Raw genomic sequence first — 243,927 nt, forward strand, 5'->3', positions numbered from 1 at the left:
TAAATAATTACATTTGAAATTAATTCAGAAAAAAGTTATTACTTAAAGATGCAGAATTTTAAATATTTTGAGCAGAATTCCCCTAGAAATTCACTGTAAGACTGTCTCTTCCATTCGCTCTCCCTACTCTGGCCACTTTGTTCTCTCAGGCCCCAACTCCTCCACCTGCCAGTATCTCCCCTCCACCTCTAGGCTCAACCCTTTCCACTCTATTGCCACTCCCAGTGTTTGAACCCCGTTCTCAGAACTGCCCCTCACACAGACACGCTGGGGCCTTTATTGCCACACATGGCATGCCGGGGCATTCATCTTTGCTGCGAATGCGCACGCTCCATTTACGGCATGCCAGGGTCTTCATCTTCGTTGCACCTGGCGCGCCGGGGCTTCATAATCGCCGTGAACAGCACACGCCGCAGCATGCTGGGGCCTTCATCTTCTATGCCATTTTCTGTGCGGGGCGGGGGTTTCTGCCCAAATTCTGCAATCCGCAGTGGCGCTGAATTCCCCCAGGACTAATTGGATGTACAGGACCCTAGGGGCAGGGGCAGGTAAGGATGTGCAGGACCCCAGAGGCAGGGGCAGGTAAGGATGTGCAGCACCCTGATGGCAGGGGCAGGTAAGGATGTGCAGGACCCTGGAGGCAGGGGCAGATAAGGGTGTGCAGGACCCTGGAGGCAGGGGCAGTTAAGGGTGTGCAGGGCCGAGGCAGGGGCGGGTAAGGATGTGCAGGACCCTTCAGGCAGGAAGGGGTCCGTGTTGGGTCAGACTCTGTCACGGTTTCTGTTCTCTCTCTCAGGCGTTTTTTCGGGAATGACAGCTCAGGCACTCCACCGGGCAGTGTGAACACGCAGGCACTCAGCGCTGCTGTCTTATAATTTTTTTATAATATCATTGTTATTATTCTTTGCAGGCCGCTTGAGGAATCTGCGGCCGCGGATCGCAGGACTCGCTCTGACGGCGGCGACGGCGGCAAGATGGCGGCTCCCAAGAAGCAGTGAGTGAGGGCCAGGGAGCCGTGAGCAAACGGCTGGGGGGTGGACGGTTCGGGGGGGCCGCGGGAGGGCGGGTCGGGGCAGGCCCAGGAGCGGAGAGGAGCGGAGCTGAAACGCCTGGAAATGCTGCAGGTGCCTCGTAGAAAGAGCTCGTGCGAGGCGGTCCTGATCCGCTGTGGCCACTGTAAATCTCGCTGCTGCAGCCCCAAAGGTTTTCTTTCCTTCATCCCGGTCGGGGCGCAGCAGTTTTGGATAAATGGCTGAAAGCGCGTCCTTGGCAGGTCCCCAGGCTGCAGGAAGATGCCAGGGCCCCGCTGCCCCTTGGAGGAGTGGGGGTTGACGTCTTATCTATCAGGAATCTGAAAACAAAGTCTGCAGCAATCGTGACTTTACATTCATTTTCAGAAAATATAATTTCTCAAGCCAGCCTGGTGGCTTGCAAAAGGTCCCCACTTCAGTCTCTGAGGGTTGCCAATGTAATGCCAATTTTTAAAAAGGAATCCAAGGGTGATCCAGGAAACTACAGACCAGGCAAAATGGTAGAAACTATGATAAAGAACAAAATGGCTGAACATATAACTAGGCATAGTTTATTGGAACAAAGCCAACATGGATTTAGGCAAGGGATAATCCAATTACTAGGAGGGGCACTCCATGAAGTTTACAAGTAGCACATTTAAAACAAATTGGAGAAAATTTATTTTTCACTCAACACACAATTAAGCTCTGGTTTTTGTTGCCAGAGGATGTAGTTAGGGTAGCCGATGTAGCTGGGTTTAAAAAAAGGTTTGAATAAGTTCCTAGAGAAGTCCATAAACTGTTATTAATCAGTAGAAAATAGCCACTGTTTGTTGCCAGCATTAGTAGTATGGGATCTATCTAATGTTTGGGTACTTGTCAGGTACTTGTGGCTTGGATTGGCCACTGTTGGAGACAGGATACTGGTTCGATGGATCCTTGGTCTGACCCAGTATGGCATATCTTATGTTCTGCGTGTCGATTTCTGAGCTGCATGCCTTGTCTTGCCGGGAGCCTCGGGTGGCTCCAAGGGCGATATAGCTGCATACTGTTCCTTCCTTTTTGCCAAAAGTGGTCTCAGATTTTTACTTGAATCGGTCCATTTCCCTGCCGTCTCTGAATAGGGAAAAAGATGTGAAGGAATATCTCCTGTTGCAGCCCTTGGATGTCAGGAGATGTGAGTTATCTGGAGGTTTCTAAACCTTTCCGATAGATGGATCACCTGTTTGTCCTTTATGGTAGAGGTAAACACTGCAAGCCAGCTTCGCAGGCTACAATAGCTCGGTGGATTAAGGGGGTAGTCACGGCTGCATATGTGGATGCTGAAAAGCCGATGTCTGGTCAGGTTAGGGCTCATTCCACTAGGGCTCAGGCAGTGCCATTAGTGGAAGTTAGATTGCTGTCTCCTATCGACATTGGTTGAGTTGCGATGTGATGCTCCTTTCACACCTTTTCCAGGTATTATTGTCTGGATGTGCAGGTCTGGGAGGATGCAGTCTTTGTACATGCGGTTTTTTCAGTACCGCGGGCAGCCTCCTGTCCTATTCAGGAGTAGCTTGGGTACAATTGGTCCTGAGTTCATCTGTCTCGATGCTAGAAAATGAGAAATTACTACTTACCTGATAATTTCCTTTTCCTTAAACCAGACAGATGAATTCAGCTTCCCACCCTTATCTGACAAATGATTGTGTTATGGTCCTCCTGCGGCAGGGCTACGTTTTCCAGGGGTTACTGGTAAGTGTTAATCCAGTCCCTAGACTAGTGTTAATATATTCTTAGTCTGAGCTCAGTGTTTCCTATTGGTTGAGTGTTGAAATGGTTATCTGTTATTAATCAAGTTTTTGCTAGTCTGCCCACAGTTCCTGCCGGTCTGCTGTTTCCGGAGTGCATCTTACTGCGAAGGTCGGCGTGGCGCAGGTCAAACATCAACGGTTTGAACCGCGTGCGCTACGGAGGCCCCTCCAGTTCAAACAGCTCCCTGCCGGTCTGCTGTTCCCGGGGTGCCACAGCAGACCGGCAGGGAGCTGTTTGAACTGGAGGGGCCTCCGTAGCGCACGCGGTTCAAACCGTTGATGTTTGACCTGTGCCACGCCGAGCTTCGCTGTAAGATGCACCCCGGGAACAGCAGACCGGCAGGGAGCTCAAGCTCTGCTGGCAGAGAACAAAAATGGCATCAAAGTTTATGTTTAGCACAGGCCATTTCCTTCTCATTTGTTTAGATATATTAGAAAATAATGAGGGTAATATACTATATATATTATGGTAAAATGATTCATGCATTTGACCTGCGCCACCATACTGATTGGGCTGGGTTGGAAGGAGGGGAACGGCGTGCAAAAGGGAGAGATGCTACATTCGCTCCATAAGACACACAGACATTTTCCCCCCACTTTGGGGGGAAAAAAGTGCATCTTATGGAGCGAAAAATACGGTACTTTCTCCCTGCATCTGATGGGAATGTTACAGAAGCAGGATTCTCAGCCCCCAGGTAGGGATGGAGCATGGGAGGGAGTCGTGGTCATCGCTCAAGGGTGATGCCTAGTGACAGGATTCAGGTTCCATGATGGCGCTGATGCCAGGATCCCCAACCCTGCTTCTGATTGATCTGGAGGCCTGAAAGAGCAGGAGGAACCTGCCAGGTAAAATAAAATCAGTCTTTTGTGTCTGATTTCGTAGAGATAAAGGTCAGCAAACAAGTTGCAGGTAATATATTTTATTGGTCTGATTTAGTATATCTGAGTAATTCAGGAACCAACTGCAGATTGTTTGCTGACTCTTATTTCTAAGTTTTTAAATGGATTGTCACAGTGACCACACTTTTAGGTGTTCTTTAGCAGGTAAAGCAAGAACGTCTTAAGCAGAACTGGTGATATTTGGTTTGTGAGACAGTCTCAAGTCAAGAGATATTTATTTATTTATTTATTTATAATTTTTCTATACCGACATTCTTACATTAAAATGCAAATCATACCGGTTTACATAAAACAGAAAAAATATTTCCATAGTCAAATACAGAGAACATTTATAATAAAATTGTTAACAAAGGCATAAGGTAGGAACTTGAAAAAAAAGGTTACTTAACAGAAAACGTAAAAGAAAAAATATTAAATGAAGCACAAAGAGTTGCACGAAGGGGTGCACAAAGGGGAGAGCCCCTTTGTCGCGCCCCTTCGGCGCCTGATCGTGAGGCGCTTTTCAACCGCCGCCGGAGCTCACCGTGACGTCGGGGGAGGGGCATGGTCACACATCGCAGTCACCCATTTCCCCTCACCGCCTGATGATAGATATCTAAGCACTACGGCAAAGAAGAAACTATACCCGCTGTAAAGCTGATCGCAGTTAACCATATAACTGAGCTAAATATAGCCTGAAAAACTGAAAGCTTGAAAATGTTCAAGACACCAAGTCTTGTGGGAGGTTATGGCCGCCAGATTGTCACTGCAATTGTCACCCTCCCTTGTCCACATGCTGCCATCTTGGTTGATCTTGGGGAGCTGCCGCTGCTGTGACTCCTGTGGAGGAAGGAGGCCCCCTGAATCCCAATTCTTTAAGGATGACTTCTTCTTCGTTCACCGATTTGCTTTATGAGAAATGGGTATAACCATCTGTAGTGGCAGTTTTCTTTGTGCAGTGTCACTGTAATATTTGTTATTTCTAGGCATTTTCGCAGAGTGACTGCAGATAAGTCTTGAAAAATGGAAACTTGATTCTGATTCCAATCCAAGAATTTCTTCTTTCTTGCAATGTTAAAAAGTTGATCCTTAACTTGGAAGGAGTGGAAACAGACAATAATGTCTTTGGGGCGAGCTCTGCCTCATTGTCCCAGAGCATGGTGTGCTCTTTCGATAGATATCTCAGATAATTGGGGCAGTTCAGGCGCTTCCTCTGAGTTTTGCAGAAAAGTACAAAATTATAAGATTATTGCCTTACAATTCATGTGTTCCAGGCGTTCCGCAATCCCCCGGAAGTGTAGATTGCACCATCATGTCCTTAATTTTATCAGAAAGGGCCACATTTTTCATTTTGCAGAGCATTTCTTATGCAACTCATCTAGCTGCAGTGAGTGTGCATCCATGCTGGTTCTATGCTCATTGGTATGGCGCCCGATATCAAGGAGCTCCTCTCGCAGGTCAGACATCATTGCCATCAATTCAGCTTTATTAATTTTATTGTCCTTCCTCAGATGGCAAAACCATTCATGGAACTCTGAACGCGATGGAATCTCTGACTGTTTGCGAGTGAGCAACGTTCGCGGCACTTTCCTGCATACTCGGATCTGGCGCACTAGCAGGCCGTAGATCTTCGCTATCACAGCAAAACTCATCTCCGATTTTGGAGAATGAAAATTGCTTCAAATCGGGAACTTTGTTTCTGGCAGCCATCAGAACTCTAAAGAGTGTCATTTTCTCCAACTTTGGTTAAAAAAAAAAAAAAACCAACAAAAAAACAAAACGAACAAACCGTCACTGGGTGCTCAGATAATGCAAGTCGAAGGCATACGGGAGTTGCAAGGAAGATCTCAGGCGGCCATCACGTTTGACTTCATCAACCCCCTCTACTTATTTCATTTTTATAATCTCTCTTGATCATATAGTGTTTCTTTTCCATCTTTCACTCTCTCCCTAGCCAAAGTATCTTGCCTTTTTCTCTCTATTTTATTCTCTCTTCCTGATTTTCTTCTTCCCTCCCAGATACTTGCATTCCCTCTCATTTTTCTGCTTTTCAAACTCATCTGAGTTGCAGGGATGAGATTCCTTGTTTGCTTTGGTGCTGGAGCCTCTCTTTATGGCTGTGGGGGAGAAGGGATTTGTTGGGGATGAGTGGGAAGATGCCCATTATGGATGTATCATCTGTTAGGTGCCGGTGAGGTAGCAAGAATAAATGGTGGTTATTTTCCTGTCGTTCTACTGCAACCACATTTATGGTTTTCCATTGTGTGTTAATATATAACAAACATGATACAATATTAGTCAGAGTAATTAAATCACAAGCGAATTGTGATACATTACAGGAGGACCTTGCAAGACTGGAAGATTGGGCTTCCAAATGGCAGATGAAATTTAATGTGGACATGTGCAAGGCGATGCATTATACGGAAAAATAACCCTTGCTGTAGTTTCACGATGTTAGGTTCTATCTTAGGAGTTACCTCCCAGGAAAAAGATCTAGGCTTCATAGTGGATAACACATTGAAATCGTCAGGTCAGTGTGCTGCAGCAGTCAAAAAAGAAAACAATGTTAGGAATTATTAGGAAGGGAATGGTGAATAAAACAGAAAACGTCATAATGCTTCTATATCGCTCCATGGTGAGACCATACCTTGAATACTGTGTGCAATTCTGGTCTCTTCATCTCAAAAAAGATATAGTTGCATGGAGAAGGTACAGAGAAGGGAGACCAAAATGATAAAGGGGATTGAATGGCTTCTCTATGAGGAAAGGCTAAAGAGGTTAGGGCTGATCAGCTTGGAGAAGAGACGGCTGAGGGGGGATATGATAGAGGTCTACAAAATTATGAGAGGACTAGAACAGGTAAATGTGACTCGGTTATTTACACTTTCGGATAATAGAAAGACTAGGGGGCACTCCATGAAGTTAGCATTGGGCACATTTAAAACTAATCAGAGAAAATTATTTTTCACTCAATGCACAATTAAGCTCTGGAATTTGTTACCAGAGGATGTGGTTAGTGCAGTTAGTGTAGCTGGGTTTAAAAAAGGTTTGGATAAGTTCTTGGAGAAGTCCATTAATTACTATTAATTGAGTTGACTTCGGGATTAGCCACTGCTATTACTGGCATCAGTAGCATGGGATCTACTTAGTGTTTGGGTACTTGTAGCCTGGATTCGCCTCTGTTGGAAACTGGATGCTGGGCTTGATGGACCCTTGTCTGACTCAGTATGCAATTTCTTAAAGAGTCGAAGTAGTATCCCCAGAATCTTGAAGGCCTTGAAAGAGCTATCCCCAAATAACTGTATAGCTGTTAACCTTTAACTATATAGTTCAGATGTGATGGGACTTGTAGGACTGTCTCAGAAAGTCTGAAGGTGTACAGATAAAGTTGGACACTAGTTCCTTGATCAGATTATCTATAAATACAACACCACCATGCCAGCGGTCACCTGAGTTCTCATTAGACTGTGTTAATTGGTACTTTTGGCTCGGCTTTTGCTGGATTGAAAGCAGGACTCTGCAAATTTCTTTGAGAGATGCAAAACATTTTCTGGGTACCATTCTGGTATAGCATGCTGTAACTGAGGAACCCTCTTCAGTCAGGCTATATAGTCCAGCAGCTAGATGTGATTGCAGTGCATTTGCTGTAATTCTTATACCACAGAATATATTAGTGGTGTACATCTAGATTAGAATGTAGGGCCTTATTAATTAAATATGCTTTCTAGAAGCACAGAAGGGGCCTTTTTCTTTCAGAGTTAAGATACTCGTGTCATTGATACAAAAGCCTCCTGAGCCAGAAACATCTTTAAAGGGTCCGTCTGCTGAATGTAGTGACTATCAGTAACTGTGACTGAGTGAAAGCTCCGCATTCTTGCTTTTGATGGAGATTCTCTGATTGATTGCTTTTAAGCTTTTTTTTTTTGTGATGAAAGTTTGAAAAAAAAAATTAAAAACCTAGCACAAATGACATTCCTTATTTGACTTTATGGGAGTTTATTCTGAAAATGTCATGAGCAAGCAGCAAAATATCAATCTTCTGAGCATTCTGTTTCCTATCATAGTTAGTGTGATAAAATCGCTCAAATTAAAACGATCAAAACGTAAGCCCTTCCTGGCAGAGGAGAAGGTTTGCACTGCATTTTGGTGTTTTTTAGACTAGGACATCTGAGTTCAAAGAAGAAAGCAAACCTTGTTATTTTATGCTCTGTATGCTCGACACTTTTATTGATTTCTATTTCTGTACTACCGTACTGTCACTAGGAGTTTTACGATATGCAGCTGCATTAGACAAAGCTCCGCCATTACGTTTTAACTTCTGGCTCTTGAAGGAAAAACCTGTTAAGCTCAGGATATTAACAGAAGAGTAGCTAGTGCATTCAGCCTTGAGTGATTTCTCTTTCTACTAATTTTAATCATGGGTGAAAACTGTGCTTTATTTTCAGCTTTCTTTTGGTAGCTTCCCCTTTGATAGTTTTGGAAACAGAAGTAGGCTGTGCAGACCCAACGGGACACTTTTGACTGCCAGCATTGTTTGCGATGTAACTGGATGCATTAAGCCCAGCACATTGCAGCCAGTTTGCAAAGGGAAATTGCCCTGAGAAAGTTCTGCTAAAAGCCCCCCGTGGGCTGTGTAGAAGGGCAAGTCTGGGGGTGGGAGGGATCTGCAGAGCTTTGAAAATTGAATGCACGTGGGCTGTGTTATTTCCTCCCAGCAAAACATGCCCATGGGAACACTTCTTTAACCAGGAGAAAAGTGCGGGTGCCGTGGAAGCCTGCATGCACATTGTTGAATAAAGAAGGCTCATTTTCAGACAGGTTGATTTGTCTGGGTAAATGGCTTTTAAAATAGTCCCTTATATGGTTAAAGCAAGAGCAGCAATGATGCAAGCTGCCCCTCCTCTTCCCCCCAGGGGACATGCACTCTCACTGGGAGCTCTGGCTGCAGGTTTCATTCTCCATGCTTTTTTTTAGATTAGCCTCAAGTTATGCTTTAGTGGTGTGGATGCTCGTCAGGTTGAAACGGAACTGAAGCAACCAACTAGTTTCATGTAAGTCAGCAGGACTTGTTATGAATCAGCTTTGCTGGCTGATGGGAGTTTGTGGGAAGTGCTCCCTCTGGGGCCAATCCAATGGGCACATTGACCACACGGGAAATGTTTGAATTATTGGGAATTAGCTAATAGCCTCGTCCACATTGAATTTACATGTGATGAGCGCTATTCGCTACGCAATGATTTGAACACATGTTTTGGACGCGTTAATCCCATATTGCATCGGGGGTCATGGATGCATGTCCAGTTGCGATTTAAACTGTGCGCTAGCCGCTGCACATGGTATTGCATCAGTCCCTCTGTATGTGGCTATAAGTGTGCCGCACGTTTACCTGCATTTGGCGGAGGCGTTCCAGGGACGAGGGGAGAGAGGGACGTACCTTTAGTCAGAAAAAGGAGGTGCAAACACTGGGCTCTTTTTTCCTTAGGTAGTTTTCAAAGAGAAAGTGAACATATACTTTGATTTTGAAAGTCTGTGTAAGATCTAGGCATGTAAGCAAGGCCAAGTGGCATAAAGATCCCCAAGATGCTGTGTGAAATTTTGATTTTTTTGTGAAATGGGCTTGCTGAAGGAGATGGTTATCACATTCAGAACATAAAAATAGTTTCACTAGTGAGTGTAGTTATCTTTTATATTAAATTGTGAGGGGTTTTTTGGGTTTGTTTTTTGTTTTTTTTTAGAAACTTTTCCCCATATTATGCAGCAGAACTGTGGCTGTTCCATTTTCTATTTTCTCATTTAGCATGAGTACTCTTACTATTCTAGATGTTCTGATATTCTGATTCTTTCGAGCATCTTTTCTCTTGTGCTTGCATTTCTTACTTCTGAATGAGGGCTTTCATGGACAAACCACCCCAGTATATTCAACCATGAAACAAGGAGAGAGAACCAGGCTTTGATTGTGGAGGGATTGGAGAAATGGAAGAAATATAGAACAGTTGCCATGCGATGGTAGTGAAACCTGTCTTTTTTTTTTTTTTGTCTTTTTTTCACATTTTTGTTCTGGGGACAAAACATCCCAGTATAAAAACCAAGAAAAAAGCAATTGTGGATGGGAAGAACACCCCAAGGCTCCAAAAGAAGGTATCAACAACGCATTATGGCAGGTTAACATGTGGCAAAAAGCTTTCTATGGTGATATGGCAGCTGAGTGGGTGGTTATGAAGAACCAAGTGCATCCAAATGGCAGATGAAATTTAATGTGGATAAGTGCAAGGTGTTGCATATAGGGAAAAATAACCCTTGCTGTAGTTACATGATGTTAGGTTCCACATTAGGAGTTACCACCCAGGAAAGAGATCTAGGCATCATAGCAGTTAATATATTGAAATAATCAGCTCAGTGTGCTGCAGCAGTCAAAAAAGCAAACAGAATGTTAGGAATTATTAGGAAGGGAATGGTGAATAAAATGGATGTCATAACACTTCTGTATCGCTCCATGGTGAGACCGCACCTTGAATACTGTGTGCAATTCTGGTCACCGCATCTCAAAAAAGATTCTTATGTTCTTATGTTCTTATATAGTTGCACTGGAGAAAGTACAGAGAAGGGTGACCAAGATGATAAAAGGGTTGGAATGACTTCCCTATGAGGAAAGGCTGAAGGGGTTAGAGCTGTTGAGCTGGAGAAGAAAAGGCTGAGGGGGGGTTATGATAGTGTTCCATAAAATCATGAAAGGTCTTGAACGGGTAAATGTCATTCAGTTATTTACTCTTTCGGATAATACAAGGACTAGGGGGCACTCGATGAAGTTAGCAAGTAGCTCATTTAAAACAAATCAGAGAAAATTCTTTTTCACTCAGTACATAATTAAGCTCTGGAATTCATTGCCAGAGGATGTGGGTACACAGTTAGTGTAGCTGGGTTTAAAAAGGTTTGGATAAGTTCCTAGAGCAGAAGTCCATAAACTGCTATTAATAGGGATTAGTAGCTTGGGATTTATTCATTTAATGTTTGGGTACTTGCCAGGTACTTGTGACTTGGATTGGCCACTGTTGGACACAGGATATTGGGCTTGACCCAGTGAGGCTTATCTTATGTTTTTATGCCTGGTTAAGAAAGGCCTGTGCATTTTGCTGCATTTTCAGAGTTTTATATGCAGAAATTGCCTGTAGGTTCTGGGGAAAAGGTGCATATAAAACCTGATTTTTCCTATACTTTAACCTGCAGTGAAACAAGGCATTCCTGGGGGGAGGAGAACGATGGTTGAGGTGTAGGTTTGTGCACGTGAATGCTCAAAGCACATGAGTCTGCTCTGAAAATTTGGGATAGAGTCTGCAGGTAGGCAGTACCCAGAGACTTTAACCCTATGGCGGCTGTTCAAAATTACCCTCCCTATGTCCTTCTGCTAGTCCCATAATTGGTTAGAGCTCTTATCTGGCCAGCTGCCATGTCGAGAACTGCCCTGCACAAGCTCCTAGCTGCATTGGCTATAACCAGGACTGCCTTCAGCCATGCACTGGCTTGGTCACCTAATCCTTATTGTGACAGTTTGATTTTTGGAGCTGGGTTTCTGAGGTGTTTTTTTTCTGTTTGTAATTTAACCTTGTTGGCTAGGTTTAAAATACCGCCCGTGGACAGACAGCCTGAAAAGGAGAAATGAGGTTGGCATGCCCCATGGGAACTCTTGTGCATTCCTTCTCGGTATGCAAGCCTCATCTGGAGGCCAGAAGAGTTTAATTATTATTTTATTATTATTATTATTTTTTTTTTTTACTGAGAGTCCATAGCACTATACATCCTCGGGGAGCATTGTAACTTTAGGAGCTGTTTTTGTTGGCAACTTAAAATGCCTCTGTAAAATATTTCATGTCTGTGATAGTAGTACACAGCCAGAGAGTTCTCCTTCAGTGTATTGTTGGAGAATAATGTGCATGTATTCTGTCTTCCTCGTTTGCAAAGGAGTAAATGTTCTGTGTGTGGAGGGTGATTATTAAAAATCATATACCCAGGAAAAGCAATGGTTTAAAATCGCCTAGCCCATACCTGCCTCAAGGCACACACAAGGATTATTATTTAAGGTGGGTAGGAAATAGATATTCCAGGAGCTGTGTTTAGGTCCCAGGGGAGGGAAATAATGTGGGTTATTTTCCAGGCCAAAAGACGATGACAGTCTCTGCAAATAATTTTTTCTGAGGCAGTGTTCAAAGGGAAGGTTCGTGCATACTTTCCCCATTGAGCATGGGTGGAAAACGCTGGTGGCCTTTGCAATGATGCAGGCACTCTTGAAATTGTCCTCAATGTGATGGTGGCACCCAGGTTTATGACTGTACTCAGGGTGGCTTCATCCCTAGAATTTCCTCGCACTGCCGGACCTTGCCCCTCAGTGAACCCAAAATAAATCTATTCCTTTTCAATCTCTTTTCTCAGATATGGACTTATTTTGCCAAAGAAAGCACAGCAGAGGCTCTCTGGTTTGCCAAGGCATGCAGCGTTTGCCGATGATTCTGATGAAGAGGTAAGACACTAGGTTTACCGCCGAGATTCTGCAGAAAATGCATTTCAACGCAAGGTAGACTGCATTTGTTCTAAAACATCAGCATTCACAAATTCCCTGTAGGTACACATTGCTTCCCTTTTTTCCTCTGACTTTATTTCACTCCTAAAGTAATCTTAGAGCTTAGAATGTTTTTAAGTTCGTCTTGCTTAGCTAATAAATAAACACTCCTAGTATTGTGAATTTGTATGAATCAGGAGAGCTGCCAGGATGATGTTAATATCCTCTCTGCGACCTCAGAATCTAAATAACCTTGAAAAAGTCACCTTCTGTCTCATTGGCAGTTTGCTGAACTGTAAACTAATAATTGCATTATCACCCTCCTTTCTTCTTCAGAAGACTTAATTTAGTCCAAAGGCCAGAAACATGGCACTAGGCCTTCCACCCCAGTGGCGATGTTTAACATTGGAAGAAAAGGAAGTGACGTGCAGAAACGTTAGCAGCCTCGGGCACAGGGGGCCCGTGCTCTGACTCAAAAACTTTGTGCCCCGAGTCTCAGCCTTGGCTCTTGCTAAGGAGGAGGCTGCAGTGCGGCTGTGTCGGCAAGGCCTGCACGGCTCAAGGAGGAGGCAGCCCAGGGAAGAGGGGCTGTTGCCATGTAGGGAGGTTTCAGCCAGGCCATGTGGATCGAGGAGGAGAGGCTGTAACTGTGTTGGTGGTGCCACGCGGCTCAAGGTGAAGGAAAAGGCTGCTTGTCTTAAGAAGGAGGGGCTGCAGCTGTGTTGGCCAGGCCAGCGAGGCCTGAGGAGAAAGAGGAATCAACTGTTGTGTTGGCTGGGCCCACGTGGCCCGGGCAGAGACTGCTGTGCTGGCTGCCCTGAGGGGCTGAAGAAAGAAGGCTGCTCCTGACTGCACTCTTAAACACTCTGGGGAAAGAGCATTTGTGCGTGTGTATGTGAGAGAGACAGAGCATGTGTGCCTGTGTGAGACAGAATACGAATGTGTATGAGGAACAGACAAAGAAGCATGAGTGTGCATGTTACAGCACAAGTGTGTGAGAGACAGCATAAATATGCATGTGTGAATGAGTCAGCATGAGTGTGCATGTTTGTGTGAGAGACACGTGTGTTTGTGAGAGAGAAACACTGAGTGAGTATAAGGAGGAGGCTGCTGTTGCCTGTTTGTTCTACAGGGAGAGAGAGTGTGTGCATGTGTTTGAGGGAGAATATGGTAGAAAGATAGCATGAGCATGTGTGAGCAAACAAGTGTGTGTGTGTTGGAGAGTGTGTTTATATGTAAGAGAGAGAGAGGAAAGTTTGTGTGACCCCTTCCCTCACTAATCCATGACAATCTCAGGGCGATTGGATATCAAAAGATCCCAGGTATGGAGAGTCTTTGGACTAAATTAATTATTTATTTTCATTATTGGGTGTTATTTATTGTCTGCTGTTTGAAATATTTTATTGATGCTTGGGAAATTTTTTAAAATGTGTATGAGTTTTTAATAGATATTCTTTTTGCCTGTTTTGAAATGTTTATTCTTTCTCTGAGTATGGTTTTATTATGATTTGTATTTCTTGGATTTATTTTTGATGTTTTATGTGGAATTATGATTGTGTTTTTCCATTGTTGCACTGCATACAGAGTCTGGTTTGTGGTTTTAAGTTGTTTGCATGTTTTTATTTATATTATATGGTCTCTTTAGTCTGTGTTTGAAGGTTTATCTGTGTTCTGCATGTGTGACCAAGAAGAGGTATTTTGCTAGTGTGTAGTTTCTTTGTAGAGATCTAGAGCAGCTTAGCTTGTTCTGTTTTCCTGTTAGGAAGTGTACTGGGTTGTAGGGTCTAGTGTAATATTTGTTGAGTTGCCTTTTCATAGGTAGCTTGTTACTATTTGAGTGCTGACAGTTAGTGCATTTTTGCAATGGAAAGTTTACTATATTGTAATTATAATTCACGTTTTTCAGAGGATTAATTGCCAATTTGTTGCCAGCATTGAATTAAAGACAGCACGATTTTTAAATCTTTACAGTACTGTAAATTAAAGCCTGAATGTAAATGACTATGTGATGTGCTGTATCTGGGTCCCTCAGCGAGCTGAGTGCACCTTGAGAAGAGATCAGTGAAGGGTGAGGATAACTGATGCATTCATAATATTTCCATAATATTGGGTAGAATGATCAATGCACCCATAGTACACATGCATACCCAATTAATGGAGTGTATGCATCTATGCAGATTAGGCTCCATCATATTGATGGTGTTTCAGATTCATGAGTGCATCACTCATCATTGAAAGCTCTGTTGGTTCTGTTGATCCATTGGTAGATTGTCCATTGTTACTGTCCTGGGGATACTAGATCAGAGAAAAGACAGATTCAGGGTTAGTAATGGCACATTTATGCATATGAGGAGAGAGTCGGGTGTCTCTCCTCCCCTCGTGTCCAGGCCTAACCTGTGCAAACGTTGGCAACCCTGGATGGCGGGGGGGGGGGGGGAGAAGGAGAGGACCGATGGACCCGTGCCCCAGATCTTCGAAGTACCTAACAATGCCCCTGAGTCTGTACAGATCACAGTCACACATTCCAATTTCCCAGCATGCTACAGCAGCTGCAGTTTGGGAGGTGTCCTCTCTCCCCCTGCAACACTGCTGAAACCTGACTCTCTCCTCCTTTCCCATTCCAGAGACCGAAATCTCTCCTTCACCCACCCCCTCCCCACAGCCCTGCTGAAACCTGCACCTCAATCTCCATTCCTACACTATCCTCTCTCTCTTTCCTCTCTCTCTCCTCCTCACACAACTCTGCACCTGCTTCTTTCCTCCTTTCCTGTTCCATAGATTGAAATCTCTCCTTCGCCCACCTCCCACAACCCTGCTGAAACCTGCACCTCTCCTCATTCTCCATTCCACACACTGGCCTTTCCTCCTCCTCCTACCACCTTCCCCTTGCACTACCCTGCTGAAACCAACCTCTCTCCTCCTTCCCCCATTCCACACACTGGCCTCTCTCTTCCTCTCCCCCCCACAATGCCCCACAGCTCCCTCACTGTTAGTGAGGAGACTCTTATGAACTTCTTCTGATGCCATGCCGTCTCTCTGGTTACCACGAAGAGCAAACTCTGTGATCTTGCAAAGGTTTGGCATCGCACGCCTCCTAGTAAGCAGAGATACACAGCATTGAAGTAAGCAGGTCAAGTGCTGCTGCTAATGGCGAAGCAGCCAAGCATAAGAGAGGTTGAGTTGGTGGAAGGAAGAAAAGTGAATGAGGTCTGTGAGATGATGGTTGGGGAATAAGGAGGGAAGATGAAAAACAAGCATTAGGAGGTGATGGGGAGATGGGATACTTAGAGTGAAGGGCAGGCGACATGGCACAGAGGAAGAACGAGCAGAAGGAGAAGACCTGATAAATAAGTTGAGGGGAAGGAATCTAGAATCTTCTCCTGAGCCGCTGCAAGAGACTGGGAGCTGTGATGTTAGTAAGAGTAGTCTGTGTGTTTCACAACGCCTTCCGTTTTTCGTGTTTTGCTAACAGGAAAGGTAGTGTTTTGATACTGTGGTATCTAGGATGAAGGAGATATGTTTTGTAAAGACTTGACCATGCTTGGAACGGGTTTAGAGGGTTGAACAGTTAAATAAAAGCCATGGGTTGGGAGGTGGGAGGGGATTAAATATGAAAATTCAAGTGTTCGTTTCTCCAAAGTGGTAGAAAAGACTGAGCAGACTGGAGGGGCCTTTTCTGCCATCATTTACTGTTTAACGTTCGGAGTTCTTGTTGGCTGGACTGGGAAATCATTCTGCTTAATAACTCTGCTGTGATAGTACTTAGTAACTGCGACTTGCATTCTTTTCGGACTGGTATTTTTGTTTTCTGTGAGAAAAAGCAGGTAATGTCATTTTCCGGGGGGTGTCAGGCTGTAAGTAACTGGCTTAAAGCCTTCCAGCTTTGGAGAGCGTTGTCTTGTCATAATAGTGCTGGATTAATTGACTGTGACAGTGGCTTGCATTTGGATATTTAGCCAAACCTTGATATTTATTGCCAGTATGAGGCATTTTACTAACAAAAAAGCTTCTCTGTATTTCAGATTGCCCCAGGCACAGGAAGGACAGATAAGTTCTTTTGTATTGCACGAGATACAACGTGCATTATTTCTATTCCCAATTGTCTCTTTGCACTTAGTACATTTTCAGGAGAGACCCGTGTAGAGAACCTTCCATATCTGGTCCTGATTGCCTCAGTGAATATAGCTGTAACGTATGGACAGCATATCGATGTTAAAAGGTACAGCTCTAACATTTCTGGCTTGTATAGCTTCCACTATTGTTTACTTTAATAAAATCCTGCCAGAAATGATTGGAGGAGTTTGCTTTTTGTTCCAGAAGATGGTGCTGCGAGCCATGCCTCTGCGTGGCCATGTGCCTTCCTCGCACATCTCAAGTCTGTAGGAAAGATGTTTGTGAAATCCTAATTTTCAACTTCATGCTTGTAAAAACCTCCTTAAAGAATTTACTTCACTATTAGAGCATTGAAAGAAGGTCTTGCAAAGTAAGGCACAAGGGGAAAGGCTGAGAGTCTGAACCACATTAGAGCAGGTAGAAGGTAGAAGTGATCATTCGCACCGATTTGTCTCGTGGCATTGATCTGCGATGTTACATCACTCTTTTACCTGTGCTTAGCCAACATCGAGCACCAAACACGTGATGTAAGGTCTCGCTTTCCCGAAAGAAGCTCTTGAGTTGTTATCTGGATAAACTTAACTGGGTATATTCCATGGGACTTATCTTCATTTACCTGGATAAGCTGGTGCATGCCATGCCACTCAATAGGAGACTCTTAGCTCATTTTAAAAGCCTTCGGGGAGCTTGCAGGGAATTTGTACTGGGAAACCTGCAAGACCAGTTTTAAAGGGGGAAACTCCTTATGATGATTCCCTTTCAAAATGCAGTGCAGCATCCATTCTGGAAGGAATTTCAAAATGAAGTCACTCTGCATGCTTCCTTCCCTTCCCTATCCCTCTTTTCTTACTGAGAGGGAGGAGGGCATTTTCTGCAGGCAAATATTCATTTACCCCTGTCAGATGTTTTGGAAGTTCCCCTTTAAAGTCCTGTACTTCTGCCTGCAATATCAGGGTTCCCTGTACGTACCCAGATCAGTCCAGACTCCTGGGTTTTGCCTTCCCTCCAGCAGATGGAGACAGAGAAGTTTTAACGGACTTCGTCCTATACCCCTGAGGTGCTACCTAGAGTCTGTCAGTATTTCTCTGTCTCCAGCAGATGGTGGAGGTGCAATCCCTTGAGTCTGGCTTAGTTAGCATTGGTTTGGTTGGATAGGCAGTGTAGTTCTGTCTTTTTAGTACAATATTTGTCTCTGTGTAGACTATTGGATTGAAAAAAAAAAAGTTGGTTTGATTCTTTTAAGCCTCCCGGGGGTTGTCAGGTCCTGGTGGGACCATTCCCCCTGGTATTGGAGGCTGAGGAGCAGAGGGTTGAGAACCCTGTATCCTACCCTGGCTGCCATCTGAGGGTGATACCGGGGGGCCCGGATCACACCCTCGGGGGGGGGGGAGACACAGCTACTAGTTTAAAAAAAACAAAACAAAAATGGAGGACTGGTAACGCTGACAAATTGCCGGAGGTAAATTTGTTTACTTTTTACTGATCTCCCGGCTTGGCGTCCTCCTCGTTCCTCTCCCCCCCCCCCCATGATTTTCTCTGCAGCCGGCTCAGCTGTTCTTGTTTTCGGAGCTCCCAGGCAATTTTTGGCCGTGTCGCCATGCCACATGGTAAGGCCTCTCTCGAGCCAGTTTACGTTCCAACTGCCTCCCCGGGGGGGGAGGGCACGTCGGGGAGGGCAGCGACTGATTCGTCCCGTGGCAGCATTTCTAAGGATCGCAGAGAGCCTGAGAGGCTCGTCAGCTGCCGGCAGCCCTCTGATCCGTTCCGGCTTAGTGCGGGAACGGAAGCCCTATTACAGACATTCAGGAAGCAGGAGCAAAGAGCTTTGAGGAGAGAAAATTCTCCTCCACCGCTTTCCCCACAGCCCGCGGCCCCCAGGGGGGCGAATTGCCAGCAGATCGCGAGCATTCATCGGAGGGGGACATGGATGTGGCTTCAGACAGCTCTTCTTCGTCATTCTCTGAATTTATTTTAAGGCTCCACAAGGCCTTTAAGGCCCGGAAGGTGGCCAAGAAGCATGGCAGCAAGATTTCTAAGGCAGCTCCACCGCCCTTGGTGGGGGACAGGGGTGCCAAGCGCTCCAAGTCTTCAAGGGGGACAGGGTCGACAAAATGCAAGCGACCTCTTCGTTCTGGAGTGGACCCAGGGGGCACTTCATCCTCGGACCGGTCAGACGAGGAGGAAACTCTTCTGCAGATCCCACAGGTCCGGTTACAGATCAGGAGGGTCAACTGTAGTCTCCCAAACAGACAGGTACACCGATGGTTGAGGGGGATGACCCGAAGGTGGTGCGCTTGTTCCGAAAGGATGAATTGGGTCCTCTCATCCCAGCTATTTTGGAAGAGTTGGGGATTGATATACCCCAAGAGGATTCGCGGATGGGAGCTGTGGACCTGGTCATGGTCGGACTTAGGGGTCCAGCTCGTTCTTTTCCTTTCCATTTGTCTGTTACAGATCTCTTGTTCCGGGAATGGGACACCCTGGACTTGGGCTTGAAGGTAAGTCGAGCAGTGGACAAATTGTATTCGTTGCCGGAGGATGCTTTGGACCTCCTCAAGTTACCAAAAGTAGATGCAGCGGATTCAGCGGTCACAAAAAAGACCACCAACCCGGTAACGGGAGCTACGGCCCTGAAAGATTTACAGGATTGCAAATTAGAGCTGCAGCTTAAGAAGATTTTTGAAGTCTCCGCCCTTGGAGTCCGGGCCGCCATGTGTAGCAGTTTCGCATTGCGGGCCAGCCTCCGCTGGGTGCAACACCTGCAATCAGTGGCTTCCCTTTCGGATGCAGACGCGGTTCAGGCTGGTCGCTTGGAGGCTGCTGTAGCTTACAGTGCAGATGCTCTCTATGACTTGCTGCATACTTTGGGCAGAACCATGGTGTCAGCTGTCTCCGCCCTTAGACTCCTATGGCTTCGGAATTGGTCTGCGGATGTTTCTTCAAAAACTCAGCTGGGATCCTTACCCTTCAAGGGAAGGCTGCTTTTTGGCCAGCAATTGGAGGACTTCATTAAATCTCTGGGAGAGAATAAAGTCCATAAAATGCCGGAGAACAGGCCCAGAACCAGGGGATCTTTCCCGCAGCGGTCCAGATTCTGGGGGAATCGCCATTTCCGCTCTTCACAGTCTGCAGGGTCTTCTCGCCAGGGTTCCAACCATCAACATTCTTGGAACCAGTCCTTTCGAGGCCGGCGGCCTCCGAGAGACGGCGGGGCCCGCCAGACTCATGGAAACATCAAGCCTGCGCAATGAAGCGAGGCCGGTTCACTCCTCCATCTCTTTTTCTCGAGGAGTGGACCAACTTGACCTCGGATCGGTGGGTTCTAAATGTAATAGAACACAGCTACGCTTTAGATTTTGCTCGACCACTCCGGGAGCACTATTTAGTTTCCCCATGCTCTTACCACCAAAAGCGTCAGGCGGTGCGGGACACCATACGGCGCTTGCTGGACTTGGGGGCAATAGTTCCAGTACCCACAGGAGAACTCAGGCGCAGTCGCTATTCCATCTACTTCGTGGTACCCAAGAAAGAGGGCACCTTCCGTCCCATCTTTGACTTGAAGAGAGTCAATTGAAATCTAAAAGTGCCCCGGTTTCGAATGGAAACCCTCCGTTTGGTGATAGCCTCTGTACACAAAGGGGAATTCCTGGCATCTCTAGACCTGATAGAAGCATATTTGCACATCCTCATCCACCTGGATCATCAGAAATATCTGCGGTTTGCAGTCCTGGGGCATCATTTCCAATTCTGTGCCCTCCCATTTGGTCTAGTGACAGCTCCCAGAGTGTGATGGTGATGGTAGCATCGGCCCTACGAAAGGAGGGGATCCTCATGCACCCATACCTGGATGATTGGCTGATTCGAGCGAATTCGAAAGATCTTTGCCGGAAGGCAGTTCAGCAAGTTGTCAGTCCGGACAAGAGCCATCTAGTGCCTTCCCAGTCCTTGGAATTTCTGGGGACTCGGTTCGACATCCTCCTGGGGAAAGTCTTTCTCATCGAGGAGAGAATAGCCAAGCTTCTATTTCAGGTGGAATCTTTGCGGTCCTAACCTCGTCCAAGAGCCTGGGATTATTTGCAGGTCCTGGGTTCGATGGCCTCCATGCTCGATCTGGTACCTTGGGCCTTTGCGCATATGCGTCCTCTTCAGTCTGCTTTACTCTCCAGATGGAATCCACTCTCCGAACAGTTTTATCTTCGCCTACCCCTCACGGACTTGGTGAACTCCAGTCTGCTGTGGTGGCTATACCAGTACAATTTGCGGAGAGGGGTGGATTTGGAAATTCCCACTTGGATAGTGGTGACCACCGACGCCAGCTTCACAGGTTGGGGAGCTGTCTGTCAAGGGAGAGCTGTACAAGGTCAATGGACAAGGACGGAGTCCTCCTGGTCTATCAATCAATCGGTTAGAAACCAAGGCGGTCTGATTGGCCCTGCAGGACCTCCTTCCCTTAGTGGAGGGCCGATCGGTCAGAATCCTCTCCGACAATGCAACGACGGTGGCTTACATCAATCGGCAGGGCGGAACCAAGAGCTGTCCGGTAGCGACGGAAGCGCAGCTGTTAATCAACTGGGCAGAGCGACACTTGTACAGGACAGTTGCCTCTCACATCGCCAGCGTGGACAATGTACAGGCCGATTTCCTCAGCTGCAACCAGTTGGACCCCGGTGAGTGGGAGCTCTCCGTGGCGGCCTTTCATCTTCTTTGCAACTGCTGGACCAGGACCTGATGGCGACGTATCGCAATGCCAAGGCACCTTGCTTCTTCAGCCAACATTGGGAAACAGGAGCAGAAGGGGTGGATGCTCTGGTCCTTCCCTGGCCAAAGAACATTCTACTGTGTCTTTCCGCCGCGGCCGTTAGTGGGCAAAGTTCTGCGCCGTATCGAGGCTTACCCAGGCGACGTGATCCTTGTGGCGCCAGAGTGGCTGAGGCGCCCATGGTTTATGGACCTTCTGAACCTTGCAACCGGTCCGCTAAGATTTCCTCCCTCCCCGAATCTTCTGCGCCAAGAACCCATTTGTTTCGGAGAGGCAGATCGCTTTTGTCTAGCGGCATGGCTTTTGGGAGGCAAGATTAAAGAACAAGGGTTACTCAGATGCCATGATTGCCACACTATTGCATTCCCGTAAGACTTCCACTTCCATGGTGTACGTGAGAGTTTGGGGTGTGTTTGAGTCCTGGTGTTTAAACCATGAGGTGGACCCATCCAGGACTTTGGTTGCGGATGTTCTGGCCTTTTTACAAGCAGGGCTGGCTAAAGGGCTAGCTTTTAATTCCCTTAGAGTTCAGGTGTCAGCACTTGGTTGTTTTCGAGGGAAGGTACAAGGCGTTCATCTAGCATCCCATCCTGATGTCATTCGGTTCCTGCGTGGGGCTAAGCATCTGCGCCCTCCGGTTCGGAATCCCTGTCCTTCGTGGAAGTTGAATTTAGTGCTTCGTGCCCTTTGTACTGCGCCTTTTGAGCCGTTGAAGCATGCTGCTTTGAAAGATTTGACGTTGAAGATTGTTCCTTGTGGCTATTTCCTCAGCGAGGCGTGGTTTCAGAATTGCAGGCCTTGTTGTGAAGGGAGCCCTTCTTATGTATTTCGGACGCTGGAGTTTCCTTAAGGACTGTTCCCTCCTTTCTGCCGAAAGTGGTGTCGTCCTTTCATTTGAATCAGTCTGTGGAACTCCCTTCCTTCGCAGGCCTGGATTCTTCTACTCCAGAAGCTGCGGAATTAAGGAAACTGGATGTCAAGAGAGTGTTGTTGTGTTACTTGGAAGTCACCAATGGTTTCCGTCTTTTGGATCATCTGTTCGTCCTGTGGAGTGGGCCCCGAAGGGTCATAAAGCTTCGAGAGCCACAATAGTGCACTGGTTAAAGGAGGCCATTGTTTCGGCATATCTGGTGCAGGGCCGTCCAATTCCAGTGGGTCTTCGGGCACACTGAACTCAATCGCAGGTGACTTCGTGGGCGGAATGTCAACAGGTGTCACCGCAGGAAATTTGTAGGGCGGCTACCTGGAAATCTATGCACACCTTTGCCAGGCATTATCATCTGGATGTTCAGGCACCGGAGCCCAGTTCTTTCAGGGCCAGTGTACTCCGAGCAGGACTCTCTCAGTCCCACCCTACTTAGGGAAGCTTTGGTACATCCCAGGAGTCTGGATCCGGGTACGTACAGGGAAAGGAAAATTTGGTTCTTACCTGCTAATTTTCATTCCTGTAGTACCACGGATCAGTCCAGAGTCCCGCCCATGGGGAAACGGAGAGTCCACTCGGCCGGTGTTTACTTAAGTAGTTCTCTGCTAGTTACAAATTTTTGGCAGATCGTGTGTCCTCCCTTACGGGTAAAGATTATGGACATAATTTTGTTTGGGAGTTACAAGTTTTTCATTCCCTCTGCTCTTCGAGGGGAGTTGGTTTATAGTGAGAGTTAAGATTTACGTTTTCAGCTTGGGTACAGTGTAATACTGACAGACTAGGTGGCACCTCAGGGGTATATAGGACGGAGTCCGTTAAAACTTCTCTGTCTCCATCTGCTGGAGGGGAGGCAAAACCCAGGAGTCTGGACTGATCCAAGGTACTACAGGATCGAAAATTAGCAGGTAAGAACCAATTTTCCAGCAGGGTGTATCGTATGTTCTTAAGGGGTGAGATTCAGTGAAAGCCAAATAAGCCCTTCCGTGCTGCTACTGGGGCACCAGGCCTTCTGTTTGCCATCTCCAGGGGCACTGAAGGTAGTGGGTGTTGTTTCCTTGTTGGTTTTTGCTACCTGCTATCTTACATAATTCTGTTTTTCCTTTTCTTTGTTTTTTTTAGGTGTTCTTGTATGAAGGAAAGCAAGAATAATTTATTTAAAAGTTGTTTGTCTGTGACCTAGTATTACAGGAAAACCACAGACTTGCACTTTGGAGGGTTAAAGCCGGCTGGTGTCTTAGTCCCTCATTCTGATTTTGAAGTTTCTTACATCTGAACAGAGTGAAAGGGACTAACAGTAAATCGGATTGGCTCTGAACGCATTGCGAGGGACAGCAGAAAGACAGCGGCAGGCTCGCCATAGCCTGGGGGTAGAGGAGAGCTGCCGCTGGAACAGTGCTGCAGAGGAGAATAGAGGGCACCAAGTTGCACAGGGATCTGCTACTACAACAGATGGATGGGTGTTGGAGAGATACAGAATACTGCGAGTTGCACACGTGCACTGTTGGTGGATGCACATGTTTTTATATTTGTGGGGGGGGGCTTGACTCTTGCTTCTTGGGCTTTTCAGTTCATTTGGATCTGGCCCTTTTTTGGGTCTCAGTACCATGACCCTTCCCATGGAACTACACAGTCATTCCCCCCCCCCATTTTTAACTCTTTCCCTTCCATCCTTTCCCTTGAACTCCTCAGTTTAGCCCAGTCATCACAGCAGTGGTCTTCAGCCAGGGGCCTCAGGCCCTACTCCTTCCTTGTATGCCCTGAGTCTGGCCACTTAAGTGGTGTTTTAGTCTCCCTTCCCCTGGGGACTATGTACGTCGCTCTTACAGCATACCTAGCTCCAGCTGGCCAAGAGAACAGAAATAGGGCTCGGGAGTCAAACCCAGGACTCCTGCATGGCAGCAGTAAGCCATCAGGCCAGCTGGTAACTTGTTTTTTACCTTAGTGTGCCTGGAGCTCTCTGTCATATGATTATTGTGACTATTCTTCATAAAAGAGTATAGCATGAGCAACACAAATAATCATGCATTTCTCCATAGCTTTTTGCATTCTGCACAGGGAAGCAAAATGCAATAATCATTCTCTCTTATGATTGTCTTTATCTGGGAAAAAAGAAAAGTAGATAAGATCAGTTGTATTTTATTTTTTTTTTATAAAAAATTGCTTTATTAGTTGGGTAATAATTTCAGGGTTGCAGGAGATAGGGAGAAGCATTTTGGTCAGATTCATTTCCTGCCTCTTATCATTTGGAAATCCATTTCTAGAGTCGGAGGATGGAGTATTTATATCCGAGCTGTAATAAAGGCCATGCTAGGGACTCGGCAGAACTGACTTTGTAGTGCTGATCTGAACGGAGATAGATGCAACTTTTTGAATATTGCTGTGCATATTTTATCCTTCTGTCTTTGTTCCTTCATCCTGGCAACCAAAGGCTTGCAAAATCTGTGGCTAGTTTCATGGTTTTGGTTCAGAAGTCCTTGGGTGGAGGAATGGTGAAGGGTCCAGTGTTTACTAGGTTACTTCCTTGCATAAGAGTTGAGTTTGGGCATGATCTTTGGCCATGGGTGTAACTATGTTTCTGGATAGAATTCTGGATCTCACAGCTGTTTTGTAGAGCATTCTCATTGGGGATAATTTTCAAAGGGACTTCCATGGGAAAACAGTGGGTTATGCACAGAAATAGCCTTTTCACAAAATTGCCTGCCTGATACCATGATTAAACGTATGCGCTTTTGTCATGTTCGCATTTTCTGTTGATAAACAGAGATGAATTCGCTGTAACCTGTGGGTGATGTCATCCAGCAGCACCAAATGGACCTCTCTCTCATGGATAGAGATTTTGCTCTACTGAGCATGTGCAGGAATTCCTGCTCAGGCGTTGCCTTGTGAGCCCCCACAGTCTTTTTTTCATCTGAGCACTAGTACAGATTGTACCTCTTCTCTCTGTTTTTTCTTACAAAATTTCCAAACTTTATCTTTTAAAATTGCCTCACTGCTTCAGTAGCCACCAAACAGCATTCTTCAGTGCTACCTTTTAAAAAAAAAAAAGATTTTTTTGACAGAATGTCTTCTAGGAAAAAGAAAAGCCACAGTAACTGGTTTTAAAGACTCTGTGTGGCAGGAAAATGTCCATTACGGATGTACACCAACTCTGCTACCATTGCCTGGGTCCAGACCCCAACCAAGCGAATTGTTACAATTGTGGATGGATGTCCCCTGTGAGCGCAATGGTTTAGGGCCTGGAAAATGGAGGAACTGCGCAAGTTTAGTTGACAAAGATACACGGGTGGTATTGATTTCATGTGTGAAAGTAAGTTTAGGAAGTGGTCAATGCTGAATATAAGAGAATTGTACATTTGTGCATTTCACCCTAATTGGACTCATCTTTTGGGTAATTCAGATTAAAGAAGATCACATGGTGGTGCAATCCCTCTCCTCGAGACCAGAACAGCTGTCTTCTGCCAGGCATCCAGTCTGTGCTTTTAAAAGACCTTCTTTCCAGAGACACCCCTGCGAATTTCCAGGAAAAATCAATACGTCTCTTACAGTCGCTGGGTTTCCTTGTGAATTTTGAGAAATTGACTCTGATTCCGTCCCATGAAATTAAGCTCATTGGGGTGTGCTTAGATTTTCTGCAGAAGAGAGCTTTCCGTTCTTCAGGTCAAGCTCAAACTCTCTAGGCATTGGCCTTACAGACTGTTGACCATGGATCCATCACCTGCCAGAGAAGTGCTGGTCGTTCTTGGTTACATGGCGGCAGCAATCGACATAGTCTCGCTGACCTGCCTGTACATATGTCACTTACAGTGGGGCCTTCTATTCCAATGGGCTAGCTGACTCTGCCCTAACAATCAAAGTACAGATTTCATCAGGAATTGTGTTGGTGGCTAGACCCCCTTCATTTTATAGGAAGGAGCACCACTCTGACAAGCTCCTTACCAAGTACCCTTAGTAACGGATGCCTCCACAAAGGCTTGAGGGGTGCTCAGAGGCCCCTTTCAAACTCAAGGGATGTTAGCCTGGAGTCACTGAACTGGAAAGGTGGTGAATGTGAGAAGAACCCTCCTTATGCAGAGCATATAGCTTCGAAACGTGATATCACATCAGGTTTAACTCTGATAAAAGGAAAGTAAAATTTTATAATGTGATGGATGTTTTATGTGCATAAAAGAAATATAGACATTGCACCAATTATTATAACTCCAGCTATAATTGTGCTCAATTAATGAAAGCATCATGCTGGTCATGTGAAGGTGCTGCTTTGAAATAAAAAAAATATAAATGCATGGTGAATGCTTTTTGTTTTTGCGAACTATTTTGGGTGCATTCAACTTTGACTTCAGTGAGAGTATGACTCACTCAAATATGTAACATGGAAAGTAATATTCCTGGTCGCAGTAACCTCAGCCAGAAGAGTCAGCGAACTTCAGGCTTTAGTTCATTATCCTACTTATGTGCAGCTCTTTTACACAGAAACATGATGGCAGAGAAAGACCATATGGCCCATCTGTCCAATTAATTTAGCATTACAATTCTCATCACTTTCTTAGAGATCCCCTGTATTTATCCCATGGTTTCTTGAATTCAGGTACTGTTTTTGTCTTCACTACTTCCACTGGGAGGCCTTTCCACACCCTCTCTGTAAAGAAATATTTCCTAAGATTACTCCTGAGACTACCCGCTTTCAGCCTCATCCCATGATCCTCGTTCTAGAGTTTCCTTTCCATTGAAAAAAGCTCATCTCCTGTACATGGAAACCTTTGAGAAATTTGAATGTGTCTATCATATCTCTCCTTTCCTCCAAGGTGTGCGTTGAGACCTTTAAGTCTATCCCATGTGCTTTAGAACAAAGACCACTGACCATTTTAGTAGCCACCCTCTGGACCGACTCCACCCTGTTTATATCCTTTTGAAGGTGCGATCTCCAGAATTGTACACAGTATTCCCAGTGAGGTCTCACCAGGGACCTATAACCTATACAGGAGCAATATATCACCCTCCCTTTTTCTGCTGACCATCCTCTCCCTATGCAGCCAAGCATTTTTCTGGGTTTTACTGTCGTCTTATTTACCTGTTTGGCCATCTTAAGATCATCAGATACAATTACCCCCAAATCCCGCTCTTCATTTCAGGCCAATACAGAACAGTGCGCTCGGCTGAGCCCCCATTTGGCCGTGCGCTTTTGACACGCTATTATTACCCCTTTCACTGTAAGGGGTAGTAATAGCACGTGGAAAACGTGTGGCCAACCCCCCCCCCCCCCCCCCCCCCGAAACTAATAGCGCTCATCACGTGCAAATGCATGTAATGAGCCTATTAGTTAGTCACCCAAAATACAGAAAGTAAAATGTGCGGCCAAGTTGTTAATTTCAGACGGCACTGGGCAAGTGTACAGAAAAGCAGAAAAAACTGCTTTTCTGTACACCCTCCGACTTAATTTCATAGCGATATTAAGTCGGAGGCCCCAAAAATTAAAAAACAAAAAAGTACTTTAAAAAAAAAAGAAATCTCCCCACGGGTTGGAAAATGGACACTCAATTTTGCCAGCGTCCGTTTTCCGAACCCGTGGCTGTCAGCGGGTTTGACAACCGACGCCGGTAAAATTAAGTGTCTGTTGTCAGACCTGTTGACAGCCGCCGCTTCCGCTAATAAGGAGGCACTAGGGAAGCGCTAGTGTCCCTAGCGCCTCCTTATTAGCACGGGCCCTAATTTAAATAATGAATCACGCGCCCAGGAGAGGTGCCTGAGCGGGCGCTCGCCTTGGAGCGCCGGCTCTCCCACGGAGTTTACTGAATCGGCCTGCTGGTTCTTAGAATAATTTCACCTCCAATACTGTATCTTTCCCTTGGATTTTTACATCCTAAATACATTACTCTGCATTTTTTAGCATTAAATTTTAGCTGCCAGACCTTAGACCATTCCTCAAGCTTCACTAGATCTTTCTTCATGTTTTCCACCCCTTCCTGGCTGTTCACCCTGTTTCAGATTTTGGTGTCATTGGAAAAAAGACCATCCTTTCTCAACAACCTTTCTGTTATGTCACTCACAAAAATGTTAAAAAGAACTAGTCCAAAGACCGATCTCTGAGGCCCACTGCTAGTAACATCCTCCTCTTCAGAGAAAACTCCATTCCTGTTCATACCCCAGATCAATCCAGACAAGTGGGTTTATGCATCCCTACCAGCAGATGGAGGCAGAGAACAAAACATTGAGTCACTGCTACATAACCTAGAACGCCACCTCCAGTCCGTCAGTATTTGTCTATCTCCAGTAGATGGTAGAGGTGCAACCCTGCAGTCTGTTAGTTTAAAAAAAAAAAAAAAAGTTTTAGATTAGGGTAGTAAGAAGACAGAAGAATTGAAGATGGTACTCCCAGAGGTGTTAGGTTCCTATGTGGGCCATCCCTCTGGTTGAGCAGGGGGTTGGAAATCCTTGGCTAGGCTCGACCCTTATTTTCCAGGGGGAGGGAAAGCCAGGGATCCTGGTTCCCTCACTCCTCCTGAGGCCCTGTCACCAGGCCGACTGATTGTAGCTTCCTGGAGCACCCAGAATCAGGTGTTTGGTTCTGGGTTGCTCGCAAGACTGTCTCTTTAAGAAGTGTGCTTTGTTTAAAAAAAAAAGTGTGGTTTTCAAGCCTGTGCTCCATCGGAGAACGGGAGCAGTTTGCTGGCTCGGCGTCAGGGTAAGTAGGGATCTGCGCGGCTTGGGCTGTGTTCAGCACCTGGAGCCGGGACAGCAGTGGCAGCAGTGTTTTTTCTTCTCCCGCTCAGGTTTATTTTTAGCCGCGGGCCGCTTGCGATCGCAATGCCGTTTCCCGCTAGCACAGGAAAGTCTGTCGGGCCTGCAGGGGAAGGCGGTTGTGCCTCAATACGGCCCTTCTCTGCTCTGGTTGTGCCTCTGGAGGCGAGGGAGCCTCTGCACAAGAATCAGGGGACAAGCACTGCACATGTGCTTCAGGCCCTGTGCAGGAGGCCCCAGGGGGGATGAAAGAGACGGCAGCTATCTTAGCTCCACATGGCAGGAGTCCTGACATGGATGGAGAAGGCAAGAATTCCCCTCCCCGCTTTCTCCTGTGCATCAGGGGCCCTGGAGGAGGAGGAGATGTGCTAGCAGATGCAGGGGAGGACCCAGCGCTTGCAGAGCAGGGAGACCTCAATAGATTTTCTGTGGATTTTGTTTTATTATTGCATGAGGCCTATCTTGCCAAGCAGGAGCTGGTGACTAAGCAGTCAGCCTTACAGATTTCCTGAAGCAAGGCTAAGAAGTCTCAGGCTGAGGCACATCTGAGGACGGGGGCATTTTGTGTCTGTTAGGTCTGGATCGATTGTGTGGAGATGATTCCTCCGAGGATTTGGATGGTGCTGATCTGCGGGGCGGTGATCTGCAAGGGGGTCTTCAAGTGGATCAAGGCGTGGAACCGGTGGCTGGTCCACTGGGGGGTTCGTCTGGCAGAAGGGGATGACCTGAGGATGGTCAGGTTATTCTGTAATGAGGAGTTGCGGCCTCTTCTCCCTCAGGTTCTGGAGGAGCTGGGGATTAAGTTTGCGCAGGAGGATTCCGACAATGAAAGGGTAAACCCGATGTTGGAGGGACTGTGTGGACCGCCAAGGGCATTCCCTTTGCCAAAGCAGGTGAAGAATCTGATTGACCAGGTGTGCAATTTCCCGGAAGCTGGATTGAAGGTGGTTAGGGCTATGGCCAGGTTGTATCCCTTGCCGGAGGACACCCTAGAGCTGTGGAAGCTGCCGAAGGTGGATGCAGCGGTGTCAGCGGTAATAAAGAAAAAGACTATTCTATGGCAGGGTTGGCAGCCTTGAAGGATGTCCAGGACCGGAAGCTGGAGATCCTGTTGAAGAGGCTGTTTGGGGTCCCAGCTTTGAGCCTTAGAACAGTCTGCACTAGTCTGATGCAGAGGGCTTGTAGGTGCTGGATGCAAAACGCACAGGAGAAGGCCTCGGGAACCTCTGCGGATTCTCGCCAGAATGCTTAGTTGGAAGCAGGAGTGGCCTATGTGGCGGATGCCCTCTATGATATGCTTCGTACTTTGGCTAGGAATATGGTTTCTGCAGTAGCCTCGCGAAGGCTCCTATGGTTATGAAATTGGTCGGCGGATAATTGGTCGAAGGCGCAGATTTGTAATCTCCCCTTCAAAGAAAAGTTGTTGTTTGGGGAGAACCTGGAGAAGCTAAAGGAAATAGACTGTCCGAGGATAAGAAGGGAAGACCTTCCCATCTCACATTTGCTTCCATGAGATGAGATGAGATTTCACTCTCACAGAACCTCTTCCGGTTCTATGCAGAAGCAGGGTTCAGGAAGGCAACAGTTCTTTCGAGGCTTCCGTAGACCAGCCAGAGATAGTTCCGGATAGGGTTCTGGAGGTGTGAAGCCCGTCCAATGAAGGAAGGCTGGTCCACTCCTCCCTGGTGGCTGTCGGAGGAAGTTTGTCCTGGTTTTATGAGGAATGGACCAGAATCTCTTCAGACCAGGAGGTGCTGGAAGTAATAAGGGACGGCTACGCTTTAGGATTTTCTCGTCCCCCTCAAAGATGCTTCATGGTGTCTCATTGTGTTTCACCCGTCAAGCAGGCAGTGGTGTGGGACACTCTGCTGCGGCTTCATCGATTGGAAGCCATCATCCTGATCCTGCAAGAGGAGCATAGTCAGGGAAGGTATTCCGTTTACTTTGTGGTTCCTAAGAAGGAGGGCTCGTTTCGGCCCATTCTGGATCTGCAAAGGGTCAAAGCGGCATTGCGAGTGCCATGCTTTCAGATGGAAATGTTGCGGATGGTGATTGCAGCAGTGCACAAGGGGGAGTTTCTGGCCTCCTTGGATCTAACGGAGACATATCTCCACATTCCCATCAGGCCAGATCATCGGAGGTTTTTTACTTCACAGTGCTAGGAGAGCATTTTCAGTTTTTAGTCCTTCCCTTTGGGCTAGCTACTGCTCCGAGAACATTCACAAAGGTGATTGTGGTGGTGGCGGCGGTGGCCCTCAGAAGAGAAAGCAAAGTGGTGCATCCATATCTGGATGATTGGCTCATTCGGGCAAAGTTGGAGGTGGAGTGCCTCTGTTCCATTCGGCGAGTGACAGAGTGCCCGGAGTCCGTGGGCTAGGTGACAAACTGGGCAAAGAGTCATCTGGAACCATCCCAGTCCTTGGATTATCTGGGAGCTCAATTCAACACCAGGTTAGGCAGGGTGTTTCTTACCTCGGAAAGGGTGCTCAAGTTACAGTCGCAGGTGGTTCAACTGAGGGATCGCTGGTCCCCAAGGTCTGGGATTATCTTCAGGTGCTGTGGTCCATTGCTTCTATGCTGGATTTAATGCTATGGGCTTTTGTGCACATGCGTCCACTCCAGAAGGCACTCCTGTCCCGTTGGAATCTGAAATCGGAGGAATTTCAACTGCCCTTGCCACTCCAGGAGGAATCCATGTCCGGTTTCTTGTGGTGGCTGTTGCGACCCAGTTTGGAGAAGGGAGTGGATCTGGAGGTTCCGGACTGGGTGGTAGTGACCACGGACGCCAGTCTCAGCAGTTGGGGGGTGATGTGTCAAGATTCTGCAGCCCAAGGGCAGTAGTCTCTAATAGAAGTGTCCTGGTCAATCAATCATCTAGAAATGAGGGCGGTTTGGAGGGTGCTGTTCTTTCTTTCTTGGATTCAGGGACAGGCGGTACGTGTATTCTTGGACAATGCAATAGTGGTCTATATCAATCGGCAGGGTGGAACGAAGAGACACTTAGTGGCTCAGGAAGTTCACAAACTCTTTGCCTGATCAGAAGTTCATCTAGTAGCTCTTGCAGCCTCTCATGTGGCAGGAGTGGACAATGTGCAGGTGGATTATCTCAGCAGACAACAGCTGTATCCGGGAGAATGGGAGCTATCAGCGGAGGCTTTTGCAATCTTTCTTTTGGCGCAGGTGGGATGAGTCCCAGTTCGATTTCATGGCAATGAGGAAGAATGCCAAGGCAGCCAAGTTTTTTCAGCCGCTGAAGGGAGTTTAGCTCCACAGAGCTAGACGCCCTAGTACAGCCATGGCTAGAGAGGCTCCTGCTAGATGTCTTTCCTCCGTGGCCATGCGTAGATTGAGTGTTGCATCGCATTGAGCAGCATCAAGACGAATGATCCTGGTAGTGCCAGAGTGGCCATGCCAGCCATGGTTTGCAGATCTAATTCAGCTGGCGGTAGGCAGGAGCGTTCTGTTAAGCCACCTAGGGGAGTGCTGCGTCAGGGACCCATCTTGTTGGAACAGGCGGATCGCTTCTGTCTAGTGGCTTGCCTTTTGAGAGGCAATGTTTCCGCTTGAAGGGGTATTCCGAGCCAGAGATTACTACTCTTCTTCAGGCTAGATGATACTCCACTTCTTTGGCTTATATCAAAGTTTGGAGAGTGTTTGTGTCCTGATGTGGGGTGCATGGTGAGGATCACTTACAGGTGAATGTTGCCCAAGCCTTGACTTTTTTGCAAGAGGGCTTGTCAAAGGGTTTGGCCTATAATTCTCTCCAAGTCCAGGTTGCAGCCTTTGGGTTGCTTCAGAGGGAGGTTGCAGGAACAATGCTTAGCATCCAGATGTAGTACGTTTTCTTAAAGGAGTAAAGCATTTGCATCCTCCAATCTGTAGACTTTGTCCGTCTTGGAATTTAATTTGGTTTTGCAAGAACTGTGCGGCCTCCTTTCGAGCCTTTACAAAGGGCTTCTTTGAAGGACCTTGCCCTGAAAGCAGTGTTTCTGGTGGCGATTTGCTTGGCAAGACGAATTTCTGAGCTCCAAGCCTTTTGAGAATTTCCGAGGATGGTGTTTCATTGAGGGCAGTTCCTTCCTTTTTGCCCAAAGTAGTGAAGGCCTTTCATCTTAGCCAGACAGTAGAGTTGCCAAGGTTTTCACACTTGATGTCTGATTCTCCCCACGCAAGGGAGCTTCATCTTTTGGATATGCTTCGGGTTCTCCTAAGATATCTCAAGGTGACTAATGGATTCCGATTGTTGGACCATCTTTTTGTTTTGTTCAGTGGACCAAAGGAAGGTTGCAAAGTGACTAGGAGTATGATTGCTCGTTGGTTAAAGGAGGCGATAGGTTCAGCCTGTATTTGTAAAGGTTGGTTGGTTCCTGAGGGATTTCGGGCACATTTCACTAGGGTTCAGGCAGCCTCCTGGGGTGGAATGTCAGTTGGTATCACTGCAAGAGATTTGTCAGGCAGCAACTTGGTCCTCTTTCCACACTTTTACTAAACCTTATTGTTTGGATGTCAGGGCCCCAGGGGAGGCTCCTTTGGTGAGAGTGTGTTTGCATGCAGGTCTTTCAGGATCCCACCCAGTATAGAGGGGCTTGGGTACATCCCACTTGTCTGGACTGATCTGGGGTATGAACAGGAAAAGAAAATTAGTTCTTACCTGCTAATTTTCGTTCCTGGAATATTGTAGATCAGTCCAGACTCCAGGCCCATTATGATGAATTTTTCGAAAGACCTCTCCTGATTCTGGATCCTTTGGGTGATGCAGATTTTGTTTTGGGCTGCAGAATAAAATTGTATATAGTTCTCAGTTTTGTTCAGACCCAAAATTCCATTTATTTCTTGGCTCTAGTTCAGGGGTCTGTTTTGGTTGGGAGTTCCAACTTGTTCCCCAGCTCGCTTTAGAGGGAGAGCTCCTTGAAGTTTGGGATTAGACATTTTGGCTTGGGTATAGGTCAATACTGAGGGACTGCAGGTGGCGCACTCAGTTATGAAGCAGAGCCTCAAAGCTTTGTTCTCTGCCTCCATTTGCTGGTGGGGATGCTTAAACTCACTTGTCTGGACTGATCTGTGGTATGCCAGGAATGAAAATTAGCAGGTAAGAACCAATTTTCCTTTTACCACTAACCTTTATTTCCCACTCAGCCAGTTTCTAATCCTGTCAATCACTCATACAAGGGTGCACAATGTATTTATATGTTTTCTGTGCGGAACAATGTCAAAGGTCTTGCTGAAATCCAAGTACACTACATCTAAAGATGTCCCTTGATCCAACTCTCTGGCACCCAATCAAAAAAACTGATCAGATTTGTCTAACGAGATTTACCTCTGGTAAAACCATGCTGCCTCCGATCTTGCAATCCTTTGGATTCCAAAAGTTACTCTATCCTCTTTTAGCAGAGATTCCATTAGTTTGTTCACCACAAAGGTCAGACTAACTGGTCTGTTGTTCCTAGCCTCCTCCTTACTTCCACTTTTATGAATAAGGAACCAAATCTGCCCTTTTCCAGTCCTCCAGAAATACTCCAGACTCAAGGAAGTGTTGAAAAGGTCAGCCAACGTAACTGCCAGGGCATCTTTAACTTCCCTTAAGGCCGGATGGGATACATCCAAGATTATCTACTTTTAAGTTTTATTTATTTATTTAAAATCGTTTATATATCGCCTATACAAATGTTATGTGAAATTTAAGCAGTTTACAATATAATAAGAGTAGAGTACAAAATTCATAAATAGAGTAAAAGTAGAAGAGGAAGAAATTAAAAATACGAGAGCATAATACTATAAATAGAATAAAATGTGGTTAAAAATAATAAAAATAGGGAGAAATGTAGAACTCATGGTGTTTTGTAGGATTTGTTAAAAATGGAGGAGAAAAGATAAGTTTTGAGCATTTTTTTAAATTCTTTGTTTGCTATCAGTCTAATGGCGTCGGGATGCGAGTTTCAGAGAGTAGGACCTGTGACCAAAAAGGCATGCTTTCTTGTAAGGTCCAGTCTAGCCATCTTTACAGTAGGAACTTCTAATAGTCATTTGTCTATTGAGCGTAATTGGCATGGCAGTTTAAGGAGGAACAGAGCCATATTGTAGATGGGTTGTAAATTAAGTTATGAATTATTATTGTCAGGACTTTGAACTGTATACGTTGTCAGATCGGAAGCCAATGACGAGCTTGGAGAATCGGGGGTGATGTGATCTCTATGATTTGAATTAGTGACAAGACGAGTGGAAGTGTTTTGGACTAATTGAAGGGGATGGAGTGCAACATCAGGAAGACCTAGGTAGAGTGAGTTAGAGTAATCTAGTCCTGTTAAAATCAGAGCTTGTGGAACTGTACGGAAGTTGTTAGTGCAGAGAATGTTATTAGACATAAGTTCAAATCTAGAATTACTCCAAGATTGCAAGCGTGATTTGCAATTGGAATGGTACAGTTTTCGAAAAATTCAGGAGGTGCACGGTAGGAGGGCTTGAGGAATGGTAGATAAATCTTTTCAGTTTTTGAAGTGTTTAATTTGAGGCGATAGTGAGATAATTATGAATTAATGGTTTTGAGATATAGATGTATTAGTGAAAAAATGTTTGACCAAGACAAAGTATAAGGTATAGCAAACTGGATGCTATCTGCATAGATTATAAAATGTATTCCCAGACCTGCAAGCAATTGACAAAGAGGAAGTGAATAAATGTTTAATAAGATAGCAGATAGACAAGCGCCCTGAGGTACACCTGAGTTAGTATAAGGTTGACTTGTTGAGGGAGGTTAGATAGAAAAGATTTAAACCATTGAAGAACAGCACCTGTGATAGGAGAATATCATGGTTTAGTGTATCGAAAGCCGCAGATATGTCAAGAAAAATCAGGATGTAATTGATGTTAGCGTTGAAGCCAGGGATAATGGAATGGAAGGAAGAAAGAAGCAGAGATTCTGTGCTATGTCCTTTGCAAAAGCCATGTTGGTTTGGATGAAAGAGCTTATTATCATCAATGTACTCAGTTAAGCTCTTCTAGCTGTGAGAGAGAGTTCTGTTCAGTGCCACCTGATGACGTCACCCACCTGTTGTGGCTAATTCATCCTGCTATCTATGGAAAACACCATTTATGGTAAGTAAACTTGCTTTATCCAGACTGAGCAGAGGTGGCGTTGGGGCAGGGTTTGAACTTACTTGAATTCTTCGTAAAACGTGGCTGTATGGGTGTAAATTTTATATAAAATTTTCTGTGCACTGAATAATAGGTGTAACTGGTGTGCGGCAGATTTGGTGGCATAACTTTCAAAGTGGACTTCCGCACACAAGTTTGATTTGAAAATCGGTAGCTTAACGCACACGTTAGAGGTGATGTTTTGAAAATGATCCTCTTTACTGCTGCTCGGTGTAAAATATCTCCCTCTGACTGGATACAGCTGTGCCTTGGGGTGCCAGGGACAGCCAGTAATCACCCTCTATAGCAGCTGCCATAAGAATGTTTATGGCCCTGGAGGATGAGTGTTTGCTCCCTCAGCTACTACAAATTGTGGTGAATGAACAGAACAAAATGGCTCAAAACTGATATTCTAGCGCGGGACCTGGGGACTTGTGGGAGTCTACTGTCAGCAGTGTCGTGACACAGCATTTCTTGATGAACTCTTGTCTCTCATGATCTTTATTTAAACCCAGTGATGTGTGAGGAATCAAAAAGCAGACGAAATCCAGGAGTAGAGCATCCAGTGTTCACCTTGAAGATGGCACAGGGAGTCGGCAAAACTCCGTTGCTGTGTGTGAGAAGGCGCTGGAGTTGGAGAGCTGCATCCAGTTCTTGACCCCAGGCGTTCGTGTCAGCATACATAAGGAGGGCATGTGGGAGAAATGGGAAAAATCCAGATCTGATGGATCTCTGATTGGACTGGGATGGCAAGAGTGTATTTCCCTCCTCTTAAAAAACATGACATCTAGAGCACATAATGAACTGGATGCAGGCCCCAAGGGGTTAACACGTTATCACCCTGAAGAAACAAATTAAAATGCAAGCTTTGTGTGAAAAAGGAAAGCTGGGCTTTGGGCAAATAGAAGAGCCTGAAAACAGATGGTGGAATTGTAGGACCTTTAATAAAAGGTCCAGTGATAAGTAAAGGCAATATAAAAGAACAGGAAGTTGCCATCTATCAGTGCTGGTGGCACTGCAGGAAATTGTCAGGGGAGAGGTATTTGCACGGCAGTTGCTATTAGCAAAGGTTGCTGACACATTGGACAAATAAGCAGCATGTGGGCCTCTTCAGCATTTTATCGGATAAAGCGATCAGAATAATACGTCTTTTTTTCAATTTTCTTATGCAAACAAACTGATTCGTCAAATGCCCCACAACATTGGGGACCCCATAGTAAGTAGCCCTTCGGGGAGTCACGTGTGAGTGATGGGTTGGCAGTGGACAAAGGACAATCCGTTTGTTTGATCTCGTGAGTGTGCATGCATGTCTCCAGTTGACAGGGGTGTGTGACTGCTTGTGTACACATGTCCAAGGATGGGATGTGTATGCACTGCTGGCTGGAGACCCAGCTCCTGTTGGCTCCCGTCCTAGCAGGTGCCCTTGTTGGCCATTAGCTGCTTAGTTTCTGTTCAGAGTACAAGAGGCTGGTGGCTTCAGAGGCTCGGCTCCTCTTCTGCAAGTGACACTGGTGCCTGCTATAATGAGTGCCAGGACCCCTCTTCCTTTAAAGAATGGGAGAGCTTGGCTTGGTTAAGTTTTTTGCATTGTCCGTTCCCACAAACCGGGTGTGTTCTCTTCCATAAACATTTGGCTCCTTCAGGGCTTCATCCATCTTGTGTTCCTGGTAGAATAATTATTCAGTTTGTTCTCAGAACAATCATATGGTACCTGGCTTCAAGTGAATTGCCCAGAAGGGTTCCTGCATTCCAAATTAATTGGGTAAAGCTGTTACACTGCTCACTTCCTTTGCAGTATTGTTCAGATGGAAATCCCCTTTAGCCAGGCATTGCATATGCAAATCCCTGCTTTCTCACTGGCACTGCCTCTTCTCACAGTCAACATGATTTTGTCCTCACTTGCAAGTTCTCCATTTATTTTGAAACACTAAATGATACATTTTTCTTTCTGTATCTGGAATTTTGTTTTCAGCTTTTTTTTTTGCCCATCCTCGGGGCAAATTGTTTTGAGATCCTGGTTCCTGTTGGTGTCCCATGGTGCATTGGGGGGCCTTGAGGGCTATCAGGAAGTGTCTTGGCTCTTGAGTACTGGAGCCTGAGCACACCACTCCCCATGCTTCTGCCTGTATTACCTTCACCCCCACCAGACAAACTTCTGAGCCAGTGCCCCAAACCACAGGACTGGCCGAGTCTGATAAATACTACTCTCTGAATTACTGAATAAAATCCCTTGCCATTGCCTCATTCTTTGTGAGCACTGGTCACCTCTGAAGACTAGGCCTGTCGAGTCTTGAAAGCTTCTTTCTGTGCTGGTTCCATTAAAAGCTTTCCCTGCCTAGATAGATGCCAGGTTTCTTCAGCAGCAGTGTGGGATGTCAATTTTTAAATTGATAAACTCGAGTTCCTGTCCATGGTCCAGTGCTTTACTACAAATATATAAGCCATCTCGTCAGCTCAGATCTTCTCAACAGGGACTGCTCGATGTGCCTTCGGTTAGACGTGCTCGCCTTACAACAACCAGGGTCTCTGCCTTCTCGGATACAGTGCCTATATTTTGGAATTCCTTACCCTTGGAACTCAGTATGTCAGATTGCACAAAACAGTTTCGACGACTTTTAAAAAGTTTTTTGCTAAAACAGGCATTTAATTAAGAACTTCAGTATTGACCCTCTTACGTTATGTGGCTGCTTGAGATTTTTATTATATTATTTTATGTTTTATTATGTTATTTTATATCATTAAATGTTTTATTTTGTTTGTACTTTGCTTAGGCCATTCGTGTTAAGCGATAAATAAATTTTAATAAATGAAATGAAAAATGAAACTCTACACACAGTTAGTAGCAAGAACAACATTTCAGAATTTATGCTGGATGTTTAAACTATGGAAGCCTTGATTTTCTCGTACTTCCTCTGCCTCTCCAGTCATCTTGTGTGTCTTAGCACCAGTCTTTGCTTTCTGACAGTAAGCTGTGCCATTCATAATTTAATTGGCCCTCCCAGAATAAAAGGTCAAGGTACAATTTTGATGGTTTACTATCTCTGAGAAGAAAAACAGTGTTGTTAATGAAGTATGAGATTCAAGTCCAACAAATTGTTCTGCAGCAGTCTTTAATTTTGTAGACTGTGCTTATGCCTAGAGAGGAACACAGCTCGTGCACCTCTGTCTTGTCACTTGTTTCTTAGCATGGGAACAAGAATTTCAGCGGCTCATCCTAAAGAGAGATGATGTCTTAATTGAAATCCTGGGATGATATCGGCAGCAGTGTCTGTCCCAGAACCTCATGGCAGTGTTTAAGGTCTGCTTGAAGATCTTTCATCCGGTGTCAGGGTCTCTAGGTAGAGTTGCATCTGCTGGTGCTCTCCGGTTTTTATTAAGGGTCGATGACATTGGATCCTTTATTCTGCCTTCAGACCAATGCAGAGAGCATGTCACCAGGGATTAGAGAGAAAAAGAAACTACCTCGCAGCCACCCAAACGTAAAAAATGTTTTGCAAACACTTTCTACTTGAATAAACACACATTAGACCTTGTACACATGCTGGGAACACCAACGGATGAGAAAAGGATTCAGTAAAAAAAAAAAAAAAAAAAAGGACCCTATGGCATGGTCTGATTCAAAGTCCTCAAGAGATGTTTGTTTGCTGCAGATCTGCTGGCCAAGAATGGAGTTGAAGGATTAAGCCTTAAGAATGATTGCAGAGCACCACAAATGGTGAGAGTTGATAGGATGGAATAATGTCCAAGAATGAGAGCCTAGAAGGATGATTGTGGGAAAAGGTGGCTCTGCCCTGTCCTATCACAAAAGAGGTTGCTTTATCAGGAGGGGGTGGAAGTGGATGCGATCATGTTATGTATGGCCTGGAAAGAGAAGCTGAGCTGGTTTTTCCATGTCTGAGAGCTGCTCATTAGTGTATCCTGGGCTAAAACTGGGGACCCAAAGGATTTGGCACTGCAGCCTGGGGAATATTGTGCAGCAGTTCTCCTCTGCTCAGAAAAAATCAGGCGATGGGGGAAGTGAGGGGCTGCCTGCTCCTGTGTCTCTTTTCTGCCTCTCCTTCTTCTCATTATCCCTCTTTCGGAGCCTAACACACAGCAGCGCCAGCACTAATTACAGGGTGTTGAGAGAAAGTGGTTGATGTAGGGTCAGCCAGGAATTAGACTGTTGGATCTGATGGGACTCTGCCTTACTTTAACTTAAGACATTTATATTTAAGAGTAAATGGTTACAGACATAACATGATGTAAGCTGCACATGTGATCTGTAATTTTGGTAAAATTTGTAGCACAAGTATTATGTTGGAATAAAGCCTGTCACATTGGGCTGGGTCTGTGACTGTTGCACTGCAGAACAGGGGACGAGGGTTCAGGTGCCCCCTCTGACTGGGCCAGTAAAGTCCTAGTGCTCTCAGGCCCAGGGAGGGGAGGGAAGACAGCTGCCAGTCCTGTGACAGGAACTCGGGAGGAAACGCCCCAGGCTCTTATCTGAGGAGGGAGGGGGATCAAAGAGGAAAAAAAGAGGAGAGTTTGTTGTGGGTGTGGTGATTTTCATGCTCTCTCTCATTCCTATTCTGCTTTCACTGCTAAATAAAAGCGTTTACAAATGGGACTGTCTGCTATATTCCTTATGGAGGAAAATTTGAGCTTTACTAATTTGCTGGTGTCAATAATTGAAACAATCCACTGCTGCATTTTATATACCAGAAAAACTACATTGGTAGCATTTGGTGGGAAATGCACAGCGGAGAGGAGAACTGGCATTGGACACAGGGAACTTGTGAGGTGCCAAGATGGCACACCTGTCTCTGTCATGTCAAGGACACAGGATTGTGAATGGTTTTACCATATGTGCCACCCCCTGTAATTTTGTTTGTGATCAGAGCACATTTCTTGTGCATATTCATGAGAAATATGAGTAATGCCAATTTTCCTAGCATGCAGCAGATGGACTCAGGACCAATGGGTATAGTATACTCCTGATGGCAGTTGGGAGATGGAGTCAGATTTCAATCTGACGTCAGCCTACATATACCCATGCAGGAAGCTTAGCTCTTCAGTATTTCTCCGTCTCCTAAGCAGTTAGGGACACTACACACACTTGCACAGGGTTAGAAAATCGAGCCCCGCTCTCCTGCGGTGATACCTAAGGGTATCCTCCCCCAGTCGAGAATACCTGAGGTGATTTCCGAGATCCCTCAGAGGTAAACCTCGGTCTGGTAGCCGATTCCCAGCATGGACTTAGCCCCAGAATGGCTGAGAGGCAGTGGATGCAATATCAAGCACGGCGGTGAAGGTATTTTCCCTCTCCTCCTGCAGCTGGAGACGTCCCGGCACGAGACCAGGAAGCGCCGAGACAAGGTAAGGTAGAAAACTTTCTTAAAGTCTCCGGTCTCCGAGGCTCGGCTAGCCGCAAAGATAGCCCTTCTGGCGTCTGTTAAATCAGGTTGAGCAGCCCCGTCCGGGCTAGACCCTGATCCGGTGCGAGGGTCCTCCCACGTGGAGACCCTCCTGGGGGTCGCCATCTTGCCCGCGTGGTCGTCGGCACCATTCCCCCCCCCCCCTTGATCGCAGTATTGTCCGCACAGCAGCGAGCCGGGCGCACAACGGACTTGTGCGCACAGCGGTGTACGCATCGGTGCCATGCGCACGCATCCACGCTAAGTGCACGCATCCCCACTAAGTGCACAAATAGCGGCCTGCACGCACATCGTCGGTGCACCTACGTGCACAGAGTTTTGAGCCACTCCACACGCTCAAATCATGGCACCGCCGGCCAAGAAAGCCAAGGGACAAGCCCTCTGCCCAACCTGCCACCTGAGAGCTGCGCAACCCGAAGTGGCCTCTGCCCTATACCTGCAGTGCGAAGAGACTCTGGGAGAACCAAAGCAAGGCCCCCCCTCAGCCAGTAGGGGAATCCAGTTCCACCAATGATAGTACCCCGGACCTCTATATCTCTGGCTAGGCTCCTCCTCAGATGGGTACCTCGGAGAACTCCGCTGGATTCAATATGGACCCAGGGACCTTTTCCTGGGTAGAATTCATCAAAGGGCTGCAAACCTTTGTCCAGGTGCAATCAGTACCGCCTGTGACACCAGAACCGCAAGACTTTCCAAGCCCTCCTTGGATCCCCTGAGACATGCCACCTCCGGGCAAAAGCCTCCCCCTAGGGGACGCAGACACCTCGGGGGAAGGGGAAATCCCTCCAGGGATGGAACCATACCAAACCATGTTGCGATTCTTCTCCAAAGATGAGTTACCAGATCTCGTGTCTCTGTGCCTAAAGACGCTGGCCATTCTGGGCGCAAGTACCACAGTGGAGCCAAAGATGAACCCAGTTTTAGTTAGTCTCATCAGGCCTCATGCTATTTCCCAATGCTGCAGGCCGTACAACAACTGATTGACCTGGAATGGAATGCCCCGGAGGACGGGCCCTAGAAGCCCTATACCCCCTGGAACCCACGGCCAGAGAACTCCTAGGGTTCCCAAAAGTGGATGCCATGGTCTCTGCCATCTCAAAGCGCACTACCATCCCAGTCGAAGGAGGAGCTGCTCTCAAGGATGGCCAGGACAGACGTCAGGAATCCATCCTTAAACAGTCATTTGATGTCGCAGCAATGATCCTGCAGATTGCTTCCTGCTGCGCAGTTGTGACACGTGCATGCTTGCTTCTCTCCAGGGATGCAACCACTTCCACCGAAACATTAGAACCAGTGATATCCTTCCTCACCGATGCAACCTCGAATCTGGTGCGCACCTCAGCCAGGGTTGTCTCATCCATAGTAGCAGCCAGAAGGCAACTATGGCTCCGAAATTGGTCAGCTGATGCGACCTCCAAGACTAAACTCACGAGAATGCCTTTTAAAGGATCCCTCATGTTCGGAAGCGAACTGGAGAAGTTAACCAACAAATGGGGCGAATCCCCAGTACCTCAGTTACCAGAGGACAGGAACAAAAGAAACCAACACTCCTCTCCCCGAAGAACCAAGGGCAGAGGAGCCCAGTGTTTTAGACTGTACAAAAATACATACCAAGCACCTTGCCCCGCAGGCAGGGGTCAGTCCTTTTGGAACAGACACAACAAGAGGGGAGCTGGCTCAGGTACAGGCCCCGGCCGCACCCTGCAACGAGAATCAACAGACCCATCCACAAGAAGAAGCCATAGGGGGCAGACTTACCCTCTTCTACCAAAGATGGGTCGAGATAACGTTGGACAAGTGGGTCCTAACCATCATTCGAGAGGGATACTACCTGGACTTCCACAGCATCCCTCCAGACAAATTTATGAGATCACCATGCCACTCCCTCTCCAAGAGGATGGCAGTGGAAAACACACTGATAAAATTACTCAGCCTAAAGGCTATAACCTATGTGCCCACGCACCAGCAAAATACTGGTCACTATTCCATCTATTTTATCGTCCCCAAGAGGGAGGGAACGTTCCGGCCCATCCTGGACCTCAAGACCATCAATCGCTACCTGAGGGTACCACACTTCCGCATGGAAACCCTACGCTCAGTCATAAGGGCAATACAACCGGGAGAATTCCTGACTTCTGTGGACCTGTCAGAAGCCTATCTCCACATCCCGGTCCATCATGACCATCAGTGCTTCCTACGCTTGGCGATACTGGACCATCATTACCAGTTCTGGGCACTACCCTTCGGACTAGCTACTGCCCCTCCGGACATTCACCAAAATCATGGTGGTAGTGGCGGCGACACTGAGGAAAGAAGGAATCCTCGTACATCCGTATCTGGACGATTGACTGATCAGGGCAAAATCTCCAGAGGAAAGTTATCAAGCGACCACCAGAGTCAAGAATCTACTACAGAATCTCGGGTGGGTCGTCAACACAGCCAAGAGCTGCCTGCAGCCCTCCCGGTCGCTAGGGTACCTGGGAGTCCGGTTCGACACCAAACAAGACAAGGTTGTTCTTCCGCCTATAAGGAGAAGGAAATTGATGGACCAGTTGCGAAACTGTTGAACTGTGCTCGCCCCAAGGTATGTGACTACCTCCAAGTCCTTGGTCTCATTACATCGACTCTAGAAGTCGTCCCATGGGCAAGGGCCCACATGCGCCCACTACAACATTCCCTATTGTCACGATGGAACCCGATGTCCCAGAGCTACTCCATTCGCCTCCAGCTACCGGCAGAGGTTCGAACCCATCTCCATTGGTGGCTACAGGAAGACCATCTGAGCAAGGGAGTAAGACTATCACCACCGATCTGGGTCTTGCTCACCACGGATGCGAGCCTGCGAGAGCGGAGAGCCCACTGCCAGGAACTGACGGCCCAGGGACAATGGGACAAAGAAGAGTCGGGATGGAACATAAACCGGCTGGAAGCCCGAGCAGTCAGACTAGCCTGCCTATGGTTCAGTCACAGACTCCGAGGCAAATCTGTCAGAATCATGTCGGACAACGCCACAACAGTTGCCTACATCAACCGCCAAGGAGGAACCAGAAGCCAACAGGTGTCCCTGGAAATAGACCCCCTAATGGCGTGGGCAGAAACAAACCTGCAAGGGATCTTAGCCGCCCACATCGCGGGAAAAGACAATGTCACTGCGGACTATTTTCAGCAGAGAGAGTCTAGACACAGGGGAATGGATGCTGTCGACCACAGCCTTCCAGTTAATAGTAAACCGTTGGGAAACCCCAGCCATGGATCTCCTGGCAACCCGGTCCAAAGCCCAAGTTCCTAAGTTCTTCAGCCGCAGACGAGAACCGCAATCCCAGGGAATTGACGCCCTCGTCCAGACCTAGCCTCAGGAAGACCCGCTGTACTCTTTTCCCCCATTGCCAGTACTGGGAGGGATCATCCGCAAGATAGAACACCACAGGGGCTTAGTACTTCTAGTGACCCCGGACTGGCCAAGAAGGCCTTGGTATGCAGACATGCGAAGACTTCTTGCGGGGAACCCTCTGTGCCTACCTCCACACAGGTCCCTTTTCCGGCAAGAACCAATCCTCCACGAAGACCCAACTCGATTCTCTCTTACGGTCTGGCCATTGAGAGGACTCGCCTGAAGAAGAGCGGATATTCTAAGGCAGTGATTGACACCTTGCTCCGAGCACGCAAGTTTTCCACGTCTCTAACTTGCATACGAATATGGAGAATATTCGAAGCCTGATGTGAGGACCGCGACATCCTTCTGCGGACAGTCAAAATCCTTATGATCCTGGAATTTCTGCAGGACAGATTGAAGAAGCAGTTGTCTCTCAACTCCCTCAAGGTTTAGTTGGCCGCGCTAGCCTGCTTCAGAGCCAAAGTGGACGGCATCAGTCTATCATCCCATCCAGATGTTTCCGCTTCCTGAGGGGGTCAAGCAAATCCGACCTCCACTAAAGTGGCCGGTGCCCCTTTGGAATCTCAATCTAGAACTAGACTTTCTAGTGGGAGCTTCCTTCAGACCTGCACATGGCCTGTCACTATGGCTCCTGACCTTGAAGACTGCATTCCTAGTGGCAATATGTTCAGCCCGTCGCATCTCCGAGCTTCAAGCACTATCCTGCCGGGAACCGTTCCTCAGATTCACTCCGGGATCCATACAGCTTCGCACTGTCCCCTCCTTCCTTCTGAAGGTGGTTTCTCATTTTCATCTAAAACAAACCATCCCGCTGCCATATCCAGACGAACATAAGGACTCTGAAGACTGACGCCTTCTTCGCCATCTTAACGTCTGCAGACTCCTAGTCCGATACCTGGAAAGATCGGAATTCGTACGAAAGACGGACCACCTATTCGTCCTTCACAGCGGGAAGAAACAAGGGGAAGTGGCCTCGCGGGCAACCATAGCCCGCTGGATCAAAGAAGTAATCAAGGCAGCCTATGTAGAGGCAGGGAAGCCCCCACCTCTACAAGTCAAGGCCCATTCTACAAGGGTCCAGGCAGTGTCCTGGGCAGAAACCAAGATGCTGTCACCCGCCGAGATTTGTCGGGTGACGACGTGGTCCTCAAAACATACCTTCTCAAGGTTCTACCGCCTGCATGTCCAGGCCCGGGAGGACACAACATTTGCAAGGGCAGTACTAAGTGGGCCACGGGCAGCCTCCCACCCAGTTCCGGAGTAGCTTTTATAGATCCCATTGGTCCTGAGTCCATCTGCTACACGCTAGGAAATGGAGAAATTACTTACCTGATAATTTCGTTTTCCTTAGTGTAGACAGATGGACTCAGCATCCCGCCCACAGCTGCCCCAAAATCCGGAAACCTCGGGTGACAATCCCCGAGAGCAAGTCAAGCACAGGTAAGCCAGGTATTACTCCTAGTTCAAGACACCCATAGTTGCCAGGTGTCGGCGTTTTTCGGTTCAGTGTACTGGCGGTCTCCAATTTGGAAATCAGTTTAACCAGTCCTAGTTAATCAAGTTAGCCAAGTTAATCAAGTTATTAAAACACACATATATCCATGATTGCTTTTCGAGGAGAATACTGAAGAGCTAAGCTTCCTGCATGAAATCTGACTCCATCTCCCAACTGCTATCAGGAGTACACCATACCCATTGGTCCTGAGTCCATCTGTCTACACTAAGGAAAACAAAATTATCAGGTAAGTAATTTCTCCATTAGTGTTGGCAATCTAGTGATGTAACTGGTGAACTGAACATGCCCAAAGTGTTGCCAGCTGTCGCATCTTGCCCCACATGAGTGATGCATCCTAGTGAACTCATCCTGCCCAAAACATGCCAGGTGTTGTCTCTTAACCATAAGAGGGTGAGGCACCCTGGTGAATTGAGCTTCCTGTCCAAAGTGTGTGAGATGGCATTACTCACAGCCCATGGTTAATTCGTACCTTTTCCCCAATCCTTCTGAAGCCACAGTCTTGAAATCAAAGTAGATCTTGAAGGGGAAATAACTGGTTGATTATAGAAGCAAAAACCATGCAAAATGCCATCTACTCAGACCTCGCTATATGGTCAGCTAGGCACCTAACCTCTGTTTGTTAAGTTTAACTCTTCTGTCCTTTATCTCCGGCTAACCTAGCCCCCAAGTTCATATTACCCTGTTGACTGTAATTTTGCCTCTTGTTTAAATGGTTTGTTAAGTTAAAACCCCCTTGTTCCTTGTAAACCGACATGATATGATACGGTTCATGAATGCTCGGTATAGAAAAGTGTTAAATAAATAAATAAATAGCCCTCTGCTAAATCTGGTTTTAGTTTACTTTCATTTTGTTTTACTGGAAAGGAATCCTAGCATGCAAATCACAGGTTGTAAAATGCGCTTTCTGCTCAGTTCACTGACTACTGTTGCTGATTCTGCCACTGGCTTGTGTTTTCTGTCAGGTGTCCGTTGGTGAGAGCCTTCAGAAGGAAGCTCTAAAGAAGCGAGTGATGAAGCAGGTATGCTACCTGGCCATCTGTGGGAGACAGAAATCTTTGCCATTGCTTAGGAAAAGTCAGAACCTTTTGGAGTGCAATTTTTAAAGGGATGTTACCAGTTGATAATAGAGTTAGTTGTTGAGATCAAAGGGTTTGAAAGTTGGCACCATACAGAGCTGCTGAATCTGGCTATGTTTAGGTGCCATAAAGGTAAGCATTTCTGGGGCATTACTTGGTTGTTGGAGTGGGGGTAGTAGGAGCGGTCAGAAAATTATGCATGTACATTAATTATTAAAATATATATATGTAGTTTCCGCCACCTAACCCTACCTGCAGATATAACAGGAGCAAATTATGTGGGCATTCTCAAACCACAGGAGTGTTAGCAAATGTTAGAAACATAGAAACATGACTGCAGGAAAAGACTGCATGGCCCATCCAATTTGCCCATCCGTCCAATTAATTTAGCACTGTAATTCTCATCACTTTCTTAGATACCCCCTGTAGTTATCCTTTTGCTTTCTTGAATTCAGATACTATTTTTGTGGAAGGCTGTTCGACACAGCTCCCACCCTCTCTGAGAGGGAACATTGAGTTGTGTTATTTGTTTGTTTGTTTGTTTTTTTAATATTGCGGTTTAGAATGTGGACGCCTGTTCATTTTCACTTGTATGTTGAGCTGCAAGTTTGTGAAGGGACAGTGCTCTTCCCTGGAGATTATCTATTTAAGCTTTTGACAGATCAGTTATTTAATCCCGAGGTTCCTAACTGGTGTGGAGCAAACCTTTTGGCAGAGAAGATGGAGGCAGGGTCACAGCCACTGCTGCTGGGATGGTTTCATTTTATCACCATTCTTTTCCCACTGTGCACATTACTTCGGGGTTCACCATGAGTTTTAACAACCTCTCCCCTACCTAGAGCTCACACGATAGTGGGAATCTAGCCGAAATGCTCCTCACTTCTTTCCAGCTTTACTTGTGGGACTGCCGTGGCCTTACTTTCCCGGTCACTGAATTAAATTGCTCCCTTCCTCCCTTGGGTTGCAGCAAACATCTGCCCTGCGGACTCCTGTTGCTCCGGGGCAAAAATAAACATCAGGACTGCCTCCAGCCCTCACTCTTGGGGGTAAATAAATATATATTTTTTTCCCGTTTACTCTTCTGAAGTCAGGATTTGTAGGGCCAGCCTATATCATGAGACCGCATTGCCCTACACGGTTCTGACTTCAGGAGGCAGAGGCAGCAGCAGGTAAGAAGTGCTGCTCGCTTAATTCCTCTTTTTGACTGGATGCGATTCCCTGTAGGTGCCACCTGCAGTCCCTCAATATTGACCTGTACCCAAGCCAAAAAAATAGAATACCAATACAATAACTAACTACCACTCCCCTGAACAAGCAGTGGAAAGTGGAAAACTGAAACAGAGAACAGTGCCCACACCAAAACCCATGTAGGACTAAGAAAAAACCTGTGCCATTCTTCTGCATAATCATAACAATAAGTCGAGTGGACTCTCCAAACTTTTTTTTATTTATTTATTTAAGAGTTTTTATATACCGTCATTAAGTAATTCACCATCATAATGGTTTACAGATGGGCACCTATAACAAAGTAAAATATAGTTCATAAATAACATGGGTGGTGCCAGTAGAATTCGGTAACATATAAGAGTTTATATCAAGAGACATTGAATGTGGTTGGGTGTTAATAGAGATTCATCTTGCTGGTTGACTACAGTTAAAAATAAGTTGAAACTAATTCCATTGAGCGCTGGAATTAAGGCGCTGGGTGCTTTGAGCCGCTTAACCTTAAATTGTTCTCTTTAATTGCCTGTGTCGCTCTCCTTCTTGAAGGCTTGTTTGAAGAGCCATGTTTTGAGTTGTGTTTTGAAAAGTTTATGATTGCTCTGAAGTCTGAGGTCAAGGGGCATGGAGTTCCATAATGTGGGACCAGCTAGAGATAATGCACGTTCCCTCACCTGGGTAAGTCTTGCTGTTTTTACAGATGGAATGGGTAGGAGTGCTCTGTTTGCTGACCTTAAATTTCTGTGTGGGACGTGTACTTTAAGTGCAGTGTTTAGCCACTCTGCTTTTTCATCGTGGATGAGTTTGTGTATTAGGCACAGTGCTTTGAATTGAATTCTTTGTTCTATGGGTAGCCAATGTAGGGCGGCAAGTGTATCGGATATGTGATCTCTTTTGCTTTTTCCAGTGAGAATTCTGGCTGCAGCATTTTGTAAAATCTGAAGTGGTCTTAGTGTAGTGTTGGGTAGACCAAATAGCAAAGCATTGCAGTAGTCTGTGCTGGCAAATATCAGGGATTGAAGGACAGTGAGAAAGTTTGGCAGGGATAGTAATGGTTTAAGTTTTCTGAGTGTCAGTAGTTTTGCGTATCCTTCCTTTACCTTTAGTGCTATGTGTTGTTTGAGATTTAGTTCATTGTCAATAATTACTCCGAGATTGCGAATTTTCTTAGTTAAGTCAATTTTTTGGGTGTTATTGAGAAATATTGGAGTTTGTGAAATATTCATGCTTTTCCTTTCTAAGTGTATGAATTCGGTCTTGTCAATGTTGATTATCAGCTCCATTTGGTTTAGTAGTTGCTTTATTATGTCCAGATACATTAGGGCCAAGCCTATTGTTTTTTTAATAGTTTCATCAATTGGTAGAATTAGCTGAATGTCATCGGCGTAAATGTAGTGTGTGATTCCAAGTCCTGCAAGGAGATGGCATAGTGGCAGTAGGTATATATTAAACAGTGTAGCAGATAGTGCTGACCCCTGTGGGACACCAGTTTTTAGGGCGATTTTATCGGATAGCTTGTTTTTGATTTGAACTTGAAAGGTTCTTTTATTTAGATATGATCTGAACCATGTGAGTGTCTTGTCTTGTAGTCCTATTTCTTCAAGCCTTTTAATTAGAATACTGTGGTTCACTGTGTCAAAAGCAGCTGATAGATCTAGCAGTATCAGGATATACTGTTTTCCGCTATCGAACCCTCTTAGTATATTATCTGTTAGTGCAAGTAGGAGTGTTTCAGTGCTGTAGTGTTTGCGGAAGCCGTGTTGAGATGGGTAAAGGATGTTGTTATTGTCTAAGTGTTCGGATAGCTGTTTTTGTACTGTTTTTTCGATTAATTTGGCCATTAGAGGTAAGTTTGATATTGGTCTGTAGTTTGCTAGTATTTGGGGATCCATGTTTTTCTTCTTGAGTATTGGTTTGATGATTGCGCCTTTCAGTGTGTCTGGTAAGTGCCCTTCTTCTAGTGAGTGGTTTATGATTTTTGCAAAAGTTGGGGCAGTGATTTCAGTAAGCTTTTTGATTTCCACAATGGATTTCCACCCTTCAGTGGGTGGGGCTCTGAACTGATCTGTGGCACTACAGGAATGAAAATTAGCAGATAAGAACCAATTTTCCTTTCCCTATACGCGCCCAGATCAGTCCAGACTGATGTACCAAAGTTTCCCTAAACGGGGTGGGACCTCAAGAGTGCCGCTCGAAGCACACTGTCCCCCAAAGGCCATGGCCTCTGGACATCCAAATGGCGGTGCCTGGTGAAAGTGTGCAGAGACTTCCAAGTAACTGTCCTACAGATTTCTTGGAGCGAAACTTGCTGATGCTCTGCCCAGGAGGCCGCATGAGAATAGGTAGAATGAGCTTTTAACCCCTCCGTGACAGGGCAACTCTGACAGATGTATGTGGAACTAATAGCCTCTTTCAACCACTGAGCAATTGTGGCTTTTGACGCATTATGACCCTTTTTTGTACCACTCCATAGCACAAAAAGATGATCCGATAAACAGAAGCTATTAGTAAACTCGAGATACCACAACAATGCATGCTTCACATCCAAACATTGCAACTCTTTGGCCTGAGGCATAGAAGGATCCAAACTGGGGAAAGACGGAAATTCCATCAACTGATTCAAGTGGAATGACAATACCACCTTCGGCAGAAAGGAAGGATCCGTCCTTAAGGAGACCCTGGTATCCGAAAATCTCTACATGACAAGGCCTGAAGTTCCAAAATCTGTCGCGCTGAACAAATCACCACCAAAAAAAGCCACCTTTAAAGTGAGATCCTTCATAATAGCCCGCTTCAATGGTTCAAATGGCGCCGTACACAAACTCTTAAGGATGACCGTAAGGCTCCAGGAAGGGCAAGGTTTCCTAACTGGAGGACGCAAATGCTTTGCACCCTGGAGAAAATGCACCACATCTGGATGAGCCGCTAGAGACACTCCTCAAACCTTCCCTCAAAGACAGTCTAAAGTCGCCACCTGAACCCTGAGGGAACTGAAGGACAAACCCTTGACCAGGCCATTCTAAAGAAAAGCCAAAATATGTGCCACTGAGAATCACATAGGATCAACCCCTTGCTCCGAACACCAGGCCTTGAAAATTCTCCATAAGCCAAGGAGGTGAAAGTCTTCCTAGAGTGTAAGAGAGTAGCAATGACTCCTTTAGAAAAACGTTTATTCCTTAATCGCTACTACTCAAAAGCCAAGCTGCTAGACAAAAGCAATTCTTCTGATCTAAAAATATGGGGCCTTGATATAGAAGATGCGGCAGATGAGCTAGGCGTAATGGATCGTCCACTGCCAGGTTGGCAAACCAAGGACACTTCGGCCACTCCGGCGCTACCAGAATCACGTCGCCTGGATGGATCTCTATGCGGTGCAAAACCTTGCCCACTAGAGGCCACGGCGGAAATACATACAGAAGAACGTTCTTTGGCCAGGGCAGAACTAAGGCATCTACCCCTTCTGTTCCTCATTCCCTTCGACTGAAGAACCGCGGGGCCTTGGCATTGCAGAAAGTTGCCATCAGATCTATGTTCGGTCTGCCCCATCTCCAACTGATGAGGCGAACTGCTTCCTCTGACAGCTCCCACTCTCCAGGGTCCAGCTGTGTCAACTCCGATAATCCGCTTGCATGTTGTCCGTGCCCGCTATGTGGGAAGCCGCTATCAGCGCTAGATGCTGCTCAGCCCAGCCGATTAATTTCCAGGCTTCCTGAGTCACTGCTCGACTTTTTGTTGCACCCTGGCGGTTGATGTAAGCCATGGTCGTTGCATTGTTCGACAAGACTCTCACCGGCTTCCCCCTCAAAAGGGGCAGAAACGCCTGTAGGGCCAAACGCACTGCTCTCGTCTCTAAGCGATTGATGGGCCACGAGGCCTCCTCCATCCACCACTGCCCCTGTACGTACTGGTCCTCGCACACCACTCCCCAACTGGAGAGACTGGCATCGGCAGTAATGATCATCCAGACCGGGACTTCCAGATCCACACCTTGTCTCAACTTGACTGGAACTAGCCACCATGAAAGACTGAACCTGGCAAACTCCGAAAGAGGAAGCGGTAGGTGAAACTTTTCTGACAACGGGTCTCATTGGACAGTAAAGCAGACTGTAGGGGCCGCATATGAGCAAATGCCCATGGGACCAGTTCTAAAGTGGAAGCCATAGATCTGAGAATCTGCAAGTAATCCCAAACTTTGGGCACCTGCTTCTTCAACAATCCACAAACATGAGCTTGTAATCTGGAAATCCTCTCTTCGGGAGAAAAACCTTTCCCAGTTTGGTATCGAAATGCGCCCACAGAAATTCTAAAATCTGGGAAGGAGAAAGATGACTCTTGGACAGATAAATTTTCCAACCCAACGATGTCAGGTGCCGGAGGACTAAGTCCACTGCCTCCCAGCAAAGGAACTCTGATTCTGCCCGAATCAGCCAGTCGTCCAGATAGGGGTGAACCAAGACCCCATCTCTCCAGAGAGCCGCAGCTACCATGACCATCACTTTGGTGAAAATCCTGGGCGCTGTTGCTAGACCAAAGGGTAGGGCACAAAACTGAAAATGCTCCCCGAGGACCATGGATCTCAGATATCTTTGATGATCGGGCCGAATTCCTATGTGCAAGTATGCTTCGACAAATCCAGAGATGTCAGGTACTCTCCTTTGTGGACTGATGCAATTACTGAATGCAGGGTTTCCATTCGAAAATGGGGCACTTTTAGAGTCGTGTTCACCCTTTTAAAATCCAGAATTGGACGGAACGTGCCCTCTTTCTTGTGGATTATGAAGTAAATGTCATAGCGGCCTGTCCTCTGCTCCTATAAGGGAACTGGAACAATGGCTCCCAATCTCCAGAGACGACAGACTGTTTCCCACACTGCTAACTTCTTTTCCTGGTAAGTTTATGGGGGAAACTATGAACAAGTCTCTGAGTGGGTGATTAAATTTTAAAGTAAAACCTTGTTCTAGTACACTTAATGCCCCAACTGCAACAGCACACTGACTGAGCCCCTGAAAAGACTTTTTTTTTTTTTTTTTTTAAATACAGGCTCAGCAGCACCAGAAATGAAGAAATAATTAACCACTTCCCTTCACCGAAGAATGGCCTCAGGCTCCGTCTGTTCTCCAGGGCTAGGGAACTAGATCACCAGTTATCTGCCTCACTGGCAAAGGACTGAGCAAACCAAGGGTTCCCAACTCCCTGCTTGTCTGCCTCAAATCCGGGGGGGGTGGCGGCCCCACCAGGACCTAACAGCCCCCTGGGAGGCAATCTCAAAAAAACCTTTTATTTTTTTATTTTTTGGATTATTCTCAGTCTCAGACTGCAGGCTTTGCACCTCCACCATCTGCTGGAGACAGAGAAATACTGAGGGGACTGTAGGTGGCACCTCATGTTAAGAGGCAGTGGCAGTAAAACTTTCTCTGTCTCCATCTGCTGGAGGGGATGCAAAACCCCAGGAGTCTGGATTGATCTGTGGCACTACGGGAACGAAAAGTAGCAGGTAAGAACCATTTTTCCTGTATGTGGCGGTAAGAGAGGGAAATTGGTGATGCCCATTGGGGGGAAGGGGGTGGATGGTGATGGTGTGCCATGACAAAGTGAATCTAGCGCCAGGCGTGCCGTGACACAAGGAAGGTTGGGAACTGCTAGTCTAATCCTGGGAGCACTGTTAAAGCTTGAAAGGAATGAGCCTTTACTCCTAAGGACTTGGAGCTAACCCAAGATTTTTGGCAGATCTGCTGACTTGCTGGCTGCCAGCCATGTGCTCTCGTTCTGACGGCTTTGTCTTCATTTCACGCCAGCTTCAGTATATTGTTGTCCAGAAGCAAAACTTAACAAATGTTTAAATTCAGTTGGCGGTGTTCCACTCACCTGGCACAGATTGGATTTGTTAGGAAGCAGCTACATTGTGATGTCAGTATCGGCAACTGACTTTCCCTTACCATTGGTTAGGTCAGACGATGACACAAATGTTCTCTCTGACATCACAATGGTTCCTTTGTTTAGCCTAGAAGAGCTTTGGATTTATTTTTCCCAGTAGGTTACTAATACATGTTAGCTGCTAAATATAGTGCACAATCAACTTTTTTTAAGTCTGTGAAATAATGTAGAAGAATAGCGAGGCCCATATTCAAAGGGTTTGAGGCTTAGCTGGACAAACCTACGGTTTTAAATATCAACCCCTGCTCCGCTGACTAGATAAAACAAGGTGTTCTGGAGGCAGGGCTTAAATATTTAGTGCTGACCGGGGAAGTCTGGTCGTGGTCCAGAGCAGGTTACCCAGATAACATTAAACCTAACCAGCTATGTTCAAATATAGCCAGTTAAGTAAATTACAAAAAAAACCAGTAGCCAAGCAGGCCCAAACCCACCACCCCCCTACTCCCCAAAATAATTCTCAAAATATCTGCCTTGGACCTGTTTTCCCCGTCAGACCCCAAAATAATTAAAACCAAGTTGCAGGCTGTAGTGGTCTGAGGCAGCTCCCCACTCTAATATGAAAGTTAGATGCTGGCTCTGGGGCCCCCTCAAGCCTCCAGGATGGAAGAAGTACAGTCTTACTACACTGCTGGCCATGCCTAGTGTTGTTCTGGCAGCAATGCTGGTATTGTACACTACCAACTTTGCTGTCAGTCTTACTGGCTCGGGTTTAGCAGGGAAAGGATTGGGTCTGGAGCCAGCTCTTCTATTTTTCATATTTCTTAGCATCTAGACAGATGAATCCAGAACCAGTGGGTTATGTACTTCTACCAGCAGATGGAGACGGAGCAAAGCTGACATCACAGTATATGTACTCCTGCAGTGACATCAGCCTGCCAGTATTCTCCGTCTCCAGCAGATGGTGGACGTGCATCTCCATACTGGGGATTGCTTCAAGTTTTAGAAGGAGAAAGAAAGAAGGAAATTTAATTTGCCCTGCACTCCTGCGGTGATACCAAATGGTCCCTCCCCCAGTTGAGAATTCCTGAGGTGATTTCCGTGGTTCTTCAGATGAGTGTCTTGGTCCGGTAGCTGGTTTTGTCAGCCGACGTGGACTTAGCTGTTAAAACAGCTGAAAGGCAGCGGGTGCAGGCAGCCAATTGCGGTAGTGACAGTATATGCCCTCTCCCCCCCCCCCTCCCCCCCACAGTTGGAGACCATCTCTGTGGTCAGTCAGGACGGACTGAGCTCAGGTAAAAAATTTAAAAAAAAAGAGAGACAGAAGGAGGTTCTTTTTTTTTTGTAGGGCTTCCTCCTTCCTCTGGTCTCCATATTTGGCACACCGTTCTGACATTTGTTCCCGCCCCCAAGGGAGGTTAAGGGACGTGGGCAGCTTGGCAGGTTGAGCAGACTAGGCCTTGCTCTTAGGCCTTTCTCTGTGCGCCACTTGGTGGGCCACGGCGGCATTTTTTGCGTGCCTTTTCCTGCGCGTTAGACTGCCCTCTTCAGGACCGTCGGTTCGTGGTAGTGCATCCAGGTTGTGCATCCTGTTTTTGGACGCTTAGTCGGTCGCCTGCTTGGATGTCCAGGTTGTAGCAGCGTCTGTGTTAGGCGCACCCTTACCTGTGTGCACAATTTGAGCCTCGGTTGTGCGCCTAGGTTTTGGATACCTACGTTTGGGAAGCCTACATTTGGGACGCTCCCATTTTGCAGCGTGAATTCAGCTGGATGCACACATTTCAGTCGCCTGTTAAGTGTACTGACAGACTGATGGCGCCTATAGCTAAGAAACCCAAGCACCTTTCCCTCTGTGCTGCCCGTCATATTCGGGCATCTCAGCCTGGCGTTCCCTCTAACTTGTGCCAGCGCTGCTTAGAGGCTCAGGGAGAATTACCGTCGTCAGATTTTACTAAGCCCGGTTCTTCCCAGCCTGATGAGGGCCTTGGTAAAGACAGGAGGGGGCGCCTGACCTTGGAAGGCCCTTACCTGGTTCGTCGGAGGGGGGATGGTAGCTCATTGGGCACAGCACAGGTGCTCCATTATGCTCCCCACGCAGTCTCGCTGGATATTGTAAATTACATTTCAGCTGGCGATTATAAAGTTCTGCATAGAGCGATGAGAGCGCCCTTTTTTTTGGGGGGGGGAAACTATGGTGAAGTAATCTTGGAAAATGAGGATCTTGTGCCCCTCGTGAGACCAGGAGGATTTTTTTCCTGTAGGCCTGAAGTATGGTTAACTTTTATTTAATGTATTTATTTATCAAATTTTCTATTCCATCGTCAAGACGAGCCATCACAATGGTTTACAAATTGTAAAACACACAATGTTAATAAACAGTTGGCATTTAAAATAACCATAGTAATAAGAATAAACAATCACTAAAGATAAAAGAATAAAGAATAAAAAAAAAAGATAAAAGAAATAAATAATTACTAGAGTTAAAAGAGATTGACAGTTAAAGGAAACGCTACCTCATTTTCCAGTCGTATATGCCTTTTCGAACAGCCAGGTTTTTAAATCCTGTTTGAACTTCTTAAAATCAGTTTGTAGTCTCACATTCATCGGTAGTGCGCGCCATAGTTTAGGCCCCACGAGCGGCCCAGCTCTCTCTGACTTGGTACAAGTGTGCGGAGTGTACAGCAGGTATTGACAGTAAGCCTTTATTGGCGGACCTTCAGTTTCTTTGGGGCACATGGAGCCTAATGGCAGCATTTGTACCCAGATCTCGGCTTGTAATTTGTGAGGCTCTGTAATAAGAACATAGAATATGGCAGCAGTTGAAGACCCGCTTGGTCCATCAAGCAAGTTGTTTAGGATTGTTACTGCTGTCCTATGCGGGTTACTCCTCTCTCCCACCCCCACCCCCCCCCCACCCCCTTGCTTTCCATTAAGGGTAGTAACTGCTGCTCTGTGCAGTTTACCCCCATGCAGAAATTTTACACCTGACGTTAATACAAAAAGATAGGCCAGAACTTGATAACAGTAAAAAAAAAAAAAAAAAAAATGGACAACACAAAACTGTAAACTTTATATATATTTACACCTAAAGTGACTACAGGTTACCCTTTATTTTCATTTCCATCCTCTCTCTTTATCCCCTGACCGTTCTTGTCGTCACCACCTCTTCCACCACCCTTTCTGTGAAGAAATCTCCCTTACTTTATTCAGCATTTTGTTGGCTCTTTGGGGAAATTGATGCAGAGGTCTTGGATAAGGATTTCCAGTGACGCGTTACCTTGAGAGAGGGTCATCAGGATGGAGCTATAGAGAATATCTCTTGTATTCAGATGTAAACTTTTAAAGTTAGTTATAGTCAAAACTGAAGATCTTAAAGTAGGTAGGCGGGTTGATGATAGGGGTTAAGTGTTCCTTTCCCAACCGCTCAATACTCCCTGTCCAAAACAGGTATGAAGCCTTGGGATTGTGATCAATGGAGACCCTACCCTGCTGCCTTACATTTGATCAGTTTGCTGTTTAAGCTGCTACATCCTTTTTTGGACAGGGCTGATCTAACTAACGTGGTCCATGCCTGTATAACGAGTTGACTGGATCACTGTAACACACAATTAATTACTTTACCCAAAAAAAGTGAAATCCTTCCAGTTAGCCCAGAAGCTCTCCCAGTTTAGGATTCATATATCACCAGCGTTGGAAAGGCTTCACTAGCGTCCTGGCCCATCTTGTCTCCAATTTAAAGTTACTAGTCTTGTTTTTTTAGGGTGTTAGGTGATTCTGGCCCTAAATATTTGAAAGCTGAGTTAGTTAAGGGTAAACCTCAATGTAGTTCATGGTCTCCTCAGGCATTCCTGTTTCGAGAGCATGAAAATGCTGCAGTTGGCCCACGCTAAACATCGAGTGTGAAGTTGTGCAGGTCCTTCTGTATGGAAGCTGTTCCCTGATCAGGCCCAACTGACGTTGGATTATTTGGGAGAAAGGCATCTACATAAATATGGATGTCAGTTGATTGAAAGCTGTTTGTACTTTGGTTGATTCTGTGGCGTTATCACAAAATTGTATTTGTGGCCATCTGTTTTTGAATTATGTATCTTATTTCATCTTACATTCCTTTAGGTTGTGCGTTTTCATCCTAATTTAAGTATGCTTTGGCATTACGGTACTTTGTTGTACCTCACCCATGAAATGTAATTATCCATTGAAATTGATTACAACAAATTTGAGAGAGTATGTTTTCACTCAGTGAACAGTTAGGCTATGGAATTTGTTGCTGGATGATGTGGGCAAGGCAATGAGGATAGCAGGTTTAAAAGAGATTTGGACAATTCCTGGAGGGAGAAGTCCGTAAGCCATAATGAGCCAGGTGGACTTGGGGAAAGCCACTGCTTATTTAGTTAATAACATTTCTTACCCACCCTTCCAATAACAAGGAAACATACACAGCAGCAAAATAAAAATATAACATTTAACAATAAAATGACTAAAATTACAGAAAATACAATTAGTACAAAAAGACAAGGAGTTCATACTATTGGGCTATTGGAATATCTCTGTAAAAAGGTGAGTCTGAAATTTCCTGAATTGTTTAGTGTCTTTTGTGAGCCAGAGATATAATGGTAGGGAGTTCCAGAGGCTGGGTCCAAATATGGAAAAGGATCATTCGCATATCATAGCAAGTCTAGTGACTCCAGGAGAGGGAATGTCCAGCAGGAATTGATTCTAGGAACAGAGAATGCATGCTGGGCTGTGTATCAGAAGGGTAGAAGTGAACAGGGAAATAAGACATGATGAAGGAGGCTGTGAATAATGACTGAAGTTTTATATTTTATGCCCATGATATCAATAACCAGTGTAAATCCTTTATATGAGAATATATGAACTTAAGAAGTTGCCATACTGGGTCAGACCAAGGGTCCATCAAGCCCAGCATCCTGTCTCCAACAGTGGCCAATCCAGGTTACAAGTACCTGGCAAGTACCCAAACACTAAGTAGATCCCATGCTACTGATGCCAGGAATAGCAGTGGCTAATCCATAAGTCGACTTTATTAATAGCAGTTAATGAACTTCTCCAATAACTTCTCCAAACCTTTTTTTAAACCCAGCTACACTAACTGCACTAACCACATCCTCTGGCAATGAATTCCAGTGCTCAATTGTGTGTTGATGAAAAAGTTTTTCTCCAATTTGTTTTAAATGTGCTACTTACTACTAGCATGGGGGTAATATGATTATGAATTGGTATGCTGGTGAGTACAACGAGCAGCGGAATTTTGTATTATTTGGTATTATCCCTGGGTGAAACAAAAAATGGATCTGTTCCAATGACCTGGGATTAGCCACTGCTTGAAACAGGATGGTGACCTTGATCTGACCCAGCATGGCACATCTTCTGTTCTTAGATTTCACCCCCACTAAGAGCAGCTGTAAATTCTGTGGATACCTTGCTGCGGCAGAGAGATTTTAAAGGGAAGGTGCAAAGCTGCCCGCTGTCATCTCATAATGAGTCTGTCACCTAAAGTCTGATTCTTACCGTAGGAGTCTGTTTTCCACTGTGTGCACTGGACATACTCCACAGCTGCTCTCTTACCATGTGCTTTGCATCAGTTTTCAAAGACTTATCTGCTTTTTATGTGGCTGTTTTTCATGAAACATAGATTTGAAAATGTAGTTATCCATATTATCTCCCCCCCCCCCCCCCCCCCCCCCCCCCCCCGACCTAAACAAGCCCCTGGAATGCTGCCTCTAAATGTAGCTGTGAGTCTGGTGTCGTGGAAAAAGACGAATACTTCTGGCCACGACGAGGGAAGGCTGATTAATGTGCGTAAAAAAAAACCCCCTCAATCCTTTGACCTGTTACAGCAGCAAGTTCTTCACTGCAGTCTTAAGAGAGAATGAGTTAGAATGAATAAGAGACAGATCTTATTTTAGTACTTTATTAAAGATCTTTGTCTGTACGGTTCATGTTGAAGTTTTTAGACCTTTTTATTGACGTTTTTGTTTTTATTAAAGACCAAACTGGAAATGCAGAAGGCTCTGGAGGAAGACGCCACAGTCTACGAGTATGACAGCATTTACGGGGATCTGCAGCTTAAGAAGGAGGAAAGTGATAGCAAACTGCTGTCCAGCAAAGACAAGAAGGTACTGGTGGGAGCCCTCACCGCTGAGAGATTTAAGTAATAAGACCTGAGGTAGTTGGCGGTTTGTGGCCTGATTGATCACAACCTGAAGGGTCATTGCTTGCTTACTGCTGGTTGATTTCATAGTTGAACTGAAAATAATTTTTAGGAGAGAAATTGAATTTACTTCTATTTTTGGTAATAAGTTTTGGATTTGTTCCTAGCGAAACCCTAAGGGCTTGATTCATGGAGGCTCTTCTCCCACCTTGTGACTATAAGAAGAGACCTTGATGAATCAGGCCCTGTGTTTGGACCTTCCCAGACTCAAAGCTGCTTTGTCTACAGTATTCTCTCTACTGAATGGGGTTTCCTCTGAAACCTGCATCCTTCCCCACTCTTCGGTTTCTCCTCTTTCAGCCCAGGTACATCCAGAGTCTGATGAAAGCAGTGGAGATGAGAAAGAAGGAGCAGGAGAGACGCATGGAGAGAAAGATCCAGAAGGAGAGGGAGATGGAAGGAGAAGAGTTCAAGGAGAAAGAGGCATTTGTGACTTCGGCTTATAAGAAGAAACTTCAGGAAAGAGCAGAGGAAGATGAAAGAGAAAAAAGAGAGGCCGCACTGGAAGGTCAGATTTGGGCAGAAATAATCTGTTGCTATCATATGTGTCTTTCCATGTTTTTTTTTACTTGCATTCTTGGTTGAGCATGACCACATGCCCCTACCCAACTCCTGCTTCCAAAGTCATGCCGTCGTGTACAGCCCCAAAGCTAGGAGAGGACTGTCAAGAACTGAAACGAATGATTCCCTAAAAGATTGCCCAGGAAAACTAGTGGCCAACCTAATTGGATTGTTCTGCTTCTCCCTACTATGCCCTCCTCATGGGGTTGTCTTGTGAATCCTCTCTCTCACAGACCCTTTAACTTGTAATTCCCTGTACGTACCCAGATCAGTCCAGACTGCTGGGTTTTGCCTCCCTTCCAGCAGATGGAGACAGAGAAAAACTTCGAGCGCGCCCTCTCTTAACCTGGTGATCCACTTGCTGCTCCTCAGTATTTCTCTGTCTCCAGCAGATGGAGGTGGTGCAAAACCTGCGGTCCTGATCCAAGCAAAAAAAAAAAAAAAGAAGAAGAAAGTTAGGGTTGAAATTTGCCTAGGAATCTCCCAGGGGGTTGTGAGGTCCTGGTGGGATCATCCCCCCTGGTTGTAGGCATTTTTGGACGAGCAGGGGTTGGGAGCCCCAAGCTTTCTCATTCTTCTCGGCCGGCAGCGTGATAGCTGGTGGTCCAGTTCCCTCCCCTCCCTTTTACTTCGCTCCCCTACGGCTGCCCTTACCGGATTCTTCAAGAAAAGTCTATTTATTTGTTAGCTAAAGTTTTTTTTCAATAAAAAAAAAACAGAGTTAGCAGGGCAGGCAGAACAGTGTGGGGAGTTCCTGGCTGGGACTTCCCCTCAGCAGCAGGTTGGTTCGCAATTTTTTGTGGGTTTTAAAGCCGGGAGCTGAGTTTTCATTTTAGGATTGTCGCGTTCCCCGGGCCGGCCGACAGCTCCCTCGCGGCAGTGTTCTCTTTTTTTTTTCTTACTGATCATGCTGCGAATGAGCCGATGTACCCGTTGTAGGAATCGGCTCCCCAGTTGAGCTGCGTCTCACATTTGTTGCCGGTCCCTCTCTGGTGGGGAGGACAGCGCCGGAGGGGCAGCGATAGGGGAATTGCAGCAGCGCAGTGCCGGGAGGCTGCTTGCTGACCCGTTCCCGTTCAGCGCGAGAACGGCGACCATTTTGAGTACTTTTCGTGCCGCTGAGAGCAGGGTGTTGGGGGGAGTGTATTTCCCCCCAGTCCTCTCCCTGGCTGATTCGAGCCTCGGGGCGGCCCATGGAGCAAGTGGGGTCTTCCCTGAGGATTTTTCTGACCCTTTGGAGGGTGGTTCGTTGGGCCCCGCGGTCTTTTCTCCACAATTTATTTTGTTAATATATCAGGGCTTCCTGGCCAGTGGGGGTGACAAGCAGGGTTCTTTTCCCCCTCAGGGACCCTCCGGTCCTCCATGCAAGGTTCCCCAAAGGGAGGGCACTCCAGTGGCGATGTGTATTCATCGGGTTCAGGCCTCGGGTCCGCGGGACGTGGATAGGGAGCACTCTTCCGACGATATGGACCAGGGGGACGGGCTAGTGCCCTCTATCCATCCCTCAGACAACCCAATGGATTAACCAAACAAACGAATCAGTCTCTCAAGACTTTTTTACGATGTTATGTTAATCGACGACAAGATGATTGGGCATCTCTTCTGCCTTTGGCCGAAATTTGTCATAACAATCATGTAAATCAAGCGTCAGGATCTTCACCTTTTTTCCTAGTCTTTGGGAGACATCCTCTTATTCCACTGCCAATTACCTTATCTTCCTCTTGCCCTGCTATTGAACAGGTTGTTCAATCCATGACTAAACTTTGGGAACAAACCTGATGGCTTTTACAACTATCTTCTCTTAAAATGAAAAGGCAGGCAGCAGGCAAAAGAATAGTCCCAGTCCAATCCGAATCGTAGGCAGGCAGCAAGAAGGTAATCCAGGGGCAGAGCAGGGTCAAAACAAGGGCAGCAGCACAAAGTAATAACAAGAGCACCAGCACAAGCAAGCCTGTAGCCGAGGCAATGCTGTGCTGGGCTCAGGTCTTTAAATACTGAAAGTTCCCGTGCATAGCGAGCACTTCCGGGAACTGACGTGCCATTTAAGGGGGGCGGAGTCTGGGCCCGAGATGCGTCGGCCCTCACTGCTGCCGACAGACGCCGCCACGCAGCGAAGCAGGGGGAAGTCCCGAGCCTCGTGGACGTCGAACGGTAACAGACTGTGTCTCTCTTTCCAGGAGTGGGCCCATATCACAACAGACCAGTGGGTTCTCAGTGTAACAGAACACGGCTATGCATTAGAATTTGCTCGTCCAATCCGAAGTCTATTTCTGGTGTCCCCTTGCGGCTCCCCCGCAAAGGAGTTGGCCGTTCGCCAGACTCTGACGCAACTCCAGAGTCTGGAGGCTATTGTACCGATTCCTCCGGAGGAGCAGAGGAAGGGACGTTACTCCATTTATTTCATCGTCCCCAAGAAAGAGGGAACTTTTTGGCCTATATTGGATTTAAAGAAGGTCAATGTTGCCCTCAAGGTACCCCGTTTCCGCATGGAGACGCTATGGTCTGTCATCGCAGCAGTGCGAAAGGGCAAGTTCCTGGCGTCCCTAGACTTGCAGAAGCCTATCTTCACATCGGCATGTTCCTCAAATTTATGATCCTGGGGCAGCACTTCCAGTTTTGCGCCCTACCATTTGGCCTTGCCACAGCCCCGCGGACATTCACCAAGGTGATGGTGGTGGCGGCGTCCCTGGGGAAGGAAGGAGTGCTGGTGCATCCCTATCTGGACGACTAGCTCATTTGGGCGAAATCGGCAGCCCTATGCTCACAAGCGGTGGAGATAGTTTTGGCTCGTCTTCGCTCACTGGGTTGGGTGATCAATCTCGACAAGAGTAATCTTGTGTCCTCCCAGGTCCTGGAGTTTTTGGGAGCCCGTTTCGACACTCAAATTGGCAAGGTTTTTCTTTCTGGGGACAGAATCATCAAGTTGCATGGACAGGTGCAGTCCCTGCTGCAAGCCTCCGTGCCCAGAGTCTGGGATTACTTGCAGGTCCTTGGTTCCATGGCTTCGACTTTGGAATTGGTGCCATGGGCCTTCGCACATATGAGGCCTCTACAAGCAGCTTTGTTATCCCGTTGGAGCCCTCTCTCAGAAGAGTTCTATCTCCCGTTGCCGCTTACGGGCATTGCCAGGTCCAGTCTGTCATGGAGGCTGGTAACGCAGCATTTGGAGTAGGGCGTGGACCTGGAAATACCCCGGTGGATGGTGGTGACAACTGATGCCAGCCTGTTCGACTGGGGTGCAGTGTGTTTAGACCGGGCAGTGCAGGACCAGTGGTCTCAGGAAGAGTCGTCATATCAATCAATCGTCTCAAAAGACGGGGCTGTTCACTTGGCTCTGGGGAGTTTTCTCCCCATCCTGAGTCATCAGGCGGCACGAATATTGTCGGACAATGCGACGGTAGCATATATCCACCGGCAAGACGGAACAAGGAGTCATCCCATGGCGCTTGAAGTGAATCTGTTGATGGCCTGGGCAGAAGGCCATCTACAAATGTTGGCAGCGTCACACATTGCGGGGGCGTCAAACATACAGGCGGACTTCCTCAGTCACCACCAGCTAGATCCGGGAGAATGGGAACTGTCTGACGAGGCCATGCAGCTAATATCCCGCCAGTGGGGCAAGCCTCACGTGGATCTCATGGCGACCCACGCAAATGCCAAGGCGCCTCGTTTCTTCAGTCGCAGAAGTGATTACGGCATGGAAGGGGTCGATGCTCTCGCGATTCTCTGGCCTCGCAACGTGCTCCTGTATGTGTTTCCACTGTGGCCACTGGTGGGAAAAATTATTCGAAGGATCGAAATTCATCCGGGCCGAGTCATTCTCATGGCTCCGGAGTGGCCACGCCGTCCTTGGTTCGCAGATCTTGTGAACCTGTCAGTGGAGGGACCCTTGAGGTTGGGTCACTTACCGAATCTGCTCTGACAAGGTCCCTTATTTTTCGATCAGGCAGCTCGCTTTTGTCTTGCGGCCTGGCTTTTGAGCAGCGTCGGCTGAGAAAGAAGGGATATCGGGATGAGGTGATCTCTACTCTCCTGAGGGCTCGGAAGACTTCTACCTCTCTAGCCTATGTTCAGGTTTAGAAGGTCTTTGAGTCTTGGTGTGAGTCTCGGGGGTGGATCCTCACAGAGCATCGGTTTCCTTCATCCTCTCCTTTCTACAAGATGGGCTTCAGGAAGGGTTATCTTTTAATTCCCTCAAGGCTCAGATCTCCGCCCTAGGTTGCCTGCGGGGCCAGGTCCAGGGCTCTTCTCTAGCAGCGCATCTGGATGTAACACGTTTTCTTCGCAGAGTAAAGCATCTATGGCCTCCAACCCAGCCAATAATGTCCTTCCTGGAATTTGAATTTGGTTCTCTGGGCTTTGTGTGAAGCACCCTTTGATCCTATTAGATGAGCTACCTTGAAGAACCTTACGTTGAAAGTGGCTTTCTGGTGGCAATCTGTTCGGCCAGGAGGGTGTCAGAGCTTCAGGCCCTGTCCTGAGGAGAACCTTTCCAGTGTATTTCGGATGCTGGTGTTTCGCTGCAAGCGGTTCCATCTTTTTTGCCAAAAGTGGTCTCCGCCTTTCATTTGAATCAGTCGGTGGAGCTTCTGGCTTTCATGGATGTGGAATTGACAGACTCTCACTCTAGGGAGTTGAGGCATTTGAATGTCAGATGAGCTTTGTTACACTACTTGGAGGCTACTAATGGATTCCAATTATCAGATCATCTTTTTGTCTTATGGCATGGCGCTAAGAAAGGACAGAAGGCGTCTAAAGCCACTATTGCTCGTTGGTTTAAAAGAGGCATTTTTTTCAGCATATATCTGTCATGGTCGTTCGGTCCCAGAAGGCCTGAAAGCTCGTTCTACTCGTGCACAGGCAGCTTCCTGAGTGGAATGCCTGCTGGTCTCCCCACAGGAAATTTGCAGGGCAGCTACCTGAAAGTCTTTGCACACTTTTGCTCAACACTACTGTTTGTATGTCCAACAGGCGGAAGCTTGCCATTTTGGGGCCAGTGTCGTTTCAGCAGGACTCTCGCAGTCCCACCCTGTTTAGAGAAAGCTTGGGAACATCCCAGCAGTCTGGACTGACCCAGGTACGTACAGGGAAAGGAAAATTGGTTCTTACCTGCTAATTTTCGTTCCTGTAGTACCACGGATCAGTCCAGACGCCCAACCGTTGAGGGGTGTAGAAGAAGAGTCCACTCAAACTGATTTAGGTTTTTTCTAATCTTTCCTGAAGAAGAGGTATAGGTTTGTCTTATTTGTTTAAGGCCGATTTTTAGTCTGGTTATTTTCAAAACGTTATGTGTTTTCACCCTCTGCTCGTTTGGGGGGGGATAACAGTTTGGTTAATTCATAAGTGTTTATTTACTGCATCATTTCTGCTTGGGTATGGATAAATACTGAGGAGCAGCAGGTGGATCACCAGGTTAAGAGAAGGCGCTCTCGAAGTTTTTCTCTGTCTCCATCTGCTGGATGGGAGGCAAAACCCAGCAGTCTGGACTGATCCATGGTACTACAGGAACGAAAATTAGCAGGTAAGAACCAATTTTCCTGTCTAGTGTTGTAGTGAGCTCGTGTGACTGAGAAGCAGGATGAAGTTTTCCAGTGCTTCAACAGCACTGTTTCCAGCTAACCCCTAGGACCTTTGGCCTGGGCCAGGAATGGAGCCCAGGTCTCCCTGGCAATACAGAGCACAAAGTGCTGCACTATTGGGCTGCCTCAACCAAATCCATTTTTATGGTTGCACTCGCCTGTAGACTGCTCTGAAGCTTGGTGACCAATTCTGATGAGCTCAGAAATTCCCCTTCCTGCAGTCCAGCTTTACGGCATCTCGGTCAGTGATGGTAACATTCAGCTGTTTTGTCCCTTTCTCAGCATCCCTGGATGTCACCAAACAGAGAGACCTCAGTGGATTTTACAGGCATCTTTTGAACCAGACGGTGGGAGAAGAGCAGACGCCTGAGTGCAGCTTGCGAGAGGTCAGGTAAGAATTAGCATGTGAATCGTAGCCCTCAAGGAGCCACCGACACACGTGAAGTAATATTTGTAGAGTAATTGTACACATCGGGTGGCAGGATTGGTCTGATGACTGAGATCGTTGGATAAGTCACTTTGAAATCAGTTTTGTAAGCGATTTCCATGGGTAGAAAGTCTTTGAAAATTGTGCGTGCTTGGGGTGGCTGAAAGGACTGCTTGCACCAGTGACCCTGCGCACTTTATGCTTGCGCTAAATTTCAAAGGGAATGTTTGCTTTGAGAATTGGTGCCAAGCTCGTGGGTATAAGGTACATGGGGGCGCTCTTTATCTCATTGTTCTTCAGGTGACTTGGTTATAAATGGGCTAATTGTAAGAGCATCTCGGCTTTCCCCTTTGGAAGTTCTCCCACAATCTCCAAATGCAAATAACCCAGCTATGAGTGCTCTACGGAAGGGGGTCAGTAACAGCATCTGGAGCTGTAAGAGGACCACGTGGAAGTAGAGATGGATTTTAATAATAAATAATCTTATTACTGAATCACGGCAAATAACTGACTGCTTCTGTTGTTTGTAGGGTAAAGGAAGAAAAGGTCAAAGGTTACGCAGATGAACCCAGTCAAAGAAGTAAAAGTCCCGGTGAAATCAAGGGGCCACGAGCAGCTGTGAAACAAGAGAACCCAGATGCTGACAGTGACTTGGGAGGTGATAGCAGCAGTGATGCTGAGGAGAAGGACGTGTGTAAAGCCACCCAAGCGCTTGCCAGCAAGAAGGAAAGCAGGGTGAGCAGTGATGAAGACTCCAGGATCCGGAGGAGCCAGAGCAAAGAGAGTCAGAAGAAAAGCCACAGGAAGGGGGATGATGGGGTAGACCCGGGGGAAAGAGCTGAGGGAGAGCGAGAACAGCATTGGGTGCAGTCTGAGAAAGATCACAACAAGGAAAAGGGGGAACGCTCTAAGAAGAGGGAAGAGCAGAAGGCTGGGCAGAGAGAAAGGGATAGGAGTGAGAAGGAACAGAGGAGAGAGACAGACAGAAACACGAAGGATGGCAGATCCAGAGACAGAAACGAGAAACACAGAGACAGAGAAGGGGAAAGAAGTGAAAAATACAGAGAGAGAGCGCCCCCTGCCAAAGATGAGAAGAGAGAGAGGTCGGAGAGAGCCCGAGACGGGGAGGAAAGGAGCTCTCTGCCTTTAGAAAATGAGTCCCAGTCTGGCCGGGGCAGAGAGGAGACCGTGGAGAATGAACAGAAGCCAGAGTCCTGTGCTGAGGGAACTGGGCTGCCGGAGGCAAAGCGGAAGGGGGCAGAGGAAGGAGCTGGGCTGACAGAGGGAGCACCCGCTAGGGTCAGCAAGTTTGCTAAACGCAGCAGTGAAGAAACCGTGCTGTCGGCACGAGATCGATATCTCGCCAGGCAGATGGCACGCGTGAGTGCAAAGCCATATGTGGAGAGGGAGGAGGACTAGCGTTGTCGCCTGCGGTGGAGAGAGGGAGAGGGAGAGGTGCAAGGTGGAGGAACGTGCTGCAGTGAGCAAGAAGGGGGGGGGAAGAAAGTGTTCCTTGCCTCCTGGCTTTGGAGGGATTCCCCTTATCCCAGGGCTGGTGCATCTCTCCTGCTGCGCCTTTCTGTGGGTTGCAGGCTGAATGGCAGCATCCTCGTGCGAGGAGAGAAGGAACCTGTATCCCAGCCATGCCTGGCAGAAGTCTCGTTCAGTTAGTTTTGGTTGCAAATATTAAGTAAATTTCAGGGGAAAGAATATGGATTTGGACCTCAAACCATGAAGAGATGTTTTCCCATTGAGGAAAGGAAGTGGTTTATTGCACTGCCAGTCTTGGCTTGTGTGTCCCGTGTCGTCCCCCCCCCGTCACAGGTAATATTGAAGGGTAGGCGAGGATCTGCACAAGGCCCTCTTTAAGGTGCTCCTGCGGGGCAATGCTCATTCTGCATGGGATGAGGCTGCAAGTTGTGGCTTACGCAGTTGGTGGTGCTTGATCCTAGGCCTGGATAGCAGGGCTGGGTATGGTCGGATGCTGAACTGCTAAGAGGAAAGCTGCTCCTTTCTCAAGATTTGTAGGCAGGAGAAAAAGAATGAGCATTTAACTGCTGTGTGTGTTGTAAAGATTGCTGTCAAGCTTAAAGCCCTCATTGTTAATTTTGTTCATTTTTATTTTGCTTGCATTTGGAGTTAGAGGCCTTCTGAAATAAATTGAAAGATGTGGGCAGAGAGAGTGCAGTCTTGACTAAACCAGAGGTTCTCAATCTAGTCCTCAGGACCTACTCAGGCAGTTGGGTTTTCAGGATCTCCACAATGAATATGCATGAGGTAGATTGGCATACAATGGAGGGTAGTGCATGCAAAGCTAACTCATGCATATTCATTGTGGAGATCCTGAAAACCTAACTGGCTGGGTGTGCCCCAAGGACTGGGTTGAGAACCTTGGCCTACACCCTGTATTATAGTAGTTCTCAACCCAGTCCCTGGGGCCCACCCAGCCAGTCAGGTTTTTAGGATATCCATAATGAATATGTATGAGTTAGCTTTGCATGCCCTGCCTCCACTGTATGTAAATCTACCTCATGCATATTCATTGTGGATATTTTGAAAACCAGATCTGTTTTTGAAGACAAGTTGGCCACCCATGCTCATGTCTGTTGCTTGAGGACTGGTGATATAGGAAGGTTATAGAATCAGTATAGTTCATGTTCTGGGCATGATGAATGTATATATTTCTATGGGGATATGGTATATACAGGGCCATAGTACCATTGATGTCTCTGCTCAGAGATTTCATTTCTATATGCCTTATTAACAAAGTTATTTATTGATTACATTTCTTAACTGGAGAGACTCTAATTGAGGTCTCCTATTCATATAAAATAACAAACACAAATAAATGGAGGCATAAGAACAGAGCACAGGTTGCTATCCCACAGCTCTACATAGCCAGACAGGTCTGTCTGCTTTTAATACAACAGCGGGACCCTAAAAATGATCAAAAACCTGGTTAAAAAGCAAAATGAAATAACCCCGTGCAAATGCTCTCTGCATAACTCTCATCCGATTGAACAGAGTTACAACATTTGTACTTAGAAATATATGCATGTTGTCTTAAATATTATGAATAATTTCCTGGCAGTGACTGGTGGAGACCCAGGCTCCCATCTCTAACAATGACTTGGAAGAGTCAGTGCAAGAATAGTTGGTGCCCTGCACAAACCTCGCGCAATTCCCACCTCCCAGACTTAACTGTTTGGCGGCAGCGGCTCCAGCACAGGGCTCCCTTCCTTGCTGGTATTGGCTCTGGTACGGCACAACCCTGGACAGGATGTTGCCACCCCCAAAATCTTGGGGCTGTAGGCGAGCGCCTCGTTTGCCTGCTGGAAGCACCGGCCCTGCTTAGCCAGATCTCCTAAAGGCATTTTTTTCATTTTGTGCCCAGGCTAAGCAGGTTGGGGCAGCTTTCTTCATGGAGAATCAGTGCTGCCCAGGGGTCCTGGAACAGACTGGCTGAGGAAGCAGAGCTGTGCGATACAGGAAGGGGGGGCAGCAACAGAAAACCAAATAAAGTATAGACACGCTCGTTAATTAAGAAAGCACTGAAAGAGATATTTACTTTCCTACATAAGGCTAGTTTAGTCAGAGCTGTAACTTGTGTATTCTGAGGTTTTTCATCATAAATACGACTGTTTATAAATGCAAGAAAGAGGTGTGCAGGTCTAAACTGCAGAGCAAGCGCCCATGCCCTGATTGTGGGAGAAGAGTTTGCTCTCTGTTTATTTACCTCGATGGGAAATGCCTGCAGAATTCCTGCTGTGCTTTACTGTTCATGTACAAGCAGTAGGGCTTAATTTTTGGACAAAAAGGAAGAGGAAAACGGGGTGGGGAGCAAGGTCATGGCTGGTTATGAACCTTCTGTCACCCCCCCCCCCCCCCCCCCATCATACACACACGTGTAATCTGCAAACACATCCTTCACATCCCATTTCTGCAGCGCAGCCACAACTGCTTTGCTCTGCCCCCCTGTCAGCGGATCCTGGGAAAAAAAGGTGAGACACAACACCCGTGCGGGGTGATTCTGCCAAAAATCAAGGCTCGAGTAACAGGCACGAAAAATGAACTCACGTTTGAAACGTGTGAGCGTTAGTGCCCGTCCTGAAGGCCGGGGGTTGAAGCATCGATGATCGGCTGCTTAAGAGTGCCAAACTGTTCTGTGTCTGCCTCAGGACCACTCGCCCCCGCTCCTCTTCCCTACACACAAGGAGGACCGGGCTGGATTTGGGAACAGAAGGGCTGCTTGCTCCAGGCTTGCCCCCCCCCCCCCCCCCCCCAAATGAAGCTCTGACTCTCTGGATCTGAAGCCCAAGGAGGAAGTTTGGTAAATGGCTCCAGATTACTGGTGGGGATTTTGGAAGCGAGCACTGCAGCCTGAGTGGCACCAAACTCTAGTCTTTCCCTCCCGGTGACTTGTGCGCACACTTCCAGGAGGCTGAGGGCCGTGACGGTGCAGCCGGCTTTGGCGTCCAGGTCAGCTCTGGGGAAAAGCATTGGCTGTGCTGACGACGGTCGTGCGCCCGTCTCCTCTGCTGGCCAGCGCCGCCCTCGACACAGCAAGTAAATGGGAGTATTTTAGAAAGCTTCACTGTAGAGAGGGAGAGTAGTTCCTTTATGCAGACCCCCCCTCCCGTGCTTACCAGTTTCCAGAGGGGACACACTGTGACATAAATGTATCTGTTTAATATGAGATTACATTTCTTACAATAACAGTTACACGGTACAAGGCACATACTGATGATTTACAATCCAGCCTGGAACATTCAGAGCTAAGATAGCTGCATAACTTAAATACAGGTGCATAATATACAAGTAGAGATCAGGGCTATTTAATTATGTACAGATACTGCTCCAGTCGAGTGGATTACTAAAGCTTAATACAGTTTTCAGTGGAAGTAGCTGGAGGGGTCCCGTGCCGCTGGAGAAAAGTCCTGGCACTGCTGAAGGAACTTCTTTCTATGCCTCGCGCCCTCTCTCTCTCTCTTGCACGTTCATTTCTCTGTTAGCTGATGAGTTTCTGAGGGCTGATTTACTTCACAGCATTATTCTGTGCACGACAAGACCTAGCCAGATATATTGTGAAGCTTGCGCCCTTCGCAGGTGAAAATAGGTTTCCCATAAAAAGTTAAAGAATGAGGTTCCTCCTGCTCCCCTCCCCCTTCTGGTTGAGGCTCTTGGCGTCCAGTTGGCCTCAGCAGGGCCAGTGGAAAGTCTGAGTACTCTTATAGGCATTAGCTCCAGCTAACAGAAAATACTTTTTTCCTGTAACAAACTTTGTTTCTACTATATTAAATGAACCATACAATCACCTAAAGACATTATCCTCCTATGTTAAATGACCTTTAGAATTAAAAAAATAAAATAAAATAATTGTGTGGATCTTCTTGCATGTCAACCACACTAGGACAGAAAGTAACCTGGGAGGCAGATTCTTTCGACACACAGATCTCTGTTGGGTGTCATATGAATCATGATTCACTTTTCCAAGAGTTACATCAAGCCATGATAAGTAAGTGGGCATTGTATTTGCATTTAAGCAAACTGTACAAAAAATAAAAGTCTTGGGCTGACTGCTGTTTAGACGAAGGCACTCCATATTGCATTGTATGGTGTGAGGGTACCCAAAATTAACCTTTTTTTTTTTTTTTTTTAATTAGAAGGGTCAGGTGCAGAATTACTATTGTAATATGCTTTGGAGAAATGTCTTTCTGGAAAATGGCAGAATACAAATTATTTTAAATAAATAATTTCTTTAGGTGACAGACTTTGTTTTGCAGGGAGTACTGTGTAGGTTAGCTGTGCTAGAAATCCAGAATCCCTTTCTTTATCTGGGACAATTGATGGCATAACCTGGCCATTTTAATCAGGATATTCCCTGCTGCAGCAATGCTTCAAAACATGGAGTCGGGCTTATTTTAACTTGTGCTGATTTTAATAGCAAACAGATATTGATGTATTTTAAGAAAAGTGACTAATGGGCCTGTGCTGATTTTGTAGACCAAGCACTAATTGTTGCTTTGATGGTCCTTGTTATAATATCTTCAGTGAAAATTCAGGCTGAAAGTTTGTATGATTCCTTTCTCTTGATCTGGATTCTTTTTTTTGGTAGTATTGGAAGAGATCTATCTCATTCTGTGTCAAGGAGCCCTATTTGCTTGTCTGTGTAAGAGAAATAAAAGGCAAATATAATGTAAGCACTTCTCTGTGGAGGGGTGTGTAGTTCCTGTCACACCTGTGCCTCTCTCCAGCGAAGTTAAAAGCACAGCGTTCTGCTTCTGGAGGATGCAGATTGGGCATCTGTGTATCTTCCACCAAGTCTTTGGCAGATGTTTAACGTACATGAGAACATGCGATTTGTCATACTGGGACAGATCAAAGGTCAAGTAAGCCCAGTATCCTGTTTCCAACAGGGGCCAGTCCAGGTCACAGGTACCTGGCAGGATCCAAACAGAAAATATATCCCATGGTGCTGTTGTACAGTGATAAGTAGTGGCTGTTCCCTAAGTCTAGTTGGTTAATAGGTTATAGACTTCTCCTCCAGGAACATGTCCAAACCTTTTTTTTAAACCCAGCTCCTTTAACTCCCTTAACATATCCTCCAGTAATGAATGCCAGAGCCTAATTGAGGGTTAAGTGGAAAAAGCTGTTGGGGAATTTGTTTTAAACTAGTAAACAACTGATTTGCATTTACCCACTCCACTCCTGCTGTTGTAGACTTCCATCATTCTCCAAGCTGAAGAATCCTAACTGTGTTAGTCTTTTTCTTCATAGGGCAATTGTTCCAGCCCCTTTATAATTTTGGTCACCCTTCTCTGTATCTTTTCTAATTCTGCAGTATCTTTTTGGAGATGCAGCGACCATAATTGCACACAAGCCTCAAGATGTCTCACACTGGAGTGATACAGAGGTATTAGGACATTATCTCTCTTATTCACCAAGAACTTCTAACATTCATTTGCTTTTTTGATTGCTGCCAAAAAGTCAGTTTGTCTCTTATTTCCAATGCTGGCAGGATATAGCAAGTTCAGTAAGAGTTCGGTTTAGGTTTTTTTTTTCTAAGGAAACAGTCTGGGAGTTGCTACAATCATCTTCTCTCTCTGACAAACATTCCAGTCCACCTTTGGGTGAATTTTCACTACTGCTGTGGTGGAAAAGCAGCTTCCAATCCAAGAGGCCTATGGCCAATGTGTTGGACTAAAGCATTATGCGGCTACAACCCCCTGCCAACGATGGTTTGTGTTAACTGTGTATGTGCAGCATGTGCACTTTTGTAAGTTCTACACACTGGAACCAGCGTGCCTGCATCCGCCTAGCAGCTACTGCCTGAAAGGAGTTAACTATTTGTTTTACCTACATTAAAGGTGACAATGTCCTCCTTTATGCTGCACTCTCCTCTGTGGTGATCTGAGGCAGATTTTCTTGCAGGAGTTAACACATTAAAATCCTGTTCTGCTGTGTGTGCTCAAAGTGACAGATGGTTAATAGATGACTACTGGCACCTGTGCCAGGTGGGGGGGGGGGGGGGGTGGCTTTACACAAGTGCATCCGTAACCCTGAATGCAGCTGCCTTTCAGTTGCAGCTCCTCTGCATGCACAACCAGAGTAACCAGCAAAAGCCAAATGCCCCCCTCCCAAACGTGCTACTGCTGATCTTTACTCCCTGAAGGAAAGCAGTGACCTTCAGGAGCAATACTGAAGCAGGTTCACATTTAGAAGCCAAATCTTAGCATTTTGGTCCCTAAGCCTTCCTTCTAGGAGCGTATGGGGACTCGTGAGTGGTGTAGAGATGCATTGCATGAAAGGTCCCCACCGTCCAGGCTGAGGCGGCATCTACATTTAGAGCAGAAACAGGCTGGTAAAGCACCTGATGCAGCCTGGCGCTGGGGCACAAGCAGAGGGCTTAGATTTGAGTGTGCGTGTGGGCAACTTGTGATTCAACCGATGGCACTAAGGCAAGACCCTGCAATTGCTCTGGGCCAGATGAGGCCACTTCTGCAGGAACACGAGCCCTGGCTCCCACCAGACCCAAACTGGCAGCTGCTCTTGTATAGAGCTGCCGAGGATCCTTTAAGTCACTTGTCTCTTTATTTAAAGCTCTTATGAGAGACTGCCCTAATCAAACCTCATTGTGCTGGGCAGATAGCAACCATCACTTACATAATAAACCTAACACTTGTAGGATGAATGGTGAGGCTGCGAAACTCTCCTAAGCCATGGGAGAGCTCCTGTAGCGAGGATGTAAAGGAAAAACAGACCTTGTTCTCATTTTGTTTTCCAAGATTTATGTCAAGTAGTGCAAACACAGGCCCTGACTTAAACCAGCCCCCAAACTTTTCTTCCTGTCAAAAGTGGAATCTACTGCCCAGGGTTTTATTCTTGGTGTAATTACTTTTTTAAGGTCAAAGCCAGAAGAGATTAATTTGTGAAAGAAACCAGCATTACAAAATACATAAGGGAACAACTAGGTGATAAGAATCCATGTTCTAAATGGCAGGAGAAGAGGAGGTGCTGGTTCGGTTACTCCATCCATGAGCAATTCAGTGGCCAGCGCCACCATGAGGAATGCAAATAGGGAAGGAGGGAGCAAGCAGCTGTTTGTAACCTCTGGCCCCTCACCTAAGCAAAGTTTAAAAGAGCAGTGTTGGACAGTGTTGTTAGGCCTAGTTCTGGCATCTCACGCTTCAGGCTGGAAAGAGAAATCTGGCAGGGGGGTCTGTCCAGTGTCAGCAGAGGGAGGCCAGGCCTGATCAAAGGAATGGCTGGGGCCCAGTAACAGGATAAAAAGGGGGACACTTCGTTCATTGCCCCAAGCCCCCAGCTTTACTGCTACAGGCCAGTTCCAGCAGCGCTGGATGCCCAGGTAGGAAAAGTCTTTCCCCACAGAGAATGCAGGCTATGCCTTTATTTCTTCATTCAAAAGATACACATTTTGCAGTGGCTGTAGGTATTAAAATATCTATTCCTCTCATTACCACAATCCAGTTGTAGGACATGTTCTGTGCTTCACTTTAGCATGCCCCACCCTTGTTTATGCCACTGCTTGTAAAAGTGACTGAACCCTGACACCATATTGTATCAGTGGGAAGTGCGGGCAGCACACGGTGGTGTGAATCTCTCTCTCTTACCCCAGCACTACCCAGATATTCTTCCCCCCCCCCCCCCTCCCTTTTTAGTACTCTGAGAAAGGGATTGATCTGTTCTGCAGCGCTCAGCTCCATCCACCTCAGGCTGCAGCACAGTCTCTGCTCGAAGGCCCCATTACCTGACATCCCACTTACATTAAACCTGGCCTCTATTTCCCCCCCTCCTTATATTTCTGACGAGCAGCAGGGCCTGTCTGTGCTTTCAAGTGATTTTTGTTTTTTTCCTATTGAAGGAAACAGTACAAATTGTCTGGACTTTGAGAGAGAAAAAAAGCAGAAGCAGCCACAGGGCATGGAGTAAATGGCACCGCAGTAACAGATGAGGAAGTGTCTATGCTGCTAAACATCTCCGTCATTGTTCAGATCCATTGAGAGTAGGAGGCAGGAGCGTTGTAGTGATGGACTTTTTCTGCGCAGGGGGGTGATGCTCCTACTTAGGTTATAATTACTATTGGAGCAGGATCCAACTCAGCTTAAGCATTCACTTTAATCTGGCGAGAGCCTCAGGAGCAAACCCACTGCAGCCTGTGCACACAGAATGGTAACAGGGCAAGAGCTGGTTCCTGGGCCATCACAGACCGAACAGCACTGACTAAGCGAGTGCCAGGCTTGGCAATTAGATGGGGAATGAATACGTGTCCTTAATACACAAGATCCAGATTAAACACGTTTCACTGTACAACATGCTCCAGTATGATCATATTTCAAAGCAAGAAGAGCACACCTCTGCCCCCTACACACACACACACACACACAGACTGGGGAGAAACTGCTACCTAATGTTAGGGGATCTATGGCTTCTTTTCGCAAAGAGGTTTTTCCTACTTCAGTGATAGCCAAAATCTTTAGCATACTAGGCTTGTAGTGGTTGATATAATCTTTCTCTAATACAACTCCATGCACACACACACACATATAAATCTCATGCTCCCAGTGGCGAGATTACTGCAAGCATCCATTGGCTGGGGGAAGACTGAGATCTAGGCCTCGATGCACTAATAGCCTTTGGCTGAGTTGGCCTCGATGGGATGGGGGAAAAAAACTGCTTACCGTCTGCAAACTCCATCCTTGGGATGAGGAGAGAGGAAATTTCTAACAGTCCTATTACCAGAAGGGTCCTCCCACAAGCAGAGTGTGAGACGACATCTTGCAGATAGGCTCCTATATATATATATATATATATGTACGTATGTTTATACAGATTCTTCAGCTACTGTGCATTTCTTAAACTGCATTCATTCGAATGCCACCAAAGGGGATTTCCGTGGCCATCTCTGGCGTGATACTTTTTAGAATACGCTGTGGAAAGGAAAACAAAGATGCAATCAGGACCAAAATATATCATTGTATAGAATGTGGAAATGGTGCTAAAGTGGCCCCAGCATGGTTGGGGGGGTGGGGTGTGAATTTTTGCCTGCAGGAGAGGGTTGGGGATAGCAACTTCCACCATTTAAAACTGCTCCTCCTGTCCCTCCCCCCCTCCCCCCCCAACCCCTGGGAAGAAGCCTTCCATCCAAGGGCTCCCAAGGAGGGCCAGCAGCTGTGCATGCCGCCAGGACTGGGGGAGCTCAGCTCTGGGGCCAGGAGCCTTCAGTGAAGCAGACAGACAGAGCAGGGTACCTCTTTAAGGGATCCTGGGGTGCTGAGCAGCCGGAAAATCATGTAGGCTGGAATGCAGATGAAAGAGGAGGTACCGATGCTATAACCCAAAATAGTGGTCCAGTAAGGATAGTCGTAATCAAAGAGCCGCAGCTCTGGTGCACTGGACATAAAGCTACAGATGATAAACTGAGAAAAGAGAAGGAAAAGAAAAGAAAAGTAAGAGACCTGCCTGCTGCACTGGAAATGTCTGTCCCAACCCCAGAGAGGCAGTTACTGTTGTGGGGACTGCACCCGGTCACCAAGGCACCTGCAAGCTCTGTGTTCAGACAGAGCCTAGCAGGGCTTGTACAGCCTTGCATCCCCCCCTTTGCAGATCAGTATAACTGGAAAGTATTTTACAAAATGCTGGCAGGAATTCCACAGCAAAACAACTTTAATAAAAAGGCATTCAAATACCACACACATTGAATGCTGCAAAGCAAAGAAGTGTGATCAACAGCGCTTAATAAAAAAAAAAGTAAGAAACTAAATATTAAAAAAAAAAAATGATACTGAAAAACTCCCGTCAGCGCACCCAGTATGATCTGTGATCTCCTGCAGCATTTTGTGATTATTTTAAAAATATCCAGCTTGTGCAAATAAGTTTATATGGGGGAAAAACTGACCACATCAGCATGTCAGGCAGGAACCTTCCTGACTATGAAGCACAGATTACAACTGGATACGTTGAAAGGAACGTCTGCCTCGGGGGTTTTCGGCACTCAGGAAGCAGTGGTTTGTTCGAACATGGACCGCAATGCATATCTGATAGTAGATTCTCTGCTTCATATTCGGGAAGGTTCCTGTCGAGCCATTTGCTAGAAACACAGTTGAGTGCTTTGTCTTTGTTATGACCGCACTTATGAGGATTTTTGTAATAATATTTCTATGAGCTCCATCTGCAGCAGCCAATGAGTAGCAAGTTAGACAGTATAGTCAATGGGATAAGTCTCCCCTACGGATAATTTATTCACCGTAGGTAAGACTTAAGTCATACGTGCTGGAGCAGGCAGCTCTTGTGTATTAAGCGAGCAGGAAGAAATGAGACTCTCATTCTCCTGCTCTATATAGGGGAGTCTCCTGCGGCTGGGGATTCTCACTAATAGAGAAATCAGGAGGGAGGGATCAGCCCCACTTGGGCCTAACGTTTTCAAGAGATTTGGAGGAAGGGGGAGGTGCAAGGAATCTGCTGCTGTGCGGATGCTTTTTATTTTTAACTTGCACAAGAACATAATAAATGCCTTACTGGGTCAGACTAAAGGTCCTTCAAGTCCAGCATCCTTTCTCTGACAGTGGCCAATCCAGCTCAATCCCAGAGAAAAGGTCCAATCCTTCTTGCTCATAACAGGTTAAGCAGTGGCTTTCCCAACTCTACCTGGCTAATAATGGTTTATGGACTTTTCCTCCAGGAACTTGTCCAAACCCTTTTTAAATTCGGCTCCATTAACTGCTTTCACATCCTCTGGCAACAAATTCCAGTATTTAATTGTGAGCTGAGTGAAACTATGCTTTCCCTAATTTGCATCAGATGCAGTGTCCCAAAGTCCTAACTGTTCCCTGTTTACCCATTCCACCCCAGGCAGGATTTTATAAACTTCTATCCAATCTCCTGTTTAGCCTTTCCTCCTAGGAGAGCTGTTCCATCCTCTTATTTTGGTCACCGTCCTCTGTACCTTTTTTAGTTCTCTGTATCTTTTCTGAGACAGGACACACATAATATTCAAGGTGTTGTCATACCATGGATCGATACAGAGGCGTTATGATCACTCGCCCAATAACATTACCGCCACCGTCCCAATCCCTTCTCCTTTCTTACTACTACCAGAAGAAGATGCTCACCTACCCCATCCCTATCTTTAGACAATTCCACCATAACCGAAGAACTCCAACTCCTTTCACTCACCCTCAGCAAAAGAGGTCCCTAATTCCTATCATGATTTCCCCCCCTCACACAATTCCTTGGACTCTCACTGCTCTCTCTTACATTGTTTAACACCCAATCACTCACCAAAAAAAACAAATGCATATCCTCAATGATTACCTACTGGACTCTAAACTTGACATATGTGCAATCACCGAAACCTGGTTGAAAGCTACGGACATTGCGTTAACCAACCAACTACATATACAACTATATGATCTATTCTCAATACCCAGGTCTAAAAAAAGAGGTGGTGGCCTACACTTAGCAGCAAAAAAAGAGCTAAGGCTAACTCCACAGACCGTGAAACCAGCCTCCAACCTCGAAATTAGCCTGTTCAAATCGAACCAACTACAAATTTGCCTAATTTACTCCCCCCCAGGGCTACTAGACTTGGATCCATCTCCCCTCATTGAATTCATCGCCAAAAACATCAATGCTGACTCCCCGACTATCATCATGGGAGACTTCAACCTCCACGTAGACACGATTCCACCCTCCCCGAACTGCGAAGTTCTTCTATCTTCCTTCAAGGCCATAGGCTTTAAGCAAATTATCAACAGCCCCACCCTCAAAGCAGGCCATACCCTGGATCTCATTTTCATAAACTCTGGCCTCACACTCTTCCCCCCCCATGCACCCCAGTCCCATGGTCAGACCATTCGATGATCACCACAGACCTCTCAATAAAGGAAAACCTCTCCGTCCATATCCCCAAAACCACTATCCACTTCAGAAAACCTTGCTCTATGGATGACCTCAACTCCCACCTGTCTACAGAACTACAAAACCTAAACCTTTCAGACGCAGATTCTGCCCTCGCTTCTTGGCTTGAAATTACCAACTCAGTGGCAAATAAACTATGCCCGCTGACAGCAAAAGAACTAAACCCAGCCCTAAAGAACAAAAAACCCTGGTTCACACCAGAACTAAAAAATCTTAAACAAGAGCTAAGACGCAAAGAACTCAAATGGCGCAAGGACCCCACCCAAGCTGCTCAGGCTGCCTACAAAACATCCATGCACAGTTACAGGGCATCCATTCTCCATACAAAAAGAGAGACTTCTACACCCACAAAATACACCATTTCCTCTTTGATGTAAAGGCCTTGTTCTCATACGTGTAGGCCTCACGAATCCCTCCCCTCCCTCCATCCCCGACGACCAAGCCCAAACTAAATCCTCTGAACTGGCCTTGTTCTTTGAGAAAAAAATCTCTAACCTCATAGCCCCACTTATCTCCTCCAACATCCAGCCCCCACCCCCCTACTCCATCCTCAACAACAAGAAAGCAAAACTGGATTAATTTGAACCTACGTCATTCCTCGAAATCGAATCTATCCTCAAGAGCACAAAACCCTCCTCCCACCCGTCCAACCCCATCCCCACTAAACTACTCACAATTCCTAAAACCATCTCCAAAGCACTGGCTGAAATTATAAATTGCTCTCTTTCCCAAGGATCAGTACCGGACCCTCTGAAACTTGCCACCCTTAAACCACTATTAAAGAAACCTAATCTGGATCCAACTAACCCGGTTAACTTTCGTCCCATTGCTAACCTCCCATTTATTGCTAAACTCATGGAGAAACTCGTCAACACCAGTCTCTCTGAATACTTAGATGATCACAAGATTCTCTTCCCAGCTCAGTTTGGATTCCGGAAATCTCTAAACACAAATCCCTCTTAATTTCACTCACTGACAACATACTTATGGGCTTAGACAAAGGTCAACCATTTATACTGGCTCTTCTCGACATCTCCGCAGCCTTCGACACCGTGAATCACTCAATCCTCATTAACCTTCTTTCAGACATCGGCATTTCAGGAACTGTCCTCACTTGGTTCAAGTCCTTCCTCAGTAACAGAAACTTCAAGGTTAGAATAAGCAACAAAGAATTCCCCCCCCCCCCCCCCCCCCATCAGGTCTACGCTTGGAGTCCCTCAAGGATCATCCCTCTCCCCTACACTCTTTAACATTTATCTCCTTCCCTTATGCCAACTCCTCGCCAATCTTAAGCTAACCCATTTTATCTATGCTGATGACGTATAGATCCTCATTCCTATTACAGAATCCATCTCCAAAACCCTCAATTTCTGGAACACCTACCTACCCTCCATCAACCTACTCCTCTCCAGCCTCAACCTAGTCCTCAACACGGCCAAAACTGAACTCCTTCTCATCTCACTGGATGAAAAAAAACCCTCTATAAACTGCCACCCCACCTCCTCATCGATCTCAATGGCTCAAGTGAGAGACCTGGGCGTTACACTGGATAACCATCTGAACTTAAAAAAAGTTGTCAACAATACAACTAAAGAATGCTTTTACAAACTACAAGTTCTCAAAAAGCTTAGACCCCTTCTCCACCTACACGATTTCTGCACGGTTCTCCAAGCTACCCTATTCTCCAAAATCGACTATTGCAATTCCCTCCTACTAGGCCTCCCAGCCTCATCCACCAGACCTCTACAGATGCTCCAGAATGCCGCTGCAAGGACACTTACCAATACCAACCGAGGAGACCATGTCACACCCATTCTAAAAAATCTACACTGGCTTCCCATCAACTTCAGAATCCTTCACAAAGCCCTTACCATCATACATAAGACCATCCACAAGCAGTCTTCTCTTGAGCTAGACTTCCCTCTTCGCCTCCACTCCTCCTCCAGACCGGTCAGAGCAGCGTACAAAGACACCTTTCACGTTCCTCCCATCAAATCCTCCCTCCACGCATCCATCAGGAAACGTGCTTTCTCCATAGCTGACCCCTCTCAATGGAATGCTTTACCCCCAGATCTAAGCCAAGAACAATGCCCGCTGACCTTCAAGAAAAAACTTAAGCGTTTCCCTAAAAGTTTGTTGACTCTTTGTCACTAGCTCGCAATGCTGCTAGCTCAATCTACCCTTTCAACTTTCCCACCCTTCCTCCTTCCTTCCTCCCGGGTACCCCTCCCCCAGGATACCACAGAGTTCGATTCTTATGTTATAAGTTAATTTTGGTTTTATGACTCATGTTTCTCTTTTACCCTCACTTATCACTTGGGACCTTCCTCTGAGGTTGCTCAGCCCAAGGTGCCTCCTCCAGGGTCTTTACCCTTGTTACCATCCAAGTTATTAGCCCTTGTTCAATGTAATTTTCCAACGTTTGATGTAAACCGATGTGATATGACCAGTCATGAATGTCGGTATAAAAAAAGAATTAACTAAATAAATAAATAAATAAATAAATAAGTGATCACTTCCATTTTATTCTCCATTCCTTTCCTAACGCACCACGTAACATTCTGCTTGTTTTCTTGACCACCAACCAGCACACACTGGGCCGAGCATGAAATGCTGTGTAACTAAGCATCAACGCCCAGGAAAAGGATCTTGGAATAACTGTGGACAACACTTTGCAAAGACCCTTTTCCTGGGCATTGCTACCTCATAGAGAGCCCAGCATGGTGTACCTGTAGGTTGGATTACTCTTCCCAGCATGCAGCACTTTGCGCATTAAATTTCATCTGCCGTTTAGATGCCCAGTCCCACAAGCTCCTCTTGCGATTCTTCACAAATCAGCTCATGATATAACACCTTTGAATAATTTTGTATCATCTTTTCAGATTTATTTATAAATATATTAAAAAGCAGCAGCCCCAGAACAGATCCCTGGGGCCCTGCACTAAGGACCTTTCTCCATTGCTAGAAATGACCATTTAGCACTCCTCTGTTTCCTATCTTTTAGCCAGTTACCATTCCACAACAGGACATTACCTCCTATCCCATGACTCTAATTTCCTGATGAGCCTCTCGAGTGGGTCTTTATCAGATGCCTTTTGAAAATCCAGATACATATCAACTGACTCACTGTTGTCCACATGTTTGTTCATTAACCCCTTTCAGAAAGATGTAAAGGATTTGCAACACAAGACTTCCCTTTGCTAACTCCATGTTGGCTCAGCCCCATTAATCTATGTCTATCCTGATAGTCAGTAATTGTGTACATTATCTGGCTAACTTTAATCAGTTAACTATATCTGACTTGATTATCTGTGCCAGCTGGATAAATTTAAGCTATGCCTCTGGAACACCCCCATCCTGGCTAGGTTTTAGTCAGGTAATGACAGCGCTGCCCAATGGGACGGGATGTTTACAGGGCTGGGCTGGTTAAATCCACACTTAGCTGGACAAACCCATTTGAATATTCTTTAGGTCCAAGACTTCACAGTGGGGCTGGTTTTCGGGTTTCTGATGGCTTGTTCACTCCCTGTGCACATCTGCATTGCACTGGGAAATTTATAGGCTGTGTGGCACAAGGTTCAGTACACAGCCAGCTTCCAGCCACTACTACTGCCCGCTCTGCTTTTAACGTTGCCTTCCAGAGAGCTTTTTTTAAGAGTAGGATTGCCTAGTAACAGCTGTGCTGTTTGTTTGCTCTGGTTTTATTATACCGTCATGCAGGGAGCGTGTGCACTCTTCTCTAAATTATTCGTGGGGGTATGGCCAGACCTTTCTTGCTTTTTTTTTTTCCTTTGCAGATAATAAAAGAGAAGAATTAAATACACATTTATCTTCTCAGTGACGCTGTTGAATATAAACTCTTTGTCCTCATAAACCTGCCTTTTGGTTTACTCTTCTCCCGCCAACAACCTGTGGCCGTCGATCACCAACAGCAAACGAGGAAAGAAAGATAAGGGCTGCCAGAGGATGTATGCAGGTGGCAGGCCAGGCCCTTTGCTGGGCTCAGTTTCGTATTTGATAGAGGCTGCGATGGCTGTGGGAGGAGCTGTTTGCAATTTTTGATTTTGCAGCGGTGGCACAAGAAAAAGATTTCTGTCCAAGAGGCTGAACTCACCAGAAGGAAGATGGGGCTGATTGCCACCCAACATACCCGCCAGTAACAGCCTGGAGTGAACCCCAACATCTCCTTCACGTCGCTGCAAAACTGAGTGATGCCTACGAAAGAAAAGGTTTTACAATGAGAGAAGAAAAGGGGCACACCTATGTCTGATCCGTAAAGGCACTCAACTCTTCCCAGTTTTATCGTCGCAGAAAAGGTGCAGCATGGGCAGAAGAGCGTGAGCTTCACCCACACACACGGACACACACACGGACACACACATACTGCCCCAACACAGAAAGCAGGAGTGCAAGCTTCCCTCACACACACAGACTGCCCCAGCACAGGCAGCAGGAGTGCAAGCTTCCCTCACACACACTGCCCCAGCACAGGCAGCAGAAGTGCAAGCTTCCCTCACACACACACTGCCCCGACACAGGCAGCAGAAGTGCAAGCTTCCCTCACACACACTGCCCCGACACAGGCAGCAGAAGTGCAAGCTTCCCTCACACACACACACATTGCCCCAACAGGTAGCAGAAGTGCAAGCTTCCCTCACACACACACACACACACATTGCCCCAACAGGCAGCAGAAGTGCAAGCTTCCCTCACACACTCTGCCCCAGCACAGGCAGCAGAAGTGCAAGCTTCCCTCACACACACTGCCCCAGCACAGGCAGCAGAAGTGCAAGCTTCCCTCACACACACTGCCCCAGCACAGGCAGCAGAAGTGCAAGCTTCCCTCACACACACTGCCCCAGCACAGGCAGCAGAAGTGCAAGCTTCCCTCACACACTCTGCCCCAGCACAGGCAGCAGAAGTGCAAGCTTCCCTCACACACTCTGCCCCAGCACAGACAGCAGAAGTGCAAGCCTTCCTCACACACTCTGCCCCAGCACAGGCAGCAGAAGTGCAAGCTTTCCTCACACACATGGCCCTGACAGGCAGCAGAAGTGCATGCCTCCCTCACACACACTGCCCCAGCACAGGTAGCAGAAGTGCAAGCCTCCCACACACACACTGCCCCGACACAGGACAGATACAGCAGAGGCAGCCACAGTTCAAACTTCCCTCACATACACAGCCCCAGCACAGAAGAGACACAGCAAAGGTAAAAGCATCAGACACTGGCCTCCCACCGGCTTTTGGACTTTGAGAGAAGCCTCATTTCCGTTCTCATTATCTTCTTGGGCTCTCTGATGCCATTTAAAGTGCTGGTTGGCTCTTGTCTTGACATGCAGTTGCCTGATAATGACTCTCGACCGTTACTGATCTGGGTGGTCCTTCAGTGAAAAGGCTCAGTATGCGAGCTTTGGAATCCCTTAGTACCCCATTTTCCATACCTTCCTCGACATGTAAGGCTTTTCTTACCATAAAACCAGGAGACTGCAATGGCTTCCAAGAAGACCACCGTCAGAACAGCAGGTCCAGTGGCGTATTCTTCAAACAACTTCACAACGTACGCGCCGCCCTACAAATGAGACAGCAGCAGTTGGGCTAAGAGACAGCAACACTGCCCTGTGCCTCACAGGAGGAAACAAAGGCTTGGGAAGGCAGAAGGGGAGGTAAAGTGGTGCCTTACAGGATCTTTCATCAAGTCCACCCAGAGCCGGATCCTAACTGACCCCGATACATCAAGAGCCCCAGGTTAGTGCTCCCCGACGGCCCAGACCAGAGGAGCTGCATCCAACCAGCCAGAGCCTGACCTGATTCTGCTGGGCACAGCACATCAGGCAAAAGAGGAAAAGCATTTGCTGCAGAGTAAGGGCAGCCTAGCTGTTCTCCCAGGCATTCCCAAAGCTTGCAGGCAGCTCTTTCATCCCACAGGTTCCCCCACTATGGGGGCCAATGCAATATCGTGTGCTGAGCCTAGCGCACAGGTTAACCCATGCTGGATGCGCGTTTTGGATGCGCGTCTATAACCCCCAATGCAATAAGGGGATCAGCGCGTCCAAAACACGCGTCTAAACTCACTTGCAAGCTAATAGCGCTCATCACATGCAGATGAGGCTATTGGCTTTTACCTCGCAATGCAAAATATGCCCGTGTGCCAAAGGCGCACTTTTTAACCAGCCAAATTTTACAGCTTCCTAGAGCAGCCGTGAAGTCTTCCCATGCGTCAAGGACTCAACTTGAAAACAAAAAATAACTGCTTTTCTGTGGTTTCTCCTCCTTAGTATCATCACAGTGCTAAATAGGCAGAACCACTGAAAGCAGCAACATGCAAAAAAAGTCTTGACGTAAAAAAAAAAAAAATTTGGGGGCGCACAATATATACCCACAATATACCCGCTCAGGGCCATGTATATTGCGTGTGCCTATTGTGCCAGTAAATTAGCTGCCGCGGGATAAAACGGGACGCTCACGTTGAACACAAAAGGGCACTTAATATTTATTTATTCCAATCCCCTTTCTGAAGGCTGTCCTGAAAGGGGATTGCTCAGTGAAAAGAATCAATCGGGAACGGCCTCTGGCCAGGCTGTTGTGGACGCACAGCCACTTCTCCTAGGCGCCCGATGCAGCTCGCTAGGGAGGCACAAATTATCCATGGCGCGTCCCTTTTAGTGTGGCAGCTCATTTGCGTATTACATCGAGCGTCCAGGAGAGGTGGATGTGCGTGTGTTCAGAAAGGGTGCATCCGCTTTGGACCCACCTTTTGTATGCGCCTGATACTGCATCGTACCCCATGTCTGAAATCCCTTTCCGTGCAAGGAATGTAACCTTACTTGTACAGTGCACCTCTCACTAGGCTGACTCAGAGCCCACCAATTCCTCCAACCTACACTCGAGGGTCTGCAGCCAGCTCAGTTTAGAGTGGCTCCACATCCATTGCTGGACATTAACAAATGAAACACTTACGTATGTCAGGGTTGTCAAAGCCCCAAGGTAGCAGACTGTGATCAGGCCCAGAACAAACAGCTCTCTGCGTCTGCCCCAAACGTGTGGAAATTCATCCAGCACTGCTGTTATCACTCCCTCCAAACCTGCAAACTGAAAAGCAGGCAAACAATAAGAAAGAGCGACCAACAAGGCCTTTCCCACACCCACAGAGCAGGGCCGAGGCACACTGGCAGAGCTTTGTATGCAAAGGGGATGCTGCAGGGCAGGAGCTGTGTATGAGTGGGCAGGTCCTCAGTTCTGGACTAACAGGGTGTACAGCAAGGTAGGAGGGAAATGCATTGATAGATCTGTGGTGAAGGGTCTCAGTACTGGAATATCAGGGAGTACTGCAGGCCAGTAATGAGGTGCATTGGCAGATCTGTGAGGAGGGGGAAGTGTATCAGCACTGGAATAGCAGGGAGTATAACAGGGCAAGAGTAAGGTGCATTGGCGGATCTGGGGGGTTGTTTCAGTACTGGAATAGCAAGAGAGAGTATAGCAGGAATGAGATGCAGAGGTAGAGATGTGGGAGCGGGATCTCAGCACTGGAATAGCCAACTAGCCATCGGACCTCCCCTGTTTTCTAAGCAGAGTATGACTAAGCTGCAGACGGTACCTAGCTAGCGATGAGCAGGTTAGTGGCTGTCCTCTATTCCCTCACAACCCCTGGTGTCTCTCTTGCTTTGTTACGTTTTGCCCAGTCCCTGACCTGGGGTACTTATCTCTGGGAGGATGGATTAGCACCCATTTCCACTCACAGTGCTGTCCAGCCCCAATGTGATCAGCATCAGGAAGAAGATTATGGCAAAGAAAGTGGATCCTGGCATGTTGGCGATGGCCTCTGCATAGGTAATGAAGAGCAGGCTCGGTCCTGTGGACGGGAAAGAGAGGACAGGGAGTCCACATGACCCACTGCAGGGCAATGCCACCGGCCTCCAGAGGATGAGCAGTGAGCTCCCGGCCACACTGCCACCCACTGGCTAAAGCCTGCATGCCAGCGCCAGGCAGGGAGACTTTACCAGCACTAGCCAGGGGCAAGCAGGAGTCATAAGCCTCCCTGCCGTTGATCTGTGTCACAACATTCATTTGGTCAAGATATGGACACGTCTTTAAATCCTAATTTAGAATGTCAAACATACAGCAACAAAGCTGAGAATAAAGGCTACACACCCAGGCCCTCACCTAACACCCCACAATGTCCCAGAGACCATAAGCTTATGCTACATCAGACTAATGTCACTGATTGCAAAAATTCCACACAAAGCATTAGCTGCAGACAAAACACTCCCAAGAGTAGCAAAAACACACGGTCTTAACAGTGAGACAGAGGAGAGAAGCAGCGTCTCCTGACAGCGGGAGCCATCTCCTACCTGTATCTTTGGCAACTTCCGAGACCTCTTCGTTTCTCATCTCGGCCATGTACCCCAGGACAGTGAAGATGACAAAGCCGGACACAAAGCTGGTCAGGCAGTTCACGGTGCTGGTCACTAGTGCATCCCTGCAGTGCAAACCCAAGAGCGCTCTTAGAGCAGCATCTGTGCTGGCAGCTGGCTCCATGCAAGGCAGGACTGCTTCCATTCCTTTAGGACGGGCTGAGCCAGCCCTGGCTTTATATCTCATTGCACGCTGTTTTTCTCAGAGAAATCAGAAGTGCAAAACCAGGATTGGATCAAACAGTCCTAATACAGAGCTACAGACTTGAAACATTATTTCCCATTGGTTACACAGAGAAACACGATCTCAAAACTATTTCTTTTGGTTTTAAAAGTTTTGCTTTGAACTTTTTTTTTTTTGGAAAAGCGTGTCATCTATAATAAACAAGGACTTGACTGAATAGGTTTTTATTGGACTAGCCTAATACATTCATACCATAAAAAGGTCTTACCTTACATATTTGTTTTTCTTGGGCTTTACGTCTGCGCAGCCACGTGGATGAACACAGCAACCACAAACTGGGTCCTGTGAGCACCAGAGAGGCCACGCTCAGAACCAGAGAAAGTCCCCGACCCACAGCCGGAAAGGACAGGAGGGGAGGGGTGGGGGCGATACTCACTGGTAGCAGTTGTTGTGAAATTTGTTGTAACTGGCAAAGGCCAGTAAGACCCCAAAGCCTGGACCCAGGGAGAAGAAAATCTGAGCTGCAGCATCTACCCAAACCTGGCAAAGAAGAAAGAGAGGTCGTGAGCCAGCAACTGAGTGCGATGAGGTGGAGGGGGGGAGGGCAAGTGAGAAGAGAGGCACGAGGAGGTGGAAGGGCAAGATACTGAGGCAACAGGGACAGAGAAGGAGGGGGGGGAGGGGGAGGAAGAGTGAGGGCAAGTGAGAAGAGAGGCACGAGGAGGTGGAAGGGGGGAGGGGGCAGGCCTACCGCAACTCTCTGGCTCTGCTCATGCAAAACAGCGTCTGCGACACTAATGTGGGCAGTTTCGGTGGAGCCGGGTAGAAGCACCAGACCAGATCCGATTTCTCGCTGCCGCTCGTGCGAGCAGAGATCCGGATCTTCCATGCACAGGACACCCTGTGCCCTCATCGCTCGCGGAAAGAAGGGAGCTCTGCTCTGCTATCAGCTGCCTCTTTCTTCATTTCCTCTCTCTCTGTCACTCGGTGCGATAAGCCTGACCCCCCTCATCACTGGAAGTACCCGGCGACGGATAGCAAAGTCCCTTCCCAACCTTCTCCCCCCACCCCCAGCCTCACACCTTGCAATTCCAGAATTTAGTCAGAGGGGAAAAAAAATAAAATAAAATGTGATACAAGACATGGCCATGCTGGGAGTTCGAGGAAGCAGAAACCATTCCTGCACTTTCTGGCACCTTCCATACAATAAGAGCGTTTTGCTCTTATATGGAAAAAAGCTTTTCCCAGTAGCATTAAATGTTACCACTGCAGACTCAGAAAGGACACGAGGGGAGAACACAAAAGCTCCCTGTCCCTGCAGGATCTTTTGTTCCTGAAAAAATCCAACTTCCCACTGTATCTAATGCAGGCTTCTGGGAGCTCCTGCGGGATCCCACAGCGCAGGAGAGAATGTAACTTCCCACTGTATCTAATGCAGGTTTCTGGGAGCTCCTGCGGGATCCCACAGCGCAGGAGAGAATGTAACTTCCCACTGTATCTAATGCAGGCTTCTGTGAGCTCCTGCAGGATCCCACAGCGCAGGAGAGCATGTAACTTCCCAATGTATCTAATGCAGGCTTCTGGGAGCTCCTGCGGGATCCCACAGCGCAGGAGAGAATGTAACTTCCCATTGTATCTAATGCAGGCTTCTGTGAGCTCCTGCTGGATCCCACAGCGCAGGAGAGAATGTAACTTCCCATTGTATCTAATGCAGGCTTCTGGGAGCTCCTGCGGGATCCCACAGCGCAGGAGAGAATGTAACTTCCCACTGTATCTAATGCAGGCTTCTGGGAGCTCCTGCAGGATCCCACAGCGCAGGAGAGAATGTAACTTCCCATTGCCTCTAATGCAGGCTTCTGGGAGCTCCTGCAGGATCCCACAGCGCAGGAGAGAATGTGACTTCCCACTGTATCTAATGCAGGCTTCTGGGAGCTCCTGCAGGATCCCACAGCGCAGGAATCAGTGTCCTTTGTTTTGGCCAATAACAGGTCTTCCAGCTTGTCCTAAAAGCTTCACTTGATATATTAGACCAATTCTTCCCTTCCATTCCCTTCATTTTTCATAGTAACATAGTAAATGACAGCAGATAAGGACCAATATTGTCTGTCTTGAGCTGCCTGTTTGACACTTACCTCTGTGGCCACAAGTTTCTGCCAGTCGGGTTTCAAGTAGAAGAGGACGCCTCTCCAGGCACCGGGCAGCGTGGCACCTCGTACTAATAGGATAAAGAGTATGATGTAAGGGAACGTGGCTGTCACCCACACCACCTGTCACAGAAAAAAGGTTAGAATGTGACATCCACACTGGGAAAACCCTAGGAGCCTGACAAGGGAGAAGAGGGAGCCCTGGCCAGATTTCTGCTACAGTCAGAATAACAGGGAGCAAAAGAAGGGAGTCTCAGAATGGGAAGGTGAAGTGAGCCTTGAACACAGGAAGAGTACAGGACTTCTCTGGCTTTTAAACTAACCAGTCTGAGAATTTTTTTAAGCAAAATCCAAATACATTTATAAGTGATATCATCTCTGGAAGCATTTTCCCCCATAAATGAATGTTATCACCACTAGAATGCACAGAACAGGCATTTTCTCTTGGCACACAATTATTCTGGCATTTATAGCACACCCTGAAACACAAATTCCTAATCCCTGGGCTGAAGAGCTTACAATATAAGTGGGCAGATAATGTGAAGTGCCCACATTTACAACAAGTACTAGTGGCAGAAGCAGGATGTGAACCCAAATCTCCTGTTCTCCAGGCCAACATTTTAATCACTCGGCCGCTTTCATGCTCCATTTATTTAAAAACGATTTATGATGGGAAGAGTGGGGTATTTCATGAGGATATTATTGAAAAAATGTATCTGTTGTAATACTTAGGAATAGCTTTGCATGTAAAAGGAAAAATTGCGTGCTATCCTTTTTTTGTGCAATAGATTCTCTTAATAAAGAGATTTAAACATACAAAAGATTGCTGTCCTGTGCTATCACATGTTTTAGGTGGGGGACATAAAAAGATCCGCAATCAAAACACAGAGCAGAAACAAACCTGTTAAGATATTGCACTTTGCCACTTTAGCCATTGTCATCAGATCAAACTAAAAATCTGTAAACAACACTAAGCTCAGTCAAGAAGGAATCGGTGCGCTGTGCCTACAGCTGGTGTGAAAAGCAAGGTGTCACAGCTCTAAGACCATGAGGAAGACAAATCCAACAGAGACCCCTGGCGGGTCTGTCCCAAGCTTATCTGACAGGATCTGGGGGAACAAGGACCCCCTAAATTACTCTCCCCTCAACTAATCTTATATTTGTTTAGTCCTGCAAAGATCTGCAGGCTGACTTCTCAAGGCAGGAAACAGGAGAAGGCTTTTCACCCAGCATGGATGAGGCTCTTCTGAGGCTAGGCATGATGCAGAGAGCTCATGGGAGAGTCCCATCCAGGACCACCCAAGACAGGCCATTGCTTATCAGTCAGGGCCAACGCGCTAGAGATGCGAAGTCCATTCTTTATTCCAGTTCCTGCTTTTCATGCTCGCTGGTGTTGCAGGCGATGCTGAGGGAATGCTGCTCTTATGGCAAATGTACAGTGTCCAGCCATGCCCCCTCCGCCACTGGTGAGCCTAAGAATGTGCATCTATGTGAAGTGCTGAAAGTTACCCATGAAAAGGTTAAAAAAAAAAAAAAAAGGAAGCCTTGAGGAGGAAAAACAAGTTTGCATGTGGGACTGGGGGCTGGATTTCTGTTGACTCTCACCTTGCCAGATGTTTTGACCCCCTTCCAGATGCTGAAGTATACAACGGTGAAGATGAACAGGAGGCAAAGGGCCAGCTGCCAGCTGATGCCTCCAAGGTCATGCAGCCCCTGGGACCTGTAAACCTGCAGCACCTGGCGCCTGGAGCAGGAGAGAAAAAGCTGAAACTTACCCGAGGGGTTCCTCTGGCTAACGCACCCTGCCTGTTACTCAGTCCATACACAGTGACACAGAGAGGACCCCAGCACCATGGGCACTTTGTCATGCTAATACTTTCAGTGCTCTAATGCCATGGAGCGCATCCTTCTGCTGACCGGTACAGAAGCAGATTAGGACTCTCACTTGTTTTATGATTTTTAGGTGGTGATGCCACAGAAGTCTACGAGTTTGGAAGTCGAGTGCCTGCCTGCACGGTTGGACACTATCTTTGCAATGAGAGGGAAACTCTGGATGAACAAGTATTTCTTCTACTAAGGGATCCTCTCTTTCTCTGTGTCCTTTATCTCTGCCTGTATGTCAGTCTCTGTCCCGTTTCCCTCCCCTCCCCCTCCTTCTTTTGTCTCTCTCTCTCTCTCTCTCACTGTGCTATCAGGCTGCTGTTTTCACTTACATGCACTTACGTGTAAAATTCCTCGGCTGGGGAGATGGAGTGTTCTGACCAAGTGAAGCTGAAGTTGTAGAAGTAGTTGGTGCAGTTGATGGTGTTCCAGGGGTTTTTGCAGCTGGTCCACGGCAGCTCAGCCTTGAAGGAGGAGATGAGGTAGTAGAGAGCCCAGGCCATGATGGTATTATAATAAAATGCAACATACAGGGCAATCATGCAGATGGCATAGCCAATTCCTGGGGAGAGAGAGGGCAGAGTCAGTTGTGTGCGCGTGCTTGTGTAAGAGTGCGTGTGTGCGTGCTTGTGTAAGAGCGCGCGTGCGTGCGTATAGAACATGAGGACAGATGAAGAATTTCCGGCCCATCCACATCTCCTGCCCAGCTTTAGAGTTCCTGCTTTTCTCTCAGAGATGCCCTATGTTTATCTCAAGTTTTCTTGCATTCTGATACTGCCCTTATCTCCACCACCTCCTCAGAGAGGCCGTTCCATGCATCCACCTCCCTCTCTGTAAAGAAATATTTCCTTAGCTTACTCCAGAGCCTACCCCCTTTCACCCTTATCCCATGACCCCTCATTCTAGACCCTCCTTTCCCTTGGAAGAGGCCCCCACCCTCCTGTGCATTCATTCCTTTGAGGTATTTAAATGCATCCATTATATCTCCCATTTCCTCCGGGGTATATATGTTTACAACTTTAAAAGTCTGTCCGCATATGCTTTAGGATGAAGACCACTGACCATTTCAGTTCCCACCCTCTGAACCGACTCCATCCTGTTTATATCCTTTTGAAGGTGCGGTCTCCAGAATTGTACACAGTATTCCCAGTGAGGTCTCACCCAGGACCTACACAGGGGCAATATCCCCTACCCTTTTTCTGCTGACCATTCCTCTCTTTCAGGCCGATGCAATATAGACATGCGGAAAACGGGCACTCATGATTGAGCGTCCGCTCACCTAACACACGCCGATCGACCTCTCTGGGGCACCCGATGCAATATGCAAACAGGCTGTCACAGTAAAAGGAAGTGCTAGGGGAAATGCACACTTCTAGCACCTCCTCAGCAGCAGGCCCCCAGGAGAGGTGGCTGTCAGCGGGTTAGGAAAACGAATGCTTATTAATTGAGCCTCCCTTTTTCTAACCTGACCGCTGACACTTTTTTTTTTAAATCATTCTCCTCCTTTATCTATTCCTAGACTTAATATCGCCACGATATTAAGTCAGAGGAAGTATAGAAAAGCAGTATTTTTTGCTCTTCTGTCAACTTTTTGAGCTCCTCAGAACTTAATGCCTGCTTGGGACAAGTGTTAATTTTTGAGGTGCATGTCGGATGCACTTTTTTTTTTTTTGCATTGGGGGAAATGGTTAATAGCCTCATCAACATGAATTTACATGCTCCAGTGGACATGTGTTTTGGATGCGCTAATCCCCATTTTGCATCAGGGGTTACGGACACACGTCCAAAAGGTGTGTCGAATCTCATGCTAAGCTGGTGCTGCGGCCAGAGCCCGGCAGTGCATTGGCCTGTTTATGCACCTAAGCATCCTTTTGGCTTTGGTCATTGCCTTATCCCCCTGTTTGACCACCTTAAGATCATCAGCTCCGATCACCCCCAGATTCCACTCTTGTTTTGTGTACAGAACTTCCCTCCTATACTCTTGCCTGGGCACTTCTGGTTGACCCTAACATCCTTCCCCTTTCTCCCTTCCTGACTCCAGCATTCTCATTGCTCTCACATCTCCCTTCAGCTGAATCCCAAGTCCTGGAATCACAGCGGCAGACTGAGGTGTGTGCGCCAGCCTCTCTCCACTTTCTCCCCACATACTGCCTGCAGCATGTGCTCCAGTCTCATCCCTCCCGCTGTTCCCTGCAGGCTTCCTGAAGGGGAGCAGCTAAGGCAGTACACGAGAGGCCTGGAGCTTTTCAGTGCTTCTCTTGAGGTGCAGCAACTGATGCAAATTCCATGAGTTTCCAAGTCAAATTCAGTGAGTTCCCAGGAGTGCTCATAATGTACTGCTCCCTTGGGTTTTGAGACCCTGCATTTTTTAGCACTAAATCTGCAAAAAAGGCAAACTTGTCCCATTAGTGCTTCTGTAATATTGCTTATAAAAAGTACAAGGGTGGGAGGGTTAGCGTTAGGGAAAGAGTGGGGACAAGGAGAAGTATTTTTTAATAAACATAAATCGGACCAGAGACCAAGGGGTGGGGGAGGGGGAGAGACTGTCACAGACCCCAGCCTCTATTTTTAGCAAACCAGGCAATGCAGGGCATTTTTTTAGGAGCAGATGGCAGGTTCAGCCCCACAAGGATGGAGGCTGGTTGGGGCCTTTAGGGTCGGCGTTTTTTTCCCCCATTAGCCTTGCCACTTAACCAGATATCTTTTGAGGATTTCCAGCCACATAAAACCAGTTAACTTTGGACCTGCTCGGAAGCTCTTCCTCAGTGAACACGAAATAGAAATATTTGATAAGTTGTTCTGCTTTCTTCTCATCAACCTCTATGCACTTTGTCCCTTCACCTTTGAATTTTATAATCACATTTGCATTTCCCTTGTCACTAACATATGTAAAAAAAAGTATTTATGTTTGTCTTCCTGTACTACCTATTTTTTCTTCTATTAGCATCTATGCATTCCTGACTACTTTCTTAGCGTTTCCAGATATGGTTGCCCGTTTTCCTCTTTCTGCAGTCTCTTGTAGTTTATGAACACTAACTTTTTCCCTTACATTTTCAGCCACTTCTTTAGAAAACCATAGTGGCCTCTTTTCCTCTTATCTTTATTTACGTTTCTACCAATAATATTTCGTGCCCTTACAGTCTCTCCTTTTAGTTTTGCCCACTGCTCTTCTATTTTCCTAGCTTATCCCGTAAAGTTGATGAATCCTTGAGGTCTTCCCCCCTTAGCTTTCCTGAAGTCCAGGACGCACGCCTCTGAACCACCATTGTGTGTTCACTTGTGCATTTGTGTGTGTGTGTGTGTGTGTGTGTGTGTTTGTGCAAGGTACATCCGTGCATGACTTGTATGCGTTATGTCTGGTTCTGTGTGGGGTCTGTTCTCCTTTAAGACTGGCCCGTCACCCATTCTCTCTTATTTTCCCTGGTACAGAGGAGTCCAGAGATGTTTTACAGAGCAGCAGGAGGTTTTCCCCAGGCCTGGCGAGATGCTGTCGCCACCTAACAAGACTCCCATGCTGTTTTCAAATCAACCTTTCTTGTATTTTGTTTTTACTAATTAAGGCTGGACTTAAAGCCAGAAAGCATTATCAAAGTCATTCATCAGTAATCTAAACAGACTTGTGTCAAAAAAATGTAACATTTAGGGCCAGATGGTAACAAGTATTTTTCCATAGATATAAAACGGGGGGGGGGGGGGGAACGTTCATAGATTTGCCCTAGCAGGACCGGTGCTAGCTGTTTTGCTGCCCTGTGCAACAATTATTGTGCTGCCTGTCATCCCCCTCCCCACACACACACTTCACGCAGTCTTTGTCTCGGGCCTGCCAAAAAAAGCCCAGCTCCTTCCAGCAACCTAAACTTTAAAAACTGTCACCCTTAACCCTCCGGGTCTTCACCCCCTCCCCCGGAACCCATTGCTGGTGCACGAGTATGAGGTGCCCTGGCAAATCTTATACCTTTGCACCCTGCCTCCTGTTCTCTCCATGTACACAATTAAAAATTATGCATTCATTATTCAGGTTTTACACTAAAAAGAATATTTAAAGTATAGTCTTCTGAGGTAAAAAAAAAAAAGGACTTGGAAGTCATATGGCATTAGGGCTTTGTAGTGCGTGTTTGACCCTCAAAAAGCCATGAGTAAATTACAATTAAAATATAATAAACCTCCCACACCAAAACAGCACTCACTGCCAGCACTTAAAAAATAACAACCCTACCTATGAAAAGGCAACACTGCAAATATTACACTACGCCCTAAAACACCAATACACCTCCTATTAAGAAAACAGAAGAAACCAAGCTGTTAGCTAGATTCCTACACTCTAGCAGAATACCTCTCCTCGGTCACACATGTAGAACACAGGCAGACCCTCACCAAATACAGAGACCATAAAGTATAAATAGAAACATGCAGGCAAAAACTGAATAGGAAAACCGCAACAAGTCAGCTTCTGTGCAGTGCAACAATGGAAAAAACAGAAATCACCAATCCTCAGCCATTAAACAATAAAATGAATAAATATAATAAATACATTAATCATAATAGTATAAACATACTAACAAAAAGAATATTTTAAAACAGCTGATGAACGGAAGATCCAATAATTAAAAACTCAAACAAAGCACAATAGGGGGGGGGGGGTTTGTGGTAAAATCATGTCTGCTCTCTGTTACGTATTGATATGCGGAGTTCTGCTAATGTTCTGTTCGAATTGTGACAACTATGTGTGTAGAACATGCTGTATTGTGTTATTGAGTGGATTAATAAAATACTTTGGAAAAAAAAAAAACCTCAAACAATTTGTTTTAAATTTCTCAAACACCAATAAAATATTTCAAAACAGCAGACACATCAAACAGCACCCAAAAATTAAAACTAATAAGGATACAATAATTCATGCTTTCCATACCTGGAACCTTTTGATTTCCAGTCACTCAGAGTATAGTGGATTAGTAAGAACATAAGAACATGCCATACTGGGTCAGACCATCAAGCCCAGCATCCTGTTTCCAACAGTGGCCAATCCAGGCCATAATAACCTAGCAAGTACCCAAAAACTAAGTCTATTTCATGTTACAGTTGCTAGTAATAGCGGTGGTTATTATCTAAGTCAGCTTAATTAATAGCAGGTAATGGATTTCTCATCCAAGAACTTATCCAATTCTTTTTTAAACACAGCTATACTAACTGCACTAACCACATCCTCTGGCAACAAATTCCAGAGTTTAATTGTGCGTTGAGTGAAAAAGAACTTTCTCTGATTAGTTTTAAATGTGCCACATGCTAACTTCATGGAGTGCCCCCTAGTCTTTCTATTATCCAAAAGTAAAAAAACGATTCACATCTACCTGTTCTAGACCTCTCATGATTTTAAACACCTCTATCATATCCCCCCTCAGCCGTCTCTTCTCCAAGCTGAAAAGTCCTAACCTCTTTAGTCTTTCTTCATAGGGGAGCTGTTCCATTCCCTTTATCATTTTGGTAGCCCTTCTCTGTACCTTCTCCATCGCAATTATATCTTTTTTGAGATGCGGCGACCAGAATTGTACACAATATTCAAGGTGCGGTCTCACCATGGAGCGATACAGAGGCATTATGACATTTTCCGTTTTATTCACCATTCCCTTTCTAATAATTCCCAACATTCTGTTTGCTTTTTGAATGCCGCAGCACACTGAACCGATAATTTCAATGTGTTTTCCTATTTTCCCTCTGTTGGATCCTTCTTCCAATTTTTGAATGAAGATCTTTTGGCTAAAATAGCTTCTTTCACCTCCCCTTTTAACCATGCCGGTAATCGTTTTGCCTGCTTTCCACCTTTCTTAATGTGTGGAATACATATGGATTGTGCTTCTAGGGTGGTATTTTTTAACAATGACCACGCCTCTTGCACACTTTTTACTTTTGTAGCTGCTCCTTTCAGTTTTTTTCTAACTATTTTTCTCATTTTATCAAAGTTTCCCTTTTGAAAGTTTAGCACGAGAGCCGTGGATTTGCTTACTGTCCCCCTTCCAGTCGTTAATTCAAACTTGATCATATTATGATCACTATTACCAAGCGGCCCCACCACCGTTACCTCTCTCACCAAGTCCTGTGCTCCACTGAGAATTAGATCTAAAATTGCTCCCTCTCTCGTCGGTTCCTGAACCAATTGCTCCATAAAGCTATCATTTATTCCATCCAGGAACTTTATCTCTGTAGCATGTCCCAATGATACATTTACCCAGTCAATATTGGGGTAATTGAAGTCTCCCATTATTACCGCACTACCACTTTGGTTAGCTTCCCTAATTTCTCTTAGCATTTCACTGTCCATCTCACCATCTTGACCAGGTGGACGGTAGTATACCCCTATCACTATAGTCTTCCCCGACACACAAGGGATTTCTACCCATAAATATTCAATTGTGCATTTAGTCTCATGGAGGATGTTTATCCTGTTGGACTCTATGCCATCCCGGACATAAAGCGCCATGCTGCCTCCCGGGTGCTCCTCTCTGTCATTGCGATATAATTTGTACCCAGTTATAGCACTGTCCCATTGGTTGTCCTCCTTCCACCATGTCTCTGAGATGCCAATTAAGTCTATGTCATCAATACACAGAGGGATGTGTAAACTTTCTCCTCTCTCATAGATATATATCTGTACATACACACACATACATGTGCTTTCTTCCTCGTAAGCACACATGCTCCCTCTCACACATGCTCCATCCTACGTGTTCATACACGTTCCCTCTTACACACACACACACCACAAGATCCCTCTCTCTCACATATACATGTTCAGACACACACACACAAAGAGAACACCTTATGCTTCAATACCTCAACTTTTCCTAATATAAATCGGAAGAATTTACTTCTAAAAAAACAAAAAATGTACTACTACTGTAGACCTTTTATTCCATCATCCCTAGAGCTTGCATCTGTCTCAGTGCTCCTTCTCACACACACATTCTCAGACACTCACACATGCTTTCACCAAGGCCTCTCCCAGCAGCCCCGGCCCTCCACTTCTGCTGCGGGGCAGGTTGGGAACTGCCTCATGGCTTTTTTTTCCTTCTGGTCACCTAGAACTATCATCCCTAGAGCTTGCATTTGTCTCAGTGCTCCCTCACACACACAGACATGCTCAGGCATCCACACATTCTGCTTCTGCTCAAACACACACACACACATACACACACATGCTCAGGAACATACATTGCTTATACCAAGGCCTCTCCCAGCAGCCCTGGCCCTCCACTTCTGCTGCTTGCGGCTTTTTTTCCAAATCATTGCCTGGGAACCACATGTTCCTGCAGGCTGCAGGTCATCTTGGCTGCGTGGCTCTCCAACTCATATGGCCGTGTGGCCCTGCAGCTCTTCCTCTTCTTCTCTGTACAGCATGTTGGGAGCTGCCGCACGGCCAGCGCCCTGCAAATCTCTTATCTTTTCCACGCGGCGGGTGGCGAACCGCCATGTGGCTCCTCCTCTTCTTTGCTGCGGCCCTGCAACTCCCTCCTCTTCTTTGCAGGGCCTTGCAGATCCTCCTCCTTGCAGCGGCCCCCATGCCACCACTCCCTCCAAGCCACCACCCTGTGCACGTGCACAGCTGGCACAGTGGGTTGCGCCGGCCCTGTGCCCTAGTAGTTCGAAAAAGCAGAAAAGGAGTCTGTAGGAAGCCCTGCCATGTTTGGGTTTTTTTTTTTATGCAGATTGCTTTAGGAAACAAATTGCCTGATAAAATGTTGGCCTTTTCCTTGTGTTAAGCGTCTAAGGAAGAGCTGTTAACACTTTACCAGAGACTGAGGTTCTGCCAGCAGCAGCAAGGCCAGGAAAAAGTGGTGGAGGCCAGCAAGCCTTCCTGGGGTGGGTGGTGGAGGCCAGCACGCCTTCCTGGGGTGGGTGGTGGAGGCCAGCACGCCTTCCTGGAGTGGGTGGTGGAGGCCAGCACGCCTTCCTGGAGTGGGTGGTGGAGGCCAGCACGCCTTCCTGGGGTGGGTGGTGGAGGCCAGCAAGCCTTCCTGGGGTGGGTGGTGGAGGCCAGCAAGCCTTCCTGGGGTGGGTGGTGGAGGCCAGCATGCCTTCCTGGGGTGGGTGGTGGAGGCCAGCAAGCCTTCCTGGGGTGGGTGGTGGAGGCCAGCAAGCCTTCCTGGAGTGGGTGGTGGAGGCTAGCAAGGTAACAGACTTCGGGAAGGCATGAGACTAGCATGGAAGATGCTTAATTGTGTAAAAGTGAAGAGAGAGAGTGGAAGAATTAATTAGCAGTTGTATCCGTCTGGCAGGCTGCAACTATGAGAAGAATCAGCAGTCCCGGCAGAAACACAGGAGCTTATGTAACCAGTTCTGTTTAGCAGGCTGCAAGTACAGTAAAAAAAACCAAACAATAAAGAAGTCCTCGTGGAAATGTAGGCGCTCAGGTAGCTGGGTTTGTCTGGCAGGCTACTGGTATTGACTGGGTCAGTACGGAAGATGGTGGCAGCGGGGCATCATGCATAAAGGCATTCAGGTAGCGGCTATACACGTGTTGGTGACTGTTTGGATTATGGTGGGACCTTACGGTTGGAGAGGGCTGCTGGGTGTGAACAGGCAGCTAACTCAGGAGAAAAATGACAAAAACTGTCCTGGATCAGAAGGGATGATGCCTTCCAAGCAGTCAGGCTCTATTATACCTGGCAGCTGAGATACATCCTCATCAGCACTGGGAGAATAACTGGGCGGAACGGACGGGTCAATCGGTCTTTTTCCGCTGTCATATACTTGGATCCTATGTTTCTATATTTAAGTTACAGGACAATATTCCAGTTTCTTTGGTATTTTAACGCCTTGTTGGTAGAGGCACCTTCTCTTCTATTCAGGTGTCAAGTTCCAGCTCATTCTTCCGGAGCAGCTACTCTCAGCATGAAAGCAGTCCTGTGATAGAGTCATAACCTGCCAGCAAACTCCCCCTTCTCCTCTCCTCGCAGCCCAGCCGGAGGGAAGGCTGTGAGTCTTTCAGAAGTTAGAATCAAAGCCCCCAGTTTCCTCCAGCAGCTGAGGGATAGATTCTGCCGCACAGCTTACAGAATTCTGAAGCATATTTGCATTTCTTACTGTAAAACACAAGGCTAATTGCATTGAAACAGCAGTACATGAGCTCAGAAGGTTCCCGTCTTGATATGGGCCAGATACAGCCTGGGAAGCCCTGGAGCAATTCATCCTGGGGGAATTATTCACTGGGATCCCTCTCACCTTCTGGTGGGATAAGGGCTCACTCAGAGCACCAGGAGTGGTGCTGGCAAACGCAGAGCCCAGAAAGCCACTAATAACCAGGGCCGGTGCAAGGGGATTAGGCACCCTAGGTGAGCCTTCTCCCTTGCGCCCCCCCCGGGTCACGCCGCCACTCTCTGGTCTCGGCCCCGACTCCTACCTCATTCTCGATCACGCCCACTGACTGTGTGGTTTTCTGGGTCGCGAGCAGGTTGGGCACTGCTCGTAGCCTGCCAAATCTCCACTCCTCTTTGCCACCGCTTGCAGCCCCATATGGTTCGCACCCAGTGGCACACCAAGGGTCTCCGGCGCCCGGGGTCTAATGCATTTGTGTGCCTTTCCAGCATCCCCCCCGTAATCCTTCTTGTACTAATGCTTAAGGTCACAGAAAATCTGTGGCGTCTCTAGACAGAAGAATTGTTGGGGGAGGGGGGAGTCAAAATGACATTTCTTCATCACACCCACCTCTATAGCATGGATCCTGCTTTAAAATTGGTTATAAAAAAAAAGTGTTAATAAAAAGTCCAAAGGGTCTTCTGCGTAATTTAAAAAAGCTGGCCAGTTTCACACTTCTAGTAAAACTACTATAAAATTATTTGATAGCCTCATTCAACTAATTCTATGTGGCTATGAGAGTGAAGTCTGGAATTTATAGGAAGGGACAGAATGTCAATACAAATCCTGCACCTCCAGTACTGTAACTCTGTGCATCCACTGAAATTCCCCCAAACAATGGAGCTTGGATGTTTCCCTTACAGCTCATCATACTAAAAGATATTTTCAAATTCTGGTGTCACCTCACAGTAACAGCAGCACAAATACCTTCCACTGCCAGGCACATTGTGAAGTAACACAAAACCTCGCAAAAAAGACACTCAAAATCTATACTGCAATCCCATTGTAACATAACAGTAATAACACCAAGGACTCAAACAACAATAACCCTACCTGTGAAAAAGCAAGGGTAAATATTACACTGGGTCTTAGAATACCAATACACCACCTACTGAGGAAACAAAACAAACCTGATTGCTATAGATCCCTATACAGACACTACATGCTAGCAGAATCTCTCATCACGGTCACACACACAGAGCAGAGACAGACCCTCACCAAATACAGAATACAAAATGAAGGAGCACAAATTAGACAAATACTGAAATGGAAACTCCAAGAAGCCAGACTCCATGTATTAACAATAGAAAAATAGAACCACCATTCCTCATAAAACAAATAAAATCAAGAAACATAAAGCATCAGTTATAATAGTAAAACCATAATAAAAGAATATTTTAAAACTACTGATAAATAGAATTTCTATTAATTAAAATCATATACATTTTTTACAATTTCCCAAACACTAATAAAATATTTCAAAACAGCACATATATCAAATAACACCCAATAATTAAAACTAATAAGGATTTTAAAAGGCCCCTGCTGTCCATACGTGGGAGCTCTTGATTTCCAGTCACCCTGATATTGTCAATGATTAGGAGGTTATCCTCTCTCTCTCACACATACTCACATGTCCATTCTCTCTCACACATGCACTGTCACATACATACACATTCATGCTCTTATATCCACCATAACCTCTCGCTCTCACTGACACTAACAGGCTCTAAGACACTCTCTCCCCCTCCACACACCCCCACACACACACCCACACACAAACTCATACTCCTTTGGATTTTCTCATATACACTCATGCTCTCACACTCACTGGCTCCCTCACGTACACACATACCCAGGCAAGTTCCCAGTCATTCTCACACACACACACACACACACACACACACACACACACACTGACCCCCAGGCAGGCTCCCATTCATTTTCACACCACTCCCTCCCCATCCCCCAGGCATGCACACATTCATCCTCACACACAGACCCCCAAGCAGGCACCTATGCATTCACACACATACACCCCCAGGCAGGCACCCATTCATACACATGCACACACTAAAAGCAGACCCCCTCTCTTTCTTTTCCCAGTAACCTCGGAACCTCTCTCATTCCTCTGCTGCCACCGTCAATGCTGCCACATGGCTATTAGGGAGGCATCGATTGCTGCTACTGACACTGATGCCCATTCTGCTGCCTTCTCTGTGCAGGCCCCGTGGGCTTCCACTTCCTCCATGCTGATCTCGTACATTGTGAGATCCGCATAGAGAAAGTGCTATTCTTGCACATTCCCAAAGATTACATGTGCCAATCACTAAAAAGTAATTTATGTCTTTTTTACCTTTGCTGCCTGATCTTAGTTTTCTAATCGGTTGGTCACAGGCTTTTTTTTTCCACCTTCCCTTTCTTATTTTTTTCCCACCTTCCCTTTCTTATTTTTTTGCCAATTCCTTTTATATTGTCTTTTTTTCTGTTTCTTTTCTCTCCATCTTCTTCCCTCAAACACAGTCAGGTTCTCATTTTCACATACATTTCTCTCTCACACACAGTCTCTCACTGGCACATGCTGTCTGACTCTCACACACACAGGCTCTCTCTCACGCCCACATGCTGTCTTGCTCAAGCACAGGCTCTCGCTGTCACATGCTCTCTCTCATACAATCATTCATACACACAGGCTCTCACTGTCACATGCTGTCTGACTCATACACACAGAGGCTCTCACATGCTGTCTCTGCAAACATTCAGGTCCTCACTCCCACACTCACAGTCTCTCAACTCACTCTCACACACAATCTCTCAACTCATCTCATATACGCACACACACACACACACACTCTACAGACCCTCAGCCTCTCTCTCACCTCTGGGCCTCTCTTCGCGAGTCACCGCAGGATGGGCTCTGCAACAGCCCTGCTACCGGGCCTTTTCCTCTTCTCGGGCCACTGCGACTTGGGATTCGCCCGTAAGCGCTGCTCCTCTTCTGCACGCGCTGATGCTCCTCCTCCTTCCTGCCTGCACGGCTCCAGCAAGGTTTACTTCCGGGCCCGCGCAGGCAGGAAGGAGGAGAAGCATCAGCGCGTTTAAACGCGATCTTGTTCTTCGGGCGGTGGTGAACGGCCCTGCCGATCTGCCTGCTATATGTGTGTTGCTGCTCAGCCGCCAGTGGGATGAGGTCCACTGGCGGCCTCATGAGCCTCCCTGCGCCCGGGGGCAGTGGCTCCCCTCGGGATACCACTGCTCGCGGGGCTCCCCCTAATACTCGGCGCCCTCAGCCCAGGCCTAGCGCTTCCACCGGCCCTGCTAATAACCCCCTAAACAAACAAACAGAGTTTAAGCTTAGCTGACCTTCAGGCTGATTCTGCGGAAGTGCTGCTTTGCTGTCTGGAGAATTTGCGAGTGTGAAAGCCCTGGGCCCCGGGAGTAACTGCCCCTTGTTGGCACAGAACGTCTTACCTTTAAATATAGGGCAGATTTTCCTCCATATGGAGATGCAGCCGTTCCTGTGATACTGGCCCAGGGCTAATTCCATGTAGAAGAGGGGGATACCTCCGAAGAGCGCCATGATGGTGTACGGGATGAGGAACGCACCTGGAGACAGAGGGAAAGAAAGCCAGCAGAGAAGAAGTTCATCGCTTGCCTGCGGCTCGGATAGAAGTTTCACCTACAGCCAGCCGGACGTTTCCTTTTCTGCTTTATTTTCTTTGGCCCTCTCTTGTGATGTGTTAGATCAGGGCTCTGGGGGCCCTCCGCCCGCCCGAAAACTGTAAGGGCTAACCGGGGAGACGGATAATCCCAGGGGACGGCACAAATGTTTTTGGAGTTATAAATCTTTTCAATAGCTAAAGTTCCATGAGCAATCGGGTTCCTTCTGTACAGTTTTACCCTCTGGTAACGTTTGAAGCAGAAACACCTTAGTAATTCAAGGGCTACCTACGGGTCCACCAGAAGGCCTCATCTCCCCCATGAGAGATTTGCATGTGACTGAAGTAGGGGACATGCAACTCTCTCTCATGGCTGCTCATTCAAGATGTCCTCCCGCAAGGACCAGAAGGGACTATAATTGTTGTAAGGGCTCGCACTGGCCAAGCTCGGGCATCGCACACCATGGACGGCTAGCACTGCCACATCTGGCCTTGTTTCGCTAATAAACTTTGTGCACAAAGCTTTGTTGTTGTTGTTTTTTCATACATCAGACCCAGAAATTAAATGGAAAAAAAAAAACCCCACACACAGTAAAAGCCTGATGCAAACATGAACAAAGGAAAATCCTGATTCCGGCAGGATCTCCCAAAATATCAGCATCACATATGGAGGTGGTCGGTGTCTCCTGCGCTCTGAGATCGGCAGGATGAGCTGAAATGAGAAACATTGTCAGCAGCCGTTCAGCATTTATTGCCAGCTCCAGACTCTGCACTTTCCACCTTGCTGCTCCCTTACAGCTGGAATAGACTTCGTGTCATGCACCCTTGCTAGTCTTATTCAAATGCTGCTTTTAGATCTTAACCTTTGGCTCTACTGATCACATTTTCTATAATAAACGAATGAAACTCCCCAAGCCTCTTACTTGGCTGCCTTGAATAGACTGTAAGCTCTACACAGAAGGGACTGTCTCTTATGTGGATCTGTACAGTGCTGCATACACCTAACAGTGCTATAGAAATAAGTAGTAATAATAGGGTTATCAGTGCAGTGTGTGTGCTTGATAAATCAGCACAGTTTTAGCTTTATTAATGCAGCGTGCACTTTTCATAAGTCAACATCCTTTCCATGCAATGAATATGCCATCAGCTGCAGAGTGAATAGATGCTAATAGGGAGGATAACTTTCCAACAGCTGCACGCACCACCATATGCGTGTGCATATGGGCGTGCAAAAATCTACTCCTATATTTTATAACCTGCGCGTATATGATAAAAACAAGTTATAAAACAAGCGTAAATCCACCTTGCAACATGCATGCACATGTAATAAAAATGTGCAAATGCATATTGCACTTATCCGGATAAATTCTGACTTATCCAGCTAAGAAGCAGCAAACACACTGCTTATCCAGATAAGACTTAAAACGACACTTTCCCAGCTAAGACAGTTGGATAAGTAACATTTTAAGACTTATCTGGATGAGTAGTGACTTTGCTGCTACTTAGCTGGATAAGTCAGAACTTGTCCGGATAATTGCCGCTTTCAAGATTGAGCTGGATAAATCAGAATTTATCCGGATAAGTAGAGCTCAACTGCTTTATTCGCCTATATAAAAATACACCCATGGAAATTTTAGCTGCATAATGTAAATGCATTTACTTCCCCTGGAAGTCAGCTTTTGCACATGTGAGTCGGGATTTTCTAATGTGTACGGCAATGAACTCATCAGTTTTCCCAGTCTACCCAGTCCATCTGCAGCTCATAAAGACCCTCCTGGCTGTGCAGCTGCAACTCCGCCTATGTCACCCAGTCAGTATTCCACTTTTAAGATATTCATGATCACTTACTCCAGAAATAGAGCCGGCGTAAATATACGCGAGATAGCTGACAAATTTACATATGCAAATGATTAGAAAATAGCAACTTACTCCCACGTGTATTCTGAAGTTTAGAAAATAGGACCTACGAATGTGCTACTTGTACACACATGTGCACAACTCTTTGAAAATTCACCTTCTAGTGAATTCAGAAGTGACAAATAAGTGCCCAGTTGCCCGGATGCTGCCTTCCCCTGCTGTGCACACTGCACAGACACAAGAAAGGACATTTTTAAAAGGCATTTCCATGTGGGTAAAATTACGCGCTTTTGTCCTGCGGGCGCAGATGCGATCCTGGGGCGGGATTTGCACTTGTATGCACCCCGACTCATTTTCTAATCTAATGTTTATCCAAACCATCCAAAAAGAATGCTTGTAAAATTTCCCAAAAAATGTCTCCATACAGAATAGCGGGTGGAATTGGATACAGGTAGTTTTGGGAGGTGATTTTCAAAGTGACCTTACACATGCAAGTTTGCTTGGAAAACTGCTGTAACTTACAGGCATACCTGCTATCAAGTTTATGAGGGCTCTTAGTAAAGATTTATCCCCAAATACTGGCGTCCCCTGCCGTCCGTATCGCCAGGGCACACACTGTGCGATTCCCCTGCCTTGCATATACGGCCTGGGCACGGACTGCAGGATTCCCCTGCCGTGCATATGGCCTGGGCACAGACTGCAGGATTCCCCTGCCATGCATATACGGCCTGGGCACGGACTGCAGGATTGCATTACCATATGTACAGCCTAGGCACGGACTGCACTATTCCCCTGCCGTGCATATTCGGCCTGGGCACGGACTGCACTATTCCCCTGCCGTGCATATACGGCCTGGGCACGGACTGCACTATTCCCCTGCCGTGCATATACGGCCTGGGCACAGACTGCAGGATTCCCCTGCCATGCATATACGGCCTGGGCACGGACTATGGGACTCCCCTGCTGTGCATATGGCCTGGGCACGGACTGCAGGATTGCATTACCATATGTACAGCCTAGGCACGGACTGCACTATTCCCCTGCCGTGCATATACGGACTGCACTATTCCCCTGCCGTGCGTATACGGCCTGGGCACGGACTGCACTATTCCCCTGCCGTGCATATTCGGCCTGGGCACGGGCTGCACTATTCCCCTGCCGTGCATATTCGGCCTGGGCACGGACTGCACTATTCCCCTGCCGTGCATATACGGCCTGGGCACGCACTGCACTATTCCCCTGCCGTGCATATACGCCTGGGCACGGACTGCACTATTCCCCTGCCGTGCATATACGGCCTGGGCACGGACTGCACTATTCCCCTGCCGTGCATATACGGCCTGGGCACGGGCTGCACTATTCCCCTGCCGTGCATATACGCCTGGGCACGGACTGCACTATTCCCCTGCCGTGCATATACGGCCTGGGCACGGACTGCACTATTCCCCTGCCGTGCATATACGCCTGGGCACGGACTGCACTATTCCCCTGCCGTGCATATACGCCTGGGCATGGACTGCACTATTCCCCTGCCGTGCATATACGGCCTGGGCACAGACTGCACTATTCCCCTACCGTGCATATACGGCCTGGGCATGGACTGCACTGCACGATTTCCCTGGAGTGCGTATGGCCTGGGCATGGACTTTGTGATTCCCCCGCCAAGTGCACTGTATTTTGCTGATGGTTAATCTATTCTTATTTACATCCACACAGTATTCAATGAGGTGCTTGTATAAAAAGAGCACCGTTTATTTCCAGCACTGACCTCCACCATTCTGGTAACAGATATAAGGAAACCTCCACACATTGCCCAGGTCCACAGCATAGCCAATGACTGAGAGCAGAAAGTCCATTTTTTTACTCCACGTCTCTCTCTCCTCCAGCTCTAGCAGCTGCTGTTGCTGCAGGTGGGTACCGGCTGCACAGGGTGGGCTGCTGGTGGCTGGGCACAGGACACCATTCCCATCTCCACTTCCATTGCACGGAATGGGGCTCTGCACCGTGGAATAGCCATTGGAGATGCAGCCCGCCTCCCCCTTCTCTCCTGACGAAGAGTTCACCTTGCTGGAGTCCTCTGCTAGCCGCGGGGGGGCCGTGGAGTTCTTGAGGAGCAGTCCATTCTCTTTACAGTCCTGGGGCTCGTCCTCGGAGCACAGGAGCTGCATGGCATTGCTGGCCGACTGCTCCATGCTCTCACTTAGGAGGAGACTGGCCGGATGTCCATTGGCAGGAGGGCTTGTCCGATGACCTGCGACCCCCTAAGGCTGACAGAGCTTCTCCAGCCTCTGCAAAAGAAGAAAGGAAAAGCAATCACCAGTGCCTCAAGGGCTCTGTATGCCTGCCACTCACTTTGTGACCCTCGTAAATCAGCTGCTATTTGAAATACAAGAGTTCTCTGTATCAGAGGCTTCACTGTAAGGGGGTAAGAGGGACACATACCTCTTTGGCTCTCTCCCTCAATATGCGGGTTTAAAGATAAGAAAAGCCCAGGCACTTCTCGCAGCATTGAGGAACCGATCAGTGGGAGTGCAGTCACATAAGCTCCTCTTCTGCTCTCCCCCTGAGCACCCTCAGAGCCACAGCACTGGGTCGGAAAGGACTTTCCTCTCACCTGGTTCCCAAGGCCACAGTCAGAGACAGGATGCTGACACAGCTTGGCACTTCCTACATTTTTATGTAGGGTGGAAATTTAACCTGAAGAGCTCTTAGCCTGGCTCCGAGTCTGCAGCTGTTTATGTGCAAGGCACCCTGACACTTCTAGCTGAGCTTGGCTGGCAAAGATTTACTTTGTGAAAATCTTAGATAATATTTTTGTTGTCTGAAAAAACAGTTGCTTTTAGGAAAATAACCTGTTTCACAAACAGAGAACTTTTTTCATGAAATATTAACCATGACATAGCCCAGCATTCCCCCTCCTGCATTGTACCAGATGTACTGCATTGTACCACCAGTGCCTCAAGGCACTGGTGGTACAATGCAGCATTCCCCCTCCTACATTGTACTCCTGTGCTGTACTCCCCCACTATGCTGCTCCAGATGTGCCTCTCATAGTGCTGAACTCCCTCACTATACTGCTCCAGATGTGCCTCTCATAGTGCTGAACTCCCTCACTATGCTGCTCCAGATGTGCCTCTCATAGTGCTGAACTCCCTCATTATCCTGCTCCAGGTGTGCCTCCGATAGCGCCACACTCTCTCATTAGGCTGCACCACTGTGCCCTCCCTCACCAGAGTGCCCCAGATGTGACTCCCACAGCGCCGTACTCTCTTACTGCCTTGTTGAGGGCTCTGGTATTTGGCTGCTATGGCGAAAGCCTTGCGAGAGCTGTAAGTTCTCCTTGATCTGTGCTCGGAGCTGGTGCAGGTCACTCTTCTCTAAACACAAGCGCTGGCCTTAAATCAACAGCTGAAATAGCAGCAACCAGAAAAGAATCCCACAGCAGCCTGGCCCCCAAAGGTGCAGGCTCAGCTCGGCTCGGGAGCTCACATACCTTGAATCTCTGAAGCACTTGGCACACAGTCTGGGCTGGGCTGGGAGGAAGCAGCCCTTTATGGGAGAAGAATGGACGTGTAACAATTCCCTTTACTTGTAAAATGTACGAGGATGGCTACACCAGAACTCCTCCCTCCTCCTGCTCCAAATGAACTTCCCCTGTACCTTCCCTGCAGGAGCCTCCTCCTCCTCCAGGAGGGAGCTTTCTTCTTCAAACCTTTTCCTGCTGTCCCTCTCCAAAAGTGCTCTTTCCCATTCATTTGAAAGCCTTAACATTGTGTGACTCTGTTATCTTATCTACTGAGCAAGATATGAAAGGAAGGTCCTAATGGGAAGTTACTGCCTCCTGGAAAAGGAGCTGCTCCCAGCGACAGGTGCCTGAAAGAAGGACACTTCCACTCTGCTTTCCAAACCAGGACGGCTAAATTAGCCCCAGGGGCTGTGTTCTACAGACGTGTTAGTCCTTATGGCTGGGAAGGAGTCCAGAGCTTTACTGAAAACTAAAAAGGTTCACCTCTGCTACTCTAGTACTGACTGACTATCTCCCTCACCACTTCTCCCAATGCCCCTCCCTCCTGCCCTGCATCACCCCTTCTCCCAATGCCCCTCCCTCCTGCCCTGCATCACCCCTTCTCCCAATGCCCCTCCCTCCTGCCCTGCATCACCCCTTCTCCCCACTTCTCCCAATGCCCCTCCCTCCTGCCCTGCATCACCCCTTCTCCCCACTTCTCCCAATGCCCCTCACTCCTGCCCTGCATCACCCCTTCTCCCCACTTCTCCCAATGCCCCTCCCTCCTGCCCTGCATCACACCTTCTCCCCACTTTGCCCAATGCCTCTCCCTCCTGCCCTGCATCACCCCTTCTCCCCACTTCTCCCAATGCCCCTCCTCTGCAACACCTACTGCTCTTGCAGTACTGAGACCCCTCTATACACAGCTCTGCCAATGCCACCTCCTGCACCCCACCCCCCCACAGTCACACCCTCCCAGCTCTGTACTTTGCCCGTCTTCTTGTGCCTTTCACAATCTGGAACGTGAGTTCAGATAGGAAAGTTCAGGGTTATTGAGCCACCGAGGACAAACATATGATGCAAAGCAGAAGTGTCGTATCTTGTAGGACCCGGGCGCTGGCACATTTATTAACCAGATGGGATCAGCGTCAGGAGGGCAGGTCCGTGCTCCTCTCTCACGTTCTTCTTGGCACATAAACTGCTGTGTGACACTGGAATGATTCAGATGAGAAGGCAGATACCCGGCAGCGACTATTCTGCTGAGTATTACATAGTCCAGACAGACTGAATCCTCATGCTCTGGCCTCCACTACAACCCTCATCTCCCCCCATAGGATTTGTCTGGATGCCCTGCCACCCTAGCCTTTCTATGAAATCAGGGAGGAATCTGCTCTATGATTTAAACGAGTCCTACAAACTGGATCTGAAAGTATTTTACAGTTGCAGAGAGAAATGTGAAGTGCCGTGCTGGGTGCTCCATCCCCTCGGGGACAGTGGCCCAGCAGATCCCAGTGGGAAAGTCCTTTTCTTATCATTCACTCCCAGATGTAAGAGGTGGAGATCACCAAGTCTATCTGCATAATCATTACTTATGGACTCGTCAAAGCCCCCTGAAGCTTAGCGATATTACTGGCCTTGGCCACATTCTCTGGCAGCAGATGCCACAGCATTACCGAGTGTTGTCTGAAAAAATGATTTCTGAAACTGGTTTTAAATCTGCTGTTATCTGAAGAGGTAAATAACCTTAACCCGTTCCACCCCTTGTACATATTCCCTCCCACGCGTCTTCTCCAGGCTGACCTCAGCAGCCTCTCTCCAGAAGGGAGCTTATCCATCCCTTTTATCATTTTGGTGGCCTTCTATGTCCGCGGTGTCTTTCCTGAGGTGGGGCGAGCAGAACTGCACACAGTGCTCGAGCTGCAGTCGCACCAGGGGTCGATGGGAAGAGATTAGGATATTCTCCCTTTTATTCTCCTTTCCTAATGTTCTCGTTGCCTTTTGACGGCCGTCGCACGCGGAGCTGACCTGGGACTCGGTATAGAAATTGAATGAATAAATAAATAAATAAAGGAGTAAACAAAATCCTCTCTCTAACACGGAACCTAGCCTTGCCCGCCTGTAGCTGGAATTACTCTTCCCTGCGTGCATCCCTTTGCACTTGTCCACATTAAATGTCATCTGTCGTTCAGATACCCAGACCCCCAGTCTCGCAAGGCCCTCCCTGCAATTCCTCACAAATCCCGTCGTCAAATCATCTGCAAATCTAATCAAATCACTTGTTGCCCCCTTTTGCCACAGCCCCGGTCCCAGTGCCAATCCCTCAGGCACGCCAGTCTTCACAAAGGCTGCCCAGAGCCTCTGCACATACCAGCCGGGGCGAAAATAAAGAGAGAAAAAAAAGGATGCAGGGACTGGGGAGAAGAAGACAGAGATAGAGACAACACTGAACAGAGCCAGGCCCTTTGCTCGATTCTCTTCTGTCCTTGCTACGCTCTTCCTTTTAGCATTTCATGTGGGACTTTGGCGACATTTGAACTTGGCTCATGCCAGAAGGCTTCTTGACTGTGACAGAGGCAGGAGGACGAGGTGGGTATATGGGAATCCACCCAGAGTCTGCAGGCTGCCCAGCTCCGGTACCACTGCCAGCATCACTTATTTATTTATTAACTTTTATTTACCGACATTCGTGCAGCACATCATGCCGGTTTACAATGAACTCAGGTGGAAAATACAGTGTAACGATAAAACAATGCTTTACCACACTATCACTTAGATTATTAACCTAACAAAATAACCAGCCAAACGAGAACCAAAAACAGCAGCAAAACAAAGAGAAGTTAAGCTAAAGGGAGTTTTATGCCTGCGCCAGGAGAGCTGAACAAGCTAACTCCCTCCCCTCCCCTCCCAGTCCATCCTCTGCAGATTCAAGGCTTGTGCAAGCTGCGCTGAACAGATCCTTCTCAGCTCACATCTTGTTGCTTTTAGTCCAAAAAACAAGGACTGGGCTGCTCACTTTATTATTACAGCACACGAACCATGACAGTAATTTCTATCTTGGAACTGATGAGTGGCCGCAATGATCTAACAACATATGAGATCAGACAAATAATCAGAAGCTTCAACTTTATCTGGTAGTACAGCAGCACGCTACTACATTATCACGCTACATTACTGAGCTATCTACTGCTTTACCACACTACCACATTATCACGCTACATTACTGAGCTATCTACAGCTTTACCACACTACCACATTATCACTCTACATTACTGAGCTATCTACAGCTTTACCACACTACCACATTATCACGCTACATTACTGAGCTATCTACTGCTTTACCACACTACCACATTATCACGCTACATTACTGAGCTATCTACAGCTTTACCACACTATCACATTATCACGCTACATTACTGAGCTATCTACTGCTTTACCACACTACCACATTATCACGCTACATTACTGATCTCCAGCTTTACCACACTATCACATTATCACGCTACATTACTGAGCTATCTACTGCTTTCCACACTACCACATTATCACGCTACATTACTGAGCTATCTACTGCTTTACCACACTACAACATTATCACGCTACATTACTGAGCTATCTACAGCTTTACCACATTATCACGCTACATTGAGCTATCTACAACTTTACCACACTACCACATTATCATGCTACATTAATGAGCTACCTATTGCTTTACTACACCACCGCATTATCACACTACCTATTGCTTTACCACACCACCACATTATCACACTAATTACTAGGCAATGTACTGCTTTACCATGCTGCCACATTATAACGCTACATTACTAGGCAATGTACTGGTTTACCATAGTACCACATTATCATACTACATTACTCATCTACCTACTGCTTTACCATGTTAACACATTATTACGCTAACTACTGCTTTCACACCACATTATCACGCTACATTACTAGACAATCTATTGCTTTACCACGCTAACACATTATCACGCTACCTACTGCTTTACCACAATAGCACATTATCACGCTGCATTACTAGGCAATGCACTGTTTTACCGCTTTACCATACTACCACCTTATCACGCTTTACCACACTACATTACCACACTGCATTATTAGGCAATCTACTGCTTTACCACACTACATTACCACACTGCATTATTAGGCAATCTACTGCTTTACCATGCTACATTATCATGCTAGATTACTATACAATCTACTGCTTTACTACACTACTACTTTATCAAGCTACATTACTGAGCTAGCTACTGCTTTACCACGCTACCATATTTTCATGCTACGTTACCAGACAATCTACTGCTTTACCACACTGTATTACTATTCTATCTACAGCTTTAACACACTACCACATTATCCTACTACATTACTATGCAATCTAATGGTTTAACACATTACCACATTATATTATGCTACCTACTGCTTTACCATGCTACTACATTATCACGCTACATTATTGTGCTATCTAATGCTTTACCACTCTACCATATTATCATGCTACATACTGCTTTACCATAGTACCAGATTATCATGCTGAATTATTAGGCAATTTACTGCTTTACCACACTATCGCATTATCAATGCTACATTATTATATTATCTACTGCTTTACTATGCTATCACATTATCACACTGCATTATCATGCTATGTACTGCTTTAGGACAGACTCACATTATTATGCTACATAATCACACTGTCTACTGCTTTAACATGCTACCACATTTTCTATCTCCGAGCACCACACACCTCTCCTCCCCATAATACTCTTCATAATCAAGGTCAGTAAATGTACAGAAATTAAATTTTAGGTATCCTAAAATATTGAGAGGGTGACTAGGAAGAGAGGAAACATGAAAACGGGGCACTTGTTGGAGTGGGGCAAGGATCAGTGAATAGGGGGGGGGGGGCAGGAACTCACTCCTGCCCTCATGAGTGGGGAGTCTGTGCATTGCCAGGGGCAGCAGGCTCAGACCAAAAGTGATGCCTTTCCCACTTCGCCGACTGTCTGCAGCTGCAGATCTCATTATTTATATCTAACAGGAAAAAGCATCAGCTGGCATTACCTAGTGTAGGAAAACCCCCTAGGTTTATGCTCGGTGTCCATGGCAGAGTGGTCATATTTTCAGTACCTTCCCGTCTTGTAAAAAAAAAAAAAAAAACTTTTGCAGCCTTTTATTAAAAGAAATACAAATCCAAAGTGTGTTTTATAAACAGCATGTAAATAGGATTAGCCGAAACCGAATGCTTATTTTCATTTCTTAGGTAGAATCTTAATTGACGCAGACATAATGCAGTTACCTCTACCTCAGAGCAAAGGCTGCATTATCCCACAGACCACCGTGTAATAAACCCAAGGGACACTTTAAACGTAGGTACAACCCTGCCGCTGCCCGATGTTTAAGGGGAAAACGCGCGTGGAAAGAGAGGCGGCTGGACGGCTCTTGCAGGGCAGGAAGCTGGGAGGGATGGGGGCGAGGGGGGACCCCTGTCCTCGCGGCAGAGTCGAGGGAAGCCAAACTCAAGCGGCGCAGACGCGAGGAAAGGGAGCTGATCTGCCACAGTGAAAGGGGACCCAGTGCTTGTTAGGAAGATGTGACCTCTCACACATTCCGTCTTAACCTCGAGCCTCCGAGGCCGGCAGACTCACCTCTGCCTGTAGAGAGGAATCAGCCGACGGTGCCACTCAAAGAATAATCGGCCAGAAAAAATGTGCCCCTCTGCCCTCAGGGCAGGACCCCGGTCTGGGAGGCAGTGCTCAGCTCCCCCCAGCAGAGGCTGGACAGGCAGCCTCCTGCACGCTGGGTGTTTGCTTGGCACAGCTTGGGGGGGGGGGTTATTTCAATGGCAGAGTTTGAGGGGTCCAATGCCAGGCAGCAACTCCCAGCCTTAGCTGCAAAATAAAGGTTAACAAATCCAAAACTAAACACTAGGTGAGACCTTTCTATTGGACCGACGAGCGGAAAATGGAAGAAGGCTACACCGCTAAGACAGGCAGGAATCAACTCATCAGCAACCCAGAGTCAAACATCACAGAGGAGACCGAGGCGAAACCTCCATGGGGGGAGTAACTACAAGGAGAAGTTAACACAAGCCGGGAAGGCAAATGTTTGGAAGTTGAAATGATCAGACTGACAAGGACTCAAAGAGCGAGCCATAAAATGATACTTCCCATCAGCTTCCCTGGAAGCCTTTTATGATTCACTTCTGCTTTCTGGAAATGTCATTGTTTGCTCGTTCTCTCTCGTGACCTGAGGAGGGGGATAAGAGCTCCTGAAAGCTCATCAAGAAATGTACTAAGCTAGTCCAATAAATAAAAAAAGGTTTCCCCTTATTTTGCTCGTTTTTTGTGCTTTATTTGCAGGCATTTGTGGGGCACAGCTGGGCTGTAGAGCTTGCTCCTGCCATGTGCAGAAGTGACAGGGAGGCTGAAACTAAACAAGCAAGCAATGAATCCCTTAAATCAAAAGAAAAAGCTGCGCTGTCCATGCACTGCCGATCAGCTCCTTCCATCACTCTCGTAAAGAAACGCCAATAGATCTCCCTACAACACACACAGTCCTTTTCCGCATCTGCTAAATATCCCAAACATTCCTCACTTTTCATATTTTTTTTCAAAAAGGACCATTTCAAATAATAACCACAAAGTCCTCGCAACATCAGTAACAAAACAGCAGCAGCACTCCGAGCGTTTCCTATCCAGGTACGTACAGAGCGCTGCTGCCGGGTCACCTGCGCTAACCTGAACTTCTTACTAAAGTTACTTCTGCTGCCATAAAATGACCGCAGCGCCTTTCTTGCAGAGTGAAATGCTGGGTCCATTGCTAGCACTAAACTCTTAGCAATGCAAACTTGGCAGGATTTTTTTTTTTTTTTTCCTCTTTAAATTTCTTTTCAAGGCTGCAGCAAAGTTGAGCCGAGAAGCTCGCAGGTCCCCGCAGCAGGCAGCGCAGGAATCGCGCGCGCGCACACATGGGGGGTCTGAAGGAAGAAGGGTTAATAAGAGGTACCTGGTCCGGTGAGCTCTGGGACCCCCCCGGGAGCCACCTCCGAGGCGCTGCCTGTGAGCTCCCCAGCGTGCAGGGGGCGCTTTTGTACACCCATCAACCTCACATGGTCTGATCTTCAGATAATCCTCTGCCAAAGAGCTCTTTAAGAATTTTTTGCGTCACTTTCAGCCAAATAAACTCTGTGTTTCACCAGGGCTGCAGCTCAGGTTTCCTCCTAGGGGTGGGTGGGAACATTTCAGAAGCCGCCTGGCTGGGACTGGGAATACTATGCCTAGGTAGGTTTTGGCAAAAGAACCGCATTTCTCTGTTGACAATTCTAGGCATTTCTCACGAGGGATTATGAAAATACTGCTTTTGTCAGTTAAAAAAAAAAGAAGAATGAACGGATAAGGCAGCTGGAGAGCACGGTGAGAGCCAGACAATTCAGAATAACTAAAACCATCCAAGAACTTTTTCTCGAAGTCACCGGTGGCCGCCCCCAGCAGAAACTTGTTACCTCCTTCACAGCTGTCTGTAACCAGGGAGGGTTAACTAAAGTGCAGAAATAAGAGGTCACCCTGAAACCCCAGGCTGTGATGGGAAGGCGAGGTCCCTGCTGCTCTGCTTCAGCCCCCTTATTCGTAGAAGAAAAACCCCCAAGCAATGAGGCCGGGTTTACCTGCCGCGGGGTTAGGGGGGGGGGGGGGTCAGCTCCCGGAGCCGGGTACCGGTGGGGACGGGTTCTCAGTGCCACCTGCTGGAGAGCTGTGGTCACTGCAGGGAGTGGGGCGGCCTCGGTTCCACCTCCAGCAGCGTCTTGAAGGACGGCATTGCTTTCGTCCAAGTGCTGCTTTCGTTTGCAGCGACCTGATTTGAGTTGCTGACCGTACTGCTTCCTCTATCAGTAAAAAGGCATGGCCTCTGCAGAGCCGAAGGTCGTCTGCTCAGGGCTAAGCTACTTTTCCTCCCATAAGGTAACAACCTCGAGGGAAAAGTTGTTACCAACAGTCTGCCAGATTTTCACCTACAGCCTGTTTTATAGGCACACGTTTTACATAACATGAATGCCTAGAAAACAAAGTTACAAGTTGTTCTTATTGTAGACTTCTTTTTTTGTTACAAATTAATAGTGACAACCTGCTACCTACTCTGTTAAAACACCACGGCAACCCTTTTGTAACTATCTGCACAGCATAGAAAAGTACAGGAGTGTAGAACCTTGGGCCCACGTTTTCACAGATACATTTTTTTCTGTTTTTATTTTATATATGTTTATACGCCAGTAAATTTACAGATGGTTAGCAGCCCTGATTTCCCTGCACCTCAGGCTGATTCAGGACACTAGGAAACACTGGGATCTCTCCTTCACAAACGGGATGGAAACCAACACACTGGACAGGAAAAAAAAAAAAGATTTGCTCATTGTTGATCTTGACTTGAGGAATACTGTAGAGAATGTTACTCACCTAGATTTATTCCAAGGCGTCTCTGTAGGTTGCAAGGCTGCTGGATCAAGCCACATCTTCCACAGTTTAGCAGATGGACAGAAGGTAACCTACATGAAGAGAGAACCGGAAAGGAGGTGATTCCTTTATTAGTCTATGGCTTTTGGAACAACTGGAAGCAATCATCAAAAATCATTGTAAAGGAAGTTTTACTTACTCCAAAATTCAACAATGTTCCTTTCATGTCCTGTACCCGGTTGGTTCAGGCAGCAGCTAATGAGTAGCCGAGCCAGCAGCGACAGGAACTGGGGCACAGGGAGAATCGTTTGCCCTTCTGGGGCAGTTCTGCAGGGCTCCACTCTGAAAAGGACCCCGTGCATGGGGCTGAAGTCCTGCACTTGCCTCTTGGATGCAGTTTGTGTTCAAGGAGGTGGCCTCTTCCCGCAGAAAGGAGACTCTGGAGCAAAAGGGTGAAAGGGGGTAGATTCAAGAAAATCTTAGGAAATGTATTTCTTTGCAGAGTGTGTGGTGGATGCATGGAAAGGCCTCCCAGTGGAGGTGATGGAGACAAGGGCAGAATCTGATCTCAAGGAAGTTTTGGAGAAGCAGAGGGGATCTCGGACAGAGTGGGAGGGACTGCAGAGTGGAGCAGTTGGGTGGATGGGCAGGCTAAATAGGCTGTGTGGTCTTTTACAGCCCTCATGTCTCTATGTAAATGCACAATCCCAGACAATGTCATACGATGTGTTGGGCTGTGTGCATGTCGCTATGTGGGCCTGCACCCATTTTTGTGTGTAGCAAAAACCGTGTGCCAGGGGCAGCTCAAGGCAACCTGCTGCCCAAGACGAGGAAGAAAGATGGTTGCTCCCCCAAAGCACAGCGCAGGTCAAATCACCAGAGAGCGGGGGGGGGGGGGGGGATCTCCCTTGGAGTCCAGTCCTTTTGGTGATTGAAACGTTAGGGAATGGGGAGGCAGAAGAGTTGGCAACCTTGTCACGCTCCCAGGAACTCTATCACCTGCCTCCCACACTTCCCCAACATTTGACCCTTGGGGAAGAGAGTGTAAGTGTGAGTTTATGAATGTGATTACGTGAATCACTTAGGTGAATCATACAGCCCCATGCCCACCCCCACTCCACCCCTGGCCCTCCCACACTGTTGCGACCGTCGCTGCCCGACGTCTCCACTCTGCCCACCTTACCTCTTTGACGACTCCCTCTTTGGTCGATGGAAGTTTGGCTGCCGTGGCGTCATCTTGCCGACCTCCTCCGGTGTTCCCGGACCGGCTAGACACTGCCTTCCACCATGTTTCTCCTGAGGCCTAAGGGAGCGCACGCAGCCCCGACTCAAGTACCAGCTGTGGCGCAAACCTCAGGAGCGTCCCCCTGAGATGAAGTCATCATCACCAGATATTTAAAGGTCTCTTGTTTTGCTAGCTGTTCGAGTTAGCAAAGGGTTTCCTACCTAGCTGCCTCCAAGTATCGCTGTGGATGGGATTCGCTCTCCGTTTACCTTGCTACTCTGCCGCGTCGGACTTTACCAGGGGTACCCGCTCCTCGGGGACCTCGCTTTCTCTCTTGTTTTTCAGGTCGCAATCCGGAACCGGTACTCGCTCCTCGAGGGCCCACATTCCCAGACCTGCTGCCAAATATAACTTCTGCCAGGAAGTCATCGCTGCCTTTCTTTCTTTCTTTCTTTATGGATGGCTTTTATATACAGACTTTCTTGATACAGATCAAATCAACTCGGTTTACATCGAACTAAGCAGAACTATAACATCAGTGAGTTATAGTAACATCAGTGAGTTATATAACATCAGTGAGTTACCATTTCTCTCTCAGAGCTTTCCCTGGAACCAGGTACTCGCTCCTCGAGGGCTTAATGCATACAACTCCAGGGCTGCCTCTAGAGACTATTGTGTGAGTGTTACCATCAAGGTTCTGTTCCTGACCTCTGCATACTCTGCCTACTCACTATCTCAGTTTCTCTACAGCTCAGCCTCCAGGGATCACTGTTCCAGTGCCTGAGGGCCTACAGCCCAGCCAGGCTCTTCCAGCTCACTACTGCCACCTCTGTGGTTCTTTAAAACAATTTAATAAAAGAACTAGTGTGTGTCTGTCTTCCAACTCTGAGCCTGACTGATGGTCCCTCTCGGGATCTTCCCCCATGGCCGTGGTCATCTGCCACTGGCCCAAGGATCCACCCTCAACTATCACAAATAATAACAGATTGCTAACTCCATGGATCCGGCACAACTCAATGCCTTGCAGGCCATACCGGGCCTGGCCCTGTGCATTTCGGAGCAGCAAGACGCCTTGGAGAAACTTACTTCAGCTTTCCATCAGCTACACACTCAGAAGGTTGAAGGCACAGCTTCCATCCATGAAGGTCAGTTACAGGAGGTAACTTTAAAGACTGCTGTACCACTGGCGGCTCCAATCCTTTTCTCCGGAGAAATCCAGAAGACCCAGGGCTTTTTAAACCAGTGCTGCATGCATTTTACCTTACAGCCATCTTTATTTCCTACGGCTCTCTCCAAGACTACCTACATCCTTTCCTACTTGGATGGTAGGGCCTTGTCTTGGGCATCTACCTTGTGGGAACGCAAGGACCCCATTTTGCAGGACATAGAAGGATTTATGGACTTATTTAAATCTGTTTTCGATGACCCTGCCCGAACTGCTGTCGCCGGTTCTGCTTTGGTTGAATTGAAGCAAGGCAACAGATCACTGGCTGAATTTGCCATAGAGTTCAAAACTCTTGCAGCAGATCTCTGCTGGGACCCCAAATGTCTCAAGACTCTCTTCTTCAGAGGCCTGGATAACTGTTTAAAGGACGAGTTGACTGCTCACTAGACGAATTAGTAGCCTTGGCCACTCGGATTGATCACCGGCTCCGGGACAAGGTGAAGGAACTCCGGCCTAAGGTGTTACCTGGGTTGAAACAGGCTAGTGCTGTACCTGCACCGCGGATGGTTCCAGTAATCCCTGCTGCTGATAAAGATGAACTGATGCAACTTGGTCATGGATGTTTGACTTCCAAAGAGAGAAGACTTCGGAAGAGAAGCAGCCTTTGCATGTACTGTGGTCAGCCCGGCCATGACGTCTCCACATGCGCTATGCGTCCGGAAAATGGACGGGCCTAAGTCCTGCAGGAGGACTGTTCTTAGGCCTTACTACGCCCTCTCCTCCGCTCTCTCTCCCAGTCTCCATGACCTACGGCCCAGTCATGGTTCAGACGTAGATTCAGGGGCAGGAGACAACTTCATTCTCAGACGTCTAGTGGAATACTTGAGGATTCCCCTCATCAAGTTGAAAGATCCACTACTGTTATCCTCCATTCATGGAGAGCCCTTACTGGGCCACGTGACTTGCCAAACTGTACCAGTTTCTCTCCACAACGGAGCTCTCCATATTCTCCTTCTTTGTACTGGAAAGGGCCATGCACCCTATCGTCCTGGGGTTACCCTGGTTGCAAGTGCACAAATCCCAACTTGACTGGGCATCCTTGGATCTCTCCTGCTGGGGCTCAGAATGTCATGGGAGGTGCCTTAAGGAAATCTTGCCTATCATTTGCATGCCTACAACTCCAGTGATGCCAGGACTGCCGCCCCAATATGCTTCCTTCAGGGATGTATTTTCCAAAGAAGCAGCTGATATTCTTCCTCCACATAGGCCCTATGACTGTGCCATAAGACTGAAGCCCAATGCTGAGCCACCAAAAGGATGGGTGTACCCTCTCTCAGCCACTGAGAATAAAGCAATGTCAGAATACATTGAAGAAAATCTCCAGAAGGGCTTTATCCGACCATCAAAGTCGCCAGCCGGCACAGGCTTTTTCTTTGTGGGCAAGAAGGCCGGTACGCTACATCCATGTATCGATTACAGAGGTCTAAATGAAATCACGATCAAAGACAGTTACCCCTTGCCATTAATCTCGGAGCTGTTTGACCAGCTGCAAGGGGCCAAGATATTTTCAAAGCTTGACCTGAAGGGGGCCTACAACCTCATTCGCATTCAGCAAACGGCCTTCAACACGCGAGACGGCCACTTCGAGTATCTAGTAATGCCATTCGGGTTATGTAATGCACCCGCCATTTTCCAAAATATGATGAACGACATCTTGCGGGACCTGCTGTATAAGAATGTTGTGGTCTACCTGGACGACATACTAATCTTTTCCCAGGATTTGGATACCCACATTGCAGATGTCAAGCAAGTACTCCACCATCTTTGCGAACACCGGCTGTACGCCAAACTCTCTAAAGTGTGAATTTCACAAAGACTCAGTGCCTTTTCTAGGCTACATCGTGTCAAAAGAAGGCTTCCAAATGGACCCTCACAAACTTGAAAGTATCAAGAATTGGTCCCAACCTACCAGCCTGAAGGCTTTAAGGAGATTCCTGGGGTTCACCAACTATTACCGAAGCTTTATAAAGAACTATTCTTCTTTAACTGTACCCTTGACTGTGATGACCCGCAAGGGTGCCAACGCTTCAAAATGGTCAGCGGAGGCCATTTCCGCGTTCGAGAGATTGAAGACTGCCTTCTCTACAGAACCATGCTTGCGGCATCCAGACCCAAACCAGCCCTTTATTGTTGAAGTTGATGCTTCAGATGTGGGTGTAGGGGCTGTGTTGAGCCAAACAGGAGACTCGAAAGCGTTACGTCCCTGTTCCTTCTTCTCACAAAGATTTTCTCCAGCCGAGAAAAACTATGGGATCGGCGATAAAGAGCTCTTGGCAATAAAGCTTGCATTTGAGGAATGGCGGTCTTGGCTCGAAGGCGCTCAACATCAAATAACCGTATTCATGGATCATAAAAATCTAGAGTATCTTCGCCACGCACAACGTCTGAATTACAGACAGGCCAGATGGTCCTTATTTTTTAATCATTTTGATTTTGTGTTGAAGTACCGCCCTGGAGATAGAAACACCAGAGCAGATGCTCTGTTACACTCCTTTCATTCAGAGGATGTGCCTGATGAGCCACAGCACATAATTGACCCGAAAAAGATCCTCTTGGCATCCACTCAGTCTGTACCCACTGGTAAAACTATTGTTCCTAAAAGACTCAGGAAGAAAGTGCTCTTTTGGGAGCACGATTCCAGACTGGCTGGCATCCTGGCCAACGTCATACCCTGCTCAAGATACAGAAGCTGTATTGGTGGCCTACCATCAAAAAGGATACCTATTCCTACGTGGCATCCTGCACCAATTGTGCTAAGAACAAACCCGCTTCTGGACAACCATGGGGGTCAGATGCAACCACTGCCAGTTCCGGAGTGGCCCTGGTTGCACATCGCTACTGATTTTGTAGTCGATTTACCTACTTCCGGAGGAATGAATACCATCTGGGTGACTGTGGATCGATTTAGCAAAATGGCACACTTCGTGGCACTCCCTGGCACACCTTCAGCCTTGGAGCTTGCAAAGCTCTTCATAAAGCACATATTCCGCCTCCACGGACTACCTTCTCACATCGTATCTGACCGTGGGTCCCAATTCATGGCACGATTCTGGAGGGCCTTGTGCAAATTGTTTGACATCTCTCTAGACTACACCTCAGCCTATCATCCGCAGTCGAATGGCCAGATGGAACGGATGAATCGATCAATGAAGTAGTTTATTCACACTTATGTCATGTCCCGAAATAATAACTGGGACAAATTGCTTCCATGGGCTGAATTTGCCATCAACTCTCATCCAGCAACATCTACTGGATTGTCACCTTTTGAAGTGGTTTTTGGACGTTCCCCAACACCGCCACTTCCACTGAAGCTCTCAGTGACGTCCCCAGCAGCTCAATCCACTGCTGATGATATCCATAATATGTGGGTTCAGACAAAGGATATGCTAATCAAAGTGAGTGACCGTGCTAAGAAGTACTATGATGCGCACCATTCGCAAGCTCTAGTCTTCAAGACAGGAGACAAGGTCTGGTTGTCAACCAAGCACCTCAGACTTAAACTACCCTCCTCTCGGGTTGCTCCTCACTACGTGGGACCATTCCCAGTCCTTCAACGTATTGGCAAAGTCACCCACCGTCTGAAGCTACCACCTGGTCTCAACATCCATAATGCTTTCCACGTTTCACTTCTGAAACCGCTCATACTCAACGAATTTACTTCCAAATCTCATGACCCACCTGTCATCAATGCAGAAGATGACTTAGAGTTCAAAGTCAAAGAGATTCTGGATGTTCGAAAGAGAGGCAATACTTTTGAATACCTTCTATCATGAGAAGGTTTCGGCCCCGAAGAAAACTCTTGGCAGCCTCAGACCAATATCCTGGACAAAAAGATGCTTCATCAGTTCCACATCGCGCATCCTTCTAAACCCAAGCCTGGTACCCGAAGAGATCGCCCTTTGAAGGGGGGTACTGTTGCGACTGTCACTGCCCAACGTCTCCACTCCGCTTACCTTACCTCTTTGGCGACTCCCTCTTTGGTCGATGGAAGTTTGGCTGCCGCGGTATCATCTTGCTGACCTCCTCCGGCATTCCCGGACCGGCTAGATGCTGCCTTCCGCCATGTTTCTCCTGAGGCCTAAGGGTGTGTGTGCGGCCGGCCCCGACTCAAGTACCAGCTGTGGCGCGAACCTCAGGGGCATCCCCCTGAGATGAAGTCATCATCACCGGATATTTAAAGGGCTCTTGTTTTGCTAGCTATTTGAGTTAGCAAAGGGTTTCCTACCTAGCTGCCTCCAGGTATCGCTGCTGATGGGATTCGCTCTCCGCTTACCTTGCTACTCTGCCTCCTCGGACTTTAGCAGGGGTACCCGCTCCTCGGGGACCTCGCTTTCTCTCTTGTTTTTCAGGTCGCAGTCTGGAACCGGTACTCGCTCCTCGAGGGCCCATGTTCCCAGACCTGCTGCCGAATATAACTTCTGCCAGGAAGTCATCGCTGTCTACAACACCAGTGAGTTACCATCTCTCTCTCTCAGAGCTTTCCCTGGAACCAGGTACTCGCTCCTCGAGGACCTACTTCATTCCAGCTACGGGGCTATTCCAAGAGACTATTGTGTGAGTGTTACCATCAAGGTTCTGTTCCTGATCTCTGCATACTCTGCCTACTCACTATCTCAGTTTCTCTACAGCTCAGCCATCCTGGGATTGCTGTTCCAGTGCCTGAGGGACTACAGCCCAGCTGGGCTCTTCCAGCTCACTACTGCCACCTCTGGTGGTTCTCTAAAACAGTTTAATAAAAGAACTAGTGTGTGTCTGTCTCCCAACTCTGAGCCTGACTGGAGGTCCCTCTCGGGATCTTTCACCGTGGGTATGGTCATCTGCCACCGGCCCAAGGATCCACCCATAACTATCACAAATAATAACACACACACACAATTAAAAATTATGCATTTATACAACAAATTTTACATGAAAAAGGTATTCTTACAACAAGTATATTATATTTACATGCATTATTGTGGTATCAACCAGAAAACCCTGCTAAAAAGCAAGACACATAGAACTCACATGATATTAGGTCTATTGTAAAGTGTATTAGGTGTGAGCTTCTCCCTCAGAAAGCCACCAGTAAACTGAATTACAAATTACAATATAATAAATCTCCTATACCAAAATAGCTCTAACTGCTAGCACTCTAACAGTAACAATCCTACCTAGGAAAAGGCAACACTGCAATTATATCATCAGATCCTAAAACACCAATATATCTCCTATTAAGAAAAGATAACAAGCTAGGCTGCTATAGACCCCTACACAGAAGCAGAATATCTTACTTCAGTCACATATGCAGAACATTGAAATCGCCGGCTCAGTGTGCTGCAGCAGTTAAAAAAGCAAACAGAATGTTAGGAATTATTAGAAAGGGAATGGTGAATAAAATGGAAAATGTCATAATGCCTCTGTATCACTCCATGGTAAGTTCTTGGAGGAGAAGTCCATTACCTGCTATTAATCAAGTTGACTTAGAAAATAGACATGCTAATTACTAGCATCAGTAGCATTGGATATATTTAATGTTTGGGTATTTGCCAGGTACTTGTAAGCCTGATTTGGCCACTGTTGGAGACAGGGTGCTGGGCTTGATTGACCCTTGGTCTGACCCAGTATGGCATGTTCTTATGTTCTTAACACATGCAGACCCTCAACAAAATACAGAATAGAGAGCATAAATTACAAACAGACATGTACAGACAAAAATGAACTGGAAACTGCAACAAGCTAGACTCCGTATGCAGCTCAACAATGGAAATAAAGAAACAATACCATTCCTCATAAAACAAACAATTGAGAAATATAAAACATTGATCATATGGTTTGAAACCAGTAAACATTTATGGTCAGCCAATAAACATTTTTTTTTCAAATTCTGGGGCCGATGCAATACAGTGCACTCAGCCTAATGCAATAGAGGGATTAGCGCCTATTTAACATGCGTCCGACACGGAGTAAATGAGTTAGCGCTCATCACATGCAAATGCACGTGAATGAGGCTATTACTCATTCACTCCAAATGCAAAAAAATAAATGTGCGTCTCAGACGCACATTTATCGCTCAGATATTGACGCCTGCCTGAAAGCAGGCATTAATAGATGAGAGCACTGAAAAAAAGTACAGAAAAGCAGAAAAAACTGCTTTTCTGTACTTTTTTTTAAATTTAAAAAAAAAAAAAAAGGAAAAAAAACCTCTGCCGGCTGCTTTGAAGACCGACGCTGAAATGCTCGGCGTCAGTTTTCATAACCGGCCGGCTGCAGTAATGAAAACCAATGGGGCGGATTTTAAAAGGCGCGCGAATAGCCTACTTTTGTTTGCGCTCCAGGCGCAAACAAAAGTACGCTGGATTTTAGTAGATACGCGCGGAGCCGCGCGTATCTGCTAAAAACCTGGATCGGCGCGCGCAAGGCTATCGATTTTGTATAGCCGGTGCGCGCCGAGCCGCGCAGCCTACCCCGTTCCCTCCAAGGCCGCTCCGAAATCGGAGCGGCCTCGGAGGGAACTTTCCTTTGCCCTCCCCTCACCTTCCCCTCCCTTCCCCTACCTAACCCACCCACCCGGCCCTGTCTAAAACCCCCCCTTACCTTTGTCGGGGGATTTACGCCTCCCAGAGGGAGGCGTAAATCCCCGCGCGCGAGCGGGCCTCCTGCGCGCCGGGCCGCGACCTGGGGGCGGGTACGGAGGGCGCGACCACGCCCCCGGACCGCCCCGGGCCGTAGCCACACCCCCGTACCCGCCCCCAAAACACTGCCAACACGCCCCCGAAACGCCGCGGCGACCGGGCCCGCCCCCAACACGCCCCCCTCGGAGAACCCCGGGACTTACGCGAGTCCCGGGGCTCTGCGCGCGCCGGGAGGCCTATGTAAAATAGGCTTCCCGGCGCGCAGGGCCCTGCTTGCGTAAATCTGCCCGGTTTTGGGCGGATTTACGCGAGCAGGGCTCTGAAAATCCGCCCCAATGCCGATAAAGTCGGCGTCGCTTTTCATACCCGGCTGACTGCAGTTATGAAAACAGACGCCGAGTTTATCGGCATCGGTGTTCATAACCGGCAGACCGCCGGTAACCGCGGGGGTCGCGTTAGCAAGGAGGCGCTAAGGTCGTGCTAGCGACCCTAGCGCCTCCTTGCTAGCAAGACGCCCTAATTTGTTTATTGCATGGCACCCCCCCTTGCAGGCACCATGCATGCACTAAGAAAGCGGGCGCTGAAAAGACAGCGCCCACTTTCCACAAATTTTATTGCATCGGCCCCTCTAGCAGTTAAGACCTTTTGCCATGCATGTTTAAGGAGTAAATCTTTCTCTCTCTTCGACCATTCTAAAGTTTTGGAATGATCTTCCATTAGTCCTAAGGGAAAAGAAAGATCTTTTCAGGTTTTGGAAACTGTTAAAAGCCTGGTTCTTGAGTGATGTTTCTGAAGGCTGAGTTATTTATCCTGAATTACTCTCTTCTGTGTAATATTCCTGAGGAGGGATTTGTTTTGTTGTTGTTGGGGGGGAATAGTTATGCAATTAAATAAGATTTGTGCCGATTTTGTTTTGCTACATGTTGTGCATCACTTTGATAAAAAAAAAAAATCTTTCTGTTAGGCAATTAACAAATGATTTTATATAAATAAATATTAAAAACCCAATAAAAAATTAATATTTCAAAACAGCTGACAAATAGATCATTTAATAATTAAACTCATAAAAATGGTTAAAATATCCCAAAAAAATCAATAAAATATTTAAAAAGCAGACACATCAAATACTCAACAATTAAAAGTAATTGGGAACTTGCTTTCCAGTCACCCTGCAAGTGTCATGGATGAGGAGGAGGGCTGTGCACTAACTTTGCCCTTTCGTTCACCCACATATTCTTCTCCCCCTCCCCCCCCCCTCTGGAATACACAAGCTGCAGCAGCCTCCACTCACAGCCCGCACCATCAATGGGATTCCTCCTGGGACGTGGGGAAGACGCTGCTCCTGCTCCTTTCTTTTGGCCACATGGGCCAAGGCTGGTCCTGCTCCATTGACTGCACCTCCTTCTTCCCACTCGCGTGGTCCCATGCAACACAACTTCCTATGCTGGGCCCATGTGGGTAGGAAGAGCAGGGAGCAGCAGACCTTGCTGTCCTGCGCCCACTGTGCCATCCCCAAAAGTGTGGTGCTCTTGGCAGCCACCTACTTCTTCTGGCCCTGCCCTTTCATTCACCCCCCCCCCCCCATAGATACATTCTTGCTTCTCCCCTCTTCCCCCACCTCCTTCCCCCTTATTCACCCCTTGCATTTCTTATCTTACTTCTTCCCAGGCAACCTCCTGTCTTCCCCTCTCCCCTCCTCTCACTCACAACCCCTTTCCTTCCCCTCTTAGGTCACTCACCCTCCCCTCCACTCCACTCCATTCCCTTTTCACCCCCTCCCCTCCTTTCTGAGAAGGGAGGGGAGAGAAGGGAATGTCAAATCAAATCAAGTACAAGGAAAGCCAACACCAACGCCGGTCTCTCCTCAGTGAGAAGGGAGGGAAGAAAAAAAGAGACGGGGAGTGGAGCCGAGAGAAATTCTCACCTTCCCTTCGCCTCCTCACTGTGTTCTTCCTGCCTACGGGAAGGTGGGAACCCCTTGGGCAAATCCTCTCCAGTGTCACTGCAGCCCTTGGGGGGGGGGGGGGGGGGGTGCAGGAACCCCAGGTCCTTTGTGCTGCCCACAGAGAGGCGAGAACGCTGTGGCCACATCAGCAGAGCTGCAACACTGATGGACCTGAAGGCAGGAGGAGGCGGCCGCGGACAGAGCTTTGAGGGGGCACTTTTTGTTGCCCGAGATGACTGTCTCACTGTGCCTCATGAGAGAACCACCCCTGCTGTGCGCCCAACCCCCGAGTAAAGCTGGGTGCACGAATTAGAGCTCCTGCATGCAAGTCCCAGGTTAATGAAGGCATTTGCTATTACTCCCCAGTGCAGAGATGGGCATAGGCTTAACTCAAGTTTTCTTAACTCCTGGAGAGAGACGGGGTAAAGTTTCAGGGCGGAACATGACATCGAGGTCCTGTACTCAGTACTTATGATTGCATCGTGGGCACAACCTTTGGGGCTGATGGAATAAGCTGCGCTCGGCAGAGCAAAACATTTCAACCTGCAGTGGCATGCGAACTTCCCCGCCCATGCAGCAAGGAGTTTTATGCACAATCAGGCGGAGCGCACTGTTAACCCGCCATGGGACGCGCGTTTTCCCTTACCCCTTATTCAGTAAGGGGCCGAAAACGCACGTCCAATCCCCCGAACCTAATAGCGCCCACAACATGCAAATGCATGTTGAGGGCCCTATTAGGTATTCACATGCGATTCAGAAAGTAAAATGTGCAGCCAAGTTGCACATTTTACTTTCAGAAATTAGCGCCTACCCAAAGGTAGGCGCTAATTTCTTCCGGCAATGGGAAAGTGCACAGAAAAGCAGTAAAGACTGCTTTTCTGTGCACCCTCCGACATAATATCATGGCGATATTAAGTCAGAGGTCCCGAAGAGTAAAAAAAGTTAAAAAAAAAATTTTTTTTTGAAGTCAGCCAGACGCTCAATTTTGCCGGCGTCCGGTTTCCGAGCCTGTGGCTGTCAGCGGGCTCGAGAACCGACACAGGCAAAATTGAGTGTCAGCTGTCAAACCTGCTGACAGCCGCCGCTCCGGTCCAAAAGGAGGCGCTAGGGACACTAGCGCCTCCTTTTGCCCGTTTCTACTGCTGGGCCTCATTTGAATACTGTATCGCCCGCACAGGCGAGTGGCCTGTGCGCGCGCCGGGAGAGCGGGCGTTCACCAGCTCTCCCGCGGACTTTACTGAATTGGCCTGAATATGCACCCTTGCATGGAAATCCCATGCTAATGACAGCAGAGCGGTGCACTGGCTTACCGCCTGTTTCCTTAGCGCTGGAAACTTAACTCCTGGTCCAAAGTGGTGTGAAGTTTTCAGGGTTAATTTAGTCTACAGGCAGAAGCTGGAGTTCCAGTGCTGGGACCTGTAGTTGGGACTTTGTGCAGAAAACATACTTTTACACCAAAACCATTTTTTGTGAGCATAACTAATTGTTCATTGCAGAAAACATGCTTTGTGTGTACAAATCATGTTTTTTGCACATAAAATATGATTTATAGGCACAAAAAATGCTTTCTGGGCAGAAAAGGAAAATTGGTTCTTACCTGCTGATTTTCATTCCTAAAGTACCCCAGATCAGACCAGACAAGTGGATTTATACATCCCTTCCAGCAGATGGAGGCAGAGAACAAAACTTTGAGGCACTGCTGCATAATCAAGGGTGCCACCTGCAGTCTCCTCAGTATTGACCTGTACCCAAGCCAAGATGTTTACCTTAACAAATCCCAATAAACCTTGGGTGAACAGAGATTGAAAGTTGGAGCCCCCTGAAAACTAGGCCCCCTTGACTTAACACAAAGCACATAGCAAACTATGTACACTTTTCATTAATCTGAGTATTTCACATACTAGCTCGGCAACATCCAGAAACGAGAAAGTCTTTGAAAGATGGGGATGGGTATCTGGCCTGATCTGTGGTATTTCAGGAATGAAAATTAACAGGTAGGAACCAATTTTCCTTTCCTGTTTGTATCCCAGATCAGTTCAGACAAGTGAGATGTACCCAAGCCCCTTTATTCTGGGCGGGAACTCAAAGACCTGTGCACAACACACTTTCCCCAAAAGATACCTCCTCCAGTGCCCGCACATCCAAGCAGTAATGTTTGGTAAACGTGTAAAGCGAAGACGACCACACTGCCATATGATAAATCTCCTGTGGAGAAAGCAGTTCACACTCCGCCCACGAGGTTGCCTGCATCCTAGTGGGATGCGCTCTCAACTCTTCCGGCACCAACCGGCCCTTACAGATGTAAGCCGACACTATCGTCTCTTTTAACCATCGTGCAATAGTACCCTTGGAAGCCTTATTTCCCTTCTTTGCTCCACTGAACAGATCTCAGAAAGGCATTTATCTTAAGATATCGCAAAATAATTAATCGTACATCCAATAAGTGAGGCTCCCTTGCCATAGGAGCGTCAGCAGACAAATTCGGAAAGACCAGTAGCTCAATCATCTGGTTGAGGTGAAAGAAGGAAATCACTTTAGCAAAAAGGAAGGAACCATATATGCAAAGAAACCCCCCTCCTCCGAAAAATACAGGAAAAGGTCTTTACATGACAATGCTTGCAGCTCAGAAATCCTTCTAGCTGAACAGATAGCCACCAGGAAAACAGTCTTCAAGGTTAAATCCTTTAAAGAAGCCCTCCTAACCAGTTAAAAGAGAGGACCACACAGCACCCAAAGAACCAGATTCAGATTCCATGCTGGACAAATCTTACGAACCGGAGGACGCCACCTCGAGGAAACAAACCACATCCGGATGAGATGCCTGAATCCTACCTTGAAGGGACCCCAAGGCTGCCACCTCAACCTGAAGGGAATTATAGGCCAAACCCTTAGCCAAGCCACTTTGCAAAAAGGCCAGAATCTGCAGAATGTCCACCTTCAAAGGCTGCACCTTGCTCTGCACACACCACTATTCATACAAACACTCTCCACACTCGGAGATAAGCCAATGACATGGAAGGCCTTCTTGACTGAAGCAAAGTCGCAATCACAGGTTCTGAATAACTCTTCAAGCGGAGCCGTTGCCTCTCAAAAGCCAAGCCGCTAGACAGAAGCGATCCTCCTGGTCTGAAAATACAGGTCCCTGTCGCAACAACCCTGTCAGATGGGTCATGCAAATGGAACCATCTCATTGCTAGACGAAGAAGGTCCGCAAATCATGGCCAGTGTGGCCACTCAGGTGCTACCAGCATCACCCTACCCGGGTGAAACTCACACCACAGCACCCAATCTACGAGAGGCCATGGTGGAAACACGTACAGCAACAGATGTGTTGGCCACAGTTGAACAAGAGCATCGATACCCTCCAATCCAACCTCCCTTCTGCAATTGAAAAACCATTCTGACTTCGCATTTCGTGGAGTCGCCATGAGGTCCACCGGTGGTCTGCCCAACCTGGCCTGAATCAAGGAGAAGGCTTCTACCGACAACTCCCACTCCTCCGGATCCAGACACTTTCTGCTGAGGAAGTCCGCCTGCACGTTGTACATTCCAGCCACATGGGAAGCAGCTATTCTTACTAGATGTTTCTCTGCCCAAACAGTTCATGCGCCTCCAGCACTACTAGACCTTTCGTTCCGCCCTGATGATCGATGTATGTCGCACTGTCCGAGAACACTCACACCAACTTGTCTTGAATGAGCGGGAGAAATGCCAGTAAGGCTTCACGCACTACCCTGGTTTCAAGCCAATTGATGGATCAGGTCGCCTCCTCTAACAACCTCTGACCCTTGGCTGATTTCCCTTGACAAACTGCCCCTCAACCAGAGAGGCTGGCATCTATGGTCACCACCACCTAGTCAGGCACTTCCAGATCCATCCCTTTCTCCAGATTGTGAAGAGACAACCACCATGAGAGACTGGATCTGACATCCTCCAGCAATGGAAGTTGAAATTCCTCCGAAAGCGGGATCCAACGGGACAACAGTGCCCTCTGCAGCAGGCACATGTGAGCAAAGGCCCATGGAACTAATTCCAGCATAAAAGCCATGGAACCCAGGACCTGCAAATAATCCCAGACCCTGGGAACCAACAGACGCAGCAGCCAAAGAACCTGACTACCCTCTCTGTAGTCAGAAACACCTTCCCTAACCGGGTAGTGAGGGCCCTCAGAAATTCTAATGACTGGGCCGGCTTCAAATGTCTCTTTGCCAGATTCGACACCCAGCCCAATGAATCCAAGAGTTGCAGGACCCGCTGGATAGAGCAACAACACTCCACTTCAGACTTTGCCCATACTAGCCAATTATCCAGGTATGGATGCCCCAGGATACCTTCCTTCCTGAGCGCTGCCGCCACTACCACCACCACTTTTGTGAATGGTCACGGTGCTGTTGCCAACTCAAATGGAAAGGTTGAAATTGGAAATGTTCCCCCAGGACCATAAACCTCAGGAACCTCTGGTGATTGGCTCAAATGGGGATATAGAGATAGGCTTCCATCAAGTCCAATGCCAGAAACTCCCCTTTGCGTACTGCCTATATCACCATGTGCAACGTCTCCATCCGAAACAATGGCACCTGGAGGGCAGCATTGACCTTCTGCAGATCGGGAATGGGCCAAAAATTCCCTTTTTTGGCACCATGAAGTGCCAGTGCCCCCTTCTCCTGAGGGGGCACTGGCACAATGCAACACAAGAGCTGCAGCCAATGCAATTTATCCCGCATAGTCTCTTGCTTGTACTAGGAGACTCAGCAGGAGATTACAAAGGTGTCCCTGAACGTACGAGAAAATTCTAAGGTGTAGCCATCTCTTAACATCTCCTGGTCCTGGAGGGGTTACGGAAGCCCCGTAAGTCCAGTCCATTGCCTAAGAAGATGAAAAAGTTGGTGGATTGGGAGTGAGAATCTCCTGAAGTGGGCCTGTAGGTAGCCAGAACTATGGCTAAATTACATTCCTTGCCGAAACAGACAGAGTCATGGAAGATTCCCAAAGGGGATGCGGCAGTTTCCACTGTTACCAAGAAGATGACCTCTTCAGGAGATTCCCACTCTCGATACACCAAATTCTTCATCTTCTTAGGCAATGGAATGGACTTAGGGGGGCCCCATAACCCCTCCAGGACCGGGTTTACCCCCTCATTATCAGAATCCTCCTGCAAGACCTTGATCCCCAGCTCATCCAGCATCTGGGGAATTAGCGGGCCCAGCTCCTCTCTATGGAACAGGTGGACCACCCAAGGATCATCATCATCTATGATCGGAATCTCATTTGGATCCTGCATTGGATTCACCAATACATCAACAGGATCCCCATCCGGATCCCACATTGGATCCACCAACATGCTAACAGGGCCCTTGCCTGGATCCACCAGACTTCCTTGCATCTGATCCCAATCATTTGTCCCATCGGACATGTCTTCCTCCACTGGGGCCGTCTGAGCTCTAAAAGACCACAGGAGCCCTCTGGACTCTGCATGCCTCTGATTGCTAGGCTTCTTCCTGGGTAAAGGCCTCTTGGTCCCTGCTCCCTTCCTGGCCAAATAGACATTATGGAGCAGAAGGACAAAATCCATTGAAAAAGCTTCCAGATCTGAAGAGGAAGGGTCCGGTTTCACATCCCCCTCCACCTCTTCCTTTCCCCTGCCACCAGCAGGGTCTTGCTGCATAGGAAACAGCAAGGGAGGGGAGTCCCAGGGTTCTGAAACAGCAGCCTGACTCCCAGCACATGCGGACAAAATGGCCACCAGCTCCTCAGAACACCCCCCCCCCAGGCCTCTAGAACTGGCCCAGCTGACCTCGTGCACCTGCTGCCCCCTAGGGGTCACACGGTGGTCCCAGCCCCTTCAGAGATGCAGTCCTGGCAAAATGCAGCTGAATCAAGGTGAGCCTGTCTTGAACTGCAACAAACTTTGCCGTGCTGCGCAGGAGGCAGCATATTGGCACAATTGGGCCTAAAAATAGCCTCTGCCGACAGAGAGAATTGGTGGTGTCTGGTGCTGAAATGACCCCTGGAGCCGATGGAAGAAAGAATTCTCCCCCCGACAGAAAACTAATTCAGCTGCTCAATCTGCCTCAGCCCTGCTCTTGCTGCTCTTCCCCTTTCTTCTTCTTTTTTTTTTTTTTATTAATTAAAACTTAAAAGACACACATGCACAGAGCCAGGGAAGGGAAGAAAACTAAAATACTTCCCTGCTTCCAAAAGAGGCTGAACACTGAGGGTGCCAGGGACCCAGAGGGGGTGAGAGAACCAAGACCCCCAGCTTTTAGCCCCCTTGACAAGGGGGGGAGCCAGAACACGGATTTCCAACACCCCCCTTCCCCCCCCCCCTCCTCTATCCCAGGGATGGCCCACGAAGGAACCTAACACCTCGGGGAGCCAAAATCTCCTTATTATTCTCTTTTATTTTTTGAAACTCCAGACTGTGGGTTTGCACTTCTACCATCTGCTGGAGACAGAGAAATACTGAGGGACTGCAGGTGGCACCCTTGATTATGCAGCAGTGCCTAAAAGTTTTGTTCTCTGCCTCCATCTGCTGGTAGGGATGCATAAACCCACTTGTCTGGACTGATCTGGGGTATGAATAGGAAACATGATTTAGCAGCATCAAGCACTGTCTCTGCTCATTGCATGCAGAAAGCAAGATTCCTGCACCTAAAAGCTGTGCTCACAAAACATGAGGCAGGAGCAGAATTTAGCTCATAATGAGGTCAATGCGAAAAGCTGAGCATTAACATTGTGCTGAAGCTCAACTTTTTATACCTCCGATGCAGTAAACTCCTGGTGTGCTCTTGCATTGGGAGTTAAAAAACAAATTGCACACATAGCGGAAAATGTACAAAAGGAAGGGGTTAGCGCCCAGCAAAAAACATGGTTTCGGCAGAGAATTGGAGAAATGACTTACCTGATAATTTCGTTTTCCTTAGTGTAGACAGATGGACTCAGGACCAATGGGTATAGTGTACTCCTGATAGCAGTTGGAGACGGATCAGATTTCAATCTGACGTCAGTCCTAGTACATATACCCCTGCAGGAAGTGCAGCTCTTCAGTATTCTCCTCGAAAAGCAATTGTGGATATATGTATGACTGAATAATTGGAATAACTTGATTAACTTTATAACTTGGTTAACTTAATTAATTTGAACTGGTTGAATTGGCTATAGCTGGAGACCGCCAGTGCCCTCAACCGAGAAACGTCGACACCCGGTAAGATGGGTGTCCTAGATGAAGGAAAGCATGGCTTACCCGTGAATCACTCGCTCCTGGGGATGTCCCCCGATAATTCCATGAGTAACAGCAGCCGTGGGTGGGATGCTGAGTCCATCTGTCTACATTAAGGAAAACGAAATTATCAGGTAAGAAACTTCTTCATTTCCTAGTGTGTAGCAGATGGACTCAGGACCAATGGGATGTATAAAAGTATAAAACTACTCCCGAACTGGGTGGGAGGCTGCCCGTGGCCCACTTAGTACTGCCCTTGCAAATGCTGTGTCCTCTCAAGCCTGAACATCCAGGCGGTAGAACCCGGAAAAGGTGTGGATGGAGGACCATGTCGCCGCCCGACAGATCTCGGCGGGTGGTAGCAACTTGGTTTCTGCCCAGGACACTGCCTGGGCTCTAGTGGAATGGGCCTTGACTTGCAAAGGCGGATCTTGCCTCTTCTAAGTAGGCCGCCTTGATAACTTCTTTGATCCAGTGGGCTATGGTTGCTCACGAGGCTGCTTCTCCTTGCTTCTTCCCACTGTGAAGGATGAATAGATGGTCCGTCTTTCGTCCAGATTCCGACCTTTCCAGGGATCAGACTAGGAGTCTGCCGATGTTGAGGTGGCGCAGATGGCGAGATTCTTCCGAATTCTTATGCTCATCAGGCGATGGAAGCGAGAAACCACTTTGGGGAGGAAGGATGGGACCGTGCGTAACTGGATGGTTCCCGGAGTGATTCTGAGGAATGGCTCCTGACAGGACAGTGCTTGTAGCTCGGAGATACGACGGGCCGAACAGACTGTCACCAGGAAGACTGTTTTCAATGTTAATAGTCGGAGAGACAGGCCACGAAGAGGTCTGAAGGAGGCTCCTGCTAAGAAGTCTAGGACCAGGTTAAGGTTCCATAGAGGCACCGGCCACTTTAGGGGTGGTTGGATCTACTTGACTCCTTTCAGAAGCAGGAGAAATCTGGGTGAGAGGCTAGGCTACCGTCCTCACTCTTGGTTCCGTAGCATAACAATGCGGCAACATGTACCTTGATGGAGTTGAGACAATCCCTTCTGTAGGCCGCTCTGCAGGAATTCTAAAATCGCAGGAATTTTGACTGAGCGTGGGATGATGTCGCAGTCCTTATAAGAACATAAGAAATTGCATGCTGGGTCAGACCAAGGGTCCATCAAGCCCAGCATCCTGTTTCCAACAGAGGACAAAACCAGGCCACAAGAACCTGGCAATTACCCAAACACTAAGAAGATCCCATGCTACTGATGCAATTAATAGCAGTGGCTATTCCCTAAGTAAAATTGATTAATAGCCATTAATGGACTTCTCCTCCAAGAACTTATCCAAACCTTTTTTGAACCCAGCTACACTAACTGCACTAACCACATCCTCTGGCAACAAATTCCAGAGTTTTATTGTGCGTTGAGTGAAAAAGAATTTTCTCCGATTAGTCTTAAATGTGTTGCTTGCTAACTTCATGGAATGCCCCCTAGTCCTTCTATTATTCGAAAGTGTAAATACCCGAGTCACATCTACTCGTGCAAGACCTCTCATGATTTAAAGACCTCTATCATATCCCCCCTCAATCGTCTCTTCTCCAAGCTGAACAGCCCTAACCTCTTCAGCCTTTCCTCATAGGGGAGCTGTTCCATCCCCTTTATCATTTTGGTTGCCCTTCTCTGTACCTTCTCCATCGCAACTATATCTTTTTTGAAATGCGGCGACCAGAATTGTACACAGTATTCAAGGTGCGGTCTCACCATGGAGCGATACAGAGGCATTATGACATTTTCCGTTCTATTAACCATTCCCTTCCTAATAATTCTTAACATTCTATTTGCTTTTTTTGACTGCTGCAGCACACTGAGCCGACAATTTTAAAGTATTATCCACTATGATGCCTAGATCATTTTCCTGGGTGGTAGCTCCTAATATGGAACCTAACATCATGTAATTACAGTAAGGGTTATTTTTCCCTATATGCAACACCTTGCACTTGTCCACATTAAATTTCATCTGCCATTTGGATGCCCAATCTTCCAGTCTTGAAAGGTCTTCCTGTAATATATCACAGTTTGCTTGTGATTTAACTACTCTGAATAATTTTGTATCATCCACAAATTTGATAACCTCACTCATCGTATTCCTTTCCAGATCATTTATATATATATTGAAAAGCACCGGTCCAAGTACAGATCCCTGAGGCACTCCACTGTGTACCCTTTTCCACTGAGAAAATTGACCATTTAATCCTACTCTCTGTTTCCTGTCTTTTAACCAGTTTGTAATCAACGAAAGGACATCGCCTCCTATCCCATGACTTTTTAGTTTTCATAGAAGCCTCTCATGAGGGAATTTGTCAAACGCCTTCTGAAAATCCAAATACACTACATCTACTGGTTCACCTTTATCCACATGTTTATTAACCCCTTCAAAAAAATGAAGCAGATTTGTTAGGCAAGTCTTCCCTTGGGTAAATCCATGTTGACTGTGTCCCATTAAATCATGTCTTTCTATATGCTCTACGTTTTTGATCTTGAGAATAGTTTCCACTATTTTTCCCGGCACTGAAGTCAGGCTCACTGGTCTATAGTTACCCGGATCGCCCCTGGATCCTTTTTTAAATATTGGGGTTACATTGGCCACCCTCCAGTCTTCAGGTACAATGGATGATTTTAATGATAGGTTAAAAATGTTAACTAATAGATCAGAAATTTCATTTTTTAGTTCCTTCAGAACCCTAGGATGCATACCATCTGGTCCAGGTGATTTGCTACTCATTAGTTTGTCAATCTGGCCTACTACATCTTCCATGTTCACAGTGATTTCATTCAGTTCGTCTGACTCATCACCCCTGAAAACCATCTCCGGAACTGGTATCTCCCCAACATCCTCATTAGTAAACATGGAGGCAAAGAATTAATTTAGTCTTTCTGCAATGGCCTTGTCTTCCCTACGAGCCCCTTTAACCCCTCTGTCATCTAATCGTCCAACCGACTCCCTCACAGGTTTCTTGCTTTGGATATATTTAAAAAAGTTTTTATTATGAGTTTTTGCCTCTATGGCCAACTTCATTTCAAATTCTCTCTTCGGCTTTCTTATCAATGTTTTACACTTACCTTGACAATGCTTATGTTTTATCCTATTTTCTTCAGATGGATCCTTCTTCCAATTTTTGAAGGATTTTTTTTGGCTAAAATAGCCTCTTTCACCTCACCTTTTAACCATGATGGTAATCGTTTTGCTTTCCCTTCCACCTTTAATGCGTGGAATACATATGGACTGCGCCTCTAGGATTGTATTTTTAAACAATGTCCAAGCCTGTTGAACACTTTTAACCTTTGCAGCTGCACCTTTCAGTTTTTTTCTAACTATTTTCCTCATTTTATCAAAGTTTCCCTTTTTAAAATATAGTGTTAGAGCTGCAGATTTACTTATTGTCCTCCTTCCAGTTATTAGTTTAAATTTGATCATGTGATCACTGTTGCCAAGTGGCCCCACCACTGTTACTTCTCTCACCAAATCTTGCGTTCCACTAAGAATTAAATCTAAAATAGCTATCCCAACAGAGAGGTTCCATTAAAAGCAAACATAGTTCATATGCCTATATGTAAAAAATCACCAAAGCTAATGATTTCCGAATTATCCCAAACAACTGAAAAGCAGGTTGTTAAAACAAGCAAAAACCACACTGAAATGTCTGTATGCCAATGCCAGAAGTCTAAGAAGTAAGATGGGAGAGTTAGAGTGTATAGCAGCAAATGATGAGATTGACATAATTGGCATCACAGAGACTTGGTGGAAGGAGGATAACCAATGAGACAGTGCTATATCAGGGTACAAATTATATCGCAATGATAGGGAGGATTAACTTGGTGGGGGTGTGGCACTTTATGTCTGGGAGGGTATAGAGTCCAACAGGATAAAGATCATACAAGAGAATAAATGCTCAGTAGAATCTATATGGGTAGAAATCCCATGTGTGTAGGATAAGAGTATAGTGACAGGAGTATACTACCGTCCACCTGGACAAAATGGTCAGACAGATGATGAAATGCTAAGAGAAATCAGGGAAGCAAACCAATTTGGCAGTGCAATAATAATGGGAGATTTCAATTACCCCAATATTGACTGGGTAAATGTAACATCAGGACTTGCTAGAGACAAAGTTCCTGGATCTAATAAATGATTGCTTCATGGAGCAATTGGTTCAAGAACCAACAAGAGAGGGAGCTATTTTAGATTTAATTCTTAGTGGAACGCAAGATTTGGTGAGAGAAGTAACGGTGGTGGGGCCACTTGGCAACAGATGGCCATCACTCCCTGGCTCAGATGTAGTTGGGTCCGAACTTTGTCCAGGAGCTGAAGGCGCATGGTGTAGTTCTGGGACAGCGGATTCCATTGTGATAGTAGGGAGCACTGTAGTGGTCTCATGTGCGTGCTCGGAGCAGGGTGTCAATTACTGCCCCCGAGTATCCGCTCTTCCTCAGGCGAGTCCTCTCAATGGCCAGGCCGTAAGCGAGAATCGAGCTGGATCCTCCTGAAGGATCAGCCCTTGTTGGTAGCGGGAGTGGGCTCCTTGTCAGTAGCCTTCGCATGTCTGCGTACCAGGGCCACTAGAAGTGCTGGTCCCTTGTGGTGTTCTATCTTGTGGATGATTGCGCCCAATATGGGCCATGTTGGGAAGGCGTATAATAGAGTTTCCTGTAGCCAGGTCTATACCAGGGCATCGATTCCCTGGGACTGAGGTTCCTAACTGCAACTGAAGAAGCTGGGCACTTGGGCATTGGACCGGTTTGCCAGGAGGTCCATGGTTGGTGTTCCCCAATGGCTTACTATCAACTGGAATGCTGTGGTTGACAGTCTCCATTCTCCTGGGTCTAGACTTTCTCTGCTGAGGTAATCCGCAGCGACGTTGTCTTTTCCCGTGATGTGGACAGCCGAGATCTCTTGAAGGTTCGCTTCCGCCCATGCCATTAGGAGGTCTATTTCCAGAGACACCTGTTGGCTTCTGGTTCCTCCCTGATGGTTGATGTAGGCCACTGTTGTGGCGTTGTCCAACATGACTGACTGATTTGTCTCGGAGCCTGTGACTGAACCGTATGCAGGCTAGTCTGACTGCCCGGGCCTCTTCTTTGTTCCATTGCCCCTGGGGGGCTAGCTCCTGGCAGTGTGCTCCCCATCCTCGTAGGCTGGCATCCGCGGTGAGCAGAACCCAGGTCGGTGAGGATAGTCTCACTCCCTGGCTCAGATGGCCTTCTTGTAGCCACCATTGTAGTTGGGTCCAAACTTTGTCCGGGAACTGAAGGCGCACGGTGTAGTTCTCTGACAGCGGATTCCATCGTGATAGTAGGGAGCGCTGTGCTGTAGTGGTCTCATGTGCGCTCTTGCCCATGGCACTACTTCCAGTGTGAATGCCATGAGGCCGAGGACCTGAAGGTAGTCCCATGCTGTGGGACAAAGCTCGCTCAACAGGATTCGCAACTGGGTCATCAGTTCTGATCTCCTTGTCGGTATCAGGATGACCTTGTCTTGTTTGGTGTTGAACCGATTTCCCAGGTATTCTAGAGCTTGGGAGGGCTGCAGACAGCTCTTGTTTGTGTTGACCATCCACCCAAGGCTCTCCAGTAGAGTTTTGACTCTGTTGGTTGCCTGGTGACTTTCCTCTGGGGATTTCGCTCTGATCAGCCAATCGTCCAGATAAGGGTGTATGAGGATTCTTTCCTTCCTAGTGTTGCTGCCACTACCACCAAGATTTTGGTGAATGTCTGGGGTGCTGTGGCTAACCTGAATGGTAGTGCCCGGAACTGGTAGTGGTGGTCCAGGATCATGAAGCATAGAAAACACTGATGCTCTTGATGGATCGGAATGTGTAGGTAGACTTCTGACAGATCCAGGGATGTAAGAAACTCTCCCAGTTGTATTGCCCTTATTACCGAGTGTAGGGTTTCCATGTGGAAGCAAGGAATCTTCAGGTGGCGGTTGACCGACTTGAGGTCCAGTATGGGCTAGAACATTCCTTCTTTCTTGGGAACGATAAAATAGATGGAATAATGTCCAGTATTTATTTGTTGTGCGGGCACCGGTGTTATAGCCTCTAAGGCTAGAAATCTAGTCAGTGTAGTTCCACTGCCATCCTCTTGGAAGGATCGTGGCAGGGGGATACCACAAACTTGTCCGGAGGGAGGCGGTGGAAATCCAGGTAATATCCCTCTTGAATGATGGCTAGGACCCACTTGGCCAAAGTTATCTCGACCCATCTTTGGTAGAATAGGGCAAGTCTGCCCCCTATGGCTTCTTCCTTTGGATGGGTCGGCTGATTTTCATTGTGGGGTGCGGCTGGGACCCGGGCCCGAGCCGGCTCCCCTTTTGTTATGCTTGTTCCGAAAGGACTGGCTCCTGCCTGCGGGGCGAGCCACTTGATATGTGCTTCTGTATGGGTTGAAGCGCTGTGATCCTCTGCCCCTAGAAGTTCGGGGGAAAGGTCGCTGGTTTCTCTTATTCCTGTCCTCCAGTAGCCGTGGCAGTGGGGATTTGCCCCATTTGTTGGCTAGCTTCTCTAGTTCGCTTCCGAACAGGAGGGTTCCCTTGAAGGGCATCCTTGTGAGTCTCGTTTTGGGCGATGCGTCGGCCGACCAACTTCGGAGCCAGAGTTGTCTTCTGACCGCCACGGTGGATGACACGCCTCTAGTTGCGGTGCGCACCAGATCCTAAGCATCCGTGAGGAATGACACTGCTGATTCAAGGGTTTCCCCGAGAGTGTTATTCCTGGTCTGTGATAAGCAGGTGCGTGTTACCATCGCACAGCAGGTCGTGATCTGCAGAGACGTCAAAAGACTGTTTGAGGATGGATTCCAGACGTCTGTCTTGAGCATCCTTGAGTGCTGCTCCTCCCTCAACTGGGATAGTAGTGTGCTTCGAGACCACGCAGACCATGGCATCCACTTTTGGACATGCCAGGTGGTCTTTGGCCGCGGGATCCAGAGGGTACATGGCTGCCAGAGCCCGGCCCCCTTTGAACATGGTCTCCGGGGCTTCCCATTCCAGGTCAATTAGCTGCTGGACGGCTTGTAATAGTGGGAAATGACGGGAGGTCTGACGGAGTCCCTCTAGTAGGGGATTTGTTTTAGATTTCCCCGAAGCACTTGTGTCCGGGATAACGAGCTCATTCAAGCTGTGTGTGACCAGGTCTGGAAGCTCGTCCTTGGTGAAGAAGCGCCTCATGGTTCGGTGGGATTCGGTCCCTGGGGGAGGTTCCCCTTCCTCCAGGGGTTCTGAATCCTCATCTGAGTTGTCCGTTCCCTGAAGGTGGGGCTTCTGGACAGAGGAAGCACTTCTCTGGGCATAGAGGTTCCCGGGATGTTGAGGTCCTCTGGCGGAGGCTGTGGCCTTATTATTGGAGGCCCCGGCTGCATGTGGATGAAGGTATGCAGGCCTTTAAAGAGGGAAAATATTTTCACTGCCACACTCGAGGTTGCACCCGCTGCCTCTCAGCCTCACCCGATGTCGGGGGCTAGGTCCCCGCCGAGGGTCGGCTGCCGGACCGAGGCTCACCTCCGAGGGATTGTGGAAATCACCTCGGGAATTCTCAACTGGGGGAGGGACCCAACGGGTGTCACCGCAGGAGAGCGGGACTCGTCTGTAGAGGTAAGATTTCTTCTTAATTTGGTTTTCTTTGGTAAAATTACTCTAACGCTGTGCGAGTGTGCATAGAGTCCCTAACTGCTATGGAGACGGGAAATACTGAAGAGCTGCACTTCCTGCTGGGGTATATGTACTAGGACTGACGTCAGATTGAAATCTGATCCGTCTCCAACTGCTTTCAGGAGTACACTATACCCATTGGTCCTGAGTCCATCTGCTACACGCTAGGAATGCATGGTTTATGGGCTCACAGTGTTTTCCACTCATAAAAAATGTTTGATGTGTGCTGTTCAGTTTTAGACACACACTTTTTTGAAACTCCCCATGCATTTGTAGAATATTGGGCTAAGCACTAAGATGCAGTATTTAAATGAGGGGCTATGTAAAAAAAGGACCCACAAGGGGAGAATTGTGTATCCCTAGCGTTCAAATGCATCGGTCGTCCATAACTGCAACAGGCAGCCCCTTCCGTTTTTATCCGATTTTGGTGAGGGTTGCTGAAGAATCCCGTAGCTAAGCGCTGCTTGCTATGAGCATCTAAATTGTGCATTCAAAATAATGTTTTTTTTAATCAAGTCAATATAAATTTATTTTTCAATACCGCAAGCCGTAATTGACACAATACTATGTAGGAGGAACCATAGAGGACCGTGTCTTAATTTCTCCCGAGCCACCTCCGTGGCTGGAATTAAATTTGTCGCGTTCAAGTGTGCGTTGGGCACCCAGCGATTTTGGGGTGGGTGTGGGTGTGCGTGAGTGTAATTGCCTCATCTACATGGAACCTTAGTGCATCGGGTGCTAGTCTAGCGCGTCCAAACGCTGCTGCTTAACCTGTGTGCTAGGCTGGACACACTTTATTGCATCGGCCCCTATTACCTTACTGCCTCAGGAGTTCACTTTGGTTTAGCACTGAGTAAAGAATATGTGCGCTGCACATTTATTTTATTCCTCAGGGGCCATAGTGAGCAGAGCACACAGCCTGCTGCCCCCACCCTGGCTGCTTGCACTGAAGCATGGGCACTGCCCCATGCCAGCTGAAGGGGGCCTGGACCACTCTCTTGTTGTTTTAGTTACATTTACTGAAAGTAACATTTTTTTGGCCCAATCTTGACTAAGCTCCGGTAAGAAAGTGATATCAGATTGTTCCCTACAAGTTTTCATTCGTTTGGCCAAACCCACAAGCATTTTGTTTTCTTAAAGACAAGTTTGATAGCGATTGAGCTTTTGGAGTTTAATTTGAGATACCGTGAGCTGTTGTAGCAGTGCCTTATCTAGGGTGCCTGGGCAGACACTTCCTGAGGTCTGGGGGGGCAGAGACTTTTCACATGGGAAAATCTTGCAATCTGGTCGCTGTCATATGGAAGAAACATAGAACAGCTCCTGACTTTCTCCTTCCTTTGTGCAATCACTCACTTTTGGGGCTACGCTCCGGGATCAGTATGAGCTCCTCCCTTCCGTTCCTGAAAAGTTCCCAATTTACTGCTGCAATCCCTAGGCCTCAGCTCTGCCACTCACTGTGCAGGAGACGCTAGACAAGTCATTGAATCTTCTTCTCTTGCAGATCCAGTCACAAATGACCGGCTTTTGTTATTTTTGAGTCTGTACAGTACTGTGCCAGCACGCATACCCTCCACGTTAACCATATTTACACGTCTGGAGAAAAGAAAAAAAAGCTTCTTTGGCAGTTTAAGTGAGGGAGAGACAGGCTCCATTCAAATAAGACAGAGAAAGCTCTTAACCCCATTGTTAGCTGTCTCTTGGTGACTTAGCTTGCTTTCCCCCCACCCCTCACTGTTTTGTGCTGTAAGCAGTCTGGGTGCAAGGTGTGAGAGATACCCACCAGCTGTGAATTTCATCTTTTTTCCTCCTCCTAAGTGTTATAGTTTTTTGTTTTTTTTCTTCACCTGGTGGTAAGCACTCTTAGAAAGCAAACATGTAAAACATTGTACTTATATGCACCTGGGTAGGCCAAATTCTGCTCCCTGCACCTCTGAATCCAAGCAGCCCCTAGCCAGGGGCTGCTTGGATTCAGAGGTGCTTGGAGCACATCAAATGTGCTCCAAGACCCTCCACAGGCCATTCTAGGGGAGCAGAAGGCAAACAAAAGCCCTAGGCTCACTTGAGCATACCTGGTGCTCTGTTCATAATTCTGCTGCTGCAGCACCGATGAGTGCCCCAGCCAGCAAGGGCATCGCCATTCAGACAGCGCAAAGTTCATTCTGCAGGCGCCAACAAAATAACTACAGGTGTATTCTATTCTGAGTTGGAGTTTACTAGTGTAAATGCCCATCAAAACTGTCAATAAACAAAGCCATTCAACCTGTGAGTACATGAAAATGAATTAATCTGAATGTTTTACAAAACTGGCCCCTGATGTTCACCAATTCACAACTCTGTCCTCCGTGGCCTCGGCTTGGAATCTGTTGTCTGCTCTGTCAGCCTCTGCAAACCCTTCGCCTTCGTTTCATCTCTTCCCCACCTCTTTACTCAGTTGCCATCTTTTCTGCTTGCTCGTACTTCTTTATCTGCTATTTTTGAGGACAATTTCCCAAAACAGTGTAGGTGTCTACACTGACCAAGTGTAGGCCGTGCTCCAGACCGCCTAAGCCATCAAATAAGACGAAATTCATTTTAATTGTATTTACGTTTGTGAAGGGTCACGTTTTGCTGAGGTACCAAAAGTAGATCCTACAGAAACGCAATCAATCAGTAACTATGCAGAAAAATGAGCACAAATAGGGCTTTTGGAGCATGGCAGTGTGCTCAACACCACGAGATCGGTCCTGAGAAAATGACAGAAGAAAGTTTTGGCAGAGTCAGGAATGCTAGTATAATGAGGAGCATACAGGCCCTTTTACTCTAAAAGTGGAAAAAAAATAAGAGAAATAAAATATACTGGGACACAAAAAGAGGAGACCAAGTAATAAGATGATAGCACAAAAGTAAGAGCTCCAAACGGCAGATGAGACAGGGTGCAGGTGAGGGGTCTTTGGTTATATGAAGCACTGGGGGACAGGCTAACCCTCACCTCTCAGCTACGGCTCTGGCACAGTCTCCATGCAGTCCAGTGAAGGCCATGAAGACCTTTTCCCTGTGGCACTTTTTAAAACAAAAATAGTCTTACAAAATTCATAAGTGCTTTATGAGAAAAGGAAATACAACGAATGCCGAGTGTCACTTTTTCACATGATTCATTGCCAAAACCACTTACCTGGCACAGTCCTCGCAGCCCGAATCGGCTGCACATGGTAGTGTTAGTGATCTCCACGGGCCAGCAATTCTAAGGCTGGAGGCAGGTTTTCAAGTAATAAAGAAAAAAAGCCAACCCACATTATTTTCTTAGGAAATATTTTATTAAAAGTCTCATAGCACCATCCAGTCATTGGATATAATCTCAGGCAGACTCTGCAAATCAGTGTTTGAAACAGTTTTACTTAAAGCTTCAGGTAAACCCCGAGCAAGGCCCAGAGGGGGTGTCTGTGCAGTTCTCCGGCTCAGCTCCCATGGAGACATAACCCCCCCCCCCCCGCCCCCAAGAGCAATGCTATCTGTCGGGGTGGGCCGCACCGCCGGATCAGGGGACAAAGGAACAAACAAATCGGAAAGGCCTGTGCCAGAAAAAGAAAAGAAAGCAACCAAGCACGTTGCAGAGCTACAAAAAAGCAAAAAAGGCAAAACTGGAAACTGTCCCTCAGCACATTGCCAGGAAGGGATACAATTAAGGATTAAAAGCCCAGTGAAATCCTGAAAGGAAGAAAGGGCCTCGTTAATCCAGAACAAAAACCAGAGAGGCCAGCGGCATCCAGGAGACCGCGCCCATGTTGTCTTCCCCAAAACTGCAGCCCTCCCCAACCCTGCTTCATTTAGAAAAAGTCTAAAATGATTGGAATAATAAACCTCCTTTCAGATATGTTTGGCAGAACCCAGCTGGTGCTGTGGTGGTCTTGAGAATAGCGTTACAGCGTTCTCTCTGGGATGGTCCCCACACCCAGGACAGGTTTTACACACTTTAGAGGTGGGGGGTGGAGGGGGGGTGGGTGTGCGTTACACGACTGCTCGACTTCCATGGGTTCGACGTTAGCGCCCACCTCTGTTCCAGAAGAAGCAGGGTCACTCCATCAGCACTTGGCCAGAGCACCCATGGGGTCCCAGGCAGGTAAAACAACAGGTTCCTGCGTCATCACAGCTAGGACCTCAGCCGGCACATACTTCTTATCCACCACCACTTCGTACACGTACTCCGAAAACCAGGCATCGGTCATGATCAGATATCCTGCAAGAGGGCAAGCACAGAAAGGCCTCCTGTTAATGCAGGGCCAAGGAGCAGGAGAGGCAGCCTGGCCTAACCTGCAGGACTGCTGACTGGGAGGCCTCGCTCACACAGAGACAGCAAGCAAAATCAGACACATTCTGCAGTCTTAGGAGGGCTCGGATTATTATTACTTTTTTTATTGGATCAACAAATAACCAAAAGATGCTGCAGCTCATGGACGAGACTAGCTCGAGCTCAGGGAAGGAAGGAAAAACCACTGTCAATACCATGGTGGCCCCTGCCAGCTATCAAGCAGAGCAAAGAGATCATCTTAGAGGATGTCCCTTCAGTTCTTGAAGCTGCCAAGAGTTCCTGGTGCCACCCAGCCATGCCAGCTGTGGCAGTGGGAGGGAGGCTCTACATAAAAGGAGAGAAAAACATGAGCTTTTGAACTGGATAGGCCCCTCTGTCAGATGAAAACCAATAAAACTCCTACAGAGGGCACACTTAGGACATTCAGACACTTCAGATGGCTCCACAAACCCCTGCAGCTCTGAGCAGTCATGTAAGCAGCCTTCGCCCCCCTTTTCCAAGCACCAAACTGCTTAAACCAGTTTCGCCATTCTGTTTTTGCTGGTGACCCCCACTGGCTGCAAAATAAGGGAATTTCCATTTCTTTTTGCAGGCTGGGATAGCTCAAGCCTTCTCTAGAGGTGATGCAGCCCCTTCTGTGCACTGTGGAAAGCTCTCATGGAGTCCAGTACGAGGTTATCACAATCTGCAGGGAACCAAGACAGCACCTGGCATGCACAGCACCGTCTGATTTTGTAAAAGCAAATGATCTGAAACATCAGGCTAAAAAAAATAATTCCTGTTGAACTAAAAGAAGCAAATCACCCAAGAGGTAGCAGTTATGGGAGGAGAATGAAAATCACCAGTAATTGTGCCTTCTGGCCGCCCCCCCCCCCAACACGCTCCTGGCATTCAGAGATGCTGCAGGGTCCACGAGGCTCGGCATGACGTGAATGTCTGCCTCCTGCGGCTGCTGGAGAGACACAACACACAAACTGTGCTAGCCAACAGCGGGAGGGAGACAGCAAGAGAAACAAACCCCAGAAGAATGCATAGGGGGACTGCTGGCCATGGATGCAACATAAGCCAGCCTGAAAACAGATGTGCTGCTCTTTGGTGCAGATGTGATAATAGCCTCCCCCCCACGGTGAAAATGATTTCGTTAAGGCGGTGCGTGACCTCTCAGCAGAGCAGTGGTCTGGGAGATGAGGAAAAATTACAGTCATCTGAGATGCCAGAAAAACCATCCAACAACGTGACTACAGAGGACCCATCCTTCTAGCATCTTAAACTGCACCCCTCCCTCCCCCGGCTGTTAGAACAAAACTTCTGGCTGCACCCCCCCCCTTTTAGGACAAGGGGACATTCAAATTTTTTGACTCACTCCAGAACCCAATAAAATCTAAATATGTGACTACATATGGTCAGTATCACACCGCTGCGAGCCAACAGCAACCCAATGCACCAACTTATTAGTGGCCAAATGACCACCGAACTCCCTAAAATGAGACTAGTGCCTATGTGCTGAAGCCTGAATTTAGGGGTCGCGGGATTCATCTTCTGCAAGAGCACCAGAGATGTGGAAGACAGCGATGGGGAGGTGCCGTGGTTTGTTCGGTTATTGCAAGGGAATATCAGGGCCTTATAACATCAGAAAAATACAGCATGGTCCACTTCTAATTTAATCCACAGTGGTGAGGAAAAGTGCCTGGAAGCAGGAAATTGCAAACAGAAATCCATCCCACAACCTTTAAAAAAAAAAATAAAATAAATCTAGCAGCCACTGCACCTGCCTTCTCTCAGTAAAGCAAACTAACCAAAAGGGACGGGGTCCTGCATGCCAGAGCCACTGCACCTGCCTTCTCTCAGTAAAGCAAACTAACCAAAAGGGACAGGGACCTGCATGCCAGAGCCACTGCACCTGCCTTCTCTCAGTAAAGCAAACTAACCAAAAGGGACAGGGACCTGCATGCCAGAGCCACTGCACCTGCCTTCCCACAGTAAAACAAACTATCCAAAAGGGACAGGGACCTGCATGCCAGAGCCACTGCACCTGCCTTCCCACAGTAAAACAAACTATCCAAAAGGGACGGGGACCTGCATGCCAGAGCCACTGCACCTGCCTTCTCTCAGTAAAGCAAACTAACCAAAAGGGACAGGGACCTGCATGCCAGAGCCACTGCACCTGCCTTCTCTCAGTAAAGCAAACTAACCAAAAGGGACGGGGTCCTGCATGCCAGAGCCACTGCACCTGCCTTCTCTCAGTAAAGCAAACTAACCAAAAGGGACGGGGACCTGCATGCCAGAGCCACTGCACCTGCCTTCTCTCAGTAAAGCAAACTAACCAAAAGGGACGGCAACCTGCATGCCAGAGCCACTGCACCTGCCTTCTCTCAGTAAAGCAAACTAACCAAAAGGGACGGGGTCCTGCATGCCAGAGCCACTGCACCTGCCTTCTCACAGTAAAGCAAACTAACCAAAAGGGACGGGGACCTGCATGCCAGAGCCACTGCACCTGCCTTCTCTCAGTAAAGCAAACTAACCAAAAGGGACGGGGTCCTGCATGCCAGAGCCACTGCACCTGCCTTCTCACAGTAAAGCAAACTAACCAAAAGGGACGGGGACCTGCATGCCAGAGTCACTGCACCTGCCTTCTCTCAGTAAAGCAAACTAACCAAAGGGACAGGGACCTGCATGCCAGAGCCACTGCACCTGCCTTCCCAAAGTAAAGCAAACTAACCAAAAGGGACGGGGACCTGCATGCCAGAGCCACTGCACCTGCCTTCTCTCAGTAAAGCAAACTAACCAAAGGGACAGGGACCTGCATGCCAGAGCCACTGCACCTGCCTTCCCAAAGTAAAGCAAACTAACCAAAAGGGACGGGGACCTGCATGCCAGAGCCACTGCACCTGCCTTCTCACAGTAAAGCAAACTAACCAAAAGGGACGGGGTCCTGCATGCCAGAGCCACTGCCTTCCCAAAGTAAAGCAAACTAACCAAAAGGGACGGGGACCTGCATGCCAGAGCCACTGCACCTGCCTTCCCAAAGTAAAGCAAACTAACCAAAAGGGACGGGGACCTGCATGCCAGAGCCACTGCACCTGCCTTCTCTCAGTAAAGCAAACTAACCAAAAGGGACGGGGACCTGCATGCCAGAGCCACTGCACCTGCCTTCTCACAGTAAAGCAAACTAACCAAAAGGGACGGCAACCTGCATGCCAGAGCCACTGCACCTGCCTTCCCACAGTAAAGCAAACTAACCAAAAGGGACAGGGACCTGCATGCCAGAGCCACTGCAAGGATAAAGACTGCTCGGCATTCTGGTCAAGGAGCATCAACCTCTGGATCACCTCTGGAGCCCACGCTGCTGCTCCTTCTACCTTTGCATCCAGGCTTCAGTCAACACAACTCAGTGATTCCGAAGTCTAAATCCCCGCTCTACTGTCTGACTAAAACTGATCAGGGATAGCGTCGCCGAATCAATCACTTTCGTTGTTAACCCCTCTGTCTTCTGCATCTCATCCATTCTCCCTCAAAACTTCTTCAGTTTTTCTAATACTAAAAAAAACAAACATCTGCTGACAGTGCTGATTTCAATTATTTTTGTCCAATACCATCTCTTCCATTTCTCTCTAAAATAATTAGTCAGTGGCCCTTAAACAGTTAACTCAATATCTCAATGATCACTCAATACTGGACCAATGTCAGTTTGGTGTCAGCCCTCACGACAGTACAGAAACATTTCTCTTATCTCGTACAGATTAGTCCCACCGTGGATTTGGTTCTGGAACCTTACCCTCATTTTCTTAGAGCTCACCACTACCTTCGGTACTATCAACCATGACATACTCATTTCACATCTTGCCAATACTGGCCTGGCTGGGACAGTACATTCTTGGTTTAACCTTACTTACGCGACCGATTTCAGCACACGCATCTCCATTCGGCCACTTCCCCATGGTTCCCTATCAATACTGGTGCTCCCCAAGGCTCAGCACATTCTGCGGCCCCATCCAACATATACATTGCTCCTATTTGCTCCCTTCTTTCCACTTTAGGTCTTTCATACCGCCGCTACGCCAACGACATTCAGTTTTTCTTCCCAGTCAAACCTAACTGGCAATCTCCTGCATGATTATCTCATAACAAGCTTTGTTTAAATCTGTCAGAGACAGAGATTTTATACGTTACACCCCATTGGACTGGCAGCCAGTGTAGCAAGTACAATCCTGAAGTAATGCGGTCTCGCGATTTTGTATTCGTGAGCAATCAGGGCTGCAGAATTTTGGATAAGCTGAAGCCATTTAGTGGTGCTCCAAGGGAGACCTACATATAAAGAACTGCAGTAAATATTCTGCTAAGCACCAATGCTTGAAGAGCGGTCCAGAAATGATATGGTTCAAGGAGTGGTGTGATGTGTCCAGGAAGTCTCAGCTCGTAAGAAGGTGTTTGTAAATGTGAGATTTCATGGCTAATCCAGGGACGAAAAGGACCCCAAGATTCCGGGCAGTGTCAGAGATTTGGAGAGTGGTACTGCCGAGAGAAAATGTACGTGGGCACATCTGGAAGGGCAGGATTACCCAATAGCATAATACTATGCATCATACATCATCTGATACACAATTTTACCAGTCCTTGGTTGCTTTCGGCCTTGCACTTCCATGTCCCTTCCCCAAACCTAAGGTCATCAAGGCAATGCTCACTTGAAACCCCATCATCCTAGACTCACCAGACTGGCAGTTACGCAAGATTGCACTCTCTCAATTGTGGGTCCCACTATTTCGAATTCGATTCCTCCACCCATCAGACTAATACCCAATGCCAAGGACTTGCTTTGAAAAGCCACTTCAAGATGGCAGCAATTAGTAACTCTTAGGACCCAGCTACAATGACTTTTCTCCAGGGAGGTTTCTTTTGTTGTAGATTTTGTCCAGTTTGACTGATTGCGCCCTTGTGCAGCTTGCAGTTCTTAGTCTGCCTTTTGATGTTTCCTGTAGTTTGTTTTGTTTTTTTCTTACAAACATGTTTTTGTTTTATTGTAACCTGTGGGTAACAAGTTCATTTTAATATATAAATAAAGGGAGAACAGGGCCTTAAATAGTAAAGCCAATGGTCACAGGGGTGAAGGATACAGACCAGTGGCCTTGTCCACTGTAAAACTAAATCATGAAACTCAAGATAAAAGTTATCAGAGTTTGTTGGAGAACAATCGCTAAGCTGAAGCTGACTTTATAGAGGAGAAGGCTGACAGAGTGTTTTGCTACCCTTTCAGTCCTACCAGATTATTCCTAATCCCCCCCTCCCCCACCCCTTACCCCCTGGCTTCCAATTTTCTTAGATAAGACATTTTGGTATTTCCCCCTCCCCGGCTTCCACGAACTGAGGAAGTTTGTCATTCCATGGCTTGCCCTCATTCAACAAAGAAAAGAAGATTAAAAGCTTAGAAGAGTAACACAACCAAGGCCACTGCCATGGCTTCCTGATGAAGGTCAGCTTGGCTTTTCATAGTCCCAGATCTGCTAGCGTTCCAGGAAACAGTGCTTCCTGCAGTTATTAACAGCAGAGTGGGAGAAACCTCTCAGAAAACCTTCTTGGCATGCTGAGAGCAGGAGTGAGGTGCACTGGCAGAGCTGAGGGGGAGGATCTCACTACTGAAATAGCAGGGGGTGCTGCAGGGCAGGACTGAGGTGCACTGGCAGAGCTATGGGTGTGTGTGTGGGGTCTCAGGATTGAAATAGCAGGGGGTGCTACAGGGCAGGACTGAGGTGCACTGGCAGAGCTATGGGTGTGTGTGTGGGGTCTCAGGACTGGAATAGTAGGGAGTGCTGCAGGGCAGGACTGAGGTGCACTGGCAGAGCTATGGGTGTGTGTGTGGGGTCTCAGGAATGGAATAGTAGGGAGTGCTGCAGGGCAGGACTGAGGTGCACTGGCAGAGCTATGGGTGTGTGTGTGGGATCTTAGGACTGGAATAGTAGGGAGTGCTGCAGGGCAGGACTGAGGTGCACTGGCAGAGCTATGGGTGTGTGTGTGGGGTCTCAGGACTGGAATAGTAGGGAGTGCTGCAGGGCAGGACTGAGGTGCACTGGCAGAGCTATGGGTGTGTGTGTGGAGTCTCAGGACTGGAATAGTAGGGAGTGCTGCAGGGCAGGACTGAGGTGCACTGGCAGAGCTATGGGTGTGTGTGTGGGATCTTAGGACTGGAATAGTAGGGAGTGCTGCAGGGCAGGACTGAGGTGCACTGGCAGAGCTATGGGTGTGTGTGTGGGGTCTCAGGATTGAAATAGCAGGGGGTGCTACAGGGCAGGACTGAGGTGCACTGGCAGAGCTATGGGTGTGTGTGTGGGGTCTCAGGAATGGAATAGTAGGGAGTGCTGCAGGGCAGGACTGAGGTGCACTGGCAGAGCTATGGGTGTGTGTGTGGGATCTTAGGACTGGAATAGTAGGGAGTGCTGCAGGGCAGGACTGAGGTGCACTGGCAGAGCTATGGGTGTGTGTGTGGGGTCTCAGGATTGAAATAGCAGGGGGTGCTACAGGGCAGGACTGAGGTGCACTGGCAGAGCTATGGGTGTGTGTGTGGGGTCTCAGGATTGAAATAGCAGGGGGTGCTACAGGGCAGGACTGAGGTGCACTGGCAGAGCTATGGGTGTGTGTGTGGGGGGGGTGTCTCAGGATTGGAATAGTAGGGAGTGCTGCAGGGCAGGACTGAGGTGCAGTGGCAGAGCTATGGGTGTGTGTGTGGGAGGGGGGAGTCTCAGGATTGGAATAGTAGGGAGTGCTGCAGGGCAGGACTGAGGTGCAGTGGCAGAGTTGCTGAGAGGGAAGTTCTCTATATAGGGTGGTAGAAACCAGGAAATGTGACTTTTCAGATTCACCACCACCTTACTTATACTGTTTACACCAAAAGCAGATCTAGATTTTGACTGTTAAACTATTTTTCCTTTGAGCATTCCAGGGTACAAACCCTTGTAACTGATAATTTAAGTACAAACTTAGGGCCCTATTTACTAAGGATTTTCTCCCATAGAGATAAAATAGGAGAAAGCTTTTCTTAAATCAGCCCCACACGTGAACCCCCTGAGGACAAGAGAATTCCTGTAGCGCCTGAATGTAACTTGCCTTGAGCTAAAACACTGGGTAGGGAGCAAAGTCAACCATGAGCTGCGGAGGTGGCCCTTGCAGGTCTGCAAGAAATCTTCCATGCCACTGCCAGTGGGGAGGTCCATATTCAGACGCATAACTCAGCACAGCATTAGGGCACTTAGCTGGCTAGATGCTGGCAGGCTCTCTTATCATCCAGATAAAATTTAGCTCTATAACTTAGGTGCTTTCCGGGGGCGTTGTTTGATAGCTAAATAATGTGCCCGGCTAATTCTGGTCGGGCCAAAGAACTGGACAAAGTTAGCCGACTAAATTCAATAGTGTGCCTGCACTACTGAATATCCCTTTATCTGGCTAACTTTGCTATCCGGGCAGTGACCGAATATGGACCTTGTGGGGTGTAGATTTATGGAGAGAAGAAAAAAAAATGTAAAATAAAAAATAAATCAGAAAAACTAGACCAATTTAAACTGTTCTTTAAATATCAAAACAATTACAGAAAAGAAAATACGATGCCACCTGGCAGATGAATGACAGGGAGGAATTCATGCTTCGGGGCGATGGCGAGGTGCTCCCCAAATCAGCAAGGGATCTCGGGCATCTAAGGGCGGCTACTGGGGGCGAGAGAAGGGAGCAAGCTGGACACTAGTGCCAGTCCTGTTCACCAGCCCTCCTCCTAGCTTTGGATCCCAGCCAGCACACGGTCGCAGCACTATGTACAGGACCAGGGGTTCTACTGGCCTGGCCCATGAAGGGTGACAAAAAAAAAAATTCTCATGCTTGCCAAATTTGATTTGCCAGAAAGGAAGTACAATTCCTGCTCAGACAACTCGGCACCTACATGCAGATGCTTTAGTCTCACACAGTTTATTCATTTTCTGACACGTTTCTGACTCCACTCGCAATCCATAGCTTGTGACGCTTGCTCATGACCCTTTGCACCCCAGAAACTGCTTTCTGCCTCCCAGTTCTGCATGCTTCCTCTCAGGTCTTGACCTCTCCAAGCATTTAGCCCTCAGGCTGGCAGGAATACTACAGTGAATCAGAAGGGTAACAGCAGGAAGCCAGTGATAACATTAGAGGGGAGGAAGAAGGAACGTCCCCTCACCCTGTCCCAAAACAAAGAAAAGAAATTGCACTTTTTTTTTTTTTTTTTTTAAACTGTGCAGGCGACTTTAATGCACCACGTTCCAGCAAAGAATTTCACAATCCAACCACAACTAAAACGCTCCCTGCAGGGAACACAGCCCTGGTTTTCTACCGCGGAGCTTAAGGCATCCAAGGTTAAAATTAGGTCAGTGGGCTGGGACTACATTGCCAGCATCCCTTCATTACACTTTGAGGGGTCAGGACATCATGTTGCTGGAGATAACAGGATGAGACCCAAGAAAAGCTGTGTTTCAGCCCTAGAACTCGCCCTTTTCCGGATGAGACCAGCTTGGTAGACACAGCAAAGTCCAGTCACTTCAAACAGAAAACAAAAAAAACTTGACAGTTTTTGTTTGTTCTCCACTGTGAACTTTGTAAAACCTGAATGCCTGATTTTTAGGCGGCACCGATACGAGGGAGGACGATGTCTTAATTAGCAAAGGCAGAATTGGCAAAAAGGAAAATTAGTTTCTTACCTGATAATTTTCGTTCCTGTAGTACCAAGGATCAGTCCAGGACACCTGGGTTGTGACTCCGCACCAGTAGATGGAGACAGACTAAAACTTGTGGGCGGAGCATATATGCCCCTGTGCCAGTCACAGCCCCTCAGTCATACGTAATGTCAAAGTAGACAAAAGCCAAAAGGCAACCATAGCTAACCATACAACTTGGTAGGGAAAAGAAAACCAACACCCCTACAGGAACCAGACTCCCCAACCGGGAGAGCGAATGGATCAGCGTACTGAAAAACACAATAATGAGCGGACTCTCCGTTACTATAACGCAACACTGCGGGCGGGATCCTGGACTGATCCTTGGTACTACAGGAACGAAAATTATCAGGTAAGAAACTAATTTTCCTTTCCCTGTACGTACCCGGATCAGTCCAGGACACCTGGGATGTACCAGAGCTAACTTACCGAGGGTGGGAAGCAGAGAGTCCCGCTCGGAGTACCCTCTCTCCAAAACCCCCAGCTTCAGTAGCCTGAACATCCAACCGGCAATGTTTAATGAAGGTATGCAACGACTTCCAGGTATCCGCCCTGCAAAGCGTGTCGAATGAGCCCGAAGACCCACCGGCGGCGATTTTCCGCACAGAATGTACGCAGAACCAATGGCTTCCTTGAGCCAACGGGCAATTGTCGTGCGGGACGCCGCAGCACCTTTCTTTGGACCCGAAGTTAACACAAACAGATGATCCGTCACCCGAAACGGATTAGTAACCTCCAGATAGCGAAGCCGGGACCTCCGCACATCTAGTTTTCTCAAGTCTTTTGTTTTCGGGTCCGAAGACTCCGCAACCGAGAAAGCGGGAAGTTCAATTGACTGATTCAAATGGAACGACGACACGACCTTAGGAAGGAAGGAGGTAACCGTCCGCAAGGAGACCACCGAATCGGAGATGCGCAAGAAGGTCTCCCTACAGGACAACGCCTGTAATTCTGAAAACACGACGGGCCGATGCAATCGCCACTAGGAATACGGTCTTCAAGGTGAAATCCTTGAGCGTAGAACGTTTCAGGGGCTCAAAACGGCACTGAGCATAAGGCTGAGAGTACCCAGTTGAGGTTCCAAGACGGGCAAGGGGGCCGCAACGGAGGACGGAGGTGCTTAGCCCCCCTAAGCAAGTGGGAGATATCCGGGTGGAGAGCCAGAGAGATCCCCCGGACCTTACCACGCAAACAGCCAAGCGCCGCCACTTGAACCCGAAGGGAATTACACGCTAAACCTTCGGCGAGCCCCGCCTGGAAAAAAAAGCCAGAATATCGGGAATAGAAGCGGAAGTGGGGTCTAGGCCCCACTCCATGCACCATTCCTCAAAAACTACCCAGACCCGAACATAAGCTAGGGACGTAGACTGTTTTCTGGATCTCAGCAACGTAGCAACGACCGCATCCGAATAGCCTTTTCTCTTCAACCGATACCTCTCAAAAACCATGCTGCGAGACAAAAGTGAGCCACATCCTCCAAACAGACGGGGCCTTGACGAAGGAACCCCGGGAATCCCTGTAGACGAAGGGGTGCGGCCACTGACAGCTGGACCAGGTCCGCAAACCACGGACGGCGTGGCCACTCCGGCGCCACCATGATCACATTGGATGGATGCAATTCTATGCGCCGTAGGATCTTTCCGATCATGGGCCACGGTGGGAACACATAGAGAAGCACATCCACCGGCCAGGGAAGCACCAACGCGTCGACTCCTTCTGCTCCCCTTTCGCGACGTCGACTGTAAAATCGCGGAGCCTTCGCGTCGTGCCAGGTGGCCATCAGATCCATGTGGGGCATTCCCCAAGTCCGGCGAATGAAGAGAAACGCCTCGTCCGCCAACTCCCACTCTCCGGGATCCAAGCGGTGACGACTGAGAAAATCCGCCTGGACGTTGTCGATTCCCACTACGTGGGAAGCCACGAGATGGCTGAGATGCCGTTCTGCCCAGAGTATCAAGAGCCGCGCCTCCTCCGCCACTAGAGGACTTCTTGTCCCTCCCTGGCGATTGATGTAAGCCACGGTGGTAGCGTTGTCCGACCATACCCGGACCGCCTGTCCGCGCACGAGGGGTAGAAAAGCTTGCAGCGCCAGACGGACCGCTCTGGTCTCCAGCCGGTTGATAGACCACCGGGTCTGCGACTCTGACCACAGACCCTGAACCGACTTCCAGCTCAGGCTGGATCACGCCTGCCCCTCGAGAGGTAGAGGTAGATAGAAATCCTCGGAAACCGGTTTCCAGCGGGAAAGCAATGAGGACTGCAGCGGCCATAGATGAGCGAACGCCCAAGGGACTAACGCCAGCTTGGATGCCATAGACCCCAGAACCGTCAGGTAATCGCAGACTCGTGGCCGGTGTAGCGACAAAAAACGTAGCACCTGAGACTGCAGTTTGCATATCCGGTCCTGCGAGAGAATCACACTGCCTCGCTACGTGTCGAACAGGGCTCCAAGATATTCCAAGGACTGAGAGGGTTCGAGATAACTCTTGTTGAAGTTGACCACCCAGCCCAGGGACTGCAAGAGCTGTAACACCCTGGCCACCGCCTGCCGACACAGACTCTGAGACTTCGCCCGGCTCAGCCAATCGTCGAGGTAAGGGTGAACCAGCAGGCCTTCCCGCCGCAACTGCGCCGCCACGACCACCATCACTTTCGTGAATGTCCGAGGCGCTGTCGCCAGGCCGAACGGAAGCGCCCGGAACTGGAAGTGCCTGCCCAGAATGCCAAACCTCAGAAACCGCTGAAACGCTGGTTGAATTTCCACATGAAGGTATGCTTCTGTGAGATCTAGGGACGCCAGGAATTCGCCGGGACGCACTGACGCGATCACTGACCGAAGGGTCTCCATTTTGAAGTGAGGGACGCGAAGGCATCTGTTGACTCCTTTCAGATCCAGAATTGGGCGGAAAGTGCCGTCTCTCTTGGGGACTAAGAAGTAAATGGAGTACCGGCCCTTGCCGTACTGAGCGGCCGGAACCGGCGAGATGGCTCCCAGTCTTTCTAGTCTTTGGATGGTATCTAGCACCGCCGCCTTCTTCTTGGGATCCTTGCAGGGTGAGACCAGGAATTTGTCCGTTGGGATGCGAGCCAAATCTAACTCGTAGCCATGTTTTATCACGTCGAGGACCCATTGATCCGATGTCACGCTGGCCCATTCCTCGAGGAATAAGGATAGACGCGTCCCCACGTTTGGAACAGCGTGCCGAGGACGCGACGAGGGATGGGCCGGCCGAACTTCATTGCGAAGGCTTGGACCCCGCACCCGACGGGGCCCCTCCTTGCCGGCCAAAACGTTTGCCCCGAAAGGACTGCTGCCACCGGGTGTACCGAGAGGAAGACGGCCTAGGGTCCAGAGGATCTTTGTGGCCTAGACTTCCTGGGCCCCCTGAACCGGGCTCTGCCTGAAAAGGAAAATCTCGACCGGGTCCTATCCTCCGGCAGCTTAAACGCTCGGTTCTCCCCCAGGTAAACCATCAAATCGTCCAACTCCTTGCCGAACAGCAATGTCCCCTTAAAAGGCAAAAGCCCCGAGGTGAGCCTTGGAAGAGCCATCCGCTGCCCAATTGCGCAGCCAAAGGAGACGACGTGCCGACACCGCTGCCACCATGGACCTAGCTGAGGTGCGCAAAAGATCATGGAATGCATCCGCGCCATAGGCAATGGCCGCCTCCAATCTGTCAGCTTGGGAAGCCTCCTCTGAAGAGAGACCCGCATTCGCCTGCAGGACTTGAGTCCAGCGCAGACTAGCACGCATAGCAAAATTTGTGCAACTGGCGGCACGCACCCCTAGGGCAGAAACCTCAAAAATATTTTGAGTTGAACCTCCAACGTACGGTCTTGAATATCCCGGAGGGCTGTCGCTCCCGTGACCGGGATGGTAGACCTCTTCGTGACAGCTGACACTGCCGAATCCACCTTTGGGAGTCGGAGGAGCTCTAGCGCGTCCTCCGGCAAAGGGTAAAGTTTGTCCATGGCCTTGCTGACCTTCAGACCTAACTCCGGAGTATCCCATTCCTTGAAGAGGATATCCGTGGACGAAAAAATGAAAAACGACCGCCGGCCCTGTGAACCCAATCAGAACAGGATCCATATTTGCCTCCTGGCGGACCACCACCGGAGGAGCCTCAATCCCCAGCTCCTGGAGAATGGCCGGAATGAGTGGCGACAGTTCCTCTCTGCGGAACAGACGCACCACCTTGGGGTCATCCCCGTCGACGGCCTGCGCTCCTTTACCTGTACTGGGCTGCGCCGAGCCATCTGCTGCTGCCGTCCCGGCCCCAGGCAGGGGCTCCTCGGAGGCCTCTGTGTCCGCCCCGGAGGTATCTTCGGAATCCGAGTTCTGCGGCACCCCTCGGGGAAGCCGTTTGCCCCAGGCCGCTCTCTGGGTGGTCTTCGCCACCCTCCTTGCCATCTTCTTCTGCGGCGGGGACCGGTGGACCCTTGAACGCGAGGCGTCCCCCCGTCTGCGCTTGCTGCGCTTATAACGGCGCAGCAAAAGCGCCAAATCTTCAGAAAACTTGCCCGAATCCGTTGCGTCGCTTTCCGAATGCCCCCGGGACTGGGGCCCCTCTGAAGGGACCTCCACCGCTGCACCCCGCTGCGGGGAAAGCGTAGGAGGTAAAACCGAGGCCCCCACCGTTTCCCGCGAAGCTACCCGGCCGGTAGACAAAATGGCCGCCATTCCCGCGCTGACCAGGAACGGGTCAGGAGGCCTATCAGGGGGACCCCCCCCTTGCGACGGCGATCGCGCGACCCGGGAACGGGCCCCCCGAGGAGCCGCCGACGATCCCTCGTCTCCCGGGACGCAGGCCGAGCAAAGCCCGTCCCGGGAGAGACGCGCGCGCGCCGAGTCGCAGGCCCTGCACTGCGAGCCGCGCGGCCCTGCAAAAAACCGCGGGAAACCAAAGACGCGCCGAAAAGCACTGAGGGACGCCGAATAAACACAGAAATTCAACGCGGCGAAAACAAAAGTAAAAACACTTTTTTTTTTTTTTTTTTTTTTTTTAAATAAGAAAAAAACGCCGTCCCAGGTGCTGAAAAGCCCTATGTCCTGCAGGGGTGAGTGAACCGGGCTCCCCGGTGTCACCCCTGACGCTGCTACTAGTCCAGCCGGGTCCTCAACCCTAGCAGCGGCCTCAACCTGGGGAGGGTAGTCCCCTCAGGACCTCTCAACTCCCCAGGGAGGCAGGGCAACTGGGACTAGAATTAAACAAGATTAAATAAAACCCAATTTGAAGAAAAAAACCAAGTTAGGCCTAATAAAATCAACCACAAAAGCGAACCTGACTAACCACACAGAATCAGGCCCGACAGGGCTGTGACCAGACCTGCACCACCTACTGGAGACAGAGTAAGACTGAGGGGCTGTGACTGGCACAGGGGCATATATGCTCCGCCCACAAGTTTTAGTCTGTCTCCATCTACTGGTGCGGAGTCACAACCCAGGTGTCCTGGACTGATCCGGGTACGTACAGGGAACAGGAATTTGAAAATTCCTGATGGATGTTCAAACCTGTCACAGCAGCAAAGATTCACAAAATCGAAGAAGGTTGCAAACAATCGGCCACTGTGATGTGGCATACAAGGCAGCCAAAAAGTTAAGAAAAACAGGGATAAAGGAAAATTAGTTCTTACCTGATAATTTTCGTTCCTGTAGTACCAAGGATCAGTCCAGACTGCTGGGTTTCGCCTCCGCACCAGCAGATGGAGACAGAGCAAAACTCCGAGTGGCTCTGTCATAAATACCAAGGTGCCACCCACAGCCTCTCAGTCTTACTTAATGTCAAAGCAGAATGGAACTAATAACCAAACTATCTGGCTAACCATACCTCGCCGAGAAACAACCGGGTGCAAAACCCCTAACTGGAACAGAATTCCCAGAACCACAGGAGAAAACAATGATAAAATATAACAAACAGCCCGGTAAGAATACACGAGCGGACTCTCCGTCACTGCAACAGTACAAAACATACAGATAAGGGCAGGTCCCTGGACTGATCCGTGGTACTACAGGAACGAAAATTATCAGGTAAGAACTAATTTTCCTTTCCCTGTACATACCTGGATCAGTCCAGACACCTGGGATGCACCAGAGCCAAGTTATCTAGGGTGGGACCCCAAGAGTACCGCTCGGAGAACTCCCTCGCCGAAACCACCCTCAGTCGAGGCTCAGACATCCAAACGGTAATGCCTCGCAAAAGTATGCAACGACTTCCACGTCGCTGCCCTACAAATTTCCTGAGGCGACACCTGAAAAGATTCCGCCCAAGAAGCGACATGAGACCGCGTAGAATGAGCCCAAAGGACCACGGGTGCAGCCTTCCCACGTAGCAAATATGCCGACCCAATAGCCTCCTTGAGCCAGCGCGCTATCATAGTTTTCGAGGCTGCACCTCCTCTCTTTGGACCACTCCACAAAACCAAAAGATGGTCCGACACACGGAAGGGATTCGTTACCTCGAGATAACGCAACAGCACCCTGCGAACATCCAGTTTCCGTAAGTCCCGTGCCATTGCATCAGTCCGCTCCCCTTCGGGAAACGACAGGAGCTCCACTGACTGATTCAAATGGAAAGAGGACACCACCTTCAGCAGGAAAGAGGGAACAGTCCTCAATGACACTCCTGAATCCGAGATTTGCAAAAACGTCTCCCTACACGACAACGCCTGTAGCTCGGATATCCTTCTGGCTGACGCGATCGCAATTAGAAATACCACTTTCAGTGTAAGGTCCTTCAGGGTCGCTCGCTTGATAGGTTCAAACGGAGCTGAACATAGGGCCGAAAGCACCCAATTGAGGTTCCAGGAAGGGCACGGATGACGCAGCGGAGGGCGCAAGTGTTTAGCCCCCCCGAAGAAAACGCGCCACATCTGGGTGTAAGGCCAAGGCTACTCCTTGGACCTTACCCCGAAGACAACCCAGAGCCGTCACCTGAACCCGGAGAGAACTACAAGACAGACCTTTAGCAAGACCTGCCTGAAGGAATCCCAGAATGTTGGAAACCGATGCCCGCATAGGGTCCACTACACGGTCCGCACACCAATCTTCAAAAACTGTCCACACTCGAACATAAGCTAAGGATGTAGACGGTTTCCGTGACCTCAGTAAGGTAGCTACCACCGCATCAGAGTATCCTTTATTCTTTAAGCGCTGCCTTTCAAAAGCCATGCCACGAGACAGAAGTGATCCGCCTCCTCCAAACAGACGGGGCCTTGACAAAGAAGAACCGCGGACCCCTGAAACCGAAGAGGGGCCTCGACCGCCAGGTTGAGGAGATCTGCAAACCACGGACGCCGGGGCCACTCCGGCGCTACCAGGATTACCTCCGATGGGTGAAGCTCTATACACCGAAGCACCTTGCCTATCAGGGGCCAGGGAGGAAACACGTACAGTAACAAGTTTGTCGGCCAGGGAAGGACCAGAGCATCGACTCCCTCTGCCCCCCTTTCCCTGCGCTGACTGTAGAACCATGGGGCCTTTGCATTCTGGAAAGTGGCCATCAGATCCATGTGGGGCGTGCCCCATCTCTCGCAGATTATACGAAACACCTCGTCGGCCAGCTCCCACTCTCCGGGATCTAGATGGTGCAGACTGAGAAAGTCTGCCTGAATGTTGTCCACCCCGGCAATGTGGGATGCCGCAATATTGCTGAGATGTTGCTCCGCCCAGCACATCAACTGTTGCGCCTCCTACGCAACTAAATGACTCCTGGTTCCGCCTTGGCGATTGATGTACGCCACCGTGGTCGCGTTGTCTGACAGAACTCTGACTGATTTCCCCCAAAGCATCGGGAGAAATGCATGCAGGGCTAGAGATACCGCCCTGGTCTCCAAGTGGTTGATGGGCCACCGTGATTGAGCTCTGGACCACTGTCCCTGCACCGATCATCCCAGGCACACTGCTCCCCATCCGTAGAGACTGGCATCCGTGGTGACAACTGTCCAGTCGGTCATTACCAGGGGAACTCCACACGTCAGATGATTCGGGACAAGCCACCATTCGAGACTGGCTCTCGCCTGGTCCATAAGTGGAAGCGGTAGATGAAACTGTTCCCGACACCGGATTCCAGCGGGACAGCAAAGCGGACTGTAAAGGACGCAGATGCGCAAATGTCCATGGAACCAAAGCTAAAGTGGACGCCATGGAGCCCAAAACTTTGAAATAATCTCTCACTAGTGGGATCTGTAGAGCCAACAGGTTCCGCACTTGACCCTGTAACTTGACCACTCGTTCGGCTGTGAGAAATACCTTGCCCTGCCTCGTGTCGAAAAGAGCGCCCAGGATTTCCAGGGACTGTGTCGGGGTCAGACGACTTTTGGTAAGGTTGACCACCCATCCAAGAGAGCGCAACAGCTGAAGGACCCGCTGGATCGCTATCTGACACAGAGGCTCGGACTTCGCTCGGATCAGCCAATCGTCCAAATAGGGATGCACCAGCAAACCTTCCTTCCGAAGCTGAGCTGCCACCACCACCATCACCTTGGTGAACGTGCGGGGAGCGGTGGTGAGCCCGAAAGGGAGGGCTCGGAACTGGTAATGCCTGCCCAGAATGCAGAACCGGAGGAACCTCTGGTAAAATGGTTGTATGCCGATATGGAGATATGCTTCCATGAGGTCCAACGAGGCCAGAAACTCGCCCGGACGAACCGACGCGATAACCAAGCAAATAGTCTCCATTTTGAACCGCGGTATCCGGAGACACCTGTTGACACTTTTTAAGTCTAATATCGGTCTGAATGTCCCCCTCCTTTTTGGGGACAATGAAGTAAATGGAGTAGCGACCCCTGCGCTGCTGCTCGGCCGGCACCGGCACTATGGCCCCCAAGTCCTGTAGGCGCTGCAGAGTTCCCTGCACCACTTCTCTCTTTTCCTGGAACTTGAAGGGAGAGACGAGGAACTTGTCTGCAGGAGTCTGTACAAAATCTAAGGCATAGCCTTGACTTATCACGGAGAGGACCCACTGGTCCGACGTAATTTTGGTCCATTCCTCGAAGAACAGCGACAGTCTGGCCCCCCCCACGTGTGGTACTGGATGAGGAACCTGAGGAGAGGAATGGACTGGCCGTATCTCATTGTGAGGTCTTAGAACCTGCCCCCGACTGAGTGTTACTTTGCTTTCCGAATCGTCTGCCGCGAAAGGACTGAGACCATGATGGCTGCCTAGAAGAACCCGCTCGGTAGGACGACCCAGACGATCTCGCTGGACGGGACCTTCTATTTCCCCGGAACCGAGACCTAGCAGAAAACGATCCCCGAGATCGATACCTGTCCTCTGTAAGTTTATAGGCCTTGTTTTCTCCCAGTGACTGCATCATATCATCCAGTTCCTTGCCAAACAACAACTTCCCTTTGAAGGGCAGGGACCCCAGATGGGCCTTGGAAGAACCATCCGCAGCCCAATTCCGGAGCCAAAGGAGACGGCGTGCAAAAACTGCGGAGACCATGTATCTGGCAGACGTGCGCAGGAGATCATACAACGCATCTGCGCTGTAAGCGATTACTGCCTCCAGACGACCCGCCTGTGTGGCTTCTCCTTCCGAGAGATTGGCATTGGCCTGGAGTTGCTGAGCCCAGCGAAAGCCCGCCCGACGTGCAAAGTTACTACATATCGCTGCACGAACCCCCAGCGCAGACACCTCGAAGACCTTCTTGAGCTGGAGCTCCAGCTTCCTGTCCTGCACATCTTTGAGAGCCGTAGTCCCCGTCACTGGAATCGTGGACCTCTTCGTCACGGCTGATACCGCCGTGTCCACACGAGGAAGACGCAGGATCTCCAAAGCATCTTCAGGGAGAGGATACAGCTTGTCCATAGCCTTGCTTACTTTCAGACCCAAATCCGGAGTGTCCCATTCCCGGAAGAGAAGGTCTGTTGCCGAGAAATGAAAAGGAAAGGCCACTGCGGGTCCCCTGAGGTCCATAGCTCCCAGACAGGATTCCGCAGGCGGAGCGTCTATGCCGAGCTCCTGCAGAATGGCTGGAATCAGAGGTGCCAGCTCATCTTTTTTAAAGAGACTTACCACCCGTGGGTCGTCCCCATCCATGGCTGGCGCTCCCTTGTTAGTACCGGGTTGCGCCGGTACCTCCGGATCTGCCTCATCTGGCCCCCCCAGGGGCCCTACCAGAGGGTCCGATTCGTCTTGAGATGTGGAATCCGTGTCCGTCCCAGGCGGCACGGACCTCAATGGTCTTTTTCCTTTCAGCGGGTCCGGATCCCCTCGGGACTTGTGCCTTTTACGTTTCTCCTGGGAGTTCGGCTGCAGCCCCAGCTTCCCAGGAAGCTGGGGCTGCAGCACAAATTCTGATGAAAAGAAGGATTCAGAGGAGGAGCCTGCCCCCGAGCTTTCTTCCCGTATGGGAGAGACCTCCCCCGCTGGAGCATGCCCCCCCCCGATGGGAGCTGCTGAGGAGAAAGTGCGGGAGGCAGCGATCCCTCCCCCAACGCTGACCGCGTGGCATCCTGGAGTGAGTTCAAAATGGCTGCTGTTCCCGCGCTCAGCGGGAATGGATCAATCAGCCCTGCCTCAGCCGGTCCTGCGCTCCCTGGCGACCGCGGCGCTCGCATCCAACCCCCCCGACCTAAATCGGAAGAGCCCTCGTCTCCTTGCACGCACCCCGAACACAGGCTGTCGCGCGAGAGACGCATGCGCAGCACGATGACCCCCGCGGCATCTGTCTGTCCCCCCCCCCCCCCCGCTATCTGAAACTGCGACAAAACTGTAAACAAAAAAGACAGAACAGCAGTGACAAAAGCGGAGAGCCGGCGTGCAAAGCAGGAAATAACTTTTTTTTTATTTTTTTTTTATTTTTATTTTTTTTACAGCGTAGCACTTGCCGATCGTTGTCCTTGGTGCTGGACCTCCTGCTCCAGTGAGGGATGAGTGAGCCGGGCTCCCCGGTATCACCCCAGACGCTGCTACCCTTAAGGGACTGGGTCCTCGACCCTGAGCAGCGGCCTCAACCAGGGGAGATGGTCCCCTCAGAACCTTCTAACCCCCTAGGAGGCTTTCAGCTACAAGGACCTGAAGTCTTCTCTATCCTCTTCTCTTTTTTTTTTTTAAACCCGCATAAAGAAAAAAAGAAATCAATCCTGACTAAACTAAACTAAGCTAGACAGGAATCTCCAGAGACTGTGGGTTTTGCACCTGCCATCTGCTGGAGACAGAGTAAGACTGAGAGGCTGTGGGTGGCACCCTGGTATATGACAGAGCCACTCGGAGTTTTGCTCTGTCTCCATCTGCTGGTGCGGAGGCGAAACCCAGGTGTCTGGACTGATCCGGGTACGTACAGGGAACTGGATTCTTTTCTAGAGCCCGATAGTGTCCCTTTTAGCGAGATTCTCTTACTAGACCTTCATCTTTTGATTCTGGGGTCACAGAGCGCACAGGCTGAGTCGTCAGTCAGTGCCACATGAAGATGGAAAACAAGTGCAAGTTCTCTCTCTTGCTTACTCTAAACTCATTGCTCATTCTCTGCCCAGCAATGCACATCCAGATTCAAGGCGACATTCTGACATGCAGCATCTCAAGCCAGCTGGGGCCAGGAATAGAGTCTGGGCTCTTTGGAGGAATCGGGCAGATAGCGCTGCCAGTCAAGGGTAACTTACAGACAGGATCCCTTTCACCCTTATTGGCCATCGGTGATCACTTTCAAATGCTTGTCGGGAAGAGGTGTAAACGGAGCATGTGTTCTTGTGCAGACACTGGAGAACTGCACTCTCTGCCTCCCCACTTGTAACCTCAAAAGCTGTAAATGCACCGACTGCTCTGCAAAAGGACGCTAGATGGGATCAGGGCCTAACAGCAGCCATCACAGTGGCGGCTGTAAACCATCACTTAAGCTTGACTGAATAACAACAACTCCTCCCACATCTCCCCCATTGGACTAAGAACACAGCTAATATTAACAACTGTTATTAGTCTGATACCTTTATTTCCACGATCATCGCCCCAGGAATTTTCAACCCTCCACTTCTCAAACAATCCTTCTTCACCATCCTGGAAAACAACACAACAGCGTCAGTTATACGAAAGGTTCAGGACAGCCAGTCAGACTGATGTAAGTGCTCACTAGAAGTGCAACAAGAGAACAGCTCACAACACAGAGGGGAAATTCATAAGAAACACAAGACTGCCTTCATCTCTCACCCCAGCACACAGCTGGATTTACCTGCAGCACTCCAAGCACAAAGAGTGAAAGGTGGCGTAAGAGAGCCACACGCCATCACTCAAAGACTTTCAGGGGCGAATTTCAAAACTCTGAGAACTATTGCCAAGTCCCCATACACTCTACACCAGCTCTCAAAGTGAGAGACGTGTACTTGCCCCAAGGAAAGCTTGTGCCTGCAGAGACTTGCACCTGTTTTTTCAGCATATTTTTTCTCTGAAAAAAAACCCCCCATTGTGCAGAGCTTTGAAAATGCAGAACTACATGTGGTATCTCCTCCCCTGACCACTGATCCGGCCTACTTTTCCTGTTGGTAAAGGCAGGCAAGACTTTCACATGCACACAGGCTGGGCGATTTCAGACAGCCCTCTTAGCCAGGTACAGGGTTTTTGCAAATTACCCTGTAAAGGAGTAAGACTGCTGATACAGCAAAGAGATCTGGAGTCTTTTCAGCTAACAAAGCAGTCTGGACTAGCAGTCTTATTACAAAAGACGTCTCCCAGAATGCATTGAATTGGGAGATAGAAAAGCTAGGACTATCATTAGCTCTCAGTTTTTTGGGAGTGTTGCTCTAATATTTCTTTTCTTGAGCTCCCATAAAATGCCTGCTGCTTTGTTTTTCCCATCCAGTCAAGTACAATAAAAATTATTCAGCAAGAACATTGAACACTAGGAATGATATGCAAGTCTCACTGCAAATAGGATTGTCATTCAGTGGTGGTGAAAATCGTGCAGCAATTTAACATTCATAAAACAGTATCGTAAAAAGGACTGAAAGGAATATTGGGTGGCCTTCTAGAACACAGGAAGGGGGGTCTGGAAGAAATATCAAGTGGCCATCTAGAACCACAGGAAGGGAGGTAAGGAAGGAATATCAGGAGGCCATCTAGAACCACAGGAAGGGGGGTCTGGAAAGAATATCAGGAGACCATCTAGAACTGCAGGAAGGGGGGACTGGAAGGAATATCAGGCAGCCATCTAGAACCACAGGAAGGGGGGGTCTGGAAAGAATATCAGGCGGCCATCTAGAACCACAGGAAGGGGGGACTGGAAGGAATATCAGGAGGCCATCTAGAATCACAGCAAACAGCTGGAAGGAATATTGGAAAGACTCTAGTTTGTAAGGGAAGGTAGTTTCTGTGATTATTACAGGGAATATATGGAAAAACCCTTTTTGCATGAAAACAGTTTCAGGAAGGTGCTGTGCCAGAAGGCAGTATAGCCATGATTTTAAGTAGGTAAAATAAGAAAAGACAAGATAAGGTGGTACAACCGTGGAAGGATGTTAAGATCGAGGGATGGGGCTTACCTGGTGGTCCCTACAGTTAAAAAGGTTGAGACGGAGGGCAATTTCAGTGGTAGCACCCAATTGTGGAATAGTTTGCCATCATTTATTCATCCTGAGGGTGACTATATACGATTTAGAAAAGATTTGAAAATGTGGCTGTTTCCAGGAATTAATGTATCTGCTTAGAAAGAACTGTAGGTTGTATAGATAAATGGCAGCTAAAACAGATACTATTTTAAGATATGTGATGATTATCTTATGTTAAATTGTATTTATGATTTGAATGTATGTTATTATGTTTTATAAACCGCTTTGAAAGGTGCTGTGCCAGAAGGCAGTATAGCCATGATTTTAAGTAGGTAAAATAAGAAGAAATTACTTCTTACCTGATAATTTCTTTTCCTCTAAGGAAGGCAGGCCAATCCCTAGCAGTGGGTTATGCACTCCTACCAACAGATGGAGACAGAGTAAAGCTGACGTGCGGATGACACTGACAATTAGCCCTGTCCCAACATCAGCCCGCTAGTATCTCTAGAAAAGCCAAACTGCGGACAAACTTATTAAACTTGAACCTGACTATTAACAGTCAACCACTCATGCAGCCAAACAATTGGGAACACTGAGCTCAGCCAAAAGAATTGGCTGAGCTCAGCCAAAAGAATTGGCTGAGCCCAGGGGCTGGTGCTGTCACTTACAAATTCTTCAATGAATGAACAGAAATAACACTCTTCATCATCATCCACCACTGAAATCCCCACCAGTGGGATGTACCTGAGTGCCTCAGGGATCTGTATTGGGACCCTTACTTTTCAATATATTTATAAATGACCTGGAAAGAAATATGACGAGTGAGATAATCAAATTTGCAGATGACACAAAATTGTTCAGAGTGGTTAAATCACAAGCAGATTGTGATAAATTGCAGGAAGACCTTGTGAGACTGGAAAATTGGGCATCCAAATGGCAGATGAAATTTATTGTGGATAAGTGCAAGGTGATGCATATAGGGAAAAATAACCCAGGCTATAATTACACAATGTTGGGTTCCTTATTAGGTGCTACAACCCAAGAAAGAGATCTAGGTGTCATAGTGGATAACACATTGAAATCGTCGGTTCAGTGTGCTGCAGCAGTCAAAAAAGCAAACAGAATGTTGGGAATTATTAGAAAGGGAATGGTGAATAAAACGGAAAATGTCATAATGCCTCTATCGCTCCATGGTGAGATCGCACCTTGAATACTGTGTACAATTCTGGTCGTCGCATCTCAAAAAAGATATAATTGCGATGGAGAAGGTACAGAGAAGGGCTACCAAAATGATAAGGGGAATGGAACAACTTCCCTACGAGGAAAGACTAAAGAGGTTAGGACTTTTCAGCTTGGAGAAGAGACGACTGAGGGGGGATATGATAGAGGTGTTTAAAATCATGAGAGGTCTAGAACGGGTAGATGTGAATCGGTTATTTACTCTTTCGGATAGTAGAAAGACTAGGGGGCACTCCATGAAGTTAGCATGGTGCACATTTAAAACTAATCGGAGAAAGTTCTTTTTTACTCAACGCACAATTAAACTCTGGAATTTGTTGCCGGAGGATGTGGTTAGTGCGGTTAGGGTAGCTGTATTTAAAAAAGGATTGGATAAATTCTTGGAGAAGTCCATTACCTGCTATTAAGTTGACTTGGCAGATAGCCACTGCTATTATTAGCAACAGTAGCGAGGAATAGACTTAGTTTTTGGGTACTTGCCAGGTTCTTATGGCCTGGATTGGCCACTGTTGGAGACAGGATGCTGGGCTTGATGGACCCTTGGTCTGACCCAGTATGGCATTTTCTTATGTTCTTATATACAAGGGATGAACTAAAAGCAAGTAGGCAGTCCAGGGTGGGCTGTGGATTGGCCTGCCTTTCCTTAGAGGAAAGGAAATTATCAGGTAAGTAAGTAATGTCTCCTTCCTCTGCATTCAGGCAGGCCAATCCCCACCAGTGGGATGTACCAAAGCTACTCCAGAAAAGGGTGGGAGGCTGCCTGAGGTCCCGTCAACACCACATGCATGAAAGCCATGTCCTCCTGAGCCTTAATATCCAAGCAATAATGCTTGGAGAAAGTATGTAAGGATGATCACTTTGCTGCATGGCAAATCTCGACAGGAGACAACTAAGCTCCGCCCACAAGACCACCTGAGCTCTAGTGGAATGCGCCCTGACCTGTCGAGGTAATGGTACATCTGCATTCACATAGGCAGCCGTAATGACTTCCTGCACCCAATGGGCTATCGTCACCTGCATTGCTGGTTCCCCTTATCTCCACCATGGAGCACAAACAGATCAATCGTCCTCAAGGAGCAAATAACCTTCAAGTACTGCAGCAGATGCCGATCATACATGGCATGCAACAGACGATAATCCCGCTCATCTCTATCCCTGTCCACAGTGGGCAGGGAAATAGACTGATTCAAATGAAACTCCGAAACCACTTCTGGTAAAAAAGGAAGGTACAGTCCTAAGCTGTACCACCCCTGGAGTCATTCGTAGAAACGGCTCATGGCAAGGAACAGCCTGCAGCTCAGAGACCAGACATGCTGAACAGATTGCCACCAGAAAAACTGTTTTCAAGGTTGAGCAACTGCAAGGGGAGATCATGTAGTGGAAAAAATGTAGGACCCGCAAAAAAACACAATACAAGATCAAGGTCCCAAAGAGGTACTGGTGGACGCAAGAGAGGACATAAATGCTTAATTCCCTTCCAAACTTGGACACGTCTGGATGGAAGGACAGGGGTCTACGATTGACCCACCCCCTTTAGCAAGTGAGAGCTGCTAGTTGTATCTTTAATCTTCTTAGTGTTTGGGTAATTGCCAGGTTCTTGTAGCCTGGTTTTGGCCTCTGTTGGAAACAGGATGCTGGGTTTGATGGACCCTTGGTCTGACCCAGCATGGCATGTTCTTATGTTCCTGCAAAAATTCCAATATCAGTGGAATTTCAACTCTATGAGGGTGAGAACCTCGCACCCCACACCAGCTCTCGAACACTTTCCAAACTCTAATATTCTCTAGAGATGTAGAAAATCTCCTGGCACGAAGCAATGTGGAAATCACTGCAGAAGAATATCACACTTCAAGCCAAGCCCTCTCAAGGGCCAAACTATAAGACAAAACCGACCCAGATCATCGTGCAGTATCAGTCCCCGATGTAACAGATCCTTCCTGAGTGGACTGCCCACCAGAAGCTGCTGAAGATCAGTGAATTCCACCAGGAGAGCAATGTGCGCCCTCACCCAGGGAACCACCTCCAATGTTGCTGCCATAGACCCCAGAACCTGCAGATAAGACCACACTGTTGGGCGAATAGTCTCCCTCAAGGACTGTCGTGGTACATGTGGGCACCAACGACATAGGAAAATGTGGGAGAGAGGTTCTGGAAGCCAAATTTAGGATTTTAGGTAGAAAGCTGAAATCCAGAACCTCCAGGGTGGCATTCTCTGAAATGCTTCCTGTTCCACGTGCAGGTCCCCAAAGGCAGGCAGAGCTCCAGAGTTTCAATGCGTGGATGAGACGATGGTGCAGGGAAGAGGGATTCAGCTTTGTAAGGAACTGGGGAAACTTTTGGGGAAAGGGGAGACTTTTCCAAAAGGACGGGCTCCACCTTAACCAGAGTGGAACCAAGCTGCTGGCACTAACTTTCAAAAAGGAGATAGAGCAGCTTTTAAACTAGAACAGTCACTCAGCAGTGCATGGTTCGGAGAAATGTATCCTTGAAGGATACTAATGAAACAGGAGAGTTAGGGCATCCCAACAGAGAGGTTCCATCAAAAGCAAACATAGTTCATATGCCTATATGTAAAAAATCACCAAAGCTAATGATTACCGAATTATCCCAAACAACTGAAAAGCAGGTTGTTAAAACAAGCAAAAACCACACTTTGAAATGTCTGTATGCCAATGCCAGAAGTCTAAGAAGTAAGATGGGAGAGTTAGAGTGTTTAGCAGCAAATGATGAGATTGACATAATTGGCATCACAGAGACTTGGTGGAAGGAGGATAACCAATGGGACAGTGCTATATCAGGGTACAAATTATATCACAATGATAGGGAAGATCAACTTGGTGGGGGTGTGGCACTTTATGTCCGGGAGGGTATAGAGTCCAACAGGATAAAGATCATACAAGAGAGTAAATGCTCAGTAGAATCTATATGGGTAGAAATCCCATGTGTGTTGGGTAAGAGTATAGTGATAGGAGTATACTACCGTCCACCTGGACAAAATGGTCAGACAGATGATGAAATGCTAAGAGAAATCAGGGAAGCAAACCAATTTGGCAGTGCAATAATAATGGGAGATTTCAATTACCCCAATATTGACTGGGTAAATGTAACATCAGGACTTGCTAGAGACATAAAGTTCCTGGATGTAATAAATGACTGCTTCATGGAGCAATTGGTTCAGGAACCTACAAGAGAGGGAGCTATTTTAGATTTACCGTATTTCCACGACAATAACCCGCCCACGTATATAACCCGCCCACACACATAACCCGCAGGTTTTCAAGATTTATGTAAGAAAGTTTTAATATACCCCGCCTCCTCATATAACCCGCAACGCCCGATTACCGTTATATTCAACGACGAAGCCATACCGATCGCCCCATTATAACCAATCGTCGTTATATGTTTTGTTAAATATGCTACCTTTTACCTTTAAGGTTTTTTGGGAGCAATCACGATATAGTGTGCAACTAAGACATACAAATAAACAAAAGATCGAAACCGGGAGAATTCATAATCAAATGGTTACCCATTCATAATCGGTAACCATTACTTAAGCGCTGTTTCATCATTTGACCTAAAGCCCAACCGTTGGCCTAACAAAGTCACATGCTTTTCCTTAGAAAATAGTGGGAACCGTTGATACGTACCCTTTAGCAAAAGCTCAGGTCGTCGCGTACCCCTTCCTAGGTGATCTTTTTTTACGTAGAGTCCATCAAATAAAAGCATCATGCTTTTAATCAAATTACATCATGAAAAAGAGCGCAGCAAAAGTACAGACGTACAGACTAACCAGACTTACGTCCCAACATTGCTGGATCTGCAGAGCTGAATCAGGAAATTTTTGCTCAGTGGACGTTGCTGAGAGAGTGGAGCAAACAGTATGCCGGCTGCAATTGACAGAGTGAGCTATATATAGCGGCTGCCAAGGGGCTTACGCTGCAACGCTGCACCCAATAGCGTTGCTTAACTATTGCGCGCGTGGTGTAGTATGTGTCGATCGAGTTTAGTTCACAAAGTTCTTCGCACCGCCGCTGAATTCTAAGAGGTATGTTTAGTTTCGTTGCACTTGAATAAATTATAAAAAATGAACAATATGACTTTAAAATTCTACTGACAAATTAAAATTTCTCAGAAATGTTAAAGATTATTAAATACTTAAAAATTCTAATTACAAATAATTTTTTCTTTAGAGAACCATGCCTAAGCGAAAGTCATACACGGCCGAATTCAAACTTAATGTAGTTGCACGTGCTGAAGCAACCAACAACAGATCAGCTGCCCGAGAATTTGAAGTTGACGAAAAGTCTATAAGAGAATGGAGAAAAGATAAGGCTGCATTAGAGAAAATGAATCCGAGAAAACGCGCCAGACGAGGTCATGGAGCGAAATGGCCGCATTTAGAGGAAGACCTAAAGAACTGGGTTTTAGAAAGGAGAGTGAATAACCTAGCCATTTCTACATTGGCCATCCAAATAAAAGCTAGGCTTATTGCCGTAGAACGAAATATACCCGATTTCAAATGTGGCTTAACCTGGGTGGCCAGATTTATGAAACGGAACAATTTATCCGTGCGTATGCGCACAACAGTTGGACAACATTTACCGAATGATTGGGAGCAACTAGTCACTAATTTTACCGATATACTGGTACGTCTCCCTTTGGTTAGGTATTCTGTTAGTCGTTTTCATGTAAAATTTTTTCTGGATAACCCGCCCACGTTTATACCCCGCGGAGGCATGCGGGGTAGGTAAAAACGCACATTACCCGCGGGTTATATGCGTGGAAATACGGTAATTCTTAGTGGAACGCAAGATTTGGTGAAAGAAGTAACGGTGGTGGGGCCACTTGGCAACAGTGATCATAACATGATCAAATTTAAACTAATAACTGGAAGGGGGACAATAAGTAAATCTGCAGCTCTAACACTAAATTTTAAAAAGGGAAACTTTGATAAAATGAGGAAAATAGTTAGAAAAAAACTGAAAGGTGCAGCTGCAAAGGTTAAAAGTGTTCAACAGGCGTGGACATTGTTTAAAAATACAATCCTAGAGGCGCAGTCCATATGTATTCCGCGCATTAAGAAAGGTGGAAGGAAGGCAAAACGATTACAGTCATGGTTAAAAGGTGAGGTGAAAGAGGCTATTTTAGCCAAAACAAATCCTTCAAAAATTGGAAGAAGGATCCATCTGAAGAAAATAGGATAAAACATAAGCATTGTCAAGGTAAGTGTAAAACATTGATAAGACAGGCGAAGAGAGAATTTGAAATGAAGTTGGCCATAGAGGCAAAAACTCATAATAAAAACTTTTTTAAATATATCCAAAGCAAGAAACCTGTGAGGGAGTCGGTTGGACCATTAGATGACAGAGGGGTTAAAGGGGCTCTTAGGGAAGATAAGGCCATTGCAGAAAGACTAAATGAATTCTTTGCCTCCGTGTTTACTAATGAGGATGTTGGGGAGATACCAGTTCCGGAGATGCTTTTCAGGGGTGATGACTCAGACGAACTGAACGAAATCACTGTGGACCTGGAAGATGTAGTAGGCCAGATTGACAAACTAAAGAGTAGCAAATCACCTGGACCGGATGGTATGCATCCTAGGGTTCTGAAGAAACTCAAAAATGAAATTTCTGATCTATTAGTTAAAATTTGTAACCTATCATTAAAATCATCCATTGTACCTGAAGACTGGAGGGTGGCCAATGTAACCCCAATATTTAAAAAAGGCTCCAGGGGCGATCCGGGTAATTATAGACCAGTGAGCCTGACTTCAGTGCCGGGAAAAATAGTGGAAACTATTCTCAAGATCAAAATTGTAGAGCATATAGAAAGACATGGTTTAATGGAACAAGTCAACATGGATTTACCCAAGGGAAGTCTTGCCTAACAAATCTGCTTCATTTTTTTGAAGGGGTTAATAAACATGTGGATAAAGGTGAACCGGTAGATGTAGTGTATTTGGATTTTCAGAAGGCGTTTGACAAAGTCCCTCATGAGAGGCTTCTATGAAAACTAAAAAGTCATGGGATAGGAGGCGATGTCCTTTCGTTGATTACAAACTGGTTAAAAGACAGGAAACAGAGAGTAGGATTAAATGGTCAATATTCTCAGTGGAAAAGGGTAAACAGTGGAGTACCTCAGGGATCTGTATTGGGACCGGTGCTTTTCAATATATATATAAATGATCTGGAAAGGAATACGACGAGTGAGGTTATCAAATTTGCGGATGATACAAAATTATTCAGAGTAGTTAAATCACAGGCAGACTGTGATACATTACAGGAAGACCTTGCAAGACTGGAAGATTGGGCATCCAAATGGCAGATGAAATTTAATGTGGACAAATGCAAGGTGATGCACATAGGGAAAAATAACCCTTGCTGTAGTTACACGATGTTAGGTTCCATGTTAGGAGCTACCACCCAGGAAAAAGATCTAGGCATCATAGTGGATAATACTTTAAAATCGTGGGCTCAGTGTGCTGCAGCAGTCAAAAAAGCAAACAGAATGTTAGGAATTATTAGGAAGGGAATGGTTAATAGAACGGAAAATGTCATAATGCCGCTGTATCGCTCCATGGTGAGACCGCACCTTGAATACTGTGTACAATTCTGGTCGCCGCATCTCAAAAAAGATATAGTTGCGATGGAGAAGGTACAGAGAAGGGCAACAAAAATGATAAAGGGGATGGAACAGCTCCCCTATGAGGAAAGGCTGAAGAGGTTAGGGCTGTTCAGCTTGGAGAAGAGACGGCTGAGGGAGGATATGGTAGAGGTCTTTAAGATCATGAGAGGTCTTGAACGAGTAGATGTGAATCGGTTATTTACACTTTCGAATAATAGAAGGACTAGGGGGCATTCCATGAAGTTAGCAAGTAACACATTTAAGACTAATCGGAGAAAATTCTTTTTCACTCAACGCACAATAAAGCTCTGGAATTTGTTGCTAGAGAAGGTAGTTAGTGCAGTTAGTGTAGCTGGGTTCAAAAAAGGTTTGGATAAGTTCTTGGAGGAGAAGTCCATTAATGGCTATTAATCAATTATACTTAGGGAATAGCCTCTGCTATTAATTGCATCAGTAGCATGGGTTCTTCTTAGTGTTTGGGTAATTGCCAGGTTCTTATGGCCTGGTTTTTGGCCTCTGTTGGAAACAGGATGCTGGGCTTGATGGACCCTTGGTCTGTCCCAGCATGGCAATTTCTTATGTTCTTATGTTCTTAAGGACTGAACTTGTGTCACCAAATTCTGAATGTCTCTAGCAGGACTGCCCCACTCCATATCAAATCGCATGCCAAGGTAGTCCAGGGTTTGAGTCGGCTGTAAACTGCTCTTGACTAAGTTCACCACCCAGCCTAGCTCCTGCAGCAAGGAGATCACCTTGTGAGATGCCAACTGACTCTCTTCCACACTCTTGGACCGATTCAACCAGTGTCCTGATACGGATAGACCAGAATGTCCTCCTTCCACAGAGATGCCGCTACCACCACCATGACCCTGGAGAAGGTTCTGGGTGCAGCAGCCAGATTGAAGGATAGGGCCTGAAACTGATAATGAAGTCCAAGAACGGTGAAACAAAGGAAACGTTGATATCCCTGCTGAATGGTGATATGTAAATAGGCCTCCATCAGACAGAGACATAAGAAATTCCCCTTTCTAAACTGCCATAATTATAGAGCGTAGAGTTTCCATCCTGAAGTGAGTCAAACACAAATGAAGATGGACTCCCTTTGGATTCAGGATGGGCCGAGAGGAACCTTCCTCCTTCTTGGGACCAACAAAATAAATGGAATAGCGTCCCATATTTTCTTGTGATCCGGGAACAGGAATTACAGCCTTCAGCTCTATCAGCCTTCTTAAGGTAGCCTCCACTGCCACTTTCTTTACTATGGAGTTGCATGGAGAGACCATAAATGAATCTGGAGGAATTCCGGGAAGTTCTATGGCATATCCATCCCTTACCATCTCCATCTCATTGTAATCTGGGCCTACCTCTGAAAAAAGTGAGATAGAAGACTATCTCCTGTTTTGGTAGGTGAGCCCCCATACCTTCATTGTGAAGATCAAGAGACTCCAAACCCGAAGCACACATGCTTATGAGGCTTCTTAGGCACTGAGATCTTCCAGAGAAGCTGCTCCTCTACAAGAGCAAAAGCTTCGGTAATCTCTGGGATGGCCTCTTGCCCCAAAAGAATGCAATGCCGCTTCCCTACATTCTGGCAATCGCAGAATTTTGAATTCGTCCAAACTATTCACCATCTTCTCCAACTCGCTTCCGAATAAGAGAGAAGCCTTAAAAGGTAACCTTGTCAAATTTAACTTGGAAATAGTGTCCACTGACCAGTTTTTGCAGCCACAACTGGTGCTAGTTGCTATCACAGAAGCCACACCTCCAGCGGCTGACCGCACCAAGTCACAGCTCGCATCAGCTAAGAATGTGACTCCTGGTTCCATCACCAGCTCATTATCAGACCCTGAGCCTTGAGTTTCCTAAGAGAGACTCAAACCTGCCCTAGTTACCAGGCAGCAGCAAGAAGTGATTAGCAAACTCATTGCCATGCCTTCAAAGGCCTAAGGATGGCTTCAATCCTCCTATCCTGAGCATCCTTTAGAGCTGCCCTTCCTTCAACCGGGATAGTGATTCACATAGTAACAGCATACAACAAGACATCAACCTTTGGGAATAGTAATTGCTCCCTTGCCTTTGGGTCCAAGAGGTCTAAACATGCCAAAGAGCACCTCCCTTTAAAAAACTTGCTTCTGGAGTGTTCCATTCAAGATCAATCAACTCTTGAATTTGGCTCTAGGAGGGGGAGTGACCAATATGGGATCTTTCTTTTGTAATCTCGTGGCGTCACACCTGTCTTCTCAGAGTGTTTTCAGGGTCTGAGACAACAGCCCTGGAAACTCATCCTTGTGAAAAAAATGGAGTAGAGTCAGATGTGGTTTCAAGTAAGGTGGAATTTCTCCCTCTTCCAGAGGTGTGAAATCTGAGCCCAATGGAATCATCTGACAGGTCATGATCTGCATCCTTCTCAACATCTCCCGGAGCAGCCGCACTTCTGCGTTTGCCCAAAGCAGACAGTAAGCGGGATACCCGATAACGTGACCCCTTCTTACTAGGCTACTTCACCTCCACTGGATGCCCTTTCAGAACAGTCTGCAAGCTCCGGAAAAATTCCACCCAGGAAAAGGAGGATGGAGCCATACTGGAACCCATAGGCCCAAACATGGCACTCTTCAATCTCTCACCTGGTGATGTCTCTCCCATTGGGAACAAGGGGGGAGGGAACGGTCCGCTTTACCGCCTCCTCTGCTTCTTCCCTCTGAGTCCAAAGGCCGAGGGGGATGGCCCAACGTCAGCAAAATCCCAACTAGGCAAATTGCTTTAAGCGTCCAAACAGCACTGACACAGTTGAAGACAGCGCGATGGATGAATTGCCCTTGTATGGCAAGCTGCGCAAATAGCAAGGCACTTGCTCTTCTTTGGTCCCCAGTGCCATTTTTTCAAGCGGTCTTAAGCGGCCTCCTGCGCACACACCAATGGCGTCCGGGTGCACCCGCACAATTACGCACTCAAACCTAGGCCATGTAATTATGTGCACAAGTGACTGCGCTTATGGTAAGACATCACCGTGCTGAGAGCATGTGCACATGTGCCTGGGCATGAGGAATACATAAATAAATAAATAACCGCCCACTGCAGTCTACCACACAGCTGACTGAACTGAGCCTATAATGTGGATCCTAGCGAAAGCTGCTCTACCTGCCAACCAGCACCACCTCCACCATCCACTAACTCCCCAGAGAAGTGAGAGAGAAAAAAGGTAGGAAACCCACAAGGAAAACGAAGGAGGACCTAACACTGCAGCAAGAGGACTGGAAGGAACATCAGGAGGACATCTAGAACCAAGGCAAGAATATCAAGAGGTTATCCGGTCTATTCCCTGCCTCCAAGCCACTCCAGAAAGAAGTTCTCAAAACCCTCCAGTGATGGAAAGTCCACGGCCACTTCTGGCTCAAAGCAGCCGGTGGCTGATGACATCATGATCCATCCTCAGATGTCCCAATGATGGCATCAGCAGGACATTCCTGTTACCGAGTGGCAGAAGCAATGATTTCTGGTCCTGTTCTAGCGTGTTCAAAATGAAGCAATCTTTTCTGCGCTGCTGAGAAACGAAGTATGCAAAACTATTTTGGAGAAAGTTACAATGCCTGCGGTTAGGAAAAGGAAGCTCAGTGCTGGGCTTTCAGCGAAGGGTCACCAGCAAGCTCCCGTCTGGGAGATAGACACAGTTTCTAATCCCCTCAACTATTACATTGTGTTCCTTGTGTTTGTGAGTTGGAGAGTTAATCCCTTATTCATTCAGCACTAAGGGGTGTGCTCCACGCCATCTGGGAATACTTAACAGCGCTAATCACTGGGAAACACACTGGGGGCCCTTCCCAAAACCTTTGGGGTCTTAGGGTTTTGTTTCTGCTTGCACTGCAGAAATGTTTAATTTAATCCAGCCAAAGCAAGGCAAGGAATCAAAGCAAAGCCTCCAAAAGCCATTAGAAAGAAAAACAGAGCAGGCCCAAGGGAATGGCTTGGTCAGCGGCTCCTCGAGAAGCTAAAAAGGACAGAAGCCAACCTGCTGGGTTTTCAGAGCAGAGCTGAAATGGAATAAAATAGCTTACAGAAGCAGGTTGGGCTGGGCAATAGGGAAGAGAAGTTACGAGGCTTGTCTGCATCTCCCTGTATTCAGGGAGCTTGTTTGCCTGACTGGCAGGACCTCACCTGGCTGCGGCCGGCAATTCCTGTTATGCTGGGGCACGAAAGAGGAAGCCTGGAAGTCCTCCTGAACATTTTCACCAAAGCCTTATTCCTTTCTGTCAAAACCTAGCCCAGACTAAACACCTCTTGGTGGATGATTAAAAGGGCTCTTTTTCCCTGCAGCCTGCACAATACACAATGGTCTTTCTGTAAAACAGGACTTTTAATTAAAATAATATGAACTCTGCTCTCCCAAAGTAAATCTTAGTCTGCATTGTTACAGACGTTTTAGAGCGGACTCCTAGCCCATCTGCTGAAAGGAGGGAGAACTGTGCTTCCAACATGAAGAATCAGAGAACGTGGCCCACCAGCCTCCGACGTTCCTGTTTCTCTTCTCATGCAGAGCTTCCCAAAACTCCTCCAGCTCTCAGACACAGGCCAAATCCTGCAGGGTCTGCTGCTGGCCAGAAGCAGAGAATGCAGCTCCGTTCAGCAACCCAGCCCAAGACAGGAGGACAAGGAGAATTGAGGAAGGTAGGTTTCTGCCAGGCTCTCTGAGGTCCACCTTCAGTGCCGGCTGGCTAGCCGGAGAAACTTATCAGCTGGGATATTCTGTGGTGAGGGCATGACGCAGAATATACCTGGCTAACTTTAGGACTGTACCCAAAAGATATCCAGCTACCTTAGCCAGATAACGCTGAAAACTGGGGTCACCCAGCTAACGGCCCTCTGTCCCGGACCACCCATGACGTAACACGTTGCCTGGCTTTCAGGGATAGCTAGTCTGGCAGGATTTTTAAACCCTGGCCGCCAAACAAGCGCGCTGAATATGGACCCCTCTGGGTCACTCAAGGCTGCTTTCTCTAGGAACTCCTGTGCGCCTTACATTTGAGAGATCCAAACAACAGCCCTGAAATAATACGGCGGGCATACCCTGTGGCAGGGTTACTGTGCGAGCTGAAATGCTGCAGCTATGGCATGCAATTAAGCCTGGTCTATTTACGGACATCTGCAGTGCCCCATGATGGCACGGGGCTGAGGCCAGTTCCCTGCAGGATGGGGCCGCCATCAGGCAAACAATCTAAAAGCATCTTCTTGTCTGCAACTGGATTTCAAATAGATCAGTTTTCAGAAAGCTTGCCGGGTGTAAACAGGCGTTCACCCATTGAAAAAAAAGCCCTCTAAATCCTGCTCCCTCTCTCCCCTGCCCTGATAAAGACTCCCCATGGCACTGTCAAAGCTTCAAAGGGAAACTCTGTATAGGCAGGCAGGCAGGTAGGCATGCAAGCTACCCCTGGAGTTAATTACAGCCCTCGAAATCTTCAAACCAAGCTCTGATTCGGAGGGCAAAATCACCGGCAATAATGCATACAGCGCAGCTGCTGCAACTCTAAGGCTTCTAGCGTTCAAATGCTGCGAGCAGCAGGCTTAGCTAAACTGACCCATAATCATTTCTTGCTTTGTTTGAACAGGAAGAAAGGAACCTAAAAGACAGCGTATGCCTAATGACTCCCCTGAACGTCAAACACCCATCCCTGCTCTCCTCCAAATCTCCCTCTAAGGGGCTTGCAAAAAAACTGGCAGCTATGGAAAAGCACTTACCAAGATGCAGAGCGAGCGCACAGGCTGCAATTCTAAAGCTATTTTCCAAAACAGATAAGTAAACAAACTGAATTAGTGCCACTTGATTCACTTGTCCTTCATGTAGAAGGAGCTTTAGCTGGTTGTGGTAAATCCTACATGAACATGTCCGAACATGTCAAATGTGCCCTGGAATTCTGCTCTTCCTTCAGGGAGAAAACTTTTTTTACTGCAGTCCTCTGAATGTTGGAACATGAGCGACCTACAGCCAGCGAGCTGTGTGCACAGGGCCTTCTCTGTAGGAGTGGAGCCGGCAAGCATATGTGCATGCAAGAGGCATCCTTTTTTCCCTACGGGAACAGAGCCCACAGGCACGTGTGTGTGTGTGTGTGTGTGTGTGTGTGTGTGTATGCAAGAGGCGTCCGTTCTATCCCTGCGGGAGTGGAACCAGTAAGCATGCGGCATGTAAGAGGTGCCAGTTGTACCCTGCGGGAGTGGAACCAGTAAGCATGCGGCATGTAAGAGGTGCCCATTGTAACCTGCAAGAGTGGAACCAGAAAGCACGCGGCATGTAAGAGGCGCCTGTTGTACCCTGCGGGAGCGGAACCAATAAGCACACGGCATGTAAGAGGCGTCTGTTCCACCCAGGCAAAGGAAGTGAAGGCTGCACACGTTTGAGCAGAAACAACTCATCTACAACAAAGCGATTCTTTACGCTGTGGTCCTACTTCTCTTCCCAGAATGTTTATACAGAGTCTTTCTGCACCAGAGCACATGAGATTATGCTTAAAAAAACACAACTAAATCTCTACATCAGATTCCCCTTTGGGTGCTTAGTTGGCAGCTCTGCCCACTGCTTTATACTGATACCCAGGGAAGTCTGATGTACTAAAGGGGTCCCCCAGTTTGTGTGACTAAGGGGAAAACTGCGGAGTGCATCTGTCCGCAAGCTTTTACCTCTGGGAGAATTACAGACCGTTCCAGTCCAGCACACCAGATGCTGTCCTATCCTGGTGTGTGCCGAATGTATTCTGACACGGGGTGGGAGCCTAACATACCAAATAAACCCCACTTCATACAGACTGGGCCCTGAGTGCATTGCACAGTGAGGGCTAGAAATGGGAAGGTCTAGGCTCGGATCCTGTTAAAACATTCTCCTGCACAGTTTGAGACCAGAGGGTCTCAGTCCAAGGTGGATCCAGGGGTGGACACACTGCTGGCAAGAGAGCAAACAGTTGATCTTGGCAAAGGCTCCCCACTCCAGCCTCCAGCCAGAGAGGAAATCGGATTCTGTCCAGCAGGGGAATATAAATGGAGGAAAAAGCTGAATGCTCAGGGAGATTTTGTGGAGACTTAGCTGCTCGGTTACGTACATACAGTTTGCTTCAGGTCAGACTGAAAATGGTTATCCAAACCAGCAAAGAAGCAGCGCCGAGCTGGAAGCAGAAACCTTCCCGGCACCACTCACGCATGCTCAAAGCTTCCTTCCAGCAGCTGGCCCCACACCTTGTCCACCCTCCCATGTGTAAAACATATGATCGTCAGATACAGGCAGAAGGGCCCGGGCTGGGTTTAGCCAAGGCCTGCAAGCTCATGCTGTGCACCTGCTGCTGGCAGAGCAGGAAGCTGCAGGTACCAAAGATGCCCTCCCCCACTCTTACACTTTCATTTCCTTAATGACTGAGAGAGGAAAAGTGGTTCTTACCGGCTACATTTTCGTTCCTATAGTACCACGGATCAGCCCAGACAGCTGGGTTTTGCCTCCCTGCCAGCAGATGGAGACAGAGAAGTTTTTGACTGACTCTGCCCTATATCCTGAGGTGCCACCTACAGTCCATCAGTATTGAACTGTACACAAGCCAGATGAAGGGAATACAACCCACACTAACTATGTACAAATTTCCCGCCTAACGAGCAGAGGGAAGAAGAAACTTTGGAAATTAAAGAAGAACTGGTACCCGTACCTCACACCTGCGCGGGATCACAGAACCTGAAGCCAAACGCTGAACGAGCGGACTCTCCAACTCCCCTAAACCAACCTGGGCGGGAGTCTGGACTGATCTGGTGTACTACAGGAACAAAAATTAGCAGGTAAGAACCAATTTTCCTTTCCCTGTATATACCTGAATCAGTCCAGACAGCTGGGATGTACCAAGCTTCCTTACAGAGGGTGGGCTCCCGAGAGTCCCTCTCGAAGCACTCTGTCACCAAAACCCCCTGCTTCTGGGGCCTGGACGTCAAGACGGTAGTGCTTGGCAAATGTATGCAAGGACTTCCAAGTAGCCGCCCTACAGATTTCCTGAGGTGAAACCTGTTGACACTCAGCCAAAGAAGCCGCCTGTGAGTGGGTAGAGTGAGCATGAAGCCCGACCGGCACTGGCCAACCTTTTGCGATGTACGCAGAGCTAATGGCCTCCTTCAATCACCAAGCAATAGAGGCCCTCGACGCCTTTTGCCCTTGCGTTGGGCCGCTCCACAGCACGAACAGATGATCAGACAGGCAGAAACTGTTGGGAATCTCTAAGTAATGTAACAGCGCCCGCCTCACATCCAACTTCCGCAAATCTCTGGATTTGGGTTAGAGGATCTTAAACCGGGAAGGAAGGGAGCTCCACAAACTGATTCAAATGGAAGGATGTCACCACCTTAGGCAGAAAAGAGGGAACCGTTCGCAAGGACATTCCCAAATCTGTAGTCCGCAAGAAGGGTTCGCGACAAGACAGAGCCTGAAGCTCCAACACCCGCTGAGCTGAGGAAACAGCCACCAGAAAGACCACCTTCAAAGTGAGATCATTTATTGTCGCATGCTTCAAAGGTTCGAACAGTGATGCACACATGGCCCTCAAAACCAAATTGACATTCCAGGAGGGACAAGGATTCCGAATGGGAGGACATAAATGCTTTACCCCGCGAAGGAAGCGGACCTCATCCGGATGAGACATAAGAACATGCCATACTGGGTCAGACCAAGGGTCCATCAAGCCCAGCATCCCGTTTCCAACAGTGGCCAATCCAGGCCATAAGAACCTGGCAAGTACCCAAAAACTATTCCATGTTACCATTGCTAATGGCAGTGGCTATTCTCTAAGTGAACTTAATAGCAGGTAATGGACTTCTCCTCCAAGAACTTATCCAATCCTTTTTAAACACAGCTATACTAACTGCACTAACCACATCCTCTGGCAACAAATTCCAGAGTTTAATTGTGCGTTGAGTAAAAAAGAACTTTTCTCCGATTAGTTTTAAATGTGCCCCATGCTAACTTCATGGAGTGCCTCCTAGTCTTTCTACTATCCGAAAGAGTAAATAACCGATTCACATCTACCCGTTCTAGACCTCTCATGATTTTAAAACATCTCTATCATATCCCCCCTCAGCCATCTCTTCTCCAACCTGAAAAGTCCTAACCTTTTTAGTCTTTCCTCATAGGGGAGCTGTTCCATTCCCCTTATCATTTTGGTAGCTGTTCCATTCCCCTTATTTTGGTAGCCAAATGAACGCCTCGCACACTCCCTCGAAGACAACCTAGAGCCACCACCTGAACTCGCAGGGAATTAAAAGATAACCCTTTCAAGAGTCCATCCTGCAAAAAAGCCAAAACATCACCCATGGAGGCACAGGTCATGTCCACCCCGTGGTCCCCACACCAAGACTCAAACACACCCGAACTCTGACATACGCCAGGAAAGTGGAGGTTTTCCGGGACTGCAAGAGACTAGTAATCACCGCCTCCAAATAATCCTTATTCCTTAGGTGCTTCCTCTCAAAAGCCAGGCCTCGAGACAGAAGGGAAACCGTAAGGGACCGTCCACCGCTAGGTTGACCAGGTCCCCAAACCACGGACGCCTCAGCCATTCCGGAGCCAAGAGAATCACGTCTCCTTGGTGTGTCTCTACCCGGCGCAACACTTTGCCGATCAGTGGCCAAGGCGGAAACACATAAAGCAGAAGATCTGATGGCCAAGGGAGGACCAGAGCATCCACTCCTTCTGCTCCCGGCTCCTGTCTGAAAAATCGCGGGGCCTTGGCATTGCAAAAGGTTGCCATCAAGTCCATGCAGGGCTGGTTCCATCTGCAGCATATGAGACAAAAGACGCGGTCCGAAAGCTCCTACTCTCCGGGATCCAACTGGTGACGACTCAAGAAGTCCTCAAGGACGATGTCAGAGCCTGCAATATGAGAGGCTGCTATCCGCTCTAGAAGCAGTTCCACCAGCTAAACAACTCCCGGGCTACCACTCAGCTCTTGGTGCCCTTCTGGCGATTGATGTAAGCCACTGTTGTGGCGTTGTCCGACAGGATCCTCACTGGCCTTCCCTCCACCAGCAGGAGAAGAGTATGGACAGCCAGATGCATGGCTCTGGTCTTCAACTGGTTGATGGACCACGAGGACTCCTTCGGTGTACAAAGGCCCTGAGTGGAACGGTCCTGACAAACTTCTCCCCAACCGCAGAGGCTGGCATCCATGGTTACTACTGTCCAAGAGGGGACCTCCAGGTCCACCCCGCGTCGAATCTTGTCCGGGGCGAGCCACCAGAAAAGACTGGACCGAGCAGAGTCCGTGAGTGAAAGCTGTAGCTGAAACTGCTCGGAGAGCGGATCCCAGGGGGATAGTAAGACTGATTATAGAGGTCTCATATGTGCAAAAGCCCATGGGACAAACTCCAAGGTGGAAGCCATGGAACCCAGAACTTGCAGGTAATCCCAGGCTCTGGACATGTGCATGGCCAGCAATGAGCGAATTTGAGCTTGCAACTTGTGGATCCGCTCCTCGGTTAGGAACACCTTGTCTATGCCCGTGTCAAATAGGGCTCCCAAGAATTCGAGGGTCTGGGAGGGAATCGGATGACTCTTGGCCAAATTAACTATCCAACCCAGGGACCGGATCCACCGCTTCACAACAGAGAGATTCTGACATCGCTCGAATCAGCCAGTCGTTCAAGTAAGGGTGCACCAGGACCCCTTCCTTCTGAAGGGCCGCTGTCACCACTACCATTACCTTGGTAAAGGTCCTGGGTGCCGTCGTCAGACCAAAAGGGAGGGCTCAAAACTGAAAATGCTCCCCTAGGATCATAAAATGGAGGAATCTTTGGTGGTCGGGGCAAATCCCTATGTGCAGGTAAGCCTCTGTCAGGTCCAGGGACGCAAGTACTCTCCTTTGTGGACTGCTGCAATCACTGACCGCAAGGTTTCCATGCGAAAATGCAGCACCCAAAGCTTCCTGTTCACCTTCTTCAAGTTGAGGATGGGTCTGAAAGTGCCGTCCTTCTTGGGTACTACGAAGTAGATGGAATACTTGTCTCTTCCTTGCTCTGCAGGAGGCACAGGCACAATGGCCCCCAAGTCTCAGAGGCGATGGATGGTAGCTTGCATGGCCATCTTCTATTGCTGATAAGAGCATGGGGAGCTGAAGAAATGATCCTTGAGAAGCCGAGCAAATTCTAAAGCGTAACCTTGACCGATTACATCTAGAACCCACTAGTCAGAGGTGATTTTGGCCCACTCCCCGACAAAGAAAGCCAGCCGGCCCCCAACAAGTGGCACTGAGGAGTGGACCGACCTCGCTTCATTGAGGAGACTTTGGTCCACCAATGCCCTGGGCGGAACCATCCCTGCTGGGCTGGCAGTCGCAAAAGTGCTGACCCCACGACTGCTGCCTCCTCGGGGGTTGCTGGGCAGAAGAACTGGAGGATCTAGAAGCCTGAAATTTATGGTTTCCCCAGAAATGTGCCCAAGAGGGAAACTGATCCCTCAGTTTCGGCTTGTCTTCGGGCAATTTGTGAACCTTGTTCTCACCCAAGGACTTGATTATCTCCTCCAACTCCTTACCAAACAGCAGTTTACCCTTAAAAGGCAAGGAACCAGCTGTGCCTTGGAGGAGATGTCCGCCGCCCAATTCCTCAACCACAGGAGCCTGCGAGTGGAAACAGCGGACATCATGGTTTAACCTGAGGTCCGCAGCAGATCGTACAATCCATCTGCACTATAGGCGAGCATGGCCTCGAGCCACTCAGCCTGAAGGGCCCTCCACCTCCGAGAGAGACATAGCCATTTGTAGATGCTGTGCCCAACGAAGACCAGCTCGCAACATGAAACTGCTGCACATTGCAGCCGAGCCCCCAGGGCAGAGACCTAAAAAATCTTCCTTAGATGAGCTTCCAAGCTTCCTGTCCTGAAGACCCTTGAGCACCGTAGAGCCAGTAACCGAGATAGTCGTCTTTTTGGTGACCATGGACACTGCAGCATCCACTTTTGGGATCCTAAGATGGTCCAGGGCATCCTTCATAAGCAGGTATAGCTTTTCCATGGCTCTGCTCACTTTCAATCCCACATCTGGGGTATCCCACTCCTGGAAAAGGAGGGCGGTGTTGCGACAGTTGCTGCTCGACGTCCTCACTCCGCCCTCTTTACCTCTGTGGCAACTCCCTCCGGGTCTGATGGACGGCTGGCTGCTGTGGCGTCTCTATGGCGTCTCCCTCCGGCGTCCCCGGACCGGCTCGACGTTGCAGATCCACCATGTTGCCTGAAGACCTAGGGCGCGCACTCTGATTGAAGTACCAGCAAGGGCGCGAACCTCTGGGGCATTCCCCTGAGATGACGTCATCCACTTCCAATATTTAAAGGTCTCTATTTTCACTGAGTTAGCAAGGGGGATTGCTTTGGCTACACCTCCCAAGCTACTATGCCTCCTCAGACTTACCAGAGGTACCCGCTCCTCGGGGGCCTCGCTCTTTTTCTTTACTTTCAGATTACAGATAGGAACCGGTACTCGCTCCTCGAGGGCCCATGTTCCTGGACACTCTGAAGATTCTCACTGCTTGGAAGCTAACGCTGCTACAAACAATTGTGAGTTACCATTGCTCTCAGAGCTTTCCCTGAAACTAGGTACTCGCTCCTCGAGGGCCTAAACCTTTCCAGCTCCTAAGCTTCTTTGAGACCTTACGTGAATTTTGTCATCTAGTTCTGTTCATGAACTCTGTCTACTCTGCCTACTCACTTTCTACAGTTTCTCAACAGCTCAGCCATCCTGGATCACTGTTCCAGTACCTGAGGGACTACAGCCCTGCCAGGCATATCAGCTCACTACTGCCACCTCTGGTGGTTTCAAAAACCTGTTTAATAAAAGAACTAATGTGTGTCTGTCTCCATACTCAAGCCTAGCCAGTGGTCCCTCTCGGGATATCCTCCTGGGGGCGTGGTCATCCGCTACCGCCCCAGGGATCCACCCACAACTATATCAGATTCATTAGATTGCTACTCCTTAGCAAGACTATATCTGAGACACTACAAGATTGCTGACTCCTCCTCCTTTGGGAGCCATTAATGTCCGATTGCTCCGCCCATCAGGCATCAGATCTATATCAGATTGCTACTACTAGCTTGTCAACTAACTGACTTACAACAGGCGGAGACCGAAGCATGAAAGGGAAAAGCCGTAGTTGGACCCCCAAGGCCCAACATCACTGGATCCACAGCTCCCAACGTTGTGTTCTCCTGGGGGTCCTCAATGTCCAGCTCATCGAGAACTGCGGGAATCAGGGGGGCCAGTTCCTCTCCTCAGAACAAATAAACCACCCGGGGATCATCGCTGACAAGTAGCTGAGCATCAGACAGACTGGTCGGGATCTGGGTCCAGCCCATCGGAAGGCCCCCCCCCCCCCCGGGAGGATCCGAACCCTGTGCAGGAACAGGAGCGGAAGGCGCAGTGGGAATCATGGACCTCACTGGGCGAGAAAGTCTGGAGACCCCCCCACCCTCTCTGGATTCTGAAGTCCCGTGGGACTGGGGCCACAGCCCCATCCTAGCCTTTGAACAGTTTGCTCAATTTAGAGGAGCCCTTATGTTCGCGACGCTTAACTGAGCATCTGACCTTGAAGACTTTGTGTAGAAAAGACACAAAGTCAGAGGAAATAGAGGAAGAGGAGTCTGAGCCTTCCCAAGGCTCCTCCTCGGAAGAAAGGCTCCCCGCCGCTGCGATTCGGGCCCCCTCTTGCAGCAACAATGAGGGAAGGAAATCCGATTGATGCTGGATGAGAGGATGGAACTTCAGCAAGGCCAATCGTACCACTTGCGTCTCCAGATGATTGATGGACCATTAACGCTTCCTGCAGTGTCCATTCCTCTGACTTTGCTCGAATGAACCAATCGTCCAAATAAGGATGGACCAGGATCTCTTTCCGTCGGAGGGCCGCCACCACCACCATCATCACTTTGGTAAAGGTGCGGGCAGCGGTAGCCAGACCGAAGGGAAGGGCCTGAAACTGGTAATGTTTGCAGAGGATCATGAACCAGAGACACCGCTGATGGTTCTTCCGAATCGCTATGTGTAGATACGCCTCCGTCAGATCGAGGGAAGCTAAAATCTCTCCTCCCCTGACGGAGGTGATTACGGACCGCAGAGTTTCCATGCGAAAACAGGGCACTCAAAGAACTCGGTTGACCTTCTTCAGATCCAAAATCGGACGGAAGGACTTGTCCTTCTTGGGAACTACAAAATAAATTGAATCTCTGTCGGTTCTTTGCTCGCCCAAAGGAACCAGGATCACCGCTCCGAGGTCTATCAACCAACAAAGTTTTTGATCCACCTGGCGCCGTTTCCCTAAGAACCCGCAGGGAGACACCATAAACAGATCGCGCAACGGACAAGGAAAATCTAAGGCGAAACAGTGTTCTATGATGCTTAGAATCCAGTGGTCCGACGTGATCTTGACCCACTCCTCGTAAAACAGGGACAGCCATACCCTGACCATCGGAACAGAGGGGTGGGTCGGCGTTATTTCAATGGGATGATTTAGGGCCTGCTGCACCTGAAGTGCTGCTGTCTCGGCGGCACTTCAGGTGCAGCAGGCCCTAAAGCTCCCAGAAGGCTGCCTTTGACCAAAGGCGACTGGCTTGGACTGGCAAAAACGGCGTTGACCTCTAAAACGAGAACGGGAAGGACTGAAATCCCTAGAGGCCTTTGGCCTATCCTCAGGAAGCTTATACACCTTATTATCCCCCAAGGTCTTAATGAGCTGCTCCAAATGATCCCCAAAAAGGATTTTCCCCTAAAAGGAAAAGCTCACAACTGTGACTTGGAAGAGACATCCGCCGACCGATTCCGTAACCACAAAAGTCTGCGGGCAGAAACCACGGAAGCCATAGTGCATGAAGACATACAGAGAAGGTCATACAAAGCATCAGCCCCATACGCCACCTCCGCCTCCAAACGATCAGCCTGCTCCGCTTCTTCTGGGGAAAGTTCCCTGGCACTCAGGAGCTGTTGCACCCACCAGCTCGCCCTTTGCATCAAGTTACTACAAATAGCCGCCCTAACCCCCAAGGGCCGACACCTTGAAAATTCTTTTGAGAAGAACCTAAATATTACGATGCTGGGGATCCTTCAGGGCAGCTGCCCCAACAACCAGAATAGTCGTACGCTTCGTGACCACAGACACGGCCGCATCGACCTCAAGAACTTTGAGGAGATCGAGAGAGTCGTCCGGCAGCAGGTACAACTTGTCCATAGCTCGGCCTACACGAAGGCTAGCCTCTGGAGCATCCCACTCCCACAACATAAGCTGAAGTAACATGGGATGGAACGGGAAAGTTCGAGCCAGGGGCGCAGGCCAGAAAGCACTGGATCCACCGTATCCTGATCCTGGGACGCCTGCATGGCCGGTATTCCCAGCTCAGTGAGAACATGCAGGATCATCGGTTCTAATTCGTCCCTACAAAAAAGCCTAATGACTCGAGGATCATCCCCTTCCACCGGCGCCACCCCGCTCGGAATCCTCATCCACGTCAGTCTGAAGTGGATCCACCGGAGCGGTCTGCCCTGGGTCCCCGGTACCGGACAGTCCCTCGACCACCCGGATACGAGAGACCTCGGGAGGATCCGCCCGAGGAACTTTCATGGGAGGAGATGACCCAGCCGCAAGCCGACTTGGAGGGGCCTTGGGTTCCCCTGTAGGCACAAGGCTAGCTAGGTAGGCCTTATGCATTAATAACACAGTCAGCAGAAAATGGTGGCTGGTCCTTTAAATTTCCCCACGGGGGAATTCCCAACAGCGCTGGAGGGGTGGAGCAGAAGTCCTAGGGGGACCAAGGGCTCTGATTGTGCAGGAATAGCTGAGGAGGGAGATCCCCCCACCAAGAAATCTGTATCGGCTCCGGCAGCATCCAAAATGGCCGCTGTTCCCGCGCTCCGCGGGAACGGCACAGGCCTTGTACCACGAGGCAGCAACTGGGAACCAGCACCATGGGACCATGCTGCATGCCTCCCCCTCCCGCCGACGGGCCCTCGCCCCCGGGGAGACACCGGGAGCAAAGGTTTGGCCCAGCAGAGAGCAGGGGAAGCTAAACAAGTCGTCCGGAGCACGGGAGGCCGAGCAGGAGTGCTGTCTAAGGTCCTGTTTTTTTTTTAGCGCAGCTAAATGAGCAGCGCAGGCCTCACCAGAGCACACCCAGCAATCAGCTCTGGGCCGGGGGGGACACACCAGCCCACTGGTAAATCACCACCAGTCACTCACCGTCTGCCACTCTGGGAATGCAGATGGTCAAGTGACCTCCCGCCCAGTCTACCACCGAGGAAGGAAGGTAAAAGAGCCTTCCCAATCAACTTTTTTTTTTTAAAGCAATAATGCCTGTGATTTAGCAAAAAATTAACCCGGATTCTTGTCTTCCTGTTTTTTGTTTTTTTTTAAACAAAGAATCAAGCTATCAAGACCACAGGTTCTGCCACCTTCATCTGCTGGAGACAGAGAAATACTGAAGGGGACTGCAGGTGGTGCACCGTACTTACAGGGGGTGCCCTTCAAGTTTTTCTCTGTCTCCATCTGCTGGAAGGGAGGCCTAACCCAAGCAGTCTGGGCTGATCCTGGGTACATACAGGGAACCCCCCTTTTATCCACTGAAGCGCTTCCTTGCACACTGCTCTGTGGAGGGGCCCAGCTCTATGCCCGGTCGGCTCCTGGCCATTGCACCATGCCCAGAAACGTCAGGGGCTGAACAAGGCAGGTGCCGGTGGATGGCAGACTCGTCGAGTCCTTTTCCGTTAAGAACACACCGCACCACTCCAAATTATAAAACACTCTGCATGACTAGTAAAGAGGGCAAAGACTTGGCACCCACAAGCAGCCTTTAAGTGATGCAGGAGCGGATGCTGACCTTTGGCACAAAGGTGTGCAGCCCTGGGAAAGGAGCCTCCCCCCACCCCCGTCGGGGTGCACGCATCCACTGCAGAATTCAGACAGCTCTTCGCAGCTCATACCTTCTCGGTGACAGCAGTGAAATCCATGGCATGCGTCATCTGCGAGTCCCCGAACATCAAGCGCTCAGCTTTGTTCATGTTTTTTACCGACAGACCGAAGACCAGCTCGTGGTTGAAGCTGTGAACAAGCAGTGTGAAAAAAAAAAGGCACGACGTTACCTCTTACAGTAAGTGGAGGCTGCGATTATGGGACCCACGCTCTGGGTAAGTGACGGCACAGGGGAGGGGGGATCCCCGAGAGAGGGTCTCTCCCGTGCCGACACCAGTGCTGGAGGCCTCCAAGACAGCAGAACACACATCGTGAGCGAGTTCCCCTTTCTGCAGCATTCAGAATTCCAGCTCTGAACGTCTCTCAGTAAAGGCGGAGAAAGTCGTTTCACGATCCGTGCGCCTTCTAAAGGGTGCCCAGCAGGACACAATATGTGGGCCTGTCTTCATCTCCTACGTTGCAGTGTTGCTTCAGCTGGACAGAGCCCAGCTACTCTGCCTGCCCCACCCTGGGCACTTACACGTCCATGTCGCTGATCCCCAGCTTCCCGTAGAAGTGTTTTCCAACATCACAGCCAAACCACACAGCCTAGAAACCGAAGGAAGAAAAAGGTCAGACCCAGCGCCAGCAGAGGGAAGGGAGGAAACGAGGGCCAAGCGACGCGCGAGCGCACACACAAACCTCGCCGTCCTTAATGGAAGCAGCGGCCAGTTTCTTCAGCGTGCCGATGGGCTGATTGTTGTACAGCGTTTTCCTCCCTTCTACCATGTTGCTGAGGTACTCCACCGTGTACAGGCTGCCATACTCATTCTGTGGCCGAGGGTCATTCACCAGACAGATCTGCCAAAGGCAAAGCAACAGCACTCAGAGGAAAGGAAAAAGCACACACAGCATGCCAGTCTCCTACTGCCGTGCAATGCCAGGCAGAGGAGCTGGGCGTCACGCCCTCCTCCTTTAGTACACACATCCCTCGACTGTCATTACAGCAATATTGAGCGGCCAATTGAAAGAGAGGTTTTGGAAATGGCTGAACACGAGGGGGGGGGGGGGGGTGAGAAAACCAAGGAAGGCCTGGAGGCCAAGCAGGATGATTTCCTGAGGAGAGCATCTGTGGTTTCCTGAGGAGAGCATCTGTGGTTTCCTGAGGAGAGCATCTGTGCTTAGAAAGGAGGAATGCTGGCCCTCACTGTAAGACCTAAGTCTTACAGCGAGCCGTAAAGCAGAAGGAATTCAAAGGAGCTAGCCTTAAGTCTTCTTGGTTTGGGAAGGGGGGTCTATGAAGTCTCTTGCCAGGGAGTGTGCACTACCCAGTAGGCTCAGAGTTTGTAAAGAGGCGATTGGTAATGTCTTGTGAGAAGCAACGTCCCTCTGAACACTGTTCAGCCGAGGCTCAGCAAATAACGGCAGAAGTCACATTACTGCTGTGTAACTGCTAACAAGCATCTCCGGGCTGGTAGAACCACTGATCAAACTGAAGACCTCCTTTTCCTGGCAGGCAAACAGTTACGTTTCTGGACTGCACTGAGTCCTGGTGATAGGTATATGTGGCTCGCTGGGCCTGGCCACCCCACGCTCTTTGTACCATGGTGTGGACAGAGTTTATAAGACATGGCAGTGCAGAGTGGGCAGAGGAATGCCACGCTTCACCAGCTTACTGCCAAGGCGGGCAGTGGGGTAGCAAAGAGCCCGCGTCTCATTTCTCACAGGGCGTTTATTCACCTCCTACCTCAGCAGCCCCGACAGGGGAGCAAGTGAACACGCCTTACTTTGCTTCCGACAGGAACTCCTGCATGCACCTGAGGGCGCCCGCCACTTTCTGCGTCATCTCCACAGCTCGCTGGCCCGAGGCAGATCAAAACAGGAGGATGTCACTCCCCACCCCTCCCCCGCCATCACAGTCAATTAATGCAATTAACATCTCCGGACGCAAAAGGAACGGAAGGAAAGCAAAGTCCTTTCCTCACAGGAATAAAGTGCCCGAGACTGCAGGAGAAAGGAGCGCTGGACTGAAAATAATTGCTGGAAGTGCACCCCAGGATTTCTAGAGAAAGGAAGGCACCTTGTTTGCCCACCTTATCCTCCACATTGAAGACGGGTTTCACATGCTCCTTGTAGAACTGCTGGGGCGTCAGGGGCCCAACTCGATGGTAGTTCTTCTCCTTGTCTCTGAACTCCCAGCTGAAAGTCTCGGGTGGACTTCCCAGACAGATGCTCACCACCCGAAACACCTGGAAACAGAAAGAAAAAGGCACAAACAAATCAGCAACCAAACTACTAACGGAGGATCGAGGACTCTGGTTTTTGCTCAGAACCTTGCTCCGTGACTGCCGTGGACTCTGATGTAATCTTACACTCCTATTCCCCAATCAGACAGAGCTCTCTTTGCACACTTACAATAAAAGCAAGGCAATCTTGAGAGTATGAAAAGAATCAGAATAAAACAAAGATTTTCACTGTCAGGCTCCTTTCTAAAGAAAAAATTCTATAGCACTATCCCCCTGGCCAGACGGAAGAGCTGCTTCGGAGCACAAGGAAGTCCCTTCACAATAAGCGATCAGGGGTTCCGAGAAAGTGCCAGTGAAGCCTCAGAACTACAGCTATAGAAGAAACGTCTGGGCCTGGGGTTTAGCGAATCTGTTGTCATTGGCAAAAGGGGATGAAAGCAAACTACATTACCTCATTATTACTGCGATAAAGCAACCCACAGAAAGGGAAGAAGAGCACGAAAAAATCTACAGCATTAAAGAGATCCCCACGGAGAGAAACCAATCAAGTCTCTTATTCTGAAAGAGGAAGTTCAGGCTCTCAGCCTTCACATAGGCTTATAAGACGTTGCCATACTGGGTCAGACCAAGGGTCCATCAAGCCCAGCATCCTGTTTCCAACAGTGGCCAATCCAGACCATAAGAACCTGGCAAGTACCCAAACATTAAGCAGATCCCATGTTACTGATGTCAGTAATAGCAGAGGGTATTTCCTAAGTCAACTTGATTAATAGCAGGTAATGGACTTCTCCTCCAAGAACTTATCCAATCCTTTTTTAAAACACAGCTACACTAACTGCACTAACCACATCCTCTGGCAAAAAATGTGAAAGCTTAATTGTGAGTTGAGTGAAAAAAGAAAATTGGTTCTTTCCTAATTTTCGTTCCTGTAGTACAGCGGATCAGTCCAGACTCCTGGGTTATGCCTCCCTTCCAGCAGAGACAGAGAAAAACTTGAAGAGCACCCTCACTTAACCTGGTGTGCCTCCTGCATCCCTTCAGTATTTAGATTAACCAAGCAGAACAAAAAAGTTACCCAAAATAACAATGAATTAAGCATTTTCATTTCATTTAAAAGAATTTATTAAACGCCTAACACAAAAAAGGCCTAGGCGATGAACATAATTACATACATAAAATCAAATCTTTACAAACACGTGGTTTCACAGAAACCAAAAATCATAACAATAATAATACACATCATAATAACATAAATAAGACCAATTACTGAATCATCAGCTATCATGTAGCAAAACCTTCTCTCCGCAATTTCAGACATTAAACGCACGGGCAAGCAAAAATTCTTTGAAAGATGTTTTAAATTTCTTGACATCTTCAAGAGATCTTAAATCCAAGGGAATAAGATTCCATTGACAGGGTGCCGCTATCGAAAAAGATGTCTCTCTAGTGATAAATAAATGAGCCTGACGGACAGAAGGAACCTCAAGTAAATTCAACTGTGACTATCTCAAGCATCTAGCAGGTTTATGGATCCTCAAAAGTGCATTAAACCAATAAGGGGAATTGGACGTACGAAGTTTGAAAACTATCATCCCTATTTTGAAAACAATCCGTTCATGAACTGGCAACCAGTTAAGATTACACAAAACTGGTGAAATCCTCTCAAAACGTTTTGAATTGGAAACTAGCCTGGCAGCAGAATTTAATAGTAACTGAATGGGCTGAGTATAACATTTAGGCAAGCCTATATAGAGACCATTACAGTAATCAATGTGTGCCGAACAACCATCAAAAAATCTCTCTCAAATAACAAAAGGCGTAAACCAACCAGTAGATGCAATTTAAAGAACCCAGTTTTGATTAGCATTCTAATTTGAGGTCTAAAAGATAGAGTAGAATCAATCAGAAATCCTAAACTTTTAATCGGGTTAAGAAGGGAAAAAGACATGTTATCAATGACCAGAGAATTTTGAGTTGGAGTAGATAATGCGCGATGAATTAACAGCATAGTAGTCTTATTGGTATTGAGTAACAATTTATTGTGTTTTAACCAACGATTAATGGTGTCTAAACAGAGAGCGAGTGAATCAACTGTTTCTTGCCAAGAACTTTTGACTTTAACATAAAATTGAATATCGTCCGCATATATCTTGAAGCCATCAGTGATAATGGCCAATAACTTCGCAATGGGAGCAAGGTAAACATTAAACAACATAGCAGAAAGGGCTGAGCCCTGTGGAACCCCAACTTTAACATACTGAACTTCAGAGCAGAGATTATTAAAACAAATCTTTTGAGAACGTTCTGAAAGATAATTTTCAAACCAACCAAGCACTGTGCCTGTAATACCGCATACGGTATAATAGTACCTTATGATCAATGGAATCAAATGCTGATGTAATATCAAGGGAAACTAAAATGAACTGCTGACCACTGTCTAGACCCCTTTTTATAGAATCAATTAAGGAAATCAAAAGAAGCTCAATGCTCAAACCACGACAAAAACCAAATTGATGGGGACTCAAAACATCGTGCTTCTCAAGAAAGTTTGTCAATTGTTGAAGAACAATCCCTTCGATGACTTTAATCGGTAATGGGAGTGATGAGATGGGTCTATAGTTTTCTACTTTAGACGCATCTGCAGTAGATTTTTTAAGTAAAGGTTTAACCAATGCAGAATTTAGGACCATGGGTATGGTCCCACTACTAAGGGAAAAATTTACCAAAGAAGAAATTGACACTTTCATAATTTCAAATATCTCTTTGAATGAGATAGTAGAGATTTTCAAGAGGGGATACATCGTGTTGTTAAGATTAGCAATAACACTAGCAATTTGGGCAGAAGCAACAAGTTCAAATTCAGACCACAAAGAAAGACCACTGACGGGCAAGTCCAGATACCATAAAGGAACATCCTTAAAAGTTGAGAGTAAGTTCTCTAACTTAGTAAAAAAATATCTAACAAAAGAGTCAGCATTTAACATGGAATGTTCAGCGCACTTCTTAGATTTCTGCTTTTCAGTCAATCTATGGACCAATGAAAATAAAGCTTTAGGGTTATAGCCTATTTCATATATCTTTTTCGAATAATATTCCTTTTTGGCAGCTAAGACGGCAGATTGATACTGTTTTAGTAAAGATCGAACTATACTAGCATTCTCACAAGAAGAATATTTAGACCACTTATGTTCAGATTTACGAAGCTGTCGCCGTAACAAAGTTAGAGCAGGGGAATTCCAGGGACAAGGCTTTTTCTTGTTTGAATCAGAGATCAAAAAATATTTCAAAGGGGCAATTTTATCAATGGAAGACATTAAGTAGAGAATCCACTCATTAAAGAAAGCATTAAAATCTACATTCTCAACTTTTTCGGGAATGTTAATAAGAATTTCCTTTAGTTTACCAGTATCAATGAAAGGTCGTTTCTCATAATTTACATCAGAATCATTAATATTGAGATGTCCAACTAAACCATGCAGGCTAAAGCTTAGTATTGAATGATCTGACCAGGGAACAGATTTAATATTTAAAGGTCCTACTAGTTTGAAATTAGCACTTTCATTAATAAAAACAAGATCAAGTATATTTCCTAGACGATGTGTAGGAAAATCCACAACCTGACGCCACCCTAAACAATGCAAAATATCGCAACACAGCTGAACCTGAGGATCTACTCTTAAATGATTGAAAGGTAAATTAAAATCACCGAGAAGGATCATGTCATTAAAGCAAACTGGGGCTAAAAATAATTGTTCAAATAATAAAGAAAGATAAATAAAGAAAGATTAGAATGCAAAACCCTAGGGGGACAGTACACAAGACAAATTGAGAAACAGGAATTATAGACAAGTAATAACTCCTGACTTAATGACCCACTAAGATCTTGTGATTTTAAATTAAGTGAATCTCTACATATTATTAATAAACCGCCACCCCTACCTTTAGCTCTCGGCTGAGAAAAAAAGGTAAAACCTAAAGGACAAATCTGATTTAAAGTGACAAGATCTAAATCAAGCAACCAACTCTCAACAATACACAAGATATCAAGATTTTCATCAATAATAAGATCATATACAAGCTGAAACTTACTCCTAACTGACTGGGCATTAATTAATGCAATTTTTAAATCAGTAATAAGTGGAACAGATTTTAAATCAGACTGTGGAATATTCACTAAATAAGAGGAACGCAGAGAAGATTTTTTTTTAAATAATTATTCTTTTTAACCAAAGAACCATAGACACCATTACCACAAATAACTGGAATCTGCTGAATAGAAGAAGAAGAATAATCAATTATAGAAACGGCACCCTCATCAACACTCATCGCGCACGAAGGAGCTCCTTTGTCGCGCGGGGCACCTCTGGCGTCCCACGCGAGCTTTTGACCCTCCCCACAGAGTAACATCACTGTAGGGGCGTGGCTTCCGGCCCGATCAGCTGGAAACGGGGCCAGATAACGCGGGAACAAAGTCCTTAAATCTTCACTCTCTCCTCTCTCAATAAAGCAATAAAGAACAGTTCAACAGTGGAAACAACCCGTAGTGTTCTTTAGTGTGCTGCAATAAAAGTATCAGAATATGCACGCGGACTCTTGAAATTCCAGTACAATGGGCAGGGAGTCTGGACTGATCTGTGGTACTACAGGAACGAAAATTAGCAGGTAAAAACCAATTTTCCTTTCCCTGTACATGCCCAGATCAGACCTGACTGTGGGATGTACCAAAGCTTCCTAAACCGGAGGGGGGGGGTGGGGGGGGGTGGGTGGGAAATGACACACCTTGCGAGCCCCGCGTGAAGTACGCCACTGCCAAAATTGCAGCTTTCTGGAGCCTGAACGTCCAAACGGTAGTGGCGACCAAATGTGTGGAGAGCTTTCCAAGTAGCAGCTCTACAAATCTTTTGTGGTGACACCAACTGCGATTCTGCCCAAGAAGCCGCTTGAGAGCGAATGGAATGGGTTTTCAGTCCGTCCGGGATGGGTTGACCTTTACAAATGTAAGCAGACGAAATAGCTTCTAAGCCAACTATCGCATGCTGGTTGAAAGAGGCTTTCTGATCTCTTTGTGGCCTGCTCCACAGAACAAATAAATGATCTGACAATCTAAAAGAATTTGTGACCTCTAAATAGCATAATAGAGAGCAGCGGACATCCAAATGACGAAGTTCTCTTGCTTGCGGAACGTCGGCCACCAAATCAGGAAAGGCCGGAAGCTCAACTGACTGACTTAAATGAAATGTTGAAACCACCTTTGGCAAAAATGACAGGCCTGTTCGTAGAGAAACTCCCGAATCAGAAATTCTCAAAAAAGGTTCCCTACAAGAGCGAGCCTGTAATTCTAAGATCCTGCGAGCAGAGCAGATAGCTACCAAAAACACAGTTTTCAATGTGAGATCCTTTAACATCGCTTTTTTGATGGGCTCAAAGGGCGGATCACACGGAGCGCAACGGACTAAATTTATACTCCATGACAGACATACAGGCCGAACCGGAGGCTTCAAATGCTTCACTCCTCTAAGGAAACGCACCATATCTGGATGAGATGCTACTGAACTGCCAACCAGGGAGCCTAGGGCCGCTACTTGTACCCGAAGGGAATTTGTACCCGAAGGGAATTAAAAGACAAGCCCTTGGCCAAGCAATTCTGCAAAAAACTTAAATATCTGGGCAATCGAAGCATGTCGAGGAAAGATTTCTCGCTCACGACACCACGTCTCATACAAACACTCTCCATACCCTGACATAGGAAAGATACGTGGACGTTTTTCTAGCTTGCAGCAGACTAGTAATAACCTCCTGCGAATATCCCTTCTTCCTCACTCCTCCTTTCAAAAGGCAAGCTGCTAGACAAAAGCGATCTGCCTGGTCGAAAAATATAGGACCATAACGAAGATGTGGAAGATGTCAGAGTCTTAGGGGCCAGTCTACCGCCAGATCAACTAGATCCACGAACCACAGAAGTCGGGGCCATTCTGGAGCCACTAGAATCACGCTGCCTGGGTGAACTTCTATCCTGCGAAGAACTTTGCCCACCAGTGGCCAAGGAGAGAACACGTACAGGAGAACTGAGGTCAGCCAGGGATCCCTTCTGCGACTGAAGAAACGAGGAGCCTTGGCATTCGCCATCAAGTCCATGTGGGGAGTCCTCCACCTGTGGGAAATTAGATCCATTGCTTGGTCCGAGTGCTCCCACTCTCCTGGATCTATGTGCCTCCGACTGAGGAAGTCCGTCTGTATGTTGTCCTTCCCTGCGATGTGAGATGCCGCTAGCAACGCAAGATTTTCTTCCGCCCAAGCCATGAGCTGCTCTGCTTCATCGGCTACAGCCTGACTCCTGGTGTCTCCCTGACGATTGATGTAGGCCACTGTCATCACATTGTCGGAAAGGACGCGGACCGCCTGATTTCATAGGCATGGGAGAAAGTGTAGCAAAGCTAGCCAAACCGCTTTGGTTTCCAGACGATTGATCGACCAGCTGAATACCTCCGGGAACCTGCTGCCCTGGACTGAGTGGGACTGGCAGACAGCTCCCCAGCTGGAGAGACTGGCATCCATGATTACCACTATCCAGCTCAGAACTTCGAGATCTACTCCTCGAGACAAATTGTGCAGGCAAAGCCACCACCCAAGACTGAACCTGGCATGATCGGTGAGCGGCAGAGGGAACTGGAACTCTTCCGACTTGGGATCCCACCGGGAAAGCAACGTTCGTTGTAATGGTCTCATATGAGCAAAAGCCCAGGGAACCACCTCCAGAGTGGATGCCATGGAACCAAGGACCTGAAGGTAGTCCCAGCTTTTGGGCAGTGGGAGTGACAAACGACGGACCTGCTCCATCAATTTGGTCATGCAATCCGACGGGAGAAAAACCTTTGACACTGGTATCGAACCGGGCTCCCAGGAAGTCCATTGTCTGAGAAGGGACAAAGTTGCTCTTGGTCTGATTGATCACCCAGCTGAGTGACTCAAGGAGACTGACCACCTTGCTGACAGCGTCTAAGCAGTATTCCCTCGACTTTGCCCTGATGAGCCAGTCGTCCAAATAGGGATGAATCAGAAGGCCTTGCCTCCGCAGGGCCGCAGCAACTACCACCATGACCTTGGTGAACGTGCGGGGAGCTGTAGCCAGACTGAACGGCAGAGTGCAGAATTGAAAATGCATTTCCAGGACCATGAAGCGAAGAAACTTTTGCTGATCTTCGCAAATGGGTATGTGCAAATATTCTTCCATTAGATCCAGAGAAGCTAAAAACTCGCCCTTGCGGATTGCTGCGATCACAGAGCGCAGAGTTTCCATGCGGAAATGTGGCACCCGTAGAGCCTTGTTGACCTTCTCGAGATCCAAAATGGGATGGAAGGACCCCTCCTTTTTTGGGACCACAAAGTAAATGGAGTACCTTCCCATCCCCCATTGCTCCTGAGGAACCGGTTTCACTGCCCCGAGGGACAGGAGACGGTCGAGGGTCTGACGAACAATCTGCCTCTTGGCCCATGCACCACAAGGGGATACCAGAAAAAAAAACCAAAAAACTTGAGAGGTCAAGCAAATTCCAAAGCGTAGCCATGTTCTACAATGTTTAGCACCCACTGATCGGAAGTAATTCTGGCCCATGCCTCGTGGAACTGTGATAGTCAACCCCCAACCTGAGGGAGTGAGGGATGGGCCGGCCTTATCTCATTGAGGAGTCTTGGAGGCGAGCGAGGAGGAGGAACCTCCTTCCGTGGAGGGTCTGCGGCCTCAAAAGGAAGTGTTCCAAGATTGGGTCCTGGACATCAGCTGTCGCTGCCCTGCCGGCTGCTCTGGTGAAACCTACGCTGTCCCCGAAAGCGGGAGCGTGATGACGGAAATCCTCTGGCAGCTTATGAACCTTGTTTTCACCCAGGGACTTAATCAACTGCTCCAAATCATCACCAAAGAGAAAACCTCCTTTAAATGGTAAAGCGCCAAGCTGAGCCTTGGATGATACATCCGCTGACCAGTTACGCAACCAGAGGAGATGCTTTGCCGATACTGCCGATGACATAGTGTGAGAGGAAGTGCGGAGAAGGTCATACAGTGCGTCCGCTCCATAGGCCACAGCGGCCTCCAAGTGCTCCGCTTGTTCAGACTCACCCTGAGGGAGATCCCTGGACGTTAGAAGCTGTTGTACCCAGCGCAGGCTCGCCCGAAGAATGTAGCTGCTGCAAACAGCTGCCCGGATGCCAGGGGCTGATACTTCAAACATGCGCTTGAGGAGGACTTCCAGCTTTCGATCCTGAAGAGCCTTAAGAGCTGCTGATCCTGCGACCGGAATTGTAGTCCGCTTCGTAACCGCAGACACTGAAGCGTCTACCTTGGGAGACTGCAGGAGCTCCAGAGACTCCTCGAGCAAAGGATAGAGCTTATCCTTAGCCCGACGAACCCTTAAGCCGGCATCCGGAGCATCCCACTCCCAAGTCATCAGCTGCTGAAGCATGGGATGGAAAGGAAAAGCTTGGCATCCTCAATCCTGCTAGAAATGGATCCACCGAATCCTGTGGCAGGGCATGAGGCAGAAGCTCCACTCAGAGCTCCGAGAGAACAGAGGGAATAAGCGGGTCAAGCTCCTCTCTATGAAACAAGCAGACTACTTTAGGGTCTTCCCCATCCAAAGAGCTTGCTTTCCTTGCTCCTCCTCAGAACCCCCTCCCACAGGAGGGAAGGAAGTAGTTCCAGCGTCCACTGCCCCACTAGCCGGAACCTCCGGAGGGGCCGTACCACCTTGAGCCATGGCACCCTTCAACTTTGTGACCCCGCAGAGACGCGGGCCCATCCTGACGCTTGGCCAACTTAGGGGGCAGTCCCTGCGGCTGTCCCACTGGCAACGCACCTCCTTGTGGAGACTGTGAGGCCAAAAAGGCCTTATGCATCAGGAGAACAAGTTCCAAGGAAAAAGGATTTAGAGTAACATCATCCCCCCCTGGGGAATCGGGATCCTCCTGGAAAAAGTCCTGGTCTGGATCTGAAGGATCATCAGGACTTGCAGGGACCAGAGATATTGCTGGGGGAAGCTCCCCTGCTCCCATTGCTCTTGCCTGTGCCTCAGCAAAAGAATTTAAAATGGCTGCCGTTCCCGCGTTGAGGGGGGGAACGGGTCAACCAGAGGCTCCCGAGGTGCTGACCTTTTAAATGCACCTCGGGGCTTAGCTGCAGCTGCTATTGCTGAAAAAGAGCTGCCTTCCTCTCCAGGAAGGCAGCGGGAGCAAAGACCTGCATGAGAAAGCCTCAAAGAGGAATCCCTGCAGGCAAGGCACAAAGATGGCTGCGGCATCGTGAGAGCTGAAAAAACAGCTGAAATGCGGCGAGGAGAAAGGCAGGGAGCTCAAAAACGTGGCAAAAATCGGCCCAGAGTGAAGCAAAACTGCAGCCAACCAAAAAAAGAACACTAACAGGCTGCTTGTTTGTCATTTCGGGGTTTTTTGTTTGTTTTTTTTTAACTTGAAAGCGCTGCGGGGTGAGAGAGGGACCGGACCACCAGTAATCTCTCCCCCAGCTTCTTACCTTAAGGGAGCCCCGCGGGTTAACCAACCCCAGCTCCAAAGCCTACAACTAGGGGGGGTGACCCCTCAGGATCTGCCAACCCCCTGGGAGGACTGAAAGGATCGGCTCTGATTGTTTTCTTTTTTTTTTGCCTGCACTGTTTGATTCAGAGGTATAAAGATTGCTGCCTTTTTTTTTTTTTTTTTTTTTTTTTTTTTTTTTTTAAGGGAAATAGCCTCAACCCAAAACAGGGCAAGACTGCAGGGTTTGCACCACCTCCATCTGCTAGAGATAGAGAAATACTGAAGGGAGGCAGGAGGCACACCAGGTTAAGTGAGGGTACCGTTCAAATTTTTCTGTCTCCATCTGCTGGAAGGGAGGGGTAACCCACAGTCTGGACTGATCCGGGTACGTACAGGAAAAGATTTTTCTCTGATTAGTTTTAAAATGTGCTACATGCTAACTTCAAGGAGTGTCCCGTCCCCCCCCCCCCCCAGTCCTTCTATTATCTGAAAGAGTAAATAACCGATTTACATATTACCCATTCTATTCCATTCATGATTTTAAAAGAAGGTCTTCTGAAGCCATTTGAAGTTTATCCCTCATTTTATCCCTCATTTATTGCCTCTCATGTAAATAATGTTACGTTCCTTTTAATTTCTCAGCTGCTATCTTCTTCCTCCTTTACTTTCCCCCCTCTCCCCCCCCCCCCTTTTTCTCAAACCTGCTCCATCTCCCACTCCCTTGTTTTTTGTAATTTCCTCCTTACGCAAGTTTATTGTAAACCGGCGTGATGTGCTCGCACGAACACCGGTATATTAAAAGCTGTTAAATAAATAAAATAAAAATAACTAAATCAGCCATTAACATGTTCCACTTGGAGCTCCATCAACTGAAAGCCCGAGGACCCTGAACAGCGCAAATGGAAAGTGAACAATCATGGCGGAGGAGGGCGATGGGAAACAGTGCAGAATACAGGAGGTTAAGGTGAACAGGAGCAAATTACTAAAGACATCAGAGTTAAACACCCGAGATGCACATTAGACTGCCCTCCCCTTAAATCTGGTCCCTTATCAGTTCTGTAAACCTGAGCTGTTCCCAGTGCCCATCAAGCTGCTTCTAGCCCCACACCACTAAAGCAATCTCTCTCCTGAAATCCAAAACGCCCCATCCTTGTCAGTCTCATTTCCTCCTAAAACCCATCTCTTCAAGGACCCTAACCTTTAAAGCTGCACATCAGCCTTCCCAGGCATCTATTCAATCTCTTCCTGCTGTACACTGTCCAAACACTAAAAACAAAACCATGAAGAGACTGATAATAAAAGGCTTTGACCAAATTAGTATCAAATGAATTACAGACAAAAAGGTATATTATCAAACTACAGGCAAGAGGATTCAAGTCAGACATCATTGCATTTGTCTGAAATGTAAATAAATCTTTTAGAAAGTTCAAGGTTTGGAAAAATCTAACCCAGTTTCTATTATGAAGTATCACCAAATTACTTCCCAGGAGAAATTTTTTTTTTAAGTGTTTTTATTAAAGACACAATAGTACATATGTAACGTATAACATTAACCCGAAATAAGAACATAATAAACCGTAATAAAGTCCTGTATACATACAATTGGAATCGGATTTGTACAGCAGAGTATGTACTGATACCAATGCATAATGTCAACATACAAAAAAGTATAATAAATAAAAGATTCACCAGTAACCAATGTGTCGTGTCCATATTGTGTCCTTGAACCGTCAAGGAGAAAAAAAAACCTTTTGAGTTGATCCCTCATAAGAAGAAAACAAATTCAAATTTGCAGATGATACAGAATTATTCAGAGTGCTTAAATCTCAAGCGGATTGTGATAAATTGCAGGAAGACCTTGTGAGACTGGAAGATTGGGTGTCCAAAGACAAGTGCAAGGTGATGCATTATAGGGAAAAATAACCCATGCTGTAGTTACACGATATTAGGTTTCATATTAGGCGCTACCACCCAGGAAACAGATTTAGACATCATAGTGGCTAACACATTGAAATCGTCAGCTCAGTGTGCTGCGGCAGTCAAAAAAGCAAACAGAATGTTGGGAATTATTAGAAAGGGAATGGTGAATAAAACGGAAAATGTCATAATGCCTCTGTATCACTCCAAGGTGAGACCGCACCTTGAATACTGTGTACAATTCTGGTCGCCGCATCTCAAAATAGATATAATTGCAATGGAGAAGGTACAGAGAAGGGCAACCAAAATGATAAAAGGGATGGAACAGCTCCCCTATGAGGAAAGACTAAAGAGGTTAGGGCTGTTCAGCTTGCAGAAGAGATGGCTGAGGGGGGATATGATAGAGGTGTACAAAATCATGAGAGGTCTAGAACGGGTAGATGTGAATCGGTTGTTTACTCTTTCGGATAATACAAGGACTAGGGGACACTCCATGAAGTTAGGAAGTAGCTAATTTAGAGCAAATTGGAAAAAAATATTTTTCACTCAATGCACAATTAAGCTATGGTATAGCTGGGTTTAAAAAAGGTTTGGATACGTTCCTGGAGGAGAAGTCCATAAACTGCTATTAATTAACAGAGAATAGCCACTGCTTATTACCAGAAATAGTAGCATGGGATGTAGTTAATGTCTGGGTACTTGTCAGGTACTTGTGACTTGGATTGGCCACTGTTGGAAACGGGAGGCTGGGTTTAAACATAGAAATGACGGCAGAAAAAGACCAAGCTGCCCATCCAGTCTGCCCAGCAAGCTCCCACACTTATCTGTTTCACTGCCCACCAAGTTCAGGGCCCTTGTTGGTAACGGTTTGATGGACCTTTGGTCTGATCCAGTGTGACAGGGCTTATGTTCTTAACATCTTTCACACAAGCATGCCGCTTCCCTTCCCCCAAGAAGTCAGTGAATGTTTGAATATTTCTCCCTGCTGATCACAAAGTTTACCCAGACAAAAAAAAAAAGGGCTTCGATGGAGGAGCTCCAGCGATGGGGCCAACCTTTAGCCTGTGCACAAGCCTAGTCAGAAAAATAACATTACCCGGGTAAAGTCATGCGTGTAACTTCTTCTATGTATATTCAGTGGATGTATCCGGGCAAGTCCCGCCGAATGCCTGAGAAACGTTACCACATAACTTTACCTGGATAAATCCGCAAGGATGCTCCAGCGGGCCTTGTTCTCTGTGGCCCAAATGGTAGAGCTCAACAGCCAAGCATGGCAAGTTAAAAAGGATCTCCTGCACCCATCTGAACTGAAAGGACCTCTCTGCCACGGTCACTGGGGTATGGTGGGCACCTCACATACTCAAGCGTGGTTTCCTTCTTGTGTACAAACTGGATCCCTCCAACTTTCCCTGGTCTCTAGCCCAGGGGAATTGGGAAGTATTTTTTCTGCTTTCACTGCATTATTCTGCTCCCTAGTGGTGCATCTACGGAAGGACATTTACAATGCAATACACAATGCTTGCCCTTGTAGTGACAAAGCATGGGGGAGGCAGACACAACCATCCCTCGCTCTGATATGGCAGAGGTTCATGCAGTGGTCACTGTAAAACACATTACAGAAACCTGGGATGGAGGCTGATGAGTTTCATTGGACCAAGCAGAAGAAGTTATTGAAGGATGTTATTGTACATTAGTTTTCAGGGCCATAGACATCTCAGTTGTACAATTTGTAGATGCTTTATAAGTCATTAGTATATATGGTTGTTGGTCCCTTATCACATATGTATTTGGCTGGCAGAACAGCTCACAAAACTTTCCTAGCTTTCTAGTCCTCACACCAGTGACACTCAGATAACAAGAGACAAAGGAAAAAGCCTTGATCATTACTTTAGCTATTGGTACACCAAGCTCCAAAATTCACCTCACGGCTATTGAAGGCTGTCTGCTAGATTTTAATTCTACCCAAATCCTACAGCGAGTTTTTACAGCAAAAGCACAGCCAAGGAATCTGAAAATGGCCCCATTACCTCCTCTATCATGCTGTCCACTGCTGCAGAGAGCTCACTCCTGGCAAATCCGCTGGATACCATGTTTCTCAAGCGTAAGCAATACTCTCGCATCTTAAAGAAGGAAACACATTGCAAAATGACCACCGACAGCACAATACTTCACTTCTTCAGCCTTTCCTGTCTGGGTCTGGCCCTGCTTTTGTTCCTTCTCCCCATGCACTTATGGCCCTTCCATGAGACAATGAGCCTTAAAAAGCCCCAGAACTCAGCAACAGTATCAGAAATCTGTTTGGCTTATTTACCTTGTGATTAAGGATGTCATTCATCCTTCTAGTCGCCTCGGAGGTGTGAGATTCTGGGAAGCACTTCTTGGGCATCACGCCATATTTTTCTGAGGGAAAAAGAAATATGTCCCTCATTAAATGGATTTGTGCATGGGACAGAGGACAAACTTCCTGTAGAAACTCTCCTAATGTAACATTATTGAAGCAGTAATGCCGGGGGGAAGGGGGGGGGCCCCCAGGCTTGAATACCCTGTCTGATAAAGTTAAAGTCTTGACCCACAGAAGTGGAAAAAAGGAAAATTGGTTCTTACCTGCTCATTTTCGTTCCTGTAGTACCACCGATTAGTCCAGACTCCTGGGTTTGTGTGTTCCTGCCAGCAGGTGGAGACAGAGGAAGTTTTACTGACACCGCTACATAATCACTTGTGCCACCTGCAGTTATTCAGTATTGACCTGTACCAAAGCACAAAATAACCTCATAAACACACCATCAAATTCAACAAATTTACAAAAAAAAAACCAAAACACACCTCTCTCAACAAGTCTATTCCATAGCATGAAAATCTGTATTCTCTATCAATAATACTGAATAGAGCAAATGACTCTCCACCTCCACAGATTGGATAGGTTCTGGAATGATCTGTGGTACCTCAGGAATTAAAATTAGCAGGTAAGAACCAAATTTTCCTTTCTCTGTACGTACCCAGATTAGTCCAGACTCCAGGGATGTACCAAAGCTCCCTACTTAAGGTGGGACCTGGATAGTCTCGCTCGCAAAACACTTGCCAAATGACCGGGACTCTGGATCCCCCACATCTAAGTGATAGCACCTTGCAAACGTATGTAGCAATTTCCAAGTCGCTGCTCTACAAATTTCCTGCGGCTAAACTAGCTGAGCCTTTGCCCATGAAGCTGCTTGACATCGCGTAGAACGAGTTCTCAAACCCTCCGGAACCGAATGGCCCTCCGTTATGTACGTGGAACCAATGGCCTCCTTGAGCCACCGTGCAATAGTAGCCTTGGAAGTCTGAGAACCTTTCTTGGAACCTCCCCACAATACAAAGAGATGATCCAACCTCCTGAAATCATTTGTTACCTTGAGATACCTCAACAGAGCTCTGCACACATCCAAAAGCTTAAGAGTCCATATCAGGAAAAGCCAGAAGTTCCATCGACTGATTCACATGAAATGCTGATACCACCTTCGGTAAAAACGATGATACTGTCCGCAAGGACCCCCACCCCAGAGTCTGAATCTGCAGAAAATGATCATGGCAAGACCAGACCTGAAACTCAGAAATTCTCCTAGCTGAACAAATGGCCACCAGAAACACCACCTTAACAGTAAAATCCTTAAGTGTTGCTCTCCTAAGAGGTTCAAAAGGTGCCTCACACAAACCTCTGAGAACGAGATCATGATTCCAGGATGGACAAACTCTCCTAACCGGCGGGAGAAAATTCTTACTGCCCCCCCCCCCCCCCCCGCAGAAACCAAACTACATCAGGATGAGAAGACAGAGCAACTGTCCACTTTACCTCTGAGGCTAGCCAGAGCAGCCACCTGGATCTTAAGAGAGTTGAAAGCCAAACCCTTGACCAAACCCTCCTGAAGAAAGAAAGATCAAGATCTGGGACAATGAAGATCGCAACGGTCTCACCCCGTTAGCAATACACCAGGATTCAAAAACTTTCCAGACTCTTATATACAATAGAGAGGTAGATGTCATCTAGCCTGAAGGAGCGTAGTAATAACAGTTTCTGGGTACCCCCTGTGTCTCAAACGTCGCCTCTCAAAAGCCAAGCCGCTAGACAAAAGTGAGCAGCCTGGTCTGAAGATATTGGCCCCTGCGAAAGGAGACCCAGCAGGTGTGTGAAGCATAATGGACCATCAACGTTTAAGTTGACCAGATCCGCAAACCACGGCCGATGTGGCCACTCTGAAGCTACCAACACCACTTCGCCCCGATGCCTCTATTCGACAACATCTTGCCAACCAGAGGCCAGGGAGAAAACACGTAAAGCAGCACCAGAGCGTCAACTCCCTCGGCCCCGTGTTCTCTATTCAGAATGAAAAACCAAGCCAACTTTGCAGTGAGATGAGTCACCATTAGATCCACATGGGGGCAGCCCCACCTGGCACGGATGAGCTGCATCGCTATCTCGGACAACTCCCACTCCCCCGAATCTAATACCCTGCAACTTAGAAAATCCGCTTGGACTTTTTCTACTCCTGTGATGTGCGATGCTGCTATCCGCGCCAGGTTTTGCTCCAAGAATCAGCTGCTTAAGCTTCCTGGGCAACTGCTTGACTCTTGGTTCTTCCCTGCTGATTGATATAGGCTACCGCTGTCGCATTGTCCAACAGGACCCTCACTGACTGACCTCACGCCAAAGGCAGCAACGCAAGTAAAGCTAAACGCATCACCCTGGTCTCTAAACGATAGAAGTGTCCTGGTCTGTCAGTTATGGACTAGCTGCCCAGGGTAAACTGCTGCTGACAAACTGCTCCCCAACCAGACAGACTGGCATCGGTAGTAAGAATTACCTAAACTGGCACCTCCAGGTCGACATCCCGAACCAGACTGGAAATCAGCAGCCACTAAGACAGGCTGTCCTGTGCAACTCCCTCGAGTGGCAAGGGAAGATGGAATTCCTCCGACAGCAGGTTCCATCGAGACAACAGTGCTCTCTGCAAAGGCCTCATATGTGCATAAGCCCATGGCACTAACTCCAGGATTGGCGCCATCGAACCCAGAACCTGCAAATAATCCCAGACTCTGGGCATCGGCAACCCCAATAAGTGCCGAACCTGCCCCTGCAACTTGAAAGCCTGCTCCGTCGCGAGGAACACCTTGCCCCTCTGAGTGTCGAAGCACGCTCCTAGGTACTCGAAGCACCAAGTGACTTTTTGCTAAGTTTACCACCCACCCGAGTGACTCCAGCATACTGATCACGCTCTACAATGACCGGCGACAAAGGTCCTCCGACTTTGCCCTGATAAGCCAGTCATCCAGATAAGGGTGCACCAGCACTCCTTCGCGACACAAAGCTACTGCCACCACCACCACCATGACCAACCCAAAGGGAAGGGCCTGTAACTGAAAATGCCGACCCAGAACCACGAAACGCAGCAACTGCTGATGATCGGCTGAATAGAGATGTACAGATTTGCCTCCATCAAATGCAGAGAAGCCAGAAACTCATCCCTGTGCACTCCTGCAATCACCGACCTCAGAATCTCCATCCGGAACCTTGAGCATTACATTTACCCACTTCATATCCAGAACTGGGCGGAAAATTTCTTCCTTCTTTGGAACGACGAAGTAAATGGAATACCTTCCCTTGCCTCATTTGTCCCGAGAAACCGGAACCACCACTCCCAACTTCTGCAACTGGTCCAGCATCTCTTGCACCACCCGCTGCTTTTCTAAAGACCTGCAAGCAGAGACTGGAAACAAATTGCGGACAGGCCAAGCAAATTCTAATGTGTAACTGTCCCTTACTACGCTGAGGACCCACTGATCCTGAGTAATCTTGGTCCACTGCCCGTAAAACCACACTAGGCGACCCCTTATAAAAAGGAACGGTGGAGTGGACCAGCCTCGCCTCATTGTAAGGACTTAGCCCCACTTGGGCACTACCTGCGACTTCCTGCTGTCTCGAAAATGGGACAGAGTCTGGAAAAACCTTTTGCCCTTAGGCTTATCCTCCAGCAACTTATGCACCTTATTCTTGCCCAGGTCCTTCCTCGCCAGACTTATACTGACCATCCTGAGGTTGCTGTACCCAGCGCAGACACAATCTCTGCATAAAACTGGAACAGATGGCCTCCTGTAAATTCAGGGCCAACATTTCAAAAAGTCTCTTGAGGTGAACCTCCAGTTTTCGATCCTGCACATCCTTCAACGGCCCGGGTCCCTGCAACCGGGCCAGTCGCTTTCTTTGTCACCGCTGAAACTGCAGCATCCACTTTAGGAAGGGAAAACAGCACCAGGTCTATTCCGGCAGAGGATAAAGTCTTGCCATTGCCCTCCCAACTCTCAAGCCGGCGGCGGGAGTAGCCCACTCCCCATCCACCAGCTTCTTCACAGATTTAGGATACGGGAAGGCTCTCGTGGGACCACTAAGCCTACCGAGGATCAGGTCCACCCCCTCCATTTCAGGGCCTTCCTGCAGAACTTTCAGCCCAAGCACCTCCAGAAACTGAGGAATCAAAGCACCTAACTCCTCCTAACAGAAAACGGACCACCTTAGAGTCATCTCCCTCAGATACTGTTACCTCTTCCGGATCATCCCCCAGTGCTTTGCCGGCTGCATCCGGATCAACCCCCAGGTCCTGCAACTGAGGAACCCCTTCTGAACCCTCTGACTCATCACCCGACTGATAAGGGCCCAACAAACACTGAACCAGCGAAGGCCACTTCCTCACAGCTTGCCCTGCCCTGGAACCCAAGTCCAGATCCTCGGGAGGAGGGGCCCGCACCCCCAGCTGAGCCAACGAGGCATCATGCAGAAGCAGAACAAAATCAGCTGAAAAAGGTCTGGGAGCCCCAGTCCCAGAGGACCCCACACCAGGCATAACGGGTGCCTCCAGCCCATCTGCCCTTCCCTGCTCCTCCCGGGGCTAGAAAAGGCCAGGGAGAGATTTGGGGGAAAATCCCACCCCACTCAGTTGGCCCAGCAAGAGCCGCATGACAGCTCAAAATGGGCGTTGTTCCCAAGCTGACAGAGAGCAAGGCCCTGACCCACTCTGAACCCCAATGTGCAGGGGGGAACTGTCAAGGGAGCAACCTCTCTTTTTAGCAGCCACCACGCTGATGGACGGCCCCTCACCCCCCACCCCCCAAAACGCAGGCAGAGTAAAGCCCAACGTGGCTCAGGCGCAGTATACCAAGTCACACACTATATCCTTTGCAGAGGTTTTGCACCATCTACCATCTGCTGGAGACAGAGAAATACTGAGGGACTGCAGGTGACAAGTGATTATGTAGCAGTGTCAGTAAAACTTTCTCTGTCTCCATCTGCTGGCAGAGATGCATAAACCCAGGAGTCTGGACTGATCTGGATACGTACAGGGAACATACAACTTACCAATGAGGTTCACCAGCATATCCCACTGTCCTCCATCATTACAGGGGTTTGACAGCAGGAACTGCAGCAGCCGCCCTTCCACGGGCTCCTTCCTGTGCGCCGTTTCAATGAAGGCATTTAGGAAGTAATAACAGCGCTCAACCTGAAAGAAAATAGAAATGCATAGCGGCTCATGCTGTTCTCTCGAAATTGCAACGCAGCAAGGAGGTAACGTCACACACCATAGAAGGTGCGATAACCAATAATACAATCAAACTGGTGCAAACAGAAAGATTCAATTCAGACATCACAGCATATAGATCCGTTAATAAGCTCAGGATTGGGGAAATGTAATCCCAATTTCTATTATGAGGCGGCACTAAATTATTTTACAGGAGAGAAAAGCTTAAGTCGATGCCCTTGTAAGAAAAAAACAAACAAACAAACCACACAACAACTCTCTGCTGTAAGATCTTTCACCCAAGAATGCCGCTCCCTGCCCACAGAATGGAGAAATTACTTACCTGATAGTTTTGTTTTCCTTAGTGCAGCCAGATGGACTCAGGACCAATGGGTTATGCTCCCCTGTAGCAGATAGAGACGGAGTCAGGTTTCAAAGCTGACATCATCTTAGATACACCCCTGCAGTGACCTGTGTTCACCAGGTGACACACCTGGTACATCAACTTCTGTATCCGTGTGGATGGAGGAAAGACTTTGCCCCGCCTAAGTCGAATTGGACTCCCAGATACTCCAAGGACTGGGAAGGCTTGAGGCTGGTCATGGTGAGGTTTACTATCCAGCCCAGTTCCTGTAACAGCGAGATCACCCTGTTGGTTTACCAGGAGGCTCTCTTCCACAGACTTATCCCGAATCAGCCAATCGTCCAAGTATGGGTGCACCAGGATCCCTTCTTTTCTTAACGCTGCCGCCACAGCCACCATGATCTTGGAGAAGGTTCTGGGGGCAGTAGCTAAGCCAAAGGGTAATGCCCAAAACTGATAATGGTGACCCATCACCGCAAATTGCAGGAAACGTTTGTATTCCTTCCAGATTGGAATATGTAGGTAGGCCTCGGATAGATCCAGGGCGGTTAGGAACTCTCCCAGTTGTACGACCATTATCACAGAGTGTAAGGTTTCCATGTGAAAATGAGTTACTCGCAGGTGACTGTTGACAGGATGGGGCGAAAGGAGCCTTTCTTCTTGGGTACGACTAATGGAATAATGCCCCCTACTTTCCTGGGGCATAGGTAGTGGGACTACCACACTCATCCTGAGGAGTCTTAGAAGGGTAATCTCCACTGCCTGCTTCTTGTACTGGAAGTGGCAAGGAGACATCATGAATACACCCCGAGGAATGCAGAGGAATTCTAGTGTATATCCTTCTTGAATGTCTTCCAGTACCCATTTGTCTGAAGTAATCTCGACCAAACATTGGTAAAAGAAAGGTGACCCCCTATCTCCTCATCCTGAAGGTGGGTTGGTAAAATTTCATTGTGGGTTTCAGAATGAGATTGAACCCGAACCTGCCCCTCTCCTGGGCTGTCAGGTACGAAAGGAATGGGACCTCCCAAAGGGCCAAGATCTCTCAAATGTCAAATTTTTCTAGGGCCGAAAATGCTGGGAACCACTGGAACAACCCCTCAAAGGCGAGGGATGCTGTGGCTGCTTCCTCTTATCTTCCAGTAACCAGGGAACTGGAGACTCGCCCCATTTACTGGCCAGTTTTTCCAACTCGGTCCGAAATAGGAGTGATCCTTTAAAGGGCATCTTTGTAAGATTAGCTTTGGAAGTTGCGTCAGCTGACCAGTTCCGCAGCCATAGCTGTCATCTGGCTGCCACCACTGAGGCCACTCCTCTGGCCGAAGTACAGACTAAATCAGAGCCTGCGTTTGCTTAGGCGGCAGCAACGGTTTCCATAACTGCTCTGGAATTGACCCTGGAGTCATCAATCTCCTGAGAGAGAAGTAGACACGAACAAGCCACCAGAGCGCAACAAGAAGCGATCTGCAAGGCCATTGCTATAGAGTCAAAGGCTTGTTTAAGGATAGACTCAATCCATCTATCATGCACATCTTTTAAACCTGTTCCTCCTTCCACTGGGATAGGTGTTCGTTTAGAGACGGTACAGACCAGTGCATCCACTTTAGGAAAATGCAAATATTCTCTTACCGCCTGGTCCAAAGAGCATAGAGCTTCCAATGCTCAGCCCCCTTTAAAACTTACTTCTGGGGCATCCCATTCCAGATCAATCAACTCCTGGAGGGCATCCATCACTGAAAGGTAGCAGGCGGTCTTTCACAGGGAAACCAGAATGGGGTTCTTCTTTGGTTATGTCATAGAATCCGCCCCAGGAACTCCCAGAATCTTCAGGGTCTGGGAGATTAGGGCCAATAATTTGTCTCTTATGGAATAACCATAACATGGTCCGATATGGTTCTAGCCCAGGGTGAATTTCCCCATCTTCCAAGGAATCTATATCCTCCTCTTCACCTGTGCCGTCTGGGTCCCTGCCAGGGATACCCTTGGTAAGGTGAGGCATACCTCGGGGCCTGCTGGTAGGAACGGAAGTTGAGGGGCCACCGGCTGAGGTTCCATCCGGACTGGGTCAAGAGAGGCAGTAGACTGCGCCTGCACAAAGGCTTGTAGTCCCTGGAAAAACTCCATCCAGGGAAAGGCAGCCAGGTCCATGCTTAGTCCAGGAGGTACCGAGGTGGAACCAGCTGAATTTCTCTCTCCCTCGGATGAGCCTGTCAAGGGGATGCAAAGGTCCGGCATACTTCCAGTTAAGGCAGTGGTCAACCCATCATCCGAATGGAAGAAGCCTGGCTTAGCAAAGTTCAAGGAGGTCAATTACCCTTGGGCTTCTTCGCAGCGATGACATAAGTTGGTGTCCAGGTCAGACTGAGAGGCTCTAATAAGGCAAGTGCTGCAAAGAGCATAGCGCTTAGCTTTCTTGGTTGATGGTGCCATTGGCAGCGGAAACTGTGTGTCCTATCGGCTCATGCTTAAAAATGTATGTGCACAGATTTAGAGCGCCTGAGCAGGACGCGGCAAGGCGCACGCACAATCCGTACGCCCAGCTTTTTCTGTGTTCTGTGCTTAGTAAGATGCATACGGCACGAGCTCAGAGCACTGCATGTACCAACATTCTATGAAGGACAATACAGCATACCAAAGATGCACACAAGATGGTACCACCGTGGCCTACCACTTGGTGTGCAGACCAAGCCTAAAGTGGTAGCTCACAAGCCCACTCCCCTTAACCCCAACGGGATCGGGAACAATGTCAGTACGGCGCACCGAGCAAGGAGACTGGAGGAAGTCTTACTGAAACCCCTCCAAATGTCTCTGAATCGGGAGGTGACTTTTTTTTTGTTACTTATCTGGCCTCAGTGCTTTCTGAGTTCAGAGCCAATCGCCAGCTGCAGGGGGAGAGGGCTTTGGCTGTCACTGCCGCAGTCTGCTTCCTGCACCCGCTGCCTTTCAGTTGCTTAAGTAGAAAAGCCCACGCCAGGAACCGGCTACTGGACCAAGGCACACCTCTGAGGGATCTCGGAAATCACCTCAGGAATTCTCAACTGGGGGAGGGACCTTTAGGTATCACCGCAGGAGAGCGGGGCTCAATTTTCCTTCAATTTAGAAAGTAGAATTTATCCTTCCAAAAAGTACAATAATCCCTGTAGGGAGATGCTGAAGACAGAGAATACAGGAGAGCTGAGGTCACTGCATGGCCATATGTACTGTGATGTCAGCTTTGCAACCTGACTCAGTCTCCATCTGCTGGCAGGGGAGCATAAGCCATTGGTCCTGAGTCCATCTGGCTACACGCTAGGAAAAGTTAATTTTTTTCTATCTTTGCGTATTAACTGGAGCTCTGGTATTCAAAAACACCATGGCCCAAAGCAGTTCTGAAAACTCACATCTGGTATAAACCTCGGACAAGTGTTCGCCTAAACAGAATCGAGCTCATAATTTGCAGGCTTTAGAAGTTACAAACAAAAGAAAAATAAACTAACCCCATCCCTTTACCAATTTCTGCCCCTCAGATACCCACAAACTCGGGCACATGCAGCTGTACCTTGTCCCAAAAGAATAAGTGTGACTGACTGAACTCAAATTCCTCGATGTTAAACTTCTTGATGAAAGGGAGGCGCATGACATTTAGACAGGAGAATATCCAGCATCTGCCTGCAGCAAACAGAAAGAGAACTCAAGTAATACAGAGTCCATCCAGTCTGCCCACTGAGTCTTCCTCTGGTTTTCTACCAGCCTGGGCAGATGAGCTCAATACTTCCCCCAGCACATTTCCCCCCCTCCCCCTCAACCCTTCTTCCCATCACATCTGTCCCAAGCGTATTTATTATCCACACGCCTAACAAAAGGTTTGCGATGGAGTACATCCGTAAAATCAGTAATCATCATATAACAGAAACAAACACAATGCAGTCTACTGGCATACAAACACGATGGCAGAAAATGTCCCAAATCCGCCACAGTGCTGGCCTCTATGACAGTCTGGTCAGCGTCTTCTTTTGAGGAAGACCAGAACAACACTTAATCCAGCACCCAGGCCCTTGCCATGTCTTATTAACAAGTTTTATAAAAATCCCCACAGCTACCAAAATTAATGAGGCTGTTGTCCAAAACATCCGTCCTCGCCATACCCATTTACAATTAGGTTTTATCTGCAGTCTCTCTATGCAGGTTATACTCTAGCCATCTTGAAAGACGGATGCAGCCATACCACTGCTGGTTAGGGTTGTAACCTACACTACGTGAAGATTACCTAGTGCTACCTTGGATGCCTGATGCAGTCATACCACTTTTTAAGGTTGCTGTTTGGAGTGGTTTTCAACCTTGACTGTTGAAAAAAACGTTTACTTTTACTGAACATAAGTCATTTTAATAGATTAGGTGCTAGGATCATGCTCTTTTACTTCCCCTCCTTCCTCTGCAGCTCCCCTTTCCCCAGATTGTGTCCCCACAAAAACAGATGGACAATCGTTTCTACAGCTCTTTCAGCTCCAGTTAAAATGTATTAAATACAGGTTTAGTACCTAATGAAGAAGAGCTGACAAATAGCACCCAGAAAGTAATCAGCAATGTACAGACAAAATACTTAGTATGGCTGCTGAAAGACCTAAATATCTGTATCGCCTCACATGTGGTTCTGATATAGGGAACTTTCAAGTTCCTATGAACATCTTGTCTTTAAGAACATAAGACTTGCCACACAGGATCAGAACTAAGATCCTTCAAGTCCAGCATCCTGTCTCTGACACTGGCCAATCCAGCTCATAGGAGCCCAGCAGAATCACAGAGAAAAGGTCCAACTCTTCTTGCTTATAACATGATAAGCATGGCTTTCTCAACGTTTCCTCCAAGAACTTGTCCAGAACCTTTTTAAACCCAGCTGCATTGTTTTCACCACATCCTCTGAAAACAATTTCCAGAGTTTAATTGTACGTGGAATGAAAAATAATTTCTCTGATTTGCTCTAACTGTACTACCTATTAGCTTCCTGGAGTGACAGCTAGTTTTAATAGTTTTTACTCTTTCCACCCTACTCAGGATTTTATAAACCACTATCATTTCTCCTCCAGGGTGAAGAGACCTAACCTCTTATCCTTTCCTCATAGTAGAGCCATCCCATCCCCTTTATTATATTGGATACCCTTCTCAACACTGTTTCTAGTTTCACTATATCTTTTAGGGGATGGGACGAACAGAACTGCACACAATACTCAAGGTGCAGTCACACCATGCATCAACACAGAGGAATGATGATATCTTCTCTTTTATTTTCCATTCCTCTCCTAATAATACCTAATATTCTATTGGCTTTTTTGACTGCCACCACACACTGAGCTGAGGATTTCAAAGTAGTTATTTATTAGTCATCGGGTGGCAGGCTCCAGTTGATGTACAGATTACATAATCAAATAATAACAAAACTAGTACATCAACAGAGAGAGACAAGAGGGCAACCAAAGTAAAGAAAACGGTCCTGACAGACCAGACTCCTCACAAAAGGGCCTGCTGAAAAAAAGATAAATTTTAAGCCTAATTTTAAAGGCTTAGTGCATGTCATAAGGCAGAAGTTTTCAGGTAGTAAGTTCCACAATACTTTGAAATCCTCGGCTCAGTGCATGGCAGTGGTCAAAAAAGCAAACAGAATGTTAGGCATTATTAGGAAGGAAAGAGTGAATAAAATGGTAGATGTCATAATGTCTCTTATAATCACTCCATGGTGAGACCGTACCTTGGTGCAATTCTGGTCACCATATCACAAAAAGATATAGTTGCAGTGGATAAGGTGAACAAAATGATAAAGGGGATGGAACAGCTCCCCTATGAGGAAAGGCTAAAGAGGGTGGGGCTGTTCAGCTTGGAGAAGGGATGGCAGAGGGGAGAGATACAATATATCTCTATAAAACAATCTAGACTGTGTACAGTTAAAATATAAATCTAATGAGAAATACAATAAAATTGGTTAAAACAGACACAAATTCAAATGAAAGTAAAATAAAGTACAAAAGATGACAATTAAAAGTAATCTAAAATCAAGAGTGGAATAGAATGGGTAAATGTACATCAGTTATTTACTCTTTCAAAAAATACAAAGACTAGCAGCATGGGATCTACATAGGGTTTACAATCCTGACGTACTTGTGACTTGGATTGGCCACTGTTAGAAACAGGATACTGGGCTTGATGGACCCTCGATCTGACCCAGTATGGCAAGTCTTATGTTCTTACAATATTGATGAGGTGATGGAGAAAGCTTCTCTCTAACATCAGCCAAACATGCCATTCACACAGAAAGAACATCCAGAAACCTCTTTGAGATGAGTGCAATGCATGGGTGAGATTTAAATGTGAAGTGTTGCGTCAGCCCTAGGAAAAGATTCAAAACAGATTAATTTGATGCCACCTGTGGTTTTGCCAAGCCACAGGTAGCCAGTGCAACTCAAAAAAGGACCAGTGTTATGTGCTCTCTCATACTTTGCCCCAAAATAAGCCGGGCAGCGCATTTTGCAGCAATTGCAGTATTCTTATACAAGAAGCTAGTAGACCAATTTAAATTGAATTACAGTAGTCCATAATGACTCCATGTCCTCGGTGGTGATGGAACCCAGCATTGTGTACTTATAGTTCAAATTATTCTGCTCTATTTGCATTACTCTACATTTATCCACATTATATTCCATCTATTTAGACACCTAATCCCCTAGTCTTGCAAGGTCTTCTTGCAATTTTTCACAAATCAGCTCAAAATTTAGGAACGTTGAATAATTTTGTGTCAACTGCAAATCTGATCACCTCACTTGTTGTTCCTTGTTCCAAATCATTTATGTATTTATTAAAAGGCACTCCACTAGTTATCTTTCTCTATTGAGAGAAATGACCATTCAGTCATTTAATCAATTACCAATACAATAGGACACTGCCTCCTATCCCATGACTCTTCAATTTCCTAATCAACCTCTAAGGACTTTGTCAAATGTCTTTTGAAAATCCAGATACACTATATCAAGTGACTGACCCTTGTCCACGTTTATTAAGCCCTTCAAAAAATCTTTCTTGTGACAATTAATCCCATGCACCTACTGCAAAAAATTTAAATATGGAAAGCAAATTAACAATATAATGAAGAAGTTACAGGTTAAAATGGTAAAACAAAGGCTTATTTGGGAGCTTGTCTGCCCACCTGAGTTTTTCTGATTGGTTATAGGTTTTCCCTCTGCAGGCACAGAATGCTGGAACACATGAGCCGTGTCCTGGACCACCTGCCTATGGAGGCAGACCTCCAGGGGATCACTGCAGGTGGCCACATTCTGGGCCAACAGGAACCGTGGCTCTGACTTCAGGTATTTGGCAAAAGCCGCCGTCTTCTCCAAGCTGAGACCTGCAGAGATCAGCAAGGTACACTCACTATCATCCATTTAATGCTTCAGCCTGTAAACACCCAAAGCCATATACACCGCAGGAATATCCTCATTCTGCTCGGGTATAAATAAAACCAAAATAATTATTTACATTACAGTTTGATGTAAGACCAAAGTTGATTTTCAGATTGTGGATCATTTGGAGGGTTTTACACCAACCTCTGGCTAGGACTGCGGTATCTAAACTTTCCCAGTTAGTGCTGCAGCGATACCCACGAAGAGCCCCTGCGGCTCCCCGAGAACGAGTTCGGAGGAGATCGGGAAGTCTGCCCCCTTCGGAGCTCCCTCCCTCCTGTCACCAGGAGCCTCCCCCACTCCGCTTCCTGTCACTGAGGCCCGAAACCCTGTGCGCAACCCAATCATGACTCAGCGATCGCCGCCAACTTCCCTCCCGTCTCTTTGCGTTGAGGGAAACACCAGAGCGGTCAGCACCACCGAGTATTACCCGAACTCATCCTGTAACCGTCCAGACCAGAACCGAAAGGCAAACGGGACCGGCACGGCAGCGGAAAAGGAGGGCCTAGCGCCGGAAACAGGAAGCAGAGCCTGTAGGGGGAGGGGCGCGAAAGATGGCTCCGGTGACTGGCGAAGAGAAGGGGCAGGACGGGGTAAAGGCGGGGCCTACAATACCGACTGCAGAAGGAGATGGATCGGTGATAGGACAGAAGGAGAGGGGCGGGCCATCGTGGGGGCGGAACCTGCAGTGCAGACCGGGGAAGTAGAGGGACTGGGTGATAGGTTGGGAATGGAGGGGCGAGGCATGCAGAGCTGAAAGAGGAAGTAGAGGGACTGGGTGATAGGTCGAGAGTGGAGGGGCGGGGTATGCAGGGCAGAACGAGGAAGTAGAGGGACTGGGTGATAGGTTGGGAATGGAGGGGCGAGGCATGCAGAGCTGAAAGAGGAAGTAGAGGGACTGGGTGATAGGTTGGGAATGGAGGGGCGAGGCATGCAGAGCTGAAAGAGGAAGTAGAGGGACTGGGTGATAGGTTGGGAATGGAGGGGCGAGGCATGCAGAGCTGAAAGAGGAAGTAGAGGGACTGGGTGATAGGTCGAGAGTGGAGGGGCGGGGTATGCAGGGCAGAACGAGGAAGTAGAGGGAGTGGGTGATAGGCCGGGAGCGGAGGGGCAGGGTTTGCAGTGCAGGCTACAGAAGGATTAGGAGCGCTAACGGAGAGGGAGAAGAAGGAGGAGTAACTTGTGGTTCAGTATCTGGAAAATTAATTTCGGAGTCAGCTTTTCTCTTATTTATTTATTTATTTATTTTTAGATTTTTATATACCGGTGTTCCTGTATTAAAATACAGATCACATCGGTTTACATTGAAACATAAAAATTACGCCAAGAGGCGGTACATATAACAAGGTTATAGAACTTGGAAAACATGGAAAACAGGTTCGAAAAATAACATTGAGAAAATTGTATAGTCTCTTTGAGAAACCAAATCATAAAATAAGGCGTAATTGTCTAAGATAAATGTGATCTGCAGAAGGGATTGCGATGGTGAGAAAATCTTGATAGCTGGAGGTAAAAAATAATCAAAGTTCTGGAAAAGCTTGGCTAAAGAGCCAGGTTTTAATTTTCTTTTTGAAGGAAGCGAAGCAGATCTCAAGGCGGATGTCTGGCGGGAGCATGTTCCATTGGACGGGTCCTGCTAAAGAGATGGTACGTTTCTGATGTAAGGATATTGTTGAAGGAACATAGAGTGTGCCTTTATAAGCTCCTCTGATAGGTCTAGATGAAGAGTGAAAACGAAGTTGGGTACTTAAGTGGAGTGGGGATATGTTGTAAATAGATTTATGAATTGCTGTGTATACTTTATAGAGAATCCTTAATATGGGCAAGTAACCGTGGGTTTAATAGGGAGGTGAAGGAAGTAGTTAAGGCCAAGTGGCCATTCCTCAAAAAATGGAAAACGGACCCAAATTAAGGAAAAGAGGCATTGGCAAGTTAGAACATAAGAAAATGCCATACTGGGTCAGACCAAGGGTCCATCAAGCCCAGCATCCTGTTTCCAACAGAGGCCAATCCAGGCCATAAGAACCTGGCAATTACCCAAAAACTAAGTCTATTCCATGTAACCATTGCTAATGGCAGAGGCTATTCTCTAAGTGAACTTAATAGCAGATAATGGACTTCTCCTCCAAGAACTTATCCAATCCTTTTTTAAACACAGCTATACTAACTGCACTAACCACATTTATTTTTATTTATTTATTTAGCATTTGTTTATATACCGAGGTATAGCTGACATTGCCTTCACTCCGGTTTACATAATAACAACCAGTTACATTTAAATTCATAACAGTATGACAGAGATTGAATCAAAAAAACAATAAAAAACACATCCTCTGGCAACAAATTCCAGAGTTTAATTGTGCGTTGAGTAAAAAAGAACTTTCTCCGATTAGTTTTAAATGTGCCCCATGCTAACATCATGGAGTGTCCCCTAGTCCTTCTATTATCCGAAAGAGTAAATAACCGATTCACATTAACCCGTTCTAGACCTCTCATGATTTTAAACACCTCTATCATATCCCCCCTCAGTCGTCTCTTCTCCAAGCTGAAAATGTTAGTGGCGTAGGTCGCGGCAGACCGGGACCGGGTGTCATGGCCACCGGCCGCGGTCGGCTGCGACGAAGAAAGGACCAGGGGCAGCAAGGGTAACTTACCCGGTTCGCCAGGGTTTGACTACAGGTGTCTGCGGGACAGGCAGCCCTTCTTGTTTCTTCTTGACTGCCGCCAGTGCTGAGCCGGCAGCGAGGCTCCGCGGCAAGCTGACTCCTCCCCTCTGTTCCTCTTAGGGCCTCGCGCGCGGCTGCAGGAGATTCTTAAAGGTGCCATGACAGGAAGTGTCATGGCTCCCCCTGTAGCTCCTCCTCCTGCTTCCTGTATTTAAGGCAAGGGCTGAGCATTCAGTCCTTGCCTTAGTATTGAGGTTCTTGCCTTGAGTGGTTCCTGGCTCCTGTTTTGTTTCTCCGTCCGACCTTCTTCCTGCTCCGTGGACTGATTCTTTGTTGCTGACCTCTGGACTGGTGGACGTGTCTTCTCTGGCTTGATCCTGGTACGGTTCTGGACTCCTCTCTGGTTTGATCCTGGTACGGCTTCGGACCCTTCTCCCGCCTCGATCCTGGTACGGCTTCGGACCGTTCTCCTGCTTCGACCCTGGACTGGAATCGGACCTTGCTGAGGTATTGATTTCTGGACTGGATTTTGAACTCTTCTTGAATTCCATTCTTAGACTGTCACGACCTGCTGGAGGCGCCAGCCGTCTGGAACCCACGACCTGCAGGAGGCGCCTGCATCCAGACATCTTACAGTCTTCAGAAGAGTCGCCTAAGTCCCAGCGGCCGGACCCCTATGGGCTCCTCCTGGGGGGGTCGCGTGCTTCCAGGGTGAAGTCTTCTAGCAAGTCTACGGTCCAACAGGTCTCGCCCTTCGACGGTAGCCACTACCTCGAAACAAGGGTCCACTTTCACAACAGAAAAGTCCTAACCTCTTTAGTCTTTCCTCATAGGGGAGTTGTTCCATTCCCCTTATCATTTTGGTAGCCCTTCTCTGTACCTTCTCCATCGCAATTATATCTTTTTTGAGATGCGGCGACCAGAATTGTACACAATATTCAAGGTGCGGTCTCACCATGGAGCGATACAGAGGCATTATGACTTTTTCCGTTTTATTCACCATTCCTTTTCTAATAATTCCCAACATTCTGTTTGCTTTTTTGACTGCCGCAGCACACTGTACCGACGATTTCAATGTGTTATCCACTATGACACCTAGATCTCTTTCTTGGGTTGTAGCACCTAATATGGAACCCAACATTGTGTAATTATAGCATGGGTTATTTTTCCCTATATGCATCACCTTGCACTTATCCACATTAAATTTCATCTGCCATTTTGATGCCCAATTTTCCAGTCTCACAAGGTCTTCCTGCAATTTATCACAATCTGCTTGTGATTTAACTACTCTGAACAATTTTGTGTCATCTGCAAATTTGATTATCTCACTCGTCGTATTTCTTTCCAGATCATTTATAAATATATTGAAAAGTAAGGGTCCCAATACAGATCCCTGAGGCACTCCACTGTCCACTCTCTTCCACTGAGAAAATTGTCCATTTAATCCTACTCTCTGTTTCCTGTCTTTTAGCCAGTTTGCAATCCACGAAAGGACTTCGCCACCTATCCCATGACTTTTTACTTTTCCTAGAAGCCTCTCATGAGGAACTTTGTCAAACGCCTTCTGAAAATCCAAGTATACTACATCTACCGGTTCACCTTTATCCACATGTTTATTAACTCCTTCAAAAAAGGGAAGGAGCCTAACCTTAGGACCCTAAATTTTAGTACATTTTTAGCTGAAATCTTATACATCTTTTAAACAATAAAAATGAGTCAAAAAATAAAATATAATTTAAACACCTTCTTAAAATAGTGAGTCTTTATCATCTTACGAAATAATTTCAGATCACTCTGAGATCTTATTTCACTGGGAAGATCGTTCCATAAACAAGGGCCAATTGAAAAAAAAAGCTCGTTTTTGGGAGGACTGTAAACTATATAACTTTACGTCTGGTGCACATAATAAATGTGAACCAGCCAACCTCAAATATCAGGGTGGAACATACCAGTTTAGATAGAATGCCAGCATACATCCTGTCTCTGCATTTAAAAGTTTGTGTAAAATAACCACAATCCGAAACTGATTCCTCCACCCTATAGGCAACCAATGTAAACAGAGAAGAACTGGAGAAATATGATCAAAATATCCAACCCCACTTATTATCCTAGTAGCAGCATGTTGTACCAACTACAAATCCCTAAGAAGCTTATTCAGCAAACCAACCAAGAAACTTCCACAATAATCCAAATTCTTCAAAACTAAGGCCTGCAAAACAGTGCTGAACAGCTCAGGTTTCAGAAAATACTTTAAGGATCTTAGCATTTTCAATTTGTAAAAACAATGTTTAACATGGAAATGAAGACGAGTGCAAGGGGGTAACTTGCTGGTGAGGCGGTTACTACCCTTAGGGGCGGATTTTAAAACGAGCGCGAACAGCCTACTTTTGTTTGCGCTCCAGGCGCAAACAAAAGTACGCTGGATTTTAGTAGATACGCGCGGAGCCGCGTGTATCCACTAAAATCCTGGATCGGCGCGCGCAAGGCTATGAATTTTGTATAGCCGGCGCGCGCCGAGCCGCGCAGCCTACCCTGTTCCCTCCAAGGCCGCTCCGAAATCGGCCTCGGAGGGAACTTTCCTTTGCCCTCCCCTCACCTTCCCCTCCCTTCCCCTACCTAACCCACCCGCCCGGCCCTGTCTAAACCCCCCCCCTTACCTTTGTCGGGGGATTTACGCCTCCCGGAGGGAGACGTAAATCCCCGCGCGCCAGCGGGCCTCCTGCGCGCCGGGCCGCAACCTGGGGGCGGGTACGGAGGGCGCGGCCACGCTCCCGGGCCGTAGCCACGCCCCCGTACCCGCCCCCAAAACGCTGCCGACACGCCCCCGCAACGCCGCGACGACCGGGCCCGCCCCCGACACGCCCCCCTCCGAGAACCCCGGGACTTACGCGAGTCCCGGGGCTCTGCGCGCGCCGGGAGGCCTATGTAAAATAGGCTTCCCGGCGCGCAGGGCCCTGCTCGCGTAAATCCGCCCGGTTTTGGGCGGATTTACGCGAGCAGGGCTCTGAAAATCCGCCCCTTAACCAATAAGCCTTCATACTGTTGATGCAACTCCATCCTTGCTCTCTGCTTCAACGGCAGGGGGGAAAGGGGAATTAGTCAGGACACTAAATTTTATGGTCTGGGAAAGCAAATAAGTATGGGGGTAACTTGCCAATGCGGCTGTTACTACCCTTAACCAATAAGCCTTCATACTGTTGATGCAACTCCAACTCCAACATTGCTGTCTGCTTCAACGGCAAGAGATAACAGGGAATTGGACTCAGACAGCAACCAGCAAGGGCCCTGACTTTGACTGTCTGGGAAATTGATAAGTGTGGGGGTGACTTGTACGGCGCGGCAGAGACTACCATAAACTTGCTGGGCAGACTGGATGGACCGTTTGGTCCTTTTCTGCCATCATTTCTCTGTTTCTCTGTTTCTATGTAGCAAGAAACTGTACATGAGATTTAAATGTTAGTTGCGAATCCAAAAATACGCCCAAATTCCTAACCTCAGTGTGCAAAACCAATACTTCCTCGTGATATTGTATACTGATCTGACTAGTATCTCAATTCTTTTTGCTGACCCAAAGAATTTTTGTTTTTTTTAATATTCAACAACCCTGTACTATTCAACCAATTTTAATACTGTCTACAAGTTTTTCTAACAGCAAACAGAGCCATCTCCACCAACTTCACTGGGAGGCTGTTCCATGCATCCAGCACCTTCTCTGTACAGAAATATTTCCTAAGATTACTCAGGAGTCTATCCCCTTTCACTTCATCCTATCAACTTTCAATGCTAATCCACACACTCTCTCTCTCTCTCTCTCTGGGATGACCCCAGCATTCCTCCTTTCCTCCCTCATGATGCCAGCGCTCTCCTTGCTTCCATCCCTTTATAAACCTCAGCTCACAAACTTATGCACCCTTTCTCCACCCTCAGCTGAGCCCAGAATCCTGGAATCACGGCTGTAATTTCTCCCCACCTGCTACCTGCAATGTGTGCTCCAGGCTTACTGAAGGGGGGTGGCTGGAGCAGTAAACAGAGAGGCAAAGGCTTTATAGCATTTCTCCTGAGTCCCAGCGATTGATGCAAATTTCCTGAGTCTCTGAAGGAAAATCTGGAGAGTTCTCAGATACCCCCCACCGCCCTTCTCACTCATGGCCCGATTTTAAAAGGGCCACGCGCGTTAAACAAACGGGGCTTATGCGCATGGCTGGGCCGTGCGCGCATTTTAGAATGCGCCCGGCCACATGCGTAACCCCCATTACGCGCCAAAGTGCTGGGCCCTGCAAAAGGGGTGGGCCGAGCGGCGGGGTCTGGGTGGGCCATTAGCAGCAGGCCGGCACATGGAAATTACTTCTGCTCCCGGGGAGCAGTAAGTATTAAAATAAAAAGGTTAGGGATAGGTAGGTTTAGGTTAGGGGTCGGGGAGGAGAGGAGAGAGGAAGATGTACAAAAGGGCAGGGCTAGAGAGAGAAAAGTTCCCTCCTGGTCCGCTTCTTAATTGGAGCAGACTGGGAGAGAACTGGGGAAGGCCTAATTGCATCGCCGCACGTATTTTGCTAAAATCCCCCTCCCCCGTGCACATGCGCATGGCCATCGGATTGTATAACATGTTATAAAACTGGCACGTCCTTGTGCATGCGGGTCTTAAAATCAACCCCCTTACTTACTTTTTCAGTCCTCTGGAAGCTCGAGCTGCAGCAGCAGCAGCCTTCTCCAACCCCCATGGATGAGACTCTTCATCTTTCTTCGGGCTCTGTGGCCCCACTCCTCCAGCCTGATCCCTATAGCACATGGGCCTTGCTGCTCCAGCTTGCTCTTGACGGCCACATGGGCTCCACTGCTCCTGCTCCTGATGGTGAGGGCCATGGCATCTTCTCCTTCCTACCACAGCAGGCCCAGGTGACAGCACTTCCTCTTCTAGGCCTGCCAGGGTGAGAAAGGGAAGATGCTGTCACTGCCCCACCCCCAGAATGGTGGTGCTCTAGGCAGCTGCCTAATCCACCTTGTGCTTGCATCGGTTCTGGTGGTACCGGTCAACAAAGCTAATAAAATGTTAGGAATGATTTTAAAAGGAATGGAGAATAAAGTGGAGAATATTATAATGCCTCTGTATCAATCCATGGTGTGACTGCATCTTGACTACTGTATGCAGTTCAGGTTGCCCCATCTCAGAAAAGACGTGGCATAACTGGAAAAGGTACAGAGAAGGACAACAAAAATGATAAAGGGGAAGAAATGGCTCCCCTATGAAGAAAGGCCAACCAGATTAGGGCTCTTCAGCTTGGAAAGAGACAACTGAGAGGGGCTATAAAATCATAAGTGGGTGGAAAAGGTAAATAGGAGAAGATGAATTTCCCTGCTCCTGAATGCAGATGGAGGAGAATGTTGTGAGTGTGGACCCTTGAGCCGGCTCGAGAGTTGGAAGATCCACTGAAGGAGTCTACAGTGGCATTTGTAGCCGGGAGGCGGAACTGGACCAGGAGACCTGGCAGGAACTTCACCTATAACAGCCCTCGTTCCCCGCAGGTTGAGCCCTTGGGTACCGGGGCCAGCAGGACTTAGGCGAAGGTCTCCTGGAGGAGGAAGTCCGAAGGGCGGTCCGAGTCGAGGCTGGCAGAAGATTGAAGAGGCGGAGACGGTCCAGGAGTCGAGGCGGGCAGCGATGGTGCAACACGAGGAACCAGGCTGGAGGTCGGGGCAGGCAGCAGACAAGCCGAGGTCGGAGAACACGCCAAGGGTCAGGACGGGCAGCAGACAGAGGAATCCAGGAACCAGACCGAAGTCAAAACCGAAGAAGCAAGCGAAGACAGGAGCGGGGAACAGGAGCGGTCCCACAGGACAAGGGTCGAGCTGGAACTGGCAGGAACACAGGAGCAGAGTCAGGAACACAAGAACTCTGGAGCAGGATCAGGAACAGCAACCAGCTACTCTGGAGAGTCGACCTGCTGCCAAGGCAAAGCAGAAAGGTTTGAAGTGGCCTTATATAGGCCTCTACCGGTGACGTCAGGTTTGGGGCCGGGCTGAGGTTTCCTGCTGCGGCCCCTTTAAATTACGGCCTTCTGCGTGTGCGCACGCTTATGGGGCGGAGTCTCCTTCGTGGAGAGAACGACGAGGGAAGGCCCCGACGTGGAGCGGGCCGGCATGGAGAAGCCAGCGGGAAGCTCCTGTGTCTGCAGGTAAGAGAGGGGGGACCCGGTCACGGCTGTCCGCGACCGGGTTTCCCAAATAAGAAGGCCCATGCTACTTCTTTTGGCCCCCTCCCTGACTGCACTGCGGCTCCTGCTTGCCAGGAAGGAGGTGTGAGGAAGCTGCTGCTGCTTCTTCTCCATCAGGCCTTGCTGCTCCTGACCCGGAGGGGTGATGTTCTTCCTTCTGGGCTGTGGGCCATGCCAGTCCTCCTCCTCCTGACTGCATCAAGATGGCTTCTTCCAGCTGCCTTGCTTCTGACAGCAGCGGCCATGCCAGCTCCTTCTTCCACCCATGTGATACCAGCATGGGCGGAAAGGAGGTGCCCTTGCCAGCTGCCCCCCCAGGAATATGGCGCTCTAGGCTGCCACCTAGTGCTAAGTGCTAGCCTGACACCAGCCATTTATCACATAGATGGAGAATGGGCATAAGAAATAAACCACAGATGTGCAGAATCTGTGGGAGGGAGTTCCTACCCTGGATCATATTTTCGGAAATTGTATGTGTCTCTCAAAACATGTTGATGTCATCTCCCTCCCATACCTAATAGAGGTATGGGAGGGAGATGACAGAAGTACAGACGGAGAGAGCGAATCCTCACTGACAGAGGTAACTCAGCTCCTCTAATCGTAACAATAGTGTTTGTACTACCTTATTATCAATGTAGCTCTTGTCTTTGCTATATCTGTGAATTCTGCACTGCTTTTGGGAGCGTAACGGTATTAGTAATAAAACACTGCTATCCTGAAATGTACTGTGTGTGTTGACTCAGAGGGTGAGTGTGGCTTTGTGCTTTCTTGAACAGCAGACCCTGTCAGGAAGGGAGCTTGCAGGAATCTGGCTTCATTTGTGTTCAGGACAGTGGGTCTCACCAAGGGGGGCTGTGCTTGGGTGATACTGGTCCTGTTGGAGTTTCAGAGGAGGGAATCACCCCAATGTAACAGAAGGTATGGGGAGGGGAGGGTTTAACCTGCATGGAGTAGCAGCTATTATGCTAAAAAAAACCACAAACAACCCCACCAAAACTTGATCTGCAGACTGGATGGACCACTTGGGTCTTTTTTCTGCTAACATTTTACTATGTTATTATGCTGGAACATCATGGCTGCAATGATTAGGATGCTGCATTGATCTTTTGGTTTTTATGATGTATTTTAATTATGGTGCCTTGGGCCAACAGTTGTTGGTAGTGCAATAAGTCCATAAAAATGAGCACCGAGTAAGCAGGACCTAGCTCACAGCAGCAAAGGCAGGTGTGGCTTTATGGATGTGGCCCTGTGGGGATAATGGGTTATTACCTTGTCAAGGCTCCTCTTTTATTGTGTAGGACACTTATTTTACCTGGTTGGTATGGTGTGGTCAGAAACATCTGGATTTGCTTTATGTTTCTCATACCTGAATGCATTTATGATGATACTCTTACATAATAAGAGACATTGTAAATTTGCATAACAGATTCTTTTGAAATAAGAATGATTCTTCTGCGGATAAGTCAGTCACCTAATTGGTTGTTGGCATGAACATTATTTATAATGAGTGTGTACAGACACATCCTGTAGGAAAGACTTTAGAATGCCTAAGGGCCCCGTTCTGAGCCTGATTCACTAATGCTGTTCTCCCATTTAGGGGCTGGTGTAATAAGGTGCACGGGTTAATGAGCGGTCGTATGCATGTTTTGGACGCACTAAGGGGGGGTTAGGGTATTCAAAATGTGCGCCCAAACAACTGCATAGCTGATAGTGCTCATCACATATAGATTCCAGGTGCCCAACACACACTTTTTAACCCAGCAAATTTAAGTCATTCTGCGAGTCATGGGCTTATGAAAAAAATCCAAAATATTGTTCTTTGTTGTTCCCCCACAGAGGAGGGGTGATAAACAATAAAGAATGAAATGGATTGATTAAAAAAAAACAACAATTTCCGGACACACAATATACATGTTCCAGGCCAATTTCGCCCTGTGTGTGTATATTGTGTGTATATTGTGCGTGTATATTGTGTGTGTATATTGTGCGTCCAACAAAGGTTTTTTTTGTAATCAATCCATTGCATTAATTCTTTCTTGAGCGCCCTTAGCAATTGTATTGAGCACCTATGTTAAGTGCTACAGCCACGTCTCCTGGGCGCCCATTGCATTTAAGCACTACGGACACACAATTTCTCCCTAGCGTTCAATACGAGCACCCATTTTACCTTGTGCTTTATTGCATTGGCCTGTCTGTGTCTTAGATGTGGCAAATGACTTGCTATTCTCTGATTTTTTTTTTAACGTCAGTTGACTGTAAAAATATATTGAACTTGGCAAAAAAATATTTTCTGATATGAGCTAAAAGCTTTTAATAATTGTTGGAAGTGAAGAAAGACCATACCAGTATTATATTGTAAGGTGGTATAAAAACCAGTTAATGTTAACCCTGGGAGGTAATTCCATTGAGCATGTCAGCTGAAGTTTCACATTAACTAGCAAACTCTTCCCAGTCATAATCAGAAAACATTTTGTGGACTGGAATCTTTGTATGTTGTAACTTTTATTGGGCCAACAAAACATTTGTTGACTGGGAAAGGACTGAAGATGTCTTAGTATGTATTTATGGAGCCTTTGATGGGTTCCCAGGCCTTACCGCTTCATTAACAAATTAGAAATTGGAGGCTGTAATTTTAAATCAGTTTTAGGCATGACAAGAAATACAGATGAAGTACAAATGACAAGAGGCACGGGTGAGAAGTGGAACACACAGCTGTATGATCTGTGCGTTTGCTAGAGTTGGGAGGGAAAATCTTTACCAAGGATGCAGGTACTGAAATTCCAAAATCATTACGACAAGAGAACCTCCAGCAGGATGTTACTTAACATTGGGATACAAGACGGTTGCTTGGTTGCTTTCTTTTAGATTATCCTTATTCTTCTGTTTCTGTTCAGTGGGAGAAGCACACAATGGAAAAGTTTGCATTCCCCCTGGAACGCTGTGTGCTCCACACCAGTTACCTGTTATGAACTGCAAGAGGAGAGGAACTGGCATCACTGCACGGTATGCAGAGGCCGATTGTGATTACATTTTCTATATATTTGTGTGCTTGGGGGAGGGCAGGGACAGTGAAGAGGTGACCGAGGCCGGAAGGATGGATGGCACAGGCTGATCTTGAAGTCCGGTTCCACGCAGTATCTGGTAAGGTCGGAGAGGAAGAGTCTCTTCTGCGTATGGATGCTTACAGAGTTGTAGCAGTCCCGGCTTTGAAACACTGCGAGAAAGAACAGGACTATTTATAGGCACCGCATTTTCCTTTTAAAATGCAATCCAGTTTTGGTTTTCCCCATGTCCTTCTTAAACAATGTTAGGTGGAAGCCCAGAACATGTCTGCCACCAGCAGGTGAGATCCGTTATGAATCCTGCCAGTATAAAGAAATGAATTTGATTTCACAAAGGACATTGCAGAGAAGTTCTGTCCCAAAGGCTTTTACAAGCGCTGAGAAACTGCTGCAGCCAGGAGGGAGGCAGTGGTGGGTTAATGAAGACAGGACTAAATGATGCCTTAGGGTGAATGCCTGCGGTTTGTGAGCGTGGCAGGATGCACATAACCCGATGTCATGCATCCTTTCACGGTCCGGGGGGGGAGGGGGCAGAGTTTCAATTTGCGTGAATTTTTAAAATACTCGCAAGACACTCATACACTATGCATTGCAAGGGGAAGTATTGCATAGCTAAGTTTTTGCCCAAACTTTTGCATAAGTTTGCTCTGAAAAAATGGTGTAAGTTCTTCATGTAGGTGACCCAGAAGTTAACCACCATGTGAGACCACGTTCATTGGAACAGGTGCTACAGGTGTATGCATGTAAATGTTAAATAACCACTGAGAAGCACTTACTTTAAATATCCTTTTTCTTCGTGCAGCAATCCCAAATATAACAGTGAGCAGAACAACTACCACAGCAGCTATGACTGCTTCCAGGGGGAAAACGTCCCTTCTGTCTGGCCAAGAAAACAAGGACACAACAGGAGTGTTAGAATCTGACAAGAAGAACTGTTTCATTTTCTTTGTACCTTTGGCCTCCTGGAGGGTGAGGAGAGGAGCTTCATTGGTAAGCTTTGTCCCACAGCCTGGCCCCTCATGTTGGGTTAGACAAAAGGTCCATCAAGCTTACCATCCTGTCCCCAACAGAGGTCACTGCAGGTCACTAGGAAGTACCCAGCAGATCCAAAGAGTGGATTCATTTGTTGTTGACTCCCAGAGATAACAGTGGCTTTCCAAAGACTGCCTGGTTAATAATTGTGTATAGACTTTTCCGCTAGAACTTGTTCAGCCCTCTTTTCTTAAGTAAAAAAAAAAATAATAATAATAACTTGGCAGCCGCGGCGAGGTCGCGTTAGCAAGGAGGCGCTAAGGTCACGCAAGCGACCCTAGCACCTCCTTGCTAGCACGACTCCCTTGCGGGTGCCATGCGTGCGTTAGGAAAGCGGGCGCTGACTTTTCAGCGCCCGCTTTCCTCGCTTTATATTGCATCAGCCCCTTAGCTAGATATCTTGACCACTTCCTCTGGTAACAGATTCCACAGCTTGGTTGTGCACTGACTGGGAAAAAAAATACTTTCTCCACTTTGTTTTAAATCTGCTCCTTGTTAATTTCATGGAATGTCCCCTACTTTCAGTGCTATTTGAAAGGGGAAATAACCTTTTTCACTGTGCATTCCCTGGTGTACCATCTCTCTACAGACTGAAATAGTCTGCAGAAACAGAAAAAAAAAACCAACCCAACAACTCCCAATTCATTAATTAACACCCCTTGGAACAAAAAAAAATTCTTCCAACAACTTGTTCTACAGGAATTAAGGCTTGTTCTCTCAATAAAGAGTGATTTAACAAATTGAAAGGGTTAATCAATAGTTTTAGAAGTCCTGAGGAAGAATGGACTTGCTGCTTAATAGATTATCCTGTAAAGGCAATAAAATCAAAAGCCATCTCCAAAAGGATTATTCTCATGCTATATAGGACTCACTCATTCCAGACACACTTCAGCTGTAAGTCCTCTGGAGCAGGGAACTATTAGCTCTGAGCTGAGATTTGTAAAGTAAGATCTCATAGGAGAAACTGCATAAAAGTCGCATTGCCTGCGGCTGACACATCTCACACTGCGCCCACCCCTTCCCTGCCCCTGACTATAGCAGAGAGCCCAAATACTGCCTGTATCCCTTACCTTCCACAGTCAGAAAGAAGTCTTTTGATAGGATTTCAGCATGGGTCTTATTTTCATATCTGGCCACACAGGTGTAGGTCCCATTGTCGGATTTCCGAGTTTTGCTGATGGCCAGTTCAAAGAACTCGCTGGTCAGGGACTGATGGTAGCGTCCTTCCTCCAGGATCAAGGTGCTGTTGTCCTTGTACCAAACCACTGCAGCCTGGGGGTTTGATTTAACGTTACAGGTCAGCTTCACATCCTTGCCTTCTTCTACAGTCAGATTATTGTACCCACTCAGCTGGGGAGGAACTGCAACATAACCCAGAGCTTGAATGAGATGGCATCTGCGCAGAAGTGATTGCAAGTGTAATGTTCTTAGACCGCAAGCAGACCTGCCTCCCTTTCTTATTCCAAACCAGCAAATATCCAGTCTGCAGAAACATCCCAGCATGCCCCCCAGTAGGCATTAACACCTTCAGATAAGCATCATCTCAAGCCTTCCCACCCCCACCGCCCTCCCTACTCTTTTTCAAAGGTTTCAGGGTGGACAATTGGAGTAGCCTAGTGGTTAGAGCAGTGGGCTCAGTATTTTAATTTATTAAAATTAGGCCCCGGTAAAAAGACTATCCCTAGCGTCTCTTTTGACGGAAGCGGCGGCTGTCAGCGGGTTTGACAGCCGACGCTCAATTTTGCCAGCGTCGGTTCTCGAGTCCGCTGACAGCCACGGGTTCAAAAACCGGACGCCGGCAAAATTGAGCGTCCGGTTTTCAGCCCGCCAGCCGCGGGCCCACTTTAAATTTATTTTTTTTATTATTTTTTACTTTTTTGAACTTTCGGGATCTCCGACTTAATATCGCCATGATATTAAGTCGGAGGGTGTACAGAAAAGCAGTTTTTCTGTGCACTTTCCCCGTGCCCGGAGAAATTAGCGCCTACCTTTGGCTTGGCTGCACATTTTGTTTTCTGAATCGCACGGGAACACCTAATAGGGCCATCAACATGCATTTGCATGTTGCGGGCACTATTAGGTTCGGGGAGTTGGACGCACATTTTGGACGCGCTATTACCCCTTACTGAATAAGGGGTAAAGCTAGCGCGTCCAAAACGCGCGTCCAAATGCCGGCTAACAGTGCGCTCTGACGGAGCGCACTGTACTATATCGGCCTGTTTGAGTGTAAGCCCTCTGGGGATAGGGAAACACCTGAATGTAATCCACTTTGAAGTGCTGAAAAAAGTGCAAAAAGCAGAATATAAAAATCTAAATGTATCTAACAGTACTACCATAATTCTAATTGTGTTGAAGCCTCTCCCTCCACCCCCCCCTAGAGAAGCTATAATAGGCCTGGGAACCCTGGGGAGGGATTTTCTCACACTGAACGTCCAGGACCACGGAGACTTGGATAGAAGTGTTGCGCTGGAGCTGGCAGCTGAAGGTCACCCTGTTGTCACCGGAGGAGACTGGAAAGACGCACACTGTACTGATGTTCTTCTGATTCTCCTTCTTCAGATCCAGGAGCTGGCCCTCTCGGTACCAGAGCAGCTCCTCCTCGGCTGTGTGATTCTGGACAGCACAGGCCAGGCTCAGGATATCTGTGGTTGCTAGAGTCAGGGAGTAGTCCTGCTTGTTGTTGTTCACAGTCACTTCCACAGCTGTGGGGAAGGAAGAATGGGAGCGATTTGGATTTTATGGAGGTGCAGTCACACTGTTCAACCAGTCCTAGGGCTTGACTACTTTCCATCTTACTCTGATTTAAAAAAAGATCCTTTCCCCTCCTCGCCAAAGAACTCGGTAGCCACAGTGCCCAAGCATATAGCTCCATTCTGGCCAACGAAAGTCCCGAGACATTGGAACCTGCTTACCTAAAACTTCACGTGAACACTGGAGGAGGAGGAGCAGGAAGAGGAGCCCTGTAGAAACCCAACCCAGACTGAGCCCTACCATGATGTTCCCAGGGAGGATCTGTAGGGAAGAAAACAGGGAGACCAGAGTTACCCATTATGGCAAATGTTTAGCATCAGTGATGAGAAATAACTGTGCTGACCAACATTTACAGATACATTCCAGCCTGCATTTCCATCCAAAAGCACTGCCTTTCTTCTGAACTGAATTGTCCCTCCGCGTCACCACATTGCTCTTTCTTACCTTGTGAGAAGCTACCAGAGCAGCAATATCCACAACCGAAGAGCTTCACTCCCTTTCTCCCAAGGTCTAGATGGTCTCAGCCTTTTATCTGTATTCGGTGAGGGCAGTGACCCAGATCAAGGCCATCTCAAGGTTTATGGATTTCTAAGTAAATACAAAACTAACCTTGAGAAAAGGTGTTTTACATTTTTCAGACATGAGGAACTTGTGTTGCAACTGGGTTTTATTCAGCCTGAGCAGTGAAGTGAATTGTTGCAGTATCTTCCTGTATAATTATACTTCCCTGCTATGGCCCTTAGCTAACATACAGGCCGATACAGCCTGCTTTTGGACGTGCGTTTTCCCTTACCCCTTATTCAATAAGGGGAGGAAAACGCGCGTCCAACCCGCGGCACCTAATAGCACCCTCAACATGCAAATGCATGTTGAAGGCCCTATTAGGTATGCACGCGGGATACAGAAAGAAAATGTGCAGCCAAGCCGCACATTTTACTTTCAGAAATTAGCGCCGACCCAAAAGTCGGCGCTAATTTCTTCCGGCACCGGGAACGTGCACAGAAAAGTAGTAAAAACTGCTATATTAAGTCGGAGATCCCGAAGAGTAAAAAAAGTAAAAAAAAAAAAATTTTGAATTCAGCCTGCGGCTGTTAGGCCGAAAACCGGACCCTCAATTTTGCCGGCATCTAGTTTCCGAGCCCGTGGCTGTCAGTGGGCTCGAGAACAGACGCCAGCAAAATTAACGTCGGCTGTCAAACCCGCTGACAGCCGCTGCTCTGGGCTAAAAGGAGGCGCTAGGGACACGTTAGTGTCCCTAGCGCCGTTCGTCCGTTTTTACTGAATCGGCCTGATAGTTCCTTCTTATTACTAAAGCTTTCAGGACCCAGATTTTACAACTAACAAAATGCCCATCAAAAATAACAGGAAATTATAGTTTAAATATTTCCTAGTGTACTACTTGTGTGGATTTATGTTGTAGGATAGGGTTTCTATGTGGATCAGCTGGTTGGTAGAGTTGGGGGAGAACTTGAAGAGTGGAGGAGGAGTTCCCTCCTATGGCTGAAAAGCATTGGGGTCCCCTCATACCTAAAGTGTGTATGGAGAAGGAAAGTGCACACACACCCTCTTCAGGAGTCTACACCAATCTCAATCCAGCCACCCATTAAATGTTTTAATCACAACAATGGTGACAAAGCAGCTGTGCTTCTTGCACCTAGAACAGAGGAAGGAAAGAAATGAGGTCTCCCAGTGTAGCCAGGGCCTAAAAATATTTACACTCGTGGCAGTGGAGGTAGAGGCTGCTCTTTTCAGGGACCTGGTGCGTCCAGCAGCTGATGTGGCTCCATAGCCAGCCACGCGTTGTGGGGATAATCACAGAGGATCCTTAGCTATGGAGAGTGAGGGGTAAAGCCTGGGATAAGCACAGAGGATCCTTAGCTGTGGGGGAGTGAGGGGTAAAGCCTGGGATAAGCACAGAGGATCCTTAGCTGTGGGGGAGTGAGGGGTAAAGCTTGGGGTAAGGACAGAGGATCCTTAGCTGTGAGGGGTAAAGCCTGGGATAAGCACAGAGGATCCTTAGCTGTGGGGAGTGAGGGGTAAAGCCTGAAATAAGCACAGAGGATCATTAGCTGTGGGGGAGTGAGGGGTAAAGCTTGGGGTAAGGACAGAGGATCCTTAGCTGTGAGGGGT

At 47.6% G+C, this 243,927-nt stretch overlaps 4 protein-coding genes and 1 long non-coding RNA gene across 11 annotated transcripts; 2 read left to right on the forward strand and 3 right to left on the reverse strand.

Moving 5' to 3' along the window:
* The first annotated feature begins 366 nt into the window (after positions 1-366).
* On the forward strand, positions 367-69,370 carry NSRP1 (nuclear speckle splicing regulatory protein 1). 4 transcript variants are annotated; one of them, XM_029611212.1, is made up of 8 exons: positions 367-548; positions 911-994; positions 12,107-12,194; positions 47,186-47,242; positions 60,400-60,528; positions 60,924-61,131; positions 67,046-67,154; positions 67,721-69,370. In XM_029611212.1, the coding sequence occupies exons 2-8, from the start codon at positions 975-977 to the stop codon at positions 68,607-68,609; spliced, it is 1,500 nt and encodes a 499-aa protein (XP_029467072.1). In that variant the 5' UTR covers positions 367-548; positions 911-974; the 3' UTR covers positions 68,610-69,370. The 4 variants fall into 4 exon arrangements, with proteins under 4 accessions (XP_029467072.1, XP_029467075.1, XP_029467071.1 ...); XM_029611215.1 differs by lacking the exons at positions 367-548; positions 911-994 and adding an exon at positions 1,075-1,124; XM_029611211.1 differs by lacking the exons at positions 367-548; positions 911-994 and adding an exon at positions 9,774-9,820.
* A 3,415-nt stretch (positions 69,371-72,785) lies between these two features.
* Positions 72,786-120,411, reverse strand: SLC6A4 (solute carrier family 6 member 4). 4 transcript variants are annotated; one of them, XM_029611208.1, is made up of 15 exons: positions 120,074-120,411; positions 119,878-119,966; positions 109,664-110,183; positions 105,851-105,985; positions 93,593-93,812; positions 92,975-93,113; positions 91,358-91,492; positions 89,662-89,765; positions 88,979-89,106; positions 88,367-88,479; positions 87,588-87,719; positions 86,100-86,199; positions 84,742-84,842; positions 77,960-78,127; positions 72,786-77,638 (listed from the first exon to the last, which is right to left on the reverse strand). In XM_029611208.1, the coding sequence occupies exons 3-15, from the start codon at positions 110,085-110,087 to the stop codon at positions 77,564-77,566; spliced, it is 1,974 nt and encodes a 657-aa protein (XP_029467068.1). In that variant the 5' UTR covers positions 110,088-110,183; positions 119,878-119,966; positions 120,074-120,411; the 3' UTR covers positions 72,786-77,563. The 4 variants fall into 4 exon arrangements, with proteins under 4 accessions (XP_029467068.1, XP_029467067.1, XP_029467069.1 ...); XM_029611207.1 differs by lacking the exons at positions 119,878-119,966; positions 120,074-120,411 and adding an exon at positions 118,433-118,620; XM_029611209.1 differs by lacking the exons at positions 119,878-119,966; positions 120,074-120,411 and adding an exon at positions 111,389-111,524.
* Positions 120,412-149,317: 28,906 nt separating this feature from the next.
* BLMH (bleomycin hydrolase) lies at positions 149,318-226,659 on the reverse strand. The gene is made up of 12 exons (XM_029612466.1): positions 226,508-226,659; positions 225,825-226,022; positions 222,192-222,301; positions 218,130-218,271; positions 213,057-213,145; positions 212,773-212,865; positions 199,154-199,309; positions 197,763-197,921; positions 197,602-197,669; positions 197,093-197,210; positions 170,718-170,787; positions 149,318-150,004 (listed from the first exon to the last, which is right to left on the reverse strand). The coding sequence occupies exons 1-12, from the start codon at positions 226,515-226,517 to the stop codon at positions 149,850-149,852; spliced, it is 1,368 nt and encodes a 455-aa protein (XP_029468326.1). The 5' UTR covers positions 226,518-226,659; the 3' UTR covers positions 149,318-149,849.
* A 1,005-nt stretch (positions 226,660-227,664) lies between these two features.
* On the forward strand, positions 227,665-239,299 carry LOC115097836. The gene is made up of 3 exons (XR_003858344.1): positions 227,665-227,724; positions 237,847-237,955; positions 238,817-239,299. It is a non-coding gene; the product is annotated as an uncharacterized LOC115097836 (long non-coding RNA).
* On the reverse strand, positions 237,954-242,327 carry TMIGD1 (transmembrane and immunoglobulin domain containing 1). Its single transcript, XM_029613941.1, has 6 exons — positions 242,242-242,327; positions 241,959-242,058; positions 241,470-241,748; positions 240,117-240,407; positions 238,791-238,894; positions 237,954-238,166 (listed from the first exon to the last, which is right to left on the reverse strand). The coding sequence occupies exons 2-6, from the start codon at positions 242,038-242,040 to the stop codon at positions 238,134-238,136; spliced, it is 789 nt and encodes a 262-aa protein (XP_029469801.1). The 5' UTR covers positions 242,041-242,058; positions 242,242-242,327; the 3' UTR covers positions 237,954-238,133.
* Positions 242,328-243,927: the final 1,600 nt, after the last annotated feature.

The sequence above is a fragment of the Rhinatrema bivittatum genome, chromosome 8, assembly GCF_901001135.1.
Source record: "Rhinatrema bivittatum chromosome 8, aRhiBiv1.1, whole genome shotgun sequence".
Taxonomy (NCBI): Eukaryota; Metazoa; Chordata; class Amphibia; order Gymnophiona; family Rhinatrematidae; genus Rhinatrema; species Rhinatrema bivittatum.

Bases quoted from the DNA above. Each gene is read 5' to 3' on its own strand.
- TMIGD1 (XM_029613941.1), bottom strand. From the start codon at position 242,040: ATGGTAGGGCTCAGTCTGGGTTGGGTTTCTACAGGGCTCCTCTTCCTG. The intron at 241,749-241,958 runs GTAAGCAGGTTC...CCTTCCCCACAG, and splicing joins GTGTTCACGTGAAGTTTTAG to CTGTGGAAGTGACTGTGAAC. The intron at 240,408-241,469 runs GTGAGAAAATCC...GTTATGTTGCAG, and splicing joins CGTGGTCCTGGACGTTCAGT to TTCCTCCCCAGCTGAGTGGG.
- SLC6A4 (XM_029611208.1), bottom strand. From the start codon at position 110,087: ATGGAGCAGTCGGCCAGCAATGCCATGCAGCTCCTGTGCTCCGAGGAC. The intron at 78,128-84,741 runs GTGAGTTCAGCC...CTCTTTTCTCAG, and splicing joins TCAGCCCCATCTTCCTTCTG to TTTATCATCTGTAGCTTTAT. The intron at 77,639-77,959 runs GTACCCTGCTCT...TCCTTTCCACAG, and splicing joins CCCCAGGATCCCTTAAAGAG to CGTATTCTAAAAAGTATCAC.
- NSRP1 (XM_029611211.1), top strand. From the start codon at position 9,789: ATGGGAAGAACACCCCAAGGCTCCAAAAGAAG. The intron at 12,195-47,185 runs GTAAGACACTAG...GTTTTCTGTCAG, and splicing joins CCGATGATTCTGATGAAGAG to GTGTCCGTTGGTGAGAGCCT. The intron at 47,243-60,399 runs GTATGCTACCTG...TTTTTATTAAAG, and splicing joins AGAAGCGAGTGATGAAGCAG to ACCAAACTGGAAATGCAGAA.
- BLMH (XM_029612466.1), bottom strand. The intron at 218,272-222,191 runs GTACAGCTGCAT...ATTTTCTTTCAG, and splicing joins ACTTATTCTTTTGGGACAAG to GTTGAGCGCTGTTATTACTT. The intron at 213,146-218,129 runs GTAAGTTGTATG...TTTTTCCCTCAG, and splicing joins TATGCTGGTGAACCTCATTG to AAAAATATGGCGTGATGCCC.